Raw genomic sequence first — 246,748 nt, forward strand, 5'->3', positions numbered from 1 at the left:
ACAAATTCATTCTGTGTTGGAGTCATTAAATGCATGTTTTACATTTCATGCATTTGGCTGAGTCACCCCAAATATCGCTTATTAATTAATTCTTATTATTTTGGGAGTAGACCTGCATGTTTTATGGTGGGAATTTACAAATTTAGAGACGAATCAGCTGTTTTGTGATGCATTGCGTTGAGATATCTTGATTTTAATTACTTCATTGACAATCTCAGTCTATCATTAATGGTTCGTCAAAATATAAAAAGAAAAATAAAGGGAAGTGTAATTTTACCAACATGTTGAGAAGAACTAAGGTTCCTCTTTTCTAGTAAGATGTTTTATATCAAGGGATTGAGGTCTTGTTAAATACCTGCTGTAAAAGGGTTAAATAAGGATAGCAGGATCAGAGTTGTCCAACATCAGCTAAAACCTCTAAAAAAGTGTCAGTGTTGTGATGCCATATTTCTAAATGATCACTGAAAGCGTACTACTGTAATGTTATACTGTAAGATAAAGCACATTTTCCTCGGGCCCTTTCAGCTACAATCAGTCTTGGAAAACCTAGCTGATGATTTTGAGGCGGTGTGTTGCATCATGCTCTCATCACGTGTTGCTGACTCTCTCGCTGTTTATCACTGTGTGTTTTTAACTGCGGTTGCTGATCTGTGGGTGGCACCTAGACTGTGTTGGCAAAGCAGTTTAGTCTAACAGATGTGGAATTTAACATTGGGAAACACTGAGCTGGAAAGGATGGGAAAGAATCTTGTGTTTTTGCAACAACCATATCAAATACAGGGACAAATTGAATCAAGCTATTTTCATCATTATGCTCTCATGTTTCTACAGCCGTTACACTGTGCGTCTCGAATTAATTGGACAGAGATATGTTGAGATAAATATTCTACATGTTGGGGCTTTCAGTAATATTATACTCTGAGGAGCTGGACTGAGGTCAAAGCTATTATCCTTTATTGATTTCCTTTATAAGATCTGACAGGAGGAGATACAGATAAACAGAAATAGAAAGTTAGAGAAGGAGATTAATCTTTGTGTCAACTCAGATATGGACTGTGCAAATTGGGTTTTGCTGTAATGTGTGTCTAATATTTTGTGTTTTCTAAAAAACTGTACATGTGGACACACAAGCCAGTTTTTCATATGCAAAAACTATTGGAATCCAACCAAACACATGAGAAGGGAATGGAGGGACTTTGAAACTATTTGGAAGGTAAACAATAAAAAAAAAAAAAGCACAAAGGCAAGCAATAACAGTTGGTCCTCAGTCTGTTGATGAGAAAATGAAAACCCAGAGCGATATCAACAAACATGCTTGCTTGATTTTAGAAGTGGGTGCTGCAGTTACAACAAAACTGAGGTTAATTCTGACATCAAAGTAGCTTCCAAGTCTGTTTAGTGAAAGAATGAGTTTAGTTTACTTAAAGCAGAACAAGAGAAATCAAAATCTGCCCGCTGAGGGGCCACATTCAGCTCTAAACATGGATTTGATCATGCAGAGAAGACTGAAGTCTTTTTATTTAGAGGTTTGCATGCTGTACAAAATTATGATAAAAACATAAAAAGTAAGATTTGACCCCCAAAACATGTTAGGATTACAATTACAAATAGTTCTCATTGTGAAGACGTTAGTAATGTTAACTTTTATGGGCAGCCGAACAGCTGACTACAAATCTAAAAATTCTAATCAGAGTCACATTAGAGAAATGCTGTGGAAATTTAAAAATGCAAAATAGAACTTCTCTCAGTTACCGTTGGTGGTTTGGGTGCAGCTTGCGCCACTTAGTTTGCTGTTTCTTTCCAGGAAGGCATTAAAGCCTTTAAAATACAGTAGAGACAATGATCTTGATATACAATATTGTATAAATCAAATAAATTTTAGCTCAGCTAGCATGCCTTTGAAATAAAGCCAAAAGAATAATAACAACTGCAGTCACCAGTGCATTGGTTTAGGCATGATTCTAACAACACAAATGTAGTTTCAGAAAGTTCACAAAAATCTGTACAGCCATGTGAAATATCAATATGATATATTTTCTGTAATTCACAATTTTGTAAACCTTTATTTAATGCGTAACAAGACAAGCAAATGACTTTGGTGTTCTGTAGCTACAGGCTCAATAAAAAAAGTACTCAAGAAAAAGTCCAAATATATTACTCAGCAAAAAAATTGATTTCACTCCCGGACTCCGAACCAGCCTGGACAAACTCATTAGCCTCAGTGTCATAGCAGTCTTCTTAATTCAAGAGTAAGAATCTGTTCTGACACTGGTATATAGTTACATTTATTTATTATAACAATTTTCATTTGAGTGGCTATAAAGGGAAATATAAACCCAAAAAATATACTGTATGTGATGGCACTGATAGGAAATGTTTGTGTATAAATGTAAGCTAACCTGGAGTTAGGCTTGTTTACTCAAAATGTAACTTTTACATTTAATTTTACAGACATAGACAGAAGTTTTCATAAAACTAGTATAACAAATCAGTACAACAAAGGCTTGGCACTGATTTGCTACAGCTTAGCCAAGTGTATGAAAATTCTTGATCGGTTGAGAATGTGGAGAATGTGCAGTGCATTCCAGTTTCTGAACAAGTCGTCCCCAGTGGGCAGACATGTCCACTAATGATAGAAACAATGCTTTATGGGCAAGGCTCTGCCTGTGTTTCCCTCTGAAAAATCTGTAGAGCAGAGTTAAAGGAAAAAAAACATGACTCTCGAAGGATGTGTCCTCGATCTGTTGTTTTGTTTGTCCACTTTTCTTCGCAGCTCTCTCATTTGTTTCCCGTGCTGTCATGAGACAAAACGCTCAAGGCAATTTCACCACAACCACACAGGCGCCTGCCCTGCCAATGTTGAGAGGGACCTCCTACAGGAAGACAGAGAGGTTAACATGCAGCCTCTCATCTGAGGCTGTCTTCCAAAGAAATCCAATTTTATTTCATGCAGATAAGAGGGTTACAAAGGCAAGATTGGAAAAACATATTGCAAAAGAAGAAACAAAGGCTATAAAATATTGATAGGATTCTGTGACTTCAGCAGATTTATCTTCCCAAAGGGTATTAACTGGAACCCTGATGTTATATGTAACCAGTTCTGGCAAACACAATCTACACTTACATTAAAATTTTAACCATTTAAAATGTCAAAAGTTCCCAAAAAGAAAATGTTCATGGTTAATATAGAATATAATATTCAAGGCATGTTGTGTAACTGTGATGAATTAATTTTGGTCGATGTAATTACCTCAGTCCACTCATTGTTCTGTGCATCATAGGATTCAACAGTGCTCAGATACGACTGCCCATCATATCCACCCACAGCATACAGCCTGTCGCCCAGCAGGCATACGCCCACTGCATCCCGGGGAACGCTGAGAGAGGACACGGTGGTCCACATGTCTGTCTTTGGATCGTACCTGCAATTGCAATATTTGGTCAAATGACTGCTTTTGCATTATGGCTGGTATGGTCAAAGAAGATTTTTTTCTATTTTGTAAAATTTCATTTATTCCATCCGTCTGGATCTCAAGAGGAAAACAGCATCCCTTCCCTACTAATTGAGACGCCCTTATGTTCACTCTCTTAAATCACAGATGTATGAATTGTCACCAGGGGAAACTCCTTTCAGCACAGACAGAGAACTAAATTGAAACTTAAAAGCAAAACTGTCTCTTGAACGGCAGCTGGTGGATGCTGAGTCCAGAGAGAGCTGGACTCATCAGTGAGGACAGAAGCAGCTGCACAAAAATTCTTTGTTGACCGCGTAGATGAGGAAAACACACACGTTATATGATTTACTTTGTATGATTTCCCTGTAATGAAGTCATTCAAATGCATTTTTTGTCGGGTTTCAGCAAAATAATGAAATGAATGCGTGAGAATGTATCCGGACAGTAAATTGTGAAGTATGCATTTAAATAGCATCCCAGTACTGTATAATAAATGGAAAAGCCAGAGGTAATGATATAATCAGAATGTTTTGATTTGACAAATTGATTGATTGTTTAAAATGTTAAAAGTGCTGTGACAATCCTGAGGCATCAAATATTTTTAGGGACAAATTTTAACATTGCTTTGGAGACAACTAAAGAGTTTGAGAAATTATAGAAAAAATAAACTGACAAACACGCTGACAAGACCCAAAAGAGACTGTATGTAACAATCAGAAAGTGTTAAACTGAAGTCTGTTCAGTCAGTCAGTATACATGCATCCTACCAGTTAACAAAAGTTTCATGGATGATTAAATGAAACAGCATATGGTGGAAAATATATGTGCCAAATTAATCTGTAGTAGCTGAGAAATCTTGCTTAATTTTATTATTACCAATTGCAAAACCAATGAATGCATCAATTAACTTTTGAAGATTATTGTTGCAACAATATCTCTTTAAGTATAAACATAATAGGAAGCAATTATAAATTAGACACAATTCCATATTTTGAAAAAGAAGAGAAGGTATCCTGAGCAGCTAATGACACTTGAAGGCGCTCTACTGGTGTGTTGCAGGAGGATATTATAGCCAGCAGATGGTGCCAGACACTATAAAATAAAAGCATGTGTGGAAACTATGATCTCTTCTGTTGAGTATCACTGACAAGTCTCAAAATGCAGGAACAGGGTGGGGATCAAAAAGAGCTTAACTACCTTTTGTTCTTATTAGAAAGTCAACAGCCCTCGTCCCCACCTATGACTGAGTTCTACCAAATGCAATCCAAAACTGCTTACGCAACATTTCTGTGTTTGTGTATTTTCTCCAAGCGTTCACTGACCTCTCAACACAATCGGAGAGTCTAGAACAGTGGTTGGAAGCGGGGGCGTCGTGTCCGCCTACAGCATACAGGAAGTTGTTATACGTTGCCACGCCCACTCCTCCTCGCCTCTTGGCCATGGGAGCACACATGCTCCACTTGTTGGTGTGCGGATCGAAGCACTCCATCGACCTCAGGCATGAGCTGCCGTCCCGACCACCTACTGCAAACAGTCTGGGAAATTAAACAAAATGGGGTCAAACTCTCAAATATTTGACATGTACATCCAGCACTACTGAATCCGTCAAGAGAAGCAAACATCAGTTGTCAGGTGTTAGTAAAAATACTGACAGAACAGTGACGATGTGACAGATTTTATAAAATACAGCAGTGAGCAGTGGATTGCAGTTTTCAAAGGCCCTTTCCTTGAGAGTGTTCTCTCCCAGAAAGATCACATCAGTGTTTTAAGTGCTTGTGGCTCACAGGCCCGACAGCAAGAAAGTAGAGGCTAGGGAAACAGTTTCCTTGTTGTCTATTTTTGACCTAGATGCAGAAATAACTCAGCACCGACTTCAACACTGAATAGTGGATGTAGAGCAGCAGCCTCTTTTCTCCGTCGGCTCACAAACATATTTAAATTAGGCTGAGAGCTGGTCTGTTCTTTGCTTAATTTACTTTCAAATACTGTTGTAATGCATTTAATACATACAAACACATAAAGTGTTTTGCTTTTATAGAGTCTCAATTACACTGTATAAATTACCACTCTAATCAGAGCGGCCTCTGCTCTGAGCTGCTGAGTACTGCACAGCCGCACTGTAGTCTATCACACTCTGACCAATGAGGTCGGATTCAGAGGTATAGTGTTGTCAAACTATTACAACACTAATACTGCACTTCCAGCTTTTCCTGGACCAATGCACTGTGAGTTACACAACCATGTCTGTGTTATTAGATGCTCTATTCCAAGTTACGCCTCACATTACTGCTGACTGTGACTCAAAACAAGGCATGCTGTAGTTTTATAGATGTCTGGATTTTTCATTGTCATTCATTTAGTTCAGTATGCAAATGAACTTGCAGATGATTCAATTTTCTAAATAAACACCGAGTATTGTTGCAAGGGAAGAAAACTTATACTTCGCAAAAACAAAAGCAGACATGAGGATTACTGTTAAAGTTCAAGCAAGTCTAAGAAAAAGATGACTTTGTAAGAAAATTGGCTTAAAACACGCGAGAAGGTGCAAGAACGGTGGTATTGTTTGGTCATTATAACACTGGAATATGGAATTTTTCCGCATTTAAATGACAAAGTGAAAATCTTGGCAGACAGGGCCCTTTCAAAAACACTGGCATTTCTTTTTTTAGTGTAAATTGCCTGTACTTGTCTGCCTCCTCAGTGTCTGTTGTGGGTTTGCAGATGCCAGTGACCTCAACCTTAGGCTGGATGATATTTCAAAGTAGCAAAAACACAACATACTTTGCTCGAAAGTTTAAGGTTGCACATTTTTATCAGAAGGCTGTGTGAGATATTGAGTAGGTTTCATAAAAAAAGAGTGCAACTTACTTTCCATTGAGTGCTGTGACTCCCATGGTGCTCCGTGGTGTCGACATACTGGCCACATAGTTCCATTGCCTGGCCTGCGGGTCCCAGCGTTCCACTGTGTTGAGATAGCTCCAGCCATCATGGCCGCCGACAGCATACATGGGGCCTTCCAGCACAGCAATACCTACACAAATGGACGCATCACATTTTATGTATTTCACTAGTGTGTGTGTATTTTTTTGTATTGGCAGTTTGTAGTATATGCACTCAGTAGATGATGTAACATCTATGACATTCAAGTACTGTTTTGTAATGCAATAGATGATTTTATTTAAATATAAGAGCTAAAGCCACGGTAAATTCAATTCCTCCTAGAGGCTAATGAAACAAAGATTACTTTCTTGCCACAAAGCATAATGTCAGCAAAAGGTAATGTAACATGTTAGTGAATAATATATGTGAAGAAATAAAATGACATTTCTAAATCAAACTCTCTCCTTTCGACAGTTCTTGGAGAGAACCGAAGCAGAGGCACGTTTCTCATTTTAGAACTGAACAGAGTGAGTCATAGCGCTGAACAAATCTATTCAAAAAAACAGGAAGACTATAAAACTGCATTGTTATTCCTCAGTCCCAAGTCACAGAGGAAAGCGGTTTTCATCAGTAACAATGCGAAAAGGATGTTTTAACACAATGGATTTTTATATTAGCACCATTATTTCCTTTGGTGAGAGTTCAGTTTTTTCGAGGAAACACAAGGGCAAGAGCACATTCAGAGCACCTCCAATGACATAAACACTGTCAGACAGAAACAATTCTTGTCCTCAAGCTCCCTTATATTAAAGACTGGTGGTTTTGGCATAAATATAATATTTCTTTTTCTTGTCTTTACCTATAATGCACACAGCCGGAACTGGCCGTGCGGGGATGTTGGTAGACACTAAGCTCAAATACGTTCAGAATCAAAATATGCACGCCACAAGCAAAGCAGCCAGAGATATTTGCTACGGGAAAGATCAAAGACAAACCAGGTAATCTGTACAGTGTGATCTCCTGGGCTCGCTGATACCTCCGACCACACTGGGTGAGTGAGCTGAATGCTTTGACAAGATCTCCCTGTTCTGTTACCCAGACCTGTTTCAACTGTGAATCCAAATGCCTCTGATATGAGATTTATTGGGTTGGGAAGGGTAAGGAAGAGCAGGGCCAGCACAGCTTGCCAAGCTTTGATAGGGGAATGGGAAAATATCAAAGGTCTATCTCAAAAAGAAATGTGGGATTTTTTTTTTTTTTTTTTTTACATCATGCCAGCCGTGACCCCTCTGAGCATGTGTTGTGCAATTTATGTTTTTCATAACACAACACTGAGCTAAAACCTCAAACACTGAATTAGTTGAATGAATTGTATCTTGTTGTCGACACCCTCTGAAAACAGTAGTTTATATAATAATCATAATAGTGGTAAGAGGTAAGGTAAGGTTAGAAAAACATTGCCTAAACTTTGTTCATGAAACTACTAATTGGTTTTAACTGGCACAATAACTCAGAATAGTTCAGTCAGAGTGATAAGCAAATATCTTGAATAGACCATTAAATCGTGAGGGTGTGTATACATAGCAGATGACTGTGGAGAGTGAGGAACATCAGATGGGTCGACTGCCTGAACTAGTTCCAAATTACCTTTAAAGTTAATAAGCTAAGTTAATAAGTGACAATACATTTTTGAATGGCTGAACAATGCAAATATTGTTAGGAGAAAATAGCATTGTTTCATTAATGTATTACTTCCTCTTTTTTTTTCATGAAGTAAGTGAAGTACAGTTGCCTCAAAAGATACACTCACCAAGTCCGTGTCTATGCGTTGACATGGGTGGCATGGTGGACCATACTTTATTGATCGGATTGTAGCACTCCACCATGTTGGACGTCTTGAGTCCATCTCTCCCTCCCACCACATACAGCTTGTTGTCTATCACCGCCACACCAAACTGCAGCCGGCGTCCGTTCATGACACCAACCTGGACCCAAGTGTTTGTCCGCAGGTCATACTTTTCTATGGTGGTAGATCCTAAAACCACAGAGACGTGAAGTGTTACAATTCACCTAAACTGAGTTGATGTGTATTGCTGGCTAGTGCAAATGGGCCATACCTTTGGTGGCATCCATCCCGCCGACAGCGTAAAGTGCACCCACAGTGGACTTTCTAGGTTTGGTTCTAGGGCTCTGAAACATGGGACGTCGCTCAGGCAGAAGATGGTACTTCATGGCCTCCATCAGCAGCTTTTGGCATTCCAGATCATCAGAGAACATCTTGTTGTTTTCCAGATCTGCAAGGAGCTACAATACAAGAAATGAATCAGTAGGTTTTACTGTTTTATTGTTTATACTTAAAATCTTTTGAGCGGATGCAATGAACTGCTCCATAATCTAAGACTATGCTAATCCTCAACAGTTTATATGTGAAATAATAATTACTGTAATAGAACGCAGACATAACATGTGAACAGAGTATTAACATGTATACAGTTTTCACTCTCATTCTGAAACAATAGACAAACTCTCTGTGATTTTAGTATCTCTCTGACTTCAAGGATTAATCTATGATCTCAGTTAAGTGAGGGTATTTTTGTAAGACCCTTGTAGAGAGACAAATTCTCTTTACTTATTTTCAAATGGTGTAAAAAGTGAATATTTCACCACACAGTACATTTTCATGACAGAAAGTTATGTTTATTGATCTTGCTATGCCTGCAAGAAATGTCAGCCGCACCGCTCTGTTCATCCTTTCAGTTTCTACTAAATAAGAATTTAGAAAAAAAACAATGATTCATTTCTGGTGTTTATTTACCTCACAGCAAACAGCATCTCCCAAGCCAATGGATGAGATAACTAATGCATTAGATCATACTTTCCACATATTTTTTTCATTCATAAAAACACTTACTTCATTGTTTTTTTGCAAACAACAATGCTCTGAGCTATTTTTCCTGCATATATTCACAGTAAATTGAAATATAAAGTTTGCATGAGCATAACTAGTTTTGGAAAGTAATGGAAGTAATGAAAATAAAGCAGCCGTATCTTTAAAACAGCAATATTTTTATATTTCAGATGTGCCAAAAGAATGCTTATCTGTGTCTGATGTTATGTAAATTAGGATGACACAACTGTAAAACAGTGCGTCTTCTCAGAAATAAAGCATTCATAAAACATGAGTTGCAGTGTTTAAAACAATAACAATTCAAACATAAGCAAGCTATTTATAGTCCGACAGTACATAATAAAAACTCATATGCAGCTCTCATTTGGATTTATCTTCACTTCAATGACAAACAGTGATTATTGACAGTGCAGTAGTTGTAGGTATAGTGGGCAGTGCCTTTAATTGGCAACTATTTTGATATTCAGTTAATCATTTCAGTTATTTGTCAAGCAGACATAAATATTCTCTGGTTTGTTTTGTATGATAGGAATGTGAATATCTTTGACAGCTTAGTTCTCAGCTACAAACTTCAGCAAAAATCACCACATCATCCTGATCATGCATTTTCTTCATCCCCACCTCTGCCCCTTCATCCGCAATCTCACCTGTGGAGGAAGAAGAGGCAGACGGATGTAGGCGAGAAGCACCCCGAGGTCCTGTTGCCGATGCTGGACATCATACCGTACCCACATCATCAAAGCCTGGAAGATGGTTTCCTCGTCGGGAACGTTGATGTCATCGCTCGAGAGCAGCTTCACAATCTCAGCTGTGGGGAGGAGCAGGAACTCCTGGTTCTGAATGACCTCCAGGAAGTGTTCCTGGAACACAGAGGAGATGCGGAGGAGGCAGATAATCATCAGTCATTAGCCGAGGAGTACGCGCGGTGCAGCAAGTGTGTGCATGTGTGTGTGTGTTTCAATACCTATGAGGGCCAAATGTCACAAGGACACAGAGGTGAAGAAAAATGAAAGGAAGGAGATAGAGAATGGCAATTTTGAGGTCTCTATCTCCAATTTCTAACACAACTGATAACCACAGTGAAATCCTCTCCATTACTCAAACTTTTGAAGGAACATATGACGGCTTCATCTGTTCTACTTAGCTCATTAAATCAAATGATCCACACAGCAGCAGGCTACAAATCAATCTGGCATCAAGCATCTTCAAAAAAAGCCTCTTCATGAGCTTATAAACCATTTTTCTGCTGCTGATCATACATGGAACCACTCAGCATTTATAAGCCATTTAATGAGAAGCAGAATGGCACTGCACACCAGCATTACCATCACACCAAGGTGGAGTCCAGCTTTAAGTTTTGTGGAAGCTGTTCTCTATTGCCTTCCTAAAGATTGATCTTCCATTTACTGGCCAGAAGCCCAGGCGATATTACAGCACTGCATGGCTACCTCTTCAAGGACATTGTCTCTGGGCAGTTCCATTAGAGATGATGCTACATAAAACACCCTCCCTCCTCTGCGCCTCTATGTTATGTCCAACATTAAAACACATGAAAGACATGCAGAGCATTCCTTGGGCGTAATCATGCTCCGTTTCCATTCTGTACAAAGCAGCTGAGCATTAATTATTAAGATGCCAGAATAACTTTGACGAATCAAGTGCTCGCTGCGGAGTAGATGCTCGACAATTACGAAAAACAAGCACGCTATTGATCATCAACTTGCAACAAATTACAGTGCCTTGGTCCGATCTATTATGAGGACAGATTTTGAGAGCTTAGCACAGACAGCTTTAATGAAATGAGGGACATCTATTGATCTGTTGTGGTAATGCTGAGGGAGAAATTCCATCCAACTCTTTGACATTGTGTTTGACCAATTATTTGTAATTACTCGTCCAGAACAGCTGATGACAAAATTGAAAGCTCAACAGAGTTTATTTCATGAGCATTTAAAAGGACGTGTTTTCAGACGCTGGCAAACTCATTGGTGAGTAAACTGCCTGGAAAACAAGATCAGTGGAAGAGGATACTAATTGATTTAACTACTGCAAAAGAGTAATTGTGTAATAACAGTGTTTGGAAGACGAGGGACGCTGATGTTTAATCGGCGGGAGGCTGGGAAAACTACCTTTCAAGAACTTTTCGATTACCATGTAATTTGCAGTGGCTGGCATAGCCAGACTGCTGTATCTCATTATTTTCTTAAAGTTGGATTCCTTTACTCAATCTAAATCCATTAGTATTTATCAAAATATGTAAATGAAATGGAGTTTTATTGCTGAAAAGAAGTGCTGTTATCTCAAACAATGAAATATTACATTTTTATCTACTGCAACATAAAAAAGGAGCAACTCTTTCATATAGGAAGAGGATGTCAGAGGCAGATATCGGCTGCCACTCTCCACCAGGAAAAACAAGCTTATCAAAACACAACTCGCTCCACTTAGAACCCAGAGGATGGACATCCAGGAAGCCCACAGCTCACTCTGCTCATTACTGAAGTGATTGAACGGGAAGTTGGCCCTCTTGTGCAGTTTGATGATTAGATTAACCTCCTGGTCCTGGATGGGGCCTCTGTAAACAGGCTGAGCAGATGTCCTTTAGGAGATAACGCCTGCCTAGCGCTGTCACTTCTACGTGGCCAGCAAGACGTTATCTGACAAATATGTGCATAAATCTTAATCCAATGCAAATAATCCTCACAGAGATATATAGAAATCACATTTTCACGATTCTGGCAGCGCAATAATCAATGTGCGGCAATATGGTATCTCTTACTGACAGCCACATAACCAAATTAGACAAAGTGCAAGCATGAAACTATTCAATTTCTATTCAAATGTGCATGTCACCCAATTCTCTACTGAAATTATATGATATAAATAACCTTGACACCAACAGTTCCTTCCTTTACAGGTTTTGACAGGTTATTTAAGTCAACAAGCCGCAACACAGAGGATAGTCACAAATATTTCAGTGTGTTATGTATAGTATATCCAACCAGGACGTATTGTATTCACTGACTGAACTGACAAAACAATGGATATCATGCAGGGTATAATCAGAGTCGATGTGAGGAAAATAAAATTCAGATGAGTGTTGTAATCGGACTCCTGTCAGTACCTTAGATTATAAGGAGCTGAAGTCATTCGATTGAAATTGTGATTGTGAAAGCACATATAAGGGTAATTAAAGTAAATTTTTAAATACTCTTGCTACTATTATAGCGTTCATTACTACAGCTGCCTTTGTATATTCATGCAATAATGAGTCACTTTGAGAGTTCAATTCCTTATTACAAAATGAATAATTTAGCCCACCCAGCATGTAAATGTAGTCTGGCTCTGTTCGCCCTCCTACCATAGTGTAGTTATGAGCCACATTGAGCAGGTCCACGCAGCCCTGGGCATCTGCAAAGGAGCGTATTCCCAGGCAGTTGGAGGGATGAAGCTGTTTCATCAGGAAGTTACAGCAAACCTGGATGACTTGTGAAAGCTGGAGGAGACAAGCTGCTGCCAATAAACTCTCAATGGTCTCCTCTTTCAGCTCAAGGACACCTGCAATGTCAGGACAGGGCAAAAACACATTTTTATGTCGAGACTGAATATAACTGCCAATCGCTAAAACTTTAATCAAGGAAATGGCAACAAATATTAGCAGTGAAACTGTATAAAGAATTAATAGTTAAAAAAATACTTATTGAGGAATAGTTCATCCTCAGAATATTAAAAACATACCACTGAACCGGATATTGTGATTGAACACATGGTGGGGGATTTATCAAAGGGAAATTTACCTGGTAAAATAAAGCAGTGCTGCCCAGTGATGAATTGCCTTATTGATCCATTTTAATCACGCTGGATTTCAGAAGTCTCATAACTACTTACAAGAGCCAGTGAATGTCTTTATGAGCACTCACCAGTGTAGGCAAAATGAACGAGGGATCTCAGGGCCTCTGGATCCACTCCCTCCATCTTGATCTCCTCCTGCTTTGCCTCTCTCACATCGCTGGTGAACATAGCAGCAAAGTAGTCTGACACAGCACTCAGGACCAATCTGCCATGAAGAAAACATCATGAGTTAATACTCTTGTACTGTACATAAGCGTAAATGTCTGAGGGAGATCTATATGCTGATTATTTAAAGTGATTAGTGAATCAATCCTGAATCCCTCAAATGCTTAGCTTCATAAGAAAGGGCATATCTTTGCAGTTTATTGTATCACATTATGCTGTTGGCGTAATAATTCCATGTAGCACTAGTCCTAACAGTGATTTATGCCACTTGTGTGCTTTTACACCATGCTAGGTCACCGGGGAGAAATTGTGTAACTTACTGTTCCTCCCATATTCTGTATCATTCCACTTTGTCAGTGTGTGATGAATGAAATTACCCCACATACTTCATGTTGCTAATAGCTACACTGGTCAGGCTTGTAATTATGAACTCATTTGTCTAGCTCGCATAACACACTGGAAGATTCATGAAGGAAAAGAGAGATCATAAGGCATTATGAGGAATTGAGATCCGGTGACACAGTCCAACAGTCTACACCCATCTTCCCATAATGTTGTGGTTTCTAATATTTAGAAAATATTCAGGTCCCTTCACTTTTTGCACACTTTACTGTCGTTGTAGATTTCATTGTAAATGGATAAAATTTTTGCTCTTCGCTGTACACTCAGTAACCCAGAATGACAAAAACATAAAGAAGAAGACATAAGAAAACATATTTTTAGAAATTTCTTGCAAATTCATTCAAAATAAAAAACTGAAATCTCTTATTTACAAAAGTATTCTGACCCTTAATTCAACACTTTGTAGAAGCCTCTTTGGCAGAAATTACAGCCTCAAGTCCTCTCAAGCTTTGCACACCTGGATTGGAGCAGTTTATCCCATTCTTCCCGGCAGATCCTCTCAAGCTCCGTCAGATTTGATGGGAAGTGTCTGTGAACTGCCTTCTTCAGGTCTCTCCTCAGATGCTCTGTGGGGTTTAAGTCTGGGCTTTGAGACTTCTCCTGTGTAGTCTGTTTGCTTTGTGTCACTCTCATGCCGAAAGGTGAATCATCACCCCAGTCTCAGGTTGCATACACTCTGCCTTTCTAAACTATCCTCAGTTGATTCATTCATTTCTCAAGGATAATTAAAGCAAAGAGGATGCACTTGACCAAAGTCTAGAGTGCCATAGCAAAGAGTTAGAATATTATTGTAAATAAGAGATTTCAGTTTTGGATTTTTTACAAATCTGCTTAAATTTCTAAAAACATGTTTTCACTTTCACTTTGAGGATTGTAGATTGATAGGTAAAATAGCCATTTATCCATTTAAGCCTCAACACAATAAAGTGAAGCCATTATATATTTATTATCTCATGTGTCATTTAGTATATCTATATTCCATATCTGCTGAGCAAATATAAAGCCACACTGAAACAGACAAGTCAGAGAGCTGTTCATTTCACCCAACTAGGTCAGTCACTGATACTTTTTTCTCTCTGTGGAGCATTCTGGTTTCTGTTTCATGAGTCTGTCTGGATGAACTAACAAAATGTGCCGGTGGATAGATGTACAAGCGCATGCACTCAGTGAACATCAGGGATGTTACAGCCATTCAACCGAGGGTTGGATGCCCAAATATTGACACCTCTATGTAGTGGATCACAGTGTTCTTCCATGTATCAAATGTACTGTGGAAATGAGGAAGGGCTGAGGTGTAATTAGATCCCAGCAGTGTACATTATTTAGACCAGTGAACATGGAGTTGCATGTCGTTCCTGTCAACTGTCACCTAAAAATCAAAAGGATTTGGCTTTGCATTTCAAAACTTCATCAATTATTGCTCAGATGGATCGGACCGATAAAACATGTTTCATGTTTCACCCGTGGTCCAGACCAAAGCATGGATGTGCACATTGACACTGGCCTAAGTGAATCCAGATTAATCGTAACTAAAGCAGATGTAAGTGTAATTAATAAAATCAAAGCAACACCAACCTGTGAGCTGGTATCTTGTGATCCCCTGCTATCAAGAGGACATCACACAGCTGCTTGTGCTGGAGGTAGGTCTCCATCTTACGGAAAGTCTGCTCTGCATGATTTGTGGCCTGGAAAAACTCATCTGAGGAGTTGGTGTTCATTCTGGAGAAGGTGCTCAGAGCCAACCTGTAAGGAAGGAGGAAGAGAAAAGAGATGTATTTTGCTCTGTTTTTAATGTACATTTCTTGATGGAAACGCTTCTCCACTTTTTTTGGCATTGCACCATAACCCATTTGCTCCTGTTACAACATGGCATGCCGTCTCTTCTAAATCAAAAAAAGGACAAAAACAAAAGAAACCTGAGACACAGGTGAAATTAATAAAGAGACTTTAATTCAGGAAGACAAATTAACTAAACAAATTAATTAATTATGCTCACTGTTTATCCTCCTTCTCCAAGTATGTGCTGTACACAGCAAGATAAGCAACGAATTATTGAGGACACAAAAGGGTTTATATGGACACATGGCACTCCTGAATCCTCTATTCCCTGTGTGCATCTGCGTCTTTCTTGCCACTCTGAGCTGAAATTAAAATTGTTATGGACTAAACTCTGCGCATAAATGGATAACTAAGCGCTTCAGTCCAATGGGACAAGCAAGCACCGCAATCTATGCAACAGCTACCCAGACACACAATTTCCTTATGTCTGTATGCGTGCATGCCTTTGTGTCTGTTCCTGCGTGTGTCTGCATATCTGTGTGTTTTCCAAAGACAGGGACTTAACAAGTGAACAAGCCTGTTTCTCACAGCATTGTGGAGAGGCTGGGTCTGTGTCCCCACAGGCTGCTAGATTACATGCTGTTTTACAGTCATCCAAGTAATCCCTCAGACTTGTGGCAAATAATGCCGCCCAGTCACTTTGGTGTCCTTCACAGGGCAAGTCCACTCATTGACATTTAGGGTTGTTTGTTACGCCAAATAAACAGACCCAAGCCGCCTCTCCGAGGGAATTTACTGTCATCTCATGGTGCCACTGCTGTGTAAAGACTGATAGTGCACCAGAAAAAAAAATGTCACTGCTATTTAAAGAGACACTTAATGTCCCCACTCATTACCACTCATACGCTGATATGAGAGCTGCATAAACCAGCAAAGTTACAGATATGTCAATACAAATGAACTGAAAACCCTGTGATGCTTGGCAGCACAACATATTGGCACATGCTAAGACTAATAATGCAGGGAGGATGGAGGGGGTGGTGGCTTTTATTGATGTCCTGATTAACACACTATTATAAAGTTTCTAGCCGAGTGTGTGACTTTCTCCTCCCTTGATTACCTAAAGCAAGGTTTTCCTTCCAGGAATTGTTTATATTGCTCTCTGGTCACCGCAGTATCCTATAGTCTAATCTTTATTGTGAGACTTTATGCTAAATGCAAGAGTAATTTATTGCCCTGTCACAATAATTCCCCACTGACTCTGGAGTCTTGGAGAGGAACACCAAACAAGACTGAATAAGCAATGGGGCCGTAAAACTAAGATGCATTGCCTTTGTATTGGCTCCGAGGCATGCAGTAAGGATTTTTCATGCCTACCAATCTCTCCGACACTAATTGCATTGGTATCACATTCTAGGGAGCAGTAAATTTCTCTGAGGTGTATAGTTCGCTTTCAGTAGTGAGTTGGATCATCAGAGGTATAGCCCAATTTTATCGAAGCACTAAAGCCCCAGAACACCTACTCCAGAGAAACTGCTGCAGGGACAATGCTGTACATTACACAGTTCGCAAGCAATTCAAAAAGACTCACAGAGACCCACAGGGCCTATGGATTTCTTTTGTGGTCTACAAACAATTTCAATGTGACTGTGAGACATATAAGAAGGTAAATTAACCTAAAATAGAATGAAATAAGCCAGAACAGAATCGACCCATCCCGATTTAACCTGCACATAAGATTTTAGTTCGTGAGCACATCTCACCTGAAGTCTTGTGATTTGCGCCTTACACCTTTCCAAAGCTATCACATCTCAATGTGACTAATTGGATCTGAGAAAAGACACTGCACACTTAAAAAACTCTGCTATGCAGGTGAAGGAGATGCTATGCAGCTTTTTTTCCCATGTTGTCAAGACCAGGAGTCTGTTTTAAGGCTGTGCCATTGAAAAATCCATATGCTGTTTTTTAAGCATAAGATAAAGACAAATGCAGTAATATAAAGTAAAGATGCATTAATAATAATACAGAGGAGTTATTTAAAAATCAGGTTTAATGTCCCTCCCTGTGTTCCATCTGATGTGATCGAGTTCTCAATGTGCTGACACTGCCCTCCGAGATGAATGGTTCGACGATTCAAGATGTGCTTTCATCAGCCCAGATTAGCCGCTAGCTGTAAAGGTTATAAGTCAGACATGTTGCTGAGAATCTCAGTCTTATTCCAACTAGTGTCAACTCCATCCCTCTACAAGAGGGAAAGTCGTGCCTGCCTGGGCCAAACGGGAAATGTCTCTTTCAAAATGGATTATAACAGCCATTTGCCCCTGAAGGCTGCTGAGTAGCTTGGGTTGGGTTGACAATCCAACAACCCCTACAAAGCCTCATGCAGCATGTGCCAAGTGTATATATTCCATGAGATCTTTATGCCTCTGCGCTTTGACAGTCGGTGTACTGCCATTCGGCTTTGTGTGCATGGAGAGAAATACAGTATATACACTGACTGTAATAACTTGATCCCAGCAGTGAGACTGAAATTATAACTTTGCCCTGAAATAGATTTTCCTCTCTGCACTTTTCCTATCTCACCCAGGCTTACAACAGACATTCTTCTTCTGATGCCATTGTTATGCCAGACATACAGTACATGCTCAATATTGATAATGACGGAGGAAATGCAGCTGCATACAGGAACCATGTCTTTTGAAATCTGCTCCAAATGTGGCCGGCGGCCCCTTTGTGTTAGAGAGTGCAGTGGAAAATTGCCACAGCTATTAGCAGAAATGAAATATTGCCTTCTGCACATGATGTATACAAGAGCTGTGGAGAAGTTCATGACAGCACAGTATCTACGAACAGATAATGAACACATCAGGTGAGTTACTGATTTTTGTTTTGAATATTAAGAAACTACTTGAAGAGGAGATAAATAATGCAGTGAAAATTACAAATTATCAGTCAAAATAGCTGTTGGTTTAATAATGATATTCTGCATAATTGATTTATACAGTAAGTGAGATATCTGTTTGACACCATTGAGGAGTACTGTGCCAGGTTATGAATATATTTCAAAATAGAGACTTCACTCTTTATGTTATGTTCAGTACAACATATTAATACTGGACGTGCCTTGAAAAGGTGCGCGTATGGTCAATTTTAATCCCATGTTGTGATTTTCAGCCATTGTTCATAGGTTAACTGTGATTGAAATGCTGAGCTGTGAATTTATAGATGAGGAATTTGGTGTAAATTGTGTGTGTGTGTGTGTGTGTGTGTGTGTGTGTGTGTGTGTGTGTGTCTGTGTGTGTTGGTGGGCTGGGGGCATCCTGTAAGGGAAAAATGTGCAGATCCTAGCAGAAAGCTCCCCACTGCTTTGCTGATGGCAGGTTAACTTATATAGTGCGGACCGTCATCTTTGTTGGGTTGTCCGTAATTTATTTACATCTGATGTTAGTGGGTAAACAAATTAATCCACAACATTACAGTGGTGGGTCCTGGATTACATGTGGTCTACTGTATAGATTAGATATTTATAGATCCAGATATTTTAGATCCTTTACTGTATGTATTTGCAGTCTATCTAGCTTGGTGGTCTTAAGGCCTTAATATTCTAATGGTAACATGGGGGGATTCTAAAACGTGGTGAATTATTTCACAAATTAATTGAATAATTTTTCATTTTCCTGAATTCTTAACACTGATCTTAAGTTTTATTGTATATTCTAATGTGCATATTATAGTAAACCCACTGGATATTTTCTAAATTGCCTCCTTGTTTCATTTTTTGCCCACACTATCACATTTTCAGCTTGATCACAGTCGTCCATTCCTCTGTGATTCTTTTTCAGTGCAAATTACTGGATGTAAGCCTCAGGACACTGGTGAATAACGTCACAGCCCTTACTAATAGTAACCATGTAAAATTCATAGAAAGCTGTGTCAGGGATTGTTTCCTCTGAATTAGGTCCATTTGGTGGAAAAATGACCCATCCACATTTGTACAGAAATGAGAGAATAAATCCAGCATACAATCTTGCTGTATCTCTTCTCACTGCTGTTCAAAGCCTTCTGCCACAAAAAGGGCTCCTGAACACTGAACGTTTCGCTTCCATCTCAGGAAACCTTGTTGCATACAGAATGCTGATTTGACAAATTTAAAGACCATTCAGAATTATATGTGATCACAAAATCTTCTAATCCGCCTGGCTGTCATTTTGAGATTACAACAGATGTACTGTATTTTGCAATTTACAGCATCTTGAGGACGCCTCCGCTGGATGTGTCACATGTAGCCCGAGACCCTATAAGCCTTGTGGTGTTATGAGGCATCCAACAAATATCTGAATTACTGCTGTTGACAGGGGGAGAGGTGGTGGTATTTCTTTTCCGAGGCGGTAGAGAGAGAATTGAGATATCATTCAAACTAACAGCCCGCTGACTCAAGCCTCTGTTAGTGTTTATGTGGGAGAGGTCAGGGTTTCCATTCCATTCAGGTTAACTTCTGTCATATATTCTCTGCCAACAATAGGGAGAGGTTATTTGGATGAGAGTCGTGAGGACACAACAAATATACAGTTATGTAGGGGCATTAGGAGCAAGGGTGGGAAAAAACATGGTATTATATCTCTTAACAGCTCTGTGGATATGTACCAGTCAGCTAGATGAGATAGGTTAACTAAACTCAGGAGAATGCTAATAGAATGAGAGTAACTACACAAGCATATACCACAACTTAAATGAGTCACTGACTTTTTGAGTTAGCTTCAGTACTCGTGGCACCCACGCAGGTTTTTAGAGTTTGCTACAAAACATAATTAACCACATTAAATTTAAAGACGAAAATATGTTTCATTAGCTCAATGTTTCCAAGAGCCTTCCTGCCACATAAATACCAGGGAACTATTATGCATATTAATATAAAACAGCAAATCTTCAACTCGTGGAGAATTTTAAATTGGATACTTTTTCCACATAATTTACTCCAATAATGTTCACCCACGAGTTAGCATGAGCTGTTTTCACCGCCAGTTAGATCCGTTTGACAACAACCGTAAATATTAGTAACAGAAGTGAGAAACCAAATCAAGGGAAAAAAACGGAAGAAACTGATAGGATGGATTTCTTGTAGACATTGTGAGAAAGAAACTAATCACTGAGGGGCATGTACCACAAAATGACTGACACATATTTTCCAGCCACAGAGGAACGGCTAAAACTTTTGTATTTTTCACAGCCGGCAGAACTCATTTCTAGAGCCAGCCTGAGGGATTGTGACAAATTATGTGTCACGGATTTATGATGTGAGACGTAATAGGGCCACCCAGCTGGTGGAGTAAATGAATGTGCATATCTCAGTGACATCCACACATCTGCTTAGCCGCCGATGAACATGCGAGCCATGATGTGTCACACAGTCACTGGCCTGATTCGCTGTGCAACTTTGTACATCTACAGATGCACTGCGTGTCCAAATGTCATTTCCTGAGTCTGGTCCTTCACAGTTATTGAGTGACTGCATTTCCATTAAACATAACCTTGATTGAAATGTGGCATCATGCAACACGCGGCTATGCGTTTCCCTGCTAACTGCTCATGTCAAACTAATTTTTGCTGCCGTTCTTTGCTATTGAAGCCAATGAATGTTCAGAAAACACTGATTCCTTGCCTTAATAATTATGTAAAACAGGGGAAAAGTGATGGAACTGTCTGTCAAAATGCTGCCATTAGAAGATTCATCTTCTGTTGACACTGTAAAGTGATAGGTGGGGAAAAATAATGAAACTGATTAAAAGGACTTTTAAGGCAGATTCCATTGCTGATTATCAAATTCATAAATGGGAATCGCTATTGCCCAGAGCAACTGAGCCAAGTTTTATGATCCAATAGAGCAGAACCATTTTAATATTTCAGTATCATTGTCAAAATATGATGGCTGTGCTGTATTTTACATGGCCAGCATGAACTCAAGGTCCCCCTGAGAGCCAGAGAGTTACACATTTTTACTGTGAGGCACATCTTTTATGCATGCACTTTTCACACATAGGGACCCCAAAACATGAACATCTGCCAATTATGCCAACACATAGAGCAGAACATTGAGCTGCTTCCAAACTGCATTTTATTTTAACTCAGAATAATTCATGTTCTGTTCAGACTGTCCACTGCCTCTAGCATTTATTTAATGCATATTGACACGTTTTTGGCTGTAGGTAGAGAGCGGTTATTTATCTGTTTAATCAAAGTGAGCTTTTTCTAAAACAAAGGAACTACTTCAGTTTCATTGTTCATTTCATCGCCAGGTGCACGGAAAACAAAAGCGTGCAGAAATCAGAGAAGCTTAAGGAACAATCACCTTAGAATGTCATAGACAAGATAAAAGGAGAGTTGGTCTTTTCATTTCACCTTGATGTGAGGTGCTTTTAGTGTTCTGCCAGACACCACACACACACGCGCACACACGCACACACACACACACACACACACACACACACACACACACACACATCTCTAACCTGTTTACTTCCTGGAAGAAGATGTAGGATCACATGGAAGACAGGGGGAAAAAACACAAGCTAGAAAGGCAGGGGGTGGGATTTATAGGTGAAAAAAACATCTATGACCCTGAGAGTTTGTCATCAGTATTGGTAAAAAGATTTTGGTAGAAAATACATCCAATAGCCTGTGCCAGCCACTAGGTATGATAGATTGTGCCTTTTAAAGTGTTTCTAGTGGCAGTCTAGATAATTCATGTGATTGCGCTACCTCTTTTTATAGGTCCGGTACGTGAGGTAATTGCTCTTTCCCTGCAATCCACTTCTAACTCTATGAAAAAATGCATTAGTGTGCTGTGTAAAAACTAAATACTCAGAGGAACCAGGCAAAGGCATACTGTGCATATAATCTGGACCACAACACAGACAAGGGAGCAGAAAAAAACCTGGGCTTTCGGTCCACTGAATAATTAAAAGGATGCTTTATTGGTTTATCCTGCCTAACATGCTGTGGACAATGAGAGTGAGATTCCCCAGGTGAGCCATGGTGGCAGGTGCCTAGCCTGAGTAAATTGGAAAATGATAGCCTTGCAGATAATTTACTCTGATCTTAATTAAAGGATCTACATGCTGCATGGCACAGCGGATGTTGAATGAAGTTAAAATTTTGTGGATACACTCGTCATACACAGTATAAATGTATTTAATCTCAGAGATGTGGAAATTAGATATTAACTATGACTGTTATGTGCTAAGTAAGCAGCATTTATTGTTTAAAGTAGGGCTGTGCTCATCCTTCCCGATCACAACAAGACATCCTCACTTTCTAATCCTCACGTTCTGCCTCAGACATCAGGCTTTCCCCATTGGATGCAGATTTTATTTAGCAGCTATACTTTCACTATGAAATGTGAGGGAACCATGTGTTCCCAAAATAGCACTCTGCTAACTGAGCATAACATATGCTCAGAAAGTGACTGATGTGGCGCCACATAATCAATCTGTGTCTCCTACATATCTAATACCTAATGACAGTCATACCTCTCTCTGGCCTCCACCTCTGCAGGTTCCTCTGTGCTGCTCTTCACATCTTCCTGGCCAGTGTTGGTGTCCTCTTTCCTTGTGGCACTGGGTGAGGAACTGCTCTTTGAAGTCTCCTCATTGAGACCCTGGATGGTGTTCTGTTGATGGTGCCATGATTGATGCCCCGCTCTGACATAGACAGGCGTGGGCCCTGGCGTTGGTGCCAAGATGCTGTGGACCGGGCTGTTAGTCTTCCGTAGCCCTCCAACACCTCTTTCCCGTGAGTGACTCTTCAACCGACCCTGGGTAGGCGTCCCTCTGTGGTCCAGGCCATCCTGTTGGATGTAGCCTCCCACCCCGCCAACGCCACCACCTCCGCCACCAGCAGAACCTTGGGATGAATGGCTGAACCAGCGCCAGCGGAGCCTGAGGATCTGCTTTACATCAAATTCCTTCTTCCCCGACACAGACATCCTCCTCTGGGTTTGGAGACGAAGGCAATGGTACGTTGAGTCCCCAAAAACATGGAGAGCAGAGAAGAGAAGAGCCTTGGTTTCAGTCCTCACTGACTACAATGTGCCTCTTCTCTTCCGTTATTGTCTCACTACTATCATGACCACCCCTCCTCCTTCTATTACTCCTCCGTTGTTCTTTTAGTGGAGATGGAAAGCAGTCCTCTGCAGCTTTTGTTCCTGTGCCTGAGACTACTACCCTCCCTCCAACTCTCCCTCTCTGTCTTTCTCTCTCTCTTTCCTCCTGTGCTGCTGCTGTTTCTGTTTGCTGCTTCTGCTGCTGCTGCTGCTGCTGCTGCTGCGCCGCTGGAGCTGAGTTAATGCACATGCATGATCCACACTCCCTCCCTTTCGCCTCCCCTGTTTCGCTTTCTCTCTCTCTCCCCCTCTGCTTGTCTCTCCTGTGCACACACACACACACACACACATACACACACAGTGAGAGATAGACACATATACCCTGCAAATAAAATGAGAAAATCTCCCCAGCCCTGCCCAGTCCCCTCTGCTGCTGTTCTGTGTGTCCCTGTGTGACTATGTATGCTTGTGTGATATCAGGGCTGCCTGCTCATGCAGGGGGGAGGTGGAGGATCATGGAGCCAGGATGATGAGGTCACACCTTAACAAAGTAAATCGCTGCTTGCTGAAGGAGGGAGACTACTAACTACACTGCATGATCAGAACTATTAGTAGGAGCTTGTAATACATTAATGTATGTGGATACACCCGCATGCTCATCCATAAACAGAAAAGCAGGGATACATTAATAACTCATAAATAACCAACACATATCAACTCACACTGTTAAAGGCAAGTGAAATTTATCTCATACTAACACACATCTGTGCAGGCTGCTATTCTCGCATCAAACAGAATCCCATGGGGGACTGTGTCAGTGTAGGTAGTCATGCAGAAAAAATATTCTCCTTCAGTCACTGTGTTGAAAGCTCCCTGCGATTACAAGTGAAAAACTACATACTGATGAACCTTCAAGGTCAGTAAGCTGCCTCATCCCTAGTCAGGGCTTCAGTCTTTTACATTTCAAAAATAGATCCTGCTACTGCATAATCTTAATACTCCACCACTGTAGGTAATTGAGACGCCACAACTAAACTCATACTTCAAAGGCAGGCGGTGAAACAGCCTACAAGGTAATTTGGGGACATTTGATCAATTTTGACAGCATCACCAGAATATGAAAAGAGTGGCATGCAGGTATTATGTAGGGTATTTTGTCAACACTATTGGATCTGGGTGTTGTAGATACTTTTTTTTTTTTTAGAATCCAGTTGTCAAAGGAAACTGTATATGCCCACAGGACAGGTGGTAATTGGATTTAGAAATGAATTGTGAACCATGAAAGATTGTGAAACACAACAAGCTATTCTAAGCTTATCCTACCTGCTTGATACTGCATAGCATCTGGTCAGGATTTATGGATTTTTACACTGGATTTACTCGGTCAGTGTTAATGTTCTGCATCTGAGCTCCCTATTAACACTTTGTTTTCACGGCTTTTATCACTGCAAGCTTATATATTGACATTCACATTCCTGTAAAACTCATGAAAATGCAGCACTGTCTCTCTGTGCCAAATTTTGCCTTCCATGACAAAGGTGAGAGAAGAACCTTGCACTCAAACTGCTGGATTTCAATATTGTGCAATCTCTCATCCGCCTCCACCACCTCCCACTGCAGGTTTGTAACTGTGCTACTGTGTCTACTAGTATCTACCTAAAGGAAAACTGTCCATATTATTTGATGGGATAGTTACACAGGCATTGATCTGAGCTATAAAAGATGTTTAAATATCTTAAACTCCCAGACTGCATATTGCCTCCATTCTCTGACTATAAATAACATATTCATAGCTAAAGATGATATGAACACTATTTCTTGCCACTCACAAATTATTATGTCTTGGCCAATGAAGCATCTGTGAATGCTTTACAGCTCACTAGTCCTTCCTTCTTATATTAGATGAGAAAATTTCTTTTACTCGAAGTTTTCATACATACCAAACAACACAATAGAACCAAAGATTACAACACAGATGAGGATGAGGATGTTCAGGTCAATGCATTATTTAAATCAAGTCTATGGTAAAAACTATATAAAGTTGAATGACTGCATGAAGCGCGTGGATCATTCTTTGTTTATAGCCAAGTGTTTATGCTAATGATACAATAAGAATGAATGAGCTCCGAAGATTATTTTCACAGTTAAGAGGCAAAACACTGAATTATTAATAAGAGCTTTCTCTGGATATAAAAATATTTTAAATTGTATTATGTTATTGTGGAGCCCAAAAGGACCAGCATACAGTAGCTGCTCCCTACTGGGGATTCTGTTAATTGAAAGGGTTTATACACATGCTTTGAGTTGGTGTATCCACCACAGCACCAGTTCAGTTGCTCTGGGGTTTCATTTGTCTGTAAAAGAAGCCATCTTGTTTTCCTGTGCCTCAGACCTTCACCTTTTGACAGTAACCATTTCACAACAGAAATAGCAATCATCTGTAATGTAACAAGTCATCATGACTGATGACTGTCAATAATTTAATAATTTAAAGCAGCAAGTCATTTGGATGTACAGTATTTATTGAGTAATATATGTTTACATGTACAGAAAATGATTGTGTTACTAATCTCACTTTGCTGTTCCACAACCAGAATAGGACACTGGACTACAGGCATTAAATGGAAATAAAAATGACCCTGAACTTACAAAATGATAATAAGGAATATTATTGCCCATACTATTGCCTGTAATAATTTCTAATGATGTAGTTTCTTGGTTTTGTTGTTATTCCCTGCTAATAAATTAAGTCATTAATCACTAAATGACATTATCATCCTAGGTAGCTTTAGCTGTATGCATAAACTCATGAAAACAGAATTCAGAGAGACTTTAATATCACCTTTATTTATCTTATTGGACAGAAATTTTACTCATGAGTTCCCATACATTTATTTTAGTCCAGGAGGCACTTGACTCCTTTGCACTTGATACCTTTTTAAACCAAACATATTATGAAAGCAGCTTTTACAAAATTATCTTCAAATACAGCTGTATATGTGCGGTGTTGTACCCGAAGCACATTCAGAAACTGGAATAAGAATAACAATTCCCCTAAAATCTCTCAATCCCACTAAAGACGGATTCGTGCAGAAGCTAAACTAATTTTTAATGCTTTAATGCATCAACTATATGACAATGGATTTTTAATGAAAGTACTATTATTATTGTTGCATAAAACAAATAGGGTATTTTATGGACACTATCTACTTGTCTAGAAGTCGAGGTGTATCATAATAATAAAGGCCTATTAGAGTGAGATACGATCTAATGTATAGTAACACATCACACTGGGTAACCTCTTTTATTCTTGCAGGAGTCAAGGACACCATCTGGATGCACTCCGCATGACACATGAGATGTCAGATGTCAGACTGGTGTGGTAAACCACATTATCATCCAACATCTGCCTCCCCAGTGAACATACCTGTGTGCCTATATGGCCATTTTTGCACTAGCAATCAAGCTGAATGAGTTAAATGCCTTAAATGTATTCTTATAAATTATTTGTATTACCGGAAGGGAAGTTGTCTAATTTATTAAGGATTGTAAATCAATAAAAAGCAGAGTATCATGTTAGAAGTAGAGTAACTACAACTCTCATGCCTTGCTATAGAGGTGAGACATTCATTATGTGATCTGCTATCTGACTGTCAAGAAGCATTATATATGTGCTATTTTGCATTATACTCCCACCTCCACTGTGGAGTATTCTGGATTCCCAGCTACAACTGCAAGATCCTAGCATGAATATCAACTAAATGCTTATTGGAAAGATGAAAGCAAGGCCTCACATGTCAAATTCCATGCTGTGTTGGGCAGTGATACTTCAAATATAATTGACCATTGTCCATATTCATGGGGACTAGAGTTTATACGTAGCTCAGCAAATAAAAATGCAATGAAAAACACAGCCACACACACACACACAAAAACGTGTTCACATACTCACCAGTACTTGCACAGCATTCACACTCAAGCATACTGCTCACATATAAATGGTGATTTGAAATTTCGAAGCAAGATAATATACTACCCTCAAATATGAGAATGTCTAATTCTTTGCTGAAATATCCATGACCTTGTATGTACGTGACCAGGGTGAAGAAACGAGTTTGAGCCTTTCACTCACCACGGAGGTCAGGAGGGACAAGTCGAGAATTTATGAGAAAATGACATTTAATGTTCCATTTATGGCTGAGCCGGCAGACGAGGTTACTGTACCTCCTGAATCAACAGCAGAAACAGTGTAACCAAATAACCAAAATGCATAACAAAAAATTTGGCTACTGGTTAAATTTAAATCTCTTCCTGGCAACACCTCCCGCTGTTGTAATAATATATGTAGAATACATTTTTCATTTACAGCAAATGTCTATGGAAATGTAGTAACCTCTCTTCTTACCTGACAAACTGATTCTTCTTCTTCTGGTGGAATTATCTTCTTCATTTAAATGACCAACATCACCGAGCTACATGTAATCCAGTAGCTTACACACAACTCACAACTGTGCAGGACTGTTCCAATTTTTTTTTTCTTCCCCTGTGTCCCTCTTTCAGCCCAAAAATGTTTGCCTCTCCAGAAAGGAAAGGGGCACTTTCCTCTTTTAAAGGAAATTCCTGATAAGTTCCTTCCTCTGCACTACCACAACAATTGGATTCATGCAACCAGGAGCAGTGGGATCACATCCTGTGTTTGAGGAACAACAGCGCTTTCACAAAGCTTTACCCTGCAAACTGTGTTTCTGTAGCACTTATTTTAATGGGATTTAATGTGTTTAATGAGTGAAGATCTCTAACTTCTGCCTGGAAAAAAAAACTGAATTACTGAAGCCATGTCTGTGCATTGCAAATGCAGTTCAAGTACATATCATATCAAATAAATAGTAATCAGTAATAATAATCAAAAGTTTTAAAACTGCGTATGATTATGCAGCTTTGTATGAATCCATGAGTTGGATAAATTAAATGTCGACAATTAATCAATCACAAAAGCGTAGTCAATATGTATCAAATCCTTTAACAGTAGTGGTGTATTACTATTTAACCACTGGGTGGCACATTTTTCATTTCTGTTACGAAGACCTATCAATTCATAGTATTATTGTTTCAAGCATGTGATCCTACTCTCTGTCTACATTTCCACATTGAAACCAAATTTGAGTCATCTTGTATAGAATGTAAACAGTGTGATAACATTTTGTGAGAGTAAAGATGTGTGAATGAAACCACTTATATAAAACTGTACAATAATCAGAAACTGTGGTTCACGTATACTCTACAACCTACATTCAGTGTTGGCTACTTGTAATCGTGAGGGTGATCTTTCCCTAATTTTATCCAAGTCCATAACCCTTCCTTTAAGTGGCTATAATTGATATTTTCATAATAACAATGTATTTAATGACAATGTGAAAACAATGTGACAATGAAGTGATGAACCTTACAAATACTTGTCACCTGAATCTGCTGCTCTGCTTTATGGAGTTTTGTTTAGCTGCCACTGTTTTGGTTCGCTCTCAACGCCTAACAGCATCTTTTTCAGCCACAGCAGGGCCATTTTCTTCTGGGAAAAAGCTCTAAAACCACACTGCACACACTACCTGCTCAGCACCAAACAGCAGACAGACACAGTCAATGACTAGCCAGTGAAGATAGTGGAACATTTGGCAGCTAAAAATACCAGATTTTTCCTGTCAGGAGATGGCAGAAACCAAGAACAACATTTAGAGAAGAGTGAATATTGGACTCATATTTGCAAAGTGGCCAGAAACATGACTGTGAATGAATAATAAATATTATCATTCATTCAACATCCAGTAACTGCTGCATGAGTAAATACATCATATTAAGTCAATCTTCTATATGTAACCTGTTTTCTCCTGCTCCCAAGTGGCCACAAAAAATCAGTTTTGGAATTTTAACCATATCCAAATCGTTCTGCTGTCTAAAATTAACTAAAGCCCAACCATATCTTTGTCAGCAAATCACATGAGATGGATTTTTCTTGTGAGTGAAGAATATGATGTATCGATATGATCGTTATTTGGCATCAAGGCTTTGACCTCTGTCATCAAAGTTTAGATAGGATTTTGACAGATTTAGATAGATTTATGCAGATTTAATCCATCTGATATACCGCAGGTTATGTAGTTATGAAGCAGATAACAATTTATGTAATATGAAGAACAAATAATAATGCAAAGTTGGGCTAAACATTAATCAATTAGGTTCTGAATATTCTATAAAACTTAACTGAATATGTGGAGAAAATGTGAATGTTACTAAAATCACCTATGCCAGTACTTCACATAACAGAAGAAGCAAGCAATTCCCAAAAACAATGACATTGTTTACAAGCTTGGCAATGAAACGACAGGCAGTATCATAAAGCTAAGCCATACACTGTATATACAAAAATTTCAGTACCTAATGCAAATTCCCTTTTGATGTGCCTGCTAGCAGGAGCATGCGAGAACAAACACTTAGCCAGTTAGGTGAAGTGAAGCATTTCCCATCACAGTGAAGGGCAGCTGGTCATCGAGGCAGGCTGGACTGGTGAGAGGAGAGCTTTGCCCTTCACCTTGAAGCAATGGCGTGGGAGGTGACTTTTACAGATAGGCAAGCAAAATCAAGCAGGCAACCAAATGTTCAGTATAGAGGAGAAATATCTTCTAAAATCTTCTAAAATCTTCAAAATATTTACCAGTAACTGACAATGACACACCAGTGACAATACAGATCTTGCACAGAGATGATAAATTGGAGTCATTTTCTTGTTTACCTGCTACTGCTGCAAGTTTCCACACAAGTATGCGCGTGCCCATTATGTGTGCAATATCATTACTGATCTCAGAAAGATGGAAGCTGAGTCAAGGACATCTTGACAAGCACACTTTGGCTAACGCTAATCACCAGTCAAAGATCCCAGGATTATCCTCAATGCTCATGCGCAAACCTCCGAATTAAGCTGCTTTCCTCCCTGCTTGACAAACCCCAGCTTTTGTCATCGGTCACACCCACGTAAATGACTGAAATGATAGATACAATGGCTGGAAGTTAAGCTTGCTTGCCGGGACAACACTGCTGACACCCTGGTTATTTATTATCTGCAATGCCCTGGCCTTAAAGAAGGTTTATAAATTTGGTAAAGTTCATGGGATAATTAAAAACATGTTTTTCAACTAAATACTTGCTAATCTTGTTGTCATTTCATTACCATAGAATATGTGGATTCAAATCTAAGTAGAACATTGACCACTTGGTTTCCTGGCAGTGATATGACATACTAAATGGTAAGTTCAACTGTACATATTAGGCACAGGCCTATATGGTTTCCCCTGCTATACCCAAATATGAAACTTCATTGCACAAAGATGACAACTCCTTTCAGAAATCACCAGGTGATGTTACAGATATTTTGCATTTTGTATTTTCTTGTTGTTCTATTTTTAACCATTCCAACCTATAATTTTACCAACATGTCGTAGATATGGTTGTCTTAATTGCCCAAATGCCCTTTATATGAGCTTTTCTTTGACTGATAGTCCATATATTCAATTAAGACAATCACCATCAGAAAAAAAAAAACTGCTAGCTGAACGTGATAACTTCAGTTTCATGCTTGTGACTAAAACAGGTTATCTAAGAACATATCCTTAAAAAAAATCTTGCAATAGATCTGGTCCCACTCATCATAGTTATTTTCAATGTCTCTTTATGACAGATGCAACCCCTCTGGGTGCCTTGCTCTATGAATGTACTGCATATATATATAAACTGTGACAAAATGTATCTTCATTTTTTTTTACAAGTTGAGTTATTCAGTCCATTGGTGTTTCTTGTCATTAACTTTTCACTATGTATCCCTGTATCCAGTGTTAGCTTTTATGCTTGTGTCTCAGTGGTGAACATCTTAATACCAGTGACAAGCCTCAAAAAAACAAATGATAACTCTTGTCAGATGAATTGATGGATGACTCCTAATGAGTACATCATAATCAAAAACAAGTAGTAATCCAAATGCCTGCTTCACCACTGCAAAAAATTTTCATTGAAATAAATGTGAAAACATAATGGCCTTAGAGACATGGGAAACCTCTCAAGGCAATGCAGTTTAGCAATGTGTAGGACATTAATGAATTATAAATATTTGGATAGAATTACTCGAACATGGAAAACAACATGGAAATAGATATGGAAAAAGTGTTGTCCATATCATATCATATAATTTTATATATCATATCATATCATGTCATGTCATGTCATGTCATGTCATGTCATGTCATGTCATGTCATGTCATGTCATGTCATGTCATATCATATCATATCATGTAATTAAGGAACTGGCAAATACTGATTTAAGAAACATTATAAATTCTATAAATCTTTTTATTTATTTTATTCGGCAGAATGCACACAAAAGAATAGACCCAAAGAATCATGTTCTATCTCCATCATATCTGATCAAAACTATGCAACTCTCTATCAACGCAGGTTTTGTTTGCAAACAAAATAACATCAAAAAGTGACTGTTTATTTGTGACATTGTTTACATATTCATAAGGAGTGTGTACAAAGACAGAGTGACAAAGGAAATAAAATACAGAGGATCATAAAACAGGTAAGAATGAAAATGACAGGATTAGGAAGCAAAACATGTTTAAAACAAATGAAGCAAATGCTTATTTTTGGTAAATGGCATAGATTTTAAGGGTGAATACATTTTCTTAAAATAAACAGGAAGTACTGACAGCATTTTAGAGAGTTGATAATTTCCAAACAGTGATTGTCTTTGCAATTATGGTATCTACAACACCGTCACTCTTTAGAATGTGTTACGCAGGGTCAGCTCTATGTTGCATATATATGCTCCTGCACTGATTACATAATATTAAAGCTTGAAAATAAAATAATTTCATACATAAAAAAGTGGTGACTGTCTATATTTGTGTCTGGTGTATAAACAACATTTTCCTTCAAAATAACTATTGTAACTATCTTTTCTGTGCAATAGACCCTTGGATAAAAATATACCACACCTGTTCATTAACAACATTCATTTAAAAGAATGAAATAGGACAAGATGGCAAACCCTGTAATACACTATTGGTGAATATTTGGTAAGATGGCATATTTTCAATAAATCTGGACTATGTACAAAAAAACAATATTTATTATTACAATACAAATTAATCTTATTTACAGTTTTAAGGGATTTTAAACAATCTCATGCCCTCCTGTCTAATTACTGAAAAAATGAATTACTTGTAGTTAACGACATTGAGATGACTGTGTATGTCCCCTCAGGTTTGAAAGAGACAAGTTTTAAGATTTTTTATTAGGAGGACACATTTAAGTGTACATGAGAGAGTTTAATTTGCCTTATAGTTAATCATTTTTTGGGTGAAACAGATAGTTCAACTCTTGGGAACCTAAAACCACCTCTTGAACCACTGTCACTGCTGGAAGATGAAGACAATCTCGACTTTTTAGAGGGTAGAGAAACACTTGCACTTCCCTCCGCTCCTGCTTCTCTGTCCTCACCAAGTGTCACTTCATATGAGCCCTTTGACTTTGAACCAAAACCTCCAAAAGTGCCAAACTTCAGCTTGCCTTTCTTTCCTTTGCTTGTTCCTAGATCTAATGAAATGTCACCACCCTCAGCTTCTAAGTGAGTTGAAGGAGAACTGACTGCAAGCCCACCTTCATCACTCAGAGAAGAAGACCGATGCCTTGATTTCTTGAATAGATCGAGTGAGGCTGACTTGCCTTTAGATGACACACTGAGTCCAGGATCACCCTCTAATTCCAATTTCCCAACTTTCAGTTCCCCTGTGTGTACACTTAGGTCTTTGGAGACCTTACTGCCTTTTCCACTAGTACTCAATTCTAACTCTGGTCCCCGAAGGTCACCTGAACTACTGCCCTTTGCTTTTGATTTGCCAAACAATTTTGGCATCTTTACCTTTACCTTTCCTTCACTGTGCCTCAGCTCTGGACTGGGAACCTCAATATTTTGTGAACTGGCTTGACAGCTAATAGATGGAGACTGTATGTTTATTCCTCCACTGGCTGAAAGTTCTGATTCAACATTTCCTCTACCTTCTTGGCCTTCAAGCTGAGGCAGAGCAATACCGAATTTTGGTACCTTCATTTTTGGAAATGTTACTGTACCCTCTGGGTATTGAAGGCCACCAATGGCACTGCCCCCTGAAACACTTGCATCAATCTCTGCACCACCTTTCACATTTGGCATTTTAATATGAGGAGTCTTTAATTTTACATCTGACCCTTTCAAACTAACATCTGGACTGTCAATACTAGCGTTCAGACTAGCAGATGACAAATCTATGTCAGGTGATTTCAGTCCCTCTGATAAAGACCCCTCGCCTTTCACTTTTGGTGATTTGATATCTAATTCCACATCAGGAAAATGAAGCTTGCCAAAAAGAGGCTTCTTTACCTTTGTTCTTTTAACATGAATATTGGGTGTGTCTACATCCAGGTCTACTGCTGGCATGTCTATGTCAAGATCAGGTTTCTTTGCCTTTCCTTTCACTTTAAGAAGTTTAAATTTCCCCTTTTTCCCCTTTACATTGATGTCAACATCAGGGGCATCCAGACTTGCTTCAGTATTTGGGAGATTTACTTGTGTTTTAGGACCTTTTGCTCCCACACTGAACATGGGTGCCGTTCCCTCCACTTCTGGGTATTTCATTCCAAACTTAGGACCTTTGAATTTAGGAAATGTAACACCTGTCTTTCCACCTTCCATGGAGATGGATGGTACTTTAATGTTAGCATTTGGACCTTTCATATCACCTTCCATTTTGGGAAAAGAAGCATCAATCTCCCCTTTAATTTTAGGCCCTTTGAGGTTTACATCAAGATCAGGAGCTTCAGTGTTGATGTTAGATTTGGGAAGGTTGATGTCAAAGCCTGGACCCTGCACATTTGGACCTTTGATGTTCAGTGATGGCATTTTGATTCCACCCTTAGGTCCTTCCACATCAACCTCTGGACCTTTGATGTTAATGGTAGGTGTTTTTATGTCTCTTTCAATCTTTGGAACTGACACATCAACATCACCTTTGAGTTTCGGGCCTTTTAGATTGATATCAAAATCTGGCATCTTTGGTCCTTTTATGGTTGGCATCTTCATTTTGGGTCCTTTAATTTTTGCCCCAGGGCCTTCGATGTCAATTTCTGGAGCTTTAATGTCAAAGTCAGGTGCTTTCACATCGATGTTAGTTTTTGGAAGGTTTATGTCAATATCTGGATGCTCGACCTTTGGACCTTTAATGTTCAGTGATGGCATTTTGATTTTAGGCATTTCAAATCCACCCTTTGGTCCTTCAATATCAACTGCTGGACCTTTGATGTCAACATCAGGTACTTTTATGTCTCCTTCAATCTTTGGAACTGACACGTCAACATCACCTTTGAGTTTTGGACCTTTCAGATTGAAATCCACATCTGGCATTGACATTTTTGGTCCGGAAATGGTTGGCATATTAAATTTGGGTCCTTTGATCTTTCCACTAGGACTTTCAAAATCAACTTCTGGTCCTTTGATATCAAATTCAGGGGCTTTAACATCAATATCACCTTTCGGGAGGCTGACATCAACTTCTGCCCCTTCAACATTTGGACCTTTCACCCCAAAAGATGGCAATTTAAATTTAGGCATTTTAAATCCTCCTTTGGGACCCTCAATGTCAACATCTGGTCCTTCAAAGTCAAGCTTGGGAGCCTTTATGTCACCCTCGATTTTTGGAGCTGACATGTCAACATCTCCCTTGATTTTTGGCCCTTTCAGATTGAGATCCCAGTCTGGCAGCTTTGGTGCGGATATTGATGGCAATTTGATTTTGGGTCCTTTGATTTTGGCATCAGGTCCTTCAACATCAACCTCTGGCCCCTTAATGTCAACATCTGGTCCCTTAACATCAATGTTTCCTTTAGGGAGGTTTATGTCAACATCTGGACCCTCAAATTTGGGACCTTTGATCCCAAATGATGGCATTTTGATTTTAGGCATCTCAAATCCACCTTTTGGACCTTCAATATCCACCTGGGGTCCTTTAATGTCAATCTCAGGTGCTTTCATGTCTCCCTCTATCTTTGGCACTGAAACATCGTAATCACCTTTGAGTTTGGGACCTTTAAGGTTAAAATCCACATCTGGCATTGAGATTTTTGGTCCAGAAATGGATGGCATGTTAAATTTGGGTCCTTTGATTTTGCCACTAGGACTGTCAAACTCAACTTCTGGTCCTTTGATATCCAATTCGGGGGCTTTGAGATCAATATCAGCTTTTGGGAGGCTGACATCAACTTCTGGCCCTTCAAGATTTGGGCCTTTAACTCCAAAGGATGGCATTTTGAATTTAGGCATTTTGAATCCTCCTTTGTGACCGTCTAGGTCAACATCTGGTCCTTCAATGTCAACTTTAGGAGCTTTTATGTCACCTTCGATCTTTGGAACTGACACATCCATATCTCCTTTTATTTTAGGCCCTTTCAGATTAATATCCCAATCTGGCATTGTGGGTCCTGATATGGATGGAAGCTTGAATTTAGGACCCTTGACTTTTGCATCAGGGCATTCAACATCAATATCTGGCCCTTTCATGTCAATCTCAGGTGCCTTAACATCAATATTTGCTTTGGGGAGATTGATGTCAACATCTGGACCCTCCACTTTTGGTCCTTTGAATCCAAATGATGGCATTTTGATTTTTGGCATCTCAAATCCACCTTTTGGACCTTCAATATCAACCTGTGGACCTTTAATGTCAATCTGAGGTGTTTTTATGTCTCCCTCTATCTTTGGAATTGACACATCCACATCACCTTTGAGTTTGGGACCTTTCAGATTGAAATCTACATCTGGCATTGAGATTTTCGGTCCGGAAATGGTTGGCATGTTGAATTTGGGTCCTTTGATCTTGCCACTAGGACTCTCAATATCAATTTCTGGTCCCCTGATATCCAATTCAGGGGCTTTGAGGTCAATATCACCTTTGGGGAGGCTGACATCAATTTCTGGCCCTTCAAGTTTTGGACCTTTACCCCCAAAGGATGGCATTTTGAACTTAGGCATTTTAAATCCTCCCTTGTGGCCCTCAATGTCAAATTCTGGTCCTTCTATGTCGACTTTGGGAGCCTTTATGTCCCCCTCGATCTTTGGAAGTGACATATCAACATCTCCTTTCATTTTGGGCCCTTTCAGATTGATATCCCAATCTGGCATCGTGGGTCCTGATATGGATGGAAGCTTAAATTTGGGTCCTTTGAGTTTGGCGTCAGGGCATTCAATTTCAACATTTGGCCCTTTCATGTCAATTTCAGGTGCCTTAACATCAATATTTGCTTTTGGAAGATTAATATCAACGTCTGGACCCTCCACTTTTGGTCCTCTGAATCCGAATGAAGGCATTTTGATTTTTGGCATCTCAAATCCACCTTTCGGACCTTCAATATCAACCTCTGGGCTTTTAATGTCAATCTCAGGTGTTTTTATGTCTCCCTCTATCTTTGGAACAGACACATCCACATCACCTTTGAGTTTTGGACCTTTCAGATTGAAATCCACATCTGGCATTGAGATTTTCGGTCCGGAAATGGTTGGCATGTTGAATTTGGGTCCTTTGATTTTACCACTAGGACTGTCAAACTCAACTTCTGGTCCTTTGATATCCAATTCAGGGGCTTTGAGGTCAATATCAGCTTTTGGGAGGCTGACATCAATTTCTGGCCCTTCAAGTTTTGGACTTTTACCCCCAAAGGATGGCATTTTGAACTTAGGCATTTTAAATCCTCCTTTGTGGCCCTCAATCTCAAAATCTGGTCCTTCAATGTCCACCTTGGGAGCCTTTATGTCACCCTCGATCTTTGGAAGTGACATATCAACATCTCCCTTCATTTTGGGACCTTTCAGATTAATATCCCAATCTGGCATCGTGGGTCCTGATATGGAGGGAAGCTTGAATTTGGGTCCTTTGAGTTTTGCATCAGGGCATTCAACATCAACATCTGGCCCTTTCATGTCGATCTCAGGTGCTTTGACATCAATATTTGCTTTGGGGAGATTGATATCAATGTCTGGACCCTCCACTTTAGGACCTTTGAATCCAAATGACGGCATCTTGATTTTAGGCATCTCAAATCCACCTTTTGGACCTTCAATATCAACCTGTGGACCTTTAATGTCAATCTCAGGTGTTTTTATATCTCCCTCTATCTTTGGAACTGACACATCCACATCACCTTTGAGTTTTGGACCTTTCAGATTGAAATCCACATCTGGCATTGAGATTTTCGGTCCAGAAAGTGTTGGCATGTTGAATTTGGGTCCTTTGATTTTACCACTAGGACTGTCAAACTCAACTTCTGGTCCTTTGATATCCAGTTCAGGGGCTTTGAGGTCAATATCAGCTTTGGGGAGGCTGACATCAATTTCTGGCCCTTCAAGTTTTGGACCTTTACCCCCAAAGGATGGCATTTTGAATTTAGGCATTTTAAATCCTCCTTTGTGGCCCTCAATCTCAAAATCTGGTCCTTCAATGTCCACCTTGGGAGTTTTGATGTCACCCTCGATCTTTGGAACTGATACATCAGCATCTCCTTTTATTTTGGGCCCTTTCAGATTAATATCCCAATCTGGCATCGTGGGTCCGGAAATGGAGGGGAGCTTAAATTTGGGTCCTTTGAGTTTTGCATCAGGGCATTCAACTTCAACATCTGGCCCTTTCATGTCAATCTCAGGTGCTTTGACATCAATATTTGCTTTGGGGAGATTAATATCAATGTCTGAACCCTCCACTTTAGGACCTTTGAATCCAAATGACGGCATCTTGATTTTAGGCATCTCAAATCCACCTCTTGTACCTTCAATATCAACCTGTGGACCTTTAATGTCAATATCAGGTGTTTTTATATCTCCCTCTATCTTTGGAACTGAAACATCCACATCACCTTTGAGTTTTGGACCTTTCAGATTGAAATCCACATCTGGCATTGAGATTTTCGGTCCTGAAATGGTTGGCATGTTGAATTTGGGTCCTTTGATCTTGCCACTAGGACTCTCAATGTCAATTTCTGGTCCTCTGATATCCAGTTCAGGGGCTTTGAGGTCAATATCAGCTTTTGGGAGGCTGACATCAACTTCTGGCCCTTCAAGTTTTGGACCTTTACCCCCAAAGGATGGCATTTTGAATTTAGGCATTTTGAATCCTCCTTTGTGGCCCTCAATGTCAAAATCTGGTCCTTCAATGTCCACCTTGGGAGCTTTGATGTCACCCTCGATCTTTGGAACTGATACATCAGCATCTCCTTTTATTTTAGGCCCTTTCAGACTAATATCCCAATCTGGCATTGTTGGTCCTGATATGGATGGAAGCTTGAATTTGGGTCCTTTCAGTTTTGCATCAGGACATTCAACTTCAACTTCAGGCCCCTTAATGTCAACTTCAGGTGCTTTGATATCAATATTTGCTTTGGGGAGATTAACATCAAAATCTGGACCCTCCACTTTTGGTCCTTTGAATCCAAATGATGGCATTTTGATTTTTGGCATCTCAAATCCACCTTTCGGACCTTCGATATCAACCTGTGGACCTTTGATGTCAATTTCAGGTGTTTTTATGTCTCCCTCTATCTTTGGAACTGACACATCCACATCACCTTTGAGTTTTGGACCTTTCAGATTGAAATCCACATCTGGCATTGAGATTTTCGGTCCTGAAATGGTTGGCATGTTGAATTTGGGTCCTTTGATCTTGCCACTAGGACTCTCAATGTCAATTTCTGGTCCTTTGATATCCAATTCAGGGGCTTTGAGGTCAATATCAGCTTTTGGGAGACTGACATCAACTTCTGGCCCTTCAAGTTTTGGACCTTTACCCCCAAAGGATGGCATTTTGAACTTAGGCATTTTAAATCCTCCCTTGTGGCCCTCAATCTCAAAATCTGGTCCTTCAATGTCAACTTTGGGAGCCTTTATGTCACCCTCGATCTTTGGAAGTGACATATCAACATCTCCCTTCATTTTGGGACCTTTCAGATTAATATCCCAATCTGGCATCTTGGGTCCTGATATGGAGGGAAGCTTGAATTTGGGTCCTTTGAGTTTTGCATCAGGGCATTCAACATCAACATCTGGCCCTTTCATGTCGATCTCAGGTGCTTTGACATCAATATTTGCTTTGGGGAGATTGATATCAATGTCTGGACCCTCCACTTTTGGTCCTTTGAATCCAAATGACGGCATTTTGAGTTTAGGCATCTCAAATCCACCTTTTGGACCTTCAATATCAACCTCTGGACCTTTAATATCAATCTCAGGTGTTTTTATATCTCCCTCTATCTTTGGAACTGACACATCCACATCACCTTTCAGTTTGGAACCTTTCAGATTGAAATCCACATCTGGCATTGAGATTTTCGGTCCTGAAATGGTTGGCATGTTGAATTTGGGTCCTTTGATTTTACCACTAGGACTGTCAAACTCAACTTCTGGTCCTTTGATATCCAATTCAGGGGCTTTGAGGTCGATATCAGCTTTTGGGAGGCTGACGTCAATTTCTGGCCCTTCAAGTTTTGGACCTTTACCCCCAAAGGATGGCATTTTGAACTTAGGCATTTTAAATCCTCCCTTGTGGCCCTCAATGTCAAAATCTGGTCCTTCAATGTCAACTTTGGGAGCCTTTATGTCACCCTCGATCTTTGGAAGTGACATATCAACATCTCCCTTCATTTTGGGACCTTTCAGATTGATATCCCAATCTGGCATCGTGGGTCCTGATATGGATGGAAGCTTGAATTTGGGTCCTTTGAGTTTTGCGTCAGGGCATTCAATTTCAACATTTGGCCCTTTCAAGTCAATTTCAGGTGCCTTAACATCAATGTTTGCTTTGGGGAGATTAATATCAATGTCTGGACCCTCCACTTTAGGACCTTTGAATCCGAATGAAGGCATTTTGATTTTTGGCATCTCAAATCCACCTTTTGGACCTTCAATATCAACCTCTGGACCTTTAATATCAATCTTAGGTGTTTTCATGTCTCCCTCTATCTTTGGAACAGACACATCCACATCACCTTTGACTTTGGGACCTTTCAGATTAAAATCAACATCTGGCATTGAGAGTTTTGGTCCAGAAATGGAGGGCATGTTGAATTTGGGTCCTTTGAATCTACCACTTGGGCTGTCAATGTCTACATCAGGTCCTTTGATATCCAATTCAAGGGCTTTAATATCAACATCAGCTTTTGGAAGGTTAACATCAATTTCTGGCCCTTCAACATTCGGACCTTTACCTCCAAAGGATGGCATTTTGAATTTAGGCATTTTAAATCCTCCTTTGGGCCCCTCAATGTCAAAGTCTGGTCCTTCAATGTCAACTTTGGGAGCCTTTATGTCACCCTCGATCTTTGGAACTGACATCTCAACATCTCCCTTCATTTTGGGCCCTTTCAGATTGATATCCCAATCTGGCAATTTTGGTCCTGATATTGATGGCAGTTTGATTTTGGGTCCTTTCAATTTTGAATCAGGACCTTCAACATTGAATTCTGGTCCTTTGATATCAACTTCTGGTCCCTTCAGGTCAATGTCTGCTTTTGGGAGGTTAATGTCAATGTCAGGACCCTCCACTTTTGGTCCTTTGAATCCGAATGAGGGCATTTTGATTTTAGGCATCTCAAATCCACCTTTTGGACCTTCAATATCAACCTGTGGACCTTTAATGTCGATCTCAGGTGTTTTTATATCTCCCTCCATCTTTGGAATTGACATGTCCATGTCACCTTTGAGTTTGGGACCTTTCAGATTGAAATCCACATCTGGCATTGAGATTTTCGGTCCTGATATGGTTGGCATGTTGAATTTGGGTCCTTTGATCTTGCCACTAGGACTCTCAATATCAATTTCTGGTCCTTTGATATCCAATTCAGGAGCTTTAATATCAATATCAGCTCTTGGGAGGCTGACATCAATGTCTGGCCCTTCAACATTTGGGCCTTTAACTCCAAAGGATGGCATCTTAAATTTAGGCATTTTGAATCCTCCTTTGTGCGCCTCGAGGTCAATATCTGGTCCTTCAATGTCAACTTTGGGTGCTTTGATGTCACCCTCGATCTTTGGAACTGACACATCCACATCCCCCTTTATCTTCGGCCCTTTCAGGTTTATATCCCAATCTGGCATTGATGGTCCGGAAATGGAGGGAAGCTTAAATTTGGGTCCTTTGATTTTTGCATCAGGGCCTTCAATGTCAAATTCAGGTGCTTTCACATCAATATTGGCTTTGGGAAGGTTTATGTCTACATCTGGACCTTCCACTTTGGGTCCTTTGAATCCAAATGATGGCATTTTGATTTTAGGCATCTCAAATCCACCTTTTGGACCTTCAATATCAACCTGTGGACCTTTAAGGTCAATTTCAGGTGTTTTTATGTCTCCCTCTACCTTTGGCATTGACACATCCATGTCACCTTTGAGTTTTGGACCTTTCAGATTGAAATCCACATCTGGCATTGAGATTTTCGGTCCGGAAATGGTTGGCATGTTGAATTTGGGTCCTTTGATCTTGCCACTAGGACTGTCAAACTCAACTTCTGGTCCTTTGATATCCAATTCAGGGGCTTCAATATCAATATCAGCTTTTGGGAGGCTGACATCAACTTCTGGCCCTTCAACATTTGGACCCTTAACTCCAAAGGATGGCATTTTGAACTTAGGCATTTTAAATCCTCCTTTGTGGCCCTCAGTATCAAAATCTGGTCCTTCAATGTCTACTTTGGGTGCTTTGATGTCACCCTCGATCCTTGGAACTGACACATCCACATCCCCCTTTATTTTGGGCCCTTTCAGACTAATATCCCAGTCTGGCATCGTGGGTCCGGAAATGGAGGGGAGCTTAAATTTGGGTCCTTTGAGTTTTGCGTCAGGGCATTCAACATCAAATTCTGGCCCTGTCATGTCAATTTCAGGTGCCTTGACATCAATATTTGCTTTGGGGAGATTCATATCAACGTCTGGACCCTCCACTTTAGGACCTTTGAATCCGAATGACGGCATCTTGATTTTAGGCATCTCAAATCCACCTTTTGGACCTTCAATGTCAAACTCTGGACCTTTAATGTCAATCTCAGGTCCTTTAATGTCTCCCTCTATCTTTGGAACCGACACATCCACATCACCTTTGAGCTTGGGACCTTTTAGATTGAAATCCACATCTGGCATAGAGATCTTAGGTCCTGAGATAGTTGGCATTTTGAATTTTGGTCCCTTGATTTTACCACTTGGACCCTCCAAGTCAACCTCTGGAATTTCAATGTCTGCTTTAGGAGCTTCTATGTCTCCCTCAATCTTGGGACCCTTCACATTCACATCTCCCTTCAGTTTTGGTCCTTTCAGATTGATTTCCCAGTCTGGCATCTTGGGAGCCGATAAGGATGGCAACTTTAATTTGGGTCCTTTCAATTTTGCATCAGGGCCTTCAACATCAATACTCTGTCCTTTAATGTCAATATCAGGTGACTCTACCTTAACATCAGCTTTTGGAAGATCAATATCAACTTCAGGACTCTCCATTTTGGGACCCTTAATGCCAAAGGATGGCATTTTTATTTTTGGCATTTCAAATCCCCCTTGTAGTCCTTCGATTTCAGCCTCTGGCACTTTGATGTCAACTTCAGGTGCTTTTATGTCCCCTTTAATCTTTGGAACTGTCACATCCACATCACCTTTAATTTTGGGACCTTTCAAATTGAAATCCACATCTGGCATGGAAATCTTTGGTCCAGAAATACTTGGCATTTTGAGTTTTGCTCCTTTGACTTTGCCATCAGGACTCTCAATTTTAACATCTGGTCCCTCAATGTCAACCTCAGGTGTTTTTATGTTAATGCCAGCTTTGGGAAGATTGAGATCAACTTCTTGCATCTCAGCCTTTGGTCCTTTGAATCCAAACTTTGGCATCTTGAATTTGGATCCTTTGGTTTTTGGACCAGTCAGTCCTAGGTCAACATCAAGACCTTCAGAGCTACCAGTTTTTCCCTTGATGCTCATATCCCCTTTGGGACCTTTAAATCCAAACTTTGGCATTTTAAATTTAGTTTTCTTTGTCCCAATTTCAGGAACATCAACTGTAACATCTGGGCCCTCAAGTTCAGCTTTTGGCAGTTGAACATCCCCTTTCAAATCTCCTTTCAATTTTGGCCCCTTCAAGTTGATATCAACATTTGGCATTGACATTTTCGGTCCAGACATTGTTGGTAACTTGATCCTGGGCCCAGAAAATTCCCCTGGTGATTCCAAGTCAACGTTGGGACCTTTGAGCTTAACTTCAGGTGTTTTTATGTCTCCCTCAATCTTTGGAACTGCCACATCCACATCTCCTTTAAGTTTAGGACCTTTCAAATTGAAATCAACATCTGGCATGGATATTTTTGGTCCTGAAATCGTAGGCATGTTGAATTTGGGTCCTTTGAGTTTTAAATTCGACCCTTCAATGTCAACCTCTGGTGCACTGATGTCAACGTCAGGTGCTTTCATGTCAATGTTGCCTTTGGGAAGATTTATATCAACATCTGGGCCTTCTACCTTTGGACCTTTCATGCCAAATGATGGCATTTTGATCTTAGGCATCTCAAATCCACCTTTAGGACCCTCAATATCAACCTCTGGACCTTTGATGTCAATCTTGGGTGTTTTTATATCTCCCTCTATCTTTGGAACTGACACATCAACATCACCTTTGAGTTTGGGGCCTTTCAGATTGAAATCCACATCTGGCATTGAGATTTTCGGGCCGGAAATGGTTGGCATGTTGAATTTGGGTCCTTTGATTTTACCACTAGGACTCTCAAAGTCAACTTCTGGTCCTTTGATGTCAAATTCAGGGGCTTTGACATCAATTTCAGATTTTGGGAGGCTTACGTCAATGTCTGGGCCTTCAACATTTGGACCTTTCATGCCAAATGATGGCATTTTAAATTTTGGCATTTTGAATCCACCCTTGTGGCCTTCAATGTCAACATCTGGTCCTTCGATGTCCACTTCAGGAGCCTGTATGTCTCCTTCAATCTTTGGAAGTGAAACATCCACATCTCCCTCGACTTTAGGGCCTTTTAGTTTGATGTCAAAATCTGGCATCTTTGGTCCTTTGATGGTTGGCATCTTCATTTTGGGTCCTTTAATTTTAGCATCAGGGCCTTCAATGTCAATCTCTGGAGCTTTAATGTTAACATCAGGTGCTTTCACATCAATGTTTGCTTTGGGAAGGTTTATATCAACATCTGGGCCCTCCACTTTTGGTCCTTTAAATCCAAATGATGGCATTTTGATCTTGGGCATTTCAAATCCACCCTTTGTCCCCTCAATATCAACCTCTGGACCTTTGATGTCAACTTCAGGTGTTTTTATGTCTCCTTCTAACTTAGGAGCTGACAAATCCATGTCACCTTTGAGTTTTGGACCCTTGAGATTGAAATCCACATCTGGCATTGAAAGTTTCGGTCCTGAAATTGATGGCATGTTGAATTTAGGTCCCTTGAGCTTTGCATTCGGCCCTTCAATGTCAATGTCTGGTGCTGAGATGTCAACGTCAGGTGCTTTCATGTCAATGTTGGCTTTGGGAAGGCTTACATCAACATCTGGGCCTTCTACTTTTGGACCTTTCATGCCAAATGATGGAATTTTAAATTTAGGCATTTTGAATCCACCTTTGTGCCCGTCAATGTCAACATCTGGTCCTTCAATGTCCACCTCAGGAGCTTTTATGTCTCCTTCAATCTTTGGAAGTGAAACATCCACATCTCCCTCAACTTTAGGACCTTTAAGTTTGATGTCAAAATCTGGCAACTTTGGTCCTTTGATGGTTGGCATCTTCATTTTGGGCCCTTTGATTTTTGCATCAGGTCCTTCAATGTCAATCTCTGGAGCTTTAATGTCAACTTTGGGTGTTTTCACATCAATGTTTGCTTTGGGGAGGTTTATATCAACATCTGGACCCTCCACCTTTTGACCTTTTATGTTAAATGATGGCATTTTGATCTTAGGCATTTCAAATCCACCCTTTGGTCCTTCAATATCAACCTCTGGACCTTTGATGTCAACTTCAGGTGTTTTTATGTCTCCTTCTAGCTTAGGTGCTGACACATTCACATCACCTTTGAGTTTTGGACCTTTGAGATTGAAGTCCACATCTGGCATTGAGAGTTTCGGTCCTGAAATTGTCGGCATGTTGAATTTAGGTCCCTTGAGTTTTGCATTCGGTCCTTCAATGTCAACCTCTGGTGCACTGATGTCAACGTCAGGTGTTTTCATGTCAATGTTGGCTTTGGGAAGGCTTACGTCAATATCTGGGCCTTCTACTTTTGGACCCTTCATGCCAAAGGATGGAATTTTAAATTTTGGCATTTTGAATCCACCTTTGTGCCCGTCAATGTCAACATCTGGTCCTTCAATGTCCACTTCAGGAGCCTTTATGTCTCCTTCAATCTTTGGAAGTGAAACATCCACATCTCCCTCGACTTTAGGGCCTTTTAGTTTGATGTCAAAATCTGGCATCTTTGGTCCTTTGATGGTTGGCATCTTCATTTTGGGTCCTTTGATTTTTGCATCAGGGCCTTCAATGTCAACATCAGGTGCTTTCACATCAATGTTTGCTTTGGGGAGGTTTATATCAACATCTGGACCCTCCGCTTTTGGACCTTTTATGTTAAATGATGGCATTTTGATCTTGGGCATTTCAAATCCACCCTTTGTCCCTTCAATATCAACCTCTGGGCCTTTGATGTCAATTTCAGGTGATTTTATGTCTCCTTCTAGCTTAGGAGCTGACACATCCATGTCACCTTTGAGTTTTGGACCCTTGAGATTGAAGTCTACATCTGGCATTGAGAGTTTCGGTCCTGAAATTGTCGGCATGTTGAATTTGGGTCCTTTGAGTTTTGCATTCGGCCCTTCAATATCAATGTCTGGTGCTGAGATGTCAACATCAGGTGCTTTCATTCCAAATGATGGCATTTTAAATTTAGGCATTTTGAATCCACCTTTGTGCCCGTCAATGTCAACATCTGGTCCTTCAATGTCTACCTCAGGAGCCTTTATGTCTCCTTCAATCTTTGGAAGTGAAACATCCACATCTCCCTCAACTTTAGGGCCTTTTAGTTTGATGTCAAAATCTGGCATCTTTGGTCCTTTGATGGTTGGCATCTTCATTTTGGGTCCTTTGATTTTTGCATCAGGGCCTTCAATGTCAAAGTCAGGTGCTTTCACATCAATATTTGCTTTGGGGAGGTTTATATCAACATCTGGGCCCTCCACTTTTGGACCTTTGATGTTAAATGATGGCATTTTGATCTTGGGCATTTCAAATCCACCCTTTGTCCCCTCAATATCAACCTCTGGACCTTTGATGTCAACTTCAGGTGTTTTTATGTCTCTTTCCAATTTAGGAGCTGACAAATCCATGTCACCTTTGAGTTTTGGACCCTTGAGATTGAAATCCACATCTGGCATTGAAAGTTTCGGTCCTGAAATTGATGGCATGTTGAATTTAGGTCCCTTGAGCTTTGCATTCGGCCCTTCAATGTCAATGTCTGGTGCTGAGATGTCAACGTCAGGTGCTTTCATGTCAATGTTGGCTTTGGGAAGGCTTACATCAACATCTGGGCCTTCTACTTTTGGACCCTTAATGCCAAATGATGGAATTTTAAATTTAGGCATTTTGAATCCACTTTTGTGCCCGTCAATGTCAACATCAGGTCCTTCAATGTCCACCTCAGGAGCCTTTATGTCTCCTTCAATCTTTGGAAGTGAAACATCCACATCTCCATCGACTTTAGGGCCTTTCAGTTTGATGTCAAAATCTGGCATCTTTGGTCCTTTGATGGTTGGCATCTTCATTTTGGGTCCTTTGATTTTTGCATCAGGGCCTTCAATGTCAACCTCAGGTGCTTTCACATCAATGTTGGCCTTGGGGAGGTTTATATCAACATCTGGACCCTCCATTTTTGGACCTTTCATGCCAAATGATGGCATTTTGATCTTAGGCATTTCAAATCCACCCTTTGTCGTTTCAATATCAACCTCTGGACCTTTGAGGTCAATTTCAGGTGTTTTTATGTTTCCTTCTAGCTTAGGAGCTGACACATCCATGTCACCTTTGAGTTTTGGACCCTTGAGATTGAAATCCACATCTGGCATTGAGAGTTTCGGTCCTGAAATTGATGGCATGTTGAATTTGGGTCCCTTGAGTTTTGCATTCGGTCCTTCAATGTCAACTTCTGGTGCACTGATGTCAACGTCAGGTGCTTTCATGTCAATGTTGGCTTTGGGAAGGCTTACATCAACATCTGGGCCTTCCACTTTTGGACCTTTCATGCCAAATGATGGCATTTTAAATTTTGGCATTTTGAATCCACCCTTGTGGCCTTCAATGTCAACATCTGGTCCTTCAATGTCCACTTCAGGAGCCTTTATGTCTCCTTCAATCTTTGGAAGTGAAACATCCACATCTCCCTCAACTTTCGGACCTTTTAGTTTAATGTCAAAATCTGGCATCTTCGGTCCTTTTATGGTTGGCATCTTCATTTTAGGTCCTTTAATTTTTGCATCAGGGCCTTCAATGTCAATTTCTGGGGCTTTAATATCAACTTCAGGTGCTTTCACATCAATATTTGCTTTGGGGAGGGTTATATCAACATCTGGACCCTCCACCTTTGGACCTTTTATGTTAAATGATGGCATTTTGATCTTAGGCATTTCAAATCCACCCTTTGGTCCTTCAATATCAACCTCTGGGCCTTTGATGTCAACTTCAGGTGTTTTTATGTCTCCTTCTAGCTTAGGAGCTGACACATTCACATCACCTTTGAGTTTTGGACCCTTGAGATTGAAATCCACATCTGGCATTGAAAGTTTCGGTCCTGAAATTGTCGGCATGTTGAATTTGGCTCCCTTGAGTTTTGCATTCGGTCCTTCAATGTCAACTTCCGGTGCATTGATGTCAACGTCAGGTGCTTTCATGTCAATGTTGGCTTTGGGAAGGCTTACATCAACATCTGGGCCTCCTACTTTTGGACCTTTCATGCCAAATGATGGAATTTTAAATTTTGGCATTTTGAATCCACCTTTGTGCCCGTCAATGTCAACATCTGGTCCTTCAATGTCCACCTCAGGAGCTTTTATGTCTCCTTCAATCTTTGGAAGTGAAACATCCACATCTCCCTCAACTTTGGGACCTTTTAGTTTGATGTCAAAATCTGGCATCTTTGGTCCTTTGATGGTTGGCATCTTCATTTTGGGTCCTTTAATTTTAGCATCAGGGCCTTCAATGTCAATCTCTGGAGCTTTAATGTCAACATCAGGTGCTTTCAGTTCAATGTTTGCTTTGGGAAAGTTTATATCAACATCTTGACCCTCCAGTTTTGGACCTTTTATGTTAAATGATGGCATTTTGATTTTAGGCATTTCAAATCCACCTCTTGTGCCATCAATATCAACCTGTGGACCTTTAATGTCAATATCAGGTGTCTTTATGTCTCCTTCTAGCTTAGGAGCTGACACATTCACATCACCTTTGAGTTTTGGACCTTTTAGATTGAAATCCACATCAGGCTTATTGATTTTTGGTCCTGAAATTGTTGGCATGTTGAATTTGGGTCCTTTGAGTTTTGCATTAGGTCCTTCAATGTCAACCTCTGGTGCATTGATGTCAACATCAGGTGCTTTAACGTCAATGCTGGCTTTTGGAATACTGACATCAATTTCTGGGCCTTCTACTTTTGGACCTTTCATGCCAAATGATGGCATTTTAAATTTAGGCATTTTGAATCCACCTTTGTGCCCGTCAATGTCAATTTCTGGTCCTTCAATGTCCACCTCAGGAGCTTTTATGTCTCCTTTAATCTTTGGAAGTGAAACATCCACATCTCCCTCGACTTTAGGACCTTTTAGTTTGATGTCAAAATCTGGTATCTTTGGTCCTTTTATGGTTGGTACCTTGACTTTGGGTCCTTTGATGTTTGCATCAGGGCCTTCAATGTCAATCTCTGTAGCTTTAATGTCAACTTCTGGTGCTTTCACATCAATGTTTGCTCTGGGCACGTTCACATCCACATCTGGCCCCTCCACTTTTGGACCTTTTATGTTAAATGATGGCAGTTTTATCTTAGGTGTTTCAAATCCACCCTTTGGTCCTTCAATGTCAACCTCTGGGCCTTTGATGTCAACTCCAGGTGTTTTTATTTTTCCCATCTTTGGAGCTGGCACGTCCACATCACCTTTGAGTTTTGGAGTTTTGACACTTATATCCACATCAGGTGTTGAGATTTTCGGTCCTGACACTGTGATTTTTGATCCTTTAATATTACCACCAACACTTTCCATGTCAACTTTTTGCCCTTTCATTTCCACTTCAGGAGCTTTCACGTTAATGTCAGCTTTTGGTAGATCAACATCAACTTCTGGCCCTTCCATTTTTGGACTCTTTATTCCAAATGATGGAATTTTAAATTTAGGCACTTTAAATCCTCCTTTGTGAACCTCAGTGTCAACATCTGGACCTTCAACATCCACTACAGGTGCTTTTATGTCTCCTTCTATCTTTGGCATTGATATAGCCACATCTCCTTCAACTCTTGGACCTTCAAGTTTGATATCGACATCTGGCATCTTTGTTCCTTTTATGGATGGCATTTTCAGTTTTGGTCCTTTGAGTTTTGCATCAGGTCCTTCAATATGAGTTCCTGGAATTTTTACCTCAAATCCACCTTTAGGTCTTTCAGTATCAATTTCTTGTCCCTTGATCTGAACCTCAGGTTTTGTTGTTCTTCCCTCAATCTTTGGAACTGCTACATCTCCCTTTAGCTTGGATCCTTTCAGATTGATATCCAAATCTGGCGTTGTAGTTCCTTTTTTAGACGACATCTTGAATTTCAGTCCTTCTGTTTTTATATCAGCAGCCCTACCATCAAGGTCTGGTGCTTTAATGTCAACTTGAGCTGTTTTAATGTCAATGTCAGGTTTGGTTCCTTTTATTTTTACATCAGTGCTTTCAACAACACCTTGTTTAATGTTTAGTTTGGGTGCCTTTATTTCTCCCTCAGTCTTTGGCACTGTTATATCAAAACTTCCCTCTGCCTTAGAACCCTTCAGATTTACTGCCTCTGGGAGGCTCACATTCATAACTGGTCCTTGAATATTCGCATTTGGACTTTTGATTTGCATGTATGTCCCTTTGATGTCTTGTTCTGGTGTTTCCACCTCTTTGTGTGTCACGGGTACTGATATATCTGCATCACCACTGAGTTTAAACTCAACACTAGCTCCCTCTCTCTTGATTCCTTTCATTCCAAAACCAGGCATCTTGATTTTTGACATTTCACCTTCCGTGTCTATTCCAGATGCTTTTATTCCTCCCTTTGTGCTTGGTAGGTTAACATCAACCTCACCTTTGGACTTTGAATTTGTGAGGTTAACATCCACACCTGTCACTGAAATCTTGCCTGGCCCTGAGGAATATCCTGAAGCAATATTGCCTAATGACACTGCTGATCCTCCGATCCTGCCACCTCTCAATTCAGTATCAATATCTGTGGAACCTCCCCCATGTCTGACATTCGGAATATCAATACTGCCTGATCCTTTTGCCTGCGAGTTACTGATGGTAATTTCAGATACTGTCATCTTTGTTCTCTCACCTAAACTGGTGTCAGTGTTTCCCTCCTGTGTTTTATCTATTGATGTAGTCAAAATCTGCATGCCTTTTCCTGGTAAAGTCAGACTAATTGACCCTCCGTTCTCATCAGCTGAAGTTACCTCTGCACCTCCCAACCCTCCTACTGTAACATGCCTACTCCCAGTGTTTGTGTTGTCTCTTAGTGTCATGCTTGTTTCTGGCACCTGAATGCTTCCATCTCCTTGCTCCACACTCCCTCTTGAGATCTCAATGCCTCCCTGGCTGCCACCTATTCCAAAGTTTGGCCCTTTAAATCTAAGACCTGTACCTCTGTCTTTTTCTGCCTCTCTTGTGATTGTTGTGGTCTTAACTCCCCCACTGCCCCAGCGTGTCTCTGTGGAGCTAATGTGTGGCCCAGTGTAAGAGACATTACTTGACTCAAAAACTCCCTCCTCTGCTCCCCCTTTACCTGAAGGGCTGCCATGTGAGATCCTGATACGAGGAGAGCCATCTCCAGATTCGTGTCTTAGCCCCTTAAACTCTGGGCTTGAAAGTTCAAGTTGCTCACTTATGCCACTCGGCATATCCACAGTGTAGGTAGTGATGCGGCGGGTGATGGTAGTAATTGTGCTGCCATCGCTGCTTGTGCTGCTGTGCCGCTCTGTGCGAACATCTACTCCCTCTGCAAGGTCGTCAGACTTCAGCCTTGGTTTGATCTTTTTTGTGTATATTCTCTTATAGTCCTCATCATCCCCACTCTTTTGATAGAAAAAACAAGAAGGCACACAACATGGAAATATTATTATACCATGTATTTTGTTCTGTTTCCTACGAACAAGTCAAATATCTTACAACTTAATAAAAAACTTACAAGGATGATGTCTGGACTGGAACCTCCAAACCGGGTCTTCCCCTCCCATGTCAATGTGCCCATTGGTGAACGACATGGTGTGCTCACGGGCGAGCAGCAAGGGGATTTGTTTTGTAGTTTCAGTCCAACCTTGTGGCGGTTCAGTGTCTTCAGTAGGTCAGCTGTTTCTTCTGAGCTCATGTTATCAAAGTAGATAGTGGCGCCCACAATCTGGTCACCTGTGAATTAAGTGGAGACAGTAGCAAAAAAAAGTCTGTTAAGAATACTGGATATTAGTCGACACATAGGTGGGACAATTCTTACTTTGACTTGATGAAAGACACTTATTTAGAAGGAAAAAAAGGAATTTACTACCTTCATATACTTTTCCAGACCGTGCAGCAGGTGACTCTCCTTTCACCTCCTTGACGAAGATCTCTCCTCCACTTGTCTGTTCAATGGTTAAGCCAGTTTTGTCTGGCCCCTCCCAGTCTGGAAAGAGCACCTCCCTGGTTTCTTCCTCTTCAGCCATCTGTAAACATAACCAAATACTGGGTTCAAGAAAAAAAAAAAACTACAAAGACTGTATGCATTTGCATCCAACTATACAGGAAGAAATATAGAAAATACAAGGGATTTATTGTGACTTTAAATACTCATAAAATACCTTGTTTTTGCTTTCCTCTTTTTAACCCCTGGTGTGATGGAAACTCTACCTTTGTTTTCCTACATGAAGAAAACACAGTGATGATCACTAAGACAAAATCATGACAAACAACAAAATAACATCACTTTATATTCACCAAGTAAAGACACCCTTAAGACAAATTCTATATTTGACTGAATTAAACATTTACCAAACCAGGTTTAAAAGTAGGTCCATCTTGTAGGACCCAATGGTGGACACTAGATGGTGTTGAAACCTTGTCAGACAACACAGCCTCTACCTCTGCAAAAACCAAATCATTCTCTCTCTCGCTCCTTTTTGCTCTGTTTTGGAAATTTGGTTGGAGTCACACCACACCCTGCCCTGAGGAAAGCAGCCTGATCCTTCGCCTACACCCCAGCTCCAATGTCAGTAGAGAGAACAATGATGGTTAAAGCTGCCTTGCTTTAGGAAAACACACACACGCAGACATACACAGTAACACATACTGTACATCAGCATGTTACCTCATGCCCACTCACATGCACATCCACAAACAGCACTGTAATTCTAAAACAATTACAGGTTTGCATATGTTCATACAAACAAGGCACACCAAACTTATTATTGTGTTCACTAATGACAGATACATATCAGTTTCAGTCCAGGTTGACCATAAATTTGTTCTAATTTTGTTCATTATATATCACTGCACACAGTTTAAACTTTTAAACACTAAGGTGCGCATAGTAATACAAAAACAAATATCATGTTACTTACTGGGTGTGGTCATTAGTCTTTACTACATATTGCTGGCCATGATACAGAATCTCTTTCAATAGGCAAACAATGATGTAACAGTTCACCATATTCCTATTACTTCACATCAAGCCACTTTACAAGCATGCTTGACTTAAACTGTGTATGTGTACTGTCGTAAACACATATGCGACCATTACAATAATAATAATAATAATGTTTATTTACATCATCTGCTCAGCCACCTTCCATGTACATGGCGACACAGGGAAGCAAACCACCAACCTTAATATTAAAAGACTACCCTTTCTACTGACTGAACTACAGCCACTCACCAATTTAATGGTTCAATGCATGAACCGACAAGTCATCGTCCATAGGACCCACTGACTAGATAATAAGTAGTGGAACTGTGTTAGAAAACAAAAAAGATTGTTGTTTTTTTTTTTTTTTAAAAAAGCAAGGTTATTCAATGGGCTGTTTTCATTGCTTGAGCATCTGACTTGATCATTCCAACAGCAACCAGTCAATGTTTCACAATACTGAAACTTTTTTGCTAAATGGTATCGCACTGTGAGACACAAATAAAAGCTGTATCGCAAAAGTAATTTCAGAGAATCATTCATCATCACTACCCCATCAAACTCTGCAGCAGTTGAATTGCATTTCAGCAAATTTTCTGTTTGCCTGTAACCAGCCAATGCAAATATTAAAAGCCTATCCATGGGATGACACAAAAGAAACAGGATGTGAGTCATGGTGGTGAATGGTTGCTTGTGTTTTTCATGGGATGTACTTGACAACCAGAGGCTAACTAGGAAAGGGAAAGCCTGTAACTTTAAATAACATAATTGGACCAATAAGCCACAACCCCCCACCCACCCCCATTCATTGAAGCTGCCACACTGCTCTGCAAGATAACAAGCTGCTGGGAACAAGAGGAACCTGAGGCAAAGATAACAAAACAGCTGTTTCCAAAGGGTCGGTATTATGCATCACTCACTTAACTGCCATCTGCCACTCTCTCCACACTTCCAGCGTACAGTATTTTAAACAAAATGAGAAGTTTGGAAAAAGACAACACCAATGGTTTGGATTGTTTGCTGGGATTTCAAAAAATACTAGTGGGACCTGTTTCTCTCCTAATGTAATTAAGGTAGTGTGTTAAAATATTACCATGCATACAGCAACTATGTCTGGATTTGCTCCAGTGCCTTTACATGGAGATAAATAATAATTTTGGCAGATATGTAGGCTATACATTAAAATGTTTTAACAAAATTTTTCTGTTCTCTGCTTGAACATTTATGTATCAACTGTCAAACTCTAAATTGTAAAAACAAAACAAAAAAAAAATACATGGAAAACAGGACTGTCTAGACTTGTGTGTCAATAAAGATTATGAAACTAAAATTAACAGAGCAGATTTCTGAAAAAACATAGGGTGTGTGAGAAAGCAACACAGACACTTGGAATGCCAAGTGATTTGCAAACTGTCTCCCTAGTTTGCTGGACCCTATCCAAGAACACATAACATGCAATACACCAATTAACACACGTCAATAAATAGACTGGCCCTGCATGACTGGGAACACTGGAAAATGCAAGCAATGCTTTGAGGTAATATTAAGGCCTCTCTCTAAAATAGCCTTTCGCAAACTCTCGGGACTGAATAACAAGGGCCAGGGCCACCAACATCGATAGGGATGGTGTTTATGCCAAAGATGATACCAGCCACTTGTAGGCATCCACAACCTGATCTTTTTCCCCCTCTCTCTCTTTCTCCTCTCCCTTTCAATCTCATTGTGTCTGTCAGTGAGACTTGAACATAAATCATGAAACCTCAAGCCTTAAATCTGCTCCATTATGTCGATCAAATACAGTGCAGAAGGGACAAATAAGGCAGTTTGCAGTGCCAAATATCCAGCTTTATCCAATTAATTTCATATATAACAAATTCCATTCATGTCAGCTGACACTGCCAGTTATAGTATCTTAACAAGGCCCCTCTGATCCCACCCTGAGAGTATCTGGACTGAACCAAAAGAATTTGTGTTTTCCCCATGGGTCACAATGTGGCTCAGTTTACACATCCACCTCCTCTCTTCACTCAGTCAATGAAAACAGACAAAAATAGCTGAAAATCTTTTCACATGATCTTGGTTTCCTCACTTTTTTCGTTCTTCCACATGCCTCTCAGGGCTTATTGATATTGCAAAGAACTGTTTAGCGTTTGAGATGGGGCCAGTGAAGATGAAACACTTAAACTCTCACACAAGGCACATATTATTATTGGCTGGATTACATTTTTGAAATAAACAATTCGCAGAGACAAAGGGAAGGCAACATCTATGTGTTCACAAAAATTCCCCAAGAGCAAGGGAGAGAAAACAGTTTTCTTATTCATTTTTCAATCTCTCACTCAAAGGCACAACTTCAGTTTTCCCTCCTTATCCATCTGTCTATTTTTATCCATAATCACCCTTTCATTTTTAAACCTCTTTTCCTCCTCCCGCATTTTACCCAGGCTCCGAGGTTCTCCATGAGAGAGAGTGCACTATTTTGGCCGTCCTTGCTCTCCCAGCTTTGACATATTTCTGGCAGAAAGCTGCGGGGAGGAGCTGAGCCTCACAGCAATATAGGAGGGAAGGAAGGAACTCAGTGAGAAGGAGGGAGATGGAAAGAAGAAGAAATGGTTAAAAAAAATGAAAGCGAATGGTTGTGAGACTGCTCTGTGGAATGCTAGCAGTGACGACGGGGTAAGACAGCCGAGTAGAAATGAAAATTTGGGGCTATTTCTGACGTGTCTTCTCAGAGACGTACAATGCCATACAGTGCATAGGGCATCGAGAATATTTGCAGGAAAATCTCTTTGCATTTTCATTCTTTACTAAACTCAGTCTCAGAATCCCCCTCTGTACACAAGCTTAGAATATGCCTTAACAATTATAAACTATGATGGAAATAGGGGCAAACATGGATACAAGTAATGATCCAAAAAGATCATATGATTAGATATGGATTGTGTTGTAAACAGATGCTAAATAAGTAAGCCCCTGTTCTTGGGATCATAAGACAGGCAGACAGTCTGTGACTCAAAGCGATCAGGCAATATGACAATCAACCAGTCCTCTATCCTTCCCTTTTATTTCTCTTGTTTTCATGTCTGAGGGTGACATTCCTGGTGTCACATGTCCTTAAATTTCATTAGTGATGTCATCTAAAGCGTATTTGAAGGACACACAAAATGAGATCTTAGCAAAAAGCATTGAAGAAACCGTGAAAGCGGGAGGAAAATTAGGGGAAAGGGAGATAGATGAGCTTGTCTATATATCATATTTTATTATGGCCTAGCATGTGTGTTGAGCAAGGGGTGTCATGGGCACAGCCAGCCAGACAAAAGCTTGTTTACTAGAATGCAACCACATCATTTCTGGATACACCTCTCTTCTGGCTTGTCATTGGCCTTCAGAGGCTGTGTGTGGTTTTGGATTAGTATGCCTTATCATCTAGCTTTTCCCTCCACTCAAAAGGAATAAACCTCCCAAAGATGCAGACTACAAACAGTTAAAACAGTGTGAGCTTGGCGGGCTTTTGGCAAGGTTATTTCATAAGAAGGGGAAAGGGGTTCGAGCGGAACAGGTGGTCGCTGGGGGAGGAAGGAGGGGTGCAAGAGGAGGCTCGGGAAGCAGAAGCAGCCAAGTGTCAGGTTTCCACAAGGCAGGCTTTTCACAGCTGAATGACGGTGGTATGACCTTCCAGGTTCAAAGGAAGCTTTACAACAAACATTCCAACAGTGGTTTGGTGTCTGGCCGCATAAGAGAGCGCTGTTCTAAGGTGACACTGACTAGATGGCCTTGGAGCGGAGTGATGGGTACAGAGAAATTAAGTTTTCTCTGCACCACAGATGTGATGTGTGGATCTTTTGCATCATGTCGAGGGACACTTACCTTAGATTGCTCAAGCAATGCCAAGGGCTTCAGTCTTATGCTGTGATGCTTCTTTCTTGACTTCTGTTGACAAAAACAATGAGAAGATTGGAGTTTACTTAATATGAATTTTAAAATATATATACAGTTAATTACACTATCATGGGCAATACAAAAGAACCATATCACAAATTCATCATGCTCCTCTCCTATACAATAACACAACATGTTTCAACTGCATGTTTGACAGATAAGTAAACATATTCCTCACATGAAAAGTCACATTGTTGCATTATTACTTGTGCCCTCACATGACAGCCACGTATAGCGGTGTTACAGACAAGATTTACCCATGGTATTTTACTGCACATGCTCAATGGACCCTCCATCACCAATCATAGCCTTCAGAGTTTTCAATAATTAACCAAGCAATGGTAGCAGTATTGACCCTGACAAGTAATTATGCAAAACACTCCCTTTAAGTTAATCAGTCCACCTGCTTCTTCAGTGTGGCTCTGACTTCTGCAGAAGAGGACACGGATGGACACACTAACACACTGTCTATCCAGGATCCTGCTCAGTTTGATGGAATTTGAAACTGAGAGTTAAAAAGAAACAAATCAAGTTTTAGAGGAAATCTAAAAGGAAATGTTCTCTGAAATGTGTTTGTAAATTCCTCTACTCTCACTGACTGTGAAACAAGACTTCCCTGCCAAGGTGTGACATACAAACTCACTGCAGTATAACGGCAGAAATAGGTAGCCATATACGCCAATATAGCAGGAAAATGTTGTTGCTGTAACTGTATTAATCATTTGGATTCCGAGTTTCATACTGCATGCCAAGTCAATCTTACTTTTACCCGCTGTAACTAGCCCAAAATCTTACAAGATTTATGAGAATTATTGTTTCAACCCACCGGCATATTGTGAAACAAAGCCTTCTCTTTGTCAGTCTCAGTACAAACAGAACCAGACTTGATGTGTGTACAGACAGGCATCTACCGGTGGGAACATGTCCCTCAGAAAAATTCTTCCGACACAGGCTCTCCAACCCCATCATTAACCTCCCCCTCCCCAGTCCCCCGTGTTCAATAAACTAAAGTGCTCATTACCGTGGTGAAAATTACACCAAATAACTGTGTTTGTGAGACTCTGAAACCATTTCTAAACAGTCGGGGTTTAAATACTTTTGCTAAACACTAAATGCAATAGAGAGAAAGTGAGCAAACGTGTCCTTTTAAAAGCAGCAATAGCGGTGAAAAGCTTGTAAAAAGTTTTTGCCCAAGAATGCATTGTTGTTGACTGCTTTGAACCGGTCCTATGCTGAAATAGATGGGACATAGCTGAGATAAATGGCAGCCAGTACGTGGTTGTCATTGTGTTTGTGTAGGAAGCCTTGTGCCACAGCAGCTGTGTACACTATCTGGCCGATACTCTAGTTACAGAGACGCATTCATCAGACTGCCATGTTGGGGAGTCATTCAGGTACAGGGATGACTGAATGACACTTTTCAAAGGTACAAATTGAATGGTTAAACTTGAAGCCCAAAAAAAAATCAGATAATGGGTATGGGAGATCTCTGTGAAAGAGACTTATTTCTTATTTTTATAAGATTTTCTGATGAACATCCAGATACATGAAGCAAAAAAAATACATAGTCTCATGCAAGTAGATTTTTTTTTACAATGGCCATATCTGAATAAATACAGTCAACTGATAAGAAAACAGGTTGTCACACCTTCAGCACTCAGTTCCTTGGTGAGACCAAACACACTCACACACACACACACACACACACACACACACACACACACAACACAGTAAGGTGAAACGTGGTCACCAACAGTGGCGAAAGCAAATAAAAACACATGCTGTGCTCAAGAGTAGAAATACCACGCCACAGTCCACGAGGTGGATCACGTCGCTTTGCCTCTGCTCTGCTTACAGAGGGAGCAGCTCAGAGTACAGCCCCACCCAGGCCTCCAGTCACACACATTCCTTGATAGAGCCGTCAGGCCAGCTGGAAGTGAGCCCAGCCTCTCCCCACAATGACTAACTATAAAGAAATGTCCTCTCTCTCTCTCTCTCTCTGACTCTGACTCCAGCTTCATTCTATGCCGCCCACCCTGGACCCTGCCTGAGTGGCCACCCTCCTGCAGTCAGTCCACCACACCCCCCACCTCCAGGTTCTGCTCAAATAAACAAGAACACCACATCCAGTCACATAGTCACATTTAACGGCACCGTGAAACACACTCTCTCAAATGAACGCTGAAAAGTAACACAGGATTGGCTGAATGGATCCCATTTCAATCATCCATACACACAGCTCCTATAATTATCATAGCTGGCTCCACCTGTGCAATCAGTTACAACAAACAGTACTCTACATGTCACTACTGTCCATTTCCACCCCAGGCTTTAGCTCTTATTCTACGCCTTCAGAACACATACTGTACCTGGTCATAGTTTGTACTTAGATCACAGCACACTGGTAACTGATCAAAGTGGCTTTAGTCAGTTTATCTGGTTGATTGCCAAATCCAATCAGTTTGGTGAACAGAAAACAGGAGCAGTGTGACAATGATTAAAGCTCAGTCATAAGTGAATCAGGCACAGCGGTGCTGTTGAGTGATAAGATTTGATTATGAGCAAATAAAAAGGCCTCAGTGCAGGGAGGGAAAGAGGGAGAGAGGAGCAGTGACCAAATCAGTCTTGTTGTCAAAACAGACTCTGTGTTACCCTCTCTGTACTGCAGTTTGACACAGCAAGTACAACAAACACAAAAGGAGACACAGCAGGCCCCAGCGTAGGTTCACTCTTCCCCCAAAAACACAGATAGGACATGCATGTGTGACGCATATAAAAGGAATGCACGTCAAAATAAATGGTTCTTCTCTGCACTCCATAGTCCACATAGCCCTAAACCAAACCACAAGTCCTGCAGAAGACCAAAGCCTGCCCACTGACGCCAAGTTGGCCTGCTGCTGATTAAACCATTGTGACTTTGGCAGGAGTCGTGCACTAAATGGAAAAACTGATGAAGACTCTTAAAACCCTCTTCTCTTGCTTTTTACGAGATCACAAACAAGACCAGGGGTTGCGCGTTGAGAGTACATTTCAACTTTGCCTTGATTTTCATGTAAATTATATTTTAAGCCTCGTGTTCACAAAAGGAAAGTGGCTTAAGGGTTCTATACTGTATGAGGCAGTACGTGCCAGATAACTCAGGGTTCCTATCATTACTCATTGTTCTCTGTTACACCCCTAGATGTTCCTAGGAGGGAGGATCTCAATTTGAATTTCGTCTCCCAGGGTTTCTTCAATTTTTTCCTAATGCGCTAAGGTTTAAAGGGGAGTAGTTCCTTGCTTTCTTAGGAACTTAGGCAGCATCATAAACTGTACTGTTGTTTTGCTTCGAAAATCCCTCCGAGACATTATTGTTGGGCCATACAAAAAAGGTTGACATAAAAGTCGAAAGAACACAACCGTAACATTTTAGCAAAAATGAAAGAGGTCATTTGACTATAGCTGAAATTCTGAAATGAGAAGTGACCCAGGGCTGGTTCCTACAGGCAGTTTCAGAGCCAAGAACATTGAGCAACTAACAAAGTAAAACAATATGATGAATAAAAGCACAGCCATGTTTCTGAGATGAGGATGGCACAACTGGCATAACTAGTTACACCAGAGAGAGTAAGATAAAGAGAAAGGGGAGAGTGAAGTTAACACAGTTCTGACACATAATTAAGATATCATTTCAGGTTTGCAGACATCCACACCAGCCCTTCCGGAGGCTATGTCATGTAACTGTCCTACTTCAACTCAATTTATTTTCGCAACTTAGTCAGGATTTGTTTCAGTCTTCCACAGCTGCTGTTTGAACAAGAACAAATGCAAGTCCATTCATGGAGCAGGAGGTGAGAAGGTTAAGAGCAGGGCTAGATGAAACCATAGCAGCAGAATGTATATATAGACATAAGACTTCCTTGGCTGTAGAACCTGAAGCATTAGCACTGCATTAGGATATGTATTCGTACTTAATATTTAGACCACATAGCTCAGAGTTGTTTAGAACAAGAGATGTTGGATTGTGAGGAGTGCCATCCTTGAGTATCTTGTGCCAGATAAAGAAAGCCTAAACAAAGCTGAATGTATTTCTAAATTTACATTCCAAGCCCTGCCGCCCTGACATTTTGGGCGCCTCATTCCAAATAGAGTTTTTGTAACAGATGCCGCATGTCACTCCTTGTGCAGGGCAACATAACAGCTAGTGGGGGTTGGGGTGCAAGACAAGACAGTTAGTGTGTGTGTGTGTGTGTGTGTGGGGGGGGGGGGGGGGGGGGGCAGGTGCAGTGAGGCAACTGTTACGTAAGATTTATTGTTTTTGGATGGTGTCGTACCACAGATGTTTAGCTGAGCAATGTTGAACGTTGCAGGCTTATCAAACAAAATGCGATGCTTGCAAAAGTCCTTCCAAGCTTGTGTGCACGTGCATGGGTGTGACTTACAGGGGTATTATGCGTAACTTGTGATGACTGTCTCATCATACCTCTCAAAACACTATTTCTCAACCAGAAGGCAGCCAATGATAATGATAGCCACTCCGTAGAGCATACTGAGGGCATGCTGAAACATTCCAGCCCAGCATGGATGGATGAAAAGGGAGTGGCTGCTGAGTGGACTGCCTAGAAAGACTCTCTAAAATCACACACCACAGTTAGATGTTTATTTGCAGCAGGAGGAAAACTAAACATCCCTCACTGGAGCAGTTGTGTATCTACAAATTCGCTATTGTGTTATTTACCCAAGCTCTAGGGTGGGACTTCAGCGAGTTTGCTGGAACTTCAGGATGTCCGAGAGCCCAGTTTTGCTTCTAAATGAATGCCAAGTGTGAAAAAAAAAAAGCTATAGTTTGATTGCAATCAGCCCTCCCTTCTTTCAGCTTATTCACTAAATCCACCTCCTTCTTTTTGCCTCTCCACGCTGTCCCTCCTTTTAACCACCCACTCAACAAACCCATGAGGAAATGACAGAGGAAGTGTGCTAGAGACCAGCTTCTTTCCGTTTCACACTGGCACGGCTGAGTAACACAGCTCCTCCCGTCTGCCAGTCAACAGGACAAGAATATATAGTGGCTCTGGTGGACTGCTGTGATAAATATTTTGACATGGTCAAGCTAAGACTCCAAACAGTTCTTCAGGCTAGTAAAGATGCTGTTTGCCACATGGGTGGCAAGTGCAACAAAATCACCATGAGTGGCACTCACAGAGGGATATCGGCTATGATGACCGAGCAAGATTCTATCAGTTAAGCTTCTTCAAAATTTCACAGTGTGGTTTTTGGCATTCCAGATGTCTTACATTAATCTAGGTGACAACATAATGTAGCCTCTGTACTGCTGCAGTGATAGACGTTGCAAGTATTTAAATAAACAGTATCCGCCCCAGGTCACAACTGACTGGCTATAGCTGCAGGAAGAGAGGAACCAGTTCGGAAACTTTCCACGCCTGAAACATAAGTTTATAATGTAAGCTATTTACTTTTTTTTTATGTTCCTATTTTATATACCCATACCATTGCAGCAAAACTCTCCACATGAAGTAACATGTCATACAATGCGTCTCGCCATATTATCACCGAGTAAAAGTGGAATTTTTGAAATACAAAGAACACTAAACACTTATAACTTTAACACACACCTAATGCCCAAAGATCTTTTAGCCCTGTGTGACCATTTGGCTCTTCAGGCAGTCTGAGTAACAATCAATCACCTTGACAAGAGTGACTTGAGAAATGCCAGACATTTACAGCTGTGGAGCCCTAAACATGAGTTAAGTGCGCATTGTAGAAAAAACTGTGCAGAGCGGAGCACTCCACTGAAATGACTCTTGGGTGTGGCAGCAGGGAGCCGTGGAGGACAGGCAACTGCACACACAGAAATTTGACTTTCAAGTGAGATACGACGAAGGATTATGTATGGGGTTGTTTTTTTTTTTTTATCTGCTTTTGCCACTATTTGAACAAAGACATCACATCAAAACGCAGAGCAGACGATATGTGGTGATTCAAGTTTGAACCACACCTGGAAAGATGCCACTTCTGCTTTACATGTACATTTGGAGGAAAAATAAACATCTCACAACTTTTGGGTTTATAAAATGCGTTCCTGTCTTTCTACAAATGTGCGAAGTCTTCGCTCCCCCTCTATGCCTCAAACCTGGTTTCAATTAGCTTGTCTTTCCAAACCACTACATTCCATTACTCCCCTCCTCGCCCCCGCCCCACCCATCCCCCCTCACTAACTCACTCCCTGGCTCTCTTTCCCCGTCTTCCTCCCTCCTTCTCCTCTTCTCCCCTCACTCCTCCCCTGCACACCCTGGCTGGGAGCCCAGGTTAAAAGACCCAAGGTAACAGAAAGAAAGACAAATCTCTCTCTGCCAAAGAAAAATTAAGCTATATATATAAAACAAAAAAAAACAAAACATACATGCCTCAGCACAAAGCAGCAGTGATAGTTTTGAACTTTCTCTTACGTAACACTAGCTGGAAAGGAGGAACGCTTTGTTCAAAAACTTATCACATCTAGAAGCTTGAGACAAGATCGCTACATTCCACGAAAGCATACTGCATTAAAATATGCCCATATATGACATTACATGAGATTAGGCAAAGAAAAGGTTGTGATTGATACGTTTAATTTTGCTGAAACCCCCTGGATACCCCATAAAGGACCTTTGGATGTGCTTGGAGGGACCCACTGCAACAGCATGTATGGGTTTTTTTTCTCTTTTTTTTTTTTTGGCTGTAAAGGGTGTGCCTCTGTGAGGAGACAGCGAAGCAAGAAGGGAGGGAGAAAAAAAGGAGGGGGGCGGAGGGAGGTGAAGGAGAGGAATCCACACCCAAGCTTGTTGCTGCAGGCTTCCATAGGGAAGTACCTTCACATTATAAACTTCCAAATCTCAGCGAAGGGCGTTGGACAGATAAGAGAAACACCTCGTCTATAATATCAACTCACACAGCCTAACTCTTTTATCTTTCCAGCGCTTATTCCTTTCCACCTTCAGTGTGTGGGATATTCCAGTGCCATAAAAAAAGTTTGTTATCTCACAGACTAGGGATTACGAATATGGAGAGAGAAATCCACATTGCATAATAGTCAAATTACTACACAAATACAAAGTGAGGAGGTGTTACCTCTCATATCCAAAGGGGCAAAAATCATATGAAGCTCCTCTTTATTCTCTCGACAACAGTGGGTTCAGCACTTATATGCAACTTAGATAACAACCTTTGTGTGTAGTCAAAGGAAAAGTGAAGTGCGCAACTCCAGTCCTCTGCATTCATATGGCGGCTGTGGATACACACCCACTTCTCATGTGCTGCACCATTTTAAATCAGCATTTAAAACTTATGATAATATTCCCAAACATTACCACCACATTAACAGGAAAATTCACATGTGTTTTCTATTCATACAACTGAACAAAACAGCAAAACTTCCCTAAAAGAAAAACCATAAAATACCACAGGAGATAAACACATAGGACAAATAGGAAAAAAGTCACTGTCATCTTACTTATGATACACAGTCTCACTACAAGTGCCCATTGGAATATTACAGGAACGTTTGACTTCACTTTGACACTTTTGCAACTTAGTTGATAAAACTTTGGTCAAGTTATTGTAAGTGAATATTATAGTATATTATATATATAGTATTTTGTAGCACTGTTAAGTTTTAAGCAAAGTACAACTCGCAACAAAGTACAGAAACACAGTTTTTAAAACAAAGCAAAAAACTTTCATTTCAATCTGAGGAAAGAAAAAAGTGCATCTTTACCTGTGCGCAGTCTTTGCGCCCAAGAAGCCTCACACCAGCTTGAGCATCCTTGAAAACGTGTCCTCTCCCCTTCTCCCCAGCCCAAGAAAAGCACCTCTTCCAGTCACAACTTTGCAGTCTGTTAGGATTCTGTCACTCCTTTCCTATGTCTCGATCAACCAAGTTTCCAGGGCGTTTTCTCCCCCCTTCTCTCCCTCCCTCTTCTGCTGTGAGTTGATTTTAACTTCTTTCTTTTTTTCTATGTGGCTGCTCCTCTGGGCTGAGCAGAGTGGTTGGACAGGGAGTTGGGTAGGGCTCCTGGTTTGCAGAAGGAGGGGAATGCAGGGGAGGGGACCGGTGCGAGGGAGTGGTCCATAGCAGCCATGGGACCACCCACTGCTTCACATTGAGGGCTCCGATGACATGCAACAGTAAAAGTAACTTCTGCTTTAAAAAATGAACAGAAATTAATTGCAAAACACCTATATCAAATTTCAATAAGTACATTTGACAGAAATATTTTAACAGCAGCCGGTCAGCTTTTGAAAGTGCGTATCAGTCAAAATGAGCATTGTCTGAGAAAATATTTTCTTGAGTCACATGTTATTGAAGCAAGATATTTTTGGCATGGCTTTGGACATTTTTTCTTCATCTTTGCTGCCAGTACTAATACCAAAACTGGATAACATTTTGACTGTTTGAGCTAATTTAAGGCACATGACACACCTCACTATATCCATCTACCCATACGCAAGCTTTGCATAAGTACTTTCACATTATACATGTATCCTTGAGTCGGTGACGGTGGAAACTCGGTTGTGATTGGCCAGTGAGCTCAGTCCCGGAACACTCATGCAGAATGCTCTCAAACACATGGATTTGCAGCAGCCCACCTGGATTTGAGGATAAGAATGAAATACACAGACATAACGCACCACAAAATGGGTCATATCATATCATCATATGATAGACAATGACATAAACATGTTATTATGGCGCTTAAATTACTGCACACAAACTGATCCAAAGTTGTCATTAAGAAAATGACTCAAGAATGAGTCCTTTGCTTACATAGGCCAAAGCGTCTATTTACAAGACAAGATTTTCTGTCTTTGTCTCCAAGGTCACTTGTTTTAACAATGCCCACCCTGAACAGGATCTTATTGAATTGCAATAGCTGCATGTTTAATATTGAATAACTTTATTTCTGTTTTGGATTTATTTATTTTGATGGAAGATATCAAAAGCATGCTTTACATTGTTATTTTCCATCACAGCTTCAGCTGAAAACAGCAATTGTAAAGTCTCAGTAATTGCTGGAAGGAATACCAAACTGTCTTCTCTGCATAATTTCGTAAGAGCTCTGTGTCACATGAAAGATTTTTTTTTGGAATGAAACTCTTCTCATTTTCATAGGTATTGTTCCTCTTACAGCACACTGTTATTTCAAGTATTTTAAGTATAGTACTTTACAGCCATGATGCACTAAATGATGTTTCATTTTTCCACTGACACAATATTGTTGTGGAGCACATTTTAATCTCCACACAGAGATACATGTTCCTACAAGCTCTAAGGACCAGCAAAAGCAAACAGTTCACATCCGAACTCACTCTGAATTTTTTTTTTTTCCCTCACTTAGTAACTTTTGTTTTATAAAACTCAAAAACACTGCAAATGATCACTAAGAGTTAAGGCAAATTTGAATTTGTGCATCTGTTTCACTGTGCTGGAGAAATAAAGGATATATGTGAGTCATATTGGGTGGTGCCTCGGGCTAATTCAGCCTGGGATAACGGGTAATATTGGCTCAGCAAATGAGTCCTTACAGGCTTATAGATGAGAATGTCTGATAAAACATGAGTTCAGTAACAAAAACAATATTTTAGGTGCAATCCCACAGAGCCCTGTCACATATACTCTGCATCAACACCATCCATCATGTTCCAAATTAGTTCATTTGAACTGATTTTAAACCATGTGTTATTTAACAGTTACTATATACTATTTTACAGTTATTAACACTTTACATTTCAACCATCTATCCATTATTTTTATCTTTTCAAACATTTATCTATATATCTTTTATTCAGCTTTGTATTTCAACTATCTATCATGTTCAGTTAATTAGCTTTTAACTATTGTTCCCTTTTTTTATATACAGTCTATTATTGTTCCATTACGTTTAGCCTTTAAAACCATTTTCTCTATTATTTTTTTTTATCTTCTATCCATTAGCTACTACTTCATTTATTCCAATTTCAACTATTCCTCCATAATTTTAAGCTAACCATTTCAACTATTTAACTATTTCAATGATTTATCCATTTTAGCAAGCTATTTCAACAATTTTCCTTTTAACCTTCTTCAAGATAGCTATTTCAACTGTTTATCCATTACTTTTAGCCACCTATTTCAACCATTTTCGTCTAACTTTTAAGTTTAATTTCATTGAATTAATTGCTTTTAGCTTGCTATTTCAACTGTTTATCCATTACTTTTACCTAACTAGTTGAATTCTTTATGTATTGATTTAATAATATTTAATACATTAATATTACTACAGCTGTTCTATTACTTAGAGATCATGTGTTACAGCTGACCCAATATGGGGATATATTTTTATACCAAACCATAATTTCTATTTTTATTTTACTTTATTTTTTTGGCAAGCTACTCTAAAATATTAACATGTATCCCCTTGCAACTGCAGGATATGTGTCTGCATACAGTTTTGCAAATGGCATGTCATGTGGGATGTTGAAGTATGTACATGTATGTGTTAATGTATGTGTATGCTTGTTCACCTCTTACTTCAATGTGCAGCGTCCTTGAAACACCCCTCACCAACCTGTCGCACCCATGCTCCACAGGGTGACAAAGCAAACACCATGCAAGGAGTAGAGCAAACACAGAGGAAGTTACTGCGTGGCTTTGTCGGGAAAGAACAGGGAGTGGCGCACACACGCACACACACACACACACACACACACACACACTCTTGTACATGTGTGCACACATGTATTTTAATGTAACCGCCCCACCATCCAAGAGAGCTCTGATTTTGTTTTCTCTGAAAAAAAGAGTGCAGTTCTCCCACAAAAAGAAGAAGACCCACTGTTTGTGTGTGTGCACGTGTGCATGCATTTGTTTGTAAGTGTGCACGCTGAGATAAAAGCGATGGAGTAATCCCAACCATGTGTAAGATAAGTAGGAATCATAAAGAACTATGTGTAATATTGCTTTACTCTTTGGACTGTAACTGTGTTTTAAACAAACTGTTTTAAAGGACAGTTATAAGGTGCTAACAAAAAATAAATTATCCACTGTATGGATGCAAATTTTCTGAAAACATATTATGTGAATGAGTAAGTTTACAACATGTATTACATCATTTTATTGACTACAGAGATCATTCATACTGTCAACGTGCTTGTTTCAAAGTAACCCTCTGGTGCTTTTCTACATGATTGAAAGTATTAGCTGCAGAACTGCGTTGCTGCATTGGCAAAAAGGATCATCCTCCTCGTACAGTGTCGTGCTACTGCACCTGTTTGCACAGCTCCGTGTGTAAGGTGTGGCCGTTGTTGCCTTTGAAGAACAGTTTCAGCTTAGAGCAACTGCTGCTTCCAGACAGACAACTCCTATGAAGTGTTCTCATGTAAACAGCAGGGCTCCTGTCTGAAGTGTGTGCTACCCAACAACTTTTCTGCTGGTTTGGAATGTTTATGGTCAGATAACAACCCCACAGTAAACACGTGCCTTGCTTTGTTTTTTTTACTGCTCACTATTTGTTTCTGCACTTTCACTCTTACTCATTCTTAAATGATGAGGTAAATAGTGTTTTAAAAACCTTTATCACCTGTTGATTACGCCTTATTAACTCTAAATCAATCAACAGCAGGTGTTGGAGATCAAGATAAAGATAAGTAGAGGAGAATGAGCTTTGAGACAACTAAAATGTGGATTGTACCATAGGGATAAAACTAAACATTTAGGAGATCTCCTGATTATTTTTCTCATCCAGTGCATGTTTTTACAAACTCAATCCCCTCTGCCTGTCACAGCTTTACTGTAGGTCACTCTAGTTGAATACAAGGATATGTGGGAATGGGTGTGTTTCCTGGTCCTAGGTGTGTCAGCCAGTGTGAACCAACGCAAATAGTTTGGCTCAGATGAGCACGATGAGTCACAGCCCATGACTACAATGAAAACAGGGCAGCTCAGACTGTAGAGAGGAGGTAAATCAGAGGATTAGATAGGGATGGACGGTTGAATGTGTGTGTGTGTGTGTGTGTGTGTGTGTGTGTGTGTGTGTGTGTGTGTGTGTGTGTGTGTGTGTGTGTGTGTGTGTGTGTTTGTGTGTGTGTTTGTGCTTGTTTGTGTACATGTGAGCGTGTGTGTATGATTAATGTCTCCGCAGGATAAGGGAAGTCACATGGCACTGGCCTGAAGAAAGCTTTAACTTGTGATACGATTGAAGAAAAGTGACACCACACCTGGATCTAATGATTTCAATTCTATTAAACCTCCTTGAGCAACTGTTTGGCTCTGTCCATAGACAAGAGCCAAATGGGTGGGAGCTACACATTTGATTGTGTAACACAAGTTTAATGAGACAAAAAGGATTATCTGAACACAGTTGAGATCAACGAAAAATTTGCAATAGTTTTGAAAAAAGTTGGTAAAGGTTAGCATGTGGTCAAAACAGAAAAAATTCTTGTATTGTATTTGCAAAATGTCACAGTTATTAACTGAAATTCCTTCCCAAATTCAGACAATGCAAGCAGTGTACTTGGCAAATGGCCTGTTTGTATGAGTCATCAAGATCATTTGTGAGAACACGGGATACAATAGAAGGATTTTATTCCAAAACATACTTGAGAATGTAACTTGGTGTTTGCTGCACTTTTTTTTAAGATTCTTATCTTTTCTTCTCTTTTTTTGCATGTTTGCTACAGGTGACAGCTACAGAATTATAGCAAAATTAAAACGGTAAATTGGAAAGTATTTGGTAAGTAAGGTGTAGTCCATGTATTTAAATAATTCTGTGTGTAATGTAATTCTGTAATTCTGTACATGTGTCACATTTTTAAAGTGTTGTGTGATTTCATTATCCTCTGTTGTGAAATGAAAGCCTTGGCACTAATGCCAAACAAAATTTAAACAAACGGCAAACCTATTCAAAGTGTGTGCTTTCACTGAAAGTGACCTTGTTTGTTGCATTTGTGGTCATGGTGGAGAATGTCAATGAACTTAAAAGTCAGTCCAGTCCAGTTAACAGTCCAATCTGCATCTGGAAAGATCATTGTTGAAAGCAAGCACTTTACTACACAAACCAAATTGTGTGCAGATAGAAGACTTCTTTGTATACCAACTTCATTAGATTTTTTTACACAATGCGACATTGTCAATATTGTGATAAGTGTTTCACCAGCAAATGCTGAAGACACAATCAGATAAACACTGCCAGAGAAGCATTGTCAGTGTCAAAGAACGTCAAAGAAAATGTAGCACAGATTCAGCTTGTGTCCTTCGTAAATGAATGAATGCACTGTTGTTGAGGATGAATCAGAAAAGCTGCAATATTAAGCAGCACAAATAGCAACCTATCATATGTTCCCACAGCTTATTCCAGTTTAATACAAAATCTCTTCTCTTTTACTTTTTCTTTGATATTTTCTCTTGTCACTGTTTATTTGGATGGAACAGGACTTCAGTACATACAAGAGGAGAACATAAAAAAGAAGGACAAGCCATAAAAATAGGGGATCTGCAGGGTTGTAATGAATGCAAGTTGTTTGTGATCACCTGCAGCCTCTACTCTCAGTCTTTAACTCGGTATGTACGGTTATTAGAAGCACACGAGTTCCACATCTTCAGATGATTTTCTGTAGCTATCGTGTCTTATCTGCATTGTTGAGATAACAATGTTAAATCAAACAATTGACCCACAGATTGTTGTTACGTCCCCCTCATTTATGTTGTATCATGAGGAGAATTTTAATGTAATCAAATGCAATCCAGTGTAATATAATCTCATGCAATGTAATAAAATAAGAATGAAAAACGAGAAGAAAAGAATACATTCATAAGCAAATACATACAGCTATTAACCATTTCTAAAGAATGAAAGAAATTCTTTTTTTTTATAATCAGTGGTGGAATTGATCCAGTAGATCTCAGAGGAAAATATTGCACTTTTTTTTCTCACTGTGTTTATTTTACAGCTACAGTTAGCAGTCGCTTCGCTTTCCACAATTCATATCATTTTTCTAAAATATGACGCCACAGATTGTTATAGATTACACTACCTAACAGTATAATTAGTTCTTAGATTTTGCTCCACCTCCACCTGCTACAAAAATAAAATGATTATGCTTCATGGCCTGATTAATATCCAATAAACACTCTTCTTTTAATTCTGTTTTCGGTCTTTACCAACTCAAAATTGAAATACCTGACTTGTTAACTGAGTCTGTTTGCTGTTTGGTGTTGAGCAGGAGCTTCTTCTCTGAACAAAGCTGCCTGCTGCAACTGAAAATGATGCTATGAGGGTGGGGAGAGTGAGCCAGAATAGTTAAGTTGTGGCTAAACAGTGAGCAAAAACTTGTTTTAAAGCTGTGTAAAGCCAAGAGGAACTGCTCATTCAGGTGACAAATCTCTTCACCATGAGCAACTCCTTTCATTGTGAAAGGAGTCTCCCTATTCACATTGTCGTTTGAAACCTTGTTATTAAGTATCAATTATAGTGTAGCTGTTTAAGAAATTGAATGCAGAACATTTACTTGCAATGGGACAGTCACTTTTTACAGTGTGGTATCCCCGTGAAAAAGAACTGATTATTTCCTCCAACACTGCTCATAATGCAATAAAATCTAAAATGTTAACATGTCATCTCCTTTGGTAAAATAGTGTCTTAATCATCGAGTGAAAATCATTGACTTTTCCTACGTCCTTCCCTTATTTTCTCAGACTGAAACCAGTGAAGCTTTAAATATAATTGGAAAATTCCTGACTTGTAAAATTGCTGTGAAGTCCTTTTTTTTCTAATTTAATTTGATTTAAGTTAATTTAATTAGCGCTGATAATTGGATTTCCTTCATCATCTTGGCAAATTAATTAGACCGTAGAACTAAAACAAAGCCAGAGAGATAATGTTCCTGTTGAGCACATCAGTAAAAAGAAATTCCCTTTAACTCAATTACCACATGCACTGTTTGTTACTCTGGATGCAGCGTTTTTGTGCTGTGCTGTCAGTGGAGCCGGGTGAGTAGACAAGCTGGGACTTCTCAAAACAAAGTGGACCTAAAGAAACCACGAGAGCAAAGTGTATCCATGGAGAGATTACAGCTACAAAGAAATCACAGTCATATAATGAATGCGCAGTACTCAAGATACACTATCTCGCAACACACAGGTCGCCCCGCCTGATATTTGCCATCACCATAGTAACTCATCATTGGTAATCTGTTTGGAATTCCCCGCAGCGCGTGCTCCCTCACTCACACACACTCACACACAAACACACACTGATGATTCAGAAAAGCAAGTTGCTCCTTTGGTGCACAAAGGAATGTAAGGGAAAAAGGGGAATAAGAGACAGACTGAATTGTGGTTTCCACTGCAAGTTGTGAGTCACGAACACGAGGGAGGGACTGAGAAAAAAAAAAAAAAGAGACTATTCTGGGATGGCTGCTATAGCAACATAATAAGCAAGGGGGCAGGTACTTGCAGGGATGTTTCCATAGCAATGCCCTGTGTGTGTATGGATAAATATCACATGCCACAATGCTGTTTGTAGCGTTCTTTTTTGTTACACAAAGTTGGTAATAGTCTTTTTTTCTCTTTTTCAGAGAGAATGCCCCCCAACCCACACACCCCCACCCACCCTCACACCATTTCTGTTTTTTTCCAAAGCAGTTTGAATGGTCTTTACTACACTCATCTAAACACACTGGTGCTGGGAACACTTTTTACAGGTTTGTTCTTGCCGCTGCCATCACAATGTGCAGTCAGAGTGATAAGATCACTGAAAACTTACCTCAGGTATAATACTGTTGCCCAATTGTTTTAACACATCAGCCCACTTACAGTGACGCAACTCCGCAGATTTGACGCTTTCAAGCAAAATACCACTCCGTGGGATTAGATTACTGTGAGGTCAATTTCTTCATAGTGGCCAACAATCACTCACTGTTTATTTGTTTTGAATCACTGATCAGTCGGAGAGATAAAGCGTTTTGCAAGGGTTTCTCCTCCCTGTGGCTTACGCTCATCTCTTGTGTTTCAACACAAGCAGATACCTTCATGAGCTGCACATTCCAGTCATAGCTGTAAATGTTCCAACACTCCAGCTCTTTCAATGGTTGGGATGTAAACCACCAGCAAGTCAGTACATGAAATGGCAATTAATTCTTTCCAGAGCAGGGTTAGGGTACCTGTTTGTTCAGAAAGCCCGTCCAGGTCTCAACTGCCACTTACTTTACCAAGCATTAAAAGGGGAAGACTATTAAAGGTCTTGAAAAGAAGTGAAACAATGTAAGTTACTGTAAATTGTGCTGAGTTTAGTTTCATGCACCTGCAATTTGCCTATTTACAACACAAAGGACAACTGTACTTGTGTTTCATGAGAAGATAATGGATAGCCGGGGGCCAATTTAAAGATTGAGGGTTCAGTACACAACACACCCAAACCACAAAGTAGCTGACACTAACTTTTGAATGTAATATTCACTAAAATACAATGCTGTGTTGTGCACCAAGTGGAAGGATGATGAAAGGGAGTCAATTATAGTTATCATGATATTTTTATTTTATTACTATTATTTATTTCCAGGGCAGTGATCAATATTTCTGCTCTTGGTAGTCATGGGAGTGTGTATTACAGTTTTGCTTTAGTTTGACAACATCGCTCCTCCTGCCCCACCTCCAGATTCTGGTAATATGAGCCAGAGGCAACTCTGGGGTTTCATGTCCAAAAACGCAGGGGCTGTCTGTTTTCCCTCCGCCGTACCTCTCCTCTCTTCCCTCCCTCGTGTCACGCACTTTCCTCTCCACTCTCACACTGGCAACCTCTGTTGCAGGGCAACACAAACTAGCGATGAAAATATATAACTGATATTCACTTCTCCAAACAATGACTTGTTTAAGGATGTTACTTGCAGGCATTGTTATGTAGCCATGACCGCTTGGTTACTATATCATATCATCTTTTCTTTCCCTGCCTTCTTCAGCTATTTCCCCTCAGCAGACTCACCTTTGACCTCCCTCATTCCATTCCAGTACTGAATTACTACGCTAGGTTTTACTGCCAGAGAGAAATGTGCAGCTCCCACCCCTTTAAGTGCAGAAATAGGAAGAAACGCCCCTCACTCCTGATCCAAGGGTCCCTTTTCTTGCCTAATAGAAGACACTAATACGTATGTAGATATGCATTTCTACCCCTCTTGTATTTTTGCATTTTTTCTGTTTTACATGTATTTATCAGAGTACTCACTTGCCTTTGTTGGAATTCCAGTTTAGCTTTCACATGTCCCTGGCTGTACCTCAAATGCAAAGAGAGGACACTCGAGGTGAAGCAGCCCTCAAGTGCTGACTAAGGATCCATTTTCCTGCCCCCATTCCTTTTGCCCAAGTTTATGTGTGTGTTTGTGTATGTGTGTGTGTGTGTGTGTGTTAGGTGGACTCGAAGCCCAACCCCAAACTAGAGTCTAGGGAAAACTCTATAAAACTTTGAGGGTGGGACTGTGTGGTGGCTGAGTGCTGTCTCTGTCGGCCTAGAAACATCCCTACAACTGACAACACTGACACTCTGATACTGGCTATTAGGCCCAAAAAGCCTGTAAACATGTCTAAAGGGGAAGAAAATATCTATTTAAAGACTTTGCAGACAGTTACAGCCCCCCCCCCAAAAAATGCACATTATCTAATTATAACTGTCTCATTTTAGAGTCACAAAAAAATGCTAAACACATAGTGGAGGAACTTTTTGTAGCAATAGCATCTGCAATGCATTGAGGTTCTTTAGAGAATGCTGTGTTGTAGTTCAACCTCGGACTCCCCGGTGTTAGCTCTTCACCTCTTTGTTCCAAGCCCACCACCGACTGCCTCACTCTTTTCCAGATGTGTGCCCTGCACCACCAGATGCTCAGCACATGCATACCATGCCTAAAGCTCCTACAGGGGGCTGACAGCCACACAGGGACCTTGTGTGGTGAAACAATACGGCCTCTCTCTCTCTCTCTCTGTGTTCCTCACTCGCCAGCACTCCTCACTGTTGCAACTGCTTTTAAGACAAACCCCTGCTCACCCCACCCCCTCCACTACCCACCACCCCCACCCCCTCCCTGAAACGGACACAGAAAAAAAGATGTCCAGGGACCAAGGATCGAGAGAGGGGAAGGAAAAAGTAGTGTATGTGTGTGTATGTGTGTGTGTGTGTGTATGTGTGTGTGTGTGTGCAGCCAACAGCGAAATAAAGACCAGGGGGAGGAAGGTTGGCAGGGCTGGGAGAGAAAATGTTGCTGTTGGCATAAGACCGGCATATTGTTCATGTGTTTTAATTTAGTTTAGCTTTTTTTTTATTCTGCAGTTACTAAACACAAATAAGGACCAGAACATTTTATGGACTTAATACTCACTGCTTTTGCGTAGGGAACTTGCCCCAAGAGCCTTACAGCTGTGTGTGTTCTGCTCACATTAATATCATATTTGATTGCAAGATGAAATGGCTTTTGTAACGCCACTCCTTCAGCAATCCAAGGATTACCCATCAGCAGTGTTGTAACTGCCGCGATACTGCGGGTGAAGTCAAAGCTATTTGTTCAAGTTACAGCCCTCTTCCACTACGATCCACAGGATGGGTGAGTCATGTGTTCAAGGACTTGTGCGCTTTGCTGTTATGGGAAGATTTCCATTTTCTGATTTCCATGAGACCACAGAACAAACTAAAATGGCCTCCCTGATTCAACACTATGGTGGAAGATGGTTGCGCCAAAATGATCTTGAATCACGCTTAGTAAGCTGGAAAATATGACACATCTGACTCACTCTGGGATGAGATTCCCCTCTTGTGCATCTCTCATGTGTGTGAGTGTGAGCCTGTGTGTCACAGACAAAAAGAGATCCACCTAAGATTTTTTTAATCTTATGAAGTGAACATATTGTGTGTTGAAACAAAGGTTGATTATGCTAAATACATTACTGAACATTTCCAAACTGAATTCAAAATGAAGTGACTTCATAATTAGAATATCAATAGACATTATATGGGCTGGGCCAGGTGTCCTATTTTGCCCATAGCTACTGTATGTACAACAAACAATGAAGCACTAAACAAAGAAATCAGTTATGGCAGAATTGAAAGGATAAGTTTGTTTGCAGGTGTGGGAACAGTCAACAACAACTTTCATACAGTTGGGTGTGTCCGATTAAATCAAGTGCTTTGTCTTCACAGTCCAACATTAACTCTACCTTGTACAGACACAATTCACATGAAGCGTCATAAACATTTTCCTCAATCAATATAAAAGAAAGGAAATGTTTTAAGCTGCAGGCTGACATAAGACAAAAAAACTGCATTAACACGGTCTATCCCCTTTAATGGAAAGTTTTTTCTTCTTTAATGATACCAACTTGCAGAAGTAGGCTCCGAAACATGGCATTTCTCCATTTGAGTGGGGTGTGGTCAAATCATACAAAAGATTTTTATATCCGTCTGTCACGTCAAGTAAATTAATTCATTCTCAGATACTGTGCATTTACAATACATTGTATGAATTTGTCTTTATAAAGTTAAATGAGGATAAATTTAAAAATTATATGACCAGCATAGCAACATTGTTTTTAAAGAATTTTAGTTTTGAGTCAGTGTGCAGGCTTTTCTCATTTCATGTGTCATAAAACTAACACGCAAGTTAAATTTTACTCAAGAGAAAGTTAAACTGAAAAAGTTTTGTGTTTATGGCCCAGGGCCTTGTAGATGACATTTCAAGGGGCATCCAGCTGGATGCTACTTGATTTGTTCCAGACTTCCACTCCTTGGGGAAGCACAAGAAATATTACAAGAGCTCAAACTTTAAAAGCAGACTACATTTTTATTTTAGTTTGAGCAAACCACGAAGCTTAGCCCAGTCATTTTCTTTCTCTCTCCTGCTGTTGGATGCTCGTCATTCAACAAGCCGTTCAGTTTCCCAGTGGCAAGTCTTTGCCTGCCCTCTGCAGGTGTTAGATAACACTGCATAACCAGCTGGACCTAAAACCTACAGTTTAGGAATAACAGCTGACAGGGACCAATTTAATTCTTAGATCAAAAATATTTCATAGATGCATTAACCAATTCCAAGTCAACAGTATAAATGGTACAGAAAATGCCTGTAGTGACTATTAGAGTAACTTGATACCAAGTTAAAAAGCATTATTTCACTGACCCCTTCTGGCTGAAAGTTTCAAATCTGATACCTCCAGCCACACCCAGCACTACTGTTGGGTGTGGTCAGAAGTGTGCACTGTTGTACCATATAACAGTGACGTCAGTGTATTCAATACACTCATATAGCAGCAGCATGGTTATAACCAAGGATTTAGGGAAATGCAAATGCATTTATTGATGGGTTAACACTCTAAAAACCAAAAGACACCAGACACTCAACACTTTAAAAACACATTTAGACTGAAGCCATACAACAGACATCAAATCCCATAGTTGGCATGGTGGAAAATGCTTTATTTTTCAGGTCAAAACAACAAAAAACCAGTTTGGGGCCACAGACAATTCACTCGTCTTTTAACACCGTCATTCCAAGTCATTTTTGCAGTTAAGTAAGCACGTGGTGGCTGAAAGTCTGTAGGTTTTACATTTTGGAGAGCATAGGCGCAGAGTGCTTTTGTTCATACTGTCCCCAGAGCCCTCTCACTTGAAGACCTTGCCCTGGTTGAAGGCTTTACCCACGTGCTTGAAGTCTCCCTCCCAGGCAAAGTACTCCTTTACCATGGTCTTGCACTCCTCGCTGTCTGGATTCAGCTTGCGCCAATCGTATGATTCATAGTCGATCTGCCAGTCTTCAGACAGCTGGGGGAGAAATTAAACAATTCCTTATTTGAATGGAAGGGAATTACCCTCAACTTTGATGAGCTGATAATGTACAACCACCACTGATTATCAGATGATAGATTACTCAATGCAGTTTATCCAGCAGGGAATACTTGGACCATAAAATGTGTGCAGTCAAATGCAGATCATGTAAACTACAGTGTGTCTCAAAAGTCTGAATGTTAAATTTCAAGACTAATTTTCTCAAACAACTCAATTCCAATTTGAGCTGCAAAAAATTTAGCCAGTAAATAAAGTCCAAACTACAGCAGTGCAGAAAACTCAACCTACATCTAGAATTTCTACTGCAAGTTTTTGACATTGTTTAATGTGGCCACAGCATGAACCAGCCTATTGCTCACTGAAACAGAGATGACTGGGATGAATGTGGTCTCAAGTTTCTCTTCCCCTGTCAGATTAAGACTTGGTGCCATGATTGGACACTGCCTTGCCCAATGACAGGGGACAATCCACTAACCTGGAAATAATGAGAATCCAATCATTTAATCTCTCAGGAAATAAATTAGTTTGTCAAAAACAGGCAGTAAATGCTCCAGGGTGGGGTTCATATGAAGTGAGAACACCATGGAAAATGTGTTCATACTTAAATACTTACAGTGAAGGCCAGATCCTGGCCTCTGAAGATCCAGATGCCAGAGATGCTGCTGTCGTTGTTGGTGCCAAACAAGATGACGCTTGCAAAGGCATTCTTTCTGAGTTTGTCCAAGCGCTGGAACATACCTGAAGAACAAGGAAGGCATTTGACACATGGTGGGTATTTTATCAATGAACAATCAAACATCCACAACACACAGTTTGGTAGCAACACTGAACAATGCCATACGTTTCATCCATGTTTGTTGTAAAACACTTCACTCAATGCCTAACTCGAAGAAAATATTTATAGATGATCCACAGCAACTCCATGCCCACCTTCATAAATAGCCAAGAAGAAAAAAGAAGGCTCAAACTAAAATACCTGCTGCTCACTTCTGTCTTAGAGTAACACTTCAGTATTTCAATACGAGTCTTGTTTTACTGTGACCACAGCATGAACCAGCCTATTGCTCACTGAAACGGAGATGACTGGGATGAATGTGGTCTCTAGTTTCTCTTCCCCCATCAGATTAAGACTTGGTGCCATGAATGGACACTGCCTTGCCCAATGACAGGGGACACACACTGCTTACCCCACACAGGGATGACTCCCAATTATAGTGCAGGCCTATTTCTACCCAACAAATACTGTGCATTTTAACAGCACATATTGTACACAGCATTGAGTTTTCTTTAACAAAAGATGCGTCTCATTTCAAAAAAACGATCTGGAAATCACATCTTAATTCTAAGAACTTTAGAGCAACCATGGATATCTTGAGAACTGAAAACTTATGTTGCAACCTCAGAAGCAGCTGAGGCTTTAAAATGTTTAAGCATAGCACATGCAATCTTTAAAATGTATGAATATGATGTAAGCCATTATTTCTAAATAAAGATCTATCCAATACATTCATATTTAATCAGTACCTGCCTACTTTTCAAAGCCACATGAAAGTTTCCTAAAAGGCCTACTAACTCTTGAGGTCACATTAAAATATGAGCTGAATCTGCTCTGATAAAAACTTGTTTTTGGACCATGGGAACAAACCTTAAATGGAGGAAATTCATGCCAATGCATGACCCAGGAAACCCCCATAACAAGTAGGGCCAAGGCCAAAATTAAATCCCTTTCTGAAGTTTCATTCCAACAACTGAGCGACTGTTGTTCCAGATAAATACGTAGGACTGAAAAGTATGAACTGTGCCTTCACAAAAATGACATCAATACATTATAGAACCCCTAAAGTCATCCCCTTTAGATCAATAAGCTCAGTAAAGGGGCTGCTGCTGAGTCTCACCTGTGATAAGGTTGCAGCTCTTGAAGGTAAGTGTAAGCTCCTCGGGGTATTTGTACTGGCCATACCAGATGGAGTACCCCTCACGGTCAAAGTGCTCCCAGAAGTGGGGAAGGGCTACTGTCAGGGTGTCCTCGTTGGAGTACTTCCTCTTGAACTCGTCCATGACGAATGTGCTTAAAAAAAAAAAAAAAAAAAAGCGGAGACAGATTTGGGTCATGCATGTCTGCTGTCTGAACATGTAGATAGGAGAAAAATAAGATGTTGCAGGTGGACTTAACTAAAAAAAAAGTGATCTAAATGCTCAATTAACTTTTCATGTCCCACCACAACTCTTCGTGTGTGTGTGTGTGTGTGTGTGTGTGTGTGTGTGTGTATATATATATATACACACACACATACATATATATATATATATATATATATATATATATATATATATATATATATTTTTTTTTTTTTTTTTGGCTGGTGACAAAGAAATATCTACACTATACTTCATCTTTCAATACCAATATCAACAATAAAGCTCCAAGTTGAATTTGTGGCCACAGCATGAACCAGCCTTTTGCTCACTGAAACAGAGATGACTGGGATGAATGTGGTCTCAAGTTTCTCTTCCCCTGTCAGATTAAGACTGGGTGCCATGACTGGACACTGCCTTGCCCAATGACAGGGGACCATCTGCTTTCCCCAACAAGGGAAGTTTCTCCAATTGCTGCAGAGGTCTGTTACTGACCAACAAATTATCTGTAGACTAAACATCCTGACCATGAATGATTCAATGCGCCATCAAATGCCTCAAATGTGCCATGGAGTCAACTGCCTCCACCCACTAATTAGAACTCTAAAATAGAAAGAGGTACTAAGAGGTGATCATGCTGAGGTGATCAGTTGGAATAATTCCTGCATACTATTGACCCTCCATTCCATGTTGTTGACCACTCCTGTTCAAACATCTAAATTGTTAACTACACATGACAATTTCTAAATGACATTAATGAAACTGCATACCAAAACGGACACTACAGATAAGAAATGCCTCTAGACATTTACCTCTTAGGCAGGTGTGCAAAGGGGTCCTTGGTTTTGGGCTCTGCAGCCAAAACGGCATCACAGTCGTCCATCTCCTCCTCTGGTGCAGGCTTCTTCTCTTCCTTTTTCTTTTCTTTTTTCTCCTGGGGCTTGGCTGCCTCTTTTCCTCCCTTCTCTTTCTTAGCAGGGGTCTCTTTCTTGGGCTGCATCTCAGCAAACTTCTTGGCTGGTCAAAGAGAACAAAACAATGGACAACGTGTTTTCTGTTAAATGTTCCATTTATCCGGCTTTAGTTTTGCACCCTCTGAGACCACTCTGGCAAATACTTTGGAAATAAATTGTAAAATATTACAAGCAATTTGACAAAGTTTGCAGAAGTGTTAAAATAAATAAGGCTGCAGCTATTTCATTACACATCTATTATAGATCATTCAGCTGAACAATAAAGAATTCAGCAACAAAGGGGGAGTACTAATTTCACCCTTCAAATGACATCAATGTGCTGAATGACCACTTCTGATCTCATTGCCATCAACATACCATCAAACTGGGCCATCTTGTCACACAGCTTGACCTCTCCAAGGACAGCCTTGAACTGGGGCTGGTTGACACAGGTGACAAACCAGCGGGTCACGTTGGGGTATGGCTGACGGAAAGAAGGTTCAAGGACCTGAAGGGTACAAAGATGTGTTACAGTCTTTTGGAGAGCATCTTAGCAAAAATAACTTTTCATAGATCAAAAGTTGGTCCAAGAAATGTCAAAATTAATGACTATTGAGTATGTGGCTGTTCATGTAACTTATTTGCTGTGTGTATGTCAAACCTGTTTGTAGAGCCAGAGCATGGAGCAGACCACAGTGATGTCAGCAAGGCTGATCCTCTCTCCCACAAGAAAGGTACGGGTATTCAGGTGTTGGTTCAGTACTGTGAGGGCTTTCTTCACATCCTCCTTGGCCTGCTCCGTGGCCTGGACAGTTCGACAGAGGGAAAAAAAATAAAAATAAAAAATAAATAAATAAATAAATAATGACTATGAGGGGATGCACAATATTTAAAGTCTGTAGTCAAGCGCTAAGTCACAAGAGGGTGTTGTACTATGGCCAACTGGCACCAACGTTCCAACACAGCGACAAAATAGTAATTTAAGTCTTTTGCTTGGCCAGAAAATGCTGAGCTGCACACCTGCTTGTTGAACTGCATGATTCCCAGAGTGGGGAAGACCCAAGCGCTGGCTGGAGGGATGATCTCTGAGTCAGCAAAGCTCACCCACTGCAGCACCTCGGCTGCAGCCTGGGGAGTGGCGCCACGCAGGGCATCATTGCTCACTGTTGTTAAAAGATAGAAAAATGTTTTTTGAAGAAAAAAGTCAAAGTTACAGAGCCAGTCCACATTTTGTGTGCTGAACACATATAGTAAGTGGGTTTTCATGGGATAAACTCTATTTCAACATTAATGTACTGTCTTGAAACACTTGCATTGAATTGCAGTTACAAATGCAGTCGAGTAAAAATTCTGGCAGAAAGGTGTGAAGAATGTGAAACATTTGATTTGTCCAAAAAGTTTAACAGTTTTGATCCATTTAGGTAGGGACCCAATGCTGATCATGCTGTTTCACAGGTTTGGCTGAACTCCAAAATTAACAGTGTAAATGTCTGTCATGAGAGAGCTCCTCTAAAAAAAAAAAAATTAAAAAAAAAAAAAAAGAGACTGAATTAATGTTTTGCTGACACAAATTATGTATGTTACCACAAACTCTACATCTGTGATAAACATTTAAGCCCTAACGAAGAAGCCGTCTGTTTGGCCAAGTGGTATAAACTCTACTTCCTTTAAGACTATAAATGTAGACCTTTTTGATGAACAGCCAGAGTGCATAAGGCACTAACCATTTAGTTATTAGTGAATGCAACTTACAGTAGTGAGCAATGGCATTACTCTCAAACAGACAGAAGCCGTCATCTCCCTGGTAGGCAGGTACCTGCAAACAGTGGGATTTAGTTATATTTTTATCCAGAGAATGAATCAGTAATGTGCATGAGCAGATTCTTTGGTTACAATGGTGTTCTTAAATAATTACATTTAACAATAAATTTTAAAATAATTGCAGCAACTGTTTTGACCACATTTGTTGCCAACATCGCCACAAGCCCTACAGTAGAAAAGGAGGTTCTTCAAGTCGACTGCAGATACATTTGCAAAACTGGTGCAATCCCATTTAACTAGTTGCACTAACCTTGCCCAGAGGGAAGTTATTGAGGAAGGCAGGAGTGCGGTTTGTCTGCCCGAAGGTGAAGGCAGGGGAGTTGCTGGCAACTTTGAGGCGAGCACCACTGTACTGGGCTGCAATCTGGGCCTTGAAGGCCCGCCAGTTCTCTGGGTATGTGAACAGAGTCTGAAAGGAAGAGAACACAAAAAAGTATTATACAATTAAAAGCATTAAAATTAATTTGAACATACATAAAATCACAATTTGCTAACAAGGTAACTGCATACTGTGTTGACCTAAGGATGTTCTCATAGTGATCTCTCAATGTTTCAACAAAGCACATCCTCTTTCAGTTACGAGGTAAAAGATGAATGATGCCATCCAAATCCAGCTGGTTGACCATTTAAAACCCCCTAGCTAGGAAGGGTAACAGGGTGAAGCTGGGATACGTCCACAGATTTAACTAATAAAAGCAGGTTACCAATGACAAATGTACGTTTGGTAACAAACTACGAGCAAAAACTGAAATATTCACGTGGCTACTAGCTCGCTTTAAATGCTAACTAGCTATCTTTACCGGCAGTATAACAGGAGTCTTAGTTCGCGTAACATTTAACAATAGCCGTAATTACAGGCGCTAAAAATCTGGACAAAAGGTCCAAGGTCTAACTTTTAACAGGATGAAAATAGCTAAGGTAACGTGGCACAAGACTGGGCCAGCAAAGGGGCGTCATTCACTTTCAATGCAACGTCAGGATAGCAAAAGCTAACCTCAGTTAATATGAACACTGAATGAAATTCTTTGAAAATAAACCCTCTAACATCTACCTAACAGACACAAAGCGTTGTTCACATGCAAAGGTACTCAGTAAAGATGCAGATGGGACTGATTTTCATCGGATTACGCCAGGAAAGTTTAAACAGAGCAACATCACTAGCCATCTCTCCATCTTACTCACCCCTGCCGCCATCTTCAGGACGAGAGAAAGAAAGAACGAGGGCGCGCTCCACTGACGTATTTACGGCCACAAGACGTGCGCGCCCGTAAAATTTCCGCGTTCACATTTCGCCGAATGTTTTGTACCGGCGGGGTGATGCTTTGCCACATTTCAGCCGATTTCAACACATCTGATCTGATTTTAAAATGTATTAATATTAACTAAAGATGGCGTACAGTTACAGCACATTGAATCTATTTTAAGTCAAAGTAAAATCAAATTAACACACCGTGATACTTAAAATAGGAAGATACAAGAATATAAGAACAAATAAAATATTTTATTACAGTCCTCATACAAAAACAATCAATATATAGTTGAGATCAAAATTACGAATTCAACGAAAAAACTGAAAATTAAGCATATGAATTATTTCTGATTACAAGAAAATTTTCTTTTGCACTACTTCCAATACAAACAAATAAAGACTGTACAGCATAACGACAAAACAATGTATCTATGGGGCTTCACCACCTGTCACCAACAAAATCAATCTGTGTAGAAAAATATCAATTTTAACCAAGAAAGAAATAGGCTACTACATAAAATGTCCCATGTAATGTGAAACCTCTGGGATGAATCAGCTCACAAGACCTGTAAATAAAAGTTGAGGGCAATGATCAGTTAAAAAAAAAAAATAATAATATATTCAACCTACAGGGTGCCTACATATGTGCTATTGCAACCACAGTAACCAAACTGAAACAATAAAAAGCCTGTATTGTGACACTATGAATCATGTTGTCCTTATTGTGCAGAGTAATTTTACATAATACAAGGCATTTTATCGATTCATGCCCATCGAATGAGCATATCTACCACCTGTGTGACAATATGCTGTGGTATAATACTCACCCAGATAATCATCCATGAGAGATCCAATAGCAAACTGGAAAACAAGGGAAAAGTTTTTAACTTACTGTAAATTAGCATACAGTGTGTCTTTTCTATAAACTACTATGTAACACCTGAGATATAGTCACATATCCTTTCTTGTTATTTTTTCCTGTGGCAAGATGAAATATTATTATTTTAAAAGGAACAAAAACACTTACAATGTCATTCTTGTCCACTCGTGTTCCCACAATCTTCAGCCGGATCTCATCGTCTTGCTGGATTACAATGTCCTTGAAAAGAAGAGAAGAAAACATTCTTAAATGCAAGACTCAACAACAGTAAAGTGACAGGAGGAAAACAACAGTGAGCAGCACTGCAGATACTTGGCATACAGAATGCTTGATGTTCCAGTCACGATCGCTTACATTTCCTGAAAAATACCTTCTTTAACACCAGTGTAACTATCATTACCTGAATTTTTTACATGTAAACATTTAATTCTAAAAGTTTAATTTCAGAAGCCTAAGAGAGGAGATTGTTTTCAGCTGAAAATGGCATTTATTTTGTTACACACTTTTGTGTCATATGGTAAATTTTTCTATCTAGCAGCTGGTAATGACAAACAACACTGAATATTCTTACCTCATCAACTGTCTTATAACAAGGAGGATTAGAATTGGGGTCAAACTCCATTTCTGAGGGGATGGACTGCAAAAAGAGTGTTTCTTGTGAGAAATACGATAACAAATATAAATCTAAACATGTATCAAAGACAACCAATTCAGTCAACAACTACAGATGTTACACTGACTCACATGGCGAGAGATGAAGCAAGACATGGGACCAATTTCGGTGAACAATCCAACCTGCAAGAAACACGGAAAAATATAATTTAAATAAAAGGCACAAAAGTGGTTCATCACTTCATATTGAAAACATCATCCACTACAGAGGCATTAACTCGTAACTCAAATAGCTCAGCATTTACATTTACTATGATAAAGTTAAATTTGTGTGCTTCAACAATGAAGAAGTCCATTACTCTTAGGCATGTACCAGAGTAATTATCCTGGTCAAAATAATGGCATACAAAGTTATCATTATAATTAATATAACCGATATCACGATGCGTATCGTTTTATTTTTTTACTAACTGATTGGTCAGAAAAGATGGGAAAACAGGAGTTTTAGCCATAATACTTTATAATACTGTACAGATTTTTCAGAAGTAAATGTGCACATTTTACACATTACAAAAGGTTATCAAGCAATGCAACATCAGTGTCAGATAACAGCATGGAGGGGTGAAGGGATGGTGGAAGTGAAGCTTTTGAGACAGTCCACAGTGGGAATTAAAATGCCCTCATCATATTAAAAATGACATTAAAGCTTAGAAATTCTCTAGAGTGGCTGATAAACCTGCACTATACTGTACCTCACCTTGTTAACCTGAGTGACCACAGCGTCCACCACTTCCCCTTTAAATGGCCGAAACACAATGGCCTTGTATTTCACTGGGTACAGGACAAACCCTCTGCCTGGCTGAATTACACCTGCCCCAATGTTGTCAATGGTGGTGACTGCAATGACGAAGCCATACCTGAAAGAGATAAATTATTAACATGTATACGTCAAGCTTTGCATGCGGGAACATGAATGTAAAATTAAAGTATTTGTTATGCATTTGATATTGTCATGATAACTTAAAAGAGGCCACAACCCTGATCTAGTGCCTTTGGTTTTTGAATGTTTTATTTTTTAATTTAAGTCAGTCAAGAGTCTTACGCAAAATGTTATGGCCGTTGGTCCGAAAGATTCAATATTACTAAAGTTAAACTTCAGTTTTCAAAGTCATTAAACACATTATGACAAACATTATAACAAGTTCTAAAATAGCAGGTAGGCAATTAATTCCAGAATAGAGGGAAGTGGCTATTTGTTTATTTCTGAAAGTGTGTACACATGCGTTTGATTTGGGTTGGGGTTCATTGAACTTTAGCAGCATCTGATCCAACCTAATACTTTACATGTCAACAAAATGGTAGATTAACACTGTCCAGTCAAATTATATAATTGAATTGATGTTGTGCACTGAATTGAGTCTTGCACGAAGCCACTCACTTTCCAGTGCAGGTACCCTCCACTTCTGTGAAAAGCTTCTGCTTCACGGTGTTGAGGAGGTTCGGACCAAAGTACCTCGGGTGTAGCAAGATTTCATGCTCCAAGGAAATCTGTGAACACCAAATAGTGCGTGCATTATAAGACAACGTTTCCATTGTTAGCGACTGCATACAGATATATTACTGTTTCAATGTTTATGAACGTGGTCCTGCGGTGATGGCGATTAAAGACCAGGAAAACAAGAGTTACTGCATATCAGCAAAACAAAAACTTATCTGGAGAAGTTTTGTTTAGCGCTGCTAACGAAGCAGCGATCACGATAGGCAAACATTTATAAACAAAACATCCGGTCATTGCTAATAACCGGCTCTTAAAAGAAAAATAACACACACTTACGTGGTAAAACATGTCGGTTACAATGTTCAGTTCGGCCTCGATTACTATTCTTGTTTTGATAAACTATCCAAACCGTATGTCACTTGATGAGTGAAAACCAGTCGCTCATTCGCAACAAAGTCGCTTCCGGGGCACCGGGTCGAGCGTTGATGACGTCACCTCTGTCGTCCCGGTTTCTGTCTGTCATGAAGCGTACAGTCTGCGGAACAAATCCAGCGCTAAACTCATACCATCCACAACAATAAGCACAATTCTAATGATCTCAAACCTACATGAAATGTCTTATCTGCGTGGTAAGTGGGTTGTAAGCTACAGGCATAAACGCCCCATGGCAACACAGTCCGGTCCACACAGCCTGACCCCTGGTGGTGAGGAGGAATAGTGCATGAGGCCAGAACCATAGACTGTCTGTAAAAAGGCAGGGACAGACAGCAGGCGTGACTCAGTACCGTACTGTGATTGGATTGTTTGTCTGGACGGTGAGCAACGAAGCGAAACAGAGAAAGATTTTTAACAACAAGACGAGAGGTTAATGGTAAATAAAGTAACAGTTATAACAATATATAATCAGCCTTCATAGGATCTTATAACCCTTCACATAAAGGCAAACATCAATTGACAGGTGACTGAAAGTTGGAAAGACTGATGAATAATTTTTTTAATTTTGCAGCGGTAACTGACTTCCTTAATCATTCTGAGAAGACTAAAAACCATCCGAGGTGACTGCTGGTGTTGACACTCCCTCTGGCTGCTCTTCTGCACTTTCCAGTCCGACGAGACGAAATTAAATCCAAAGAAACAGCCTGTTTTCTCAGCGGACTGACATGGCGAATAACCTTGTCGCCAAGTTGTTTCGTCGTCCTGTGTTCACACAGCTTGTAAGTTGTCGCACACTTTTCTACTTTGTGCTGTTCTCAGTCATGTTTCTGTCTGACTCTCCGGTCCTCCATCCAGGCGTCTCTCCGGTCCGGCTGCGTGTCCCGGCGGAGGGCGGCAGCGGCGGTGGCGGGGACCAGACATTTCTCCAGCGACCCTCCACCGGAGAAAATTAGTCGCTATCCAGTTCCTTACAAGAAAGACTTACCTTATGATATAGTGGAGCTCATGGAGGAAGTGGAGTCTAAGGTAAAACAAAAACAAAAAGCCTTGATAGACCATATAATATATATTTTTGACAATGATTTACCTGCTAAACTGTACATTTTCTTTCAGGGAGGCTTTTTGCCAAATGTCTTCAAAGTCCTCTCTCATAGACCAGCAGAGTTCAGAGCTTTCTTCGCATATTACAATGAACTAATGAACAAGGAGACAGGTGTGTGTTTGTCATGTTTCTCTGATAGTGCTAGTAATTTTTCAGGGGTGTTACTAGAAATTCTAAGCATCTTGAGGTCAACACTATGACCCCTGAAACAATACTGACATCTAGAATTCCTGGCATGTGCTATAGGGTCAGACAAAACATCCTCCAACACTCGCAATAAGCCAAGATGGTACCACAGAGTCCAAACACATTAGGCTTAGGGGCTAGGGACTGGAAAGCATGATCTCCCCAAATCTGGTGTGGGTGTGCAGAGGGTCAATAATATAGAGCATGAGCCATTAAGGGCTCTATAAGTGACCACCAAAATTTTAAAATTAATTCTAAAATTAACAAGAGGCCAATGCAGAGAGGTTAAAATAGGTGTAATATGTGACCGTGTTTTTGTTAGGAGTCTAGCAGCAGCATTTTGTAACCAGTGTAAGGAAGGCGTATTAAGGCAGGAAATGAGAGTCCAATTGTGATGAGATAAAAGCATATATTAGCATCTCCATTTCATTTTGTACCACAACAGCCCTGAGTTTGGCGATGCTTCTGAGTAGGAGGAAAACTAGATGAAGTCAACGTCCTTATGTGACCTTTGTAGGAAGTGTTGTTGACACCTTTTTCAGGGCTGTGCTCTGTTTGGCTTAGCCGGTCTGTTGCACTCTAATGGCAGCGGGGGCATGGAAAAACCTCTTTTGGAGTGCAGGTGGTACATGAGGTGGTAGGTGTGACGCTGAATCTGTTTCAGCTCTTAAGCAAACAGCAGCAGGTAGTGTGGTCAAAGGTTTGGGTGAATAAGGTTTTAGTAGAAACATATCAGGTACATGTCAGATAGGCAAACAAAACAACAGTCATTCAGGTCAGCATAAGAAGCAGGTGTGCAGGATTTAGTTTGAGGAAACCCCACCCATCCAATACAGACCGGCGCTTTAAATGCACAATGTGTAATTGTCTGCAGCTATGGGTCTCTCAATCAAAACAACAAAAGACAGAGTTTGGTGATGCTGTAAAGTAGCAGGGGATTGTGGGAGTTGTCATTGCAGTCAGGAAGTGATTAACACAGTGATTAAATCCAGTAAAAAGCCTGAATAAAGCAGTTTCACCTTTTTAAAAATCAGTGTTTCATTTACACAGTATTTAAAAGACGTGCACTTATTAGCTGCTTTTAACAGTGCAGCAAATCAAGTGTCAAAATAGAATCACGTTAAGCAGCATAAACTTTAACAATAGGATTCCTGTGGTAACAATGTGGATTGGTGGGTATTAGTGGAGCACTGGTTCTTGTTTCAGTCTGGCTATTAAGTGATCACCTGGATGTGTCTGCTCTCTACAACTCACAAAAGGCAAGGGAGACTGTATATTCATTTAGAAGTATTAGAAAGTAGATAATGTTTCCCAAAGAGTCTGTAAGAGCTACATTAAGAATTGCTAAGCTGTATCTAGTGACTTATTGTAAAAATTTTGAAATGGTCCTTTAGCCAATAGTTCTCAGTTGGAGTTAATTAGTCTGTGGAGCAAGACAGGTTTTTGACCGATGTGCCAAATCGAGCACAAAGAGTGAATCTTGTAACCGATTTTTGCTCTGAGTAAACATTTTATATGGAGTTGCTGCTTCTGAAGATTCAATCATTATATTTATTGTCAATATGCCGACTAAAACAGTAGTGCTGATTTATATTGCTGGTAAGAGAGAAGATGTGTCGATAGGCTCTTGTTTTTAATAAAGTCATTTAAAGGGGTTTTAAAAGTTGGCACATTTTACTACAAACTCACCAGGTTGGCAGCAACATCATCAAAGAGAGGAAGTAGTGACTGGAATATACTCTATAAGGGTTTTTGAGTTTTAAACTTTATTTGGTCTTTTGTTTTTGTGTGTGAAATAAATTTGAATAGGTGATTTGTTAGCCTACATTTGACCTGTGACTTTTTGTATAGACTATCTAAGGAGGAATTATAAGATTTTTGTGGCCACTCCCTGAATAACAGGAGCCTGTTCCAAGAAGCAGGTTTAGTGATTTATATTTATAACTTTATCGACTAAAACTTTGACCAGAAACAACTCAAATCTGGAACACTGAATGATATAAAAAAGAAAATGATCTAGGCAGTGAAGTAGCTTTCCTTATTGTCATATTATAAACTTGGGTTTGAGAACACATATGCAACTTCCTGACTAACAACTCTTTTCAACTCTGTGCTGAGTTGCAACTTAAAATTGTGTGAATGTGTCTCTAGTCTCTGAATGTGTTGTTTTTTTCCTGATTTCACATGAATTTAATATCTAATGTCTTCCAGGCAGATTAACCAAGGCAGATCGTGAGCTGATTGTCGTGGCAACCAGCATCCACAACAAGTGTCTTTACTGTGTGGTATCCCACAGTGCACTTCACCGAATTTACTCTAAGAAACCCACTCTTTCCGATCAGGTATCGTCTTTCACTGATTGCCTCTGCTCTGCTTATTTGTTATAAAGTAGTCAGTTACATTTATTGTGGTGAGTTCAGGGACCCACCTGAAATCAGATGTGTTGTAATGTTTGGAAAATATTCAAGAATATGATCTGAGTGGTAAAGAAGTTGCTGTTTACCAAATGCATACTGGCATTAGATACAAAGTATTTCAGGCTATTTTCAAAATTATTTTATAATTAAATTGATCAACACAAGTATGTACATTCTAACTCATAAATAACACATCCCGCCACTGTATGCAAGGTGCATAAAATACATTTCAGGGTATGTTTGTAATGGGAAGGAAAGGAGAAATATTTCATGTATCATGTTTTTTATATTCCTTAAGGCAGATACATTTACATGGCACTTAATGTGTGAGTTTCAACTATTCACATCCTTATAATATTCGTTTCTTACTAATTTTGTGTTTGCATATGTTGTGTCTTACTTTGGTTTCTCTCTGAATTACTATAAAACAATCAGCCCTCTTCCTACTTTCACCCAGGTCGTTGTTAACTATGAGAATGCAGACCTGGGACCTCGGGAGCGTGCCATGCTTGACTTTGCGCTGGCCGTGTGTCGCTGCGACGCCATCACAGAACAGCACTTCCAGTCTTTGGAGGAAGTGGGTTTTGACCGTGAGGATGCCTGGGACATCGCTGCCATTGCCGCCTTCTTTGCCATGTCCAACCGGCTCGCCCATCTCACCGACATGAGGCCAAACCTAGAATTTTACAATATGGGCCGTATACCACGGGACAAGAGCGAGGACAAGGCAGGGGGAGAGAGCAAGTGAAAGGGGGGTAATGTAACAGACAAGATTATAAGAGGTCAAAGGTCACATGTGACAATGTAACATGTAACATGTAACAATATGTTTCACACTGTAGTTAGAAGTGTCTCATTTCCGTTTCATATTTTTGCTTTCCTTTCGCATGTGAAAAACCTGATCTTTTACAGCTTATGTTGAAATGAGGCGCAGTATCAGATCAACAGGTGTGACACCTGAAAGCAGTTAAATTTGAACATGAACACTGCAGTGAGTGTGTCCTGACATCATAACTCAGGCACTCCAGCAACTGTACTGACTCAGTGGTGACATGGATGACAGATAGAGACTGACATGAAAAGAAAGCAAAATGAGCTCATTGATAATTTAGTAAATGTTTTAATCCAATCAAAATTCTCATACTGTATGTGTAGTTCTCTTAATGTGAAAACCTACATGTGAATGACTCTGGCCTTAAAAAACTGTGATGAGTCAAATGATAAAAAAAGAAGTGCCAGCGGGACTGTCTGAGTTTCTGAGATGTGTACGTTGCTGTTAACGACAGATATTGTTTTATTCTTGGCATGTGATGGGGACAAGTTTATATTTTGCAATTGTACATTAAACTTAATGATTGTACTTCATGAGAGAATTTACAAAATATCACAGTTGTGCTTTAACTCCCATAACAAGGGTTTGTTTGTATATTAAAACCTATGAAAAATAATCACCTGCGATTCAGAATCTCATGGCAGCTCTTTATTTCCTTGTTTAGGAAATAAATAGAAAGAACTCTTTGTTATGATGTGCGGCATAACTAGTTTTCTAGAGCTAACTAGAGCCTCCTCTTTGCCTTCTAAGTGAACTATACTTTTCTTGGCGGTAAGTGAGATTTAACACTTGTTATTCTGGCTTCACCACTTAGCTCTCTCAAATAAAGGAAGAATTTTTGAGAATAATTAATTTTGATCAAATCATTTGTATCACGATAAGTCAATGGTGAGACTGTGTAACACCACCAGGTGGCATCACATCCATATACATATTGGAATGGCTTAAATTGAAAGGAAAATGAAGCTGAAGTTCCTCTGAGGCCTCTTATCCCACAAACACGAATAGGATCATGCATGATCTAACTTAATTTTCCCCCAAAGTTTTTTTTCTGTGCAACCTACTTTTAATATTTATGTTCCTGTGGCGTGTGCTTTCTAAAATGACACAAGTCACACATGACTCCAGGCATCACCAGAAGGTTCGCTTTGGTGTGCTTGTGCAAGTGATGCCCCGAGTTCCACGCGCTCGGTTGTGGTGAGACTACCTCTTTGAGTGCATTTGAAAACTGCCATCCGCACTTGAATATTTAGGAGATATTCACACTTGAGGAAAAAGTGTCATTTGATATCAGACTGTGAACAGAGCTGTGATTTCAGACCAAAGACACTCAAATGATGTATCAGTGTTAACACATTGAGCAACAGTCTGAAAGTCATTCAAAACCTGAAAGTCATCCAGACAGGGGATTTATTTAAGTGGAATGGTTATAAACACATGTGTTAGACTCCTCTGACACAGCTTGAGACCCATGGCTAAACTATGCGAAAGACAATCTGCTGACATCACTGAAGGTCATTTCACTCAGACTCAGACTCACACTCAGTTTTCTCCCCAGGCCTCTCCTGTCCTGTTCCTCTCACACCAATAAAGTGTCTTATGTCTCAGAAACTGCTTATGTACTGTTACAGTTTCTCATTAACCATCAGCCCTTGTGACCCCCATGTCTCCTATTAGTATTAAAAGGAGACAACAGGCTCCAGACAAGGCTAATTTATGGTCTGGACCTGCCCTGCATCACTCATCTTGTAGCTGTTCAGACCAAGAGAAGGATAGAAGACGACAGGCCAATTTCTGATATCTACTGTTGGCAGAGATGGATCACATGAAAAGATTAACAGCTTTCAGGTGGAAGCTTTCACTCGTCTCTTATCATAGTCTGTCGGTACATTGATGGACAAATCAATAGGATTTTATGCCTGTTGTGAGTTGGAAGAGGAGTTTGGGGAGGCTTGGCACTGTGTCTTTACTCTCCTGAGGCAGATGAAACCTGTCATGACTCACACAAACACAAACACACACACACACACACACACACACACACACACACACACACACACATAGCCAGAGAAAAGAGACTTAGTTGTAAAGCAAGCAAGAGGAGTGGTGAGGTTGTGGGTCAAGTGAAAAAAAAAAAGAAGAGGATTGGTGAACCCCAGTGAAATACACGTCAGTTATGAAGCTTAACTTCCATGTGGGTTGATAGTACTGTGAATTAAAGAGCAGTGGCAACAGGGTTGAGACATCCCTTATCTGAACAGTGGACCTCACTGGGATCCAGGAATTTGCAGCAATTTATAAGGGGATTTTTCAGACAAATTTCAGTGCCTAATTCAGTAAAAAAAATAAATAAATAAAAAATAGATAAATAAAAAGTAATTATATAATAATACATTAATAACAATGGCTGGACTCTGGACTGAGGTGCTTTATATTAATGGTGGTTTGCAGTGTATCCAAAGGTGTTTTTCTTCAAAATTATGTGTGAAGCATTTGAAACGTGATTATTATTATTATTATTATTATTATTATTATTACAAAGTGATAACTATTTGCAACACAATGATATTCACATACCTTCTCTTAAACTGACAATAGCAATTTGACTTTATTCCTGTTATTTACTATATATATTCTGTGATGTAAATCTGCTCCATCTTTGTATCTGCACACAGTCTCCAGACGTGGTACATTCAGAGTCGACCCACACAGCTCGAGGAGAGATAATAAATGGAGTTTTTGGAAGAAGTGCTTCTCATCTTTTATGCCTCCTCTGGGTGTTCAGGCAAAACTTGCCCAATTCAATTTAACACAACTCTGAGTTTTGACAGACAACTCTTCCATTCCCTCACATTTGCAGGGGAGAGGAGAGGAATGGCCCAAAAAATGTTAACTGGGAAAACACAATTGTTCTGCCCTAAATTGTGTGTTCAGCGTCTCCTCTTTATTGTGCGGTGATCAAGCTCATCAAACTTTGCTGAAGATCTGTGCACAGTTCGCCTTGACTGTGACTTCAAATCCAAAGCTGATACAAAACCTCACTCCAGATCTTCAACAGTGCATATTATTTGGATGTGAGGGCAGAAGATGGGAAACTGTGACTACTGATGTAGTGTTAAGTAGAGATAAGATATCAGAAATCAAGATAAGAAGCAAGAACAAGAGAGAAATTATGACTTTCTAGGAAACAGCTGCTGCTGCTACTGCTGTTGTTTTTTAATACAAAATGCTAATATTTCTTCAGTATTTGAGAAAACTTGCAAGATGAACAGACATCGTCATATGAATAAGAAATATGTTTTAGAAAAAAGACCTACAACACAACTAAATGTGTGTGTGTTATGCATTTCTAAGCACAGTCTTGTATTTCCAGTGCAGCTACAATTAATAGGAAAATGAACAGTAAACTTAAATCCCTGAGAGGGAAGGAATCAGGGCTTCTTTCCTTCGTCGCCATTATGACCCAGTGTTCAACACTTACATACCATTAGAAAAATGGATCTCTCCTTTACCACACAGTATAGTAAGGAAATGTGTTTTGAATAGAGGGTGCTGCCATGATCATAAGAGCCCTCTGATGTTCAAATTTATTGTGAGGCACGTACCTACAGTAATAGGTCAGACATAAACCTATTCATTAAAATCAACATTTGTGTTGGAGAATATGTCTGGAAAATGAGATAATTGATTTAGTAGAATCTGGCAAAGAAAAGAAATAAAAAAAAGCACATTACACTTGATTACAAAATTACTGGGAATAATAAAATGTAGCGACTGTTATACTGATTATATCAGAAAGTCTATTTTGGGATGGCTTTTTCCTTTAACTAATGCTTTATTTACACAGAAGGGATGCACTCCCACTTTGTGACTCATTGAAGAGAATGCAGACGGGCAGAAGGGCTGAATTCTAACCAAGCAGACACATATGGGACATTAGCGAATGGTCAGACACATGGACGAGACCATTATCGTCCCCCGTTAACACTGTGTCAGTTCCTGTTAAAAATGTGAACATGCATGTGTGCAAGTCTACGTACGCACACACTGTTGTGTTAATGCATCTACACAGTCATTTCCCTTCTCCAGCAAAGTGTGTGTGGCAATGTGTGTGTGTGTGTGTGTGTGTGTGTGTGTGTGTGTGTGTGTGTGTGTGTGTGTGTGTGTGTGTGTGTGTGTGTGTGTGTGTGTGTGTGTTTGTGTGTGGAATAAGGATGCTTTGTGAGCATTTGCAGCTGGGGTCATTTGCATTAATTTGGCTTGATGGAATTTCACATGTTACACAGCAGCTACTTCTCCCCTATCTGCGAAATGGAATCCTTAGAGACTCTACATCAAAGATAAAACATGCAGTCAGTCACACAGCTGAGACACACAGAGCAAAAATAAAATATGGTCATAGACAAACAGTGCATGAGATTTTGGTGAATATGCATGTGCACAGGCAACATAGTAGAGGTCAGGGACGTATCATCGTAGCAGGTAAATGGTGTGCTGCAGCTTCATCTGTCCAATAAATAAAAATATCAGTATTAAATGTCAGGTTTTGTTGTCAGTCTCTGAAATATGTGATGAGTAAAAAGATGTATCATCCAGGGAGCCTTTACAAAGAAAAATGATCAAATTAACTAAAAAAAAAAATGTGCTGAATGACATGAATTTTCTTCTGAAGGCGTTTTATTAGATTAGGTATCATTAACTGAATCATGTTCCTAATACTCATCACCTCCAAGGGCAATAATATCAATCCATGTAATATCCAAATATCCTAATACACAAGGTTTGTTTAACAGATTTCTGCAATGTGACATTTTGTAACTTGTAATTTTGTAATTTGTAACATCTTTGGGTTGTTGTAAGCAATCTTTCAAAATGTACGAGATGAATAAATTTAGCAATTGGTGGGGAAGCATGATGCAAGATGGGTACAACAGAAAAGTCAAATTGCACATCCTAAATCTGATCAGGGAGCTGGTAGACCTGTCACAGCAGCTGTCACATAATGCATCATGAAGATAAAAGTCACAACACTGACTCTCAGATAAAGGCGTGGCAGCAGCCAAAGGAACTCTAAATAGCAGCCGATGAGCCTGTGAGAGTAAGAACGAGTAACACGCTTGATATCTGCCGACAGAGGAGCTAGAAACTCCCAGAGGACTAGAACCCAAGTTCAACAGAACTGCTGCGCCTGCTTGTTGGGCCTCAAAGCTCGGTGAAAACATACTGATACACCGCATCTCCACATGGCAGGAGCTCTTTCATGACCTCTCAGTCAACCAGTTTGCGAAGTGTTTCAGATTAGACTGTTCCAGACTCATAATCCAAATGCACATTCACTCAGATTACTTCATGCCTGCGGATTACAGGTCATGCATCATCTCATATTTGCTGCAGAAAGAGAGAGAGAAAGAGAGATTCATGCCTGTGCTGATTGTGTTTGTTTGCGTATCCTTTGTTTGTTTCCTAGGTATTTTGTGCGTTACAGTGTATGTTTGTTTTTGGCATTTATGGCTGGCTGTGCACTTCGAGGCACCGTATGTTGTGCACGTTCCCTGCTTATGTTGTTGTAGTTTGTTTATTATATTTATTTAATTTCACAAAAAGAAAAAAAAAAAAGTTCAGTTCAGTGTGACCTGCAGCCTGTCCTCTGAGCTCCCGAGCACACTGGAACTAATGGCTTTAATATTCGATGGAGGATTGTCTAATCGCTCTGATGTGTTTCTTTTTTGGCATCATTCCCATCTTAAACATCAAAAGCTTCCATCTGCTTTGTTTTTTTCTCTGTTTTCACCATGATTAGGTTTTAAATTATGCTTGCATCTAGGTTGTAATAACTATTTCAGAAGTCTGCTTTCTCTTACGCGTGTCCTTGAAAACATAGCAAGATCACCACTTGGGAGACTCTATTGTAAGTATTTGTGAATGCTGTGCTCATTTGTTTGTGTGTGCCATGAATATGAATATCATTTGACTCATTTAAATGCCGCCATATCTCTTCAGGGGGATTTACACATCTCACATATAAAGCTCATGTTTTGGCTCAAAGAGTGGGGAGAGTTCTGCCCTGTCAGGAAAACTATTGAGGAGAGTGAGAGGAGACTGATGGATGACAAGGACTCCCTGCCCAGCCAACCCCGGTGCCGCTCTCTCATTTGGCGATGCGTCACATTAGCATTCAGGCCGTCCCCTTTTTTCACCACCCACTGAAATGAATCAGAGCTTATTACAGTAATGAAAGTGCCACGACAGAATTAATCAAATAATGCATTAATGAATTACTGAAACGTGACAGCACAGCGACGACAGAAGAATAGAAGACAAAAAAGAAAACAAAGTGGAGAGGACAAGAGAGCTCAGTAAAAGAAAGTAGAGCGGGATGGTGTTTGAAGGTGAGAGACTGTTTGGACCTGAGGACCAGACAGGTGGCCTGGCAACATGCAGGGCAAGGAGGGGAGAGACGATCATCTGGTGTGGCAGCAGCGTCCAGCAGGGCTGTTTCTCAACTCCGACCCCCAGGGGATTGTGGGAGTGGTGGATTGATAGGGCCTGGAATGAGACAATGTGAAGAGGGAGAGAGAGATCTGCTGCGGAGCTGACGTGCTTCTGTTCATTTTGAAGAAGCAATACAACAACCCACCCACAATCCACCAGCCACACACACACACACACACACACACACACACACACACACACACACATACACACACACACACACATTCACACACACACACACACACACACACAGTGAAAGCTTCATTTTTCTTTTAACTAATAATGCTGTCCCAGCAGTTCAGCAGGCAGAGGTCGACGCCATATTGGATGGTAATAAGATTGAGCTTCAAACCATAACTTTTTTATTGAATTCATTACTTTTCAGCCCTTTCCTCACTCTGCCCTATAGCCCCCCTTGACTTGTTTGTTGTTTGGGTTTCCAAATAATTTATCCACAGTATATAATCTATTGTAGTTGCATTATTAACCATTACAGATTAGATTTTAATCTGTATTCTGAGAACACAAAAAAAACAAAAGAAAAAAACAAAAGAAAAGCATCTGTGTTTTTGGTTCATAACTTTCTGATTCCCTGTGAAGTGTACATCAGCAGCACACTGAGCTCAGCAGCCTGACCGTTTGACACTCTCTGAACATGCAATCTGGTCTTTCTTAGGCCCCCGCTGAGCACAGTGTGCGTGAATGTGTTTATGTTGATGCCGTACAAGTGTGTTTGTGATTATATGTCAGTGTGTATTTGTGCTGAAGTTTTGTAAAAGTGTGTATGTGTGTTTGCAAGACACCCAACTTCCCAGTCTCGCACCTGCCATGTTGCCACTCAGGTTCGGTATCTACAGCCTGACATGAGAACATCAACAACACTTGTTTACATGTGTGTCATCTCAGAAGCGGCTTGACTGTTAAGGTCTGGATGAATAGTGGAAGTACTTTAAGATTAGCAGCGGAGTCTGGCAGCTGAGATGTTTTTCCTCACAGGGGGGTTGGCTATGTATACCAGGCCGTGTTGATGAGACTGGGGTTACACACATCTGTTCCAACGGTTTATCCTCCCCAAGACTGTTTTCTAATTTTCATAATGATAGACATTATAAAAGACATGTTAAATATAGGGGAGAGTGTGGGGAAGGGCCAAAAACGTTCTGGAGACCACAGGAAACCCTTTCAGGAAAAAGAGAAACCATTTGCATCTTTTTACAGCAGCATAAATAAAGACCATTTGCCTCCAGGACTTCTCTGTATTTTGTTGCATCATTTTAGCATCTACTTTCACAAATCTTCCAGGGCTGGCCTGATGCTGCCACCGTAAGACTTCATGGTAATGGTGCATTTCTTGTTATGTTTGTGTTGGGGAACGTAACATGATGTTTGTTTTGTATCGTTATGTATTTGAATACATAGTTTATTTTGTGTTTTAGTCATGTGCTCACTGACTCTCTTCATAGCACCATTGTACTCTGACCCAAGATGACCTCAGAGGGACATAAGAGCGAACAGATTTGTAATTAAACTGTGCGCAATGTGGTGAGTGATTGCTACATATTCCCCAAATCCTTTTGGAGTATTTACAAGGATAAAACTGAGTTGGAAGATCAGAGTTTTCCCTATTGACACAAAACAGTTTTTTGCAGGTTCGCTACAGCTGTACATAATCGATGCAGTACATGTTCTTACACCCTAAACACTATCCTGACTTTCACTTTCTACTATAGCAGTTTTTTTATCAACCAGAAAATGCTGGCTCTCACAAACGAGTCTGACAGACTTCGACTGGATTTGTTTATTGTTTGTCTATCCAAAACGAGATTACCTGCAAATGTGAAAGATCATTAATATTTCTCAAATAGTACTATTTGCTCTATTTGTCTGTGTATATTGCACTGAGCTGGTGTTGCACTGTGCTGACATACAGTAGAATACTTCATGCATTAATAACAGTTACCATTTTGTAACCCTGAGGCCTGTAACGTGTCACAAAAAAAACAAACAAAAGCAAAACTTTGTGTTTGGCTGTATGTATTTTTCCTACCACACTTCCTCATATGACATCATTGCCCTTATAATTTGGTCAGACTTAGCTTTGAGCAGTTACTCGCTATGACTCAGTCTCATCAGAGTAAGGTAAGGTAAGGTAAGAGCAGTTAGACAGCACGAGTTCAACTTCTTGCCAGTGGGAGATGAGTGTGCCTGCTGCGTGTTTGGGTGTGATTCTGTTTCATTTCAGGTTCTGGCTGGAGCTGGGCAGTTTGGGCGTCCTTGACTCTTCCTGCTCCCAATCATAGTTGTTGTTTATGTGTACCAAGACAGCACTGACTTTCTTTCACCTTGTTTAGTTCCATTGATAATGACAATAATGAATGTCATTGACTGTGTGATTTTATATCACCATGTGTAGTTTAATGAAGACCCTGATCCAGAATCAGATTCTAACTCCAGCTTTCTTCGTGTCCTATGTATGTATCTAGTTGGCTGTAGTATATAATCTTCAGTGAATAGACACTTCCTTAGTGTGTTTTTCTTCTATACACACACACACACACACACACACACACACACACACAAAAATACACACACACACACACACACACACACACACACACACACACACACACACACACACACACACACACACCACTCAGTCTCCAAAACCTTAAGGGTGTAGCTAAGGTAAGCAGAACAAAACAGAGGAGGGCCTGTCTTGCAGAAATAGAGAGAGAGATTAACCTTTAACACACAATATAGAGAGGCTGCTTGTCTTTCAGCCAACATACTTTGAGATCCTTCGGGCATCAAGTATACACACACACACACACACACACACTCACACACACACAAAACAAACTTCCCCTACTATATTTATGAGGATAAACCTACATTCACCTTCATGGTTTAATCTGCTTGTAATTCTAAACTTGTTCCTTTAAAAAATAGAGTTGAACATAGCACACACACAACACACACACGCATACACACAGAGACACATCAACACATGGATTGTAAGAGCTCAACCTTTATTGTGAACATACTCTCTCTATCCTTAACCTACAAGCTTGTATCAGGGATTCTCAGTTCATCCTCAGTTATGTAATATTCTTTACATGTGGCCCACTGACTGATTGCAGCCCCAAACCCTTTAGACCAAACTCTCAAACTACTTTTTTTTTAAACTATTCATCTGAATGACTGTAAGGGAATCATAACATCATATTTACTGTTGGCGTTTGTTGACTTCTTTGCTCTCTCATGACCAGTACTTGTGGGCCATGAAAATGACTGAATAGTTAACACAGCCTCCTTGTTCCACTTCTGAATTCAAAGTGACATCACAGTTTAATGGGGCAAATGCATTAGGATACTGTTGCATAACCAGTGCAGCTGCTCATCTATTTACAGTATGATTAGTCCAAATCACAACTGCTATAACTGTTAACCAAAGTGCGATTATATCTTTCATAGATCTACGAGTGAATCTCTTTTTAAAAAGCTTATTCAAAGTGCTGCGTACTCCTCCGCCCACGGGCTGCATTACTTCCATCTGCCTTCGTCATGGACTGTTTCACTCATTTTTATTCCCATGCCCTTTTAATAAATGATTAGAATACTGAGACAGCAGGAGGCATAAGTCAGCACTTTAGTGTCCCTGTGTGTTACACATGCAGAGTTTATACACAATTTTAGACATCCCATTTATCAGTAATAAACAGTGCACATACATTTGACGGTCCCCAGTGGTGAGTACTTCTACCTCAGTAAAGTATCTAATGCTCAGCTAAATCAAACACCCCTGAGTGTTTTTCTTTATGCATTTTCCAAAAAAAGACAAAATATAACTTTGATCTTTTTTTTTTTTTTTAAATGAGCAAATAAACATTCCTATTACCAGGAATTATCAGGAAATGAGTGACAATAGTCAAATGAAGCCAATTTAAAAAGTGATGCTCTTGCAGGTATATTCAGTCTTAGCCTGTAAAGCAAAATGTTTATTTAGGATGTTAATTCCACACTTTAAAGTAAAACTGCTTTGCTGCTAAATGTAACTGTAACCCATATATTTCCATGCCTTTTTGTCACACAAACCTTGAACAAGCAGATAGTGAATAAAGCTCTATTTTGTAAAATACTATGAATTTGAGACTCAAGCTGATGCCAAAATAATGGAGTTTCAACTTGTATTGGTAGAGGTTTTACACTAATTTTGAGATCTTTTCATGACTGAATTCAGAAAAAAAAATTGTATTGTGCAAGGGCAAAGCTGATTGGTTTTTGATAGTCCTTGAGTGTGTAGACTTACTAAAATAAAACTTTATCTATTAAAAAAATAAATACACTAACCACTCCACCTGAAATGAGGGCCCGATCTTACTGAATGGAGTTCATCCACAAAACATCAAACAATTGGAAGTAGAGAGGAATCCTTTGTTGGTTGCACAAGAAAGAAATCAGAGCATATTTCCTAGACCACAGAAGGAAAACATGCCCCACATATTTTGGTTTGCCTGTTTTCTTTTTGGCCTATTTCAGCTCAGATTTCTATTTGATTTCCGCTCCAATTCAATGTTTTATTTCCCTTCCTTAGACCAAACAAAATTTTCTACCTCTATCTGCTAAGCTTAAATAAAGGGAATTTGGACATTTTTATGTAAAACTGAAAACATTGTACTTGCATTGTCCTAATGATATTCTTTGATTGTTTGAGCTGTCCAAAAGGCTTGAGATTCATGGTTTAGACTCACAGTTGAGACTGAATTCGTTGCTTTCTTTTTTGCCTCTCTGTCATGGTTAGCACACCCCGGCCCATGAAAATACTGTGAATATTTCAAAGTGATAAAAGCCGGAGACAAAAACACCAGATGCCGTAAAGTATCACTAATCTTCCTAATTATCAGTGAGGATGCTGACATTGTTTTTATTGATGTGCTCATCGTTACATATGCCACTCTTTTGCTATTAATAAGACTGAGTCGCAACCATTTAAACTGTTTATTCCAGTTTCCATTGTATTATCCTCATTAACAGAGCCTTTAAATTTTGCACTGAAGACATCTGGCCGATTTGTTTCCTTCCAATTTGGCAGCTTGCAGTAAAGCAGCGTGCACTCTGACTGAACTTGTAACTTGTGGATGGAGTTTAACAGGCTTGAAACTACTGAAGTTATCCCAGTAAGTTACGCTTATTGGGATTTAGATTTTGTTTGGGATAATGCTCTGAATGCCACAACTTACCACAGTTCAATTTCAATTTATTCACCACAGTGAACTTATAATCCGGCTTAGCTGTTATTGTACTATACGATATATAGTTTCTATGGCGACTCTTCCAGATGACAAGCAACACACCTCTGGTCTCTTCCCAGACTGTACCAAGCATTCCCCAGAGCCTGTTATACAGAGAATAAATAGACTTTTATTAACATAGAGCCAAAAACTGACACTTGGAATGAGAAAGAGAAAAAGAGACCAATAACTGTAGCTACAACAAAGAGGTGGCTGGGAGGTGGAGGAGGAACTTAACACATTAATGCCTTTGTTGTATGAATCAGTCACTCGGCTCCCTCTACAAAACACAGGCAAAACTTACTGACGCTAGGGCCTTTTATAAATCTACAGTTTATTCTCCAGTGATATGGTGTCAGATGGAGTTGAGAAGTTTTCCTCTTGCAGTCAAGTCTCTTTCCACTGTCTGTGGTGTCAGAGGTTCAAAAGTCACATCGCTCTTCATCTTCAGTGACCATTTATATACAGTAAAGAGCAACAAGTCCAACTTCACGTTCATCTTTTAGGGGTACATAAATATAAGTTATTTTACAGCAGTGAGACAATTTCTTTTTCAAAACTATTGCAACTACTTGACCTGTTTCCTACGGATAAATGAATGACTTGTATGCGAAGTGTCAGATCACCTGGTTAAAAGATGTACTCTACAGTTAAAAGACACCTGTTCTGGTTGTGTTACTGGTCAACACCAGTACATGCCAGTCAGCACAGCGCTGCTTGATACAATATACTGGATGTTTCATTACTACACCGTCCCAAACTGTTGACTACTGGCGACATTAAACAGGCAAGACAAAGCGAAAAGTTATCCTAAATGAACATTTTTATACTGACAGATAAAGAAAATGCCTGTACACAAGTGTCAAAGCAATGAAGTTGTGTCCAGTGCTATGATGATCAAAGTGAAAACGAAAAACAATAAAATTCACAGTGAAACATCTCATTTTAGTATCTAACCTAACATCATTACAGGGATGGTACATTGTCAGAGAAAAGTCTGTGTGACTTCCTTATCAAGAGTTCATGAAGTGAACAGTCGGTGTATGAGCTCAGACTGACGTGATATTTATACATGTGCATGTGTGGATTTGTACATACAGGACAACAACAGTTGAGCTGACTGAAATGAACTAGAGAGGAGGCAGTGAGTTGGACTGTGGTGCTGCATGTGTCATTGTGCAGTAAATTAAGCTGTTATTTTAAATGACTGGTGCGGATACAATGATGATATTTAAAGACAACCATATTATCTTTTCCTTATTGATATCTTGATCAATGTAAAAAAGAAAATCTATACAGTGCAATGCTCTACTGCCCCAGGTGACCTTCATTGTTTAGTCTGCATGACCAACCTCTTTTGCTCTTCTAGATATTAGAATAATTACTATATATATGTTTCTTTTCTCAATTTGAAATTTGCTAATGAAACATAGTGATGTATCTTTGTAATTACTTGCTGATCAATCGCAAATGTTTTGTTTCCTGATTGGTTCAATTGACTACACGATTCAGCTGCTAGGCAGAATTGCAAGGCTCTATATCTTTGCACTAAGTTTTTGGAGATATTACCGTTTTTCCTCATAAAACACTGTGTGGCTCACCTCCTATCCAATGGGGTGTCCACACTGTAGGTTGGGGACCACATACAGCACTGCACTCTTTCCTTTCCCCCTCCACTTTCTCTTTTAACCTCTTTTTTATTTTACACATTCTTCCTTCCCTCCCTCCTGCTACTGCAACCAGCTATGTGAAGTCCTTGGAAACAGCCTCGATGAAGTTGGGTGCTGACATGAGAATGGTGAAGGTGCAAATGATGGAGAAGAGAGAGAAGGCCACCAGGCACAGCCGGTCCACCACCGCCGCTGCAAACTTCCACTCGCTGCAGATGGCCTCAGCCTTGTCCTGGTCCCGGAACCGCTGGGCTATGTAGGACACTTCCTCCAGGATGCGCTGGATCTCTGGTGGGGGGATGCCAACTCCCATCCCCAGCCCTCCGACGCCACTGCCTACTCCTCCAGGTGGCTCAGCATCATCACTAGGGGAGCTGTGGGCACGACCGCCTAGCGCTACCCCGGAGTCGCTAGATGGCGGGCAGTGTGGGCTCTCTATAGGGTGATAACTACCAAAGTAGAGGCTCATGGAACCATTGGAGGTGCCTGTGGGGCACGGGGGGCAGGATGTCTGTGAGAGGGGCACAGACAGGCTTGGTACTGTGCCCATCTCTATGGAGCTGGTGCTGGAGTGGTGCTGGGAGGCATGACGGTACTTGTAACCAGTCCGCTTGCGCTCATCTCCAGGTTGTTTCATACGGAGAAACCAGGCACACCAGTTCAACAGAACCACTCGAACCTGAAGGGGGAGAGAGATTAATACAAAAACAGACATTTGTGCTAAGTGTTATCTGTGACAATAGTGATTAACATGTGATTAAATCGATTTCAGTCACTCACCCACTTGGGCATCTTGCCTCCCTGAGGGTCATGATGGTGAAACTGCAGGACGATAACAGTCACCACTACAGACATTCCCACAATCATCATGGTGCTGGCAAAGTACTGGGCTGCCAAGTACACACACACAGAAAAAAAAAATCAACACGCTTTTAGTTTTATTTTCAGTTATAAATAAGGTCAAGGATTTTATTACTTGTTGAATGTTTTTCCCTTTTCAGCCCACTTGAACTACCCAATGGTCACATTTAATAAACATGTACTAACAGGTAAAACATTAAGCTTGAATTTAGTCCAAAAAATAGGTTGATTTCACACTCATACATGAAAGGAAAGCAAGTCTGATCAATCTGTGCAATAAGTTACATTGCCAAGGGGGAAGGATGCACACTTGAACTCAGACTGGGGAAATAAAAATCTGTGCAGAAATTGTGACAAAACAGAGAATAGGGGTAAACAAACCAAAAAACAGTAGAGGAGTGGGAGATTAGTGTTGGTTCTGGAGGGATGTTTTCACCCATATGAGGGAACAGCAGGGGAGCACTAAATGAACACTCTACTCTCAACCAGCATGTACACACACACACACACACACACACACACACACACACACACACACACACACACACACACACACACACACACACACATACACACACACACACACACACACACACACAAGGTATATCTGAGGGCCTGCCCTCCTTTCTCTTGTTTGCAAGTGACTGCTAACAAAGAAAAACTAACAGCTAAACACGACTACAGTGACTGCAGTGCCAGCAAAGTCAAACTTCATGTCACCTAGTGAGGTCAGGGATTATGACCTTATTTGTCAGGTCTTGGAGATAAAGATGGGAGGGAAGAGGTAAGCAACAAAACCAAGAGGAGAGGGTTAGAGGAGAGGTGGAGCAGAGGAAAATAAAACAAAGATATGGGGAAAGAGATGAGGGGAGAAATAAGAGGCAGGATATTGAAAATGGTGTTAAAGGATGTGTTTAATGAGAGTTGGAAGGACATTAGCTGTGTCCTGACTGCTTTATGGTCAATCACTAATGACATTGGCTGTCTTTATGGATACAGCACTAGAAGAAGGCTGTCTGCAGATATGATGTATAATAATTAAAAAAATAATTGTGAGGCTTTCAGTCACAAACCACATTGTTGTTCATGGCTGAAATAACTGAAGTAAAATGAACTGAGCCACGTGGTGTTGAACCAGATAAGATAAGTCAAAATAAATGAACTTAAATGAAATGAACACACTTAAAGTATCTGGTGATTAGAGGCTTATGATAAAAGACATATGGTTTGAGTCTAGCAGCAGTGTTGATCATTTGCTTTATATATTTACAGTTGAGTTCAAGCAGCTACAATAACTCACATCCACATTCATCCACTGTGTTGTAAAGGGACATGAGTCATTTTAACAAGGCTACTAAAAGCGTCCCAGGTGGCCTTGTGTTCAGGTCATGGGAAATAAAAAAAATCACAGTCAAGCTTCTCAGTGAGGGCAAATAGCAACCGTGTTCAGCATGACCAAACACTACTTACATCTACTCATACACATCAACTCATATAATAATACAGTTGATATTTCACTTTGACTGGTTGGAATTGATATAACACAAAACAGGGCTTCAGATATAAAGCATGTAAGCGCATTCTCTCACACATTGGAGACAAAAAGTCACATTTCTTTTTGTGCCCTGATGACAGCTGATTTAAAGAGTGTTAACCCTCCTTAACCCTCCTTACATTTCCCTCTTCATTTCCTCCACAAGGCCTCTGGAGTCTTTCTCTCTGAGAACATTAGGCCCAAAGGTTTGTCATCCCTTCCCCTCTATCTTGGCCTCTTCATCCATTATTACCTCTTCTATGCTCCTTTCCTTTCCAGCCTGCCCCCATTGGAGAATCAGACATTTCACAGCCTATTAATGGTGCTGACAGCTTTAGCTCTGGCCACCCAATTTACTCAATCCATTCAGGGGAATGATGTATGGACGCCCTCAGGCTACTCAGTCCAAAGTCAAACCAGACCCAAAGATGAGTTTTTATTTATTATTTTTTCAGGCGACCGTATACAGTATTTATAGAGATAATGCAATTGCGTACATTGAAAACAATCAATAATTAATACATCTTTTTATATTTATGGTGTTTACTGGAAGTGCGAGAAATACTCAGATGGTCAGAAATGTCTGTGTGTTAATAGACTAAATCGATATGACATTCACTTTATTTTGACTGATTTGTAAGGAGACTTTTTCCCTGTTTAGTCAAGTTTTTTGTAAAGATGCAAACATGCACAAGCAGGTGAGGTGTTGCTTCTCTTCAATAATGCATGTCTGTCTGGACATTCTTTCCATCTGCATCTGCATGACTCGCCAATGTTACATATACTCACACACACGTATAAATATAACCCACCGATGAGAGGAACAGAGTCGGACGTGGCAGGCATGATCTCTGCTACCAGAAGCATGAAGACAGTTAGCGAAAGCAGCACGGTGATGCCTTGAGGCCGTGATCGAGAGAGACACACACAGGGAGAGAGAGACAGAGAACATGAGCATATACGTACATAATGATGTGATCAGGGTCACTGGTGTGTGAAATTATTCCTGTAATTACTTGTGTATGTAATCAGTTATGTTACCACGACTACGACCATTTGTCAGCTGCTGGCTCATCCGACGTGTCCAAAGTAGGTTCCAGAAATTCTTCAAACACTCTGACTTTGTAACTGGTGGCTGCTCATCCACAGATGGCTATTCATCAAAAGTCACTGGCACTGATATTATTCCAACATGGATTTAGTGGCAAGCCTCTTATTTTTAAAATTCAATTATTCCAAGCCGATGTGACATGCGTGTATTCATGACTTGCTTTCTGATTCATAAGTGTATGTAGAGAAATATGCATGCACAAATCTACAAGTGTGCTTTAACGTGTTTATGCATTGGTGTACAGTTGTGACTGTATTTCAGCTTGAAGCCCCTGATAACATCTTTTTGTATATTGCTCCCGGTGTTTATTTCCAGATTCACTGTATTTAAAAACTGTAAAAAATAAATAAATAAAAAAATATATATCTTTCCTTCCCTTCTTTCTGTCTTTCTTAGATATATAAATAACACATTTTTTAAGTTACTTCAGCACTCATTTCATCACATAGCCAAACTGACACTGGACTTTTGAGGCTAATATGGAATTTAAAAAGTCTCATAACTAAATATTGGCCAATAGTATTGTTTTTTTAAACATAAATACAAAATGTAAATTAAGAGGCTTGATACCTATCCCTCAGATTCTTTTTATTGTGACCAAGATACACACAGAACGACATTTTACAGTGTAAAACTCACTTGTCAGAGCTCTCTGATGTACAAATGATGTAATTGTGATGCTGTTTATTGTCTCTAAATTATCTCAGACCTACTTTGGTATTTCTGTACTGCAATTTCCTGTTATTTATAAGCCGATAAATAAATGCCAATATATCTGTAGTAAGCATATATCAGTCAATATACTGGTCTAGCTCTACAAAGAATATCTGTGTTTGTGTGTTCAGCAGCCTCCTCTCACCCAGAGAAATCTTTTCCCCAGAGTCCGCAGGCAGCAGGAAAACCAGCAGGGCCAAGCCAGAGATCAGCACACACGGAATAAGCAGATTGAGTCCATAATAAAGAGTCCTGCGACGCATGGTGACCGTAAACGTCACATCAGGGTAGGGCTCCTTGCAGCACTCGTAGTACAGCTCATTACGCTTAGCGGGCACACCTGAGGGAGAGGCAAACACCACAACTTGTTGCACTGGAGTGAATCTAAGTCAGACCAGGCTTTGAACTTTGCCTTCATTTGAACTTTGTATCATCAGTAAAACTGTTCAGTGAGCCAAAAAACAGGAGGAAAAAAAACAGCTGAATCATTTTCTGATATTTGGTAGTTGAACTATTTCACCTTGAACTCCAACTCTAGGGATATGGAGTGCTGCCCTCGCATATGGCCTGGCTACACGCCTGCCAATGTGTCAAACATTTCCTATTGCATGCCATCTGGTGCTGTCTGACACCCATTTCCAGCTAACCATCACCCCAGGGCCACAGGCACCGGGATCTGCTCTTTCTCTGTCCCAGCTGGAAACACCCCGCTAGAGAGGTCTTCCAAAAATCTTTCCACTTCCCAGATTATCCTTCTAAAACCATCCAAATGATTTCCCACAGGGAAAACCATTTATATAACAGTGATTCATTCGACTTAATTTTCAACACAAGAAGTTGGCAAGGCCTGATCCAAGTGTAACGGGGGGGGGGGGGGGGGGGGGGGGGGTGCAAAGGGGCTATTTATGTCCAGTATTTGTAAGCATTTTTACTCTGAATGTCTTGGACAGTTTTTCCTGAATGTTTTAGCTGTGTCAAATATTTTAAAATCATAGACAATATCAGTTGAAGGAGACTGGTGCTGTAGTATCCCAAGTTTTACACCACAGACTGAATACAGCAGAAGTTGTTGTGCAATATTTTTATTCCCCCTAAAGGAATTGTTTTCAAAGTCTGTTTTGATCTCATCTCAGGACTCAGACGGAGAAATCCCATGAGATGGTCATACTGGATTCTCAAGTACAGCCATATATCCTGGTGGCAATACCTGCAGTGATACAATATAAACAAAGGCTCTCTTACCCACAAGGTCCCATTCTCCGTTGGGTATGTAGGTGGATGTGTCCACATCCAGCATCTGGAGGTCCAGCAGCCAGCCGTTGTGCGTCCAGGAGCCAAACTTCAAGTCGCACTTCTGAACGTCGAAGGGGAACCAACGCACGTCGATGTAGCAGGTGCTCTTCAAGATGCCAGGGGGGATGTACTGGCAGTAACCTGATGCATTTACCAGTACGTTGGTGTGGAAGGTGGCGTCGAATCGCTCATCCGCACTGAGGAAAGAAAGAATAACAGAGAGTAGTGTGTTTGTGTGTGTGCACCTTAAAAACATTTAATAATCTGCCTGTGAGCTAAAGCTCTATTTTAGCTCTATGTTGCTGAACTCTTTATCGCCTTTTTTACCTGTTTGTGACATCATGATCAGGTACCACAAACTGGCAATGTCTACAGTTTGTCTTATCGCAGAGACGAAGTATAATAAAAAAAAAAATTGAATTCATGTCAACAGCAGAAAATGGAAGAAATCACAATTTCCAGAGGACTGTTTGCTCTAATCATCATGACAAGAGTCTGCACATCTGCTTGAGACCAATTAAGGAATAAGAAAAGTACTTAGTTAGAAGGATGGACATTAATTAATAAGAATATATCATTTGTTTTGTAAAAATTAATTAATCAATAAATACATGATTAACAATTAGTCATTCCATTAATTCAGCCCATATATTCACTGTTGTCAGTGTGTATTTGTATACCTGTGTAAGTGTGGCAGTCTGTCTGCTGTTTGTACCTAACCAGCCACAGCAGTGAGCAGTGAAGCGATGCATCTACCCAGCCATCTGTGGAGCAAACAGCCTGCTGAAATTGAATATTCATTTCCATTACTATGCCAAATATGTAGTAATAGAAACCAAATCAGTGTCACGAGAAAACACTGCAGATGCCTCCTTCAAGGCTCTGCAACTCACAACCTGCTGGGATGATATAGTGATATAGGGGACAGGTTTTATGTGAGTAAAGTGTCAAATATTTTCAGTTTGAGATGGATTTGGCTTCACTTACCAGAAACTCAGGTTGTGATGTTGGGTGACCTAAATTCAATGTCAGGGTCAGTCCAATGCCAATGTTCATTTCAGGTAAAATACTGACGACATGAGCAAATCCCATCCCATCAAAATTTAACGTCTGTCAGACATTACAGTCGTTAGAGTTAAACATCTTTCTGAGGTTTCATTGACGTCTGGTGCCTGCTGGGAATGACCTAATTGAGCAAAACAGAATCTGTTTTCTCTGAGAGTCTTGGAGTAGCAAACATTGTCTTCAGGGGCTCATAGTAAAGAAAAATGCCCAGAAACCTAACCTTAGCTCCACTTCAGATGTGGCACTGCAGTTGAACTCTAATTAAGAATTAAAGAGCAGCTCCTCTGGTGTCAACAGTGTGAACTCTTAAATAAAGTGCCTGAGGCAAAGTCTTAACTTGTGGAGATTTTACGCAGTGTCTCCTGTTTTTTTTCTTTGTGCAGTATGTGTCCAAAATTCTGTTTTCAGACAAACTGATTCTCCACTCTAGCAAGTAGCTGGACAAAATTATTCCTTCTGTTCATCTCTCTTTTTTATTTTACCCCGCTTGCTGAGCCTGTGGGGAAAACATTAGGGCAGCTGTAGAGAAGATTAGTACTCAACTTTAACCAGTAAATATTATGAATTTGTTTTGGACCATCCCGTTTCCTCCCACGGAGAACTAGTGTTATTTAATTGAATGTCTTAGTTAAAATTTATCTGGATTTACATGACCTCATTTGCAGTTACATAACCAGTTGCGCTGTATCTATTTTAATCAGTCGGACAGTGGGTTTTATATTTCCTCTCAGCTGTTTAACCTGGAGGACAGTTGACTGATAGTGGATCTTTCCCCACTTGTTGACAGTCTGCATGGAGACTAGAGTTTGGGATTTGGAAAACTTTAACACCACATGTTGGTCCAAAAAGTTTTTTTTTTTTTTTTTTTTTAAACATTATGCAAGATTAGATAGTTTTAAGTATTCATTAAAAATGAAGAGGCAACAAGTCAGCAGCCTTTAATCCATTCACCAATTCGTGTTACTGTTGCAAGTATGTTGACATTTGAATGTCATTAACACTCTCCTCCCGAGGCTACAACAGTAGAATGTGAATGTAAAAACTACTCCATACCACTGCACAAAGACTAAAGGAAACTACTGACATTGTAGAAAACTCAATAATAAAGCAGACGAAATAAGTGAAACAAAACAGGCACAAATCTCTTATGTCAGATCGGCTTTACAGCAGACGGAAAGAATAACAAATACTAGTGTAAAGTAGTGCAGCGTTTTCATTCAAAACATGCAATACCCCTAACATACGCACACATACACACATTCCTATCAGCCAAATCCAATTTGTCAATGCAGGCCGTACAAAAGCTCTTTAGAGAGAGCGGACAGTCCCTTTCACTTTACAGTCCACACCGACATTAGACTCAAACCAACACACTGAACTCTACATACAGGACAAAGGACCACACAATACACTTATACATGTACACACACACACACACACACACACACACACACACACACACACACACAATGCATTCCCCTGTGAGAGAGATAACGCCAGTGTGTCTGAAACATCCTGGAGCCTCATGCCTCACGTGGTCTGCATCTTAACAGAACTTGTAGATGGAACCATTTTATTTATCCCCGCCTGTGCTCAGATTGAGTGATTTACCTTTTTCAAGGGGGATTAAGTGACGGTTAGGTGTAAATTATGTCTCTACTATGTGTTTATCAGCTGTGGCTCCAGGTGCTGGAAGGGGGAATGTGTGGGTTGGCAAAGGCAGAGCAATACGATGAATTATTCAAGCTTCGGCCTTACTTTATCTGAAGGTGTGTGCTTTTCTGCAATCAGCGCTTACACACATCACAGCAGAGAGTTTTCTGAAGGGTGTGTGTGTGTGTGTCAGAGGGTGCATACTGTACAAGTCATGCACATGTGCAGAACAAATGAGATGTACCATACAATACAAGAGTTACTTAAAGATGTAGTCTAAAAAAGAAAAATTACAGCACATAAAGACAACTGTTCAAACTTTAAAAAGTAATCAAAGGAAATCAGTCTTAAAATAACCTTGTTGGGTCTGAGCTCTATTAGTAACTGGAAATCATTAGTACTCGGCCTCACACGGGCGGCACCATTATGTTAACAGTACTCTACCTCATGAGCTGGACACCAAATGTGTTAGATTTCGGTTGTTTATCAATTTATTGGCTATCAAAATTAAGAAAATATTAATATTAAAAATATTAATATTAAAGAATAACTTTAAAATGAATTAAAGTTCACGGGGCACCAGCCTAAACTAATAGGCAAAATAGCCAATATGGTTTTAGTCTCAATTTATTACCATTAATCTGGAACTCTGATTAACCATTAGCTTACTAACTATAACCGAATTACCAAATCAATAGTAAGTTACAGTTGAAGGATTGGAATTCTACCGAGTAGAGGTTGGCAATATTCACGCTTGTGCAACATTAAACACACCAGTAGCTATACTTAAAAAGGCATTTATTTACAATGGAGCAGAGTAAAGTACAATGTCTAATCTAGCATATACAGGTGTGTGTGTGTGTGTGTGTGTATGTGTGTGTGTGTGTGTGTGTGTGTTGTGTGTGTGTGTGTGTGTATGTGTGTGTGTGTCTGTGGGGACACAGACAAAGGCAAGATGGCCGACTCAAAGTGGTCACTGTGACCACATGACCTGAACAAAGTAGACTACAAAGATGGCGGTAAACAAAGAAACTACTAAAATGGCCGCTGAGACCACCTAGTGTGTGTGAGAGGGAGGGTGTGAGTTTCTTTGTTAGCCTAGCTCATGTAATCTAAAGGTACCAGGTTAGAGGGGGAAGGTTAGCTTCATGCAGGTTCTAGGACTGAGACGTACTGCTATGTGTGTGAACATACGAGTACTCGATTAACTGTATGACTGACCACAACCTAAGCAAACATTCCAACAACAAGACATCAATCAACAAGTACATTAACAAGTTAAGACTTCTGCTGATTAGCTATGCTGTGCTATGCTGTGCTGGGAGAGGTTAGGCCCAGTCCGTTAACGTTACCCTGTCCTTGGAACAAGCAAAGAGGTCCTTTCCAGTGTCTTGTAAAATCCAGTGAGTTGGGAGGTTTCCTGGTGGAGTAAAGTCCTGTCTGGCTGTGTTGCTTGCTGTTATCTCCTTTGTTCTCCTCACAGAGTTAGCTGTTCCAAGCTAACTGTGCTACGACTCCTGTTGCTTGGAAAATCAGCTGGCCTTGTGTCGTAGCTGCTGATTCTGAAGAGGATTGGGTTCACTCACAGTTAATCCGAAGCAGGTCGCTGTTGTTGAGGAGAAGAGTGGTTGCAGGCTGCTGTGAGCAGGCCGGCGAGGGAGAGCTGGTTTCTCAGGTAGCAGAGCTGACCTGGGCTGGGGCCTTGTTGCCCTTTGAAGAACCGAGAGGAGAGGGCTGGAGCTGCTCTCCAGAGCAAGCCAAGAAGGGAAGAGAGGAGAAGGGGTCTAGAAGACTGGTTTTGTTTGTGACACCTTAGGGGGTCACATGTCACACGCTGGCCCACACTGGCTGGCCAGTGGGGTCCATGGGGGGGAAGGGTCATCCCCAGGTGTGAACCGTGAGGAACTGTGGGGTGTGAATTCCTTTGTCCAGTGGAGCAAAGAAACATTTGGTCTATTGAATGACTGAGTCCCAACAGTCCCCCCTTTGTTGTCAGGATGCCACCTGACGTGTCATCCTGAGAGCATAATGTATAGTCCATTTGTCAGTTCATTCAACGGGTAACATCCGGGCATTTGTCAACACTATCTATCTTGGCTAAGCAAGAACAATCAGGTTACAAAGCAGAGTTCAGATAATAACCACAAGGATCGAAAGTGTAAAACAACTAACATGTTTCCTAGTTACTCATGGTGTTAGTGAGGACTGGAAAGTCAGGGATGTTAGTTTGTTAAGGTGAGATATAGAGGGTGGCACCTAGAATGACAAGATTTGGAGTGTCTGGGTGAGTGTGCCATGTATATGCAGTGTCCTAAACTTGTATCTGATTTGATTCAGAATTTAGTTTGCTGCTGCTGCTGCTGACAAACCCATTGTGTCCATCTGGAAGAGTGTAGGGTACCCTGAGCCTACTTACTGTCAGTACTCAGTGCGGCGAACTCTGGAGCGCCGGTGCTTTAAATTTTCTTTAACCTGTGGCACAAAGCTGTAGCACTTTGAGTAGCTGAAGGAAGAACATTCAGAGGCATTGTCACTGTCTGAATTAACATGGTCAGAGATGACGTGGTCATTGTCTGATCCATGTGTTGACTGGTCCTGTGTCTGAGCCAGAATTTCTGCGTAAGGCCGTCTCCTGCTCCTATTGTGGGAGTGCCTATCTCTACGCACTTGGTGGGCGTGGCGGTTACGCTCAGCACCCATATGTGGCCTTTTATCACCCCCCTTCGATCTGTTCTGAGGGTGATCTTTTGAGGTTACATGTCTGTGTGACGCTAAGGTGTTTGAGTTGCTAGGCTCAGTTGTTTTCCCCCTTGCCTTGGAATTAACCATGGTTTCCCAAGCCATTTTTGTCATTTTCTTTATTTCCTGCATGGTGGGCTTACCTTGATGCGTCATCAGTGTAACATGAGTGCGTACACAGGGATGGAGGTTTCGTAGGAACAAAGACTTGAAGGTGGAGTTCTGCTCTAAGCCTGGTGTGTTCCTACCCTGAAAATATGCATGCCTCAAACGTTGGTAAAAGTCATTGGGATGTTCATGGCGGGAGTGTTTGATTTGAGAAGCTGCAACCAAAGATTGTATCTCATCTGCAGCAGGAGAGAATTCTTCTGTCAGTGCTTGACAGAGCTCTTTGTAGTCATCTCTGACACTGGGAGGCAGTGATTGCATAAACTTGTGGACTGCTTTTGAGCTGGTCTTCCACACAAGTTTAGTTTTCTCCCTTTGGGTTGCATGGGGCAAATCAATTAAGTTGTGATCTAACTCCCTAAAGTAGTTTTCAATATGTTGATCAGAGCTGTCTGGATGAAAATGTTCAATGTCCTTTGCTAATAACTCAAGCGCTTCGAGGCGGGGGCACTGTGAGGTCCCTACTGATGAAGGCGAGACTATGCTAGCTGGACTAGAGGAAGGAGCTGAACAGCGGTCATCACTCTCATGGAGGTGCAGAGAGGAGGCTGAACAGTCCGGGAAAGTTTTGGTCCTTCTGTTGGAGGGGTGAGCACAGGTGAAAGTGTTATGCATCAGTGGCTGATGGGAACATGAATATCCTCTACCGGATAAACTACCTGTCTCTTCAGTGTCAATTTCAGGAAGATGGGAAGTCAGGTGGGTGTAACCTCTGTCTCTCAGTGGAGGTTGAGGAGCTGACTTCATTTCCCAGGACTTAGGGTCAGTTGGGAATTTGTCCCATCCTCTGAGTGGAGGCGGAGTTAACCTGTCATTAAGGGAAGAGTGTGAAGCAGAGAAACCAGAATCACAAGCACTGACCGATCGTGGTGGAGCAAAGCATTCTGATTTAACCCTTAACAATTCTTCCTTGTGTGAACAGAGGTCTACCTCTGCTGCATGCAGGTCTCCTAAGTAGCGCATGGCTTTCTTGTTAGTTTCCTTAACTTCCTGGAGGAGAAAAGCATTTTGAGCTCTAAGCGATTTTACCTCCTCCTCTAGGGCTGCTTGGCTCTGAAGGGAAATGCTGGTCTGCCTGTGGAAGTTCAACAGTACACATCTTAACAATGGGCCTTTGGATGCAGTCTGAGCATCACCTTTGTCACTGAGTAGCAAGTCTATTTCTTTACTGCACTCACTGGAATTTAACTTGCTGATAAATTCTAGGTAGCCAGGCTTCAGGCTCTGTGCTAGGGAAGAAATAAACTGCTCTACACAGGAGTTCTCCATTGTTGTGTCTGGGAAAGAGGGAGGTTAAACAAGTTTTTTTTTTTCAGAAAAAACAAGAAGTCAATGTAGTTGGCTGTGGTGTTGCGCTGGCAGACACCTTGTAGTGTAGTTTGGCAGTACACTAGCCTAACTAAACAATGCAGTGGCCTACACTATGGGGGGTAGCTTCCTGTGGAGGAGGGGCAGCTACACTAGTGGGCATAAAGATTAAGGACAGTAAAGGCAAGTGCAGGTTTACTGTCTGCTTAAGAAATGTTTCAAAAAGCAATGACTGAGATGCAAGGCAGTAACAGTCCAAAGATTATCTCTTCAAGTCGACTCAGGCTGTAATGCAAGGCAGTAACAGCTAGGTGCAGAACTTGGGTTTCACAGGGCTGATAGCACGCTGTGGCTCTATCTCAGGCTCTATTTCTTACTCAGGCTGAAATGCTTGGCAGTAACAGCCAGGTATAAGCTCTCTGTGTTACACAGGGCTGTCGGCACACAGTGTCTAAGTTAAAGGGAGCAGCAATTCTGACAGCTTTACTAGATAGCATTGAACACGTGATATTCAAATGCTGGACTGAGGTTCTTACATTTCCTACAGAATAAACTCAACTGGAATTGTTAGCAACAATAGCAGGCTCTTGATACTAAGGCTTATGTGTTAGCTATTATTAACTGGAGGACGTCTAATAATACTTCAGGTAAAATTAGTAAACCAATTCTCACCACAGTGCACTTGTTTGTAAGTACACCTGGACGTTTACTCCTGTGGTGGACTAAAAAAATTTCCAACCTTTGCGGTTTTGGCCAAATTATGAATTTAATATTGCACAATTATGAATATTTGCCAACAGTACTCGGCCTCACACGGGGCACCATTATGTTGGGTCTGAGCTCTATTAGTAACTGGAAATCATTATTACTCGGCCTCACACGGGGGCATCATTAGTACTCGGCCTCACACGGGGCACCATTATGTTGGGTCTGAGCTCTATTAGTAACTGGAAATCATTAGTACTCGGCCTCACACGGGCGGCACCATTATGTTAACAGTACTCTACCTCATGAGCTGGACACCAAATGTGTTAGATTTCGGTTGTTTATCAATTTATTGGCTATCAAAATTAAGAAAATATTAATATTAAAAATATTAATATTAAAGAATAACTTTAAAATGAATTAAAGTTCACGGGGCACCAGCCTAAACTAATAGGCAAAATAGCCAATATGGTTTTAGTCTCAATTTATTACCATTAATCTGGAACTCTGATTAACCATTAGCTTACTAACTATAACCGAATTACCAAATCAATAGTAAGTTACAGTTGAAGGATTGGAATTCTACCGAGTAGAGGTTGGCAATATTCACGCTTGTGCAACATTAAACACACCAGTAGCTATACTTAAAAAGGCATTTATTTACAATGGAGCAGAGTAAAGTACAATGTCTAATCTAGCATATACAGGTGTGTGTGTGTGTGTGTGTGTATGTGTGTGTGTGTGTGTGTGTGTGTGTGTGTGTGTGTGTATGTGTGTGTGTGTCTGTGGGGACACAGACAAAGGCAAGATGGCCGACTCAAAGTGGTCACTGTGACCACATGACCTGAACAAAGTAGACTACAAAGATGGCGGTAAACAAAGAAACTACTAAAATGGCCGCTGAGACCACCTAGTGTGTGTGAGAGGGAGGGTGTGAGTTTCTTTGTTAGCCTAGCTCATGTAATCTAAAGGTACCAGGTTAGAGGGGGAAGGTTAGCTTCATGCAGGTTCTAGGACTGAGACGTACTGCTATGTGTGTGAACATACGAGTACTCGATTAACTGTATGACTGACCACAACCTAAGCAAACATTCCAACAACAAGACATCAATCAACAAGTACATTAACAAGTTAAGACTTCTGCTGATTAGCTATGCTGTGCTATGCTGTGCTGGGAGAGGTTAGGCCCAGTCCGTTAACGTTACCCTGTCCTTGGAACAAGCAAAGAGGTCCTTTCCAGTGTCTTGTAAAATCCAGTGAGTTGGGAGGTTTCCTGGTGGAGTAAAGTCCTGTCTGGCTGTGTTGCTTGCTGTTATCTCCTTTGTTCTCCTCACAGAGTTAGCTGTTCCAAGCTAACTGTGCTACGACTCCTGTTGCTTGGAAAATCAGCTGGCCTTGTGTCGTAGCTGCTGATTCTGAAGAGGATTGGGTTCACTCACAGTTAATCCGAAGCAGGTCGCTGTTGTTGAGGAGAAGAGTGGTTGCAGGCTGCTGTGAGCAGGCCGGCGAGGGAGAGCTGGTTTCTCAGGTAGCAGAGCTGACCTGGGCTGGGGCCTTGTTGCCCTTTGAAGAACCGAGAGGAGAGGGCTGGAGCTGCTCTCCAGAGCAAGCCAAGAAGGGAAGAGAGGAGAAGGGGTCTAGAAGACTGGTTTTGTTTGTGACACCTTAGGGGGTCACATGTCACACGCTGGCCCACACTGGCTGGCCAGTGGGGTCCATGGGGGGGAAGGGTCATCCCCAGGTGTGAACCGTGAGGAACTGTGGGGTGTGAATTCCTTTGTCCAGTGGAGCAAAGAAACATTTGGTCTATTGAATGACTGAGTCCCAACAACCTACTTCATTATAGTTTGCGTGTACTGAAAATAATTGTCTTATTTAATCAGTAGATTTAATTTTATTACTGTTCAGATAAATTATTTGAAGATTTTCAAATAAAACACTTTGGAGTAGTGGACATTTCGCAATGTACACATTTCAGTTATTTAACGTGTACAACTGGACATATGATAGCCCTGGGAGAATGGGAAGTGATCATATTTGTACAGAGCACCCACACATATACACACATACACACAGGAGAAAGATTACTGTGGACATGAGAGAGTGGGGTAAGGTGTAAACAGAGACTGACCGACAGTGACAATGGTGGCAGTGACTGGTCCCTGTACCATGGGACATGAGTCACCATGCTTTCCTCTTACTCACTCAACACCTGCTGTTGCCTTCACACAGGTGCGCACACACACACACACACACACACACACACACACACACACACACACACACACACACACACACACACACACACACAAATGACAAAAAGAAGGAAGTCACAAAGTGTACCTAAGGCAGAAATTAAAAATATGCTCTAATCTAAAGTGACATCATCAAGCCAGACTGGGCAAGAACATGTAACATCACATTTATTATGTACCTGTAAAATCAATTTTAAGAATTCTGGCTGATGCCTGTTCTTGTAGAGGCTGAAAGAACAACAAAGAGTTCTTCCTATCAACTTAACATTATTTCTATGAAAACATTTTTTTTAATATAAATTTGTCAAATCAAAAAGATAATAATGAAAGAGAGTAAAATAATATGTAATTGCACCGGAGGAGAAACGCTAACAGTTTTTTCCTGAAGCTTTTCCACGCACAGTTGAGAGCTACCCAGGGTCAGCAGAGAGACCCATCAATCCATGTAGATGAAGTCATATCCCTGGAATATAGCAGTCAACTAAACAGCCTCAGGGGGTCCTGACATTAGGCATTCTGTCTGCCAGCCTTAAGGCTCTATGGTTAACTAGATGGACAGGGAAGCTGCAGGCCAGATGTACAGTATTTTTGTAATTTACAGTTGGAAGTATTTATTCCTGGAATAGAGGCAGAGAGCATATACACATATTAGCAATGCTGAATGGATTACTTATAAGCATCTTCATCTTCAAATCATAAACTAAGGAAAGAGGGAACAGAAGGCTTGGAAACATTATGTTGCAGCTAATGATATGTTACATCATTTGTTGTACATGTAAATACTTTTTTTCTCTTTTAGTAAAAACCTCAGGCATGTATGCTACTAACTAAAACTGCATGTGAATATGTTATTGTTCAAACCTGCAAATTCTTATGTAGCTATCATGAGAGCTTCATTATTGGATATATTATTTAGTACATCTTTGTATACACACACACACACACACACACACACACACACACACACAGAAAAGAAAAGTCTCAGAAAAGACTGTGTCTGACATCGTTCCCACATTCACAAAAAAATGTTGTTAGACCGTCATCCACATCAGTCCTGAAGACAGTGGATATTTTCCTGTGTTTTATTTCAAGATCATTTATTCATTTAAGTGATCAAAGAAAAGTCATCAAATCTGCCCATCTGTCCATCCATTCAACCATCCATCTGTAGAAAAAAACAACTAACAAACCCTCCAAGTATCCATTTATTTGATTAATTCCCCTTGCCTGTCACAAAGCTTTGTCTGTGTTGTACATCTATCTTCCCTGCTGGCAGAATTTGGATTCAGTCTGTGGTTTACCTGAGTTGGATGTCCTTCATGTGCCTCATCGATCCCCAGTCAACTGAGACCATTGACTTTTTCCCTCTAATGAGAGAGGAGGTCAACGGCTTGCAAAGCTGTTTCAGATCTGGATATTATTTATACAAACACAATCACACACACAAGTCATGCTCACCTGACACACACACACACACACACACACACACACACAACACACACACACACACACATATGCACAGTCATGTGTACACAGGCTGCCAACAGAAAGTTTACAGCTGGGTTCTCTTCAATGAAGTGAGAGCTTCTGTCTGAGTAGATGCCAAACACATTTGTCCTTTTGTCACAACCTTAATTTTAATCTCAGTATCTCAAAATATTCAGTTTCTCTCAACTAAACCCATCAATATCTTTGCACTTAATAATGAGAAGGTTCAGTTTTCATGACATGAATTACGAATTAGTCTGAGCCATTGCTGATAGGCATTGGACACGCAGCAATTATTACCTTTTGATTTGAATCAGATGATGTCAGCTATCAATCACAGGACAGAAACCCGGACAAATACGGTGAATAACAAGATAATTTCCCCAGGCAGTATGCATGGATGTGGTGTTGATGGTAAATCCATGAGTCACGGCATAGATTGTCCATGCGTAAAACATCATTGTAAGACAGTGTGAGACAGTGTGAGCACAATGATCTGAAAATATGAAAAGCAATACGAGCGATTTCACACTGGAATGATATATGAGCTGAATGACTCATCACAGACAATATCACATTTTTACAAAAGAAATCTCACTAAAAAAATCTCAATTATTATTTTCACACTCCGTATTGACATAGCATCTGACCTCAGCACATCATTAACTTCGTATTAAAATCACAGAAATGAATGAACGGATTTATGGCGAGCGCTTGTCTGAGCAGCATGCTAGTATGCAATTGCTATTCAGCACAGTAAGACTAGCGTGTTATTGGCTGTGCACTGATGGCCCACTGTGTAATGGCGTGTGTGGTGCCATTACTGTGTGTAATTGTGAGATAGTGTGTATATGTGTGTATGCGGTGTGGTGAAGAGTTTACTGCCTGCACAGATTTATTTGAATGTGTTTTTTTTTTTGTAATTTTGTGCCTGTGTGCACAGGCATTTATCGTGTATTAGTGAGATGAGCGCTCACAGTTGTGTTGGGTAATCAGTTAGGTGTGCATATGTGTGTGTTTCCAGCAGCGATCAATATTATTGCTGAAAACTGTACATTTTCATTTCTCCTCAGGGGGCATGTAAACCTTCTGGTTCAGCTGTAAAGTACATTTTCCCCCTCAGCTTCATGTTACTGATCCTCTCTGCTAACTTCATCAAGGTAAGCAATAGTCTTAGGCTGAAAACCAGCAACATCAACACTTTAACTTAATCATAAATATATGGCATCATCGCCATAACCAAATGTGTTTGAGGCCTGAACCTCACAACACCTCAGATGCAGGACATGAACCCCGTGTCTCTGGTGTCAAAGTCCTTTGCTTTGTACACCCAACCTTCCGGTTTGACCTCTACCCTATGACTTCCGTGCAATATATGTTTAAAAAATTAGAAGTGAACATAATCCAGACAGCTGTAATTTCTACTCCAATCCAATGTTCGGCAAAACATATTAGTAATATCTAGTGGACAAAATGGTTGTTTTCATGAACAGATTTTGAGCAGGTAGCAGAGTCAGATGCAGCACAAGAGAAGGCAGGTGAGTAACTAGCAAAACATAAGCAGGTAGGCTGTGAGAGGAAAGAGAGAGTAACATGCTGACACCTTGACAGACAGAGACAGGTAGATGGGATGATTTATAAAGAGGAGTCAGTGAAGAATCGGAACGATAAAATATGAAGGGAAAGAGTTGATTGAATAGAGTGAATTACAGTGAGACAGTGAGTTATGAAAGAGAGACGGAGGGAGACGCAAATAGAATGAGATGAGAAGAGAGATGGTAAGGCGGGATGGATGATGGAGGGAGAGAGAGGAGTGGAGGCAGAGGGTAAAAGGCAGAGATGGGGAAAGACTGAGATTAGGATGGGTAATCCTGGCGGGTCTAAAAGCTGAGCTTTTAAAATTTGGGTTAATACCCCAAAACCTTTTGTTTTGTCCTTGTGATCCCTGGAATGTGTGTGTGTTAGTGTGTGTATTGGGGGGAAATACAGACATGAAAAGAAACTGCATGGCCGTTTCTCTTTACCTCAGTTAATGTGTTCAAATCTATCAAATCTTCTGTTTTTTGACTATTCTGCACATATTCTAACTGTGTCATTGTCTTTGAAAAGATAGAATCTCTCTATCTTTTCCCCTTTATTTCTCCTCAGCCTCAGACCAGATCATCCGTCTCTCACTCAAGCATGCAAACGCAATGAAATTAGTTGTTTTGCAGAGAAACAACTGGCCTACATTTCTAATCGGGGACTCGAGAAAGCCTTGCACAGAAGCGTGAAGAACAGTGGATAAGCAAACAGCACAAATCTGACCTGAATTACAAAATGCAATGAGCTCGCTCAGCCTCATTTATAAAAATAAGGACTTTGACCTCAGCTGTAATGTCTTGTTAATGTGTAAAAAAAATAAAAACACTTTTTGTTTTAATTCAGCATTCTGACATCAATAGCTCATTATATATGACATTGGTAACGTTATTGTTAACTAGTAAGGCCAAATCGAATCCCCAAGGACATTAACAGCCTTTGCCAACCGTTGTATTACGTTTTAAGAAGTCTGATGGCAGTTTGAGTTGTGACATTTGATATTTTGTTAGTGGCAGATGATGGACAGAGTATAAAATCACTTCCAACTTGTTAATTCTATTCAATTAAGCAAAATGGATGGTCAAAATATGCCTTACTTCTTTTCAATCAATAAGAAAGCTAAACGTGGAATTTAAATACAGTTTTTCTATTTCTTCTACTGGAGCAAATTTCCATCTGTGAGGAAGTTACAGTTATTGGATGCAGTAGAGTTACTGTCTCCTCCTGTTGCCTGTGTCATTGGGTTTGTGTTTGATTGGGTGTTTGTTTATCAGGTTGGCTTAAAGTAACCCTGATACTGCTATGGTTTGTGGAGATTAAAGACAGGATTTAATATAATAGCAGCGTATCAGAAGGATTAGAGTGATATTTCATTCATTCTTCTCAAAGATAAAAATAGCAAGAAAGCATGCCGTCTCTGTAGGTGTGTTTACCGACTGCAGAGGACTGACAATGTCAGATTACAACACCTATCTTAGCACATTTGACAACAGGAAACAGGAAAAATAAAAATCTAAAACAAGGACAAGAACAAAATCTAAAAAGAACAAAAAAAAGGTCACAACCTTTAAGGCTGAGATGAGTAGCAGTAGTTCTAACCTGTTGTAAAGGAGGATGTCAGGAGTCCAGATCTGGTCTGAAGGGAATCGCAGGTTCTGGACGCCAGGGTAGTTTTCTGGATTCCAGCTCAGGTAGATATCGGTCCAGTACTGAGGAAAAAAGAGAGATTTTCACTAAAGACTTTGAGATGTCGTTACATTCTTTTACAATGGGTGCAATAAGTCTCATGCTCTGCAAAACAAAACCCATAATGTCCAATGACTAGCTGAACTAATTGAATCTATTGAACTCTTACAAGAAAATGGCCTATTCAATAGAAATGAGAAGGGCTGCATCTTGCTGCAGGAAGAAAATGAAAATGGAGGGGTAAAATTATCCTTGTAGTACTGTTTTCTAAAATTAAACAGCAATTCTGTGGTTATCAAGGAAAGAAAGTAAAGGTCATTTCCTGAAAATGTGTTTCTAACCATGCAGGCATAACCAATGGGCTCAAAAATGCAACAATCTATAACCATTTTCAGTCAAACAGCTACATTCAGTGTAAAACTGCTGCTGTGGATTTCATGCACTCACTCTCTTCTTTTAACTCTTTCATTTGAATCCTGGACAGAAACACCTTAACGATGACATCACTATAGAACAATGAGCTAAAGATGGTTCTTCCGCCTGGTTCATGAAAACTGTGTCTTTGTTTAAAAACCTAGCACTGATGCATGGGCTAATTGGGCTTGAGGCTGTGAACCGGAATTTTTTGTCCTTTGGCATTAAGTCCATTAACAATCAAGTTGACAGCCACTTAATATGCTGCACTCTTCCTCCCTTTTCTTCGTCCTCCTCCCCTCATCCCACTCTCTGCTTGACAATCTGCCTGAAGTGATGTTTTCTTGAGTATGCTGATGCCAGCACTGAACATGCATACACAACATCACTGCCCCTCTCTCTTATTCTCTCTCTCTCTCTCTCTCTCACACACACACACACACACACACACACACACACACAACACACACACACACACACACACACATTCTTTAAATTCATTATCATCAACAAGTACTTATTGTAGTGGCAATAGTAAATTGAGAAACAGGCACAATGTATTTAGATGATAACTGTGTAATAAAATCATAAATATAATCAAAGCATATTAAATCTGGGATAATGTGCCCTTCTCAAACTTGACTCACCAGCTGCAGCCAGGCATTGGTCATCAGCACTTGGTTCTTCTCATCCTGAAGACAGAAACAGAAAAATAGGAAGAGAAGATTAGAAAAGAAATGTTCTTTTGTATAAAAGAACCCAACCAGATAAATCCATATTTAATAGAGTGGAGAAAGGCTTTGTCATCTGCAAGTCCAGTTGTTTTGCATATCCAAAGAGGAACAAACCAGGCTATCCAAAACTGAGTGAAAGCTGGTTTTATGTAACCAAGTGTAGTTCTGTTGAACGGTTTCACAGTGGAGCCATCTAACAATATACACAGCCCTTTTATAGCAACTAAAATACTATAGGTCCCATTGGATTTAAACATTGGCGTTGAACAGTATAATGTCACGGTGGTCCCAATAAACAATGGGACAAATGTAATCATATTAACACAGAGCATTTGTCCAAAATAAAGATAATAAAGCTAAAAATATAAATAAATGGAAACAATGCAGATCGAAGCCACTATCTTTACCAAATAAAGAACGAACTTCAAAAATGTTTTCAAGGTGCATATAGCATTTGGGAAATTATGCTGCTCATATTCTAGCTGGAAGGTGAAATTAACATTTCTGCAAGCATCACAGTTTCTCTGCTCCCAGTGCAGAGTGGAAAAGTCAGGAGAGCAGGAATGCCTGCATGGATTCTTTGGTTGAAAGGCGAGTAAGGCTGAATGGGATCAAAGAGGTTTCCCTTTTTTCAACACACTGCATCAGTTTATCCATTTATCTCTCTCTCTCTTTCTCTTTCTTTGTCACTTTTCTGACTTGGAAATGCGGGCACATATGGCAAACCCCTCTACATTGTCTTTTCTGGAAGCAGATGACCCAGATGATGGAGCAAAAGTCACAGCTGGAAGTAATGATTGGAAATGTGTGTCTCTCCAGAGATTTCAAATCCCCCAGTGGTTAGTGTGTGTGTGTGTGTGTGTGTGTGTGTGTGTGTGTGTGTGTGTTACCATTTTGATGAAGTGATGAAAATAGAATTGTGGGTCATGTAAAATTTATAACCAGAAAATATTAACTTCACTCACTTATTCAAGGTCAGAATGCCAGAATGCCTGCAGCCATGTGTGAATAATAGAGCATATAGAGCATATACACAATAAACACACTGACACAGGCTTAACTTTTCTTAATCTACTTGAAGTAAAATATTTATTGTCATCCTCCCATTAAAAGGTCAATCTTCTAACTCTTGTATATTAATATGGATGTATGAAATTGTTAGATGTGACCATAGGATGTGACTAATCATCTCTGTGTTTTCTGGTAACATGTATCTGATTAGTATCTGTGGGGGAGAGGCTCATATACTAAAGTAAAACTAGTATGAAATGTATAAAAATCCAAAACCGGAGAGGCTAACTACACTGCCAAAACACCCAGAGTAAAGAGAAACAAAAGGAAATTGAAACTGAAAAATGCATCCATGCAGTCCCCTCTGCAAGTCATCAAATTAACACACAAAAATCTGCTTAGTATTTATCTCCATAATATGTCGACTGATTAACTTTGTCTTTTCTTACTAATTTGTTTTGCCACAGTAGTGTTCCCATGACAAGTCAACAGTAAAAATTAAAGTATGCCTGCACACCTCTGGGTCTCAATTACTGCTACACAATTCGAATCAATCTCACACACTGACACAAGCTATTCTCAGTTTTTAGATAAACATCTTTCTATTTTATTTTTATTTTATTTATGTGGTGACAGATCTTTTATGTGGATTGAAATGTGTCTTTTTGACTGAAATTCAGCCCCTCTGGCCAGGTTGAATGGGCAAATGTACCCACTCCAGAAATCTAATTCACCATATATAAGCATCCAAACTGCTGGCTGGGCTGAATCCCACCTAAGCGTTACTGCCATCAAAGTGTCAGTGTGACAGTAAGATTACTCCCCACCATTTTTCCCAGCCATTCAGGGGATATACAGACAGCTTCTGTCCCATCCTCCTTTTACAGTCTAATGGCCACATAACCACAGGGTGTAAATTGGGTTACTTGTTCCAGTTGACTCTGTTAGGAGCTCTAGAGTATGTGAGTTAACATTCATCATTCCACCACTGTCAGACAAACTAGACAACAACAACTACCAAGAACATGGACTAACAATCCTAAAATTGCCCCGCTGTAAAAAGCACGAGGTCCTGTGTGACGAAGACACACACAAACTGCTGTATCTGTCTTTTCTGACAAATGAAAACTGGCATCTGGCTGGTATGATACTCACTTTACGGTATTTAACAAGCTAACACTTCCCCAAACTGCCTTCTGTCTCTGTAGGCCGGCTGACAGACAAAAGTTCATACAGCATGCAGAGTGTCTCAAAGGTTTTAGGTTCTCTCTGGTGGGTAATGAGTCGAGGCTTCATTTGAAGGCCCACTGCTATTCTGAGAACAATTTTTACAGTTTGAAAAGTCATTAAAGAGGGTAGACCTGGACTGATTTCTTTTTGGGTCACGGGCCGGAGGGCAGAGAAAGAAATGGTAATTTTCATAAATTGGAAATGTGTCAGCGATGTCAAACTCAAGTAGAAACAAAACACTGACAGGACAGTGGCTCTTGAGGAACGTTTGACTCTGATCTCTAATCTACAGACCGGACAACATGAGAAAATATGGATGGGGAAAGTAAATAAGCAAAGCTAACCCGTTCCTTTGGCAACTGCTCCTGAGGACCAAAACACTTAAACTGCCTTAGTTAGTGGAACTGCCAAAAAATATAAATTCATACAGAAACAATAAAACATTAGAGTCAATAACCTAAAACCTACAAGGTGTAAGTTAAAGTAAAGAACAATGAATGAGGATTTTAGAGTCCTCAAAATGTATGTGTGTGTGTGTGTGTGTGTGTGTGTGTGTGTGTGTGTGTGTGTGTGTGTGTGTGTGCCGATGCATGTGTGGCAGGAATTATTATGTGTCCCAGTCCAGAAGGTCTTTATGTAATAAAAGTCAAACAGCAGAAGTGCATTACTTCCGCCAACATTTAACACTGTTTCATAAGCACAAACCTGCTACTGGATCTTTCACTTATTTCAATGGGCACCAACAGCTGCAACAACACTCTCTCAGAAAACACACTATTACACTAATATGAATAGTCCAGAATGCTGCAGCCTGTCTCGTCATCGATCAGCCTAAAATGGCACATGTCACACCACTACTCATCGGCCTACGCTGGCTACCCATGGCCGCCCGAATCAAATTCAAGTCACTAATGCTTGTGTACAGAGGGATTTCGATGTCTTCACCCATCTACTTGAACTCAATTGTACAGGCTTATGCTCTTTCTCGGTCATTACGTTCCTCTGAGGAATGTCGTCTGGCATTGTTTATGTGACTGCATGTAATACTGCATGTAGTACTGTTCTCGTATGCGGTTCCCCAATGGTGCAACAAGCTACCAAATCCTATCAGAGGAGTCGTCCCTCTCTATCTTCAACAGTCTCTTGAAGACTCAACTAATCTGAGAGCGTCTCTTCTCCTAACACCTCTCACACCCTAACAAGCCTTACTAGTATTCCTATGCACTTTCACTGCACTTCTCTACCTGATCTCCTTGCGCTTGTTGAGTAGATGTAGTGCTTAGTACTTACACCGAGGTCTCCTACTGCACTAATGATTTAGTGTTGTCGCTTTGGATAAAAGCATCTACCGAATGTGTAAATGTAATGTAATAGAGCCTCACAGCCACAAACGTAAAAACAAATACGCAGGTTGCTCAGACATAAGACATATTTCGAGGGCATTGCTCTCTTTACACATAATACTGCTCTGTTTTCTCTGAGAATATTCCATTGTTGTTTAATCACATCTATAATAAGCAGCTTAATTCCTCAAAGGTAAAATTATGCAAAAGTCAGCAGCACAGGAGGAATCCCACTTTCCATTAAACTACACACTGTATTACATGCCCAACATAATACAAACCACATATCCTGCCATCTACCTACATCTCTGCACCACTACAAACTCAAGACCCAGCCACACACACACATACACACACACACACACACAAACAAAACACAAAAAAAGTTTCTCCCTCACCACGTCGATGATCTGCAGTAGTGTGAGGCCCAGCTCCACCAAGATGGCAGCTGAGTCATTGACCACAGGTCTCTCCAGCCTGTTGTAGTTAGCCAGCAGCTCTTTGTACAGCCTCCTCTGGTGTTCCCCCTGCAGGGATCCTGGATACACAACAGGAGCAAGAGAAAAGATGGTTTGCATGATAAATATTCTGAATACAAAGCATTTTCCACTCTGTACTAAAAGTTATTCCAAACAAACCATCAATATTTGAGCATTTTAGTTCATTGTTGACCTTAGGTAATGGCTTGTGTGGCACTCAAAGGACCTGACTCTGATAAAGCTGATAAAGGTTTGTCACACCAGCAGCTTGCACATAATTCAGAGTTGAAGGTGAAGCCCCCCCCCCCCCAGTCACAACAGATTTCTGAAGGTCTCTCCTTGATTTATATACACAGGGTGTTTGCATTTGTGAACCATAAATCTAGTGCTGGAACAATTGAATTCCAGAAAAGGAATTTTTTTAGAGCAAAAAAAAAATTGGCTTGAGCTATGGGAACATATCCTTGTGTACTGAGGCTGATTTCTAATCCAGAAAGTAGCTTTAATGGTTTTCCTAACCTTTGTCCCTTCCTTTTCTGGCAGCAGGCTGCAGCCAGATTATAATTTACCCAGTGGAAATTCAAACACACTGCAATATACTGTACCTATTGAGTCTACACAGTTTGAGCCAAGATGTCCCTGATTCCTACACCACATCCTGTAAAGCTGCGTTTGGTATGAACAATGTATAAGAGTCATGTCTGTTGTACAGCTGAAAGTTTTGATGAATAATGAATAAATAAGCACAAGTGCTGACATCTGCATATACATCAGCAGACTGTAACACACATACACGCAGTGGCAGGACTGTGAGGTGGTGTAGTCTTCGGGTCCAGGGTGATTAGGATGATGTGTTTGTTGGCCCGACTCTCATCAGCATTATTGATCCTCTTTACCTAACCTTCCACACACATTTAGCACTATCCCATTTCTCCCAAAAAATAAAGGGAGAGAGTGACACACAAACACGTTCTCACACACACACATACACAGTCAGACCACGCTGTTAATGCCCTTGGAGTCACTGATCTCACTCTCAGCAGGTGCTACATCTCAAGTACTGCATTTGTGCACGCGGAGGTGAATAGAGATGAATTACTTTTCAGGCTGGTATTGGAAATCCACTACAATGACAAACATGACATTTCAACAGCAAACTGAAGATGAGCAGAAGACAAATTAGTGTGAATATAGTCTGCCTTTGCAAAAAAGAAAGGCAGAAGCTGAGAAAAACAGCCTTCTTTTGTACTCAATGACATGTTTTACACCACCCGAGGTTTGTTTTTTTTAATGCAGTACATAAACAACCTGCCACTGATAGGCAGATAGAAAATGTGCTGAGCAGATAACCCCCATGAACAGATAGCATAACGACTCCCTCGTACAAAAATACAGTGGACAAATATATATAAAAAAAAAGATTGAAGACAGAAATGAAACAAGGAGAGAGGATTACGGCGAAGGAGGGGAGCCAGCTCTACAGATCTGTAAAGCTGTGAAAGAGAAAGGAGAGGAGTGTGCCTTTGGCCCAGCACAGTGCTGATTGGCCCATTAAGGCTGTAATGAGGAGAGTTATGGCAGGACTGAGTCTGAGGTCAGAGACAGACGAGCTGCAAGAAGCTGCTCAGCACAGCAGAAACCTTTTCACTGCTCCTTAGGAGCCACACAGACTCTGATTAATACACCAGACCTTATCCTCTCAATCTATGCATCCATCTGTCCAGGTTCCACATCTTCTCGTGGAAGTTGGATTGGTGGATCCCTGGCTTCCCACGGGCACACATTCAAACACATTCACCCCCACAGAGATAGATTTAGACACATTTTTATGCTTTATTCTTTATCTGTCTCTTTCACTGTAAACATGTTTGAATGGACACCCAGGCAAGTGCTTTGATGGCTGTTCTGCTCATGAGTTCTGCAAAAACAAAAACACAATCTCAATAATTCAATACAAACCTGCACAAAGTTATAAATCTGTCTATCTATGCACAATACGTTTTGCATAAGCACTTGCACACATATTTAAATACAGCTTCATCTAGAGCCATTATCCTGTCCACACCCCCCCCACACACACACACACACACACCCACCCATCTCCCCTGTGTTTTATTACAATGAAATGTGAACTGAGGTCCTAACCGACATAACAAAACTAATGAAGTCAGTGAAGAAGAATTGAAAGCTCAGTCTCCATTGCCGCTTGTCTCATATAACCATGTTCACAAGGAATTAAGTAATGAAATAAAATAAACCACTGTGCCAACAGCTTTAATTCGAAAACAAACGCAGTGTGCACATGTGTATGCTATTGTGCAGCGTGCACTAGGGATGAAGGGATAGATCCATATATTGGTTTTATTTGTTTGTTTGCTTTGTTTATATTTTTTAAATTATCTCACGGATGAATCTGATATGAGAAGCTGGCAAGAGGACATCATTTTTCAAACAGTCTCATCAAACAAACTCCAGCAGAGGAGGAGAATGAGGAAGGTAGATAGAGGGAACGGGGGAGCTGGAAGGTTTGTTGTTTGTTCAGCACCCTCCCCGTTCTCAACCCTTGTCCTTTTCCTTAGAAAGCATGATGGTGTTGCTCTGAGCAAAGATGAAAGAAAGTCAATTATCAATAAGACTTAAAAGTCTCATTTATTCTCATGTTAACTTTTAATCAAATATATCTTTTGTTTTAGATGGATTTATCCGATGTTCTCTTGTCAAGATAAAGGTATGTGTTGCACAAAATGTAAGTGAGAACAGGATATAGAAAGATACAATATGTAATATTTAAAAAAGGACTGTCAAGGAATAACATTAGAAAAAAACTTTTCAAAGACGCATTCCACCTTTGACCCGGTGACCTTTTTTCCACAAAACTAGAGGACGAAACCTTATTCTCCAATAGATGTCACTTTAAGAGGTTTGACCTTTTTGTGTCCGTCATATAAATTCCACAAACACACAGCCTTAACTACTATCAACCTTACTTCCCTGCTAAAGAGAAGAAAATGAGTGCACCCTGGTAGGTATATCAATTGCGTATGCATGTGTGTGTGTGTGTGTGTGTGTGTGTGTGTGTGTGTGTGTGTGTACATGCTAAACAGTCATACTAATGATAAGCAACTACGGGCGATCAATACTGGATCGCTTTAACACCATGTGGGTCATTACAGGAAATGTCAGGGGTCACCATGATGCCCTGTTCAGGTCGAAGAGAAGGTCACTGATTAGTGACCTTATCCAAATAATCAATTGTCACTACAACACATTTCATAATAGATTAAAGCTAAACTATTTTAAGGTATTATCATTAGAAGGTCAGGAAACAATCATCTTTACCAGGGAACCAAGCTTCAAGCCAAAATGTTACTGAATGTCAAACCTGAAGTGTCATCGAAAAATGCAGTGAAATGACTTCTCCTGCACCCTCCAGAAATGTCACCATTGTGTCCCATGAATACAACCTGACAGACCACACACTGCTGCGGAGCTGCTCAGTCCTCGGCAGCAAAGATGTGTACAGAGCTGTGTGACTGTGTGTGTGTGGGGGGGGTCTGCCTAACTTCAGTCAGAGGCACTTAGATCAAGGAACTGACCATTCATTGTAAATGGTTATACAGTTTGATTTGGCAGCAAAGGCCCCCTCAAAAGAGCATGAATTCCCTCCTTGATAAACACACACTTAGTTCTTGGTTGAATCAAAAACAATGAAGCACATCATGCGGAGGGAGATACTAACTAATACTAATACTCTTTTGATCAAAGCATTCCTGAAATTAACAGTTACCTGCAAATAATTAAAAGTGACAGATGTAGCAGCAAACTTCTTCTTTACGTCAATTTTTTTCACAAGTTACTGAGAAGGTCACCTCTTTTTTCAACATTCTTCCCTTAAACTTTAAGGATGACCCAATGCCTGAAATGCCCAAAAGAATCATGTCACATTTCAGGTCACATTTTACCACATTTTTGCAGATTGTACATGGTGCTCAACTGTCTGAATTCAAACATTGTACTGAAACGTGCACGACTATATTCAATTATAGATTTTATATATTAAAATTGTAATAAAAGTAGTAACAAATATATTATTATGTAAATTGTTGATTTTTGTTGTCTTACAAGAGGGAACAGTATGATTCAAAGCAGAAAACCAGGGAAGTAAAAAAACGTAATATCCCAAAACCATTCAGACTGCTAGAGCCTTTTAATTTCAAAGTCACAATGAGCCATAGGATTTTGATTCACACACATACACATAGTTTACATTCCTATATTACCAGCAGTGGACTGTCAGGGTATGATGATCAAGTGTGAACCACTATTTCTGGTCATCTAGAAAACAAAAGGATGAAAAAGAAGATTTTTTTTCTCTTTTTTCATAATATAAGTCTAGAACTGCTTTTTAATTTTTTTTTCTTCAAAAGATTGCCCAGAGGAGACTTGCAACCCTGCCTGATGTATTCCTATCAAAACACACACACACACACGCACACACACATTTAGAAGTCACCGTTGCCTCTCTTTGCCTCGTCTGTGCTCATTTGCATTTCAAACGTAGAAGAAACAGGTAACACGCGTCTTTGACACTCTTTTAGTGTGTGTTAAAACCTTGTACACTGATATGTGCAAGTTAACCTAACTTCACTGATACAGCACACTGACGTTGCCCCTGAGCTCCTGGATGTCTGCATAAATAATTAGTTCTAGTTTAATAAGCAGAGCCAGACTGCTTCTGGGCACCTCAGGGACCCAGAGGGCCTCAGCACCCAAGGGGACCTTTTATTTCAGCTCGGCAGCACCCCTAAAAATATTAATACATTTCACACATTCACAAGGTCTCCTTAGAGACAAAGACAATTTTCTGTGTGTTTGCTTCCTCAACATTTATTAGAAGAATATTGGATGTGATAGTTATCCTGCAGATTATTGTGAAAGAGAATCAAGAGGAAATTTAGAATGTGAGACACAAAGAGATGTAAATTTGGTCTGTATATCTTTATGCATTATGCTTTGCGCCCTGTGGTGGTAAGACAACTTGTCCAAGAATGTGTCACCCTGCCTTTCAGTCAGTTTATACTGGGACAGGCTCCAGCTCCTGATTTAAAGTTTTAGTCATTCAAATACTAAGGACATAAATAAAATTGTGGGTGTTTTTGGAATTGGACCCACTATTTTGTAAAGGGATTAGAAGGAGCACTTTAAGAACTGACAACATGAGGACAGGGGGGTGGTTTGAGATACTGACAACAGCAGCCACTACTGAGTCCGTATGGGACAACTGCAGCTATGCATCTGCTAAAATAAAAATAATGGATAATTTTGCTTCACATCAGCAAAAAGGAATCATTTCCATAATGTGCCCAAGGTAAGAGGAAAATCAGATTCCGAACACATGGGAGCTCTGTGAAAATGTGACAAATAGGAAGAGGAGGAGAAGCCAGCTGAACACTGCTATATTCTGACTGATGTGTCCCACCATTGACCCTGTGTCTTGAAAAGAAACTATGTCAGAGGTTATCTACATGGTTTTTAGGTTAGTATTGAATAGTATAGCTAATTCAATTTTAATTACTGTATACTACATTTTTCTAAAACTTAAATTCACTAGTTTTGCAAATTTGTGCAGCATATAAAATCCTACTATATGAGTTACAGCCCAAAAAATGTAATGCTTTAACAAGAAGATAATGGATGGATGGACTGTTGGACTGTTGGACTGAACCTGGAGAAAGTAGTTGTGCATATTTACACATTCACAATGCAGTAAAGTTGCAGGATTCAACACAATTTTAAATATCAAATGCAAATGTGACTAGATAAGGGAAAATCAGAAGCACATTCTACCCATCCTTCCTCCCATACATCCTTTCTCCACCTCTCATCTCAATTCTTTGCACCTTCTTTTATTTCTCATTTAAAAGCCACTCCAATTTTTGTAATACCCTGTTCCCTGGCTATTCTACTGTACGTTTTTCATTCTTCTCTATGTTGAGTGTAACTCTCTCCCTCAATGCCTTCATCCCTTTACAAGCTTTTCTAAATCTTGCAATATCCCCTCTTTTGATCCATCTCTCTCTCTCTGCCTTTCTCTCATTACCTCTAGTCCTCCTTTTCACTCTCTCTGCCTGTCCTGAATTTTTTTTTTTTTTTTTTTAAGTATATTTTTTTGGGCTTTTATGCCTTTAATGGACAGCACAGTGGAGAGTGACAGGAAATGGGGAGGCAGAGAGAGGGGGAATGACATGCAGTGAAAGGCCGTCCGATGCGGGATTCGAACCGGGGCCGACTGCAGCGAGGACTGTAGCCTCTACACATGGGGCGCCTGCTTAAACCACTACGCTACACGACGCCCCCGCCTGTCCTGAATTTACTTGAATCAGCATATTCTACAGCCGATTACATTGTTGGGAAATAAACAAAAAGCTGGAAAACATAGTCATTTTAGCAACGTCACCAGATAGTAAGACTCATCTGCAAACTAATGGTGGCATTTTAATAGAAAGGAAGGAAAATAAGGCCAAACATAAAGGCGAACTATGCTCCACAGTGTGAAATGTGACGCCAAAAATATAGGATTTTGATTGCGGTGGCAACTGAAAATGCAAGTAGGGTGCAAAAGCACTCAAGTACATTATTATTCTCTCTCTTTCTCGCTCTCTGCCTGTCACACAATCTCACACACACCCATTAACATACACAGAGAAATTCAGCTAGGCGATTCTGTCCCATCTGAATATTTTTTACTGGGTCAATGCACTCAGATGAGGCCTCCAAACACAATCATCAGACACAGGCTACCCAAACAGACGGCCGGAGGGACATATTCTCCTTCTCTCCTTCTCACACTCACTGACCCACACACACACACACACACACACACACACACACTGTTACCTGGAGAGAGATAGACATAGACATTCACCCAAACATAAAAACAAACAGGAATGCTATTTCATACGTCAGGGTGTTTATAGTGCCCCTGATGAGCCCAACTAAACCTATCCAGGCTGAGCCTCTGTCCAACACACACACACACACACGCATGGCTGCATGTGAAGGCAAATGTGGAGGTGCTTTAAAGGGCAGGTCTGCATTATTTTCAAGTCTGTCTTAGAAAGAGAACAGTGTCCTTAAAAATCCCAATAGGTGTTTCATAACGTTAGGTCCTCAGGATAAGTGTTTTTGCTTGATTGACAGGTGCCTCAGCCTATCACAGGTTTGGTGATTGCTGCTTACTTCAGGTTTCAAAACATCCCGTGCTATGTCCACAGCTGATGTGTAACTGGTTTCACCAGCTGCTGTTTGCATCAATGATCTTGCCTGATAGACAGACTCTGTGAACAGGGTTACGGGGCCTCTAGCATGGCTGAGGCCCCTGAGGTTCCTGCTAATATAACATGAATCCTGATGAATAAAGAACGAGACCACAACAAAGCTGTGGTGACAAAAGGGTCGGAAAGATAAGAACTGAAGTAAAAGCATTTAAAAAAAAATATTCACATCATTTGACTTCAATTTAGCTTTAGAGTGGACGATCTTAGTTCGGCATTCGATCTATTTTTCAGATGAATCGTATAGATTGCATCATTTAAACATTGAATGTTTAAAGTTCAATCGCTACCACCCACTGTGAACTGTTAATCTGCTAGCCCGCTGCAGCAGGGAAGCATTGAGCAGGATGAGCCAGTGCTAGCTGGTTAGAAGCGACTAAACTTTCAATTCAAAACACTTACATATAGCACTTCCTAAATAAAAAACAGCGCTGTCCAAATGAATCCTCCATATGAGCTAAGCAAAAAGTATGATGGGATGTGACACAATATGAAAACAGAAGACAGCGTTGTGGGAGAATTATAGCGGCGAGCAGACAAACATCCGAAAGAATCACGAAAGCGATAGAAAGATATGAATCTCAACTTGCAGTTGGGACTATCACGATAAAATCAGAGCGTTAACAGGATGCAGATCGTGTTTAAGATCATGGATTGTTATCCGACCCAAAAAGATTGTTGTATGATCTTTTGGCCAGGCACCTCCTGCCTTAGTTAAGTTCAACATTAACGTACACGCAAGTTTTTTCTTTCGAGGCTTGTCCGTTAAAAAGTAAATGAAATGCTGACATCAAAATCATACTATTGTGAAACCAACCCCTCATTACTTACAGTAATCTTATTTCACACTGTGGTAAACATGCTTGCTAAATCTCAACAATTGAAACAAAAAGCCAAGTCTATTATCCAGTCTGGAACATAACAGGGCTCTGATCCCAGAATGCTCTGGGACTTCGGGACCAGAGTTATGAACCTGGAGGGGGAACAGGCCTGCACAAAGAAACCGCTGACAGGCCGCCACTCCCTGAGGGCCAGGACAGTCAACACCACGGCAAATGCTACACATCCACAGTCTTTCTGATGCAAATATCTTGTGTTAGTGTATGTGTCTGGGTGAGTATAGAAAAATAAATATCACTGACACAGACACTGAATGGTTGAATTAAAATTTGCAGCAGATAAAACTTGGAAACACTCAGGTAAATCACATACTGACACTGCTGAAACTCCACTGGCACAATCAGCAATGCGTCTTGCAGATATCAAGCTAGTTTTTTAAAGATCCAGCTGCTGTAGAAGAGTGGACGAAAATTACATAGGTGTGCCAACGAGTCCCTGCCAAACATTTCCTTTCCCAAACGAGTGAATGGGGGCCCTCCTTAACAGAAGCCAGCTACTCTCTTTTAGAATATGGCCGACCTTGACGATTGTTATTTAACTGTCTGTAAGAAAAGCACCCCAAGGTGAAGAACTAATAAGGTCCTGGCTGCAACAAATTGTGTGCCAATGTCTGTGATTGCATGTGTTGGTATAAGAGTTAATTTAAGTCTTATATTCATGCTTGTGGGAAACAAGCATCCTCCAAATGACAGGAGACTAAAGAGGATACTTGTATTGGCTCCACTATTGTCATTGTGATTTGTTATGTCCAAGTACATGTGTTTGCAGCCTCCACAAAGGTTTGCTGTATGCATTGATTTAAATTAAGGTCACATCTACTTTGGCAATGGTCTAGCACCTCATTATTTCACTATCAATCATTTGGTAGAGGAATGAGACGGGGGAGGTCAGCAGTGAAGTATCCAGATGTTCCGCATCTTTAAACCTACATCTTAACCCAGGTGGCCAGCCTATTACCCAACCACAGGCAGCGAGACAGGGAGAGGAAAAGGAGAGAGAGAAAGAGAGAGAGAGAAAAGGAGAGAGAGAGAGAGAGTCAGAGGAATAAGAGATGATGATTTGATAACAGGAGGCACAAGAAAGTAGGAAACAGAAAAAAATGGAAATAGAGCTGGATGACGGTGAAAATGAAGTGACGCTACGGTAAAACCAGGGCATCAAGGGTCCTTAAAAAGCCTGGGAAATTCTCTAAACCCATTAAAAAAAGAGTACAATGGTTACGTTTCATAACTTTGCATGGGTTTCTATTTATGCTTAGCTTTGATGTTAGAGTAAACCGTAAACAGAGGTTTTACATTTTGTGAGATTTTAGGAAAGCAGAGTTATGAAGTAAGAATGTAAGCGCTCTGACTTACTGGTTGTATTTTTATTACATCATGAAAATGAGATTGGCTGTATTGTCGGTTTTTAGTTAGTTCACTTCAGCTTTTGCACTTGCAGTTAGTCAGGTTCATACACATATTAAAATATCAATTATGTCACTAAATGTTTAATTATTCTGTGCCTTTTATCATATAATGCACATCTATAGACTCACAGCTTTCATTATCATTAGCTGTTGCTAATGTTGTCTTCATTACAATTCCAGATGGCAACGCAAAAGTTGCAAGAAAGGGCTTATTGTAGGACGGCCTCTGACACCTGCAGACACTAGACAAAAAGGTATATGAGAAGGGCAGCATGTCACTGACAAGATGTAATATATAAAACCTGTAATGAGGGAAAAAGGGGGGCATCAGGCAGATAGAAGGGAGGGTGAAACAGAGACAGATGAGGGACAATAGAGGAGGAGACCACAGGATGAACTAATGCCGAAAAAGATCGATTTCCACCTTCAACCACTTTCTGTAGCTGACGTGTGCCATTACTCTGTATGACTCTGTCTTTTCTGTGTTTCACTACAGGTAAACGGGTTTCCATGTGCATGTACTATACACATGCTCATTACCATTTTGTGTGTGCAATGCTGAAAGCAAATAAGGAGAGATGGATCTATCCATTAACACAATATTTCCAGCATCGTGTGACAACGGTGGTGAGCAGGGATCAGAGCATATGGTGTTGTGTGTTAATGGTGTTTTGGATGGATGGATTCATATAGAAGAGATTTATAATCTATGGTTGAGGGCTCAGGGCCCTAAAACCACTGGACGTTTAATCCTAATCCAGGAGTTAAGACCTGTGCTGCTAGCTACCACATCCATACTGTTATGCTGGTTTAAGGCGTCCATATACAGAACCACAGTTTTAAACTTTTGAGATAACTGGATGGCAGAAAACCTGTTGACTGTTTTCGTGTTGTCATTAAACGAACAGCAGCACTTACAAGACCTTCACGCATGACTGAAATGCTGAACAAGGGCATAAACAGCCCAATCTACATAAACTTCATGATTAAAGAGCGCAGAGTCTGGGAGAGTGTAAAGCATTGCTGAATATGGAAAAAAATGAGAAGCAGGCAGACCGTGAAAGAGTCTGCGAGAGAAGAAGAGATGAAACGAAAGAGACAGACGAAGACATCGAGAGAGATGAGGCGCTGCTTTGACATCAAGCAGATATTACTGCAGCATCTGTGCCAGGCAACTTCAGTCTCACCAATCTCTGATTCTCTGTGAGGGGTCAGGAAAATAATTTCATACTCCATCATCTGTCAATCCATTGTGTCTGGGGGCATGGAGAACAAATTGTTACAAAATCATGCTTCAGTTTCAAGGAAGCTAAATCGTCCTATATCTCCTGTTTTGGCTATTGTCTTGTGTTTCCCTTGAGAGACTAAAGCTGCTTATCAATTGTACAGTGAATGTGCACATACTAGGCCTACAAGCAGCTAGCTGCTTCTTTAATCCCCATGTTCAAAGCCTCGGGAGCATCTGTTCTCATTCCAGAAGTCAAATGTAACATGCCATGGTACAAAATTATAAAGAAATCCATAGACAGATCCATATCTATATCATATTCACATACTGCACACATCACTAAAAGTCAACCTCAACGTTAAAAAACTGCAGCAAATAATTAAAAAAAGACTTTGCAAAGACTGAAACTTTCTCACCTTGTTGGCAGATTTTTTGGAATTGTTTAAGAGAAAAAAAAAACAAAAGCCTCATGATTTTAAGATTCAGTGCTAAATAACATGACGTATGTCTTCAACAGTGCTGCCACAACTTTGACACTAAACACCAACACTGTCCCACCGTGAGACAGCAACACTGTCCATGAAAGACTGTGGCTGCCTCCTGTCATGGGTCAGCATGTAATCCATCCTCTTTATCTCTCCCTTCAGTATTTATTTCAGTCATTAAAGCTCAACCTCTCACCCCCATTCTCACCCACAAGATGACTACTGACTGGATCGGTATGGAGAGGTGAGGGCACACACAGACACACACACACACACACACACACACACACACACACACACACACACACGCACATGCACACACACGCGTACGCACACACACACACGCACACATGCATACATAGAAAGTTTGAAGGGATATGTTCAGCAAAGCCGCTGTGTCACAAACGGGTAAGTAAACATCCCAGATGTTATAGATGCTGATGCTACTGATGATGATGATGGGATGGGGCTTAGGAGAGAATTAGAGCCATGCATGCACATCTCATTGCACAAAAACGTGCAAACATTAATGCTGCACACAACACACATCATGCACAAACACATAAATGCACACAGACACGCAAACAGTGTTTAAAAATGCCTCTTAGTATATTAAATCACCCATTTAAGGAAACAAAACTGTTGAAAGCACATTCAGAGTACAGAAAGAAGTGATTTTTGTTTTCCTGATTGATGTTTGTCATTTAAAGATTCAGACGCCAGTGTCATTCAATATAACATTTGCTGAATGTTAAAAAAAAAATTACACTGATTCAGTCCTTCAGGGGCTCTTAGCTTAGTAACTTAAAATGAAATATTAAAAGTTCCATCTCTGTCTTCCCACTATAAAAAGCAACTAGGTTTCAGTTTAAAGCAGCCTAAATTGCCTCTAAACTAATTGCCAGTACGTTCTAATCTAAAGAACAAGTTGCCCAGATATTAGAATAAGATGCTTCCTACAAACACCACACCTAGACTCATTAGTCCCTTTAGGAATAACATATGAAGGCTGATTCAAGCTCAAAGTAGCGTTTTTCCAGTCTTCTCATAGCCTTCATTCATCCAAACAGACCCGTGCACTCACTGAAGAAGTATCTAAAAACATACAAGGGAAAAAAAACTTAATAAGGCTAAAGAGCGACTTTTCCATAAACCTACCTTTGAAAAGCATGGCCGTCCAAATATAAAACCCGAGCGAACATGGTCCCCAAAACTTGTGGCACCGCATCCTGGCACCGCTCAGTGGACTCCGCCGGCCCCCCGACTCTCAGTGTCGGCTACACAGGTAAACTGCTCCGGCTCGGCGGTGGTGTGAACATGAGGCTGGAGGAGGAGACAAAGAGGAGGGAGACACACTGTGTGAGATAAAAAGACTGACAGACCAGAATGAGTATGGAGTTCAGATTGGCGCGTTCACGCTGCTTCAGAAACACATCCCCTCACAAACACAGCGCAGCGCCGCTGCACGGGTGCGCGCGTCCGAGTTTGGAATGTCCTGAAATCTGGCTCTTCACAGGTAAAACAAGCCGTGACGCTCACTACAGTAACATTTCAGATAATATCCGACAGATAAGGTCACCTCGTCATAGAGAGTTGTTGGAGAGTGTTCCGTTGTGAATTTATTAAAACTTTAACTTGTATTAGATTTCCCAAATTAATTTAATTAATTGAATTCCTTAAATTTATAATATTTTAGTTTGATTGTTTTTAAACAAGGACAGGATTAGGATAGTGTCTCATTAAGCTCTATTAACTTTATAATTCTGTCTGTGATGTGCCCACCTGTCCAAATTGTGCTCACCTGCAGGAACATGCAGCAGCGAGAGTCTGTGACGTAGACAAAGTGTTTGTGTGTGTGTGTGTGTGTGTGTGTGTGTGTGTGTGTTTTATGTTGTTAGCCACATTTAGATACTGCAGACCTTGTGACTTTGTTGGGTCTTCACAGGCCCCAGTGTATCTTTTGATGAATAATCATGAATTATGAATGTATTCATAAATAAATGTAAATTATCAGCATTATTGATCCCACTGTCATTTCTGCACAAAGTTAGCATAGCTTAGCATTAAGTCTGAAAATGGGGAAAAGTTACCTCAGCTCTGTCCAAAGGTTAAAATAATGCCTTCCAGCAGCTCACTAATTACCACATTATATCTTGTTTGTTTATTTTGTACAAAAATATAAGAGTATAACAGCAAGTTGTGGTTTTATGGTCACTGCGCTCCGGCAAGAAATTGTCTGGCATATAACCCTGAATTAAGTGGCCAATGGCTGTTTTTACACTTCTGTTTTTGTACAGAGCAAAGAAACAAGATATAATGTGTTAATTAGTGAGCTTAGTCCAAGCTAACCAGCTACTTCATGTAGCTTCAAAAGAGTGGTGTTGACCTTCTCATCTAATTCGCTTAAGGAAAATGAATAAGCTTCCCAAAATGCCAAGTATTCCTTTCACATCTGACGGGAAACTGGAATATAAAAATTACCGTGTGGCCAGATAGTGACATTCTTGGATCTTTTGAAGCCCATCAAAGCAGTGCAGCAGGAGTCTTCTCTCTTAATTGACTCACTGTTTATTTACCCCTTAAAAATCACTATGTTTATTTCGTAAAACTGTTCTGATCAATATCTTTTTATCACAAGGCTCAAATTTCTGTGTATAATGTGAAAGGGTTCGCTTGTGACTCTCTGCAGTTCCCTGAGCTCTTAGTGTTTTCCAACTCATTGTTTTGGCTTTACAGGCACGATTTTGCTTTGTTGGTTATCTATTACTGTTCAGCTCAAAATCTCTGTTAAACCCACAGTACACTACCAGCTCAGCACTAAACAGCAAACAGACAAAATTAGCGACTCGCTGGTGAACTAGTGGTGGAGCTTTTACACCAAAACAGAGCTAGAGGGAGAATGAATATTGGACATACATTCATCATGTAGACAAAGACACTTCTCTAAATTAAAGCAAAAGCTGCTCCACGTCTGCTGTATGCGTAAATAAGTCATTGTTTGCTAACACATTGACCATATCAACTTCATAAATTGATAATATGTCAGTGTTGTTTTTACAGCTTGTCGGGCTGCCCCACAAGTGGCCAAAAAAATCAATAAATGCTGGAAGACAGTTCCATTGAGTCATTGTAAAAGTACAAGAAAGACACTCATCATGTGACTTGTTTTTCTCTGTGCTGGACAGGACCAGGCCTGGTGTGTAAAGTAGACACAGATCACCACCCAGCTTTCCTTTTCCCACAGCTGTGGACCGTCATTTATGAATGTAATGTGTCACACTGCAATTTCCCACTTCTCTGAGTTACAAAGAGGTTCATCAACTGCATTTTTGCCGTATTTGTCCCCTTTTTGTGTCAGCCAGGCTCATAATCAAATGACCTATTTATTCCAGTCCATAAATAATTTCAGTTTGAAATAGGATCCGACAGGCGATTGGGGGGAACACTGCACATTTCTCCAAATGTTTTCACCGCCTGGCTCCCGTTCTCTCTCTCGCTCTCTCTCTCTCTCCCACTCTTCTTAATGCAGCAGGGGCGTATCATGTAAGAAGCAGTCCTGTGGTATTCGACCAGCTCTTGCTATTTTTCATACCCCACGTGTCTGCATCTCATGGAGCTCCATCAGAGAAGCTTTATGCTGTTAGATGTGATCCCATATCTGTCTGTGCTGTAGGTGGGCCGACAGCCACAGTGGGCTCAGTGAAACCTCTGATCACAACCTTCATCCTTCTACTTGCTCTCACTGGGCAAACTTCTAGTCAGCGAAAAGGCAGTGACATTAAACTAATCCTGATTTTGCCAGGGACCCAATTCTGAAAACAACTGCACTGGGCCAGCTGTGAACTAAAAGCTAAAAATTTGGTGTAACTTTATTGAGGTTTAATGAAGGCCGTTCTGCTCAAATCACCAGCAGAAATACAAGTATATAGCAGCAGGACAATAACTTGTCTTTTTCCCTCTGTATAATTTCACGTGACATACCCACCGGAGAACATAAAAAAATACTGCTGAAAAACAATAAACTGATGCTGAAATCAAACATCCGTACATGACAAAAGCCATCTTATGATCACGAACAATGAAGTCAATCTTCTAAACTTTGATCTTTGAATCTGATCTTGCAGCTAAAAGTGACAGATTTGTTTTGTAGTTTATGACAAGAGACAACAATGTCAAATCAATTTCAAAACTGACAAAAAGGCTTTGAAAAACAAAAGTATTATAGCATCAGATGTAAAGTCTGAAGATGGATCACGTTTATTTTTGGGGGGTTTTTTGCATTATATGGTAACTCCTATAGGATGTACATCTGCAGTATACCAACATTTTTTGTGTGTGTTTACACAGTGACTCTCTCTATCTGCATCATAAATATATTTTTTTCTCCCCATGTGTTGCCTCCTTTTGTGCTTTCTTATTTTGCCTCTTGGGGGGGAGGGGTTGAAAACACTTACTAACACATGCTGTCTCACAGACTGCACAAACACACACACAACAAACAACAGAAAAACCCCATCCCTCTCCTGAAGAGGCAGAAACTCGCCATCAGCAGTGTGTTAACTGCTGGGACTCTGAGCTTTTTAAGCCAAACATCATCAAAAAGAAACAGAGATTTACTTAAAACTCAGCACTCAATTCTTTTAAAAACACATTTGATAATTATCAGGTAAAACAACAGAGCAAAGACACCTCTCAGCAACACCGTAGGGGATTGGCACCTTGCTGCTATAAACATCAAAGATCTGAGAGGAAGTATGATACTTGTAGATGTTTAAAAGTCATGAGCTGTTGAGCTTCTTCTTGCAGAGTTTGAACCTCTCAGTACTGACAGGGAGGAAATCTGCATCATGGTTTGACATTTTTAAATGCACTGATCCACTGATATGAACAATAGCGGAGAGGAAAGACCAAGCGCGGAAAAGAGTGCAGAGGGAGCCCAGAGGGAGCTGTTAATTCTCTATCTTTTATAAATGAGAGGTGTTCTGCTAATGGACTCAAATGTTGTGGAGGTACCATTGCTTCTTCCCCTCTTCTCTTTGTTCTCTTTATTTTCTTCAACTTAAAATCATCCTAGCGAACACATAATTACTGACAACAGAGACAGCGCTACATTGTTCCACTCATATCAGTCAGCGATGATGATGATGATGATGAGGATGATGACAATGACAGATGTTTCCTTATCTCAGTCGACACACACAGTTCAAAGCTGTGTATTAAAGTTTCAATCCCATATTTTGTTTAACATCTTTTCCCTGTTTCTAAATGAAATATTTGAATTATTCTCTCGGTCCCAGCAGGGTGCATATGTGTGCGTGTGTGTGTGTGTGTGTGTGTGTGTGTGTGTGTGTGTGTGTGTGTGTGATAGAATGGGGTCAGATGAGTTTTAGTTTTTGTCTGTCACTACCTTTGATGTGTGGAAGACGCAAAATAGCTTTTGCTGTGACGGAGAGCACACGGGTCCCAGAGCTAACCAAGGTGTGTGTGTTTATGTGTGCATGTATTTGCTAGGCGGCATTTCTGTTTACACATGAGAGTGTGCGTGTTATGTGTCTGTGTTTGCAAATGTGCATTCATAATTGTCATTTGGGATCTTCTCATTAATATGTGCATGTGACAAGTTTTTGCCAATTATGTTTTTATATCTAATATGAGTTTTCTCTGCGACCTAATACATGTTTTTAGGTGTGTGTGTGTCCACTTGATGAAGTGCATCATGGTCGTCCTGAAGCAGCTCGTCCTCTGTTGTCCTGCTGCCAGCCAGCCATTTGTCTCTGTTACACTGCACAGGTGGCGACTTATTATTATGGGATGTCAAAAAAGGTCAGACCTCTCACACACACTTAGGAGTTTACTGTGGATAAGGTCAGCAGTGAGGGAGATGCACAGTCTGGGAAACAAATAAAACACAGTAAAAAGTTATACAGAGAGTTGTGTGTTGCGTGGGAGGATAATGTGTGATCAAAGAAAAGTTACATCTTCAACACTGTCACACATTTATATTCACATATAGTACTTAGACATGCCTTGGTGCATAAATAGAAAATGAGTAAATTATTAATGTGTTTTTATTCTGTCATTGTGCCTGTGCATTAACCCTCACTTCGCCTGTTAGACGGTCATTTTCCTGTGGCTTCATTAATGTTCGAGCGAAACTGTAAATATTACATCACATAAAGAAATTAGCAGGAAATCTCCTGATGTAATGCAGCACCTTAAAAAGAAGACACTCCAAATTAATTCTCTTGGGACCTGCTTTGAAATTTTTCAGGTCTGAGTAAGCCTTTCTGGACTCAAAAACCAGGCTTTAATCCACTGACACAGCTTCCAATAAATTTTGAAAAACACATTTTCCCCATCTATGTCACACATTAGGCAAATGCCTTGCTCAGAAACTGTGAACTGTCTATCAGTGAAAACTGAGGTTAGGTCCCCACCCAGTGGAAGCAATGTTGATGTACACAAAATGATTGCATATTAATAACACTTACACTTACACGTACTATAATGCTTCCATGACCATAGAGCATCAATAATACAATTTACAATATGTTATAGTGGGTATGGTTTCCCACAGGTTCACGACAGCATTAAAATGTTTGAAAAATATAAAGCAAGGCAGGCATCACAACAACAACAACTTCATGCACAACTTTCTGAAATAAAATTAAAACAATTTTCAACAATGAGAGTCAACAATAATAGGAATATAAAGAAAAACAATGCAGCAAAATATATAATTGTTTGCACATATCGCACACTAAACTTGATCTTTCAGAAACCTTATTGATGTCATGAATAAAACCAGTCAAGAGAAATGTTTACTGGAAGAAAAACTGAGAATTAGGTTTGCTAAAACCTGGAGTGTGAGTTTGTGTACCGTCCAGACGGCGCCATCTTCATGTTGAATCTCACAGCCTGACCAGCAGTTTGTGTGTGTGTGTGTGTGTGTGTGTGTGTGTGTGTGTGTGTGTTTGGAAAGTCTGTCAGAGCTCTGGCACCCACATAAGTAGCTACCTTGAGTGACCGGCCTCATGCTTGACTCCATTCATCCCTCTCTGGTTCCTGGTAAATCATCTTATGAAAGAAACTTTTGTTCACTTTCACATTCAGCTGAGAGATTCTGAGCTCTGAAGACACTCAGACATTTAACAGATCAACAGCTCACTGCTCACACTGCAGGTAAATCTCACATTTCTTCTCATTTTTGATAACTTTATTGTACATCTTTGAGAGGAAATCGAAAAACAATTACATCTAGCTATGAATGTATTTCCGTGAATTGTGGTATATTTAACATTCCTGACTTCTTAATGTACTTTAATATTTTACAGACATGAAGGCTGTGATCCTGTTTGCTCTTTTGAGTGGTAAGTTTGACATTCTCAGGATGATTTAATGTTCAAAAGTGTGTACGTGCGTACGTGTAATTTATGTCTTCAACGTGGAGAATCACTTTGTGTTTATGGTGTTTTTTTGAGTTTTTTTTTTTTCTTTTAAATAGTTATATGCTGTTAACAATGTGTTTTAGGGGTTTTTGCCGCCCCGTTCATGAAAGAGGAGGAAGCGAAGCGATTCATCAGGCTGAAGAGACAGTCAGGATACTGGGATCCACACCACTCTCAGAACCAGTGGGGTTACACCATTCAAGAACAGGTGACACTGTTCTGTGTGCTGTGAAAACAACATAGAATAAACCAACTGGAGCATTTCTGTGACAAGGCATCTTTCATCCTTCCAGGCTAACGAGTACTGGACGGCCATTCGAACAGATGCTCAGTACTACATGGACATGAGTAACCTGATGTTTGACCGCTCTGTTGCTACGTGAGTGAGATAATCAGCAGCAAAGTGTGCCAGGGAGTTTAAACCAGTTTAAATGTGTTTTATTTTGTTGTGAAGTGCAGTTTTAGTGCTATATTCTTCCCACTTTAACACCTACCTACCTACCTACCCTGAACTGTTCGATTTTGTCCACTGAGGGCGATATTTGGCAACTTATTTTTTTTCAGTGTGATGCCATTTGAAGTCATCTGAAGCTGCTATGTGTGTCCATATTGAGCAGTGCAACTTTAAATATTGAGCCTAAAAACATACAACTTGCTTTTAATTACTGTATATGATATCAATTCCTGTGCACTAAGATGCCTCTTCTTTAAAATTATGTCACTAATACTTTAGTATTTTTCTTGTTTCTTTATCTTTCTATCATCTGCTGTTGCAGTGAAAACAACAGGTTGTATATGGAGATGCTGCGGAATGCAAGAGCTCACCTGGACAGCCAGACAGGTCAGCACAGAAAATGAAGAAGAGGAAAACTGAGGACATGATAATTACTACAATCTATACTGTATCTCTATTAAGAGCACATTACAATAGTGAAATAGTTACAGTTAAAAAACTACATGTACTGTACTACTGTACTGCATTCTTAAACAAACACTAACCCAAGTATCAAGGCTCCTTTTCCACGATAAAATAAATAAACACATGTAAAATCCAACAATGAGTACTGAGAATCCTTAATATCAAACCAGCATTATACCAGGGAGTAAAAATGGGCATGTAGAGGTTTTGGATTTATATGTTCATAATCTTTCACTGATATATTTTTATGATGGTTAGATGCTGCAGTTGTGTAAGATTTATGTTTTATATATTCATATTTTTTTGTTTTATGAAAATGTTCTCTTATTACCTGCAATCAAACATTTTATTCAATAAAAGGCAAATGAAACTGTGCAACTGTTTTTGTTTTTTTATAGCTGCAAAAAAATTCAAGTTTTTTCTTTCTTATATTTTCTATCCATCCTCAACAAATTTTGCTTGTTGCGCTTTTGCTGGTTCAATCATGGGCTCTGACAAGAAGGAAAGTGGACTCGGTTTTCAGAGAAGAAAATTTATTTCATAAAGGTCTTTGAGGGGAAAGGGAATCCTAAGTGTTGTTTTCTGTTTGTATGTTCTGTTTAAAAAAGGACATATTTGTGGATTGCCACTGGGTGGTGCTGCCATCTGTGGATATTCCTAACCTTTTCATGACTATACTATTAAATAATTGTAACTTTATCACAAAGAAACTGTGTATTCAAAACAACTTTATTAGTGGGATAAAGTACATCTGAGCAATACAAATATTGTACTTTTCAGGATTGTGTAAATTAGAGAAATGTAAATAACGTTTTCATTCATTACACTTTATATTATGTAACTTGAAATTAATTCTCTTACCAGCAGTGACCAAAATATAGCACATTTTGTATTTGAGGAAGATGTGACAGACAAGGTATTTAACAGAAAAGTGAAAGGTGTTCAGACACAACATCCCAAATTAGAGCTCTGATCAATCACCTAATGTCTTCATTTCCTTAAAATGTTTTAATGTCTTACAAGAATTTGCAAACATGTACAAAGTCTAATGAGTGTTTAACAGTTCAAATGTTGTTGGCACCTTGAGAAATTAAATCAATTAGCTTTTATTACAATGCGCTACTAAAACGGAGTTACAGTAAGAGGTATTTTGTGCTTCAGGTATGTGATGATTTTATTATTGTGCCAGAATAGTTATGTATAATGTGAGACAATTAAAGAAAATTAATCCACCACATACACCAAAGTCAAAGGCAATGTCAATTAGAAAGACTAAACAATAATGAGGAAATCAACAGTATTAATCATCAGTACATTAATCAAGCCAATAATATAATTTGGAGTATGTTTTTATAGTTTAACTTAATGCTGAACGAAGTTGGCTGAGTTATTTTACTCCTTTTTACACATTTTTAAAGTTTTATTTAGTTTCATCTTAAATAGTTTTCTAATATGACCAGCATGTGTATTCTAGCGTACTAACAGCTGCATGCTACTTAAAGCCACTATGAAGTATTTGAAATTTTATGACTCTGGCAATAAACAGGCTCAGCTGCAAGTTTCTCTACGTTTGTTTCATTTTTCTATAAACAACATTATTGCATTATAGTAAAATCAAATAGAATTGTACACATACTGACTTAATGGCATACAAAACATTTTATTCAGTGGATCTAGAGAAGAGAACTAAATGAAGACAGCTAAATGAAAGTCAAAGAGTCAAAGTTCACCTTTGTAAAGCACCTGTAATAGCTTCTTCTTGCTCTGTGGTAAGAAATGTTTTACATATTTGTGAAGGTGGATCATCAGTTGCCCGTGAAAGTGGGTGTGTTATTGCCACTAGTTTGAAGGTGGATCCTCAGTTGCAGTTTGAGGAGGGATTTTCATGAACTTCTGCAGAGCTGGAGTAAAGATGAGGATGGTGCCCAGTACTGAGGCAGTGAGGAAAGCCCACAGGAAGATCCTGTCTAATACCTGGGCCACAAACTTCCAGTCTTGTACCACCTGGAAAAAGAAGAAATGAGAAATGGTATGACAGTTAAATATTAATCGCTAAGAGCTAATCTGATGATTACTTAAATCTTTCTTGATTGATGCTTCACACACACACCTCGTGGATGAAGTGCTCCTTGCGGATGTGTCTGCTGATGTACCGTACTGAATAGATGGCCTTCTCCAACATGGTCGCCCAGGCTTCGTCCTCCTTACCCTCAGAAGTCGCCTGTCCGTGGGCTCCGCTCTTCTGCCCTCCTTTCCGTCCTCCAGAGCGAGGCTTCAGCTCGGGGCTTTCAGGAGCCAGCTCTGGGTAGTGGTAACGGTCGATGTGTCCACGCATGCAGAGCAACCTCGGCAGTTTCTGGAGGAAGAGATTACGAACCCATGGCGACATGGGGTGGTAGGTGGCTGAGGAGCGGTGGTGGACGTTGATGACGAAGACAGTGACGATGATTGAGAGCGTGACAAATATCATGATGAAGAGCAGGTATTCTCCAATGAGCGGGATCACCTTGGAGGAGGAGGGGATGATCTCCTCTATGACCAGGAGGAACACAGTCAGCGACACAAGGACAGAGGTAGAAAGTGACAGCTTCTCTCCCTCATCTGAGGGGAGGTAAAACACCAAGACAGTCAGAAAGGACAAACCCAAACAAGGGATGATGAGGAAGAGTGTGTAGAACAGCGGTAGCCTCTTCAGAATGAAGGAATACGTAATGAAGGGGTATGAATACAAGCCGTCCTTCCGGTTCCCTCTGGCACCAGTGGCACTCAGGATTTCCCATTCACCGTTATCAAAGAAGTCCTTCCGATCGACCTGGTCGTCCATCAGAACCAGGTCCACCATGTTGCCATCATAGGTCCAGGAGCCAAACTTCATGGAGCAGTTCTGGCGGTCAAAAGGGAAGAAGGTGACGTCCATGGTGCAGGCGGACTTGTAACTTGCAGGTGGTGTCCAGGTGATGGTACCATTGAACTTGACAATGGCTTTGGTCATCAGGGAGCCCTCAAACCGCCCATCAGCACTGAAGAAACATGGAGCAAAAGTAAAGAAAGTCTCTTTCCGTCAGAATCACATTTACAGAATCTCTATCCGTTGATTCTATTTCTATTGGTTATGTTGATCTTTTGTGGTTTAATTTTATCTGCGTTCAAAGAACTTTGACATTTAAGAAAAGGTTATATACACATTTCTTCTATTATTCATTAATAATATTAAATCGCTACAATAACTAACAATTTAAAAAACCTGAAAGTTAATGGAGTAGACAAGTGTTAGAAATGTGTAGATTTTGGCTACAATTTGAAGATTAAATATTAATGAAAAACAATATATAAACAACATTTACTTCTTAATTTTGTTGCCGAATTTTTCATACTGTTAAAATAATAAATAATTCTCCAGATATCATGTGTTGTTTGTTAACATTTAAATCATTTGAAACTGAACTCCGAACAGTCTTACTTCTCATAGAGGACGATGTCTGGGAGCCAGATATTTTCAGAAGGAACTCTGATGGAGGTAATTCCTGCATATTTCTCTGGATTCCATCGGAGTTTGTAATCGATCCACTCCTGGTAAATAGACGCAGGATGCTGTATCATTAGACCTATATAAAATACTCATTTCAAAAAGTCATTTTTAGTTCGACTTTATCAGGATGAAAACAGACGATTCATTTTGCCACTGTACTTCCCACTGTTATTCTTTTTATATTGACCAAAAACCTGCCTTTATCTAATCTTGCATTAGATGAAAGTAAAACTTGAGAATGTGAAAAAAATGCTCTTTTCTCAGCTGAACAAATATTAACGTTTTAGATTTAGAACATAGATTTAACATAACCATAAAGACTCAGTTTATTTTTTACATCTTGCTTACCTGACAAAGCCAAACATTAGTTGTCATGAGCTGGTTTTTCTCATCCTAAATACAGAGACAACAGAAAAAAACAAAAAGAAAGATAAATTTGTGCAGGTTAATGACACATATAATGATCAAAATGCAAACAAAAGGGTTTAAATATAACTAAATTAAAAACCAAGGGTGGACACCTGCCATTGCTTTCAAACTGATAAGTAAATGGACCACAAATGTAAGTCATTTGTATTTCTATCTGATGCTGTAAAAGGTTCAGTAATATTTGTAAATAGAGTAAAAATGGCTATGCAACACTGTTACATAATGGCAATTACCAGTCAACAATTTACTTCTTTTTTTTCCCCTAGGCTCCAATATTTCCCACTTGGGCTCAAGTAGATTGATGTAGATAATAAAAGTGCGGTTATTAGTAGGCCAAGATTACCTAAATTGAAATTGTTATTTTTGTTCACATTAATACATTCAAAAGGCAAGAAAAAGAAAGAACATGCATGGTTAGGGATGGATGTGATGTAACTTGTTTTGCACGCATCATTTCTGAAAGGATCAGATGTTATTAGTGGACTAGATGAGAAGCTTGGTTGAAAGTAAACTAAATCATCCTTTCCTTTTCTGTGAAATCAGACAGAATCCCATTTAACTGTCTCTGCCACTTCCTCAGCAAACAAGAAAAAGAAACATGAAACCAGAGGTGGGTGCAGTGGACCAAGCTGAGGCAATATAAATACAGCAAGAGTTAAATAGAGTAAGACAGGGACAACAGGAATAGAGAGATGGAGAGCAACTAACACAGGCTTGTTTCCACATGAAAGTTTGAGATGTAGAACAGACTGAGAAGAAGAAACTTGAGAATAATAAACCAGGCGAAATTGAAAGGGACATATTCAAATATGTAGCTACTGTTTGTCAGGAGCATTATGCAAAAAGTACTATACTGATTTGCACCAAACCTGGTGGAAGGATGGGGTATGAGGCAGGGAAGAAACCAATCAATTTTGGTACTGATCCACTCAAAGGGGAAGATCCAGGATTTTTCTTTTATCACTTTCCTTAACATTGCGAGACATTTTTCAACATTTTTGTCAGTTTATCAGAAAAATAATGTATGGATCTTGATCTAAAAAATAAGACATATTTATGGTCTTTAGATCTATGAGTTTGTGCAATATAGGGTAAATCCAGATAATAATCCGGATCTGGTTGAAGAAACGGTTTGGCTTTGGCGGAGGTACGTGCTCTACTAAGTGCCAGTCTAGTTGTTCAATGTATCCAGACCTGGCCTCAGCTGTCAGAGTGAGTTGGATATTTTGGTGATCACATAAAGCAGAGGTGAACCATAATCTAATACAGAAACATGCAGCAGCCCAGAAAGACTCAGCGGACAGTGTAGCCAAGCTGCTGTATGTCTGGTTAGCTCTCTTTCTCTCTCTCCATTTCAAAATTGAACAGATCATCAAGATGGATCTTTCCTCTCTGCAGAATCACAAAGGGCTTTTTTTAAAATTCATCCCTGACTATCTTCTCCTGGCATGTATCAGGTGGAAGGATGAAGAGTTCAATCTAAACTGTTTGAGATGAATATTTCAAGCCAAGAGGAGTGGTTCCTCCATTAGCATTCGCCGTTTTCTCCTCTTGAACACCTAAACCATCTCAACCTATCAAAGCAAGCCTCTGAAATATTTAAGGAACACTCCACAGAGAGAAAGACTGTGTGGTTGTAGATATGAAGAGAGTGTTCTAGATCTATTTCAGGACCACGGAAAGCTCCACACTGACGCAGCAGCTGTTTGGTTTCAGCACCATGGACAGAGACACTGCTGAAAGAAAATAACCACATCTAACTTTTGTTCTCAGTTTAGAATGAATACTTTTTCTTCTTGTCCTATTTTCATGTTTGTTAACTTTTTCTCTTCTGAATAAGATGTTTTTTTTTTGTTTTGTTTTTTTTAAGTCCTTGCATCTTGATATGGGTGGTTCACGTTTACCAACTGCTTTAGCACTTATAGGATAAGACTGGCAATATTCTATATTTTTGTTCAGCTCAATGCATTCATCCATCTGTCAATACTTAAATACCAACTTCACCACTATGCCTATGGCTCTCAGTCCCATTCATTCCTAATGAAGACATAAATCATCAAAAATGAGTCATGAATATATGTACACAATATATTTATGTTTTAAACAAAAGTATTTGACAGGGCTAAATGATTTCCTAAAACAGCTGAGGCCATTTCTGGCAGCGGCTTGAATTAACAACTGAAGTTTGAGGGTTTTGTGGAAAACTCAATATATCTTTGTAATGATGGATCCACTCGTGGGGTCAGTGGTTTTGGAGACATTGTTAGGGTTTGATTTAGAGTTAGGATAAGGGTTAAAGGCTTAGTTGTATAGGTACTGTTAGAGTAACGGGTTGGTAATGAATGAAGGCAATGTCCAATACAATATCCTCATGAAGACAGACATGGATAGATATGTTTTATGTGTGCGTTTCTGCAGTCATCCTCACCACATCAACCAGCTGGGAGATCTTGAGTCCAAAGCGTACTCTAACAGTGTCGTTGGCACGCTGGATTGGTCTGACCCAGCGCTGGTAGCCTTGGAAAAGGTTCTTCAGCAGGGCATCCTCCATCTCTGCCAAGGATACAAACTCATTTGGAGCTGCAATAAGAAGGAGGAATGTGGATTAACAACCATCCACTGTTAGAGTGCTTTGTGCTAATGCAAAAATGTCTGTTTTCCACCAATAAAACTCTACTTCTGCCATTTCAGTGGAATGGCCAGAAACTAAACCTGCTAATTAATGTAAATGACTGCATTTATCATGTATTTTCTTGAAAACATTAGTAACGCTACTGTCACCTAAGTTGATCGGAGGAGAATTTTGTACTGACCTTCTTTTTGAAAGGCACAATTTAAGAGTAACTGTGGAGTTGTGTTGGCAGCAGCATCACATAGAAACTATAGTGTAGTTCACATGCTTTCTCACAAAGACAGTTACAACTTAGGATAGCACCAGTAACTTTGTTGTTAGACCATTGTTGGAGTGAAATTGATGCACTCAGTTTGCCGCACTGGCCTTTTGACAGGGGCTTTATGTGAATAAGTACCTCTGTGGTTCAGTGTTTTATATTTCTCAGATGTAATGTTAATCTTATAGCAATCTTGAGTATATCAACTAACAGCCCCTCTGGTACTCTTTCAACTCAGCTCATTGACCATTGTTTGATGTTATAAATTGTGTTAGGCCACTAATTCAGAGTCTGGCCCAAGAGCATAAATGAGATTGTCATTGGTTTGACTGTTTACAGATTACTACTCTAGCACAGGTCTTCTGGGACATGTGAGAGACAACTGAGAAAATGTGTTTAAAAAGTAAGACAGTTACCTCAGGCTTGTAAACTGTATAGTTTGTTTAGCTGGGTGAAAATTAGCATTAACGACTTTTAGCCAATTGTCTCATTTGAAACTCTCCATTCTTGTGTTTCATTATAAACACAAGAGAATAGGTATAACAAGTACATGCATACGTAAAACAAAGGTAAACAGATAATACGAGTTCTGTTGTTCCAAAATCCAGATAATCTTAACCCATATGAAGATATGCAGTTTGACTCTCCCTGGCATATCACAGAATTCAGAGCTTCAGTCATCCAGCTGTGTATAGAGGCAGGCATTTTAGATATAAGAGAGGATGAGGAGAGCCTGATGCTGCTCGGCAGAGAGTTACAAATGAAGGGGGAGGGGACAGAGATAATATAACTGTGTCCAGAAGCTGGGCAGTCAGCCTGAGGCGATATGATGTCTCCAAAGGGACAGCGACAGTCATATTGACAACAGAGAGCTATCAAGTTAGACACTGGGGACATCAAGTTCAAGAGCTAAAGTGTGTGGTGAGGGACAGCGTGGACCTTTAACCTGCAGCTGGTTTCTGCACTGGCTTCATATCTGTCTGACATCATCTGTGGTGAATAACTGTAAATTATTCGCCAAGCAATCATAAAACCACCCTGTTAGTGGGCAGTTTAATCCCACTGGATCACCTCTGCCTGCACTTTCAAGGACTCAGTGAGGTGCACAGAGAGCTGGACAATGATATCCGACACCCAAGTTCCTGCTTGTCTGACGACCAGTCACATTCAGCAGAATAAGAGCTGGGTCATAACACATTACTGTTGAACTTATACACTGGAAAACTGGTTTAGATCTCATCTGGTGGATGTAAGAATGCAGTGTAGTGAAATAACTGATTCTATACACTACATCTTATTACTTTTTTTTGTTCAAAATGATGTATTTCTAGTTAATTCTTGTCATTAGAATTATACATCAAGCAATAAAAGAGTTGAGAGGAAACAGCCCACGCCTTCTGATTTTATGGAGCAATAACGCACAGGAAAGAGACATGGGGAAAGTAAACACAGATGCTGTAAGAAATTTCCGCAAAATAAGAGTAAAAAGCCACTTTTGGATAAGCAATGAACGAGCAGGTGGTAGTTTTTGTCTGAGGTGGTCATCAGAGCGTGTGCGGAGTTAATTTGAATCTTTATCGGACGTCGCACCACATGGCCTGTCTGATGTGATCTTGTCGCTTTGTTCTCCCAAAAGAAACCAAACTGTATTGGAAGTACAATCAGATATATTTTTTTAAGATGTTTTCTTACCGGCGATGTTGGCGAGGGACAGCGGGCAGGACATCCACAGGAGGAGGAGGACCGCCAACTTCATGATGATGGTGTCCGGATCCGCGCTCCAGCAGCCTCCTGGTTTACTGTCAGCTGTTCAGCTGGGGAGGACTGCTACACACACACACACACACGAAATGGCAGAAACGCCGAGGTTTCCATTAGTTGTACTCAACAGCGTGCGGGAAAACAAGCCCTCTGCTACCGCTGAACGGAGGGCAGGGACCCGGTGTGAGGGCGCATGTGGCCGGTGTGCGTACACTGTGGCTCCAGTCCGGAGCGTCACGAGGAGCTACGGTCAGCGGGGCGGCTCTCTGGAGGAGGAGGAAGAGGAGGAGGAGGAGGAGAAGAGGGAGGGGGAGGGAACGACGCCCTGGTTGGGATGAAATGTGGAGTTTAAAAGCCGCTCTGAAACTATGAAGCAAGTTTTATTCTTATCCGTGTAGTTTTGCGTCTCAGTAATTAGTTTTATTATTTAGTATCTGTATAAAAATACGGGTATAATATTCCTGATCGACTTTAAATTATCGAAAGTATTTGCACATTTTACAAACGAATCTGCCAACGTAAAATGACTTAGACGTTTGTAACATTTGTATTGTTTCCTTCTCAGCAATATAAAATTGGGATGTGCTGTAATTATGCGACACACACACACACACACAGTTACTTACCCCCTGTAGAAACCAGGGTCTAATTGGCAGAAGTGAGAACCGCAGTGTATCTCGCTGTGCATGTCACTGTCGCTTCTCGTCCACTGGAGTGCGCTAATAGGACCATTAATCCAGGACATCGGTTTAATAGTGATTCATTGAGAGCAAAGGCCGTTCATGTTATTCAAATGGACAGGCAAAGATCTTAAGGTGCAAAGCTTAACTTAAACCTGTAATTACAGAACAGCAGGGTAATGCAAAAATCACTGTTATACCCTTTACAGTTTCAGGTTCAGGTGTATTAATTTACCAATCAGTCATTCATTCAACCGGCCTAGTATGACTCTTGCCAGGAATGATTCCAGGGCCAGAATGTTTGACAGCAAAAAAAAAAAAAAATCATGAATGTGATACCAAACCCATAAATGATAAAATTAAACCAAGAATGAGAACACTGAACTAAGAAAGAAAGAATGAAACCATGAAAGCAAAGATGGGTCCAAGAGTGAAAAAAGCCAGATTCAACCCTTGTTGAAGTTGAAAAACTTAAGCAAAACTTACAGGCTGCATGTCAATAAATGATCTGTGGGACTCCTCAGTGGTGGGTGTGAAGGTTTCTCCAGTCTTGAAGATAGATGGGGGAAGCAGAGTTGGCAGGACCTTAAGTGATCATTATTTATTTGATGGTAAAGTGACTGACAATGAATACCAAAAGTTGTACCCATGAATGCCAAGTTTTTAAATTCATGAGGATTGAATTTGTTTGCCAATTTTACTTAGGCTGTTTGAAGGACATATGTTTGGAACTAAGATGGAGATAGACTGAGTAAAGAGAGACAGGAAAGAGGCACAGGTAAGCAGAGGAGACATACGAGGAGACTGGGGTAAAGATTGAAAACTGAATCCAAAAATGGCTCAAACTTCAGCTAGTTTCTCTAAGGTAAACAGCAAAGTTACATTTACCAACCGAATACTGTGTTACTCTGATTTCCTTAACATTTTATTTTTATTTCAATTATCTCTTTTCCTCTTTCTCTGGCAGTGTGCTTGTCAACAACCACTGCATTTTTTTTTAAATTTATAGATATTATATTTATATTATATATTTACATCAGTTATCAAAAGTAAATAATTACAGTTTTAGCATTTAATTCGCTGAATTGTGAGGACATTTTATGCTTGATAGTTTTACTGCTGCAGTTCATGGGCCTATGTAAAATAATTTAGTGAATTATATATAGTAAGTAAAGAGAAGGATTGTTTAAAAGTAGAATCAAGTATTTTGGATATTGTTTGCCTTTTCACGGCAGCTTTCTCTTTCAATCGCCTGATTATCAGCTGCAGTTCAGCATGAAACATTTAAGGCGAATGGTTATCAAACCTGATGCCCTCCACCCAGCACAATTTGTCGGTGATTTAGCGAAATTTCAAAAGAACATTTTCACTTGGACCAAAATCTGATGTGAATAAGCAGGAAGTCATAAACCGAGCTAAAGTTAACTTCGATAGTTACCTGAGGTTGTTGTTGTATGTTGTACTCCATAAGCACCGCCTCCTCCGGGATTTCTTCTCTGAAACGTTTCTCCTCGGTGTCTCTGATGTGAAAATACAAAAGAGGAGACGAACCAACAGATAAAAATTAGAAGGAAAACTGTAAACACATGCGGCCGCATTCTGACAGACACTATCTTCAAGTCACTACCGACTCTGCACCATGGATGTATTCTGCACGAAGCCTGCAGAAGCTGCTGGGTGTTGTAGTTGTTAGAATTGTGAAAGCGTGCTTACAGTGCATGCGTTTCTGTTTGTTCACCTGCCTGTGAAATAACTTGTGTATTTATATTGTGAAAATGTCAAGAAATGGACTTAAAACCACTGTATCATGTCCACAGCCGTCTAAAAGCCTGAACCAGCCCAAATGTTTGTTTTTTCCCACAGTTTGCAGTGCACTTGAATGCACCCTGATGAGGTGCAGCTGAAAAACATTAGTAATTAGTGTGTACCATGAGTGTGTGTTTTAAGCTGTGTTGCAGTCATTGATGGGCAAGCTGGACACAAGGCAAGACACTGCAGAAGAGGACGAAGGCTCTCCCCACCTGGAAACCCTCTCAAAAGGAGCCAATGCTAACTAGCCAGAAGATAAAGTAAGCTGCTCTCTATTTGTGCTCTCCCTCCCCCTAACTCACCTCCAATTCTTTCATTGATCAGCAGGTTATGGAAGGATAAACCTGCTCCTAATCGGACTGACATGTCACTGGAAGAGCTGCATGATTAGCCACCCGAGGATCACAAAGGCCTGGACCACCTGAAGCACGGAGAGTCAACCAACCCCATGGTGACCGAAGGTTTTGCTGTCGCCCCCTGAGCTCCAGTCCGAAGTACTTATCACCATTTTTAAAATAAATTGTACCTTGCCCTTTATCCGCCTCTGTGTCTGGTTTTTGGCCTTATTTGGTTCCAGACTGGTCCAGTTTTAAGAACTTTTAAATATTTAATTGGTGTGTTGTGACAAAAAGAGAGTATATGATGACTTAACCCATTCTCTTTTTAAACTCTAAAAACTCTTGGTTTTCAGTTACGCAAATCACAAACACAGGCGTTAAGCTGATTAACAAAACCTCTGAAAAAAAATTAAATACATTAAATGGCCAAAAATATGCGGACACACTGTGTATACCATAGACACTTTTGTACTGGGGATGGTTTTCATGGTTTTGAGGTTTTTGTAAGGAGAATTTGAAATGCCTAAAATAAAGTTATATACAACACATTGCTAAATGTGTTTTGTTTATGTACCCTATGTACAACATGTTAAATGAATGTGATTTGACTTTCTGTCTTTGATCACTGTATATTTTTTTTCATTGTGACATGAATTTTCCATACCACATTAAAATCAAATCAAAAAATAACAATGCAGACAAGTGTATTAGCTAGCTGTGAAATATCCAAAAGTTAACAGCTCTAGCCTTCTAAATTGGGCAGCTAATGTCACCCTTAAAATTTAAAATTTTGGACATTATAGGGCTAGCATTAACTGCTAAAGTTCCTAAGTTTTGACATTACTTTACATTATTTTAAATAATGCCAGTAATATTAGCAGCTAACTGTAGTCTTCATACATTTAACAGATAGAGTTCTACTACACTTCAATGCTTTAATCTAAGCACTTTTACCCTCCACACTCACCATGGACTCCAGCAGTTCAAAGGGGGTGTCAGCCAAACACTTCCTTGTTTTATGCTCTTGCTGATGTCATCAATGATGTCACAGGTTATAACATGAGTGTGGGGGTGGTTCTCTGATTTGGATCCTGTGACAACCCTCTCCACCTGTGTACCTGTTGCTTCCTGTGTGTGGCTGCTCTCTTTACAGGTACTAGAGGTGGGTGAGGCAAAGGGTTGTCAGAGCCTGGGCTCATCAGCAGATCAGGCACACCTGGGCCCTGTGTGCTAGTGCTTTTAAAACCATGTTGGAGCTCAGTTCTGGTTATCTCTCCTCCTTGAGGCACCTGTTTGGTTTGGTTGGTATTTGGTTTGTGTTGTTTCTGTTGCTGCACCATACAACATTCACACAGTTCTTCACTCATGCACTCACTTACACTGTTGCTCTTACGGATTACACATGCCATTGTTAATTTAGGTTCTTCTTCTAGAGTTATTGTATGTTTTTTTTTTTTTTTTTTTCTTTTTTAAATAAAACATTTGTTAATTGGCTTGTTTGTGTGCATCTCCCTCTTTGTCATGGCCGTGTGGCCTGGTTTGTGACAAGTGGGGGCTTGTCCAGCCAAATTTAATTTATTTGTGGCTGTGGTTTGGAGTTTTGATTTATGTAGTGTTTTGTTTGAACGTGCACAGGTTTTTGCTGAGATGTATAGTGATGGGTACATTCGGCACAACTTGTGTTTGGAAGATGCATTTTGGATAGGAAGTTGAGTTGGTTGTTTAGTTGCTGTTTCAGTCTGGGGAGTTCAGTCCAGGCATGCAGGTGGGAACTATCACCAGTGATTGTGTTGGCTACTAGTGGGATAACTTGTGGTTTTTGTGGAGTTTCCCTTGATAGGCATAGCAACATGGTTTATTTGGGCCCATTGGTTTGTTTTTTTATTTTGTTTTTTTGTGGCGTGCTAATTGTTCAGGACACAAAGGGACTATATAAGCAGTTGTTCTTGCTCAGCTGAAAGAGAAAGCTGTCTGTGCAGGTGGGATCTATGGTGGTCATAAAATGCCTAATGGAATGTATTTTGCTTGGTAACACACCTTGTTACTAGCTAAAGATATTGAACTTATTGAAATCTATAGCAGCTAATGTAACTCAGATTTTTCGTTTTATTTCATCTTATGTAACCTACTGTTTCATTTTCATAAAATTTGTGATGTCTATATTATGGTGCCAAAAGTTATCAGTTTTTAATCACTCATTATATCTGTGTAGACCAAATGTTAAGCCAATGTTTAATGGCTAAACTAAGAAGTTAATTTAATGACCTTTTGCTAACAACATTGATGACCACATTACCAGTCAATGTTAATTGTTTTTTTATTTATTTTTTTTTATTTTATCCAAATAATAAATTTGTAGTGGCCACAGTTAGTAGCTAAGGTTATTGAAAATATCATGTTTTACTTAGCTATTATGATTGATGGCCAATTTAGCAGCTAAGGGTACTAACATTTTTCCAAGGTGGATTTATTTTGTCATTATGATGTCATTTTCTAATTATATTAGATTTGTTGTGGCCAATGTTAGCAGCTAAGGTTACATGGACATTTTCATTTTATCTTATTGGAACCTTAATGACCAAATTACCAGCTATGGTTGATATTTTTTATTTTATCTGAACATAGATTTGTGGTGGCCATAGTTAGCAGCTAATGTATTGAAAATATCATGTTTTACTCAGATATTATGATTAATGGCCAATTTAGCAGCTAAGGTTACTGACATTTTTTCCATGGTGGATTTATTTTGTCATTATGCTGCCATTTTCTAATTATATTAGATTTGTTTTGGTCAATGTTAGCAGCTAAGGTTACATGGACATTTTCATTTTATCTTATTGGAACCTTAATGACCAAATTACCAGCTAAGGTTAATATTTTTTATTTTATCTGAACATAGATTTGGGATGGCCATAGTTAGCAGCTAAGGTTATTGAAAATATCATGTTTTACTTAGCTGTTATGATTAATGGCCAATGTAGCAGCTAAAGTTACTGACATTTTCTAAGGTGCATTCATTTTGCAATCAGTATACTGTCATTTTTTACATTTTTACCTTGTTTTCTTTAAAGGAAACACTGGCAGGTAAACTCACTTTCACTGTTTCAGTATACATCAATAATAATTTTGTGATGGCCAGAACTAGCAGCTAATGTTACTGTCACTTTTTCGTTTTCCCTTGACATTAGATCATTGGAGACCAAAATCTTAGCAGCTGAAGTTACTGAAATTGTTTCATTTTCAATAGGAAATGTATGTTTATTGGCCAATGTTAGCAGCTAAGGTTACATGGATGTTTTCATTTTCTTATTGGAACCTTAATGACCAAATTACCAGCTAAGGCTAATATTTTTTATTTTATCTGAACATAGATTTGTGGTGGCCATAGTTAGCAGCTAATGTATTGAAAATATCATGTTTTACTTAGCTATTATCATTAATGGCCAATTTAGTAGCTAAGGTTACTGACATTTTTTCCAAGGTGGATTTATTTTGTCATTATGCTGTCATTTTTTAATTACATTAGATTTGTTGTGGCCAGTGTTAGCAGCTAAGGTTATTGAAAATATCATGTTTTACTTAGCTGTTATGATTAATGGCCAATGTAGCAGCTAAAGTTACTGACATTTTCTAAGGTGCATTCATTTTGCAATCAGTATACTGTCATTTTTTACATTTTTACCTTGTTTTCTTTAAAGGAAACACTGGCAGGTAAACTCACTTTCACTGTTTCAGTATACATCAATAATAATTTTGTGATGGCCAGAACTAGCAGCTAATGTTACTGTCACTTTTTCGTTTTCCCTTGACATTAGATCATTGGAGACCAAAATCTTAGCAGCTGAAGTTACTGAAATTGTTTCATTTTCAATAGGAAATGTATGTTTATTGGCCAATGTTAGCAGCTAAGGTTACATGGACGTTTTCATTTTCTTATTGGAACCTTAATGACCAAATTACCAGCTAAGGCTAATATTTTTTATTTTATCTGAACATAGATTTGTGGTGGCCATAGTTAGCAGCTAAGGTTATTGACAATATCATGTTTTACTTAACTATTATGATTAATGGCCAATTTAGCAGCTAAGGTTACTGACATTATTTTCAAGGTGGATTTATTTTGTCATTATGCTGTCATTTTTTAATTATATTCGATTTGTTGTGGCCAGTGTTAGCAGCTAAGGTTATTGAAAATATCATGCTTTACTTAGCTGTTATGATTAATGGCCAATGTAGCAGCTAAAGTTACTGACATTTTCTAAGGTGCATTCATTTTGCAATCAGTATACTGTCATTTTTACATTTTTACCTTGTTTTCTTTAAAGGAAACACTGGCAGGTAAACTCACTTTCACTGTTTCAGTTTACATCAATAATAATTTTGTGATGGCCAGAACTAGCAGCTAATGTTACTGTCTCTTTTTCGCTTTACCTTGACATTAGATCATTGGAGACCAAACTCTTAGCAGCTAAAGTTACTGAAATATTTTCATTTTCAATAGGAAATGTATGTTTATTGGCCAATGTTAGCAGCTAATGTTACATGGACATTTCCATTTGATCTTATTGGAACCTTAATGACCAAATTACAAGCTATGGTTGATATTTTTTATTTTATCTGAACATAGATTTGTTGTGGCCAGTGTTAGCAGCTAAGGTTATTGAAAATATCATGTTTTATTTAGCTGTTATGATTAATGGCCAATGTAGCAGCTAAAGTTACTGACATTTTCTAAGGTGCATTCATTTTGCAATCAGTATACTGTCATTTTTACATTTTTACCTAGTTTTCTTTAAAGGAAACACTGGCAGGTAAACTCACTTTCACTGTTTCAGTTTACATCAATAATAATTTTGTGATGGCCAGAACTAGCAGCTAATGTTACTGTCTCTTTTTCGCTTTACCTTGACATTAGATCATTGGAGACCAAACTCTTAGCAGCTAAAGTTACTGAAATATTTTCATTTTCAATAGGAAATGTATGTTTATTGGCCAATGTTAGCAGCTAATGTTACATGGACATTTCCATTTGATCTTATTGGAACCTTAATGACCAAATTACAAGCTATGGTTGATATTTTTTATTTTATCTGAACATAGATTTGTTGTGGCCAGTGTTAGCAGCTAAGGTTATTGAAAATATCATGTTTTATTTAGCTGTTATGATTAATTGCCAATGTAGCAGCTAAAGTTACTGACATTTCCTAAGGTGCATTCATTTTGCAATCAGTATACTGTCATTTTTACATTTTTACCTAGTTTTCTTTAAAGGAAACACTGGCAGGTAAACTCACTTTCACTGTTTCAGTTTACATCAATAATAAATTTGTGATGGCCAGAACTAGCAACTAATGTTACTGTCACTTTTTCACTTTTCCTTGACATTAGATCATTGGAGACCGAGCTCAGCAGCTACAGTTACTCAAATGGTTTCATTTTTTTTTTATAACAAATGTGTGTATTGGCCCAATTCAGCAGCTAATGTTACATGGACGTTTTCATTTTCTTATTAGAACCTTGATGATTAAATTACCAGCTAAGGTTAATATTTTTTATTTTATCTGAACATAGATTTGTGGTGGCCAAAGTTAGCAGCTAATGTATTGAAAATATTATGTTTTACTCAGATATTATGATTAATGGCCAATTTAGCAGCTAAATTTACTGACATTTTTTCCAAGGTGGATTATTTTGTTGTCATGCTGTCAATTTCTAATTATATTAGATTTGTTGTGGCCAATGTAGAAGCTAAAGTTAGACGTTTTCTAAGGTGCATTCATTTTGTAATCGCTATACTCTCATTTAAAAATTTTTACCTTGTTTTTTCAAATGAAACGCTGGCAGGTAAACTCACTTTCACTTTTTCAGTTTACATCAATAATAATTTTGTGATGGCCAAAACTAGCAGCTAATGTTACTGTCACTTTTTCGCTTTCCCTTGACTTTAGACAGTTGGAGACCAAAAGCTTAGCAGCTAAAGTTATTGAAATTGTTTCATTTTCAATAGGAAATGTATGTTTATTGGCCAAACTTAACAGCTAATGTTATATGGACATTTTCATTTTATCCTATTGGAACCTTAATGACCAAATTACCAGCTAAGGTTAATATTTTTATTTTATCTGAACATAGATTTGTGGTGGCCATAGTTAGCAGCTAATGTATTGAAAATATCATGTTTTACTTAGCTATTATGATTAATGGCCAATTTAGCAGCTAAGGTTACTGACATTTTTTCCAAGGTGGATTTATTTTGTCATTATGCTGTCATTTTTTAATTATATTAGATTTGTTGTGGCCAATGTTAGCAGCTAAGGTTACATGGACTTTTTCATTTTATCTTATTGGAACCTTAATGACCAAATTACAAGCTATGGTTGATATTTTTTATTTTATCTGAACATAGATTTGTTGTGGCCAGTGTTAGCAGCTAAGGTTAATGACCTTGTTTCAAGGTGGATTTATTTTATGCTGTCATTTTTTAAATATATTAGATTTGTTGTGGCCAGTGTTAGCAGCTAAGGTTATTGAAAATATCATGTTTTACTTAGCTGTTATGATAAATGGCCGATGTAGCAGATAAAGTTACTGATGTTTTCTAAGGTGCATTCATCTGCAATCAGTATACTGTCATTTTTACATTTTTACCTTGTTTTCTTTAAAGGAAACGCTGGCAGGTAAACTCACTTTCGTTTTTCCAGTTTATATCAATAAATTTGTGATGGCCATAACTAGCAAACAATGTTACTGTCACTTTTTCACTTTCCTTTGACCTTAGACAGTTGGACACCAAAAGCTTAGCAGGTAAAGTTATTGAAATGGTTTTTAATAGGAAAATATATGTTTATTGGCCGTACTTGGCAGCTAATGTTATTTGAAGTTTTTACATTTTATCTTGTTAGAACCTTGATGATTAAATTACCAGCTAAAGTTAATATTTTTTGTTTTATCTGAACATAGATTTGTGGTGGCCGCAGCTAAGGTTATTGAGAATCTCATGTTTTAGTTAGAACTTATGATTAATGGCCAATTTAGCAGCTAAAGTTACTGACATTTTTTTTAGATACAAGTATAATGCTGTCATTGTTTTCCTTTTTACCCTACCACTGTTTCTTTTTAGGCAACATTGGCAGATAAAGTAACTTTCATTGTTTCAATTCACATGAATATTAAATTTGTGATGGCCAAAATTAGCAGCTAATGTTAACTGTATTTTTTTTCGCTTTCCCTTCACAGCAGCTAAAGTTACTGAAATGGTTCAATTTTTTTTTTTTATAGGAAATGTGTGTATTGGCCCAGTTTAGCTGCTAATGTTACATGGACGTTTTCATTTTCTATTTGAACATAGATTTGTGGTGGCCAAAGTTAGCAGATTTTTGAATATATCATATTTTATTTATATTTTATGATTAATGGCCAGTTTAGCAGCTAATGCTACTGACTTTTTTTTTTTTTTTTTTTCAGGCTGCAGTCATTTTCCATTAGATAATGTAACTGTCACTTTTTTGCTTTCCCTCGACATTAATACATTGGAGACCAAGCTCAGAAGCTCAAGTTATTAAAATAGTTTAATTTTTAATAGGAAATGTTTGTTTATTAGCCTAACCTAGTAGATAATATAACAGTGACTTTTTTATTTGATTTGCTCATCAGACATGATGAGAATGTTGCTCTCCAAATTAAGCGGTAATGCTAATGCTGTCAAAGGAAAGGAACAGACAAAAACGTGTGACACTAGCTGCTGATTTGTATAGGGCAAGGACAAGAACAACTGAACAGGTCTGACTCACACAAAGGAGAGTTAGAATGAAAGGGAGAACAATAGAACAAAACAAGAAAAAGAGAACTATAAGAGCAACACACAGAAATCATTTAAGAAAAGCATGGAAATATAAGTCAATATTGTTCAGTATCAGTATTTATAAAGTTATTCTCAGTTGAATTGCACAATATTATAATGAAAGATAACTTATTCTAAAGACTTCAACTGAGCCAAGCTCTGGGAACATCCAGTAGACACAGATTAAGTTACTATATTGACACAACAATTCAGAGATTTAAATAGTTTTGAAAGGTGTGCCTATGAAACTTTTGCTGCCGCATTAATTAACACAATGGTGATGAATAGAAATGTGTCAAAAGTTCAATGTCCATGTTACTCTGATGGTCCGCAGAATATGACTAGTGTAAACTGGGTCTGTTTATAGTTCCAGTAAAAAAAACTGACAGCAGGGTCTGTGGATTTTCCAAAGTATATGGAGCGTTGTTTCTGGAAAGACAGTGCTGTAGTATTTTCAAGTGACAATTTACAACTGAGCACTGCAAAATCCAAACTCAGTCCAAAATCTTAGCAATGGATATCATGAAACCAAAACTACAATATTTGCTAGATTTTGTAATTTGCATGAAATGACAGTAAAGACACAGGAAGGATGTAGGTCCTCACAAGTATAAGATGAGCGTGGAACACACAGAGACACCAACAGGCACTCATATATTCTGCAGCTAACCAGGCATGAGCCACACATTTTCTTTTTTGTATTTTTATTCCATCCTCTCCTCCCCTTGTGCTCCCCCTGTCTCCTCCTCCTCCATGGGTTGAAGTGACGGGGATAACGGCAGGCTGATTATCACAATGAAATTATCCTGATTTTCTGCTCCACTTGGAGTTGTGGGGTGGGCAGCTGCTGCCTCCGAGATCGTCCCATCCGCCTCGCCTCTAATCATTCGGAAACATAAATTCTCGCGGGCTGGAAACCTGCCGGTCCCTTCCCAGACAACTGTGGGCAGCTGCACAGTGTGTGTGCATGTGTGTAGTGTTAGTTAATGTATGCATGTGAGAGGAGGAGGAAGTGAGAGAGAGAGAAGACAGAAAGTGAAGGTGGAATACATTTTCTGTGTGTGTGTATGTGTGCGCTTACCTAATGTTAGAGCTTGTTTGTGTGTGTCAGTTTTCTCTTCTTGCCTCTGTTTGGTGATGTTTTTGTTTTCTCAGCTGTTGTTGCGCTCATAATTAAAGTCTGCATAATTTGACTTGGTGCAGAAATATTTAATAATAAAAGGAAACAGCCCCGTCTCCCCAGGCCTGCGGGTTTAATCTTAATCTGTTTGTTATTGTAGGGATTTTTTTTTTTTAAGTGGTGATAACGGCGGGAGGGGGATACAGCAAAGGAAATCAAATCTCAAACAGGCTTCAAAGGAAAATACAAAGTCAGTGGTCTCACATATGCTAATACTATCAGCCCACTAATGCTACCACCAACACTTTAAATGGAAACCTGATGACCTTGTATGCTTTGGAATATCAGTGGTACCCAAAGTAGCTTTTAGAGGATGAAAACTTTTTCAAAATGAGTTGAACTTTTCAGTGATCTGGTGCAAAAATCCCCACTCATCAATAATGTAAGAGTTCAGTTATTTGATACTTTAATCATGTAAAGTACCAAAGAACTGCTGAGCAAAATGGAGGGAACGATTCTGATCAGAGAGAAAAAGTCACTGGAAATTGTCAAAACTTGCAACGGCGAGAGGAAATTGGAAAAGAAGGATGGAAGACTGGAAGAAGAAGAAGGCAGCAGAATGAGATTTGTCACTCAGCCGACACACACACACAAAATATTTATTGACCTGTAGCATGATACTTCATCTAGATGGCTAACTGATTTTTTCTTTTGTTTTCATCTGACTGACGTGGAGAAGAAAAGGCCACTGATTTGAAACTCAAGCCTGCAGGCGGTGTCACAATACTGTGTGTGTGTGTGTGTGTGTGTGTGTGTGTGTGTGTGTGGTAATAACACTCTGGGCCAGCCCCTCAAAACTGACATGCACGCTCACAAAAATAGGTTCCTACCTTACAAACAGTGGACTGTCAAACTGAACCACTATTTCTACTAATTTTGAAAAAACAAATACATTTTTATTTAAGGGATTTTTGAATAATGTAAATGCAAAATTACTGTCTGAGTGTTTGTGTGTGTGTGTGTGTGTGTGTGTGTGTGTGTGTGTGTGTGTGTGTGTCAGTGTGAGTGTGTGTGTGTGTCGGTCAGAACACTTCAGTCCAGAGTCAGTTTGCAGAGAGTGAATTAACTCTGACACACCAAAGATGTTGTCATCAGATGTGAGTCATCTGTGCTGTGTGTGTCCTCTGCATTTGTGCCCATATGTGTGAGTGTCTGTATGCATTTGTGCCTGTATGAGTTCATGTGCTTGTGTGATGTGCAATTATAATGTGACTTGTCCAGCTGTGTTGGTCCGTGTGCCAATATGTATATATGTAAATTTGCATTTGCACATTATTTGTGTGTTCGTTTTATCTGTCTGTACTCGCTGTGTCTTTATGTGGGTTCTTTGTAATTGCACATATACACATATGTACGTGTGCATCAGTGATGTGGTTAGACTGGGTGTGTGCTTTGTCTGCCTGTGTCTGTCTCTGTATGTCAGTGTCACACACACACAGACAGTGGATACTATCCCAGGAGAAATCAGTCTCCACTTCTCATCGAGAATCATAGAAATGTTGTACAGCCTCTGGAAAAGACGGACGCATAATGAGGCACCTTATGTCACGCACCCACAAATGCAGTGTGTCACATTCACATGAAGCTGCTGCAGTGGCATCAGAAAAGTCTTGACTCCAGTGAGATCAGCATTAGATTTCATATTGTATTTACATCCACAATGCATCATGAGCAAATCAGTGAAAGCAGCAAATTCAACGAAAATGGTTCTTCAGGCCCCAAAAATGAGTCCAACCGCTGTTAATCATAAGCAAACATTCTCTAACCCAAAGTGGAGGGTTTGCGAATATGGCTCCGTCTTGCTGTGCACTGCCTCCCTTCTTCCTTCATAATCCAAAAGCAGTGTTGCCAGTGGCTTGCAGTTGCACCACAGCTCTCACAGCCAGGTGATGTGAGATCCTTGCGTTGCTGTCAGAGGTGCTGATAAGACAGTGGCAGGGCTGTCTGCTGCCGTCACTGTCCAAGGCACTGATCCACTTCCTATAGAGCACCCTATGCATCATAATATATGTCCTCAGGGTCTGTGCCTATCTGCAGTAAATGCTGTCATGCTTTAAATAAGATTAAACTATCATGAAAAATAACAAGGAGCTTCAAATAGACTGTGTATTTTCAACTATGGCTGAGTTGTGTCAAGACATTTCCACAGTAATGTTGATATTGCGCTGCATTCTTTTTTTTTTTTTTTTCAGGATGACCTGGTGACACAACTTGACAGCAGAGTGCATGTGTAGTGCGCTGACACAGCCACACAAGACGTCAGACAGATTTTACTCACGCAAATCCAGTGTCCACTCTTCAATCTGCCCATTCAAGACCTAGTATTACTGCATGTCCTTCCATCTTGTCTTTCTTCTTTCCTCCTCTTCTATAATTTTTAGCCTAAAGGTGTGTTAGGGCTTGTCTGCCTGGTTGTATTTAAGAGCCTCAGCTCTTAGCAGGTAATCTCTCTCTACCAGTGCTCCAGCTTTGCACAAGCCTGCACAGCTGGAGTCCTAGAAGCAGGTTGCATAGCACAGATCTATGTTGCATTTCTTCCTACATCCATCCATACATTTTATATTTTTTCTTATCTCCCATATGTTTAAAATAGAACTTAACAACACCATGTCACTGCGAACAACACATCAGCATCATACACAGAATAACTATCATGCAGCATTTGCCTCTCTTATTGTTCTTTTTTATCAACAGATTTTAAAAAACCAACCATGTGCCCTACCACACACCTCCTGTTCAGACAGTACAAGTCACTCGAAGACAAGAGGGAAGTGCATATTGCTCCGAAGGTGCTGTAAGTATTTGTCTAAATATGAAAGTAGCAATCTTGAAGAATTATCAAGTTTGTTTTGAACCACACTTGTGTGTTGGTGCACACGTCACTAACTTTGTGTTAGTGTCTCGTGTTCCTAGTGATTTTGCGGGGGAGTCACTCCAGGCACCCAGTTCATAAAACTGTAAAATGCAAGAACTTCTACATAATTTCATCAGTGGGTCATAGGCTCAGTCACCATTGGGTTACCCCATTTGGTGATAGATAGTGACTTAAAAGACACTTATTTAATTTGAAATCTGCAAGATTACCATTTTAACTTGCAATTTCTGTGATTCTCGCTCTCAAACCCAAGAAGTGCCACAAGCATTTTCTGTTGTTCCACCAAAATGCTCTTTCTTAATTCTAAGACAATGTTTCTTCATCCATCTATAAATATTCATCAGAGAGTAAAATTAGAAGCCTGTTCTTTTTGTGTGTGTGTGTGTGTGTGTGTGTGTGTGTGTGTGTGTGTGTGTTGTATTCTAATTCAAGAAGCAGCCATTTATGTGTATGAGCAGACCGTGCATGTGTGTGTGTGTTCAGAAGGCTCCCACTGGAATGAATTATTTAGAGGAGAGTCTCCTTTACTTATCCACAGTTGACTGGCCGCAGGCACATACCGTTCTGCTCCCGACGACACAAGAGACTACCCTAATTCACCATCCACCCTCCTGCAGTATGCCCCCATCTCACCCTACAACCCCACCCTAACTTTTCCCAGCATGCTCTAGTGGTCCCCTGCAGATGGCTCATCACTTCCTTGCAACTTGGGTCCCTTGAAGACCGAGAGGAAACGATAGAGAGAAAGAGACAGGGAAGAAGACGAGGACAGACACCCATGTGTGGTTACAGAAAAGAGAATTATGTTGTTTATTTTTCAAAAGGTTTGATCACAAAAACAACCAGAAAGCATGATATTAAAGTCCTGCAGACACACACGCTGTGTCAAGTCTGTCATATTGGAGTCCTGCTATCCATGAGCTGGATGCTAACAGTCGGCGTCAACAGTGAGGAATCGTGTAAAATATTCATCCATGTGGCTGGCTTAATAATGTATTATCCTTCAATTTAGCACCCAGAGCTTTACTGTGCTCTGCTTTGCTCTGACTGCCACCAAGTACTTGAAGTCCAATCACTCAACGAAGATCCACCGCTTTAAAATATCAAATTTACACCATTACAAATTCAGCTTAAAGTGGCTGCAGCTTAGGAGAACCAGCAAACCCTTGTGCATTTCTCAAAATATTGTAGAAGCTGCATCCAATGATGTTAAAGAGAAACGTCTTTGTATGTTTGGGTGGGATGGGAGGGGGAACCTGATTTTAAAAGACTCAAGTGTTGTTAGGCTTTTTTTTATTATTTCATTTGCTGTTTAAAGTTTTGAAGGGTGAGGAGGGTTAGGAGTTTTGGAAAATTTCATGTATCATACAAATACTGTCCAAATATAGCAGGAGTGGCTGGCTCTCTGGCTCATCCTTTCATTCTGTGCCAGCAAGGTGCTGATGTGACACGGTCACCATTACGGTCACATCAGCCCTGATGTGACCCTGAGACTGATAGGATAGTGAGTGTGTGGCTGCTTTACAGCTGCTGCTGCTGCTGCTGCTGCTGCATCTCCATCTTTATAGCTATACTCCATCCATCCCATAATCCGGATGTAGCGAAAATCCATGCTGAAGAGGGCACATATAGTGTCACATACACTGTCACTATCTCAGTGTCTCTCTCTGTTTCTCACTTCCTCAGGTGACATGTTTAATCTTCCCCCTCCCTTCTTGAACACACACACACATTCACTCACAGAAATGTGCACACGCTCATTCAGTGCACACATGTGGGGATTAAGTGTGAGTTGTTGGGGGCTGCAGGGTGGGCCGATTCAAAGCCAGAGTCATTTTCCAGTCTGACTGGAGGGGGAAAGGGCTGCATCTTGTTCCTTCATCACCCTGAACCTCCACTGTGTGTGTGTGTGTGTGTGTGTGTGTGTGTGTGTGTGTGTGTGTGTGTGTGTGTGTGTGTGTGTGTGTGTGTGTGTGTGTGTGTGTATGTGTGTGTGTGTGTGTGTGTGTGTGTGTGTCAGTGCTGACAGACACACTCAGACTCACCCGTGACCTTTGATGGAGGGAGGGAAAGAGGGATAAGTCAGAAAAAGACAGGAGCTTCAAAGAAAAAATGCTTTGCTGTGCTTTTTGCTTTCAAGTTGCTGTTTGTGCCAGTTGGGGTTTTACTGCAGCCACCGTGTATCAATGTGTGTGACTGTGTCTTCACTGTCTTGTAAAAACTGATTCCAGACTATTGTCATATGTTTGTTTCAGTGAGTAGAACCCCCTGAATTCACTCTGAAATTTCTGGAGGTGTCATTAAAATGAATTTTTTTCTGAAATATTTCCACCAGAAAAATAATTGTTGAACAAATCTAAGGAATCTAATGTGCAGCTGCAATGTCCAAAACTAAATAAAAATTATAAAATCAACCTTTAGTACTTCTTGAAATAGTTACAATGCGTAAGTGTCAAAGACTAATTATAATAATAATAGCTTAAATACTTTTATTTTGAATGAAAGTAAAACAATTACAACCTCAACTAACATGAGGGTATTATAATTTGAGTGTACCTCTGTATCTGCCAGTATGAGACATGGATCCTAACTTACAGTTCTTTAAATGTTTGCAGTGTTGTACCCAGTATAGACTTGGAGTTGCATGGGCTGACTCACTGATTCATAACAGCACCCCGACAGAGTGAGCACCTCTGGCAGTTCCTTTAACAGCTGGCTTCCTCCCCCGACCCCTCACCCTTTTCTCATCACTCCATCCTCCTCGTGTTTTCTGCCTCATTTCTCCGATCCTCAAATCCCTAATAACACTGTTTCTCTTTTTTAAGTGACCAGCAGCTACAGACTTATTGAGTTATAACTAATACAAAATCATGACCACCTGCCCACTATAAGAGCAGTCTTATCATTGCGAAACTCAGCTGCAGAAGTTGGTGCTCAAAGAACTATTGTGGGTGAGTGAAAATTCGTACATTTCCTCATCCATATTTTAACCGGGGGAGTTGTTATTTGCACTGGTACCATTGTTTAAGAAACATACAGTTAATAATATAAACTATGATACAGGACTAATACTAGACTATTATGTCATAACGACAAAGACTGCAAGATCATCCATCTGTACCTGACAGATCACTGGCTCTTATTCTGCTCACTAAAATGAACACTTGAAGTTTAATTAAGTTTTAAGTTTTTTTATTCTTTTGTATTATTTGTAAATGCCGATAACTGCAACCGTAGCTCTAGAAAAACTCAGTCACTCATCAATGTGGAAAACCTTTGAAGCTCTTAAAACCTTCATCTTTCACCTCAGAAGCAAAAAGAGATGCAACACAGGTCGTAGGTAGTATATGTCTGCAAACTGTTTGCAGTATATTACCTTGCAATGATTTGAAAAATTGTCTTTCTTATATGTTACCAGTGCCCACTTTCTACTTACCCATTCTTATGACCTACTACGCTATGTGGTTCAATACAGTTTCTATTTTCCATCCATTCTCTGTCATTCCTCTCTGCAGTCCTTCCTCTGCATCATCTCCACCTCTCCTCCTTATCCAACAGCGACTGATTATTCTTTCACTGAAGAGCTTAAAAACCCTGTGTCGCTGTCTGACATCAGCTTAAAAACCGTCTATGGAACGCACACAAACACACCAATGCAATTACACGCTAGGTCAGAGAGCATTAACTTCTCAAACACGATTGCAACATGAACACATACACCAGCAGGCGAGCAGTTATGCTGTGATATGCATCCAGTGTGAATATAAAAAGTTTATTGATACTTCACAGGTAAAATTCTATTCCAGCGTTATTCCCCCTTGATTTTATATGCATAGTCATGATGTATTCTATACATTCATCAATTTTATTTAAAAAAAACTTATCCAGTTAAGGGTTGTGGGGAGCTGGGAACTATTCCAGTTCACACTGGACAAGACTCAGAGCGCTCCCAGGGCAGGTGGCCACACAGACAGATGAATAAATTCACTTCGATATTCAATTCAGAGTCTCCATTACACCTCACCTTTATATCTTTATATTGTGTGAGAGAACCGTAGCACTGGAGGAAACACGCACAGAGATCACAAGGAGATGATGTAAATTCCAGACGGAGTTTGAGTCCAGGAAGTTCTTTATTATTAGAAATGACTTGGGACAGTTTGGCCATTTTCAAGTCTTTTTACAAGTTAAATCTACATTGTGCAAATTATTTTAAGTTTGCACTGATGTTGTGAATTTATGTGCGGTGCATAAGTATATGTAGTTTGACCACATGTGGAAAACACGTCATCATCGATTGTGTACAGCCATAGCCGGTGTCCTTTTCAGAAGTCATGCATAACTCACTTATATTTGACATAGGTATGTACAGGGAAACATAGAGATGATTGCAGGTGTTTGACATCAACAAAATCATTCTGAAAAACATGTGGCACCATCAAATGTCCTTTACATCATAAGGTTGTACATATGATTACCAGCTGTCAAAAAATAGTTAAGTATTCTTTAATTTAGAAATTTTAGAGGGACATACTGGTCCACATTTCTCAAAAGTATATTGTATTTATTGCACTGACTTATGACGAAAGAATTTTATTGCAACACTCACAGGTAGTCAGGTCACTCTTTCTTAGTGATTCGTATCTTAAGAGGTTCTTCTACAGTAATTATGATGATAATTACTTAAGCAATTACCCGACAATGTTAAACATTGTATAAGACAGGACAATAACAATGAGAATGCAGAGAATAATGGGCACAACGGCAGACAGAAGACGGCCGTGAAGAGATAAGCTGTAGGTAGCGGCAAGTCAAACCATGGCACAGGAGAGGAGGAAAAACGGGAAGAAGAGGAGAGCAGATGTGATAATCATGTCTGGGAAAATAAAACAGCAATGGAGAATAGAAGACTGGATAACAACACTGCATGCACACTGAAAGGCCAAGAAAAGGGAGGGACGGGGATATGTGGGTAAGTCATGTGAGGAAACGGACAGCTGAGGGCTAGAAATGATGGATGATGATGGAATCCCAGAGAAGAGCAAGAGGCAGAAATGGAGAAAGACGACAGCCCAGAGTTTGATGTGAAAGAGCTGCAGGAAGAATAATTCCCATACTAATTTAAGTGGGTTACACAGACAGACAGAAGTAGACAAAGAGAGAGAGAAAGAGGCAGGACAAAGACAAATGTGTCATTTAAAGAAGCTGATGAGCGGCTGGAGGAAAAGTCCCAGAGTTCCCAGCACACACACTGTCACAAAAACCCACAGGAAGATCCTGTCGATGACCATGGCGACGTACTTCCAGTCATCCTCCACCTGGGGAGAGGAAGGACGAGAATTTAGATGTGTGTAGAAGTAGAAAAAAGACAAAATATCTAGGGCACACAAATTCATGAACTAGCACCGCTCTCTCTCTTTTCCCTAAAAGACTTGAAGCGACCTTTGCTTAATGGTAATTGTGAAATCTCGAGCAGTGGCACAAACTGTCACATTCACTGTATGTCACTGTGTCAACACCAGAGCTGTATGGCTATGAGGAGTGTGCGTGTTTATGTGGAAGATATAGGCTGAAAGGCCCATCAGTGTTTACGACCATGCATCTGGCCGTTGTTTGAGTTTATACAATATGTGTGTGTGTGTGTGTGTGTGTGTGTGTGTGTGTGTGTGTGTGTGTGTGTCTGTGTGTATATATATGCTATTGCACGTATTCCTTGATCAGTCAGGTGTGAACAATACGATCACGGCTGCACTGACCATAATGCCATTGTCTGCCTATAGAGGAGCCGGTATGGCTATTCTACATGCCTCAAAGAAAAGATGGAGCTGAGGCAACAAGCATATCAGGACCATCCAGAGTGCGAAGGAGGCAGAAGCAAAGCCCTGCATCTGCAACAAACAAGCAGCTTTACAGTCCCTTTTTAGCTCCGTCTAAATGGTTTCTACACCATTTACTAAGCTAGGTAGACATTCACACACTGCAGAGATAACACACATGCCGTATAGCTTTGTTGTGTGTGTGTGTGTTTGTGTGTGTATGTGTGTGTGTGTGTGTGTGTGTGCGCGTGTTTGTATGTGGGCTGGGTGCATTGTGAAGACAAAATCTATTCACACCATTCTATTGGTGGGAGGGGAATGTTTATTTTAGTGTTAAGACTTGATTTTAGGTTAGGACCAGGTCATGGTTAAGGTACGACTTGAGATTAAACATCTCAGAATTATAGTTAAGGTTTGGTTAGGCCTCTGTGATGGCTCTCTGGTTTTGCTATGGCCTCAAGATTGTGTCATTCCCTCATCTTATGCTTGTGTTTGTGTCTCCCTTTAGGAGCTAGTAAGAGGTGTATGCAACAATAATACTTTAATACAATAATAATACTATTGTCTTTTTTATTCGACACATTCTTCTTCTTCGTCAAAAACCTGCCGCCTACATGACACACAATGAAACTCAGCTGCCAACACTTCAGTCAGAGGCTCAGGTGTCTTAAGCTAATAGTGCATAATAACAGCCTCGAGCTACTAGCCTCAAGCAGAGATGAGGAGCAGCTACAGATGTCTGGTGGGCTCTCTTCTGTCTATCTCTACAAACCCAGATTTTACTCACTGCACACATGGGGATTTTCACTGTTAATCACACTTTTATAGTATTATTAGACCTTCTGCTGAAAGATGGTTTAAGTCTAATGGGAAGATGCAATCTACTGCTATCATTCCCAAAATAAACGAACAACAATAACAACATTTCTATATTTCTAGGGCAAGTAGATTTTCTCCAGTCATTTTGCAGAAAAAAAACAGAGACAGCTACAATTGTTTAGTTGCTTACGTACCTCTTTGGCTTTGTTGCGAGTTCTCATGTTCTCCGCAATGTACTTCACGCTCTCGATGGCCTGCTTGATCTCTGGTGACACCACAGAGAAGGCAACAACAGCGTTGACAGGCGACGGGGCATTCAGAGGCCTCGGAACCTTGGGCGGCCCCGATTCCTGGGGTCCCTGGGTCTGGGGTGCCTGGGGTGCCTGGGGAGGAGGAGGGGGCACCATCGGGGGAGGGACAGGAGTCGGCACCTCCTTGCCTCTGTAGGGGCACCTCCTGTTCATATCCCGGTTCATCTCGCCATACTCCACACAGTTCATGGAGCCACCAGCTGAGGAGGCCCCTCCTCCCCCCGCACCACCATCCAGCGGTGGACAGGCTACACCCCCCGTTATACCTCCAACACTGACACCTCCTGTGCCACTTCCTCCTCCTATGCTATTCTTTCTCTTCTTTTTTCCTCCGCTGCTCCCTCCTCCTCCTCCTCCTCCTCCTGTTCCTGCTGTAATAGCAGGGGAGGAGCAGCCCTGGTCGATAGGACGCCTCATCAGCATCACCCTGGGCAGCACCCCAAGGAACACAGCCCTGACCCACTCTGGCATTGTGTGAGTCATAGGGGTGCGGTAGTGGACGTTCAGCACAAAGACAGTGATGACGATGCTGAGCGTGACAAAAATCATGGTAAACAGGAGGTACTCGCCGATCAGAGGGATGACAAGTGACGTTGACGGGATGGTCTCGGTGATGACCAGCAGGAACACAGTGAGGGAGAGGAGGACGGAGATGCACAGGGTGACCTTCTCGCCACAGTCAGACGGGAGGTAGAACACCAACACTGTGAGGAAGGAGATGAGGAGGCAGGGGATGATGAGGTTGATGGTGTAGAAGAGCGGCAGGCGGCGGATGTAGAAGGAGTAGGTGATGTCTGGGTAGATCTCCTCACAGCAGTTATACTTGATGTCATGCTTGTATCCCGGTGCATCGATGATCTCCCACTCTCCACTTTCCCAGAAGTCTTTCAGGTTTACCTGCAGAAATGCCAATGGAAAAAGTTATTTTTAGGTTTCACAGTTTCTGTTTATGAAATTCAAAATCCAGTTAGTTTATTTAAAGTTATTTTTTGGGCAGTTTTTGCCTTTATTCATATAGGGACAGTGAGAGAGTGACAGTAAAGTCGGGGAGAGAGATGGCCGCATGCGGTAAGGACTGAGCCTAAGTTGTACGCGCTCTACCAGCTGAGCCACCGGGGCAACAGTTCGACATGTTCAGAAGTTGGCATAAGTTTGTAAACTGTGATGCCTCATTAAATGTTTTCTGACAACAAAATGAGGGGGATTTAATTTTTTGCCCAAATCGAGGAAATTATAAAAAAAGGTAATTTGGCTTAGTACTAAAATGTTCCTGCTAACAATTTTATAATTACAAAGATAAAATACAAGTTCCACAAAAAAGCAAAATATTATATGCAAATATTTCATAATAAAACTGCTAGAATAAAAGTTAGAATAAAATTGCTAATAGCCAGGATTTTCTCCCCTGTGACCTAGAAAGACCCACTGACCTTTGAGCCAATGAGCACCAGGTCGATCTTTGCCTTGTCGTACGTCCAGGAGCCAAACTTCATAGAACAGTTCTGGTAGTCAAAGGGGAAATAGGTGATGTCCATGGGGCAAGATGATTTGAAAATAGCTGGAGGAATCCAAGTGATGGTGCCATCAAACTTCAGCAGAGCCTTGGTTTTGTCCTCTACAAGGAAATCACCTACGGCACTGTGAGAGAGAGTTTTCAGGGAGATGTAAATGTCATTTCACTTAGAGGCCATTAAAGCATTTACCTCAAAAAGGTCAAGAGATGGTCAGCATAAATAAACAGCATTAGAAGAATAAGAATAAGATGTTAACTTATGAAAATTTTAGAGGGCTAACTACTGTACATCATGGTACTACTGCCAAAGCCACCTGATGGGGTTTATATGTGGTTGCCTATGACGGGTGATGTCTATTTAAAGCCTATTTACATCTTACCGTCTGTTAGCAAAACTTACTTGTTGTACAGAACAATGTCTGGCCTCCAAATCTTATTGGAGGGAACTCGTATGAACTCAATCCCATCATATTCAACAGGGGCCCATCTCAGTTTGTAGTCATTCCACACCTGAAAGATGAAACTTAGTGTAAATCACTGTTGTACAAATAATCTGACAGACATCGCATGTAGGATGAATATCACTCACATGTCTCAGCCACAGATTGGTTTCCATAATCTGATTCACCTCATCCTGTGAGGACGGAAAAGGGTGAATTAGTCATCAGAGCAAAAGGAACTTAGATGAATGGATGAGCCACGTGCTTTTATAAAACATCTTATTTCTTTGGTTAGAGACAATTAGCTATTCTTACCACTTTGACCAGTTGAGATATGGAGACCTCAAACTCCACTGTGACTGGATCAGATACATTCTCCACTGGTCGGATGAACTGGTTGTACCTCCGGAACAACCTCCGAAACAATCTGTCCTCCGCTTTAGATGAAAAGCAGTCTAATGAAACAGAGAAGAGGAAGAGGAGGAAATGGAAGAAGAAGATGATGAGCAATTACAATGGCATAAAGGCACTGACAGAGGGGGAAACAGTTATTAAACATTTAATTTACTGTGTTTAAATTCGGGTGTTGAGATGCCCTCCAAGACCATAACTGCAAGAAAATTGAACCTGACTTCAACATTACTAAAAGGTCAGTCACTCAAAATAATTTAACATTAGTGTCTTCTAAACAAAATATGATTGTTTTTGATGATTGTTATGCTCTTATGATAGTTGCACTCTTTCACAGGACATTGCCTCAATGTTTTTTCTTTCACTTTCTAGCTCCAGCAGACAGACGAAGCAACACACATCCCTAGATCAAATCGTTCCCCATGATCACAGAAAGCATATTTTTTCCCAGCCACTAGTGATATTTAGGTGTGCAGATAGTTTTACTTTATATTCTGAAGTTTTGAGAGAAAAGCTCCTGGGAGTTCAGGGCACAAATAAACCCAAGCCTTGGAGTGAGTGGAAAAATGGAAAATACAGTTTGTTTTAGTTTGATGTAGGTGAAATGACCCTTTAACTGTTTAATCGATGTCTCTTTGCTCTGGATGCTGTGAGGGATCGGATCGAAGAGTGTTATGAGAGGCATTTCAGCTGCGTGTTTAAACAGTGAAGGCAAAGCCTAAAAGCTTTTAGCAGATCTCCAAACACAAAATGCTTTAAGCAAAAAAAGGAATGACGTGTCCCTGAGCGTGTTTGTGCCCTTTGTCAGGATGGATTGAAGGTCATATCGTGGGCAACTGCCACTAGAAACCCTGATGCCTCGGATGGCGCATAGACCCACGCCTGTCCAAGCAGAAAATGTTGCCTCTCTTGGGACAGCACACACTCACACCACCAGCACAACCTCAGAAACACTGTGCCACCTCTTTCTTCTGGTTAACTAAACACAGGATAACAACAGAACTTAGCTATTTCCATGTTGGCCACTGAGACAGTGTTAGTGTGCCCCTTGGATTTTGAACTGACTGGTTGATTTTGCTCAAGCACAAACACTTTTTTTTTTCAAAGCAGAGACCAACCTCTGTAGCTTTCAAGTCAAGAAGTGGCGCACATATTATTCAACACAGTCCCAAACCATCAAACTTGCACTTAGCGAGCTGCATGAACCATTTTAGAGATGGAAGAGGGCAAATGGGCCACAACCCATATACACACAAATAGCCACATTCACTGAAAAGGTTTGTTTCCTTGACAACATCTAAATAAAACATGGGACACTTTCTGTCTGTGCGAGTCAGTTAACTCTCTACAAACCAGAAGCATGTAAAACTGGTTCACAAATTTACAGTGACATTTCCCCATCTGCTTACTCTTCATAATTTACATCATTATCATCTCTTAATAATTTGTGTGTCACATCTCATCACTAAAACTGGTGCAAAGGGGAACAACTGAAATACTGTGTAGGTTAGGCTACCTACAAGTTTGCTTTAGAGGCAGTCTTGATGATCAAAAACTGATCAAAATATGTACTGAAAATACAAACTGCAATTACTAATTGCAGGGTATTACTGTAAACTAGTTCACCAAAGTAAGCATGCTTAGAGTGTAAGCGCAGTAAAGTAGGTGGTTCGTGTTGTTTTCTATAGAGATATATGTAGCCCTAGGTTGTTTTAATACACCCTGGCCTTATTGTAATAATAATTTGAGATGGTAAAAGTTAATATTGTGTTTCAAGATGAGTGTATTTTGATTGAGGTTTTGAGTTTGATATGAAGAATGAGTGTATCACTTTAAATAGATAGGTTGCAGAGTAAATACATGTGCTTCTGTGTGTTACCTTGTGGGGGAGAGAGCACAACTTACCTTGTTTATTTTATTTTAAAGGTGATTGGCTGTTTGTAAAGTCATGTGATTTTGCTGTGTTGTAATTGGAAAAGGGGCGGGACAAATAGAAAAAAGGGAGCGAGAGCGCAAAAAAGACGAGGAGCAGGAGGAGAGCTGTAGCGGCAGAAAAAGAAGAAACGGGATGTAAAAAGAGTTGTAAAAGTATAAGTTTTGGAGTTGTCGTAACAGTTGAGGCTGTAGAAAATAGAGTCTAAAACTGAGAGACAATTGTTCATGTGAAGCGCCGGAGGAAAAAAGGTATTTCTCCTGCTAGCTGCAAAAGTTCGTCTTCAGGAGGAGCTTTAGGAGTCCACCTGCGGCCGTGTCTGTTTCCCGAGGGAGAAAGGACATTTTTCTTCATGTCAGCTAAGGACCACTAGTGGAGGGAGCGAGACGGTTTGGTCTGCCTGGTTGGTGGATCTGGAGCATGCAACCTGCGAGTTTTCAGCTCGGCTACTGCTTCAACTCGGCTAGTGTTTCTGCACATCATTCTCTTCCCGCCACCCTACAGACACTGTGACTCGAACTCTGCTATAAACTGTGAGTATTCGCCATTGTTTTTGCTCGGCTAGAGTGAAGCGGCTACCTGTTTTGGCCTCTACGATCCCGAGTTCCTACAGGCCTGCAACGTGGGGTTATTTCTTTACTTGACATTTTTGCCGGCTTGTGTGAGTGTGAGTGTGTGAGTGTGTGGGCCCATTAGTCTAACCTATTATATTTCACTGTTAAACAAAAGGTATTTCATAGATATGTGTGTTATAGGTTGAATTAAAAACAAAGGAAATATTTCATTATACTGAGATAAGAATTGTTAAAAGAGTAAAGGTCATTTAAAAGTTGTGAAAGTATATCCTCCTGGAGGGTCGTTATTTTCGTTTTAGTTAATAAATGTATCTAATGTGAGAGAAGTTGTTTGTGATACCTAGTAGTTATAATACATAATTTATGGTAAGAAGTCCAGGTAAAAAGGAAAAGAGTTTAATTTTGAGTCACTGATTTTAAAGGGCTTAATTAAAAAACACAAGGGGGAAATAAAAGTAATGAACACAGGGCCCTGCCTATGGTAAAGGTAAAGAAAGGGTTACATAAAATGGAGGCACCGCTGGGATATTTCCCTGTAATTTTTGCCCTTTAAAGTAGTATTTTTCTGACTAGAAAGAATAAACATAAGTAATATTGACAATGAGCGCTCCTGTTGATACCCAGTTGGCATCTGAGCTTAGTAGCTGGTGCAGTGATGCAGGCTTAGACTCAAACCATGCTTTTGTATTACATGACGTACCTAATGACGCTGACAAATCAGCTATTGAAGGTGCTGCTCTCATGGTGAAGGCTTTCGGAAGAGTGAGAGTGAAAGACAAACTAAGTGACACGAAGACAGGCACCAGCCTAGTGCTCTGTGAATGCAGTGAATATATAAAGCCCGACAGCATACCTCCCTATTTGAAACCAGAAAATGGAGGTTCATGGAAAGTCACTCTCTTTACTGCACCTGAGAGCCCTGATGATGATTTTCTAGACAAACTCAACAAACTAATGGCATCTCAGGGAAAAAATCTAAAGGATATTCATGCTTTGATACCTCCAGAGTCTCCAAATGAGAATTCACCGGAATCTATCATCCGAGCTGTAGGAGACCTGCTTGGAAAGACCATGAAACCAACAAATGAGAACAATGCATTTCGACGCCTTCGGATGTTCTCTGGTAACCTTCCCACACCTGCTGGTGAGGAGAGTCTTGATCACTGGCTTGAACAAGCCCGCCTGATGATTGAGGAGTGCGACTGCTCAGCTAGGGAGAAACGAAAGAGGATTGTTGAGAGCCTAAAGGGACCGGCTTTGGAAATAATTCAGGCTGTTCGGCTAAACGACCCAGATGCTGGTCCAGAATGCTGTATTGAGGCTTTAGAAAGTGCTTTTGGAACACCTGAGTCTGGTGAAGATTTGTACTTTGCTTTCAGGAGCATGTATCAGCAGCCAAGTGAAAAGTTGTCAGACTTTCTGAGAAGGCTTGAACGCTCACTGACGAAAGTAGTACAAAAAGGAGGTCTTCTTCCCCAGAGAGCAGACCGCGCACGCATTGACCAAGTCATCAGAGGTGCTACAGAATCAGATATAATGCTATTAAATCTGAGACTGAGAGAACGGAAAGAGAAACCCCCCACATTCTTAAAGCTACTAAGTGAGATTCGTGAGGAGGAAGAATATGAGATTGCACGACGCAAGCTAAACACCACAGTAAGACAGGTAAAAACCTGTGAAGAAATGACACCCAAAGCTACTGACATCCAAGCCCTAAAAGCAGAAGTCAAAGAGCTACGTGCTGAACTTGGTGGGTTAAGGAACAAGCAGCAAGAGGCATCCACTGAGTTAAAGTCACACTCAAATAAGAAAGCTGCAGACTCCAAAACCGACTCTGGAGAGGTGCAGATGTTAAGGCAGCAGGTGCAACAGTTGCAACACCAGTTGACTGTATTGTCTGTGTCTCACAGTTCAGGGACAGCTGATCCTAAACACAAAAATGGGAGAGCCAGCAGAGCAGAAAAACCTAATGCAACAAAAGACTCAGAAAGCTACTTTTGCTATAGATGTGGAGGAGATGGTCACATTGCCACACGCTGCATGGCTCCTGAGAACCACTCCAAAGTAATTCAGAAATTACTCAGTGCTCTTCGTAAAAGTAAGGAGGAAAAAGGGACACCGAAGGGTTCAGCTGAAGCCAAGGAGGTTGTTTCAATCAGGAAAGGTTCAGTTGACACTTCTCAATTGAGTGGCTTACCAGAAGGGCTGGTTGGTCCAGCTCAGATGACTACAGTGAAAATTGAGGGACAACCAAGCAGAGTCCTCTTAGATAGTGGCTCTAGAGTCACAATCATATTTGAGAGCTGGTATTCCCAGTTCCTCTCCCATGTCCCCATCCAGCCACTCACAAACCTCGCTATATGGGGCTTGAGTAATGACAACTACCCCTACAAAGGTTATGTGGCAGTTGAGCTGGAGCTCCCCCTTAAATCTAGGGGAGTGGAAGAGAAGGTCTCCGTGTTGGCTTTAATATGCCCAGATCCACAGAGCCCCGATCCAGTTCCTGTCATCATTGGCACCAACTGTAAGAAATTACGTGCCTTACAAAAACATTGTGATGAAATTGACCAAGGCTGTGTGCACACTCTGAGAATAAACACTCTCCCAACAAAAAAGCCCCCATCATCTTTAACCTCCCCAGCGGACGTTGTTGGTCAAGTCAAGTGGCAAGGACCTGGGCCTCTCACAATCCCACCCGGAGGGGTGCACTATGCCACATGCAAAGTGGAGCAGTATCATCCTATGGAAAAGAGTATTCTCATGGTGGAGGCTGATGAAACAACAGGCCTTCCAAACGGTGTGCTGGTGCCGCCGGTTGTACTGCCACCTTCTGCCATGGACGTCAATGGTTTCTCATTACTGCTGAGGAATGAAACTGAAAAAGAGACAACTCTCCCCTCTGGAACGGTGCTTGCTCAAGTGTACCTTGTGGACAGTGTCACTGAATTGAAGAAGAACTCGACTCACACAAAGTCCATTGACCCCAAGCTTTTCAGTTTTGGAGAGTCACCCATCCCTGAAGCATATAAGACTCGGTTGGCCACAAAGCTTGCGGAGAGAGTTAATGTCTTCTCGCTGGAGGAGTGGGATGTGGGTCTAGCAAAAGGTGTCACACATAGCATTCGATTAAGAGATCCTCGTCCATTTAGAGAAAGATCTCACAGAATTGCGCCAGGTGACATTGAAGATGTTCGGTGTCATCTACAAGAACTCCTGGCAGCTGGCATAATCCAAGAATCACGTAGTCCGTATGCATCTCCTATTGTCATTGTACGAAAAAAGAATGGCAAGGTGAGAATGTGCATTGACTACCGACTGCTGAACTCCCGAACCATTCCAGACCAGTACACTATGCCGCGTATAGATGATGTGCTTGACTGTCTAACAGGGAGCAAATGGTTCTCTGTGCTGGATTTGAGAAGCGGTTACTACCAGGTGGAAATGGCTGAAGAAGACAAGGAAAAAACAGCCTTCCTTTGTCCCCTGGGTTTTTTCCAGTTTGAGAGAATGCCTCAAGGTATCACGGGTGCTCCAGCAACCTTCCAGAGGTTAATGGAGAAAGCTGTTGGGGACATGAACCTGATGCAAGTTCTTGTGTACCTTGATGACCTCATAGTGTTTGGAAAAACACTGGAGGAGCATGAGGAACGCCTCCTCAAGGTCCTGGATCGGTTGGAGGAATTTGGTCTCAAGCTCTCCATTGACAAGTGCCTCCTTTGCCAACCCCAGGTTAAGTTTTTAGGACACATAGTCTCTGCCTCTGGTGTGGCGACAGATTCTGAGAAAGTATGCGCAGTCACCCAGTGGAAAAAACCAGCGGACCTAAAGTCCCTACAGTCCTTTCTGGGTTTCTGTGGATACTATCGACGGTTCATTCAGAATTACTCTGCAATAGTCCGCCCACTTACAGAACTAACCAAAGGATACCCCCCCACGCAACAAAAAAAGAAAGATATCAACCAGAAAAACTATTTCAAAGTTTCTGAGCCGTTCAAAGAACGCTGGACCTCTGCGTGTGATGATGCTTTCCACCTAATCATTGAGAAACTTACAAACGCACCAGTCCTGGCTTTTGCAGATCCAACCAAGCCCTACGTTCTGCATGTCGATGCAAGTCTAAACGGGCTTGGGGCAGTGCTGAACCAAGATTATCCGGAAGGGCTACGCCCAGTTGCCTTCGCCAGCCGCAAATTGAGCCCATCTGAACGCAACTATCCTATTCACCAGCTAGAATTTCTAGCATTGAAATGGGCAATAGTCAATAAGTTTCATGACTACTTGTATGGGGCCCAATTCACAGTACGCACAGATAATAATCCGCTCACTTATGTATTGACAACCGCCAGGCTTAATGCTGTGGGATACCGGTGGCTAGCTGATCTCTCCACTTATAACTTCAGTGTTCAGTACAAGCCGGGTCGTGAAAATATTGATGCTGACTTGCTCTCAAGACATCAGCGGGAGACCGAGGATGGATGGGTAGATATCCCACCCTCGGGAGTCAAAGCTCTTTGTCGTCTGGTTAATGTGAGTGACACATACGAGCACACCCTTAGATGTGTTGACCAGCTGGGTGTTTCCCCTGAAGCCATTCCAGATACCTATGCCTACCTCACTCAAATAGAAATAAGTCCGCTTGAACAGCTGTCCATCAAAGAGCTGATAGCGGCGCAGAGCTCAGACCCGGACATCAGTGTGGTAAAGGAGCAAATCGAGAAGGGCAAAGATGTTCTATCCTCTAAACATTCAAACTCCAATGTTTCTCTGATGTTAAGAGAAGGCGCTAAACTCAAGTTAAAGCGTGGCCTCTTGTGTAGAGTCATTAAAAGATCGTCAGGAAAAGATGTGAGCCAGCTGGTTTTGCCTGCTCAATACCGACCTATGGTATTTAGGGCCATGCATGATGACATTGGTCATCTCGGCATGGAGCGAACCACAGAGCTTATCAAGGACCGTTTTTATTGGCCTAAAATGGCCTCGGACATTGCCATGTACATCCAGAACTGTGGAAGGTGTGTAGCAAGGAAGTCAATCCCAAAAAGAGCTGCCCCTTTACAGCAAATTACAAGTACTGGTCCTTTAGATTTGCTCTGTATGGACTTTCTTGCCATCGAGCCTGATTCCAAGGGCATAGCAAATGTGCTGGTCGTCACTGATCATTACACTAGGTATGCTCAGGCATTTCCTACAAAAGATCAGAAAGCTCTAACTGTAGCAAAAGTCCTTGTTGAAAAGTTCTTCGTACACTATGGACTGCCAGCTCGCATCCACTCCGATCAAGGTCGGGATTTCGAGAGTAAGGTCATAAAAGAGCTCTTAACTATGCTTGGCATCCGCAAATCAAGAACCTCGCCATATCATCCTCAGGGTGACCCTCAGCCTGAAAGATTCAATCGAACTTTATTGTCCATGCTAGGGACCCTTGATCCAGCCAAGAAGTCAAAATGGAGCCAACATGTAAGCTTGCTAGTGCATGCTTATAACAGCACAAGAAATGACGCCACAGGGTACTCGCCCTATTTTCTAATGTATGGCAGAGAGGCCAGACTTCCAGTCGACTTGTGCTTTGGTGTTGGATCAGAGGATGTTGATGGTCTACAGCATCACCACTATGTGGCTAACATGAGAGAAGAACTAAGGAAAGCTTACCAGCTAGCAGTTGATGCAGCATCCAAAAACCATGAACGAAATAAGAGACTGTATGATATGAGAGTCAGAAATCAGATCCTGGAGAAAGGTGATCGGGTTCTGGTTCGGAATCTTGGCATCACCGGAAAACACAAGCTGCAGGACAGATGGAATTCACTCCCCTATGTAGTCCTGGCCCAGTTACCCAATCTCCCTGTGTATCGTGTAAAACCAGAGAGGGGGACAGGCATTGTGAAGACTATGCATAGAGACCACTTGCTGCCTATTGGTTACTTAGTGAGGATGTCCACTCTACCCGAGAGGAAAGCACAAATGAGTAAACCAGTGACTCGGGCACAGAAAGCAAGCAAGGACAGTGAAAGTCAGACACAAAGATCAGAGCCTCTCAGTCCAGAGGACTGGAATTCAGAGTCTGAAGGAGAAGAAGGATATTACTTGCCCCAGTGGACGCTTGATAACTGCCTGGGAACGCAAGGTCTGGAATTTGAGCAAAGAGATGTTGTAGTCTCACAAGACACTGATGTTAGTGCTGATTCCAGTAGTCATGAGTTACCTGCAGAGGAGGACACTGTAGTTGAATCTCAGGAAGCAACAGAGCAATTGAGAGAATGTTCACCTTCACTCCGAGACTCTGTGGCGGACACAGAGCTAGGAGAGGGAGACGTCCCTGTACCTAGCACCTCGGCTGTGAGTGTTGATTCCTCCCTTGACTCCCGTGCTAGAAGAGAGGTGAAACCTGTCCTACGCCTCAGCTATGACCAACTTGGAGAGCCTACAGACAGACCTGTGACTATAACTTATAAAGGCATGGTGATTCAAATTAGCTTTGATACATAAACTAATTGGAACACTACAAGTAACTTTTCGACACTACTCCTAAATTCCATTTTGGAAGTCATACACATAATTCTAGTATTTAAAAGCATTGTTGATAAGTCTTATGAGGACATTCAGACGTTTAAATGGGGGAGGATGTAGCCCTAGGTTGTTTTAATACACCCTGGCCTTATTGTAATAATAATTTGAGATGGTAAAAGTTAATATTGTGTTTCAAGATGAGTGTATTTTGATTGAGGTTTTGAGTTTGATATGAAGAATGAGTGTATCACTTTAAATAGATAGGTTGCAGAGTAAATACATGTGCTTCTGTGTGTTACCTTGTGGGGGAGAGAGCACAACTTACCTTGTTTATTTTATTTTAAAGGTGATTGGCTGTTTGTAAAGTCATGTGATTTTGCTGTGTTGTAATTGGAAAAGGGGCGGGACAAATAGAAAAAAGGGAGCGAGAGCGCAAAAAAGACGAGGAGCAGGAGGAGAGCTGTAGCGGCAGAAAAAGAAGAAACGGGATGTAAAAAGAGTTGTAAAAGTATAAGTTTTGGAGTTGTCGTAACAGTTGAGGCTGTAGAAAATAGAGTCTAAAACTGAGAGACAATTGTTCATGTGAAGCGCCGGAGGAAAAAAGGTATTTCTCCTGCTAGCTGCAAAAGTTCGTCTTCAGGAGGAGCTTTAGGAGTCCACCTGCGGCCGTGTCTGTTTCCCGAGGGAGAAAGGACATTTTTCTTCATGTCAGCTAAGGACCACTAGTGGAGGGAGCGAGACGGTTTGGTCTGCCTGGTTGGTGGATCTGGAGCATGCAACCTGCGAGTTTTCAGCTCGGCTACTGCTTCAACTCGGCTAGTGTTTCTGCACATCATTCTCTTCCCGCCACCCTACAGACACTGTGACTCGAACTCTGCTATAAACTGTGAGTATTCGCCATTGTTTTTGCTCGGCTAGAGTGAAGCGGCTACCTGTTTTGGCCTCTACGATCCCGAGTTCCTACAGGCCTGCAACGTGGGGTTATTTCTTTACTTGACATTTTTGCCGGCTTGTGTGAGTGTGAGTGTGTGAGTGTGTGGGCCCATTAGTCTAACCTATTATATTTCACTGTTAAACAAAAGGTATTTCATAGATATGTGTGTTATAGGTTGAATTAAAAACAAAGGAAATATTTCATTATACTGAGATAAGAATTGTTAAAAGAGTAAAGGTCATTTAAAAGTTGTGAAAGTATATCCTCCTGGAGGGTCGTTATTTTCGTTTTAGTTAATAAATGTATCTAATGTGAGAGAAGTTGTTTGTGATACCTAGTAGTTATAATACATAATTTATGGTAAGAAGTCCAGGTAAAAAGGAAAAGAGTTTAATTTTGAGTCACTGATTTTAAAGGGCTTAATTAAAAAACACAAGGGGGAAATAAAAGTAATGAACACAGGGCCCTGCCTATGGTAAAGGTAAAGAAAGGGTTACATATAGATTTTGAAAATGAGAATGTATGTAGACCTCGGACCAAGGATGGTGCTTTCATAAAATATAATTTTTGAAGACCCTATAAGCTCAAACAAGTATTTCATTTTCACTGCCTGTAGAGCCACAAAGCAGCTCTTCCATTTATTGCTGTTGGGAGTACACTTAGATGGATATCTTGCAGACGTACATATCAGATTACAGTCTGTGCAGTTCCTCATTTTAGGAGACTTGTCCGTTTGCTCTATGTTCACAAATCTGACTTGCTAAGGCCAAGGGGAAATAACAGTCTGAATTGAATTTTATCCCTCGTTGGTTTATTTTAGGGGCTATCTAAATCTGAAGCATGTCAACAAATGTTACAGCCTAACAATAAATTTATAGAAACACTGTGAAAACACGTCTTCGACCATTTATACAGTACAATTAGTACAGTACAGTTCATTTTAAATTACAGGGGACTAACACATCTTTGGGGTAGACTAAAAATTCAATCTCTAAAACACACAGCACTTATATAATCACAACATCTGGTGCACATAAAACGATGAACAAACACAAACACACATACGACTCCAGACAATATTTAGTCCCACGTAAAGGTCAAAACAGGAACAGAATGCTGCAGCAAATGGGAAAGTATGCAATGACTTAATTTATTACACTTACAACTAAACTTAAATCTTTATCACTGCCTCCTCTAAATCCATGGTGAGGTGTAAGAGTCACTCAATTTCAAATTCAGATAAGAGCACATATGGCAGTGTGCAGACCAGTGGAGGCTGAAGCCATTCAAGTCCACTGAGATAAATGAAAATCAGGTCGTGCAGCTTTTCTTTTTTTTTTTTTTCATAACCCCAAACATTTTCAGCTGCATTGCTTTCATCAGTCTGATGAACCAAAGACATCTGGGGTAGTAAATCTGAAAAAAAGTTCAGTTGATTTAATTACAGTCAAGTTAATTTCAACATGAATTGTTTTAATACAAAACTATCCCAAGATGTTGACTAAAAAAAAAACTGGAACAGGTCAGATCTAGATCCAATACTCTAGTGTATGGGTAAAAAGTTATGTTATATTATAGTGGCTTCAAAACTGTTAAGAAGTTTTCTGAGGTCACTGGCAGAGGCGAGCCGAGTCTTAAAGCTTAATGAAAATGCCTCTCTGGAGAGACACTTGTGTAATTTCAGCTCTTGGTACCTGCCTTAAAAACTGCCCGCTGCTCCCTGATTCGCTGCTCCTGCCAGAACCTTGTTTAAGCCTCTAATTGGGCGGGGGGTCACCAGGGCAATTAAAATCAGTCAATTAATTGGACCTTTTGTTCACTGTGACAAAAAATAAAAAAATAAAGCCAATCATTTTTTTCTTCATCTGTTGGCACAGTCACTCCGTTAATTCCCTTCTTTGTTCTGCCACTGAAGATCTTAAGTACCCCTAATCTAAAGGAAGTTAATTATAACCTTTGCACTTTCACCTCAGTTGCACTCAACTTTTACTATTTGCCACACTCCAAGGCATTTAATGTAAGGATTCATTTTTGTGGCAAATGAGTGCATAATGAGTGTACATGTGAAAGTAACAGACAGTGAGTGATAAAAACATTTATGATGAAAGATGATTTATGAAGATCAAGCCTTCCTTTCAGTAAATATACACTACCTCTTGCAGCGGTCAAGTTACAGTTGAATTCCAGGGCACATGTAATTTCACCTTTCCGCTGGGGACCATACATTTCATCCATCCAATAGTTGGTGAGATATTTAAGTTTGGACTTAAGTGGTGGATCCACCAACACTTCCATCCCTAGAGTCTCACCACTAGCATGGCTAAAAACTGACTGTTAAGATTGTCACAAACTGCTCCAGAAGTCATTAACAAAATGTGTCTTGTCTTTTCTCCGCTCACTTTCTCAAGTCATTGTGGACAAAACTGTCTTTGCCTCAGATGATGAACATCACATCAAATCAACTTGACAGTCATGTTTCATTTCACCAGACATGTGCTATTTCCTTTCCCAGTCTTTGTGACATTGCTCTAACAAAGTGACAAGCCTTTGTTCTGACATGGATGAAGCCAAGTCAAGCAGTCATGCATTTCACCTTTAAATAGCCACATTGATTTAGAATTAGCAAGCCAAACAGTGAGTCTGTCTCTCGTGACTACAGGAGCCTAAAGCTGCAGAAAGAGCCGTGGCCTGTCTTTGATCAGGCATGTGCTTAACAGGATGAGCCTGGGAGCGAGTGGTGGACACTCCAAAGGAACTAATTACCCTCCAATAATACGCTGCCGACAGTGTGTGCGAGTGCATGGAAAAGAGATATGAAGAAAGAGAGTGAGAGAGTGGAGGGAAGAGATAGGAGGAGAAAAGTGACAGGGAGAACAAGCCGACAAAAGCTAGATAGAGTGTCTCTGCTCTCAAGGGTTTTTGATGGCCTGACCGTGACTGAATGACGCACAAGAGGATCCACGCTGATTACTGCATGTGCTTTGACTATCCCATCAAGTATATGGTGCATGCTATAACCCATGTATGTTTTCATGTATGAGGGCTTGCCTATTTATGTTTATGTGTGTGTGTGTGTGTGTGTATATGTGCCATGTTCCTATTTATGAACAGTATGTCCATTCACCTTTGATTTGACTCACTCTGAACAGCATATGATTTTTTTTCACTGATGCATGAAATTCAATAGTTCTTTGCTTCCATGATTTCATCTGAGAAGATGTACTTGTTGGAGTTTTGAGGTCAGATTCTTTTTATATGTTATAAGAAAATGCAAGTAAATTCCAATTTTTACAAAAAAAATTTAAAAAAGAGGACATCCTGTGAGGCAATAGTGTCTTAAGTAGCCCAATCCAATAATATGTTTATTAAAAATAATCTGAACAAAACTTAAGCATGTGAAGCCTTTAATGTCAGGATCTAACGATCAGAACAATAATGGCCCTACATAACAGGCGTGGGATGTTGGGAACTAAAATGCTCATTTTATATTGTGTATTGTGTCATAGTGGAACCTGACTTTTTCACATGACTCCGCTATTGGCCAGATGTTGGTCCATGTTTAATATGCTTTATTTATTGATGCCATTATAAAATTTCCACTATATCTTATATTCATTCAGTCACAGTGAGCTATGTTTTTAGTGGCATATAAACGCGTGGCTTCATGTTTCCTCGCGGAAAAATTATTCAAAGTGCCCATCCAATAAAAAAAAAGAAAAAAATATATTGTGTGGCCCAGCATAACACTTGCCACTTGCCTTGCTACATTTATCAAATAGAGAGCAAAGTGGCACTCATCCCCTAGAACTCAAAAGATCAAAGGAGATCTGGGCTGTCATGGCTTTGAGAAAGAGTGGCCCTAAGTTGCCAATATTAGAAATGTAATTAAGAAATTAATGAGTCTGAAAAAGAACAAAAAACTCAGACACTGTTTGCATCATTTGAAATCATCCAGTGAATTCATCCACAGCTGGGATGAATGAGAAAGACGGCCAGGCTGCTCACCAGGAGAAGGGGAGATGGGAGAGAGAGGGAGGTTCGACTACTCTATCAGATATAAAACTCAATACTCAACATTTCAACTGAAAAGTTCAATGACACGTGTTTTCATGTGACTTGCAGATACTTAACAGCTGTGGTGACCATATGTTCAGTTTTAAAAGCAGCTACAGTCGGCGCATTTAGAGAAGTGCTTTATTGCAACAGGAGATGGAAATGCAACGGCGTATTGTATTGGACTCAGAAAAACAGTTTCGACGTGGTGTCTGTGCAGTGGGAGGTCGCAGTGCTTTTCACAGAGCTGCAGTCACAGCTGCAGGTAATTGACTAATCAGTACTAATGTCTATTTATTTCCCAGTGAGGCAGTGAGGCTGGAGCTCGCCTGTTGATCAGGCACGGCAGAAGCAACGACTCCATCAGTATTAAGTTAAGATTTTGAAAACTTCTTTGCTGTTGGCTTTCCAGGATGAGTATATTCTCTCTAAGTGTTGGCATATTCCTCAGTCTGATAAATCTTTTAATAATCTATCATCCCCCAAGGTTCACATACAGGAGGGCTAAAATTTGGAGGATAGGCTTATGAAGGCAGAAGTTCAAACAAGCAGAAGACAGGTATTTATTCCAGGGTGTTACCCCTGTAGAAACTGCAGATCTTGCAGTTATATTAGTTCAAACTCCAACATTTCTTGCGTATACATCAGCAGGACATACAACATTACATCATCATAACCTGAAATTCCTGGGAAAAAAATCCTGCAGTTATTTTAGTCATGTCCTTGTAAAATGCTCTATGTTGTAAAACAACAAGGAAATTAGGAATTCACCTCAGTGACCATAGGAGCTTTGTTAAGAGGTGTGATGTCAATTCACCAGCAGCAAGCAATTTTATGGAAAAAGGAAATAAATACACACACACAGAAAATTGAATATCTGCTGTGCACTCGTAGTGATACCAAACAACCAAGAGGTGTGCGAAGAACTCTGAGACATCTTTTAGAGTGTGAAACACACAACGTAACTACAGTGCAGTCGTTTAGAACATTAAGAATGGCTTTCCTATAATATAATTTTTACACTCCACAGAACAGGCCCTTCTCCTGGTTTAGCTGTTTAGGCTTAAATTTCTGATTATCTTCAGGGAAGATAAGAAGCTGCTAAAAAAGATCGAGTTATGAGAAAATTAACCATTTTCTCATCTTCAGCCCGACCTTCACCTTCAGCCCTGAGTACTAAGACAGCAATGAAATAATGGATACAAGTGGATAAAATGACTTAATGACTATGTTACTCTTCAAAGCATTGTTAAGAACTGAGAGGCAGCAGGAGTTACTTCTGCTCTTCCTGCAAGGAGTCACTCTAGATGGAAGATGACAGTTTCCTGCCTCTGGAGAGAGGAAGTCTCTGGGGTATGCCCAGGACATGCTGGAGAGATTACATTTACTGACAAGTTCTCAAGATCCATCAAAGTCACAAGTGAAGGATGCTTAGCTGTGTTTTCCACAGCCATGGACAAGTGAATGGAAAATGGATGAATGGAGGGTTTACTACTGGTCGATTCTGAGCTGGAGGCTATGACATACACACTGGAACATATCATGTTGTAGTAAAGGGAAGTTACAGTATTTCTCGCCATCACAGTTGAGCAGTTTGTTTGAACCTAAGGTAACTGCCAGCAAGGACTTTGATGAATGCATTAGGGCAACTGGTGAGAGTGTCACCACTGGGTGAAGGCAAAGCCTAACCTGGTGATCGTCGTACATGACACCAGGCTTGTTTCATTTCTTATAAGTACACAGAGATGAAGTTCAAACTGAAGAGTTCAACACAACGACTGCAGACAACCCAAATGCAACAACCGCTGTGGCTTGGAAACATTAGGGCGATTGAATCATCTGTTAACTATCAAAGTTTAAATTTGTTGAGCCAAGACTTGTGTAAAAAAATGTACTGAGCTACTGCAAAACATGCCGATAAAGATCTGACATGATTTGAGGGTCTAATTTAAGTTGGGATAGTAAATAATAAATAATGCACTGGCATGAAAGGTCTGTAATACCTTGCTTTGTCTGCATTATCATTTTGAGTGTTTAGGACACTTGACAAACATGATACAAAAAAACCCCAACAAATCACAAGCGAAAAAGAAGCCAGCTGATAGAAAATAATGCGTGGTATGAAAGAAGAATGGGGAAAGCAAAGCTAGCGAAAAATGTTTGGAAATCCTTGTCCTCCATATGAGGCATCTTGCCCAACCTCATCTCTAGCTTTCTATTTCTCACCCTCTCTCACTCCATCCTAAAGCGTGACTCAGTTCATTGCCAGCACTGGAGACCAGGATGTCCCAGAGGAATCAGGCAGCAAGGCTGTCTGGAGGAGGATGTCTGTGAAAAAGAGAAAGTGTGTGTGGTGGTGGTTGTGGTGGTGGCGGTTGGAGGGGGAGTATGATGGTCTAAGCCAATCCATGGGGGGGTGGAATAAGGCCTCTGCATCTGCCTGTGGTGGTCACACAATATGTGTGCAATGGAAGGAGCGGGCGGGGGGGGGGGGTTTGGTTGCAATAATCACATGACAATCGTGTTAAGAGGATCCTCAAGCCACCACACAGTCCTTAAGCCACACACACACACATACATGCGCGCACACATGCGCACACACACTGATCGCCTGTCAGACTTTAATGCAACTATATTGCTTCTGGGAGAGAAACCAGAGAGCTGTTCTGTAGTTCCAAGCTCAGAAGAGCATTTAAGTCTGGCAGAGGAGCAAATATGCTTGATGATGCTGCAATGCAAGCAGAACAGTCGATACAAGCAGACTTAGATAAAAGCTACAGAGGCTTAATATAAACCATTTTGAATACTGGTGAAAGAAACATTCGATTTTTTTCCCCTTCGTTGGCCACGCTGCAACCTCCATTGATCTAAAACATTCAGTTGTGATTCAGTTGAGTATATACATATACATATATATACGTATGTGTGTGTGTGTTTTTTTTTTATTATTAGCAGCCTGCACTTGCTGCTGTCTTGAAAATGTATATCCTCTTTATACTGTCAACATGCCGCCGCAGCCTATTAAAATGCACAGTAAAGTGAGATAAAGGGTCAAGCCTGAAACATAATGCGGATCAGATCAGAATAATGCAGACATGGCTTCTGCTGTAGATGATGCAAGCAAAAGGTGCTTTGGGGAAATGCATCATGCAATTTCACTAATTTTAATCTCAAACTTTAAGGACCCTATGCTGTCCTTAAAATGTTGTTGTGCACCACAGTCTATCCCAAAGGCTGTGACTTCATTTTGAATGTCATATATCCAACTACGAACCCCCTGCTGTACATATCTCTCACTCCTTGCCTCCAAGCCACTCCAACCAGATTCTATTTTTGACTAAAACGCCCAAATCCTATGGACTGCAGAATCAGCATTTCCTCTGTTATGGGGACAAATCACTCGATCCTGGATGGCAGAAGACAATACCTTCTGTAGCCCACTAATCAGACCCCCACTGGGAGTGTGTGTGTGTGTGTCAATGTGTGTTTTTCACACACTTATCTGCATACACAGCCCCTGTTCAGAATCATACAAAACCCCCCACAGCCAATGAGGGATTGAGGGAAGGAGGTGGAGGACAGAGTGGGGGGAGAAGAGGAAGGTGAGGGAAAAATCCTTTCATTTTTCTGGCTTTTAGTTAAGTGAACCACCTCTTACTAGCAAGGATACAAAGTTGATTTCCTCTCACTTGAGCAAAAATCTCCTCTGCTGTGAGAGTATTAACACTGTTATCCCTTTTTGTCCCTTTTGAATTTTGCCCAGTTCAAGGGCAAAGCGACAAAGCAGTCCACTGTGGCAAATCCATCCAGCTGAAGAGAATGACAGAGTGAGGCAGAGAAAGAGTGAAGTGAGGTAAGTCTGCATCAAGTTACAGGATGTGTGAAGCCAGTGTCTTTCACATGATGACTGAAGCGTGACAATGCGAAGACACTTAGTGCTGCTCCCACGGGTCGACTGAGAGTACCACATCTGGGACATGCTCGCTGTTACACTCAAGAAGTCACAACATTTTCCTACAACATAGCTTGGATTCAATCTATAGCCAGAATAATCACACCTCCTACAGTCTCTGCTGTATCTCCTAGGTCAGTCCCAAGTAAAGTATCTGTTAGTTTAAGGTAAAATGAAGAAGACTTGGGTGTTTAATATGAGCAGCAATACCTATTGTGTCTGAACAAAACGAGAAACATGCCACTTATAGGCAACTGCCCTTAAAAAGTACATATTTGATGAAAACTCAGTTAAAAACTGAATCTGACATCTGTATGGTTCCTGAAAAACGTATGAAAATAGCTTTTTTTAAATGTGCAGAGTAACAGCCAAGTAGACAAAGCAAGATAGCTAGCTACTGTATATCAAGTGAAAGCTAGCTGGGGAGAATGACAGCTAAAGCCCGCCTTAGCTAAAGCTAAAACTAAATTATTTATGCAGATGTTTTCCTCATAGCTCTTGTCTGTAATTGCAAAAAAGTTTTCTGAATTTAATGGACATAAATATAGGTAGGCCTAATTCAGTTTGTTATTTGTTATTTCACATAACCGCTAATTAAATGAGGCTGGTCAAGGAATAAAACCCAAACCAAAGCTAACTAGCTTAGCTGAGTATCAGGAGCTAGTGAAATTAATATGATTTGGTGTCGTTATGCTACTTTAAATTAAAATTTTAAATGTGTTAATTTATAAATAGATTTTTTCAAATCATCTTATATAACAACAACAAAACAGAGACACTTTAATTCCTATTAATTATTGTCCTTAAATAGTCAGTTCATTTACTTAAACAATACAGTGGATAAGAAAGCTGAAATTGTTATATAGATGTTAGATGATAGACTGTTTTTCAGCCTAAAGATGCATAAAATGAAACCATTACATCTGCTTCAACTTTACTGCCTCTGTAGATAACTATTTCTGCATTTGTAGGACAGAAACTTAAACTTCAGCAACAGAGCATCCACAGAAAAACACATTAAAGTACAGCCCACAATCCAGTGAGCACTTTGAGCAAATATGCTGCCAAAAAATATTTACCACTTTAAAGCAAGTTATTGATCCTACACATAGACAGATAGGCTCCCCATTAGGCTGTGGTGCTCCCATCTGTAAAGAAAACTCCTCTTTGTGGATGTGAATGACATGAAATTCAGATTAAAATTACCATTCAGTTACACAGCATAACACAGCATAAAAGTTTTGCTGTGAAGTGTTCATCTAGGCTTTGTTTTGCTCTGGGTCCCCTGGGAGCCACTCAAGGACCCCACTTCAGAATCTGCAGTTTTAAAACACACGGGATTTGGCAGCCGTACGTGAACTAAAGACCTTAGAAAATAAGAAATAGGCCATGGTTTTGGAAACACAAGGGAAGACGGAAGGAGACGAATCACACAGAGAACAAAACAAAATACAGACAATATGTGCCGAAGTGATCCAGCTGTGATTTAATGTCACAAAATACAGACATTAAATTATACTTTTCCTCACAGCTTCCACTGTAACTTTTCCTGCTTGTTAAACCACTGGCAACAATATGCCTGCTGAAATGCCCTTGAGTAAGACAATTAACCCCTACAGCTCCAGAGCCTATACTGTAATGCATTGTACCTAACCCTGACTTCTGACCTCTGTGGGTGGAGGGAGCACACATCCCTCTGCACATCTGGAAGACTCAGGTATGAAATCAACACTGACAGTCAAGGAGCTGCTGTTGGAGAGAAATGTATGTCATCCATGCATTGGCTCGTTTTGTTCATGCATGAGTGCTTCACAGCAGCTTCAGGGGCACCATCACCATAGCAGATCATCATGTCCTGAGAAAACTGAACCCTGTGTGCATGTTAAAGTATCTTGTTTGAATTATTCCGTGCATACAGATCCGATTAGAGGCCCTCACCACATAGCCTATAGAATAGGAGTGACTCTACAAGTTTTGAGATCATATAGGATATTTAGAGGGTGGGTTGGTGGGGGGGGGGTGAAGGGGTGGGGGTGGGGTTCCTGCACTCTCAGAATGAATTGAAAAGAATGTCATTAGTTATCATCAAGATGCCTCGAAGGAAAGGTTACCTGAAAATACTGGTTTTCTCGGGCTTTACTCTCTGGATTTGGGATAAAAATCTGTTTGTTTTCGCTGATTTTTCTCTCAGACGCACAAGGGAAGTTCACCTGAGGTGGTAAAACTGATTTCACAGGCAAGGTCAAGAACTGCTCACAGGTCTTATCAGATAAAGTGACGGTATAAAGTAACGAGTACAATGGTACTTTTTGCGTTGCGAGTCCAGCACCGATCCAGGGCGCGCAGTGTCTTACCTTGCGCTGCGACGAGCACCAGCAGGAGCACGTTTGTTAGTTTCCCGGGGAAATTCATCGATACATCGACGCTTGGAGACGCTCCCTGCGGATAAAATATGATGCTGATGAGGGAAGTCTTGTCAGTAACCCACTACAGGCGTCTGCGAAGCCTCAAGATTAGAGCAACATTTTTCCTTTGCGCTCCGGAGCGTGGAGAGGTTGGACTCGCGGTGCGCCCTCCCGACATGGACAACTTCTGCACGTACCGCCTCCCTCCTCCCTCCGTCCGTCCCCGTGTCCCACACTCCCACCCACTCACCCACGGGCAAAACTCAGCGACCTGACTCACAGTGACTCACAGGTGATAAGTTTGGAATAATGAAATGGTTTTCAGCCATGGCTCTAACCGGTTCTGCCAGTTCCACTGCAAAAATATCCATCTTAACAAGTAATTTATTCTCATGTTCATCTATCTATCTATCTATCTATCTATCTATCTATCTATCTATCTATCTATCTATCTATCTATCTATCTATTTGTTTGTCTGAACACAGTTTGAGAAAATTGTGTAAAAACATTTCTCTGAAAAAAAAGTTTAACTACAGTATCTCTAACCCAAATAATTATCCCCACATTTACTCAATATAGCTGTTGAGAAAGATGCAACACACACACACACACACACACACACACACACACACACACACACACACACACACAAGATCACATATTTTCAGTGCTGAGCTGTAAATGACCTATTTAGTCACTTAATTGATTTTGTACGCATAACAATGTGCAGGCAGCTTAAAGCATTAGCTGCTCTATAATAGAGTCTCGAAGGCTACACTGTCTGCCCAGTTCAAATAATGGAAAGCTATTAAAGCATTGCAGCACTGCATGGAATTGCACTGGAACTATTATTCTAGAGTATGCAAGTCCAGACTGATTACTATATCATCTTTAACATCATGTTTAATGATTAAAAAAAAGGCAGTAGTAATGTGGTTTTCAACATCATACCTTTCAGGTGAGGTAAATATTCAAATTCCTTTCTTTCACTGAAACATCTTTATTTATTTATTTTTTTAGCTCTGTCCTTTGTAAATATAAAGGAGTTTTTACCCCATCACTGGAAAAAAAAACAATAAGCATCAAAATATCTTCTTTGTTTGAAATTTCATAATTTGTCTTTTGTAAAACTGAGTCAGACAAGTACAGTGTGTTGTTTTAGAAGTCAACAAATAACAGGATGATCAGAAATAGCTTTTAGGTGATTTGTCCCTTAATATTTCATGAATTCAAGCATGCACATTCAAGTATGAACACACACACAAATATCTTACACACACTTATTATATACATGCACACCTGTGTGGGAGATCAAAAAGAAATGACTTTATTTTTCTTATTTCACTTCATACAGAGCAACATATATGAAATTGTTGAGGACAAACACTTTTATCATGTTAAACACAGGTTATTGCATGTTTTCCTCCTGCAGACTCCCACTGCTCTTATAATATGAAAACTGGACCAGTGTACCTGGATGGAATGTGTGCCGCAAGCCTTTTGTAAAAGTACAAATTGCCTAGCATGTTAGCAGCCAGCAGGTCAAGAGCCAAGAGGCTGAAGGCAGGTGGAGCTGCTCGGCCCTCAGTTCAGTTAGCTCTGTTGTGGGGAGTGAAGTCGACTGAGGTTGTTTTTCAGGCTCGGAAGGGAAAAGCTGCGGTGATTAACTGCTGCACATGGGCCGGTGGGAACCGGCAGGGGAGACAGAAAGTGAAGTATAAAGAGAGGTTTGATGGGAGAGAGAAGAGGCAGAGAGGGTGTGATCGGTTAAATTAAAGGGATATGGACGGCTAATAAAGAAATACATTTAGATTGGCTGATGGTGAAATGTTAATTGATGTAGTGAGAAGAGAAGAGAAGAGAAGAGAAGAGAAGAGAAGAGAGGAGAAGCAATTTTGTCTGCCTGATGTGCTCCAGTGTGACAGAGCCAGTGAATCTATTTGCAGAAATGTATTTTTTGACTCAGCAAGATGAAGAGAAAAGCTGAGGACGAGTCTCCACCCACCGGTCCGGTCTGGGGAGAAACAGGAGGTCTTTTCTTTTTGTCTTTCGTTCACACTCTGTAGTTCTTTTTTTACTCCAGTTTTTCTCTCTCTTTTCCTGTTGCAGCTTTTCTCTCCATCCTTTTTTTTACCAACACCTTAATCACAGTAAGTCCACTCCCAAAGGTCACATGAGAGATACTGCCCGCAAGATAGTGATGGACATTTTTAAAGAAGCCCTTATGACATTTAACACTAAAAAACAAACATTTGGAGGTGTTTTCCCACAGCGTTGAGCTTTGAAGATAAAAGGTCAACCAGTGACCTTTGTCATTCATTGGATATTTTTCCCTTTAATTATATAACTATGTTATAAGGACCAGAGTGACCAAGCCTTGTCTTTGTATGAAACTGCTTTGATTTTTTTCCACTATATACCAGTTTTAAAATCTTATTATTTACAAGTCTCAGGAACGTACAGAGGGCATTAAAACTTTTCTGACTTTCTGATGTTGTTGCTAGAGGCAGATGTTTTATTGTTGAAATATGCACTGTGTGTACAAAATATTTGCATCTTCATTGTCTTGTTTAGTTTCAAGCAACTTTTGGAGAACCTACATCTTAAATGTCTTAAAGCTGAAAAGTTCCTGTGCTCAACTCATCTGCTTCTAATCTGCATGTCTTATGTGATAAGCTTCAATTTAATTAGGGAATTAAAGAGGCTTTACTGGGAATCCAAAGCCTCAAGGAATAGAGCAAGTGTCCCTAATAGTTTGTACCAACTATTGTGCCACTGTATGAATTGTAATAATTGTGTTTTTAAAAATGATATCAGCTTTAATACAGCAGATGGATGACAAGGACTGGATTCAAGCATTGTTTTGTGTGTGTACACATTTATCAACACATGTATGCACCTACGTTAGATCCAGCAGAGAAAGAAAGTGAGAAGGAGATAAGGTGTGTGAAAAGTGTGATTTCAAACAGGCAGAGCATCTGCAGCGATGCAGGAGTTAGTCAGGTTCACAGAAGAGAGAAGATTGCCCTGTAGTGTCACAGTCAGTCTGCTGGTGTTTTGGCACCATCTCCAACCGAGGTGACATCCCCAGCACTGCTTACCCTCTAACAGGGCAGGCAAACAGAGAAAAACACTCTCTTACCATCCTGCTGCTTTTCGCTCTGTCACCTCTCTCTCTTTTTTGTCCGCTGTCCCGTGTCTTTCCCCGTACGATCACACAGCCAGATGCACTGTTGAGTAACAGCAGGCATCTGGTCGGACAGCTCAGACAAAGCAGAAGGACCTCGCGGGCCCGATGGAGACAGCAAAGCAAAAGGAAAAGGGCAAGTGTACTTGCAACAGTGTGTGTCAGACAGGACTGTCCTGGCTCATCCACATCAACCTTGTGCACTGTTGTTCCCTCCTTAACTGAATCTGTTTCAGTATTATCTCTTTATTTTCATCCTCTCTCACACTTTTTCCTGCGTTTGATGTCTCATCTTCATGGATCATACAATGCCCTCTTGTTTGATTCTTTCCTCTCTGCCTAAACGCTCAGATATGTCTCTCTTCTGTTGAAATGTAAGCAATGTTTTGTTTTCTATAATAGACCTTTTTCATGGCAGACATTTCATACAGACAGATTATATTACTACCTGCTGCACTGTATTAATTGCTGGACCAGAGCACTTTTTAATGTTATTCGTTCCACCTGTGTTATGACAGGTCAAAATCTCTGCTGTGAGTAAGGTTTATTAAACGAGAATATATTAAAGGCCCCAAGAAAGGGACGGGTGAAGGAATTGCTTTATTAGGAGAGTTTAAAACTGCATGATATAAAAGGGCAGAGCACAAGTGGGTTTAGTCTTTCCATGTCTAATTAAGTGCACTATTAGTTCTTGGTCACACAATCACCTTTAGTCAACCTGTAGTCTGACGTTGCAGCAAACCTGACCTTTAATCTGTATTATTGAACAGGTTGTGTCTGTGGCTAATTTAGCATCAACTTAACCCTTTAATATGCAGTTGTCCCATGTTATTCCCTTTCAGTAGATGCATTTATAACTATTATGTATTTTGTAATATATATTTAACTCTGCAGTCCGCCTCATTTTTATGGTGCGTTTTAGTGATTTTCAGCTCATTATTTTGGTTCTGCACTCATCAACCTTGTTTCCAGGTGTTCACAGTGAAAAAGCTCTAATAAACCCACTGTACCTTACCTATACACCCTGCTCATGTCTCCTAAATTGCATCTGTATACAGCTAATTTGCAACAGCAAATATATTTTGAAGGAAATGCAATGCAGATCAGATTATGTTTTCTATTTACATGGTGAGGAAATGTAGTTCATTGACATACTGTATCTTATCATATCTGTATCTTGCAGGTCACAAAATGTTGATACTGAAAGTGTTGGTAAAGTGGTGACTGACAAGGTATTTTATTTGTATTCTGCCAAAATAGCCAATTTTGGAGTACCATTTGCACTTGTAGTGACTACAGCATTATTAAAGGTTCCCTCACAGCACTCACACGCAGGTTGGAAGAAGATGAATTATTTAAAAGAACTGACTGGCGCTCCATTTTTGGTCATAGACAAAATGTAGACATGACAAAATGTAATCTCAAAGTTCAAAACGGAGAGGACGTGTGCTCCTGACCTCTCACCATCTTCCACTTTAACCCCATCTCAACAGTTTAGCCTTCTCCCCATGAATCCCCGTCTTCCTTCTGCTCCATCTAATCCTACCACTCCGCTGTCGCCACCCTCCGCCAACCCCCTTTTTTTAAAAGCTCTCAGCCTTCCCTCTCCTCCCACAGCTCATCCTGCTCTGTCAGTCACGCTACGCTGTGTGACCCCGCTCAACCTTCCAGCATTCACATCCTCAACCCCACCCTTCCCTCCCCAACCGCTCCGCCCTAGCTCTCACAGTTCCCACAAACTCCTCCTTGTCTCTCGCCCCAGACCTATTAACACCGCAGTTTACTTCCTATTTCCATTCATCCAGTCGACCACTATGCACAGTCTGCATGGTCATGCTGTGGCCCGTTGCAGCCACCAGCGACTAATTAAAGTCTTCTCACTGTTCAAATCACAGTTATCTGATTAAAGCCCTCTGCTGCTAATTAAACTGCCATCTCTCTGTGCCATGTTTTTTCCCACAAAACTTCCCTCATTCTTTCTCCCTCTCTCTGCGTGTTCTCACACACACACGCTCATATGAATCTATAGCTACAACATCACTATTATATATTGTGACAATGTGTTTACACTCATGTAAACAACTCCATTCTGCTTTACGTCTTTGTTCTCTCAGTGCTCGTCTCGTTCTCTGAATGACCAGCAGTGTCATTTTCAGTTAAACGGCAGCAGCCTGAAGAGCCACGCGAAGCTTACTCATTATCTGGTCCACTCATGTTTGTCCTGAGATGTTGATGATGAAATCTGAATGATTGTGCTTCTTGTTGCGGTCAGGGATGATCTGCTCACCAAAGCTTGAAGTGATTTTTAATCAGTTTGAAATGTATTTGGAACATTTCAATAATAGCCCTTGCAATCCTCGCTGGTATCCTGAGGGAAAGTGTCAAACTGGAGTATTCAGTCATTTTCTTATTTTGACTCTTATTGCAAGATATCTGCAAAAATAACGTTTTTTGTAACAAACTGTTTTGCATAACAGATACAATATAGATGTGTCTTGGTGACACTGATATTTGAATCTAATTTTAGAGATTTTAGACTTAACATTAAAACACCAAGATGCTGACATAATGCCCAAAACATGGTAAATAAGGATCTAGACAAGTGATTCCCAAACTCTTTGGCTTGTGACCCCTTAAATCGAAGCAATCTTGTTGTGATGGATGTGTTGATCCAGCAGTTGTGAACACTTCAGACTGATTTTTTAAATTATTTTATGCAAATCATTCATAGAGTCCCAAAGCATTAAAATGATCAAGATTTAGCCTGACAAGATGAACATAACATAACTTTGAGCTTTCTTATTCTGTTAATAATGATAATAATCATCTCCCAACCCCTCAGATTCATGTTGTAACCCTTGTGTAGATATCAAGTCAAAATGAGCTTTTTTAAGAAAATTATTGTGATGTGAAAAAAATCATATATATTTTGATGTGTCATTTTTAACTTAAACACACAGACAACAACTAATTACCACTAGAATATATCCAAAGTCCTGTGTATTTACTGCAGAGTCATCCCAAATAAAAACATGAAAATGGGTCGATAATTATTCAATGATTAGTAGTAGAAATGACAGGATTGCTGAGAGAAACATTGAACTCTGCAGTGTCTCCTCTGGCCACTAGTGAGCAGCAGCAGGCATCCAGATCTGTCAGCAAGTAACGGACTTGTGGAGATATTTATTGCTCCAGCAGGGACATTATGGAGCGGCCCCTGAGCCCAGTTTAAAACCCTGTGAAATGTTCGGACCACGACTCTGTGTCTGTCCCCTCAGCTCAGTAGCTCAGATGGGAGGATCGATGGCCCCCTGACTCAACTGCAAAGCAGCTACACATTCTGTAATGCAGTAATGTAGTTCATAAATATCGACCACAGAGCTGAAGTGGCAGGTATAAATCCTAAAGGGATGTCCTGTGGAGGATAATGGGGGAGATGGAGGGCTATGGCCGACAACAGGAACCACATCAAACTGCTGACACTCACCATGCTGCATATGAGGGACCTGTTAATAGAATAGAATAGAATAGATCAGTGCAGACAGAGAGCTGTAACTTGTGTGTCTGCATATCTGAATGACCTTTGACCTATTGCTTACTTCTTCATTTCTGCCTGTCTGAATAACCCATGTACTGTTTGGAATACACTACATGCAGTTAAACTTCATTTCCTAATCTAATTCTCTCCCAGATAATGTTTCTGGTTCTGCAAAAACAAGATCAGAAGAACAAGATAAGATTTTAACATGTGTGGTTGAGAGTTAAAAAGGCAACCTCGTAAAATTAGCCTTTGTTTTCTTCCACATAATCCAATTAAAAATTTTTAAAAAAGACATTCATATTTCAATTGCATATGAGGGCTTGCCTACCTCTAAGAAGCATTGTCTGTGTGTATGTTTGCACACATGCATGTATGCACATTATATACAGTATGTCTGCATGTATGTAGGGCTTGTCTTGCAGAGGAGAATAGACGCTTATTGATCTCTTACTACAGCATGAAACAGTCTTTAATGTCGGCTCCCCTGCTGGCCTGATAGATTGCAGAAGTCTTGTGTCTCTTGTTTATGACCGACCTTTATCATCCCTGCCTCCCTCTATTATACCTCCCCACCCCCACCCCCACCCCCACCCCCCTCTCACCCATCTAGTTTCATTCTTCCGTCACGCCTCATGATCAGACCTGGAGACCATAACACTCTCTCTGCCTTACTTTTCTGCTTTTTTCCTCCTGGAGAATGGGCCTTGTTGTGCACTCATCTTCAGGCACTCGCTCCAGGGTGCTGGTAACCTGCACAGTCAACAAACTGAGTGAAGTTAGACACAGTTGAATAACTGCCAAAACCATATCAATTAGATTTCTTCTTTTCCCATCAATATGATTTAGTTTCCTGATCAGTCTGAGACTCTGCATGGTAAAAAAAAAAAGGGCAAAAAAGATTGAGAATTCAAAGGTTCCTCTTTCTCTAGACAAACTTTGAGAATAGTTGCAGCCCTGGATGGGATGACGGTAACCTTTAAACCATTTCACTTGACTGACGTTGTTTTGAGATATCTTGTCTTTGTCACTTTCACTTGCAACTTCCCTGGGGGCACACAGGGACTTCAGTCTGAGACGCTCGCATTGACAAGCAACAGACAGTGTCTATTTTCTCCTCAAGGCTCACTAGTGTGAAACTCCCTGCATGTAAACATTTGCCATCCTGTTGAAATTTCCCCGCTGGCAGCAGCTGACAGCTCTTTTTGTATCGAAGGAGGAACACAGGGGTCCCCACCCTCTGTAGACCCTCAGAGCAAGACGCAACAGCAGATACAGACACAGGAAACTACACATTAAACTTGAGTGGACAAAGGAATTGTACAAATAGGTTACATTTTTAAAGGAAATACCAATTTAATACCTTAAATGTGATACAAGTTCAGTGTTTCAAATAGCACTACTCAAAAGTTTAAAGAATCATGTGACCTTATGATCAGTACCACTAATCATTAAAAATAACAAAATAATAAAGAAAATATAATGGAAACAACATTTGTGTGATGTTTAGGTCACCAGAAAATTATCATTAATAGCGTGACTCTCACCAACAACACCACCCTGTCACCCCTCTAACCCTCCCCACCCTCATGTGGTCACTCCCTTAATGGAAATTGATGCAGATACAGTCAAGTATCTAATTTATGAGTCATACCAGGAGAGGGGGGTGGGGATACAAATATGAGCTGTAATTGCTGAACCCAACTCCAATTCAATGGCTGTCACTATGTCTGTAGGATTATGTTACTGTTTGACTCAGAGTGTGTGTGTTTGTGTGTGTGTGTGTGTGTGTGTGTGTGTGTGTGTGTGTGTGTGTGTGTGTGTTGTGTGTGTGTGTGTGTGTGTGTGTGTGTGTGTGTGTGACTGACATGATGTTCGCTGGAAAATTATGATGCAGTATCTTTGCTGGAAGCATTAGCAGTTTCAGGCGTCTTGTGTACTGTTCTGGAAAAACAAATAATCAGGGAAACAGAAATTACAACTAATTTGGAAAATTGTGATTATATAATCGTCTAATGCCGCCATTGTTGGTGGTTATGTTTTTGAATCTCTCATTTTCTCTCATTATTTATTATGAATATTACTAATACTGCTACAGTAAACAAGCCATAAACTTAACCTTAGTTAGACTGTGTGTGCATGTGATTCACCAGGTCTGCTCGTTGTTTTCATTTCCCTTTATTGATCCAGTTAGCAAGACATCAGATCCCACCACAGTCCCATCTTGTAATTCTCTGTATTTATTGTCTGGACAGACAAAACTGAACAAGTCACGCAACATGGCTGGTTGGTGAGAAGAAAAAGAAAAACTATGTTTAACTTCATTCACTGAGAAAACAAAGATGAAAGAAATAAATACTGCTGGACTAGTACAGCACATACTTTCCTTGGCTAATGTTGGTAGCAGTGACAGACGAGTGTGTTATGATGGTGACAAGTTATAATACCGCTTAGAAATAATTACTGGACACGGATTCAAGTAAGAGAACAGGCTGCAATGATCAAGCATTCAGTTTGATGGAAGATAAAGCAAGTGAAGAGCCAGACTGTTTGGCTAATTTACTCCAGGTCAGTGTGTATAAAATACTGTACAATATTATTGTTGCTGGTTTCCTTGGTGATGGATGCTGACGAGCACTGCTTTGAAGACACCTACGTCCCGTACCTTTTTAAAAGAAGCGTGGTGAGCATCAACAGCCTTATGGTCATTGGTTTTAGGTTTTGCGTTTTTTTAGCACTATCGTAACGTCCCTCCTTCATTTAAACACAGCTGCTTTTAATATCACAACAACACTTTGACACCGATTTGATCAGTCTGTCAAGTCATGCTCACAGTGAGGTGTGTGTGAGGGTAAAAAAAAACAGGTTGGGCACCCCTCTCGCACACACACTCATCTATTATTGTTTAAACAGTCCTTCAGTTAGCCGTTTTGTGTCGCCTCTGGCTCAAATTTTCAAGGCAAATATTATAAATTCATATAGTATGTGTGCTGTTGGCAAAGGGACACAAGAGTTGATTTTCTTCTATGTATTCACATAGAAGAAAATCATCTTTTCTTTAGCGGTGTGTTGTCGATGTGAGGCCCATATCTGCAGAGGCTTACTGAGGCTTTGTTCATCTTTGGGCTCTTTCTCTCTCTGGGTCCAAAAAAGAAATTAAAACAAAAAAAGTGTCTTGATGTATGCATGCTAGCCCCCGTAATGTCCTGTTAGGGCAATTAGAAGATAGGATGGGACCAGAGAGATAGGGGAAAAGAGAAAAAACAAGTCCTTTCTAAACATAAAAAAAAATCAAGTCCTGAGTTGCTGCTGGCCAGATAAACCTTTGTGAACAGTCACAGGGGTCAACACACTTTCAGGTAAAGATTTTCCTGCAGATCTATATTGATTCCACTAGCAAGAGCATCATGACTGAAAGGTTGTTTCATATCATATTTTGAATTAAAAGATAATTCTGGTTTGTTAAAACTTGGGTGTTGTTTACGTAGTTTTGGCCATTATTTCTTTTGATTATGATTATGATCCTGCGGGTTGGGGGCATCCTTGTAGCTGAGTGTATGGGGCACATACCATGTAGCTGCATCATTTGGATTGGGTCCAGACAGGAACCTTTGTTTCATGTCTTACCTCTCTCTCGCTCCCCTTGTTTCATGTATGTTTCTATATCTACTGTGCATAAAGACAATCAAATAACACAAAAAAGTTTTGGGAGTTTGGAGCCACAAATGTTGCCATAGTTAGCAATTAACAGTCCAATGTTCATCATTTATGTCTAGTAAATGACCCAAAACTAGTAAAAATATGTGACCCAAGTTGTTATAAAACAGAATTATGCTTTAAGTTCACTGAACTAAACAGATCCTATTTCCTCTGTGAATGGCAGATGATGGAGGACGAAGTGGGCAAGGGAAATTTGGAGAAGAGCAGGTGGTGGTAGAGGGCTAAAGTGCATCATAATCATTTCCCAGTGAGAGTGCCGTGAGTTTATGTGTCAAAATGTTATTAGAGCTCTGTTTCTGGGGGGACTCAAAGTTCACCTCTGGGTCATGTTGAAATCAAAGTTCAGGTTTCAGGTTTCAATTATGGTCCATGTCATCGACAATGGGGGTGTTGTAACTTTGGAACAGGGGCTGCATGAAGAGGCCGAGCGTCCCGACCACACACACACACACAAAGATCCACAGGAAGAGACGGTCGATCACCATGGCCACATACTTCCAGTCTTCAATGATCTGCAGAGAGAAATACAAGTTACTTAAGAATTACCATTGCCATTACTACCAACTAAAACAGTTAATGACTTTGCCATGATTTAAAAATAAGGGATATGACGTTTCAACTTTGTTGATGTGGCAAGTTTTCGTCAAAACACAAACACAAAGTCCTTAATTGTGCTACCCACAGAAAAACATACACTATGCATACACAATTTTATAATCTACAGAACGTATTTTGTAGAGATCAGATAAAGCAATCCTTTACATTTTACAGCAGAGGTGACAGCCAATAAAATCGGCATTTGCATACAATTGTGTCCTTACAATGATACAATAGGTAATCTACTATATATTTTTTAATAGAAAAATTTCCTAATTACTATGAATCAATTAGAAAATTATTATGTAATTTGTATATAAAAACCTAAAGACCAACAGGGGATGCTCTAAGTTAAATGCTAATGTCAGCATGCCTAACCCACTGCAATGATGATGCTAACACGCAGATGTTAAGCATGTATGATGTTTACCATGTTTGCCATCTTAGTTAGCATGTGAGTAGGATAAGATTTTATATTTAGCCTTTAACAGAAACTACAACTGACACTGTTGGGAATCCCATTAGTTTTGCAGGTATTTGATCATAAAACAATGTATTTGGCAAATTAAAGTTTGACCTGATGATAGTGCTGGATTTAAAGCTAAGCGATCATCAGTGTTAAAATTCATCCTGAGCGGGAAATTAATCTTTCACGGTAATCCATCCAAGAGTTATTGAGGCGTTTTACTCTGAACCATAAATGTCAGCTTCTTGGTGGCACCACAGGAAAAGTCAAAGCATCACTAATTTCGTTAGGCTTCATCCTCTGTGGACCATGACTGTCTGTAGTACTGCAGTACATGACTGCAGTAGCCATAGACCAACCTACAGACTACTATTTCTAACCATAGAGCCACATTGCTAGCAAGGCTAAAAATATATATTGTCAAGGCCACTGTCCTGCTACAAACATTGTACAGATCTCTAAAACATAAAAGCAACCTTTGCCAGAATGGAAGTTGTATAACAAAAACAAACAGGTAAGCAAAATCTTTCATTTGCTCATATATGAAGCTTTCTTCACATACTTCAACTTATGACACACATGCACATGCAGATACTTTTCTCCCAAACACGTACTCCTTCATCATCATCCTCGCTCTTCATCTTCTCAGCGATGTAGCGCACTCCATCTACTGCATCCTCCACGTCAATGTTGCACTTGAGCGTCATCCTCTTTCTGAACTCTGTGTTCTCTGACAAGTCGCTGACCTTCCAGCCGTAGCGTTTGGCCGACTCCTCATTGACAAAGAAGGACGAGGAAGAATCTGCCATCCCTGCAGGGCTGCCAGTCCCCCCGTCCGCTCCACGCAGCTTCTGGTCAGAGTACGATCGCTGCTGGTGTTTTTTCCGGAACTTCTCACGGATATTGGAGCTACCTGGTCTCCGCATGAAGAGGTAAGAGGGGAGCCGGTACAAGAACACACGCTTGACCCAAGGAGGCATGGTGTGCGTACTGGGGGACCGATGGTGCACGTTGAGCACGCAAACGCTGGTGACGATGGAGAAGGTGACCAGCACCATCGTAAACATTAGGTACTTCCCAATCAGAGGCACTGCTAAAGACGTAGGTGGTACAATCTTTGAGATTAGGAGTAAAAACACAGTCAGGGCCAGAAGGACAGAGATACAGAGAGTCATCTTCTCACCACAGTCTGACGGGAGATAGAACACCAGAATGGCCAGGGACGTTATCAGGATACAGGGGATGATCAGGTTGATGGTGTAGAACAGAGGTTTTCTCTTGATAATAAAGTCATAGGTGATATCCAGGTATCTAATGTCATCAGGGTCTTCGTTCTTGCGTCCAGGCAGTGAAACGATATCCCACTCGCCACTGGGTTTGAAGTCATCACGTGAGGCAAAATCACTGAGGAGGATGAGATCAATCTCTGTGTGGTCGTAGGTCCACGAGCGAAACTTGAGGGTGCAGTTCTGCTGGTCGAAGGGGAAATCACGGACTTCAATTTTACAAGCTGACTTGTAGATAGCTGGTGGAAGCCAGGCAACCTCACCGTTGTTGGAGACCACAGCATTGGAGTAGAAGGAGACTTCATAGGTCCCATCGGCACTGATAGAAGGAAAAGGTTGTAGGTGAGTAAAAGGAAGGAGAGAGATGAAGTCAAAGCAGTCAAAGCCAGACTGATTACTGCAGGATCATGTCAAATTCTATTCAAAGATCATTCAAACACATCTATACATCCACACACGGTATTACAGATGCATAAACTGAAGAAAAAAAAAAAGTAAGGATGGGTGAGGAGGTTGGAGGAGAACGGCTGCTTCTTTGCATTTAAAGGCCGGTTGGGGCAGTTTAAACATTCAATAAGAATGCCCCCCTGAACACCTCCTTTAAAGGTATTCAAGGCATGTCCATCTGGATGGAGACCCCGAAGCACACCTAGAACAGAGGGATTATATATCCCATCTGTCCTGGGAACACATTGGGCTCTTCACGGGGCAGCTGAAACAAGTGGTTAGTGAAGGAAGTCTAAGCTTTGTTTGCTACCACCTTAGCAAGGATACAACTAGATATTGGATTACTGCCAACATAAAGAAGTGGTTAAGGGATCTGAGGGTAAAAAATGATGTTGGCATGAGCTTATTAGCAGAGTAAGGCTACATTCTGACAGACACCACATGAGAAAATGCTCCATCGATGAAGTCCATGGTGCCAATGCAGAGGGCTCGGACTAAAATGGCCAGTGTCATCATGCAACATTTTTAAGCCTGATTCTTTTTTTTTTCCGGAAAGCAAGATGTCAGGTTATAATGGCTTATGAATGAGCCAGTGGTGGTGAAGCGTGAACAAAGCAGCTGACATCAATCAGCTAATGTGATCTTAACCTGAACTTTGCCTGAACACTGTGCTTCGATATAGCCTACCACTAACTCATGGGTTCTTCCATACCTGCAACTTTACTTAACAAGAACCACTAATGTCACTGGCTGAAATCTATGTCATCATTTGTCAAATCCATTACAACCTTGAACAAGCTCATGCTGCAATTAAGACCACATTAACAGCATATCATGCAGCAGTATCAGAAGAAGAAACAAAAAGTTTACTTAAGAAAAAATGAATTTACTGTACTAACTGATGGTGTGTTGAGAAAATGATTTGTTGGCTGCATGTGTCACCTCTGCTGTGTCCACGGAGGTGACACATGCAACACTTCTGTGTTTTGAAAGTTGCAGGATATGTTTATCTTCTCAAGGGAAAAGCTCAGCCCGAGACACATGAAGTGGCAACAACTGCCCCCCCACCCCCACCCCACAGCCCCCGCCTAAAATCTGCTGAGACTGACTTTTTTCCTCATCTCACTGAGGCTGCAGGTGATGCATTATAGATCAGTGGCCTATCAATTATAAAGTAGGTCAGGAATCCAACCATCACACTCAGTCTCTAATGCTTTGGGGCTTCTGTGAATATGCAGACTAATTAAAAATGCAGAGGCCCCACCTACTTACTGCGACCTCTGGTCCCCCAGACTTGGCCAGAGATCTCGACCTGAAGTCGTAAAGTAGTGCTGATCATACTATCATTATGCTCTTAAGCCATTGTGCTCCTTATGTGGTCTTTAGCTGGCCAGATATCTGTGTTCATGAAAGTTTAATGCCTACAAGCTGGTATAAACGATGGGGAAACACTGCTGACCAAAACACAAAAGCTACACATCCACATCTCGATCTCAGATTTAAAGTTTATACTAGGCCTTAGATAGAGTCGTTGAGAAAATCATCAGGTCTATTTAGTAGATGTTCTTGGTCTTTTTTAATCATATCACATGGTCTTCACCAGCAGATGGAGTTTGCTAAGTTACCATGGAATCGTAGATGATAAACTTTTCAGTTTTTAATTGTTGTTTTCTGGCCACTTCAAGGACTTCCTGCCTATGTTGTCTTAAAAGTTGAGGTTCAAAGTTTGTTCTTGAAATTCCATCTGCTGTTGAAGATCATGTGATATGACTGAGAGCTCTAGAACAGCTACTCAAGGGAGCTTTGGTTGAGTTGACATAAACCTAATCAAGTCTAAACGCCATAGTTTAAGGGACAGCTGCAGCAGGATTAGAGGTTTTGCTGTTTTTTGTCTTCTGCAAGAACAGGGAAATCTCTGAAGTTTACATTTATAAAGAGGCTATTCATATTAGCTAAAGTAACTGCTTGCTAATCTTCCCTCATTAGGACTCTCATATATACATGTATATAGTTGTATTTTATGTAATTACAGCTTTAAATTCAAGTCTTTATCTCTGAATTTTAGTCCTGTATTTGTACTAAATCTTATGTTTGTACAGGCTGTTGTATTAGATGTTTTATGTCTTTGTGAAGGGAAAATTAATTAGCCACAGATGACAACTAATAACCAAGGTGATATACTGAATAGGCAACTAAAACTCAAAAAGGTTCAAGTTGATTTCTGACAGTCATGCAATTTGAGACAAGAGAACAAGGACCTATATGAACAACATTTAAGATAAAAGTTAGCAGTAATGTAATACAAGAACCTAGCAGATGGAACGAAAGACCCAGGTGTTGACCTATATGGCTGACACAGGAGGTGAGGCCCAAAAGCCTTCGTGTCTGTCAGCTAACACTCCAGTGGATAGAGGCAGTGGGGCTAATTTCTCCTTGAATGAACTTATTACAGCATTGAGATTCTCGTGTATTGATTTTGCCTCGCAGGCATTTTATACAGCTGCAAGATGATTTTTAGATGTGCACTCAAAGTCAAAACATTCTCACATCAATGTTTGGAGCATCTCTGCTCAATATGCAAAAACACACAATAATGTACTGTAATGTTGTTTTGTTGTCCATTGTATCCATGCTAGTAAATTTGGCTGGTAAGGTGTTATAGTGCATTGATTTGTCTCGACACATCATTTGTATTAGCTACAATGTATTTAAATTGGTCCAGTGGATAAATTGCACTGATCCCATGTGCATATCCAGCTCCACAGTGCAGAATGCAGCTGAACTGTGTACGAATAAACTCTTCTTCTAAACATTTTTACTCTCTGAATAGCTTGTAGTTCTCACTTGTTGGTTCAGGTGTGAGGAGGTATAAGTAATCACATCTGCATGATGAAGTTTTTTGCATATCCTCCTTTTGATAAAATGTATGCAAACAGAAATGGAAAGATTTACTTTACAGGTAAACAGAGTGGTTGTTGCAGCCTATATTGCAGGTCCAAGTTTTAGTTCAAATGGAACTGGTGAGCTCCTGGATTAATGCTTTGAGGGAAAAAAACGTCATCAAAATTGAATAAATATTTTATAGTGTGTCTGCTATAGCCTTGTTACTCTGGTATTGCTGGTAGATTTTTTTTTAATCTCAGTCTCTCCCCACCTTTCCATCTGTGCAAAATTTGTAATCTCTCATCTCTTAAAAGATCACCCATTATCATGAGCCTGCAGACAGTCTACAAGGTGTTAACAAGACAGTTTTGGTTGTATTCATTATCCTGAAAGAGGTGACAAGTGGGATAAAAAAAAAGCAGGGAGAGGTAAGAGGATAGAAAGAATAAGAGGATAGAAGGAAAACATTTTAGGGAAATGGGGCTTTTGTAACTATTACAATGAAGTTGCTCAATCTTTCTGTCTGTTCTTCTTTTAATCACTTAGTTTCAGACACACACACACACTCATCTGGCTGTCACAAAGCAGATGTACTTGTTGTAGAGGACGATGTCTGGCAGCCAGATGTGTTGTGACGGGAGGCGGATTTTCTTGATTCCCTCATACTCTTCAGGATCCCACATTAATCTGTAGTCATTCCATACCTGCACAGACACACACACACAAACAAACAAACAAGCAAACAAACAAGTCAATAAATACATTCAAAAGTCACACACATGCACACACAAATACCCATACATGCGTCAAAAATGACACACAAGAAAATACAGTTACACACAGTTACAAAATAAGATACATGCGGCCAGAAACATATAAAAATAATCAGTTCATGCATTTTAAACAGCAGCACACTAACATGTTTGTCCTACATGAGGGGAACTGACCTCACCAGTGAACACGTTGGATGTCTCTGCACATTTTCCTTAAACCCAGACACATGATGGTGTGTCTGTGTGTGTGTGTGTGTGTGTGTGTGTGTGTGTGTGTGCGCAAGCGTGTGTGTGTGTGTAGTAATGCCAAATATGAGTCAGACACTTGTTTTGCCACTACTAGGCAGTGTTTTGACGTGGCCTGACCCCGCACAAACACCCACATTCACACACATACACAGAGTAAAGAACAAGAGGACGAGTGGGGACACAAACCTGAGTGAGCCAACAGTTGGTGGTCATGATCTGCTCCCTCTCATTCTGAAACACAGACAGACAGAAGGTTAGTGGACGGCTGCAGCAGTTAGGCGGTGGCTGAGCTTACTTCTATTTATTACAAATTATTTCCACCATCTGTGTTCTTCAATTATGTGAAATGAATAGATTATGGTTCCGTCATAACAGCATATGTGGAGGTGGTTTTTGTGTGTTTCCTCACCACGTTGATCAGCTGGGCTAGAGACACCTGGATGTAAATAGTGACTTGCTGGCTGTTGTTGACAGCTGGTCTGATCAGCTTGTTGTAGCGCTCTGGTGACAACAGGTGACTCACCAGCCGTTCCTCCACCTCCGCACACAAGGCAGCTGCAAACACACACACACACACACACACACACACAAGACATAACAGAATTGAAAACCAGATACGCACAATGGATCAGGACCTGTAATATGCACCATATACGTTTGCAGTCAAGGAACGTGACGCAGACACGATGAGAATAGAACAGTCTACAGGTTAAAATGAAAATGTGTTCTCATTAGTGGTTCTCCCTGGCTCATGGTTGACCATCCCTGACCCAGCTCTTCTTTACAGGGTGTTATTTCACATCATATCCTACAAACTGTGGTTGAGCAGCCAAGTGGAAGTAACAAGTTTATTTCTGTCTGCTGTAGTTTTCCAATTCAGACGTAGAAACAACAGTAATCGTCAACAACCAGAATATCTCCCACTTGGCAAAATGCAACGAAAACAAAATGCAACAGAAAATAAAATCCGATACTAACTCAGTTACCAACCACAGCTAACAATAATTACTTCATTTTGTTTGTAAAACTTGCACACCGTCAAAGCCTCATAGGAGGTATAACTTCTATTCTAAAATATCCTCTGGCTGTTGTGTAGAGTCTTTCTGTTGGACACCTTGCCAAAAATGTCAAACCACAGTCTGCACAGGTGCCTCCAAGAACTAAAAAAAATACAGCTCTCTTCCCTAATTTCATCATCTCAGCGTAGTGGGTATTGAGACGATGCACTCATATCAGGCCAACATGTCGTGCTGAGGGTGCTTCACACTGAATAATGTGTGTGTCTAATTAGGTGTGGTGATTAGACACCTGGGGTCACATGTAGAGGGACATCTCTGCATAAATATAAACCTCGATTTGGATGCGCTTCCCAGCTCCACAGTTTGTTGACACACACGTTTCATTGTGTTTCGGTTTTCGTTATGTTTTGCTCTGTTGAGTCACAATGAACAGTGGATCTGTTGTCAAATAAATTTCACAGTGACACAGTGGGCGACTTATGAATGAATGAGGACTGAGGCAACATTGAAAAATTTATAAAAATTAAAGTTAGATGTAGTTTTGCAGCTTTTTCTTGGACAGCTTTTTAACCTCAACTTTGGCTTTTTAAACTTTATCAACCTTGATTTGTGTGTGTAGAAAAATGAGCTCAGGAAAAAATTATTTTATTCACAAAAACTTTGATTTCTACAGCTGCCTTCTTAGTGAGCTCACCGACCATTGGTATTCTTGAACATCGGTATAGTTTGATGGGATCATAATGACAAAAGCCACACTAACAGAAACACAAACACACACACACATGCCTAGAGCAGTAGTTGGTGAAGCGATGCTGAAATCTCGTGCTGTGAGGTCTCACCAATTAGGTGCTGCAGCGATGTAGCCTCCTGCGTGTCTTCAAATATAATGAGTGTGTAATGAGAGTAATTTGTGTGTCTGTGTGTGTGTGAGGAAGGGAAGGAGGTAGTGGGCCGTGTGTGTCTCTGACCTCGCAAACAGATCAGATGTATTATTGTATTTAGTGAAACACACACACACAAATGCTCTGCACCTATACATCATATACCCTGGCATTTCATTGTATATATTGCATATGTTTCATGTTAACAGTGCATGCAATCTGCAGTCCATACAACAATAATGAGTCGCATTTGTGCAGACACACACACGCACACACACACACACACACACACACACACACACACACACAGCCACCGCAGGGCTGATTTCACCCATGAAATCAACACAGAACAATTTCTGACTGGGTCACAGAGTTTCAGTGATAGTGGGTGGTTTGAATCAAGGACGCTGCCAGAGTTTCATACATTTAAACCAGTGGGGGAAAAAAACAATCGTATGTCCCTGGTTTGGGCTTGTTCAATCAGAATAAGAACTCTTTACATCAGTTCACACGTTAAATTAGAAATGAGCGTGAAGTAGTCAACTGGATAATCAACACAACACTTAAAAATAAAAGCTCTGGATTCCAACTTTTATATGTCTCCACAACTCTGTTTGCTGCCTGTGGTGAATTCGTCAGGATGACAGAATATACTGTCCCTCTGACAAAATGAATAATCTGAAATCAGAATCTAAATCATGGGATTGTTCATCCAAAAATTTACGGAAGAGGATTAGAGTCACATTAAAAAAATGCGATCCAGTCCATTGTAGGAAGAGTTTATGTTGATGTATTTGTGATGGGAAAAAAATGCTCAGTCCTATATTATGTAGCCTGCGTGAAGTGACAGCTGTTTTAAGTTGACTCATCCATGGCCTTGCCAGACCACAGGAAGCACAGGGAGAACTGCTGTCTGCTTATGCCAGAACAAAAGAAAAAGTCATGAGAAATGTTAGATTTTGAAGGGGATCTAAGTCTAAGACCTCTGCCAATAAACAACTTAACTTTAGTTAACAAGAAAAAGATGTCACTGATGTAACAGCACACTGGAAAGTTGCATAGCTTTGGCAGTGGTTTAATTTCAGCTATACTATTACAAAGATACTGTGATATAGTCCAGCATTCATATTGAAACAGCTGTGCAAACACTTTTGAACTGACATCAGCAATGTACTCGTGTCCAGATTTCTCAAAACTGTGCAGTTGGCAGCTTTACAATGAATATTGTTTGTTTTGGCACTTTGCTCTCACTGGTTTTTCAATGGCCATGCACCCAGCTGTCATATCAAGATCTATTCAAGAAAGAAATGTTTTCTGAGGCATGTCAGGATCAAACTGAAAAGAAGAGGCACTGAGCTTTAACTGCAGGAAGGAAAGGTGTATTTTACACTTGGTCACTCTACGTTAACCTCCACTAGACCTCCATCTGAGGAGGAGACAGGAAGTGTCCAACGTCTGAGCAACTATGACATGACACTAAACCCCGAGGGTAAATGTCTTCAGAGAGCTTCGAAACACAGCTCTCTGTCTGTCAGGATTAGACAGGGGGAAGAGATAGAGAGACGGAGAGGACAAAAAAACACACACACCATTACAAACGACAGCAACATCAACAACAGTGTGAGAGTGTGAGAAAAAACGATTTGATTTCCAGATTAGTATAATCAGCTGATGAAATTACATAGAATCATACCGTATTATGGCAATGATTCATGGGAAATTTCAGGGTGATTCATGAGTTTGCTTGATGGGGTCACAGCCTCGTAATAATAATTGTTTGTATGCAATGTATGTGCAAACTGCTGCATAATAGCATGCAGGTTTCTTGTACTAATTAAAAGCAACTGCTGTGATTTTTGTCGGCCTGAGTTGAGACAACGCTTTCTGTAAATCCTGTTGGTCTAGCTCACTGTTTGCTTGTCAGCTTGATTTGTCAATGTGCTTTGGTTAAGTAGATTAAGAGCAGGAGATGTGAAACCACCAAGCAGTGACAAATAGTAGATTTAGTAGTAAGGTATTAGTAAATTATTGAACTATACCTATGCTGCTAAAGTAAAACAAAAAGTATCAATGAAAAATTGTACTCCTGTTAAGCTTCAATTTAAGGGCCAGTGTCATGTCCTCAGTGTCATGAGGAGTACTACAGAGCCTTTGAAAACATTTTTATCATTGTAATTCTTCTGCCTCTTCGATCTGTTTTCTTGTTTTTGTTTTTGTGTTTTTTTTTTTTGTGTCACTTGTGAGTCGCATAACTTGCATGCCGTAGATACTGTTGATTTGTTGGTTGCTGGTTTGGTTTTCCTAGCAACCATTCATAAAGGAATTAATTGCATCTCATAACCTCTCGGCAAAGGGTCCCTTATTAACAAGTGGTACCAAAAATGGTGTAGCATTTCTTTTCAGTAGAGAACCATCTTGATCCAGAGAGGCAATCAGCAAAAGTGGGAAATGAAAATGTCAGTGGACATAATTCAAACACTTATATACATGTACACGTGCACAAAAGAAAAAGTTGTGTGCAAAATTGATTGTATTGTAGGATTGCTGTGTGAATAAATCCAGTTTTAATTCCACATTTAAAACGTTTTTTGACCCCGCCTTGAGTCCCTGCTGTAATGGCCCCTGACTTCTGCTCTCTGATTTCTGCCTTCGAGAAGTAAGAGATGTCATACTGCCTTAAAAATGTAAAAGGGGAGGGGGGGGGGGGGGGGGGGGGTGGCATAAAAATAAACCCAGCACAAAAAATGAATAAACTGTGAAAGACAAATGACTTTGTGTGACCGCCAGAAAGGACTGAGGACGGCGAAGGAGCCCACTATAGACTGTATAGAGTGATGTAAGGTGTTAGGTTTAACAGTAAATGCTTAAACAGTAGATGAGGCTAAAATGAGATGTGTATGAGGTCGACGTAAGTGTGGATGGAGGAGTTTTGTTGCATTAGGGAGTCTACCATCAGATTTCATCACACGTGTGTATCCACGCACACGCCCACGCCCACGCACACGCACACATACACGCGCGCACACACATACGCACTCTTGTCTGCCTCACTGCACTCTCTACACCTCAATAATTCATCGCCGCTAAAATAAAAATGCCATCATCTCACAAGCACAGAGACTCAAACACAATCAACGATTATTCTCTGAGTCTTTCTCAATCAGATAAAATCAACATAAAGGCTCCACCACAACATATAGAAAGAGCACAACCACACCAAACTACTTTCAGACACACTGCTGCGTTTGCATGATGCAGATGGATAGGCAGGCTGTGCCATCAGTCCAGAGTGAAAAAAAAAATCCAAATTCTGCATCCTGTAGGTTCTTTTCTAGGGTAGTGAATTATTCACTGTGTTACCATCTGGGGTGGCCTTTCTGAGGCCAAAACAATTTAGGCTTCAGCTGTCTTTGGATTTGATCAGTAGACTGCCAGCCGACTGCCAGTCATTTTATAAAAGACACCCACGTGACGTTCATATGCATCGGTAGCAACATGGTGAAGTTTCAACAAGACGCTGTAGGTCGCTCACAGTGTATCTACTGCCTGAGAGATTTCTGGTGTTTTTATTATCCCGTGGGATTTCAGTTGGTTGTTTGCCCTCAAACTTTTCATCATCACAGACAATTCTTCCGTCTGTGAGGATAAAACCAACTCTTCTTTTACTACAATGATTTTTTTATGTGTCACAACTTCTCTGTTGTGTCTTTCTGTCCTGCTGTGCTGTGCTCTTTCCTTCTCAACAGTGACAGGAACATGTGCAGGTTGAGGACAAGGAGAGAGACAATGGCAGCAGGAAAAGTGACTTTCTTCCTTTTCTCAGCTCCCTCAGTGCTCACATGTTACTGCTGCTTAAGTTTGCACTGGTTTCTTCAAAATACATCGGATGCAGCTCTCTCTAGCTTTAAAACCACATAGATCTCTCTCTTCATCCCGCTCTCGCTCTCATTCAAAGAACGAACAACATCCAAACAAATGTGCCGACGCAATGACTAATAGTTTACTATGAAGTGTTGACTCACTGACGCAGGGCCGCCTTGACCGCACACACATCTGCAGTTATGAGAAAGCAGTTCTTAAAACTTGAGAGAAACAACAACCTTAGAATAACCCCTGGACAAAACTTAGAACTGCATGTTTCTGCCCACCCACTAAAGTTTCACCCAAGGGCTAAAGAAAAGCAGAGTCAGGGTTGTGTGAGGGTTCATGCAACACGCTAAATGCAGAGAGCGTGTGATTCCACCCCACTCCCGGCAATGTGCAAGTGTTTAATGAGCAAAACATCTCATCAGGAATAGCTGTAGCACACACTGACACATTGACTACAGCATGCAGCTGATACACAGAGAGACATGGAGGATAGGAGACATAGGAGTGCGTGATGAGGGACAGAATATGATAACTTATGGCATAAGAGTAGGAGTCTGGGAAAAAAATGAATTGAGATAGAGTAAAACAGATATAATGTGGCGTGCAGGAGGTGACAGAAAGTGAGTGGCACAGAGAGTGAAAAGGGTAGAGGAGACGACAGGAGGCAGAATGAGAGAGAGAGAAAATACATCCCAACAAAGTGGTTGCATGGATTTGGTCTTTTTACAGTCGCAGTCAGGGTGAGGTTTGAAAGGAGTGACAGAGCCACTATCATGCAATGTCTCAACTGCAGACAGAGCACAGGTGATATTGAGAGAGTCATAGAAAAATACCCTTTTATGTCACCCAACATAAAGGGGAATAAAAAGGTGAAGGAGAGGGAAGGTGAAGTAGGAAGGAGGGGGTGAGAGAAGAGACTAAGTGAACTTAAAAAATGCACAAACTGCAAAAGGTCTATAACTGATAACATGATCTTGAGAACAAATGTGATCTTAAGATCCATTCTGACAAAAATTGACTCAGTAGGTTTAGGGCATGTATAGTATTGCAGATATAAGATCTAGATGCAGATGTAAGATTAAAGCACTATAATTAAAGGAAAGGAATGAAAAGATGAGATTCGAAAGGTCATGAGAGCAGGGAAAATGAACAAGTGATACAAAAGGAACAAGTAAAAACTGACCTTCAACTGCATAATGTTTCCCCAGAATGATCGTCATGTTTGTACTGTATTAGTGACACATAAATATACCTAACACAACAAATTATATACAAATATGTAGATGTTTTTCTGGACATTAATTCTCGATTTTGTATTCAGATTCTTAAATGAGTTAAATGTTATCCTATTTTTCATAAATAAACTTGCAAAGAATACTCCCAAAAATGAAATTAACTTCCTTTTGAACTTACTGGGTGACTTTAGCCTTGAAGTTTTCCCCAATATTAATTCATATTTCTATTATCTGCACACAGCCTGCCTTAATTCCAATGAAAGCATGTCCAACTTATGTCACTGGGGATGAAACACACTGAAACTATCTTGAATGAACTTGAGGAACCAGAGAGTTTGCCCTGTTGACTGCTGCAGCAGATGATCCGCAGATGTAGTTTCAGAACCACGGACAGCTCCTCGTGAGTCGCTTCAATTGATAGACACAAGAGAGAAAAAGACTTCTACTGCACATCATGTGATAGAAACTCCACTATGTTAAGGTCCTCTGTCGGGAGGCGGCCCATTTAGATCTCCACTATTACCATCAGAGGGCCTTGACACACACTGCAGGCCATTAAGCGCAGTGAGGGCCACAAAATACCATTATGAGATTTCATCATACACTTAAACATCACACCATCCAATTGCTTAGAGCCACAAGAAGACCACACAGCCAAATGATTCAACTCTGACATAGGATTTGTTGTTTAAATCACAGGCTAGGATTGCTGGGAAATGTGTTGCAATAGCAATGCCTCCCTCTCAAATTTTACAACCGTGCATATGTAAAGCAATTCCAATTGTGATTCCGTGGGTTTGTTGTGTAAAGAGGAACAAGTCAGTTAATTGAAGCATCCAGAATCACGTGCTAAAGTGTTTGACGCACGGAAGCGCCACTACTTTTCCCCACTGGCCTGATTTCCAGTATCTCCCCCTGTTATCTGTAAGGTAAAAATGTGGGTTAAACATTTCCCCAAGATTGAAATACTCAGCAGAGAGAGAGCGTTACATTTTAGCCTACGGACGCGACGTTTTGGTGTTTTAGCCACAAATCACAAGAGATATTAAATAAAATTTCCGACATTGATTCAGATAGACTTCCCAGACCTATTATATGAACTGGCATGGACAGACCCCAGGCAGAGTGTGCTATTTTACAATTGACAGTCCGATTAAAGCCCCATACACAAAGTAAAAGCTTCCCTACCCCGTCCCGTCCCGTTCCGGGAGGATTTGAAAGGATTACTCACTTGCCACAGCGAAAACCAGGAGAGCCAACGCTGCTTTCACCGGGATTGCCATCGCTTCCTCCCCTCCAGTGCGACACACGAAAACTTGCAGATGGAGATTGTTTCTGGCGCGTGTTTTCTTCTTCTCTGCCCTCGATGTAAAGTAAGAAAGGAGTGGAACAAAAGATTAAAAAATAAAATAAAAAAACTGGTTGGATTATAGCGGTTTCATTGCAAGGAATTCCGCAGATGACGACCAGTCACTGAGGCTTGGAGGCATGGAGAGAGGAGCACTGACTGCTGTCTAAGCCCAGAGATCAGGAGGCTGGACGCTTTCTGCCAGAGCGCACCGAGCACACCGCTGGACCTGGAGCTGTGCGCGCAGCAGAAACCGGCTATAGAAAACAGAGTCCCCCTTAATTCTCCTTGAGCGATACAAACAACGTTTTCCTCGGAAATATGGGTCAGGAGCTAGTGGGTATACGCCAATCCTGTTATCACAGAAGCGGCCATTCTTCCGATAAAAGATTTAAGCGCCCCGGTCCTTGCATCGCCCTGCCCGCCCAGTGCGCTCCCTCGTCGGGCGTCAGTTTCACTCTCTGCCGTCTTGATCGACACAGTTTGACATGTGTGACAACAAACAGGAAGCGATAAGAGTCAGAAATCCCCCTTAGGAACACATTAATAGCCAGAAGCCACTGAAACCAACTTTATCCTCTCCGATCAAACGAGAATCCCTTCAGTGAATTTTTACTTTCAATTAATCAAAAGACACTTTCATGATGCTCTGAAGGGAGCAGCTACAGGAAGTCAAGTTTTTGATTGAATTGCGACCAAAACTACAAAAAGAAAACGTAATCTCTTAATTTACGAAGAAAGGAAAACAAGTTGAAATTGTGTGGAGCCAGGTCTTTGACAGCAAGTCAGTAGAGGCCTTGTTATCTGCATTAAGCACATTGTGGTTGAGCTGTTTGCTCCCCCACTGAGGCCGTTGAGGGTGAGTGTGAGGGGGTGGTGTGAGGTGGTGTGGGGGTCACGACGTTTGGTACAAGAAGCATGAAAACCTCGAGGTCTATTAGAAATAAGATCAATGCAGCAAATGTGATATTTTATTGATCACTGTGGGTCACACACACACAGGAGCCGGGAGGAAACAATGTCTTGCAAAAGTGAGCATCTGATTTGCACACGGGCTGCAGTAGTAATACACAAAGAGGCAAGAAAGCTGATGACTAAAACCACTCCTCATTGTGAGCTCATCAAATCAGTTGTTTACATTCAACAAAACCCAAAGACAGGCATGGTAATAATAATACCAGCAAAACCCCAATAACTAACTATAATCAAATCTGCTTTTGCCAATCAGCAAAAGCCTGTGACCAGCAGCCGAAAATATTTTCATCTCTTCTCTGGTCTGAATGAGTTCATGTCATGTTATGGAAAGTCAAACTGCAGAATCTGTGACTTAACATAGATCAACAAGGGGAACCATGACAGGCAATATTTTTTATTGCGCGCTCATGATGTGGTGAGGCAGCCTCACATTGGTGGGTCATCGGTCTGGAGCGCGTGCGTGTGTGTGTGTGTGTGTGTGTGTGTGTGTGTGTGTGTGTGTGCTTGTGTGAATGGAAGAGCTGCAGGCTGACTCAGTCTGCACACGTCAATGCGGTATAACTACCCCAGAGGTCCCTTTGGTGATGTGAGGAGAGGGCAGGAGGAAGACGTGGCTTTAAATGCACTTCACAAAAAATGACTCCAGCTAATTATTTCATTGCATGGACAGAGAAGAGAAGGAAGAGGAGGAGGAGAGGAGGCAAAGAAAATATAAATAAATAAAAGTATAATGGGGAAAATATGAAGTTTCCTATCAAAGCCTGTGAAGAATTTAAAGCTGAAGATGAATTAAAGCCTTTCAGAAGGAAGTTGGTCTTTTTTAAAGAGGAAGAAGAAGATAAGTATTCTATGCTGAGAGAAAGAATTGTGTTTTCACTTTCCCACTGAGAGTTACATGAGAAGATACACTCATGTCTGAAACAAGAGCCAGCAGCCAGTTGGCATAGCTTAACATAAAGACTTGGAATAAGGGGAAACAGCTATCTTTCCTCTGTCTCAAGCATCTTTAAAGCTCATTAATTACCATATTATGTCTCCATTAAAAAACACAAAGTGTAAAAATGACACATTGTGGTTTTATTGGGGGAGGGTTATGTGCCAGACTATTTCTTGTCCAGGAGCAGTGTCTTCCTGGTTTTGTCACCATGAGTTCAAAAAGTCATCCAAATTAAACGACAACATATGACAAAATTTGTCCATGAATTACTCACAGAATGACACAAGCATTTTTTTTCTTGAAGCAACAACCCTATTGGCAGGACGACATCACTGTGACTTCCAAAAATGTTATAAATCTGTATTGAGAAATTAATCTGTCCTATGATGTGACAAAGCTGTGGTTTAGGTTCAGTTTAGGCACAAAAACAACATGGTAAGTTTAAAGGAAACATCATGGTTTCTGATAAAATGACTACTTCAACATATGACATGTAGCTACTGGCATCAATCTGCTCATCTGGATGAACATAATTCCCAACATGCAAATCTATTACTTCAGGCCTCACACAGAGAGTGTTCCTAAGAGTTGGAGGAATAAGCAAAGCAACCAACTTCAGAATAAACTGGGTAATATGTGACTCCTCAAACATGTGCAGTCAAGAGAAGATGCAGGAACACAGAGTTTAACTCTCACCTGAACTTTGGCCTGACCTCATACAGTCATGCACAGACACTGCATGAAATTAACCTCAAGTCATGACTCAAAATGCAACCAAATTATATTATCCTCCCATCACACCCCATTACAGCCACTCTTGAGCAACACACAAGCATCCGCCTCCCAAAGTCCCCACTCGTCTCTCTTAATGAACATTATCTCTGCATCCTAAAAGCAATGGAGAGGAGCAGGGGGAGACCAAATTCAATCAGAGCTACTTAGCTCACTGTGGGGTCTGCTGGGGCACACACACACACACACACACACACACACACACACAGAGAGTGAGAGAGAGAGAGATTTAAAGGATAAAATCTTTGTTCCTATGTTTCCTACATACTGATAGCTGGTAGCTGATAGATTAGCAGTATCACAATATCACATGCATGCAGTAACGTAAAACAAACACACCCTATAACGGACATATAAATAAACTCGGTTTCATTAAAGTACTTGTGAGGACACAACACATTCATAATTCTATTAAAGGCCCATAATGGTGGTTTTGTCTGTTTTAACCCATTACATACATTTTGTGCATATTATACATTAGTGCTGTCCATTTTGCAAAGCACAGCATAAGATTTTAGAGTCGCACTAAACAGTGGCACTAAAGTTGCTGGAAATAAGTAAACCATTAAAGTGAAAAAAAGTCACACATTATCATTATATAGTCACCCAATGTCAATTGTTTGTGTGAATTGTTTTAAAAAGTCTTTCTGGTTAGGGCATTTAATGCTTGTGGGAAACTTGGACACTAGAGTTTTGAGAGTTGACTGCTGTAAATCCCTGTCACAGCAGGAAAAGCAACAGGTGTTGATAATAAACATCACGATGGCTGAATTCCATTAAGCTGCTCCAGTTTCAGGGTTCTGGAGTTGTGCATGCAGCCTCACTGTCCCACTGTCATGACTTACTGGGACACTTGAATAGAACAGTTTGTTTACGACACCTGTGCTTTTCCTACTATGGCCAGTCAAAATGACTGCTGTGAAAAAGCCTCTTGCATCTGCTGAAAAATCAAAGCCTTATGGCAAACTAAAAACAATCATGTGAAAACAATTACAAAAAATTTGAATTTTGATGCTTCTTGCTTTTTGTACTAAGCAACAATAAAACATTAAGGTGAAAAACATAAAGATGATGGGATGGCAAATTTGGTCATCTACCTCTACCTGTTTTCACCTGTGTGCCTGATTACACCTCTTCCCATGAGTGTGTGGAGTTGTAGTTAATGTAAAACTTTATCACTGTCATTATGCTACATTCATGTCATATGGGAGTTAGTGTAATTACCAACCTCAAACTTGTAAAAAAAAAAAACATTCAGAACGTTCCAATATTTAGTGCCTATAGAAGTTGCTAAAGAGAAAAATAAATTTAGATGTCTCATATCAGCCAAAGTCAATCGTTCAAGGTAACTGAAAAAAAGTAAAACTAATTTAATCAATGCACACTCAAAGGAAGAATTCTGCAATCATACAACCATCTTTAAATGTCTTACATTAATGCCCAAAAATGGGAACCTTTAAATTTACCAACAATCCACTGTGACATGAACACAGCATCGGTAAATAAAGTGGTAGAGACCTCTCACATCAGCAATCTGCTTCAACCTGACCAGAGGTCCAATCAGCCTGAACAAGTGAAAACACCTGTGAGAGAGTCCAGGGCAATAAAGTAAGTTCCAAGACAAATCGATCTTTTTCAGATACTGGAATAAACTGGAAACAATAGCCTCGTGAAAGGTAGAATTAAAAGTTAGGAGTTAAACATTGTTTATCAAACTTTTAATGTGATTTAGCGCTTAGCTGCATGGACAGGTATGTGTAATCTATTCTGTTCTATTCTGTTCTGTTCTGTTCTGTTCTGTTCTATTGTTCTGTTCTGTTCTGTTCTGTTCTGTTCTGTTCTGTTCTATTGTTCTGTTCTGTTCTGTTCTGTTCTGTTCTGTAAAATTTTTAATTCCTTATACATAAAAACTCTCAAGAGTCTTTACATCAGAGGATTTATGTCATTTTCCACATTTATTTCTGGTAAGATAGAAGTCTAAGAATGCATACCTTTGGTTCAGTCTGAAAGTCAAAGTGCTGAAGTGTTTTGCATTTGCATAATCATTTATCAGTTCACTTCCTACAGCGATGATAATGCGATGTCTACGAGAGCCAAGCCATTCTGTCATCATAATCCAATTAACCATATACTGCACACAGCTCCATATAAGTATGTAGAGCCAACACACAACATCTGCATCTGTTTCCCGACAGCTGCATCATCGTATTGTATATCATTTGAGTGGATTAAGTTTGTTTAGTTTAGCCTCATCACCAGCCTCCCTGTCATCTAAAAGTGTGTTCGTTTGCCTCCAGGCAGCAAAGTCAGGGACAGTGTGCCGCGGTGAAGTGGCCGATTCCTTCGCTGAATTAATGTTATCATAAATTCATATCACTGGGGGACATTTGTGTCTTGGACTGACAGTATGAGATGGGGCTTTCTAAATTCCTGACTGGTAACCTGTCACAGCTGGTCATTGTCCTGCTCCAGTGGGACAGAATCAGTACGATGGGACCTCCCGGATGTGTAGTGATGAATGCATCTCATCATCTATCTTTATCTTTGTCTAATCTTCCTGTTGCTGCTCTGTGTTCCTCACCATCGTCGATTGCCTTCAGTCCCTATTTGTACTCTAAAGTCTTACTGCTTGTCTTTTTGTTCCATTCATGTGCTTGCTCCCTTTTCACCTCCTTTTATCTCCCCCACCCCTCCCCTTCCCACTTCTTACTCTTTCTTCTTGAGTCCTCTACATACCCTGTCGTTCTCCTCTCATCTCTCTTAAACCAAACAGGCATATAAACCCCTGCTGAGCTCCCAGCGGGTGGGAGAAAAATGTTGGAAAAAATTGTAGGAATCTTATCATGGCTGAACTCAATTAAATGTTCTGACAGAGCCCAGAGCCTCAGAGCATGTCTCCAAGCTGCTTCTGAGTGTCCCTGCTGCTCTGCCATATCCTGCCCGATGTGACTCTCTGTAATGTTTAAAAGGAAGGTGGATTTCTGTGAGAGCCCCAGGTTTGCCCCCGAATCTTTTTGGAAGTCTAGGAAGAGAGCAAATCCAATGAGCGAGTATGTTCTCTGTTTCAGGATTTTGTATATAATATGCATACTGTCCTTATCTGAATACCAGTGGACTAAAAACTTGTATTGGAGATCATTAGAGGCTGCGTAACTTTTGGTGATGTGGAAAAATTCAAGTCAGAGCAAAATGATTTTAACCATACAAATGCAAGTATGCAGATTGGTCAAATCTTAAAAATGTCCTTACAGGGCTCTGGGTGTGCAAGATGGTGAGTACATGCATGGCTGCTCTGCCTCTATATGGCAGCTCTCTTCTACACAAAGCCTCTCATGTCATCTTTACTGCAGGCCAAGAAGATTCAGCATTGCACATAATCCATAGGCAACAACAATCTGACAGACTTGGACCCCCCCCACACACACACACATACACACACACACACACACACACACACACACACACGACCGTATGGCAGAAGAAATATGACAGCGCTACACAATCCAGCATGTTTCTGTGTCACAGTAACGCGCCCTGCCCAGACACGAGCAAGGAAGATGAGGAGGAGGAGACTTTGAGGGGAAAGCAGCTTGTTGTGATGACGGTTGAAGTGATTGAAGATATTCATTTAAATCCAGAAAAGCACAACTGATATTACTATACAAAACACAGAGGACTTTTAGAGTGTGGTTTATTATAGAAATAAACATGTTTGAATAGCGAACCTTTTCCATTTGTTTATTGGTTCTATGAAAAAAAAACAAACAACCTGATAGTGTATCATTCCTGCACAAAAACACACAATGATGACAATGCATTTAGTTGAAAGTTCCCATCATACATGATTCTATGTGACCACCTTTTGACTTTAACTGTAAAAGTTCATTATAAGGGAAAAAAACATACAATATGCAGACTGTGTGTGTATGTTGTTTGTGGCAGTGTGCAGTGTGTGGTGTGTGGTGTGTGGTGGGGGCTGCCCATGCTCATAGTTGGTTTGAGATGCAGGTGTGGCTTTACATTTATATTTCTGGGTGCACTCACATGAACATGAACACGCATGAATAATAAAGTGTTCTATACTGTGTCTCTTCTCCTGGAATTACTCTTGTCCCTCTCAGCACTAGACTGTTGGATTCAATAGCAGTGAAGCACATGGGTGGATCTGTCTCCATTACTGGAGTGGTTACTCACTCATAGTTAATTGAATTAAATTGAAGATGAGTGGATTCAAATGGTTCAAAAACATTTTCACCTTCTATTTTCAATGCTTGGATTGTAAATGAGCAACAGATGGTCAACACCCAAGAAGCTTCAGGAAAGGAAGATGATCCTCAGATGAGTACAGAACATTTCTGACAGTGCTCACCTCCAAAACCAAAGAATAGAAGAAGATCACAAAGAAGATAGGCACCAAAATGTTTTATTATTTCAGATTTTTTTTCTGCTGATATTTTAGATATTCAGTGTTTCTGACAAATGCTTTTGCAGAATAAAGGAACTGACATGGCTGAAATCTTCAACAAAGCAATTACCCTGAAGAGTTAGAAATCAAGGTTACATATTACCCATTGTGCCATTAGTCTGTCCTCCCAAACTGTTGGAACAGCAGGCAAATGAAATACAAGTCTAAGTCAAAGCACAGAACTGGCCTAGTTAAAACCTCTGACCTCCTGTTACCCAAGCCATATGCAAACAGATTACTACAGCTTCTATAGGTTGAACCCAGCTTGCACCACAGCATAAAAAACAAGATGTGACTTAATTATCTGGGGCAGATCATACAGTGTGTTACAGAACACATGAGCCCCATGGAATAGGTCAAAGCTGGAGCATGAAAAGGGCAATGCTGCAGTCCAAAAGCAGCAGGGCAGACTTATGGTGATTTGCTTTCAGGGGTTTTTAACGATACTAGGAATGTTGATGATCCATAATGAGGTTATCCCTTTGTATGATCTCATACTTAATATCAACCGGCTGTTGCACCTATTGTTCTGTCATGACAGTGAGCTTTGAATAAAATATAACAGCTCATTATGTAGGGTCAGATAAAGACCTAGTCAAGACACCTTTTAAAATTTAGCAGTGAAATCAATTCATCCCAATTAAGTTACTGTGATCAGAAACACAAGTGTGTGCCATTGAGTGACAGCAAGCAGTCTTGTCAGCGCTGACCTCTGAGGGAGCGCAGAGCCAGAGCCATTAAAGCTTATTAGCTGTGTTGCATCATCATTTAACCTCAAGCTTCAGTATAAACTGCTCCACAAAAACAGAATGGTTAACAGAGAGTTGTGAAACATACATGGTACAAACAGTGGTGGAAGAAGAATTAGAAGAAGAAGAAGAAGAGTAAAAGTCCTGCACAAAAAATCCTACTTAATTGAAAGTATATAAGTATTGGCAGACAAATGTCATTAAACTATTTAAGTAAAAGAACTGGTTTGGTCCCTCCAACAGATACATTATTATATATGACATTATTCGGTTATTACTACTGAGCGGCGTGTGAGCAGAACATTTCTGTTAAAGCTGCTGGAGGTGGAGCTAGTTTTAACTTCTTGTACTGTTTTATATAAAAGGAAACTGGCTAAATCTGAGAGGTCATGAGATGATTAATGGGAGAGGAAAGAAGAAAAAACACGTTTGATTCACATATCTGTTTTCAGTTTATAGACTTTTTCTCTAATCGTTGATTTTTGATGGGCTTTTGGATCATTTGAACATCTGAAATGAAACCATGTGAGAAGTTTAAAGTGAAAAATCACTATTTGATGGAGCCGACTATACACTGATTTTTGTAATTTGTCAGAAGCTGAAAAGTTTGGAAACCAATTGTTGGTTTGTTATAGTATCCATTGTGTAAAATCTTCATCATAAAAATAACTTGTAACTAAAGCTGTCACATAAATGCAGTGGAGTAGAAAGTAGATAGCAAAATGAAACTTCTGGCCAAACATATGCCTGGGTCCTCGGTCTGAGTCTGGTCCATATACTTCCACATCTGGACATATTCCAGCTTTTATCCTCCGGTACTGGCTGACAGCCGGAAGATTTTCTGTGTCTGAGCGACAATCGGTCCAGATGTGATCATTGCATCTGACAATCATGCTGTATATGGGCCAGATTCGGGCCATAGAACAGGGCGTATACTGGGACACAGTGGTTTGCGGTTAGCTTTCCAGTTACAGCCTAGAAAATCCTTATATATCAACAACCTCTCTCAAAGATGAACTGATGCACTTTAGGCTGGTGAAATATAGTAAATCGTATAATAATAAATATCCAAACACAACCTAAATTTACTTTAACTTAACTATATAACTTTATCTAAGAATATAGTTAAACTACCATTTATTCACAAATAGAGCAACCACTGATAAACATTGTAGCCTACAATTTAGAAAAAAGAAACAGCAGCAGAGATGGAGCTCTAATCCTCAAAGGAACTGAGGGCAAATTAGTTCCTTTTTGCCAACAAATCAAACACACATCAGTTAACAGACAGCAAGGAGACAACATACTCCCAAAAAATACTGGACTTGTGTGTGTGTGTGTGTGTGTGTGTGTGTGTGTGTGTGTGTGTGTGTGTGTGTGTGTGTGTGTGTGTGTGCGTGTGTGTGTGTGTGTGTGTGTGTTTGAATGTTCCATTAAGGTTCTGACTGAGAGGTGTGCACCCTGTACAACGTTATGTCACCATGACACAGGTTGACCTAAGCACACCTGACTCAGGCTGCTGTGTGGCCTGCAGCCCATGCCTCGTCCTGAAATGACACATTCACACACACACACAACACACAACACACAAACATGCAGACATATGCATAAACACAAAAACGTGCGCAGTTGGACAGATGCACCATTTACACACATACAGCCACACACAGAAAGCAAAAAATCATTTTTTTCTTTTCCAGATGGCGATGTTAGCGGTTGATACTCTGGACTTGCACAAGGGTATTTTGGAAAAGGGATGTGACTGATGTGCTTTTGTTGCTGAATTTAACACTGAAATTCTTTATGTGAAACAGAAAATGGAAATCCTAAAGTTAACTTTGTGCAAAAAAGATGCAACTATACTAACCTTTTTTAATGTTCATTTCTGAATCATTATCTTCAGCACAAATGACACATATTATATGACATTATTTGGTGAATTACATGTTATGTCATTAAGCCAAGATGCATTTCTCAGTCTTTGACATGCTTCAGTGATAGTCATGCTGTCCTCCAAGAATTTCTCTTCTAGTGCACATAGCATAGTTTAGCATAGCTAAATTGTGTTTCATCCATGCACGCTTGTATGGAGCACATAGCCTACACAGTATGTCATTATATTGTCATATGTAGGAAGGGACTGCAGCTCTGATTCTGATCCTCTTGGTAAAGTGTGTGTTGTTGTTTTAAATTGTAGATATATTCTGTTCATGCTGTACACAAACATACAATTTGCACTCGGCACTGATCTGCTTTGGACCAATATGACGCAGCCTATAGTGAGAGGACTTTGTCACTAATAACTACTGCTCTTAGAAAACAACAGAATTTACTGAGGTTGACAACGACAATTGAGCCCTGTGGGCTTTTCCATAATTTTTTTAATTATTCAACTGTAACAGGACTATTAAATGGTACTAAATGGTACATTCTCCTCGGGTAGTGGCTGGAGTTGTGTATTAAAGGAAAGGTTTACATTTATGTTTTCCTATTATTTTCAAAGCATGTGCCTCTGTGGCCAGTTAGCACTGCCTGTTTCAATATATGAATTTTGTTTTGAGCTAAATGAACTGAAGGCTGTCCAGTCAGTTCATCTTTTGGCTCTGAATGGCTTTGTGGTGGTAGCAGTTAGTGTGGCTTAAAGGAAATTAAATGAATTTAAATGTAATTTATTTTTTTTTTAATATTAATGGCTATAAGCCTGATTAAATGTCACATAGTTTGCCAGAAATAATTAGTTTTCCCCTTTTTTCCATTTCCATTTCATCCAATTATTATACAAAATAAAACAATAAAAATGGTTTTATTCTGTCTATTTTAAGAGTTTGTTCAAATATTTGTGTTCATCTTCAAATTGGTAAGTCAAATTTTATTTTCATCACTTGCATTGGACGTTGATAGAAAAGCCAGATCACCTGCAAGAAAAGGGGAATTTCTATTTGCTCATGTGTTTTAGACCTTGTGTCATTGATCATGCTTATTTATTAATGGATTTGTTGGCAAAAGTATTGAATAAGTTTGGTCTATTGCTTCCTTTTCTGTTACCTCTCATAACACACATCTCACTTTGTAACTGTGGATGTGCATTTTTTGTGTTTGCTGCATCACACAATACAAAACGTTTGTATGTCTTGCTCCCTCTGTTCTACCAAAACAACCAGGACCTCACAGATCTTCATCAAGGTACAAACTGTAGCTAACATCACTGTCAGTAAGGTAACTTATCATTATATTGGCCCATTTGCCGCTTTGACCTGTCTGCCAACCCTCCTTGAGACAGAATCCAATACTTTTCCATTTTCTTTCTCTCAGATTTCGCCTTGGAACTGTTACTTAAAAGCAGCAATAGATGATATTTCTATGATCTAATCTGACATATTGTCATGAACAGGCATAAACCCCTGAACAAAAAAGCCCCCAGACAAATCATCAAGCCAGCTGGCATCAGATGCACCTTTCAGCCTCTTAAATAATGTCAAATCAGTGGAGAAAACTGATGTAACACCATAACCATGGAGGCTGTAACAAGATAACCAAAGGACAGAAAAGAGGACGATGAGAAATAGAGATGGAAAATATGGCTGATGTTGCTTAAATCAAAATATAATTCTAGTCCTAGAACAGAAGTCACATTCATAGAGGCATCAAAAGTGTATTTTCTGTGTCTGTGAGCGCCTCCGTTTGTCTATTTGTGTTAAGTGTGTGCATGCATGCATTCATACAAGCATGTGTGCATATATCAGGACAGATCTATATTTCCAATATCCTATATATGTCCAATATTTTGTAAACGATAAAAAACAACTGACAATAATGCTCTTCTCATCAATGACAGAGCAAAAACAATTGCAAATTTATTAAAAAGTAAAAACTGAAATGTCACACTGACGAAAGCATTCATCTGTGTTAATATTTCTTGTGTTAATTCTTCATGTCAAGTAAGATGTTGAAAAGTGATGTTTGAAGCTTTCTGAAGAACTGCTCATCCAAAAAACTTAACAGTCTCGACTGCATTCCTTTGGGTCATTCTCAGCAACACATCTGCAAAGTCCATCAGATCAGCAGTTGTCAAGAAAATTGAATTACAGACAGACATTCCTACAATTTTAGTTAGATGGAGGGCACTGTGCTCTTGAGAACCTTTAGTTGCAGCAGATATTTTATTTTTGTATCCTTCCCGAGATCCGTGCCTCGACACAATCCTGTCTCTGAGCTCTGCAGGCAGTTTCTTCCTCCTCATGGCTTGGTTTTTTACTTTGATGTGCATTGTCAGCTGTGAGTACTTATATAAACAGGTGTGTGTGCCTTTCCAAATCAAGTCAGGTCAGTTGAATTTACGACAGGTGGAATCCAATCAAGAGAAATTGGAGGTACCTGAGCTAAATTTCAAGTGTCATAACAAAGGGTCTGAATACTTCTGTCAATGTGATATTTCAATTTTTCCTTTTGAAGAAATTGGGGGAAATTTCTCGAATTCCATTTATGCTTTGTCATTATGGGATAATGAGTGTGGATTGATGAGGGAAAATTTGTTTTAGGGATTTTAGCATATGGCTGCAACATAACAAAAAGTGGAAAAAAAGTGAAGGGGTCTGAACACTTTCTGAATGCATTGTACTTTTGACTTCATGAACTTTGCTCCTACATGGCTCACTGGAGAGGGAATTATCCAGCAGACAGTGAAGACGACCAGAGGGTCTTGCTCTTTGTGTTCCCTGTGTGTGTGTGTGTGTGTGTGTGTGTGTGTGTGTGTGTGTGTGTGTGTGTGTGTACAGGGTGTACAGTATATCACACACTGCGTGTATATCACAAACACATGTGATGCACTCTGGCTTCAAGCTCGCCGGTCCCGCTGAGCCCCCAGTATGGCGCTATATCCTCCCCACCAATCCACACACACATCCCAGTTCTGTCTGTTTCTCTTTTTCTGTCTTGTCCCTTTCTCTTCCTCATTATGTCTGTCTCTCTCTCTCTCTCTCTCTCTCTCTCTCACACACACACACACCTCATGTCCCGTGAGTAACAGTGATGGCCTTTGACAGCTCAGAACATGATGACATAGCCGGCAGCCACCCAGCATGCAGAGGGGGAAATCCCTTTGAAATAAATATTACACACAGACTTCACTCAGGAAGCTGCTGACGCCATCACATTTAACCCTCACACTGCTGAGTGCGGAGAGTGAAAGATATAACAAAGAAGAAAAAGTGGGAAAGGAAGATGCAGTGCGTGCAAGTGTGTGTGTCCATGTGTGAGCATGTGTGTGAACATAAGTGAAGTAGGCAGAGCTCAGTGCCCACATTTTCTTTTTATATACAAGCAGGATGGAGAAACCATGTACCCTGTCAGCTTGGGTCAATCTGCACAACACACTGACACACACACACACACACACACACACACACACACACACACACACACACACACACACACACACACACACACACACACACACACACACACACACACACACACACACACACACACACACAGCACAGCTATCTTTGTTAGGACATTGCATTGATTTCCATTCATTGTGCACAGCCTAACCCAAACTGTAACTCTAACATTAACCTTAACCATTACACCTTACCCCCGACCTTAAACGGGGGCTCAGAAATTATGTTTTGCCACATTAGGACAAGGCTTCCTTCCCCATGAGGATTACTGGTCCTGACCAGGTTGTTGTTTGTACGACCTTACCTCCAAAGAGGTAGCAAAGACACATACACTTGTGCACGCACACGCACACACACTCACACTGACACATACATACATTTACACAAGTGTAGGCTGCGAGGAGGAGAGGAGCAGAGGCTTTGTTTAGGCATCAAAGGGAGAACAGAATGAAAATGAAAAAAGAAAAACAAAAAAAAATTCCTCTGATGTTAGGATGTTTTTTGATGGCACAAAAATGGGTGGTGCGGCAGTCATCAATCAATTCTTGGTACCATTTTGTGATTTGTGATTTGATGTGATTGTTCATGAGAGCATCATTTATTATCCTAAAGGGTTTGAGATTTGAAAGCAGTACAGCTCGTTTAAAAGTTGGCCTAAATATTTGGCAAAGTTCAATTTGCAAATGTATGCACAAACATACTGCTAAGGATATTGTATTGACTCATATTCAGCCTGATATTCACACTATCACCATCTCTTAACCTCTCCCCATTTTTACTATAGTCATCACCACCACCGACAATCAGCTCGAAAACGTGTTTGGCTTCCTGTTACTTTATTTGGTTGTTTGAGCTTCACTGAGCAGGATGATGTTTGTGAAGAGTCTGACACTAGATTGCACATTAGTCTGCGGAGGGAGGAAAGTTTTGTATATACACAGCTTGTGGATGGAGCTTTTGTTGAGGGAAAAGGAGAGGATGTAATTTTAAGATTTTAAACAATGTAAATCAACTTTTTTGTGTGCTAAAACCATGGACAAAAATCAATGTTGAATTGTTATTGAGCTATTATTTATGTAGAAAGACAAAGAGAATGATTCTCAACCACACTTATAAGAATGATGTTGTTTGCAGTTGGATAACAGAAACATAAATTCTGGTGATTTCTCTCCTTTCAAATGTTCTTCTCCTTCCCCTCTCTTTGACCTGCAAGTGCCAGGCTTGAATAAAGTTCCTCTTCTTCACAGCCACTGTGGGACAAGCTGCCAGTCCCAGCACAGCCTGTGGACAGGACAGCCTGTTGTGCATGAGTGACCGGAGTGCAACTAACCAACCAAAGAGGAGGACGTTCCAACAGGAAGTTTTTTACCAGTGGGACGCCTCTCGGGCAGCGACAGTGTCACTGTAAGAATTAGTTGTTTTTTTAAATTAAAAAACGATGCAACTTGTTTTTGTATTTTGCTGTTTGTCCCACTGTGAGTGTGTTTGAATGATTGGAACAAAAATAATTTAAAAACATCAAGATGGGCTCACCTGCCATCAAAAATTGGGCAACTTCTACCCTCGTAGAAACCTTGTTAGGACACGGAAGTAAGCAAGACAAGACAAATATTGTTTGTTCCCTGAGTTGAGTAACTGGGAAGACATTTTTAGGCAGAAAACCCCCATCTTTTCCACTTCAGCGCTCCAGAGCGGAAGCGGGTTAAAGGAGTGGGTGGTAATCACGGCAGAGGCAAAGAGGGAGAAGAGGAGGGTGAAAGAGAAGATGCATACAAAAAACAGAGTGCTAAGACAGAGGAGAACTGAAAGGGAGAAGAAATTAAAAACAAAGAAAAAAAAACAGAGGACAGTGCATGAAGAGGACAAGAAGAAGAAGAGGAACAAAATCACTTAAGGAAAGTATGGAAGTGGTAGAGGGAAAGGTGGTGGAGTAAGAAGAAAAGGTTGAAGCAGTGAATTAGTAGAAGCAATCAGGAGGAGATGAAAGATGAAAAACAAAAAAAACAAAAAAACTGGAAGCAAACACTTGTACAGAGTGAGAGACAAGGCCGGGGAGGACAGTGAGTCATCAGGCCTGGGCCAAAAGGCTTCTCATTTAATTAAACATGAACTCAAAACATATATACATCATCTCTGTCTCTCAAAGAGAGGCAATTATCTGACTTTGTTCTTAGTTTTAGATGGCATGACCCTGCATCTCCCTAAGTGGTGTGACTTTTTTGCAATTTACAAGTCAAATCCCCAAAAAATAAATGGCAGTCAGACCTTGGATTTATATGAATTAAAGTTACACCTACATATCAGTATTAAAGAAGACTGAAGCAAACTTGTGTCCTGACATGATCAAGTAATTTTTAAAGATGTTTTACAGCATGTATTATGCCACTGACGTATCTGAGTTTATACCACAAATCCACAGCTTGTTATAAATAGTGACGCAAGTTGTGTAAGGGTGACAGAAGGATAAAATAGATAATTAATTTCAGCTAACCACAAAAGTGTCACGGGTAATACAAAGAGAAAGTAAGGGCATGAATGAACCACAGCATCCCTGGTTTGTGTATGACTGGGGACCTTAGTTGCATGTCATTCCCTCCCTTCATTTCCTGTCATCTCTCTACTGTCAACTAACAAATAAAAGTGTAAAATGCCCCAAAACATTTTTTAGAAAATGTAAGATTTTTAAGAAAATATTGTCTTTTTAAAAACAGATTTCCTTTATATTTTCACTGTCTTTTTCTTGTCTGTGACCTCTTTTCAACACCCTGAGGCATGGACGGATTATGAAACAAAGGGCCCCTGGGCACAGACATGGAAAAGGCACCGCACCCCTCCTACATAAGAACAAGTCACAAGCCACAAATTCAAAGAGTTGTCTTTCTGGTTGTTTTAGAGTCTCTTTGTGGTCATTGTGTGTCTCTTTGTGGGTTATTGAGTGTGTTTCCATCAGTCAGTAAGAATGATGATATGCTAAGAAGATGGAAAATGTCCCTTGGTGCCTGTGCCCCTTGTCACATCACACATAAATATGCTTGGTAAATTTCCTCCACTGAAAAACATTTGTGTTCTCTGTGCCTCAAACAGCTCCATGCAACTTGCTTGCAAAAATGTATGTAGCCACTGGTGCTGTAAAGCCTAGAGGTGACATCCGCCTTTTGGAATTGAACTGTAGATACTGTATCGGTGTGTACTGTACTAGTATGTACTGTTGTCTCGTGCCTTCTGTTGATTAACAGAAGGCACGAGACAACAGGCGTGTGCTGCCAGGGAAACAGACGTGTGCTGCGAGGGGAAGTGGATGACCTGGCTGTCTGTCTACACACCAACTGTACACAAGCATTTGTTTCAACTGCATCATAGATTTAAAGTTATAGGAACATTTCACCATGTAATAGTAATTTGTTAAGTTGTCTACTATGTTTTTAACGGATTCGATGCTTGGTTCCAACACCTTGTTCGGGTTTGTTCTCTCAGTTTCAGATTCATATACAATTCTTGCCTCAGTTCCAGCACTCATTACCTCATTAATGTTCATTTAACTGCTCATTTATGTTGTACTGTTAGTTGGAATAATACCACTGTAGGCGTATTATTTTGATTCCAGTAATTATTTATAATTAGTGTTTCTGTGTAAAATTTAACATGCCCCATTGCTTCAGAGTCATTTTAGCTTTTAATAACAGGTGTAAAAGCAACATCAAGAGTTTGATGGGAACCCAAGAGACGCCGAGCGTGTTTACCGTCTTGCCACGCTTGCATTGATTTAAAGGAAAAAATATAGCCTACTTACGACGAATAGCCCAGAATGACTGAAGAATCCTACACATGATGAACGTAATTTTAACACACGGTCACTATTTAACTGCCACTCCTTCAATAGTCTACAAATCAGCTGCTTATTGTCTGATAAATGTTCTGTT

General features: G+C 40.3%; 10 protein-coding genes across 12 annotated transcripts; 2 read left to right on the top strand and 8 right to left on the bottom strand.

The window, feature by feature from the left end:
• Window positions 1-1,496: 1,496 nt before the first annotated feature.
• Window positions 1,497-28,234, bottom strand: klhl4 (kelch-like family member 4). Of its 2 annotated transcripts, XM_056382205.1 has the most exons (12): window positions 27,945-28,234; window positions 22,968-23,428; window positions 15,238-15,405; window positions 13,164-13,300; window positions 12,605-12,801; window positions 9,891-10,103; window positions 8,453-8,639; window positions 8,146-8,370; window positions 6,324-6,486; window positions 4,778-4,990; window positions 3,251-3,422; window positions 1,497-2,873 (listed from the first exon to the last, which is right to left on the bottom strand). In XM_056382205.1, exons 1-12 carry the CDS (start codon window positions 27,987-27,989, stop codon window positions 2,814-2,816), a joined length of 2,241 nt encoding a protein of 746 aa, XP_056238180.1. In that variant the 5' UTR covers window positions 27,990-28,234; the 3' UTR covers window positions 1,497-2,813. The 2 variants fall into 2 exon arrangements, with proteins under 2 accessions (XP_056238180.1, XP_056238181.1); XM_056382206.1 differs by lacking the exon at window positions 22,968-23,428 and having other exon boundaries at window positions 27,945-28,227.
• Window positions 28,235-31,916: 3,682 nt separating this feature from the next.
• On the bottom strand, window positions 31,917-65,541 carry ahnak (AHNAK nucleoprotein). The gene is made up of 6 exons (XM_056382204.1): window positions 65,268-65,541; window positions 57,443-57,505; window positions 52,755-52,813; window positions 52,463-52,619; window positions 52,109-52,326; window positions 31,917-51,995 (listed from the first exon to the last, which is right to left on the bottom strand). Exons 4-6 carry the CDS (start codon window positions 52,617-52,619, stop codon window positions 32,934-32,936), a joined length of 19,437 nt encoding a protein of 6,478 aa, XP_056238179.1. The 5' UTR covers window positions 52,755-52,813; window positions 57,443-57,505; window positions 65,268-65,541; the 3' UTR covers window positions 31,917-32,933.
• A 12,411-nt stretch (window positions 65,542-77,952) lies between these two features.
• eef1g (eukaryotic translation elongation factor 1 gamma) lies at window positions 77,953-84,525 on the bottom strand. Its single transcript, XM_056382496.1, has 10 exons — window positions 84,435-84,525; window positions 83,503-83,661; window positions 83,184-83,247; window positions 82,452-82,594; window positions 82,093-82,236; window positions 81,810-81,939; window positions 81,291-81,495; window positions 80,238-80,410; window positions 78,956-79,080; window positions 77,953-78,318 (listed from the first exon to the last, which is right to left on the bottom strand). The coding sequence occupies exons 1-10, from the start codon at window positions 84,444-84,446 to the stop codon at window positions 78,160-78,162; spliced, it is 1,314 nt and encodes a 437-aa protein (XP_056238471.1). The 5' UTR covers window positions 84,447-84,525; the 3' UTR covers window positions 77,953-78,159.
• A 209-nt stretch (window positions 84,526-84,734) lies between these two features.
• polr2g (RNA polymerase II subunit G) lies at window positions 84,735-87,978 on the bottom strand. Its single transcript, XM_056382498.1, has 8 exons — window positions 87,828-87,978; window positions 87,432-87,541; window positions 86,751-86,910; window positions 86,126-86,176; window positions 85,953-86,018; window positions 85,529-85,600; window positions 85,329-85,362; window positions 84,735-85,067 (listed from the first exon to the last, which is right to left on the bottom strand). The coding sequence occupies exons 1-8, from the start codon at window positions 87,837-87,839 to the stop codon at window positions 85,054-85,056; spliced, it is 519 nt and encodes a 172-aa protein (XP_056238473.1). The 5' UTR covers window positions 87,840-87,978; the 3' UTR covers window positions 84,735-85,053.
• A 232-nt stretch (window positions 87,979-88,210) lies between these two features.
• Window positions 88,211-93,149, top strand: si:ch211-175m2.5 (uncharacterized protein LOC568697 homolog). Its single transcript, XM_056382497.1, has 6 exons — window positions 88,211-88,362; window positions 88,498-88,705; window positions 88,782-88,952; window positions 89,040-89,139; window positions 91,426-91,556; window positions 92,089-93,149. Exons 2-6 carry the CDS (start codon window positions 88,652-88,654, stop codon window positions 92,377-92,379), a joined length of 747 nt encoding a protein of 248 aa, XP_056238472.1. The 5' UTR covers window positions 88,211-88,362; window positions 88,498-88,651; the 3' UTR covers window positions 92,380-93,149.
• Window positions 93,150-104,353: 11,204 nt separating this feature from the next.
• LOC130173822 (neuronal acetylcholine receptor subunit alpha-7-like) lies at window positions 104,354-144,067 on the bottom strand. Its single transcript, XM_056383315.1, has 9 exons — window positions 143,802-144,067; window positions 131,208-131,347; window positions 127,139-127,183; window positions 125,991-126,100; window positions 111,379-111,626; window positions 110,282-110,476; window positions 109,124-109,210; window positions 106,697-106,806; window positions 104,354-106,595 (listed from the first exon to the last, which is right to left on the bottom strand). Exons 1-9 carry the CDS (start codon window positions 143,869-143,871, stop codon window positions 105,990-105,992), a joined length of 1,611 nt encoding a protein of 536 aa, XP_056239290.1. The 5' UTR covers window positions 143,872-144,067; the 3' UTR covers window positions 104,354-105,989.
• Window positions 144,068-149,709: 5,642 nt separating this feature from the next.
• LOC130173824 (uncharacterized protein C3orf85-like) lies at window positions 149,710-151,385 on the top strand. Its single transcript, XM_056383319.1, has 5 exons — window positions 149,710-149,825; window positions 149,978-150,013; window positions 150,175-150,299; window positions 150,385-150,470; window positions 150,868-151,385. Exons 2-5 carry the CDS (start codon window positions 149,980-149,982, stop codon window positions 150,947-150,949), a joined length of 327 nt encoding a protein of 108 aa, XP_056239294.1. The 5' UTR covers window positions 149,710-149,825; window positions 149,978-149,979; the 3' UTR covers window positions 150,950-151,385.
• A 335-nt stretch (window positions 151,386-151,720) lies between these two features.
• LOC130173823 (neuronal acetylcholine receptor subunit non-alpha-3-like) lies at window positions 151,721-162,655 on the bottom strand. Of its 2 annotated transcripts, none has more exons than XM_056383318.1 (9): window positions 161,739-162,655; window positions 160,787-160,849; window positions 160,247-160,339; window positions 159,552-159,686; window positions 157,397-157,548; window positions 154,888-154,932; window positions 154,471-154,580; window positions 153,121-154,030; window positions 151,721-153,014 (listed from the first exon to the last, which is right to left on the bottom strand). In XM_056383318.1, the coding sequence occupies exons 4-9, from the start codon at window positions 159,613-159,615 to the stop codon at window positions 152,850-152,852; spliced, it is 1,446 nt and encodes a 481-aa protein (XP_056239293.1). In that variant the 5' UTR covers window positions 159,616-159,686; window positions 160,247-160,339; window positions 160,787-160,849; window positions 161,739-162,655; the 3' UTR covers window positions 151,721-152,849. The 2 variants fall into 2 exon arrangements, with proteins under 2 accessions (XP_056239293.1, XP_056239291.1); XM_056383316.1 differs by having other exon boundaries at window positions 159,552-159,886.
• Window positions 162,656-178,342: 15,687 nt separating this feature from the next.
• Window positions 178,343-204,259, bottom strand: LOC130173090 (neuronal acetylcholine receptor subunit alpha-3-like). The gene is made up of 7 exons (XM_056382016.1): window positions 203,961-204,259; window positions 183,557-183,696; window positions 183,391-183,435; window positions 183,202-183,311; window positions 182,719-182,926; window positions 181,172-182,185; window positions 178,343-179,660 (listed from the first exon to the last, which is right to left on the bottom strand). Exons 1-7 carry the CDS (start codon window positions 204,016-204,018, stop codon window positions 179,535-179,537), a joined length of 1,701 nt encoding a protein of 566 aa, XP_056237991.1. The 5' UTR covers window positions 204,019-204,259; the 3' UTR covers window positions 178,343-179,534.
• An 8,347-nt stretch (window positions 204,260-212,606) lies between these two features.
• On the bottom strand, window positions 212,607-229,984 carry LOC130173128 (neuronal acetylcholine receptor subunit beta-2-like). The gene is made up of 6 exons (XM_056382078.1): window positions 229,395-229,984; window positions 221,568-221,713; window positions 221,345-221,389; window positions 220,731-220,840; window positions 216,135-217,125; window positions 212,607-214,969 (listed from the first exon to the last, which is right to left on the bottom strand). The coding sequence occupies exons 1-6, from the start codon at window positions 229,444-229,446 to the stop codon at window positions 214,814-214,816; spliced, it is 1,500 nt and encodes a 499-aa protein (XP_056238053.1). The 5' UTR covers window positions 229,447-229,984; the 3' UTR covers window positions 212,607-214,813.
• Between the last annotated feature and the right edge of the window lie 16,764 nt (window positions 229,985-246,748).

This window comes from Seriola aureovittata, chromosome 8, assembly GCF_021018895.1.
Source record: "Seriola aureovittata isolate HTS-2021-v1 ecotype China chromosome 8, ASM2101889v1, whole genome shotgun sequence".
In the NCBI taxonomy this organism is placed as follows: domain Eukaryota; kingdom Metazoa; phylum Chordata; class Actinopteri; order Carangiformes; family Carangidae; genus Seriola; species Seriola aureovittata.

Excerpts from the sequence above, each read along its gene's own strand:
- klhl4 (XM_056382205.1), bottom strand. The coding sequence starts at position 27,989 with ATGAAGAAGATAATTCCACCAGAAGAAGAAGAATCAGTTTGTCAG. Across the intron at positions 3,423-4,777 it reads CTCTCCGATTGTGTTGAGAG|GTACGATCCAAAGACAGACA; the intron begins GTCAGTGAACGC and ends TTGCAATTGCAG. Across the intron at positions 2,874-3,250 it reads AGAACAATGAGTGGACTGAG|GAGGTCCCTCTCAACATTGG; the intron begins GTAATTACATCG and ends GTCTTCCTGTAG.
- ahnak (XM_056382204.1), bottom strand. The coding sequence starts at position 52,619 with ATGGCTGAAGAGGAAGAAACCAGGGAGGTGCTCTTTCCAGACTGGGAG. Across the intron at positions 52,327-52,462 it reads GTCTGGAAAAGTATATGAAG|GTGACCAGATTGTGGGCGCC; the intron begins GTAGTAAATTCC and ends CTTAATTCACAG. Across the intron at positions 51,996-52,108 it reads CCAGTCCAGACATCATCCTT|AGTGGGGATGATGAGGACTA; the intron begins GTAAGTTTTTTA and ends TTCTATCAAAAG.
- eef1g (XM_056382496.1), bottom strand. Across the intron at positions 81,496-81,809 it reads CAAGATGGCCCAGTTTGATG|CCAAGAAGTTTGCTGAGATG; the intron begins GTATGTTGATGG and ends CTCTTTGACCAG. Across the intron at positions 78,319-78,955 it reads GCCAGGATCTGGCCTTCACT|CTGTCTGAAGACTGGCAGAT; the intron begins GTAAGTATTTAA and ends TTTCTCCCCCAG.
- polr2g (XM_056382498.1), bottom strand. Across the intron at positions 86,911-87,431 it reads GAGGGTACCTGCACTGGAAA|GTATGGCTTCGTCATTGCAG; the intron begins GTGAGTGGCTTC and ends TATCTCTTTCAG. Across the intron at positions 86,019-86,125 it reads CTTGCTTCATCTCTCGCCAT|TCCATCCCCTCAGAAATGGA; the intron begins GTGAGTCAGTGT and ends CTCTTTTTGCAG.
- si:ch211-175m2.5 (XM_056382497.1), top strand. The coding sequence starts at position 88,652 with ATGGCGAATAACCTTGTCGCCAAGTTGTTTCGTCGTCCTGTGTTCACA. Across the intron at positions 88,706-88,781 it reads GTCCTGTGTTCACACAGCTT|GCGTCTCTCCGGTCCGGCTG; the intron begins GTAAGTTGTCGC and ends TCCTCCATCCAG. Across the intron at positions 88,953-89,039 it reads TGGAGGAAGTGGAGTCTAAG|GGAGGCTTTTTGCCAAATGT; the intron begins GTAAAACAAAAA and ends ATTTTCTTTCAG.
- LOC130173822 (XM_056383315.1), bottom strand. The coding sequence starts at position 143,871 with ATGCGGTGCCACAAGTTTTGGGGACCATGTTCGCTCGGGTTTTATATT. Across the intron at positions 110,477-111,378 it reads CGGAGAATGGGACCTTGTGG|GTGTGCCCGCTAAGCGTAAT; the intron begins GTAAGAGAGCCT and ends CCTCTCCCTCAG. Across the intron at positions 106,596-106,696 it reads GAGGCAAGATGCCCAAGTGG|GTTCGAGTGGTTCTGTTGAA; the intron begins GTGAGTGACTGA and ends CTCCCCCTTCAG.
- LOC130173824 (XM_056383319.1), top strand. The coding sequence starts at position 149,980 with ATGAAGGCTGTGATCCTGTTTGCTCTTTTGAGTG. Across the intron at positions 150,014-150,174 it reads CCTGTTTGCTCTTTTGAGTG|GGGTTTTTGCCGCCCCGTTC; the intron begins GTAAGTTTGACA and ends AATGTGTTTTAG. Across the intron at positions 150,471-150,867 it reads TTTGACCGCTCTGTTGCTAC|TGAAAACAACAGGTTGTATA; the intron begins GTGAGTGAGATA and ends CTGCTGTTGCAG.
- LOC130173823 (XM_056383318.1), bottom strand. The coding sequence starts at position 159,615 with ATGAAGTTGGCGGTCCTCCTCCTCCTGTGGATGTCCTGCCCGCTGTCC. Across the intron at positions 154,031-154,470 it reads GACATCGTCCTCTATGAGAA|TGCTGATGGGCGGTTTGAGG; the intron begins GTAAGACTGTTC and ends ATGTTTCTTCAG. Across the intron at positions 153,015-153,120 it reads AGGAGCACTTCATCCACGAG|GTGGTACAAGACTGGAAGTT; the intron begins GTGTGTGTGTGA and ends TTCTTTTTCCAG.
- LOC130173090 (XM_056382016.1), bottom strand. The coding sequence starts at position 204,018 with ATGAATTTCCCCGGGAAACTAACAAACGTGCTCCTGCTGGTGCTCGTC. Across the intron at positions 183,436-183,556 it reads TATCTCAACTGGTCAAAGTG|GATGAGGTGAATCAGATTAT; the intron begins GTAAGAATAGCT and ends CCGTCCTCACAG. Across the intron at positions 182,927-183,201 it reads GACATTGTTCTGTACAACAA|TGCCGTAGGTGATTTCCTTG; the intron begins GTAAGTTTTGCT and ends TCTCTCTCACAG.
- LOC130173128 (XM_056382078.1), bottom strand. The coding sequence starts at position 229,446 with ATGGCAATCCCGGTGAAAGCAGCGTTGGCTCTCCTGGTTTTCGCTGTG. Across the intron at positions 221,390-221,567 it reads TAGCCCAGCTGATCAACGTG|AATGAGAGGGAGCAGATCAT; the intron begins GTGAGGAAACAC and ends TCTGTGTTTCAG. Across the intron at positions 214,970-216,134 it reads GCGAGGATGATGATGAAGGA|ATCATTGAAGACTGGAAGTA; the intron begins GTACGTGTTTGG and ends TTCTCTCTGCAG.